At 44.6% G+C, this 286,488-nt stretch overlaps 5 protein-coding genes across 6 annotated transcripts; 3 read left to right on the top strand and 2 right to left on the bottom strand.

Moving 5' to 3' along the window:
• The first annotated feature begins 6,102 nt into the window (after positions 1–6,102).
• On the top strand, positions 6,103–17,788 carry CYB5B (cytochrome b5 type B). The gene is made up of 5 exons (XM_005141921.4): positions 6,103–6,294; positions 13,735–13,863; positions 14,422–14,448; positions 16,282–16,313; positions 17,117–17,788. The coding sequence occupies exons 1-5, from the start codon at positions 6,163–6,165 to the stop codon at positions 17,205–17,207; spliced, it is 411 nt and encodes a 136-aa protein (XP_005141978.1). The 5' UTR covers positions 6,103–6,162; the 3' UTR covers positions 17,208–17,788.
• Positions 17,789–26,188: 8,400 nt separating this feature from the next.
• On the top strand, positions 26,189–91,746 carry NFAT5 (nuclear factor of activated T cells 5). The gene is made up of 14 exons (XM_034073130.1): positions 26,189–26,261; positions 49,711–49,836; positions 63,092–63,650; positions 68,951–69,143; positions 72,701–72,891; positions 74,625–74,797; positions 78,555–78,689; positions 78,859–78,911; positions 83,289–83,421; positions 83,961–84,038; positions 86,235–86,383; positions 86,909–89,324; positions 90,393–90,639; positions 91,521–91,746. Exons 1-13 carry the CDS (start codon positions 26,189–26,191, stop codon positions 90,629–90,631), a joined length of 4,518 nt encoding a protein of 1,505 aa, XP_033929021.1. The 3' UTR covers positions 90,632–90,639; positions 91,521–91,746.
• An 8,718-nt stretch (positions 91,747–100,464) lies between these two features.
• On the bottom strand, positions 100,465–104,013 carry NOB1 (NIN1 (RPN12) binding protein 1 homolog). Its single transcript, XM_034072914.1, has 9 exons — positions 103,894–104,013; positions 103,055–103,187; positions 102,653–102,786; positions 102,506–102,577; positions 102,257–102,394; positions 101,930–102,145; positions 101,524–101,621; positions 100,986–101,130; positions 100,465–100,795 (listed from the first exon to the last, which is right to left on the bottom strand). Exons 1-9 carry the CDS (start codon positions 103,969–103,971, stop codon positions 100,526–100,528), a joined length of 1,284 nt encoding a protein of 427 aa, XP_033928805.1. The 5' UTR covers positions 103,972–104,013; the 3' UTR covers positions 100,465–100,525.
• An 89-nt stretch (positions 104,014–104,102) lies between these two features.
• Positions 104,103–144,483, top strand: WWP2 (WW domain containing E3 ubiquitin protein ligase 2). 2 transcript variants are annotated; one of them, XM_034073075.1, is made up of 24 exons: positions 104,103–104,141; positions 106,804–106,887; positions 107,524–107,671; positions 107,975–108,093; positions 114,388–114,645; positions 115,427–115,523; positions 120,532–120,683; positions 123,393–123,600; positions 129,699–129,788; positions 131,548–131,722; positions 134,649–134,703; positions 136,312–136,393; positions 136,959–137,087; positions 137,379–137,457; positions 137,582–137,653; positions 137,748–137,836; positions 138,942–139,101; positions 140,072–140,205; positions 140,332–140,472; positions 141,019–141,139; positions 141,458–141,562; positions 142,134–142,230; positions 143,072–143,144; positions 143,370–144,483. In XM_034073075.1, the coding sequence occupies exons 2-24, from the start codon at positions 106,818–106,820 to the stop codon at positions 143,467–143,469; spliced, it is 2,754 nt and encodes a 917-aa protein (XP_033928966.1). In that variant the 5' UTR covers positions 104,103–104,141; positions 106,804–106,817; the 3' UTR covers positions 143,470–144,483. The 2 variants fall into 2 exon arrangements, with proteins under 2 accessions (XP_033928966.1, XP_033928965.1); XM_034073074.1 differs by having other exon boundaries at positions 104,113–104,171.
• Positions 144,484–145,646: 1,163 nt separating this feature from the next.
• PSMD7 (proteasome 26S subunit, non-ATPase 7) lies at positions 145,647–151,941 on the bottom strand. Its single transcript, XM_034073065.1, has 7 exons — positions 151,749–151,941; positions 150,746–150,837; positions 149,340–149,432; positions 148,480–148,577; positions 148,113–148,193; positions 146,689–146,780; positions 145,647–146,127 (listed from the first exon to the last, which is right to left on the bottom strand). The coding sequence occupies exons 1-7, from the start codon at positions 151,820–151,822 to the stop codon at positions 145,689–145,691; spliced, it is 969 nt and encodes a 322-aa protein (XP_033928956.1). The 5' UTR covers positions 151,823–151,941; the 3' UTR covers positions 145,647–145,688.
• Between the last annotated feature and the right edge of the window lie 134,547 nt (positions 151,942–286,488).

Here is a 286,488-nt window from a genome sequence, read left to right on the forward strand (position 1 = left end):
GAAAAAAAACACATGTCGACCTTAAACAGGTAAGGAACAGGCCTTGTATTAGCCACAGACATCTGGTAATGTAAACAAACTATATGTTGGCCTTGGATAGATAAGGAGTAGGCCTTGTATTAGCCACAGACATCCTGTAATGTAAAGAATACTTGTGCAAGCTCTGTATTTATGCAAGACATGATGAATTACCATTTGTTAAGCGAAGGTCAGAAGGCAGTTACAAGAGGAAGACTTGGGGCCTTCATCCCAGCGACCACCAGGAAGCAGGAAAAGACCCTTAACAACAGACTGGGCAGACAGAGTACACTATGGAAGGACACGTATATGGCAAGTAAAGGGCTATAGGAACCACAACCTCAAGGAAGGGGAGCAGAGGCTCCCCCGCCGCCCAGCGCTGTTTGCTATCGCTTGCCAAATTTATTGTAATAAATTGATATATTATTTTACTTAATTGATTCTCTGATTTTATCTGAGCACTTTATAACACCCAGAGCTGTGTGCCAAAGCACGAGCCATCCCCACGGAGCCATCCCACCCACCATTCCCAGGTGGCACTGGGAGCACCCACGTTATGTTAAGGCAGAAGCACAGCCTGTGCATGCAGATGTGACCGAACACTTCAGGTATTAGAGCAGCATCATTATCTTATGCTTTGTTTGGGGTTTTAGTTTACTTTATGCTCTTTATTCCACTCTTGTGAACAGCTGGATGTTTTCTACACTGCATACACCCATTGCCATGCCAGGATGGCTGCCACTCAGACACAGCATCTGTGTCCTGGGGAACATCACTAACACCTCCAGGGAACACTACCCGATGCCATTTGGGAGGCCATATCACCTGAGATGGAAAAGCAGATGAAAACTGCTCTCACATTAGGTTACCGGGGGTGGTACTCCCTTTGTTGGGCCAGAGGAGGAGAAAACACATGTGAGAACAACCCCAGTCTCAAATGGAAAGCAGTAAAAGTGAGAGGGAGTTTTATGGGCAAACAAATGGAGGTAAAAATAACCTCATCAGGGAAGGAGGGTGGCTGCTCACTGGCTGGGCCATCACAGTGCCACACGGCTGCTATTAGGAAGGATGTGGCAACAGATACCACCGGCTGCTCCTTGGGCTGAGGGGTGCTGGAGTGACACACTTTGGTAAGACACTTTTCCCTATGAAATACTTGTGTTCCTTCACCTCCGACACGCACTGCTCCAACCAGGTGAGCCAGGGCTCTGACAGATCCCACCAGCTCAGTGCAAGTTTCAGGATTTTGGAGCTATTTTTGCTCAAAGATTGGGAAAGAGGAGTCCCTGGAGTCCTCCCCAAAGGGAAACAAGCTCTGTCAGGGTTTCCTTCCCACGTGTTATGGGGCCTGCCCATGCCAATTATGTGCTTGCAGCACCCAGCACTGGAAAATGAGCCTGAAACTGTGGTTTCCAGAGTAAACACAAACCAGTTTTACTCTCTCAGTCTTGTACAATGAATGGAAGGGAAGCATGGAATATGGAAGCAGGCGGTGGACCTGGAATGCTGGTGGCCTTCCTGTCCTTTTCACCGAATTGTTGCCTGGTGTCATCACCAGTTTGTTTCAGAATAAGGTTTAGGGTTCATGTGCTGGGTGACATGCTGGGCAGGAAGGCACAAATTACAGTCATGTGCTTTTTAGCTGTAACTCATTGATTTATGGATTTGATGAAGTGATTACAGATTAAAGAAAACATTCCAGGGAACAAGACCAGCACGTTGCTGCAGTCTCGTGTCCTTCTGTATGAGTTACAGTGGAAAATAAAGGGGAATCACTGGGGGCACTTGGTCACTGCACTCTGTTCTCTTTGCTGTTGTGGAGCACAGGCTGCACAAACACGAGATGACAGCAACTGCACACAGGGTTTTTTACTCTGCAGATAGACACACCACAGATTTCTGGCTTCTCTTTGGCCTTGATAATGGTAAGAGAGAGCAGTGACTGAATTGTTGCTCAGTAAGTCAATAAGTACAGAGCTTGTTTGTTCTGTGATCATTAATGGTATTGCTAATGTGCCTAGAAAGCCTGGACATGGACCAGGGAACCACATGTAATGCACAAGTGGAGCTGTCTAACAGAGGCAGTGACAGCTACCCAAAACCAGGCAGCAGTTAAACAGCAGGAAAGGGGAATGTTGAGGACGATCACGAGACCGCTGTGCAAAATACATGGCAAACCCTCCAGGTGTGAGAGCTGCAGAGAAGCACAAAGGCACTTATTAAAGAGATGTATAGAGTAGGTTACAGAAATAGATGCTGTGAACCAGCTCGAGGCAGAGGTATTTTGTATTGAACTCAAGACAGGGGAGAATAAGCTGGGATCTAGGAAAAGAGATGTAGCTTTTGATGCAACCAAGGACTGGGACCAACGGAAATGTGCCAAGGGATGGGCAGCGTCGTGAAAGCAAGAGAGCAGTGATCTTTGCTGCAGCTCTTTGTGTGAGATGAGACTTGGCTGCCCTTGCTAAGGCCAGGCAGAAGGATGTTGGGTGCATGATGATGAAATCCCCTTTAGTTTACAGTCAATGGCCTGCCTGAGGGAAGCTTCTCTCCCAGACATATTACACAGCAAGGGACCTGCACAGTTGTATGTCACATCAGAGCAAGGAGCTAAAAGGCTTCCATTTCAGAGGAATCAAAGAAACATCCCTCATGACTGGGAAAAGGTACACAGAAAGAATTAAAAGGAGAAGAACAAGTTTATGGTTTCATCTGTGCTGAGACTGACCTATTGATGGGGGGACTGCAAAACAGTTTCAGGACAACAGGCCAAGAATCATAGAATCATAGAATAGTTAGGATTGGAAAAGACCTCAAGACCATCCAGTTCCAACCCCCCTGCCATGGGCAGGGACACCTCACACTAAACCATATCACCCAAGGCTTCATCCAACCTGGCCTTGAACACTGCCAGGGATGGAGCATTCACAACCTCCCTGGGCAACCCATTCCAGTGCCTCAGCACCCTAACAGTAAAGAATTTCTTCCTTATATCCAATCTAAACCTCTGCTGTTTAAGTTTCAACCCGTTACCCCTTGTCCTATCAGTACAGTCTCTAATGAAGAGTCCATCCCCAGCATCCCTATAGCCCCCTTCAGACACTGGAAGCTGCTCTGAGGTCTCCATGCAGCTTCTCTTCTCCAGGCTGAACAGCCCCAACTTTCTCAGCCTGTCTCCATACAGGAGCTGCTCCAGTCCCTGATCATCCTCGTGGCCTCCTCTGGACTTGTTCCAACAGTTCCATGTCCCTTTTATGTTGAGGACACCAGAACTGCACACAATGCTCCAGGTGAGGTCTCACGAGAGCAGAGCAGAGGGGCAGGATCACCTCCTTTGACCTGCTGGTCACACTCCTTTTGATGCAGCCCAGGATACGGTTGCTTTCTGGGCTGTGAGCACACACTGAAGCTGCTCATGTTCATTTTCTCATTGACCAACACCCCCAAGTCCTTCTCCTTGGGCTGCTCTGAATCTCTCCTCTGCCCAACCTGCAGCTGTGCCTGGGATTGCTCTGACCCAGGTGTAGGACCTTGCACTTGGCATGGTTAAACTCCATGAGGTTGGCATCAGCCCACCTCACAAGTGTGTCAAGGTCCCTCTGGATGGCATTCCTTCCCTCCAGCAGATCAACAGAACCACACAGCTTGGTGTCATTGGCAAACTTACTGAGGGCACACTCAATTCCATTTTCCATGTCAGGGACAAAGATATTAAACAAGACCGGTCCCAACACCAATCCCTGAGGGACACCACTTATTACTGGTCTCCAGCCGGACATTGAACTGTTGACCACAACTCTTTGACAATACACAAATACAAGGTTAAGTAAATGCGTGGGCTTGCCCCGGTAGAGAAGATACCCAAATCTGTGTTTGCAGGAGAAGTGAGAAATAGCCAAAGATGGAGCTGGAAGGTCTATGCCCTCCAGCCTGCAACAGAGCTCCATAGGAGGATGATGATTTTGGGAACAGCCTGCTACTTTGCACAGCCAAAGCGTGTATGGAGAGAGCACTTGTTCTGACACTCAGCTTGGAAGAAGGCACTGTGCAGTTTCTTAGGCAATGGTGGGGAATGAGTGTGTATTTAAAGGAGGACTTCAAGTGTGCACATGTTGTCTCGGTCAAAAAAAAACAAAAAAAGCCTCCCCAGATTATAATAGATTAAAATACGAAGAGACAATACTGTAACTCTGTGTCTGTGTCTGTAAATGTCATCAAGTTTAATGTAGAGGGTGGCCACACAAAAGCGTTCCGTTCACCACAGCAATATAACAAAGGCAGTAAGCGGAGCCACACACTGCATTACATACCAGGCTCTGGAGGAGCAGAAATCCTGGTATGCATTACTAGCAAAGCACAAGTGATAATTGAGGAGATCAAGAGCTCTCTGGGAAGCACAGGGCAGTAAATGTGCTTACAAAAAAGACAAACACTGCTACAGCAGTGAGAAATGAGAAACATGCCTGAAGGAACAACATGAGGAAAAGTTGCCAGCACAGCAGGTCCTGAAGGATGTGAAGCAGTCAGTACCATGGTATGTCCAGGTTTGCAGTTTACGTTTCTAAGACAGAGCACACTCATAGCAAGAGACAGGTGTGAATCCTGCACATCAGATGTGCAATGACTCCAATGCTTCCTCTCCCTGCACTTATTCTTTAGCTCGTAAGGTGGCTTTTTTCCTTGCTACTTTGATTGTACCTGGTACAAAACCAGCAGAACAAGGACAGGATAAGCTGGTGTATGAAAACCAGCTGCCAATGTGGTTTCACACCTCAGCCTAGAACTGCAGCCATTTGCAAAGGCTGTGCCTTACAGCAGTACCTGGATTAGAGATGATGGTTGGCAGGCACCACTGGAACAATTCCTTTCTCTCTAGTAATAAAAAACCTCTTTCTTACCAGAGAGAGACCTCGAAAGCTTGTTTGACCCACAACCTGGGATATTCAGGGAGCTAACCTGTATTCTTACTGAAGTGGATGTGGACAGGCAGTGTGGTTTGTCAGGGTGACATCTCTGAGCTGATATGTCTCCCAGACTGTGTATGTCTCACTCCCATGGAATCCCAGCTTGGTGACATCGGTACCCACTTCAGTGAGTTCCTTTCAAAGTCCCAGCTGCAGCAAACTGCACAGCTGTGAGCCCACTTGAATTGTCCTTGCAGATACCTTTAATCTTGTTAAGTGTAGGCAACGATATTAGTACATCTTACAACACAGGCCTATTTCTGCCTCCTCAGCAGTTACATTAAAACAAACAGTCCACTGTCCAGCCTTACACCTGCAAGTGCAAGAAAATCATTTCCATAGCCACAGATGTCAGTTTATTGATGAAAACCATCAGACTTAAAAATTACTCGTGTTTCTGACCATCCAAACAGCCTTTTTGGCTCTAAATCTGTTCAACGGGGCTGGCAAAGAAGAATTTACACAGAGCCTCACATTAGAACTGCACATGAAGGTTTTCCTTTGGGACGTACTGGGAACACAGCACTTGCAGGTGTGCTGCACCTCCTGTGTCTGTCTGAAGGTCTGGGATGGCCATCTGCTTTATGTACATAAAGAATACACCAAGAGGAGGGCTATGGAAGCTCCCTCCCATTGGCAGTGGGATCCGAAGCCTACCAAAGCAGTGCCTCGGCTCGGCCAAGGGACCCTCACACTCAGATAGCCTTCCCAGCACACACTCCTCAATGGGAGCACCGGTGGCTCCCTGTCCCCGCACTCACGTGTATGGCTGCCACCGCTCGGCCGCAGCGTTTCCTACCGGCGGCAGTCCCTGACACGAACGATGACCGCGGGCCGGGACCGGGGACCCGCTGCCCGGTGGCCGCGGGGGCCTGAGGGGGCCGGGCCGGGCTGAGGGGGCCGCGGGGGGCTGAGGGGGCCGGGGCCCAGCGGCGCCTGCTCCACGGCCCTGTCCGCCCCCTGCCCGCCCCCTGCCCGCCCCCTGCCCGCCCCCTGCCCGTTCCCTGCCCGCCCCCTGCCCGCCCCCTGCCCGCCCCCTGCCCGCTCCCTGCCTGCAGCTCCGCCCCCCGCTCCTCATTGGCCTGCGGCTGGGCAGGCAGCGGAGGGGCGGGGCCGTGCTACCGGTACGGCGGCTGCCGTTAGCCAAACCATTCGTTTCGCGAAGCCGCCGGCAGCCGCCATGGAGTCCGGGGATTGCGCCGAGGCCGGGCCCGTGTTCACGCTGGAGGAGGTCGGGAAGCGGAACTCCAGCCGCGAGGCCTGGTTCGTTATCCACGGCCGCGTCTACGATGTCACCCGCTTCCTGGAGGAGGTGAGGCCGGGCGGGGACGGGCACGGCCGGTGCCCACCGGGGCACATGCGGGGCTGAGGGGACACCATTAGGGGGTGAGAGGGAAGGGGAGGGCCGGGGGTGCGGGACGGGGGGAACCGAGGGGCAGAGATCCGGTGTCCATGGGCAGCGCTGCGGCCCCAGGCCGTGGGGCCCGGCCCTGGCAGGAGCAGGGCCCCAGGAGCGCTCTCCTCGTGGGCGGTTCTGTGCCCGGGACAGCGCCTGCCCCTGCTCCAGGTACCGGCCATAACGGGCACAGGGACGGCGGGGCATGGCAGAGGCCAGGCGGGCGGATGGGGTGTGCTCGGGCTCCGTTGAGTCACCTCTGCTCCCCATGGGGCACATCTCAGCGCTCCCTAAACTGCATTGCTTCACCTCTGGCCTTGTGGGGTGAACCATATGGGGCCGGATCAGTAAATATGACATCACCAGGGGCACCCCATAACTTGGAGGAGAAAGTAATGGGGATGCAGTAGGTGAGTACCTGCTGCAACACTGCCTTCCCGTAGGGACCGAGCGTGGATGGCTTGGAACCGATGCAGTCTCTGCTGCCTGATCTCCAGTTCTCTTGGCTCTGTGGACAAACACTGCTTCTGGACTCGATGCTTTTGCCTGCTGTTTTTGGAAAGATTGTGTTGTTAACATGTGGAGATGAAAACAGAGTGGGAAGAAGAGGCAAAAACTTTCAAAGGGGTTTATCTCAGCTTAAAATACCACCAAACCCTTTATAGCATCTACAGGGTAATGTACAAAAGTTAGGCTGAATTGGCTTTAAAAGCAGAGCAACCCATTGAAAATGCACATGTTGCTGCTTGTTGGTTTGCCTGTCTAAATTAAGCTACTATTTCCCTCCAGGCATGTATGATTAAAGCATGCCTGCTATGTAGTTATAACATATAATGGCAAAGGTACCTTGGTGAGGTGTAGAGGCTTACCAGAGGAGAGGGAACAATAACCTGGCTGCCGTTTTACAGTGGACTGGCAGCTGAAGGTAATGGCTTTCTTTGTAGGTTTTGGTATTTCATTACAAAGTTGGAGACAATCTGTTTTGTTCTTTGGGTCCAGCATCATAACAGTTCATTCAGGATCTGACTTGTGCTTTGAGTCTTGCCCCAACATTTGTTTTAAAGAGACCCTCTAAGGTATTTCAGTGGCCAGATTAGGGAGCTCTCTTACTACAGTGGCTTGAACTGGCCTTTGCCACAGCCAATTCTGCACTGTTTGTAGCCTTTATAACAAAAATCTTGCTTCCAAAGGCCCATAAATGGATCCTGACTGCTCTCGTTTGCTCACTGATGTCTGCTGTTGGTACTCCATCGCTCTTTACAGAGGCCTCTGTGTCAGGTCCAGGAGCTCAAAGGCAGCTGCTGCTCTTGGGTCTTTGATACTCAAGAGAGACTTGAGGCCCCAGTGTGGTGCAAAGAAAGGGCCTGTGGGACAGTGGGATGGTGCTTGGTGGAAGGGTGGAGCTTTGGGGCTACAGAGCAGCAGTGGTGTGAAGGATTATCAGCTGATGCTCAGCTGTTGTTTTTACCTGAGAGCCCATAGGTCCGGCTGAGGTGAGGGACCAGTTACACGTTTAGTCACACACATCCACAAGAAGATGCAAACTATACTGTAGACTAGACAGTTACTAGACAGTTACTCTTGCTAGACTAGACAGTTACTGTGCTAGACAGTTACTCTTGGGGTGGGAAAGAGAAGACAATAACTTTGAATGTCTCTTAACTCAGGAATCCCTGAAGTGATGGAGCTATGAGCAGAACTAAGGTACTCTGATTCCTGTTCCAGGTTAGTTCACAAGACCAGAAGTTTTCCAGATGGGATGTGAGGGTTTTCCAAGCAGCTGACTGCTTCCTCTTACATGCACCCCCCGACCAGTGTTTGGGCTCCCCAGCACTAGGCCAGACCTGTCATCTGGCATCTCTCAAATTCCTGAGCATTTGGGTGGGTGCAGTGGAGTACACGGCTGTGAGCCCATTTACCTCTGCTGAGCGAGTCAAACTGGCAGAGTGGTGGGTGTGTTCTGGAGAAGGCTTCTTACTCCACCAGCTTTTAAATCTTCCATGTCTGCCTACAACTAGAAGTCTAGTACAAGAACCAGGGGGCATTGAAGAAGCTGGAGCCAGGTCCAGAACAAACAAATGGTGTTCCTTCGTGCAACAGGGAGCAGAACAGTGGAACAGCTTGACAAAGGTTGTTGTGGATGCAAGAAGGTTAAGTAGATTATGGGGAAGACTAGGCAAAAATGTGGAAAAGCAATCCGCTGCTGGTTTCTGAATAGCAAAGCACTGTGGGTTTAGGAAGAGCCAAAACCAGCTGGAGGCTGGGACAGTACTTGCAGAAACCATCTGCCTTGTCTTACACTTGCCTCTGTGTTCCAGATATGGTTGTTACTTACTGCTTTTCAGACCTAAGGATTAGAAAAATGTTTCTGAGATCCTAACCCTGGTGTGAATGATGATGTCTTTCAGAGGAGGGACACTGTGTGGTAGTCAGTGTTCATTTCAGCGTTCTCTGTTGCATCTGGGACATGCTCCCTGAGACCCCTTCTGTATAAGCCCAGAAAGACACTTTGCTCCCTCCCTGCAAGCCAGGTGTATCAGTGCCCTGGGTTTTACCTTTGGATGATATTTCATATTGTCTTTTCCAAGCTCTTTATCCCATTAGTGTCTTTTTCCAGTGTGAAAAACATCTACTTGGGCTAGGGAATGAAGAATAAGGCGACTGTTTTAACTGTGCCAGTGTGGCTGACACAACAGTCTGCCATGTATGCCCCTTGCTAATGTAGTGAGACTTTTAAGTGTAGATCAAGGCCTAATTTATTCACAAAAATGCTCTTTATATCTCTTACCCCACTGCAATCAGTTGAGTGAGAGGGCAACAATGTGCAACTGATTGGAACCAGGGATGTTTGTCTTGTTTAAAAGTTGAAGTTGTCTGATAAACTGTTCTGCTTTAGAGTTCTGCTGTAGCTGCAGCTACCAGGCTTTCAGTGGGTAGTGTTTCTCCTCCATCCTGTGCAGTCACTGAAGCTGTGTCTAACTGTTGCCTTTTCTGGCCTTTGGTCACAGGTTATTTGAACAGGATTGCTGAATATCTATCAGAGCATTACCTCAGAGTGCTTGTGTAATCCTGAAGAAGCCTCACTGCTAAGAGATTGTTCAGCTCTGCTTCATGGTTTCTGCAGATGAGGTACAGCAGATCAGCCATGAGCTAGCCAACTCACAATCTGTATGTTGTCTGAAGCACAGATCATTTTAAACTTCCAATTTACTTTGTTATTTACTATGTAATAGGAGTAACAATTAAAACACCACAAAGCAAAATCCTGCTGAAGCCTGAGGTGAACAAAATGCAGGCAATGTGCAAAGAAAGCAACGGATATTTCGTAGGAGGTTCTGAGAGGCTGTAATCTCCTGTGCTTCAGAGAGCCTCTAAGTGCATTCTGAGGTAGCCTGTGGCAACAGTGTAATTTTCTCCCAAATCAAGGTGGTTGGACCAGCAGAATATTACTCCTCATTGCAGTAGTCTGGAAAAGCAAGGGTAGGCTACGGCTAGAGTAGAAAGGGCTGGCTGCTCAGGGAGGTGTGAATGATGAGTCAGGAAGTGGAAGAAGGCAGGTCTATGTCCCTGACAGGCACTCTTGAGGTCTGGTCTGCTCACACATACACCCTCACAATCTAATAGACTTTATTTCACAGGCATTCTAGTGATAGAGGGACATGGTTTATCTCCATTTTTACACAGTACTGACAGAGTCTGGAGGTATGTGTTTCTTCAGTGTATGCCTTTTTGTCCGTTGCCTGAGTCCACAAGACACAGCAGCCACCACAACTTTGTGTCTTGGCATGTGCTGTTGCTTCTGATACCCATGAGAACTGTGGCTAGAAATCTATTTGAACTTGTTTCCAAGTGTCATGAGCCTGGGTTGTAACAACTCTAACCCACATTGGCCAGTTGGTTTTGAATATAATGTTCTTCAAACTGTGTTTCAAATGAAGGAAATACTTTACTACTGACAGCTTCTCGTTAAACTTATATGGTTCTAACAGAGCATATCACTTAGATGGAAGTGAAGAGGAAGGACTTATCAGATGGTTGCTTTCACAACAGAGGCAGCAAGTTTGAATACCTTTCTTTGTCCTTCTGCATTGGAGTCTTGTGTACTCTGGTGTATCCGAAACCAGAACTCTGTAAGGGAGAAGGAGGAATGTCAGAGATCTGGTTTTGCTCATGCTGACCTGCTCCAGCTTTGCAGAGATATTTTTGGGGGAACCTGTTCCACATTTTAAAACAAGCTTTGAAGGATGTGTGGCTGATGAACACCATTGATGTCTAGGTGGCTGTTTGTCCTTGTTTTCTGTCTTGTATCATACTGGCACCTTATTACTGCACAGTGATACTCTTCCTTTCCTGGCTTATTTCTCTTCATACTGGGGGCTAGGAATGAAAGCTGCTGCATCCCTCCTCAACCTGATGATCTTGTGTCTTACCTGATCCAGCAATCTAATTAGTTGTAGAGCTTAGCTTTGCTTCTGAGTTCATTTGTAGTCTGCAGTGGGTCTGTAGCAGCAGTTGCCAGGCAGACATATGCAGATGGGCACTTGGGAGTTTGCGGAAAGGCTGCTGGTTCTTGGCTCTTCTGCAGCAAGTTTGTGTTGTGCTGTCACAGGCCTTTGTTGTGTGCCTCCGTTCTGGCTTGCTGCTGTTTCTTGCCTGGTCCATATCTCTTCTAAAGGCTACACAGATAAAGCATCTTCTGAGGTCTTATGAATACAGCTTTGCTGGCTGAACACTGGAGAAGGACTATATGAGTTGCTAATTAGGAAGTGAGTCATCAAGGGCAAACTTTGCCATCTTAAGGATGTCAGTAACATTCAAGTAAGTGAGCTTGGTATGAATATGAGGCTACATGACTCCCTACTCTGCTGTTTTCTGGACCCAGTTTGGAGAACTCAATTGAAATGTCACTCTGAAATGGTGCTTTTGAGAGCACCTCTTGTAGCTGTGAGTGCTGCAGAGCACGAGGCAGTCTTGGGTTTCCTCCCCCCAAGTCTCCTGACTGTGGCAGGAGGAGGCTGGGCTCCCTTCTGTGCTGCCTGGGCCAAGGCCTCCTAAGCTGGCGATGGCTGTTGTGTTTTCACTCCTAAATGACAGGGTTCTCCCTTTCAAACTGTTTTCTTTGCTCAGTAGTGTTGGTCATACCCTTCACGAACTGGTGCTTCAAGACTATTAATGTTGCTGTCAATGTGTACGTTATTGTGTGTCCTGAAGGCTCCAGTGACAAGGAGGTTCTACTTCTATTGCTGTTGTTGAGGAAGGCTTCGGAGGACTGGCACTTGGGCCCACCTCTCTTGTTCTTATTTGCTTTTGTCTGTTTCTTTTGAGAAGCAGACATTTTTCAGTCACTGTTTCCTCTGGAAGTACTTCCCCTTCCCTCCTTTCCTCCCTCCCACAGTTGCAGGGAGAGAGTTCCAGGTTTAATGTTTTCCTGCAGAAACTGTAGACTTCAGAAGTTTTGTGTTAGCATAAATGACTTCCTGTATAAATAGTTGGGGTTTACATTAGCTCAGGTATGACAAGGTAAGAATTGTCTGGTTGAAGTTGTGGCTGTCTAGACTAGGGAGTCCTTTCAGAAAGATAATATGCCAAAAGATAATATGCAAAATAATATGCAAAAGATAACATGCAAAAATATAAGGAAGAAATTCTTTACTGTGAGGGTGGTGAGGCACTGGAATGGGTTGCCCAGGGAGGTTGTGAATGCTCCATACCTGGTGGTGTTCAAGGCCAGGTTGGATGAAGCCTTGGGTGCCATGGTTTAGTGTGAGGTGTCCCTGCCCATGGCAGGGGGGTTGGAACTGGATGATCTTAAGGTCCTTTCCAACCCTAACTATTCTATGGTTCTATGATTCTAAAATGGTCTGAAATCTTTTGGTTTGGGGATTACAGGAAAGGACAGATGTGCATGAATAATTAATTATTTTCTTTTTGTCATTGTGGATTTAGCAAGTGCATAGAAAGGTTTCAGACCTGAAGAGGAGTAAACTTTACCTTTCTTCTTGTCTCTCCTATGTGCAAAGATGCGATGCCATGAAAAGCCAATATCCACTGCATATTCCCTATTACTGCAGGGTTTTTTCTGCCCTTTTAGGTTGGATGATTAGGAACACAAAGGTGTTGCCCTAAAATTCAGTTCTTACATTTTTCCATCTGAAATGAAATTCCTGGTTAAACATCCCCAAGAAGTTCTTCTAGAAGACTTACAGTAGATGGCCAGTTTTCATCCCCTACTTTCTGCAAGTGCTTTTATAAGCACTCAGCATGTTTAGTGCTTGTTGCCTGATGCTGTAGAAAACTGGGTTAGTCCCTGTGTGTGCATTCAGGAGCCATACTTTATTGGCTTAACTGTATTAGCTGATTGTTTAAATTTAACTAGTTGTTCACACTCATTCTGTAAAGACATTGCACCTTGCTGGGTTTGTGGTTAGCATACCTGTTCCTGGACTTATGGTATTGACCGTGCTAGACAAGAGTCCAAACCATCAAGAACAGAATTGCACCAGAGTTCTGTGTCAGTTCATACCACTTGGTCTGTCAGTTTTCTGTGACCATCTGCCACCACAGAAACGTCAGTGTGGTTGTGGAGCATCCTTGTGGATTTGGTACTTTTGTTGTTATAACTTCTGAATCTGAGATCAGTTAATGATGTCAAACTGATCATTTTTCATGACATGTTTTTTCTCTCCCTGATTGTTGAGTGGTTGGTTGTACACTGGATGAATGTAGTATTGTTGGTGCTACACTAGACTTGTAGCCATAACTTACGGCACTAGAAAACATGATGCACTTCTCACTTCTTTTCCATTCATTTGACTGTCAGCCAAATACTATTATTTTCTGAAGTATCTGAAGAAGCAGAATATCCGTTCCAGGTGCCTGTGAAGGCAGTGTTGTCGTGCTTCACTAGCAGCTAAGATACCTCAGGACAGTTCTTGTGAAAATCATGCAGGAGAGGCTCCTCTGCAAGCAGGGGAGTCTGATTTGTGCAGCAGAGCCAGTGAAGAACTACATGAGGATATTCTTTCTTCTGTGTTATTTTCTTGCCCAAATCAATTATGGAATCACAGAAGGAATAGCTTTGCTGTGGGCGACAAAGCTGTGCTCCCTGTGTACATTGGGGATTTGCTTCTCTGGGAGGATTTTTATTATGGAAGGTGTTTTCCAGGCTGTGCAGCACATGTTGTTCTCTGTAAATTCCTGAAGGAGAGGTTAGACAGTTGAACCTTTGGAAGATTTTCTTGATGATGCTGGTTTGAGGCATCCATGGCAAATGGAAGGAATGAAAGCAGACAGGCAAAGGTACTCTTGCACGTTTTTTTATCTAGCCCTTTGCTCACCTGAACTCTTCTCTTCCAGCATCCAGGTGGAGAAGAGGTTTTGCTGGAACAAGCCGGTAGAGATGCCACGGAGAGCTTTGAAGATGTGGGACATTCCTCAGATGCCAGGGAAATGCTCAAGCAGTACTACATTGGGGAGGTCCACCCGGTAGGAACCAGCTGACTGTCAAAGCCTCTTTCAAACACAGGATGGGACTGTGTGAAAGTGTGATTCTCCTTTGTGTAACCCACTGAACACATAGGCTAAGATAGGTCTTGTGAAATAAGTAAGTAGTTAAGGGTTTTTGGCAGTCTCTATGTTGCCCAGGATTTCTGTTGGGAAAATTAATCTCTTTTGAGGAAACAAAACTAAATTAGTCTCCTCTTCCCACCATTTAAAACAGATTCCTTACTACAATTAAATTAAGGACACTTAATGTCAGCTAATTGGTTTCCTCCTTTAGTGGTGGTACCATAACTTTGCCTTGCCTTGTGATTTAGAGTTCAAGAGTGTGAGAGATCACAGGGGCATGGCACAAACACCAGCTTCCTACCTGCTGCAACAACAGTGCCTTTGGGTGCTGAAGGAATGACTCCTTTGAAACCCCAGTCCAGGCAGTTGCCCCTTTTATGAGGACTGTGTACAGAGCAATTCCCTTGTCAAGACTGCAGGTTTTTCTTGAAGTCAGTGCTTATATTTTTTCTTCTTATTTTTTCCCCTTGACAGCATGATCGTAAAAAAGAAGGTTCCAAGGTAAGCTATTAGTATTTTACTTTACTGTTTTAATTTAATGCTGTAGAAATGATGCTCACAGAATGAAACAAAGAAGTTGTCACATACCTCTTTTATGTTATTTTTTTTCTGTGGAGCTTGTGGCTTTCTGTTTAAATAAGCTAAAGTAATGGATAAATCTTCCAAGCAAATTATACGTTTGTTTTTGTTCTGAAACTCAGCAGTCACCTTGGTGTGAAATTGGAAGGGTTTTTTGTGCCCTCTCTCCCCTGACATCAGCAATGTTATTTCCACACCTTGAACCACAAACTGGTTTTTTGCATCACTCGCTATGTCCTGACCACTGAACTGTTGGTGTTGTTACATTCAAGCCAGCAGACAGGCACAGCCACTGTGGGATTGGCTGTAAAACAAGAATTCTCTGTTAACTGCCCTAGTAATTATTGGTGTTGCTTGAAACTCAGGTACTCCTGGATTAGAACAGGGCACAGTGTTGCAAAAACGCCTTTGAAATGGATGGGGAGGGGGAAATGGTAATAAATAGAATCCTGTAGGAGAAGTAAACATGTGCCTTGCAGCTGGCTTCTCTTCGTGCTTGGCTTGAAGGCTTAGACCAGGCGCAGCTTTGCCTTCAACAACACTTTCATTAGCTGCTGTTCAAAGCAGGGCCACTTGCAAGGTAGCAGGACCCAAGAGGGAAACTCTCAACAGAGGGAACGGTGGCTGAAGCCCTTGAGAGTGTTTGTTTGCTGTAGTCATAGAATAATTCAGGCTGTATGAAGCGTACACTTAGTTAAAAATGGGACTGCATAATTATGCATATATTCCCCTTAAAATTTATTGTTTCGTTTAACTTTGTTTCATAAACAGGATCATAAATGTGTCTAGAAATAAGTAATAATCTAAGTGGCTCCCTTAGATATGAGTTAAGTACTTTTTCTGTTCTGAAGAGAAAGTCCAGTGAGTTATGTACTGCTAAGGCCTTTCTCCAGTGTACATCATCTGTTTTAAAAGCAGGCCCAAGTATAACTTAAAAACAGCAGCAAGAGGTAGAAGTCAGTAATGTGAGAATAAATAGGTGGGAGCAACAAAGAAAGAAAGAACTGTACATATATATCCTTGTGATGCAGCTCAAGAGGTAGCTTTCCACAGATAAGTGTCAATGTTTAGCAGCTACTGAATGTATTACAACAGAAGGGAAGCACTAAAGATCTCAGGAAATTGAGATAATTCTGTTCAGGATGGGCACGAAAGGTGGGTTTTGGTTGGTAGTTACTGTTTAAACTGGAGAGCAGCAATCGCCATCGAGGCTGTAGAGTTGATGAAAGCCCAAGTGAGAACTGCAGCTGACTGGAAGGAGGATTTAAATTCACAAGAGTTCTGTGAAAGGAGGAGTGTGGAAGTTTGGAAACAGGTTGTGTGTGAGGGAGAACTGATGAGAACATTGTGGTTGTATGCTTCTGTGGTTAGGGAGCAGGATAGCAAATGGGAACGTGGGCAGCGGTTTAGAGAGGGCATCGCACTGAAAGGATGGTCTGTATCAGAGTGCAGGTCGCAGTCCCTAGTGTTTAAAAGGGACAGGCTGCTTTGCAAGGTAATGAGCAAGACCTTTTATTGTGAGGATGCAAATTCCAGTGTGAAGTTGGTGACTGGGTGGGAGGGATTAGATTGGATTGAATTGATGGAAAGAACGTGGAGGTGAGGACAATGGCAAACAGCCCCACAAATGACCATGCTTGTGATAGAACGTGACTGGGACAGGAAGGGAGGGTTATTTTTATTCTGTGTTTATAATCACATGTTTAGTCTTGTAGTCTCATTAGCTCATGTTTAACTCTGTATTTCTTCCTTCAGAATCCAAGTGTGACATCCTCAGGCCAATCAAGGTATAGTATCCTCATAAGAAAAAGTGAATAAGAAATCAAGGGGTTAGGACTCTCCCTTTGTAAATCTGCATTATTAACTCTTAATGGGCATGATAAAAAACCCTGGGGATATCAGTGCACTGTATTCCCTGTGCACTATAGAGATTATTTCAGTGGGCACTGCAAGCCACAGAGTGACACAACGCAGTGATGTGCATGTTTTTGGAGGTTCTTCACCATTACCAGCCCCATTTATTGGAAAATCCTTAGAGCCAGAACAGGGCCTTAGTCTTCCATAGCTGATGCAGAATCTTTTAGCTAAAGAGGCTGCTGAAGGTGAGCCTGTGGCCTCTGGTTTATGAGTGAGGAAGATTTATTGTGGGATGGATGTAGCAATTTCCATCGTTGAGTCAACTCAGCTGTTTGTATAGCACAAATTACAGTCTGATTTATTTAAGGAAAAACAAAATAAGACAAACCAACAACAAAAAACCCCAGATTGGTTTCTGTATGTGCCAGGGTGGAAGCTTCAACAATTCAGCTGCTGTTTTCTGAGGCACCAAGCCCTTGCAGGCACAGGGGACACTCACAAGGACTGGGCTGAGCACTGAGCATCGGGATGGCCAATGCTGCCCAGCCCTGAGAGCCACAGCCCCTTTGGCTGGTCTGTTAGCCAATGAGAGATGGGTTCATAGAGTTCCCTGGGAGAAAACAGACATGTAGTATGTGATGAACATTTTGAATGAATTATTAACTTGCGATTTTCTTCTATTTTATGTGTGTGTTTTGGTTTGTTGTGTGTTTGGTTTTTATTCTCTCTATAGTTTCTGGTCAACATGGCTAATCCCCATCTTCGGAGCACTGGTCTTAGGTTTAATGTATCGCTACTACATGTTGGATGGGAGAAACTCTTGAACTCACCGTGCTGGGACCTCAGCCTGAAGAGGAGGGTGTGAGAGAGAATGCACACATGCAACACATGGAGTTCTGCAACCCTTAACCTTTCCTGCCTTGCTTTTAGCTTAGTCTGTCAAGTGATGTTGAGATCCATGGGACCAAGTTAATCCCAACCTGTACTAACTCTGGGAGCTGCTGTACTTTCCTCCTGTGGTGGCAGGGCCAGTGCAGCTTCCTGGTATTCTCTCATTTGTGTGTGATCTCCTCGCGTGTGCGTGCTTGTGCGCTCTCTCTCGTGCTCTCTCTTGGTTTCTGAAGTAAACCACAGACAACATTTTTATTTCAATGCCTTTTTGTTAAGCCAGACGACATGAGACAGCTGCCAGTGAGCCTGTGGATTGCCTTAGTCCTTCACATAGCATCATCAGACATAAACTGTAAGGGGTCCAGAAGAGATGGCCAGAGATACGGTTCCACAGTAACTATCCCAGTGCATGCAGGCAACACTAACTGGAGCAGCAGGAAGTTGTTAGCTTTTCTAGCTCTTTCTGTACATGTCGTTTTTAACGGTTAAAAAAATACAAGTATTTTAAAAATGATTCTGTTCATTTTGTAATGTTTGTACTTGTCCCTTTTAAAATGTATGTTCTGTGAAACCATTTACACCTTTGAAGCCTGATTTGTTTGGGTGCTTTTGTGCTGTGTGTTGCAGTGCCAGAAATGGGAACTGACACATGGCTGCTCAAAATGCCTATTTTTCCCCTTTCTCCCTGAGGTCTTGATCCAACACATGTATTGGAAGCAAAACTCATTATTACTGTGAATGTGCACCAGATGGGGGGGTGGGGGTGTTGGGGAAGACAAATCCTATCTTTTCTCCCTAAATGAAAAGGGGAAAAAATCCATTTGGGATTTGTGCATAATGCTGGTTTTGTCTTGGAATAGAGGAGGATATTTCTCTCTTCTGTTTTTGTGTGTGTAATGTGGTTGGCCTCTAACAGTACAGAGACAATATAAAGTACGCTTTGTGCACTGAGGTACAAATCTTTCCAGCTCTTCCAGCATGTTGGTCTGTGGCTCCAGGAACTGCTAAATAAAGGGAACTCATGTCCTGGTGTCTGATACCCTTCAGTGGAGCTCTGCAACACTGCTCTGACACAAAGGTGCTCAGCTCTTTGAATTGCTGCAAAAAGGGATGCAAACTACTGGGGTCCTGTTTGTGAAAACCTCCTGGAGGTTGTGGCTTCCTCTTCCATGAAACTACTCTGTGCCCCTGAAGGTCATGTAGAAGAATTTATTGATGTGTGATTACACTCCACCTGTTCAAAGCAAAAGGCAAAGGAGCTGCTTGCGCCCTGGGAATGGAAAGCTTTGCTGACACTTTGCTCCTCCCATGGGCATGGCAGTTGCTGCCAGCAGCAGCTTAGCTTTTGGTGCTCACTGCGCAGAGGAGCGACAGCAGTCCTTGTAGATGTCTGTCTTTCCATGGGACTTTTTCCACTGCCATCAATTGTTTATCCCTTACAGTGAATTATCTGGCCAGAGAAACCTGGAGTTCACTGCTGCAGTGGGTTTTGGATATCCCTCCAAGTCCTTCATTAGGCCTAGGCTGCTTCTATGGTTTAGTCTGAGTTTATTCTGCCCTAACAAAAGTGTAGCAGAAAAGTGTAAATCTGAGCCAAGGAAAATCCCATAGGAAGGACCTGGGATATTCTGTTTAGCTACATGATAAACGATAAAGGTGACAGGCCACAGAGTCATACGTTAACAAGGTCTTAAACTCAGCGAAGGGTCACTCATTGTAAGTTTATGGAAAATAGATCTTATCATCTAAAATGATATTTTTATGGTCCGGACTACTGTTGCCAATACTGCCTGTCAATTTCTATCTCTTGCAGAGCTTCTCTGTTTGTTCTGCTGCTTGCTTTCAGCAGATTAACTGCCTGGGGGAGACCTTCAGTCTTGTTCCAGGGCTTCTCAGAGCTGTTCAGAATCTTGCCCAATACCTTGTGGAAACCCAAGCAACCTTTGCCAAACAGCTGTCCCTTTTCTGTACATGCACTAGCTCCCTCAAGCATTCTGAGGAGCTTGATATCCATTTACAGAAACCACATCCAGGTCTTCCCTCTTCTCAACCAGTTACAAGCTTAGAACAGTATCAGCATGCCCAGCACAGGCATGTGTTTTATTGGTCCATGGTCCTGCAGATCCTCCATGCAGCTCTCTGCCCGTGCAACTGCTTCGAAGGACAGTGTGTGCATGATGGCGGCAGGCTGGTGTGAGCCTTTGGCTTTCCTGATGCTGAGCTCCTCTGTTCAGGGCTCCCTCTGGCTAGGTCATGGGCCCAGCATGCCTCCCCTCATCCCTTTCTCCTCTGGCTTGATGAATGATGGGTCCCACAGGTGTGGAACTGCTCAGATGACAAGGGAGGCATTAACAAAGCTTGTTTACCTGTTTTATTTGAGGATTAAAAAAGACAATTCCAAATCTTTGTCCTTACATTGAACTTCTCGCTCAGCAATGGTTGGTTGCCAGATTTCCTGCACAATGCAGACACTGTCTCAGCTTTCAGCCTGTGAAAAAACTGGCTGAAATTAAAGCTGTTTTTGTGTGTTTTGCTTCCTTCAGGTGCTCTGAAAAAGGAGTTGAGTGAAGAACTGTAAACACGAGCATGGAGGCAGCTTTTGCTGTTCATGTAACTATGTTGCTGGCAGAACTGTACAGGTCTCTGCCTCTCCACAAACCTAAATCCTTGACAAAGCAGAATGTAACTGTTGATTGAATTGATGGTTTGCAGACAATGGGTAGGAGGTCTGAGCATGTTCCTGGTTTTGCTGAAATTAGCTGATAAAAGGAAGGAGTAGCAAAGGAATGTGATGTGGAGCTTTCTGTGATGCAGAGGCTGGAGTTGGGAGCTGTGGGCTGGGCACTGCTCTGTTCTGAGATGGGAGTCCCCACAAAATGCTGCTTCTTGTACACAGAGTAATAAGGGTCACAGAGCTACCGTGAACAAACTCCTGCCCTGGATCACGCTCTGGCAGTAGCAAAGCCTGTGTGGAGCCAGATGCTTGCCCTGCTGCCAGCAGTCCATAGAAGACTCAGTACCTCCTGATGCAGCCAAATTGTGTTTGCCCATCGTATCTGCTGCTCTGGGAGGAAATGTTGGGGATGCTGTGATGGCTTCATCCTGGGACTGAATGGGAGGACCCATCTCGTCAATGGTTTTAAAATCTTTTTTCTCTTTTTAAAAGCCTTACAAGCTAGCCAAAGATTCAGGAAACCAGCAAATCACACAGACTGGGTCCTTGTCCTTAAAACCTTGCCCAGCCATCAGCCACACAGGCTAGGAGCCCCAGTCATCCCATTTCCCATCTCCAGGATGAGGCACAGAGGTGCTGGTGTCTCATGGCAGCAGTAACCTGATGTCTCCCAGCTGCCCTGTACCTCCATTATGAGGATGATGTTGGCGCCAGTGTCACATGCCTCACAGTGTCTCTTCTCCAGGGACACCGTCAAGAGAAATTACTATAAAACAAGTTTCCTGCCAACCTCAGCAGCTCTAATGAGTCAGGAAGCAGTAATCTGGGAATAGGGGAACTGTTGACAGAGCCTAATTATTTCATGACAGTCTTTCTAAAACAGTTAGAAAATAAAACACCTACACAGGCTTCAAAATTGGAAATAGGGTTAGCAGTACTACGCATGTACCTGCTAATTTATCCCCACAATCCTGGTTTAGGCTCCTTCCCCTTCACACCTGCTGCTTTTCAACTGCTTCTGCAGGCAGAAGAACTTCACTGTAAAAAAGAGAAAATACTTTAATTACATAGAACACATAACTGTAAATGGGAAGTCTCCTGGTGTCTGGCAGTTAATTTGTTAGGACTTCAATGTATTTTAGTTACATGTATTCCATATATTATTGCAAAAAGCACTGCCACATTTCATAGACACGTGAGCAAGAACAGACTTGTTGAGGTGTCGTCTTGGCCAGGTCCCCTGCCATGTGCTGCTGCTCCTTAGTTCATTCTTGCTTTGAGGATCAGTTCCCAGACTCCAAAGGCAGAATGCCAACTGGAGCCCATCTTCTAAATCTCTGCTGCAGAGACTGGAAAAGCCCATGATAGCTGCATACCACTCCCAGCTGCAATCCCTCCTGCTCCTACACAGGGCACTGATTTCCTTTACTGTACTATTTCAAATTCCACTGTTTGTGTAACTTCCATAGTTCAGATCCTGCTTACTGTTCCCACCACAGGCACTGGTGTGAGTTTGCCCTTTCAGGACATTAATCAGCCAATCTGACATTTGAAAAGGACCTACAGAACTTGTATAAAGAATTCCCCAGCAAACCTTCCCAGAGCTGGCACTGAAACTGTGTTTATCCAAAGCAAGAGGCAGAAGATGTTAAAAAATCACAGAAGAAAAATACATAAGCAGCTCAGTGGTCATTCATCTATAACTTTTACTACACAATAAACCTCCCCAGCTTCCAGTTTTACTTGTGATCAAGACATGTAGCCCAGCACCAACAATGTGTTTGGAGGACTTGGTCCCACACTGACTTTTGGGGTTTGGTACCAAAGACCTATGTGGTGCCACCCTCGAACACCTGGGTTGATTCCCAACTACATTGTTCCTTAATTTTCCTGGATAGGGAATACAAGCCAGGTTTCATTTGCTGTCAACATCATTACAGCAAGGTATGAAGTGCGTGACCAGGGGCTGGTGAGAACACCCAGGAGAAAGATTTAGTTGAACATTGCAGTTGCTTTCATAGCTTAAACCTCACCCTGATGTTGGGCAAGTCAAGGGAGATTGGAGGCTAACTTCCTGACTGAGAGTCATTAGCAAAGGTAACCCTCTCTCTTTCCTTGCTTTATCAGGTTCAACCTGTTCACGTGAACATTTTCTCTGCCTTGGGAAGTGTAAGCAGCTTTTTTTTCCTGGGTAATTAGTACCAGACCTCCACTGAAGGGTATCAGACATCAGTGACTGTTAGGTGCTGGGCTTCTTGCAAGCACCCCAGAAGCTCCCCTGTGATTCAGTGAAAGGGCATGTCCACAGGGAGTAAAAACAAAAGTAAAACCAATCCTGTAATTCCTCACTGATGCTATCTACCAGCAGTCAGAGACAAGGCTATATTAATGTGCTATGTCATGGCATTCCCTGAACAGCACAATCAGTGCCCTCCCTCTGTGACACAGGATCCTCTGCCATGGACTTTAGCTGCTGCCTCCTGCACTGGTGAGACCCTTCACTGGTGTATCCAGGCTAACTGGAACGTTGTTTTTCATGTATTTCCATCATACACCATTCAGTATAAGCATTTATGTTAAGGTTTGTCTAAGGAGTGGGAGTGGGTCACTCCATGGGCTGGACGGGTGGTTCAGCAGCTCTGCTTAATTACACATTTTTTATTGCCTTCAGTAAATCTGTGTCCTGACTCAGTGTGTTAACGCTGGGTATGTGCAATGTCCTGAACACACTCCTGGGCTCTGCCTGGTGAGGTCTTTCCGTTCACCCTATTGTGCCTCCTCTTTTTACCTCTCTGCCCCTTTCAAATTATCTTGTAACTCAAGCTGGGTTTCAAAACTGTTAGATAAGAAGGTGCAGTCCTACCTTCCCTGACAGCACCTCTGCTGTGTGCTCCACATGGATTGTTTACATGCTGGCGTCCATGGGAGGAGTTTATGGCTTCAACTGGATTCCAGTAAACCTTGTACTTGTGTTTTGCTGACCTGTCTTGCTGCAGTTATTTCCCTGAGTCCCATTGCTAGGTACTGCTCCGTGCTGCACCCTGGACTAATTTTATTTAGTCATTAGAATTCTAATTACACAGGACTGCACTCACCTCCCAAAGAGCAGATTATCTGTTTCTTCAAATTTGGCCTTTGACCATTGCCTCCCATTGTGCCTCTCCTCCCATTTCAGGTGTGCTGGTGACACTTGGGAGGGAGTTCTGCCTGCCGGTGGTATTCCCAGCACTGTGTCCTGATCAGGCATGGCAGCCCAGGATAACGCCTGAGTAGCTACAGGACACTGTGCTCCGGACACAAACACAGTCTGCATTGGTTGGATAGAGGTGCTTAGCTTGTGCTTTGACCATGAAGAGAATGTTCTCATGCCACCTGCAACTGTCCTGGCAATTAAACCAGTCACCAGCTGTGGAGTGACCTGTCCCTGCTGCAGTGGAAGTCCTTCAGTCGTGTAGCTGCTGCTATGCCAGTACATCTGGGATTCTGGCACTGTCCAGTCTGGCTGGCTGGCAATGAAGTCTTCTGCTCCGCAAAGGCAGGGGAGCTACTCTGCCTCTTATCATTCCTCTCTCAGAACTAAGATGTGTTTTCTTCTCTGCCACAAACCATCTGTTAGTAGCACCTTCTCAGAAAGCTTTTTTCCCCATCATCCCCATCATCACAGGAGGTGATCACAGCACAGTCTGACATTTTTTATCCTGGCTGCTTCCCGAATGGTTTGATTTTGTACTGCCAGAGTAGGAGTAGCTGACTCTCTTCTCAAGGCACTCTTCCCTCGCCGGGTAGGGCAAACCTTGCCTGGCACAGAGGAGCTCACCAGCCCTTCCAGAGCTGGCAGGTACATGACTTCAAAGGAGGGATCCTTCCCTTCAGCTCTTCTGAACATGACCACTCCACAACCTTTTTTTTTACCTCTCTCTGAAGTTCCCATCATAAAAAATAATTGACAATTGTTCAATAAATTTATCAGCAAATCCTTTTAATTTCACTATCATATAATCTGAGCCTGCCAGTCTGTGCAGTGCCACATGTATTCAGCCCTCCTCTTTCCTCCTCCACACTCTGATAGCTCTACAAGGCCCCCATGCTCTTCAGCCTTTAGATTTGGGCTTGAAATTATGTCTTGAATGTATAGTTGGTATTTTAGCTGATTTCAGTCACTCAGTATTGCTCCATTTGGGAAATGGCTTTGCTGGTTTTCATATTCTTAGGCAGCCTGACAGCTGAGGTGGGCTGTGGTTCTGCAGTCACACTGAGCTGCCTTGAACTGAGTTGAACTGAGATGAGCTGAGCTGGCTGTGCTGCTCTGAACAAGTCTCATCTCTCCACTGCACAACCTGTCCTGGGCTGGCACTAGTGCTGAGCAGGACGGACCCCAGCTGCAAACCTGACCCCACTGCAAAATAACCTCAGTAACTTCATTACCTCATCACCTCATTAGGTTTCGACAGCTTCAGCAGGCAGTGGTGATCCTGCTGCCTGCAGTTCCCGGCTGTTTCCTATTTCTTGTGCACAGGAATGAACCAATATCTTTTCAGGCTAATAATCAAGTGGTAACAGGTAATGCAGCATGTGAGTGCTGTGGGTGATACACAACACTTACTGCACCTCTCATCCTAAGCTAATGACCTCCACCATACCCACATTGGCTGTCCCTCCTCCTTTACGGAGCTGCCCACCCCAGATTCCCATGGCCTTGTTCTCTGGGTCTCAGCTACTTTTGGACATGACACATAACACCTCTTCACCCTCATGGACAGCTTGTATCACATACAGCTTCTTATCAGCTATGAGACCATTAAACTGTGCATGGATGCCTTCAGCTGGGATTCCGTATCTGCCTCACATTGCTCCCCTTCACTCCATTAACAAAAGGATGGTTTTGCTCTGGTAACATCTCCAGAATCAGCCCCCCCAAACCTGCTGTCTGTACACTCATCTCTCAGTGAGGGGTTGTTTTTGCCGAACTTAAGAACTGCCATGCAGAACCTGGCAGTGGGACATAAACATCTGGGAGTCAGCAACCCCTCTGTGCCATTGCCATAGCTTCAGGAAACAGCCACAGGGAAGTATTGCCTGTAAGCTGATAGCAGAATGGTTACAGGAAAACCCTTAGGAAGATTTTAATTTGCCAGGTTTGAAGCAAATGAACAATGTCCTCACGATGCCGTTTGCCCACTCCACTGGAGAAGGCTCTGGGGAGACCTGAGAGCAGCTCCAGTGCCTAAAGGGGCTGCAGGAAACCTGGAGAGGGGCTTGGGACAAGGGATGTAGGGACAGGCCAAGGGGAATGGCTTGAACCTGCCCGAGGGGAGACTGAGCTGAGCTCTGAGGCAGAAGCTGTTCCCTGTGAGGGTGCTGAGGCGCTGGCACAGGGTGCCCAGAGAAGCTGTGGCTGCCCCATCCCTGGCAGTGCTCAAGGCCAGGTTGGACACAGGGGCTTGGAGCAGCTGCTCCAGTGGAAGGGGTCCCTGCCCATGGCAGGGGTTGGAGCTGGAGGAGCTTTAAGGTCCCTTCCAACACAAACCATTCTGGGATCCTGTGTTTCTACGATTCCCATTCAGTTTGCCTGCAAACACACGCTCTTTACCTGGGATAATGAACTCCTCCCGCTCGCTCCCTCACACCGTAACTAATACCATCACATCCACCGCTCCCCTCTCCCTCAGGGACCGCGGCCATGGCCGTCCCCGCCCCCCCTCCATTCTAGACGCTTCCACGCCCCCCGCCGCCACCGCGGCGGCTCTTCCGCCCGGCGGCTCCCCCGCCCTCCGCCACAGCTTTCCGCATGCGCACTGCGACGCTGCCCGTGACGGGGGGGCGAGAGGCAACGGACTCCTCTGCGCAGGCGCATAGGGACAGCCGGGTGGGCTGTTCTGTCAGTTCACCACCGCCCTCCGGGACGCATGCGCCGGAGGGCAGCTCGGGTGTTCCGTGTGGTCGCCTCCACCCCCGGCGGCCGCGCAGGCGCGGAGCGGCTCCTGAGGAGGCAGTCGGGCTCGTTCCGTCGGGAGCACCGGTTACTGTCAGCGGTGGCGGTGCCCGGTGCCGACAGCGAGCGGAGCCCCCGGCCTGGCCCGACTCGGCCCCATTCGCGGCCCCGACGTGAGCAGAGCCGTGCTCTCGGCTGCCGGTGTCTCCCCTCCCTACCCCGGGGCGGCGGAGGCAGCAGCGCCCCCCTCCCGGCCCGGCCCCCTCCTCCCGCCGCCCCCCTCGCCCCTGCCGGGCCGCGGAGCTGCGATGCCCTCGGACTTCATCTCTCTGCTCAGCGCCGACCTCGACCTCGAGTCCCCCAAGTCCCTCTACTCTAAGGGTGAGTGTGGCACCGGGCCGGGAGGTGGGGCCGCGGAGGGGAGCACCGTGCCCGTGCCGTTACCCGCTGTTAACGGCTGGCCCTGCCTCCGGGCCCGCTCGTCGGGCGGCTTCCCCCCCCCCGCCCTTGTGGCGCCGTCGGGGAGCTTCGCCCGCCCCGACCTCTCCCCCCTCCCCCGCCGTCGTGCGGGCCCCGCCGGGATGCTCGGCCGAGGGGCCCTGGCGCCGGGTCCGGCTCCCCCGGCCGCATTCCTGGCCCGGCCGCGGCGGCCTCAAGAATGTGTCCGAACAGGTTCCTGCGCCCGGGGCCCGGTGGCGGCCCCCGCGGGAGCGGCGCGGCGCCGGGGGGCTCCCCCACCCCGTTTCCTCTCTCCCCGCTCCCTGCCTCGCCGCCGGTGCCGGCCGGGAGCGCGGCGCGGCCCCGCTGCTGCCCGCTTGACCTCGCCGTTTGGCGGCGCATCCGCAGGGATGCGGCTGGAGCCCGATGCTGCCCCGGCGGGGGGTGCTGAGGGGGCAGCGGCTCCGGCCTGGAGCTGCGAGCGCAGAGTAACGGGGTGCGGGTGAATTCCTCGGGAGGGGGTTCCGGCCTCGGAGCGACCCTGAACGTGTTGATTTGGGTTAGGAACTGGACAGCGGCCCTGAAAGCAGAGGTCTGGTTTCCGTCCCGGTGGTGGGTACCGGTACCAGGGGGCTTGGAGCATCCCTGGCTGTTAACTCGTGGAGCAAGTGTAAAACGGCATCGCTGGGGCGTGGGAAGTGGAGCCTAAGGGAGAACGTGGGGAATATTAAACGTTGAGAACACCTGTTTTCATAGGATTTCTGTTTTGAGAAGGGCACACTAACCGAGGGTGTGTATGTTCAGAGAGGTGCTACATGCCACGCAAGTTCTTACCTCGCCATTGCTTATTTGAGACTTAAGTCACTAGAAGTAGTTTGTTGAGCACCTCTGCACACAGCACAGGTGGTGGGGAGCAGCTCTGCGGGGTATGACAGCAGAAATTGACAGTCTTTTGTTAGCCGGAAGGTACCCGAGCGGAGTTCTGTATTCTTATGGGAATGATTAAACATTTAAAGCATTTCTGGGGCTAACTGCAGTGTTCTCATAACTCAGAGCTGTGTGTTGTTAGTGGTGAAGGTATAAGAAATAAAAGGACTTTAACCAAATCATAGCACACCTTTTAAGCTCTCGAAGTGCTCTAGGTCATTGTCTTGCTGTTTAGAGATCTTAAAGTTAGTGCCACTTTGTAATAGTCTAGAGATCTTGTTTAAGATGTCCCTGCAGGGGCTTAAGGCTCTCCTGTTCCCTAACCCATACGTATGCCAGTTGATTTCAGTCCTAGTGAGGGTGGCAGAAGGGAAAAGAGTATTTTGAAGCAGGACAGCTTGATTAAAACATTGAGGTGATAAATCCCCATCAAAGTGACCATTTATTGTATTGGATATTTGAGAAGTGTGCAGTGTGAATTTGTAAAACAGTTGAAATGAAAATGTTCTATGTAAGTTACTAAACTTTAAAGACTTGGGCTTAACTGAGCAAAACTTTGGAGCAATTTGATCTTACTATTATTTTCCAACTTTTTTTATCTTTAATGGAATGGCTGAGGTCCTTTTCCTTCCTGAAACAGACACTCGGACTGATTAATCAAGAGTGTATTTTTAATTCTGGTGATGTTGATGCAAGTTCAGAGCTCGAAAAGATCTAGAGAGGGATGTCTGGTCCATCTCTATCCTTTTGTTGAGGGATGTTTAGGAGGGGCCATAATGAGCTGTTAGATCCAGCAAGATGGCACATGATAGAGGTGTCTGGAGCAGTGAGTGGTTATAAAGAGATTAAAGCAAGGTTGGCTTGTCATGTTTTGTCATAATAAAAGATCAAAGAGATTTTAAGTTGAAATGCAGTTTAATTAAAATTTAGAGCCAATGAATACGATTTTCCAGAGCGAATAACAAAGTGATCGTCTCTTTATTGTGATGTATATTAGTATTATTTCTAGCTGGATTTAGGAAAGGTGGTTAGTGTTATCTGGTTAATCAGAACACACTTCGGTGTGCTTTTGTTTTTTTTCCTCTCTGTATGTATGGATAAACTTACCCTGTGGACAAATGTTCTGGATCAGAATATGAATACAGCTGATGCGATAAAGGGAAAGGTCTGAACACAGTGAGAAAGCCACAAATATGCATTTGTGATGAGGGTGTGTTAGGAGCATGTAGCTTCTCATAACTGCTCTCCTTTTAGAAACGCAGCTACCCTGCAGTTTGGAATCCATCTTGCAGATTGAATTGGGGCCAGTAACTTCTCCTCTGAATTGCATTCCTGTGTGTGCGTCGGGATGGTTGCGGTTTAGTGATACCCGTCTTGTATGTTTGTCAGTGGCGATCCCTGTGGTGTTCTGGAAATGCAGAGATCATGAAAGCAAGAGATTGGGGTGGTCCTGGGGGTAACCGGGGTTTCTAACATCTAAACTTCAGTTAAAGTGGAAGAGTTTTAGAGTGTTAATTAAAACACACTTGCCTGTTCTTTAAAGTGAAGTTCTATTTGAAACCTCAGTGAATCAACATGCAGCTTCTGCTAGTGCAGTTTTTAATGATACAGTTGTCCCATTCTCTGGAGGGATTGGGTTATGTCATCAGTCGTGTTGTGTGTTAAGGTTTTGGCTTGTGTGGCCATCTCAGTTAAGATTTTTGTTTTCATATTCCTCTAAAAATGTTAAGCAAAACTAAAAGCACACAAACCTGAGGTGACATGGCAATACAAGCAAAGGGAGAGTCATTAGTTTAAAATTTACTTATTTTCATATATGCATAGCTTAGGAAAGGGAATATTTTTCTTTGAATACCTAAATACTTGCAGTTTTCACTCTTGTAGTGGGGTTTCATGAGCAGTTCCAGCCAGCATGAATTCCCACTTGCTGAGTTCAAGCAGTCTTGTCCCCTGCCTGTTCCTTACTGCTCTGTGCGTACCAACCCTTGTGGCAATGTGGAGATCTGGGTTGGGGAACTGGTCATATTAAAACGAAATCTCCTCTTCCCCTATTCCTTCTCAAGAACTAGGAAAAGGAAAAAGGGAAGAGAAATGTTGGTTTTTAACTAGGTGAGTATCTTTGTCATGTTTGCTGTGGGTCTTTGTGAATGGGCTTGTGCTGACTCAAGGAAAGGACATGTGGAAACTAGCAGTGGGGAAGGGTGGGACAGCTTCTTTCAACAGCAGTGCCAGCTTATATTGGCTTAAAATGATAGTGAAACCATACTTAAAGTTGCAGGCTTTTGGAATATGACTGATTATAGCTGCTAGAAATAAAAGAAATATGAAGTCTTGATTTCAAGGCTTGTGGCTGAAGCTTGTCCCCACAGTACCTGAAAAACTGAGTTGTGCTAAGGACTAAAACCTGTCTTGTGATGTATAATCAGTTTGTTTTTCTTTTTTTTTTCATGTATATCCTTAGTAATCATTGCAGAAGTATGATATCTCCTAACAAGAAAATAGACACATACAAAAATGTATGCATTTCTGAATGCTGAAAATCTTCAGAATGTAATGGGTTTAATTCCCATCTTTACATAACATACTGTTCTATTTGAAATAAAACAGCCCAAATGTGCATACAAATTAGTAATGTAGTAAAAAAGTCACTGGAGCATAAAACCTAAAACCTTAAGGCTAGTTTTCTGTGGTTGAATATCATATGCACCGTTCAGATATAGCACAGTTAGCTATTAATTGTCAACAGGCAGAGCTGAGAAACTGTGATTAAAGCAGTTCATCAGGTGTCAGGTACTAAAGCCAAATTGATTAAGTATGGGATTCATTTAGCAAATACATTAATTTTGAACAAATAAAGTGTGTGTTTGTTAACAAAGTTGCATTTTTGAACTGCAGCAAGTGCATCCATAACTTTTTAATCATTGTCTCCCCCCTCTGATTTCTCTTTACACAGCCAAGTAACTGTAAAACTGTGAGACTTTCTGGAACTTGGAAGCATCAAGAAAAATGTTTGTAGTCTCCTAAATAACTCTCTTGTCCTAAATATGTCATATAGTTAGAACTCAATTTTCTTCCATGATTAAATGTTACATGACAGTAATCTACTTGTATTTACCGAGAATTGTTGCTACAACACGTGGTTTGGGATGAATTTTTTTTTCTTTTTCCTACCAGAACTTTTTTCTTTCCATGATCCAGAGGATAACTCCGGTAATTGAATTATCAAAGAGGGATGGAGCAGATGCTTTATAAAAACAGGAAGAGCCTGCTTTTAGTTTTGAACTTTAGCTAGTAGTAGCAGTTTTTAGGGATAGAAATAATACTTAGCTTCTTTTTGTAATAATACTTAACTGTTTTCTAGCTTGCAGAAGGTGCTGTGCTGGGCAAGCAGTGCTGAGGGATGGACTGCATGCACCTGCCTGATGCAGCTCTGCCAGCTGACCCCAGCACCTTCTGACTTAAGTCAAGGAACTGGTTAAATTCTCTGTCAGCCCTGTAAATATCTATTTCTACTTTGAATATTACTAGTTTATTAGCTTTAAAAACAAAAGTCTGGAAAATACTGCTTTGAGATGTATGTGTGGTGCTGGGGTAAGGAGAAAGATTTGTATTCACAGTTTTCCACGTTAATTTGAATATTCTGGTGACAGAGCTGTTTTAACAGACCCTTTTCCCTCCCATCTGTTCTCACCCTTGTACTGTTCTCTGCATTGTGCCAGAACAATTGCTTTTTGTGGTGGCAAGATGAATGGGATTGGGAAACTAGTCTACAATGAGTATCCTGTACTTCTGATAGGATCGGGGAGAACAATGTTAAAAAATCCTGAGTGTGCAGCTGCACAAGTGGTGGTGTGAGGGCAAGAAAAGGAGGTATTGAGGACTGGGATTAAATGGTGGAGGAGGTGGCAGAGAAGGTAGGACTGACAAACTGGCTTTGCAATAGAAAGAAGTGCTCCTCATGTTGTGCCTTCTGTTGCATTTGCTGTGCCTGTGTTCTTGTGCTTACACCAGGAAAGCCAAGCTTTCTGACTGGGCTGTGTTTTGGGGGATAGGTGAGGGAATCCATGTTTAGAGCTTGGGAAACTGGGCAGGATATACCAGCACCTCCCCTGCTACAGGTGTGAATGGAACAGTGTGAGACTGTTCCTGCCATAAGCTCTCCAGTGCTTGCCTGGAGGATATATGTAGTGTAAATGTGTGGTGTGGGTCAAGGAGTAAAGAGATTAAGAGGAATTAAGTAAGCTTTTTTCTTTAGTTCTAAGACTAGTTGTTTTTTTTCCATTGTCAATTTTACTCATTTTGGATACTTAACGTCTATGGAAGTAAAGATGTTTTATTTTCCTGCCTTGGAGAGATCTCAGGGACCCAGAGGTTAGAAAACTGGTTTAAGTTACTGTGCAGATATTTCTGATCATGGATGTGCTTTAGAGGAAGATGTGGTTTTGCAATAGTTCCCATCCATTTTAGTCTATTTTCGGCTCATCACATTCTTTGATGCCAGGTTATGCCACTCAGCATCCCTTATATCACTCAGCATCATCACACCTTGCATTTTATTTTGTTCTGGAAAGTTCTTTTTGCACTTTTGATGCTTAGCAGAGATCTGAGAATCTTTAGAATGTAAAAATATGGAAGTCAAGAGTGTTTGTGCTTCAGTTAATTCAGGATTGTGCCTCATCATATTTGAAATCCGCTGTAGCTGCTCATAAGGGGAATCCATAGGGAACTGCTTTTCAGTAGTCAAGAGGTATAATTTTTTTATCTCATGTTTCCTAGATTGTAGGTTAAGATTTTTCCTTTTTCAGAAAGCATCTGATTTTTATAAGTTTTTGACGGCATAGTTACTTTTTGGGGTCTGTTGTCTAGAAATTGTTGTTAGTTTGAGGCTGGGATTTTTTTTTCCAGATTTTTGCACTTGTATGCATACTACTTAGTTTTATGTGGAAATATATTTCTTTTGAGTTGGAGAAAACAAAAGAGAAGTAATGCTTTCTTTTATGCAAAAAAGGCAATGGCCTGAACTCATTTTGAAGTGTGGGTAATGCTGTTAAACCCTAGAGGGAATTGATGAGTGTCCAAAGTGCAGGTGAAGTAAGGCATGTGATCATGTCTCTGCAGTTTATCACGTTTGTTATCTTCTCTGGGTTTATGTAAAGAGCGAACTGATGAGGTTGAATATTCGGAGAGGTTTTGGCTTTCTCATCTGCAAGTACAGCAATTATTTTAGGAACTGACTGAAATGAACTCTTGGATCTAACTTTGAACTCTGGTGTAAGAGCAGATTCTGATGGGCACATAAGAAAACCTTAAGTATCTACAATTTCCGGATGCGTGCAGTGCTTTAGCAGTATTTTATGGAAATGCTCAGAATCAGTTACATTATGTTGTTAACTTGTGTAGTTCTGAGTGATTTGTATAGTGAATATCATCAAATGAACCAAGATGAATGTTTTCACTGTTTATATATATAAACTCTGAAAAATGGTTCTCCAGTTCCCTCAATTACTTGTCCCTCCAGTAGCTGGAAAGGTAACCTTACAAAGTTTATAGAACTAATGCAGTGTGCCAAAGTAATGCAAAGTTTTGATGCTGAAAGCAGATTTGAGTTGCTGTGAAGTTGAGGTTGTTTGGCAAACACAGGGAAGATGGACAGCATTTCCTGTTAACATCCAGACAAGGTGAAGCATATAGGAGAGATAAAGACAGTAATAAATGTTTTCAAGTACTGGAGTTCCATTCCCCTTCAGGAACTTTGACATTACAAGCCAGTTGTTTCAGTCTCATTGTCTAGAGGCCTGTGTTTTTTTGTGTGTATTCACTCAGCAGAAGAATCTAAGTTTTGATAGCTGCAGAGTTCAGTGGCTTCTATTAACTGTGACAGTTTCTGTTGTCTTCTGCTGAGGGAATATGACCTTCTAATGGACTGTTAACTGGTAGTGGTCATGCAAACGGCTTTGTCAAGTGGAGCAGGAAGATGCGACTTGTAAGTTCTAGTCTGCCTCTCCTAAAACTACATTCTGCTTCCCTGTGTTCTTCTCCTGGGAGAGTGTTGATGGCAGCAGCTTCTCCTGAGCTGCAGGCGGTAGCGGAGTTCTTGTCAAGCAGGACTGCACACCTACACGTTTGAGTAACGTTGAGTACCACTATTAACGTGTGTTTCACAGTTCAGCCAGTACATCTGCCTTTGCAGTGAGGTTCCTTTGTGTGTATGTGTGTACACGTTTAACTATCAAGGCTGGTGCTCCAGGCATACTCAACAGGTTCTAACTGTTTTAAACTCCTCTCTGCATTTGTTAGAATCATAGAACAGTTAGGGTTAGAAAGGACCTTAAGATCATCTAGTTCCACCCCCCCACCACGGGCAGGGACGCTTCATGCTAGACCATGTTTCCCAAGGCTCTGTCCAAATTGGCCTTAAACATTGCCTTGGATGGGGCAGCCACAGCTTCTCTGGACAGCCTGTGCCAGTGCTTCACCACCTTGACAGTAAAGGTGAATGCCACACCACCCTCATTCAACCCCCGTTTAAGTTTGAACCCATAATAAGTAGTGATAAGTGATGAAGAACTTGATCTTTTGTCTGTGAGTATATTTGAATGTAATCAGTCTCCTTCCTTAGCCTGTGTGCAGATACCATTTGCAAGTAAATCTTACTTTGTTCTTCTTTTAGGGCGTCTGAATTCTAGACAGGGCCTTCAGTCTTGCCTTGAAACTTGAACCACCCCTGGAATGGAGTCGCTTTTTAATCGAATGGGAAGAAAAAAAAAGTTTCGTATTTTGTTGTCTGAAAGGATTCACTTTAAGCTTCCATAATTCAGTTATTTGCTGCCATTTATGTAGAAAAGGTTCTTTTGGAGGTGTGGTAGCAAGGAAGGGATTAAAGTACCCCTTGCTGTGCAGGTATTTCAATACATTAATACAATAGCAAAAGAATTCATTTAGGAGGATTACTACCATTCTGCACCTGATCTACAGGCTTTACTTCAGCTTTTAGGTATAGAGGAAAGACAGCTGAAGTACCCTGGGTGTTTGCAACAAACACTTCATATAGTGGGTCACTAGTTTTCTTGTTGAAGAAACTGAGTACAGTTTTTTCCCTCCCTTAGAAGGACAGTAAGAAAAGACAACTTAATCAGGCTGAAGAGATCTTCTTAAGTTAAACAGCATATGACTTATGAGAAGCTGGTCATAGCAGCCTATAATAGCTCAGTTTCTAGGGGAGCAGGGTGGGATAGTTTTAGGGAATGCCAGAATCCTCTGTAGGAGGTAGGCTGTATCTATCCAGATGTAATCATCTGCATGCTTGCGGTTTATCCTGGTGAACTCTAACCCTCAGAGGACTTGCTTTCTGTTACACTGTCTTTCCTTGAATGGGTGTCAAGGTTTAACATAGACAAGGTCTTGCATGTTTTAGCTGGAGATACCAAACTGAAGAAGATTTAAATGAGGGAGAGAGGAGTATGAAAGTCAGGAATTGTACAGCACAGTACAAGCAATTCAAACTAAGCAGCAATTTAAAACAAAAGATGATGTTGTGGTTTAAGCCCAGCTGGTAACTCAGACCTGCACAGCTGCTTTCTCACTCCCCCCATGTTTCCCCTCCTGCTCCCAGAAGGATGGGAAGAACTGAAAGAAGTAAATCCCACAAATTGAAGTAGGAGCAGTCCAGTAACTAGGGTATAACACAAAGCCACTACCATCAATAATAATAATAATCATAAGGGAAATAACATGGGGAAAGAATACAAAATGAAAACAGGAAAAGGAAAATAAAACAATAAGTGCAAGTGATGCACTATACAACCGCTCACCACCTGTGAACCAATACCCAGCCTGACCCAAGTAGCAATCTGGGCCTTCTGGGTAACTCCCCCCAGTTTCTGTACTGGGCATGATGTCCTGTGGTATGGAATACCCCTTTGGCCAGTTTGGGTCAGGTGTCCTGTCTCCGCTTCCTCCTGGCTTCCCGTGCCCCTCCTCACTGGCAGAGCATGAGACTGAAAAGCCCTTGATTGGAGTAAGCATTACTGAGCAACAAGTAAGACACTGGTATGTTATCAGTGTTGTTCTCAGGCTAAAGTAGAAAACTCAGAACTGCACCAGCTATTAAAAAGGAGAAAATAACTATTACAGCTGAACCCAGGACAACTTTTTTTTGTTTTTCCTTTTCTTCTGTACACCACTTAGTTGTGGAAACAGTTGAAAAATGCTTTGAGGGGTAAAAGGATAAATGGTTCAAGAAGCTGTTAGATTTGTAGAGGATAAATCTATGGAAACTTGTAAACTAGGGAGTTAGCCTGCAGTAGGGCTGCTGTCAATCCATTCTCCACCTAGCCTGTAGTTGTGCTTGGGATTGCCCTGACTCAGGTGCAGGATCTTGTACTTGGCTTTGTTTAAGTCCATGAGGCTCACGTGGTTCCACATCTCCAGCCTGTCCAGATCCCTCTGTATCCCATCCCTTTCCTTCCAGCGTGTTGACTGCACCATACAGCTCTGTATGGTGTTGTCAGTAAATTTGCTGTGAGTGCTCGACACCACTGGCCATGTCTCTGACAAAGATGTTAAACAGCATGCACCTCATCAGTTGCATCTCTCTTTATCTGCAGCCTAAGGGAGCCTTGGTGCGTATCAACAGCACTGCTTGTTGGAAAGAACATAGGGCTTCTAGATGCAGAGCCTGAGGTGAAACTGTAGCACCTTGGGCTTGATAAAAGCTTACTTTGAACAAATGCTGTCCGTAACACTTCTATTCTGCTATAATAGCTGCTGTAGTACTAAATGTGACAGAAAACTGAGCAGTTAATCTGGGACTTGTGTGCCATGCTCTGAGATGCCTTGTGACTGGACAAAATGTGTGTGAAACATGCAGGATGTCTTTCATCAGTGTTCTTTACATTGATGCAGTTTCACCTCCTAATCTGGGATCTTGCAGTATGAGCAAGAGAAGTTGGTGAGATTCAAAAGTCTTGGGCTCCATCACTTGGACACAACACTTCTTTTATGTGCCTTATTAATCAGTTTATTAGAAGTGGTGTTACAGACATCAGGCCTTAAGCAGTGCTTTCTTTTAACTGTGGTGAGGATTACTGTTTGTTAAACATCGTGTTTGGTTTTAGAAATTGTGTTTATCATCAAATATAGTAATTGAAATACCAGTAGAAACCAAAATGCTGGTAGGAAGTATAAATATTTCTCAGTTTGGGGGATGACAAAATACCTTTTAATGTCAGTATCTTACTAAAGAAAGGAGGTGTGAGGATGGTTAGCAACCTCAAGATGCTAGAGCTCATGCTAGGACATGTGTGTCTCATGAACATAGCCTCTACACCCAGTTCTATAATAAAATCCTGACTCCAAGAGATGGTTGCAGTGTATTGGAAATCTGAACACCTGTATGTTTTTGTGCTTCAGGTTAGGTAATGTGGTATCAGGTGAAAAAGGTGCATGTATTTTTCATTGCTGCTGTCGCATTTCGTGTTTTACAGCAAATGTGAGAGATGGCAAAAATAACACTGGGGGGGAGGGGGGAGGGAAATGTGCAGACCTGAAAGGGCTGAGAAAAGTAATTTCAAGGCATTTGTAAACTGAGGGTTGGGTGGACTCCTCTGTGCCTCCAAACTTGGATGGTGCTTGCACCTAAGGAATGAGCATAACTGTTTCTGGTGAACTTTGGTTCTGAAAACAATCCTGATGTTTTAACATGGTTGATAAATAGCTAATAATGGTACTCCTTGGTCATACTGTATTTGGGTTTCTTTGAACATTTGAGAAATTAAGTCTTTGTGGAGCCAGTGTGAAGTTGGGAAGAAAACCAACTCTCCTTAAAATCCATTGTAGTATAGAATCATAAATAACAAAATGCCGTTGTTACAACATCTGTATCCAAGAGTGTTGCATGGGAAAATGAGGTGATTTGAATTCCTTAATTGAATTTTTATACCTGTCGTATTTGGATTCTTCCCAAACATAAGCTTAGCTCAGCTTCCTGCATGCTATCAGATTAAAATACAGCAGCATCAGATATACTGTTTTTAATTCTTACGTCATTGTGAATGGATTGATTTCCACCCGCACCCCCGTATTTTTATTTCTGCTACCATTTTGGGTTGTTTGAGAGAAATGTCTTTAAATGGTGCTCCTTATATGTGATTAGAGGCTTTCAGAGGTGTTGCTGAAGTGTTGAACTGCATCGGAGCGGTACCCTGTAGTGTGCATGTGTGTGCAGTACTCTTCAGTATGTCATTACTGATCCATTTCTTGAAGTGGCAATTACTAGATAATGATGTTCTGTCTTTTGGAGGTGTGTAAAATTGCATGCAAACAAGACACAGGATTTATACTGCCTGTCTACATTTAGAAAAGTACTCTTTGAGCTGTGAATGGGGACGACTGAAACACAGCTAGGAAAGCTTTATTTGATATTTGGATGGATGCTATAAAGAGAATAGTCAGTTGTTGAAATTAAGCTTTAAAAGGGTTAATTTCTCAACCCTATCCTGCTGTTCAGAATTCTGAATATTAACAGCTTTTCTGAAGGTGAGTGGAATACTGCAGTAGTTGGTTTTGTTCGGTTGTGAATTGCTTGCAAAATTACCTCCTTAATATTAGCAATTTTTGGTACTCATACTTGTGCTTTAAAAAAAAGGCAAGAAAAAATATTTGAGTTTCATTTTTAAGTACAAAAAATAATGATATTACAGCTGTGATAAAATTTTAATGACATTGGTTAATAATAATTACTGCTCATCTTTCTTAAAATAGAAGGTCTGTCTTCCAGGAAGCTCTTCTCTCTCTTTGTTAACACACTATAATGTGCATTTCAGTAGCAGCATTTGCAGGCAGTATTTGGATTTTACAGTGTTTGGTTCTAGATGATCAGCATGGACTGCTTGGATCCTCTGCTGATCCTACAAAGTGGAGCTGCACTGCTGTAAACTTTTCCCTATGTGCTTATGAGTTGTGTTGGTTTAGGGTTTGCTGCTTTTGTCTGAAGCCAGAGGGAACTGGAAGGAAGATTTTCTGTTTGGCTGTGTAAAACATCCTTGTATACACTGCAGTTTCTTTGAAAACCTGCCACTGTTGCTGTAGCAGCAATATAATTCTGCCAGCACTGATAATAACAGGAGCACTGGTGAGAAGACTTGCTTCCAGTCCTTTACTGCTTTACCATCTACAGATGCTCTGAATATAATGTGGCAGATAAGAGGGAGGGAATAGAACTCTCTAGCTGTTTCCACTGGCCTCTCCTTAGATGTGCTGCTGAAATGAAAATACCAGTACAATGTCAGGAAGCATGCCGAGTGTCTTCACACCTTCATTTGAGAGATGTGTGAAAAATAGTGTTCTGGGTACTGCTGGAGAGCTTGTTCAGAATACCTTAATGTCTACAGGAGCAGAAGTCTTTACATATTTTAGGCACATTGTTGATTCGAACAGAGTCTTATGTTTAACTACATTATTCAGAGATATACTTGAAGACACAAAATAAAGACATTGTTTTAGTAAGCGTTACATAGCAGATTGATCACTGGATGAGATCAGTTTGGGTGCTGCTGCTAGCTGGCAGGGGAGCCTGGGAAGTTATGTTCTTCTTGCAACTCAGTTTCTGCATTGGCAAAAATACCAGTAATAAGGCTGACAACTTTGTAAAATGTTTGAAGGTGTTTGCCTCAAGACTATAAAGTAGTCTTTTGCTGAGCATCCATCGTCTGACTGTTGTGTGATTGTATGAACTATAGTATTTTTCTTGCTCTTTGACTTTTTTTGACATGCAGTTATGCAACAAGTATCTTTATGGTGTAGTGGGGCTTGGCGGAGTTGGGTTTATGGGTGGACTCAATGATTTTAAAGGTCTTCCCCAACCCAAATGATTCTATGATTCTTTGAATAGTTGCTGCTTTTTGTCTGTTCTTATGTATGCTCAAGTAGGGTCTTTTCTTGTTGCTCGGTACTAAACTTAAACCTGCCTTCAGGGCTGTTTGCTTCTTTTTCACTACTGCTAAGCAAGCCTGTGTTAAATCTACAGCTGTAAAGATGTTAGGCAGTACAGAAGCTGTGATAGTCTGTAATGTATCATAAATCCTCTTTTCACAGATACAGAACAAAAGCTGATTTACTCTTTGTCTACTCTTCTTCCAAATCTTTTTTGTAACTTCATAATATGAAATCTCTGCTGTACCTCGAGCAGAGCTGCAGTTGCCTGCAGTTGTGGTGATTCTCACTTATGCAAGTGGAAGTTTGGATCTCCGGTGGAGTACTTGAATAATACAACCAAACTAAAAAAAAAAGGGGGGAAAAAACCTGCACCAACCCAAACTCCTAACAGCAACACAAACACCATGCTGGAGTGGAAAGTACTTTAGTGGTCACAGATTTACCTGGACTGTGCCTGTCTCAGGCTGTTTCTGTTCTGGTTTTATACACTTGTCTGTTTCTCAGTCTACTAGTTGCCTTTCTCAATTCTCAAAGCTTCCTCTGTTGAGCTTCTTACTGGGTCCTGCTTATCCTGCTTTGGCTTCCTGTCTGTACAGTCCCTTTTTGGTTCATCATACCAGTCCTGGCATGCCATCTTATGGGGAAACAAAGTATTCTACAGGCTATGTACAAATTGTTTCATTTGCACAAAGGTATAGGTATGCATTCTCAGTGTAGCTGTAGTAATGTTTTGTCTTGTTAACTTTGAGACCAGCTGTATTTTCTATATATTTTTGTCTATTTATGTCTCTGTTTTCACTGCAGAATTTAGTCCAATGTATCCTGATGTTGCTTCTCCCCATTTACCCTAAATGAAGAGAGAGCAGCCACTGTGCCATGAAGGATGGACTATCTCTGTTGATTCCAATATCTGTTATACTTAAGGGTGGCCTAAGTTTTCTGAAACATATCCTCTGTTCTCTGTGCTCCAATAACCTTGTCTTTGGTGAGTGTATGGAGGGAGCCATGGGGAGGGCTGAGAACCAAAGAGGCTCATCAGCCACCTTAGGGGTTCTTCCTGCCAGGCAAAGTAGTTCCTTCAGAGTATTCCCTCACCAATCTTTTGCTTACAGAAAAATCCACATGGGTCACATGACACTAACATTTAGCAACAAAGCAAAGCTTTCATTAGATGTTGAATATTTAGAGCTGATGTAACACTATCCTTCTTTAAAAAACTCTTTGTGAACTAAGCTGTGGTGGTGGAATCAGTGGCATACAATCAACTTGACCATGAAACTGTATTGTTTGTTGTAGATACCGGACTTCTGAGTAGAGCAGAACTTGAAGTTAAACAAACCAACTTCAGGGTCTTCTGACAGATTCAGAGGACTGAATTTTTCAGGTGGAGAATAGATTTTGGTTTTAGCATCTCTTGCCCACAGAAGTTTCTGAAAGATACACAGCTGCACATTCAGTTCTATTGAAATGCAGCTACCTTTCGAGTGAGGGGTGACAGTTAGGCCCTTAGCTGACATTTGGAACTTTGGCAATATAGGTTTAGCCCCAGACTATGTCTTTACATAAACTGGTTGGCATTACAGAGTCTGTATATGTGTGTGTATGAGTACTCTGAACCTGATTTGTGTGCTTAGCTGGGGATGTGGTGAAATATGAGCATCATTATTTTTTCTTTTATAGAGTTTCTTTTTAATTTGCTGAACATGTGTGCTCTACTTTCCTCACCTACCTCCTGTGTAGGAGAGGCTACTTGAAGGTTCATGTATTTCTAATTGATTTTTAATCTTCATTCCATATAAACAACTCTCTTTGCCTGCTTGCTTGGTTGTTTTTTTGATCAGCTTAGAGTACATCATTAGAAGAGATTTCTGCTTAGATGCTGCCAGCTGATTAGAAGAATACACCAAGGTTTTTTCTTAATCTCTGGTATGACTGTCATGTGCTGCAGCAAGGAAATGGCCTTGGAAGAAGCAGCCAAATCTGTACGGGTATTAAAACATGTTGAGATGGGTATCAGTGGGGATCAAATGCACAGCGTCCAGTGCAGAGGGCTTATTAAAAGACAGGGATTAACTTTGCTGTTCTCCAGGAGGTCATGGAAGTGGTGAACTATTTCCAGGATGTACCTACCCTTAAAGGCAAAAGCCACCAACAACAAGTGGAAAATGTCTCTGCCTCTGTTGCAGACAGTTTGGCTGGTTTTCATTGTCACCCATTTATTGATTGTGCTCTCCCACATATTGCCTTTAGAGTAGAAAGGTGTTCATTACCATTTAGCCTAGGGCTGGGGATAAAAGGAGTGCTGCTTAAGGATCCCCCAGCGTTAGAGGGGATGAAGTCACAGGAACAGATCCCCATGGTGGAAAAGGCAGACAGATGGGTGGCCTGTGGGAGAGCAAGGAGAGTTGGAATGGAGGTAGGAGCTGTAGCTGTAGCAAAGTTAAATGATGTCTGACATCTTTGTTGTTAAGAGGGAAACTTCAGCAAAAAATGGGATTTTTTTTCACATAATGATAAGAAATTGATTTAGAGGCCATTACTTGCAGTAGAAGAATGTCTTAATGCAAAGGCAGAAGCAATACTTCTTTCTTGGGTTCCTTTTTTTGTGTTCTTAGCTATGTGTTGTCAAAAATAACCTGCTAACTTTCCCCCACTATTTCAAGTTTAACTGGTTATTCCACTGAAATTGATTATTGGAACCTCCCCAAAACAGGAGGGTATAGGGGGAATTGCATGCCTATGTTGTGGTTTAAACCAAATCCGCACAGCTTGTGCACTCACTCCCCCCCTTGCTCCTCTGACTCCCGGAGAGTTAGGAAGGAGAATCCAAAGAATGTAGCCCCCACACGTTGAGACAAGCACAGTTTAATAGCTAAGGCACAACATAAATCACTACTGCTACTACTACTACAAATAATAATGATAAAGCCAATAACAAGTGAAGAGAATACAACACCTCACCAGCCACCGACCCATAACTCACCCCACCCTGCCCGACTGAGCACCGACCGATACCTCCTCCATCCCCCCAGAGCTCCAGCCCTTCTGGGTAACTCTCCGTTACATCCTGGGTATGACGTGCTATGGTATGGAATACCTCTTTGGCCAGCCTGGGTCAGGTGTCCTGTCTCTGCTTCCTCCTGGCCTCCCCTCCTCCCTGGCAGAGCATGAGCTCAGAAAAGGCCTTGGACAGACCACACATTTGAGCAGTAACTCAGAACATACTTGCTATCAGCAACCGTTCCCAGCCCGAAAGTCAAAACACAGACTGCACCAGCTACCAAGGAGGAGAAAAATGACTGTTATGGCTCAAACCAGGACAGCCTAAAAAGCAGAAATGGCTGTTGTACTGCATATTGCTCTCTTGGTTCTGTAGCAGGATTCTCTGCACCTGTAGCAATCTGGAGAAGATGACCTTTCCAGATGGTGATATCGGTCTCCCTCCATGTTTGTTATGACCTCATTTGCTAGCAGGTCAGGGCAAAGTTCTGCATCACATTCATAACTTGGCTTCCATGTGTGGAAGTTCAGGGTAGCCTGGCCTTGCTCCTGGTACAAAAGAGCAAAGCGCAAGGAAATCATTGGTCTATATAAGCCCATTCCACAATGTTTAAGGCGCTCATGGTAAAATGAGGATGCTGGCATTCATCATGGGTGAGCCTGCTGTTGCTTTTGAACGTTGAAAATGGGTATTGTCTGCTGTTTAATGTATCTTCTGTGCACCAAGTGCTGAGTTATAAGAAGATGCTCTTTGGTCAACCAAACAGAAGGATCTCAATTAAATTTGCGATAGGCTAAGAAAGCCTCATGAAAGTGTGAGGACAGACAAGTCCTTGGGTAGCATCATGCACTAGTCCTAGCACAGTGCAAGTTAATGAGACACTAAATTACTAGAAATTGCAGTTCTTAATCTGTATAGCTGAAATTTCTGTGTAGCTGCAATGGAAAAGTCAGTCAGGATTCATTAAAGGTGAGTAGCTGTAGAAAAGTCTTGCAAGGGCTGCATGTGATAGAATACTGAATCCACGTGTACTTAGTTTGCTGCATTACAGCTGAACTGATTATTTGCAACTACTTCCATCAGCTCTTTTGGGGAAACTGCTTCTCTTTCCTCTTCTGCCTTCTGTCCTCTTGAAGTGACAGCATCTATTTCTGTTTCAGTGTTAAACTTACATTATTTAACAAGAGACCTTCCACTTGAAGTGGTTTCTGTTGTGACCATAAAAGGTCATTCTAAAATGAGAATTCCTATTTTGCGTTACAAGGGAGAGCCCTCTCCATGGTGGGAATACATGTTTTGGAAAAAGTGGGGCTTTCTTTGGGATGTGTCCAAAGCTGGTGACTTCTCACAGAATCTGAGAGTTGTCTTAGCACTCCTAGGCAGGAAGCAGTTGTGTTGTGGTCCCTTTGCTCCCATAGGCTTAACTGCTATGTTCCCAAGAATAGAGTTTAAACAGAATCACAGTTTCTTATTTACAAGGAAGCATCTAATGTTGCTGGTCACAAGGCATGGTGTGTTTCTGAAAGGTCCTTTGATACTGTGGTGATGAGAATGGTTTAAAAGTTTCAGTGTAGCATTTTCTGTTGGTGGTGATGGGGGAAAGCTGGAGTACTTAGATTTTGGTGTAATCTGAAAAGATTCCTACAAAAGGGGCAAAGGTCTTTGTGCAGTGAGGTGAATAGAATCAAATAGGAAGAGAAGGAGTGCTTACAGATGTGAGCTTGTCATTGTGATCCACCAGCATTCATGCAATCACAGAATCCCAGACTGGTTTGGGTTTGAAGGGACCTTAAAGCTCATCCAGTTCCAATCCCGGACATGGGTAGGGACACCTTCCACTGGAGCAGCTGCTCCAAGCCCCTGAACACTGCCAGGGATGGGGCAGCCACAGCTGCTCTGGGCACCCTGTGCCAGCGCCTCAGCACCCTCAAAGGAAGAACTCCTTCCTTACATCCAACCTAAATGTTCCCTGTTTAAGTTTGAACCCACTGAGATCAAGATCAGCTTCACCCTCCGTTTCTTACCTTCTGTGGGTTATTTTGCCTGCATCATTCTGAGGCCTCTCCTGACTCCTCCTCAAAGACACAGCTCCTGTCACCAACTGTTGGGACTGATCCAGATATGTGTTGACCCAAGGAGATGTGTTTGTGCTGATGGGTGGTGATGCATCCAGCCTTTTCACAGATAGCTTCTGCTCAGTTCTTTCAGTTTAAAATGATCTGATTTCAGCTGTGTGCAGCAGTTTAAATGAGGTGAACATACCTTCTAGGAGTGCTGTATATCCTTTTTGTATCTTCAGGTTTTGTTGCTGCTCTTGCAGCACTTTGGGAAGAGTGGTGGGGATACTTTTAACCTCAGCCAAGATGGTGGCTTCATTCCCATTGATAGCTAGGTGTGCTGGAATGCTGATTATTTGATTTGGGTGCACTGTTTCTGATGTGCTGCAAAACCCAAGCAAGTCTGGTATAACATTGCTTAACTATTTTTAATTAATATTTAAATTCTGAACGCTTTGTTTCAAGCAATACACTGACAAAAACTTACCTTCCCCTACTGAAATTTGTCATTTTTGGTTATTGACCTAATTGTTCTGCTCAGTATAGCCATGTGAAATGCAGCTTTCTGAAGTGTCAGTGTAACTGGCAGGAAGATCAAAGTTACAAGCAGCTGATCTCAGATAAGAGGTTATAAGGATAGGATAATCGGATAAAGGGCAGTTGAAGAAATTTGACACTTGCTGTAAATCTGCCTCTCCCCACATGTCCTTGATTTCAAAAGCCTGGGCTCATCTAGTTAGCTTAGTTGAGGTATTTTGAGGGAAGGTGTGAGATTTGGGAGTTCATTATAAATAAGGTGTGTACTAACTTATTACATGAATGCAGGTAAAGGTTTATATGTGGAAATGAGTTTGTGTGACTCAGCTGATCATTAGTAGCTTGTTATATTGTGTGTTTAAACTGTTTAAACTGTTTAAATTTATATATCCTGAAAAACATATAATATATATATTTTATATATCCTGAAACGCATGTTCCTTTCTGGAACATGTATGGTGGAAGAAAAATGTGTTTAGAGGAGATGCTGGATATAAATGGAGCTACTACTAGAAAAAATAACGCAGAATCTTGAGGTCAACTACCATATTTGTCAAGAGGATTTGAAATGAGCAGTAAGTTACAAGACACCCCTTGCTGTCAGTGAATGAAATTTCAGTTGTTGCTTCAGCACAGTGCTAAAAACACTCCTGCTAAAACCAGGATTTTGTCTATATGTTTTTTTCTTGTTAATTAAGTATAAATATGTAATGATGCTGTATTTTTCCTTTTGCTTTAAATGTAATGCTGCATTTACATACATCTTTTTTTGTGGGTGTTTTCCACAAGAATAACCATAAAATTGTAGCGGATAGTTTCATATACTTAGTGTTCATGCGTGCACACTAGTGTAAAACATGGTGATGGAGGTAAGCTGATCAATAGGAGCTTTAGCTATTTAAATACAGCATCCGGTGTGGAGGGAAACTGTATCCTCTGGGGAAGACTTAGTTTCCTTGCCACAACTCTAGTCTTTCTGGAATTTGTCAGTTTTTGCTTTAATGCTATTTATAGTACAGCATACATAAACATTGGCCTGTGTTTAGGTGAAAACACAAAAGTTTCATTTGAAGTCTGATGTCAGGTTTATTGCAGTGAGCTTTCTTAAAGATACCCAAGCAATTTCAGATGCTTCAGAGAACTGCTGAAGTGAGACTTCCTAATAATCCAGTGCACTAAGCATAGACCTGTAGACCGAAAGGCCTGTAGCACCAGTGCCACCCAGAATAAACGCTGCTGCTGATTTACAAGGGGTTGCTGTCTGGAGCTGTTGTATGAACTTCTGGCTGTAGGGGCAGTTATGGTTCAAGGTGCAGTGATGTCAAGTAGGGAAGTTCCCTCTCTTGTCATAACTATATTTTTCTTCAGCTCATATTTGTGCTTTTTGTAAGTGGGACAAAATCTGAACCTTCCATTCTTTAGTCTCTTGAATTAAGATACTCATCTTGAAGAAAACTTGCAGTTCAGAAGAAAGGAGGACCACACACATCTTATGGTTTCCAAATGCCACACTTTATTTGGTGTATTTCTTGACATATTGAGGCTAGAGGCCGAGCTTACAGGAGCCATTCAGTGTGGAAACAAGTAAACGTTTTCTCTGAAGCTGCTTGGGATTTTGTGGTTTACAGAAGCTTTCTCAGAATCCAGAATGTCAAATAATGAACATGTGCAAATATGCAGCCCTGACTGTGCTTCAGGGCTGCAGAATGTGAGCGGTTTGGGAGTGTGAGTCAGGCTTGTTTTCAGCAAGGTGCAGACACATGTTTCATTCTTTCATATAACTTCCCTGGTCTTTGTGCATCAGGACTGGCTTCACAGCTTATGAAAGAAAAAGAACTGAGACTGATAATCCCCAGAAGCAGTCAGAAAGTGTGGTAATGGGATCATAGAATAGCTAAGGTTGGAAAGGACTTTATAATCTAGTTCAACAGCTGCTGCCATGGGCAGGGACACTTCACACTGAGCCTTGTATCCCAAGGCTCTATCCAGCCTCATCTTCAACACTGTCAGGAATGGGGCATTTACTGCTTCCATAAGCAACCCATTCCAGTACCTCACCACCCTCACAGTGAAGAACTTCTTCCTTACATCCAATCTAAACTTCCCCTGTTTAAGTTTGAACCATTACCTATTGTCCTATCACAATGATCCCTGATGAAGAGACAGGGTTCCCACTCTAATGATTCCATCTATTAAACCAGATTTCAATTTACAGTGACACCTGTTGAAAAATTGTACTGCCTGTACAGTGCTGAAACTGCATGAAAGTGGCTGTTCGAAGTAGTCACTGAGCTTCTTGGCTTAACATTTCTGCACCTTCCACTTACTTCCCTGTTGTTAAAGTTTCAAATACAACTGCATAGAGTCTTAAATGTTATTAGAACAGTTGTGCTCCTTTCTGCAAGCCAGATGGTGCACAGACTCCCTCCTCTTCTGCAGCGGATGGTCCATCCAGAAGTTGATTGCTGTATTTTCAGGGGGTTTTTAACCATGGCAGAGTTGATCTCAGCTGATCTTTCAGTGTTCTGCTTATTCACCTATTGCATGTTTCCTTTCCAAGCGCTTGGGGTTCATTGGCAGAAGTACATTCAATACAATGAAAATAAATTATCTGTTTCCTTCACCTTCCTCAGACATTCTTGTTCAAACAGCAGTATAAATTCTGATTATTTAGTTAATGGATTTTTTCCTTGTACTTTTTGCACACCATTCTCATCTTAAAATCGACAAATTGTGGCTTTGGAGCCTCCTTTCTTCCCCCACTGTGGACATAAAGAAATGGTATTTGACTAGTAGCAGTTCAAAATGCAGTTTAGTTTGGGTTTTATTTTTTGAATCATATTCAAGTCTGTATACACATGCAACTTAAGTAAAAATTGTAATATATAAAGTTAAAATTCACCTTTAATACAGCTATAATTTAGAATATATTTAGACTGTGGAGGTTGTCATACACACAGACAGTACACAATGCTGCTTAGTAAAATGTAGTATGTTGACACTAAAAAAGAACTAACCTTTTTTGAGAAAAGTAAATGAAGTATAAAATGAGAAGTGTCATTGTGACCATACCTTTACTCAACCACTTTTAAACCAGTTCACAGCCATTCCTGGTAGCAGCTTGTGATGTACATAGCAGACAAGTAGTATCCTGTAAACGGCATTATGGTTTTTTGGCTCTTTGTATGCTCCACCAGTTGGTGGTGGGAGAGTTTGCACTCTTACCCAGTACAGTAACTGTTCTGGTTTGTTGCATAGGCAGCATTTGGTATGGGTTGTGGTTTTAATACAGTGATATTTTGCTGGGTGTGTATATACCTGTGCATTTGTCTAGAATATATTTAATTTTTATGGGGTCTGATGCAGCTGAAGCTCTTTGATGAACAGCTCTGTTGGAGTTCTAATTTTTACAGAATTGCTGCACAAATATATTTTTCTTCAGTGTTGAGTATAATTGTTGCTTCATAGGAGGGAAAATACCCTTTAAAAGTACACACTGATAGTTTCATATGTGTCTCAGGCACCTAAATACATAGAAATGAATTTCGTAAAGTTTTGTGGCATGTAATAGCTGATCCAGTTTATAGCTGTTCATCTATAGCTGTTTATAGCTATATTCAGTTTATGGCCTTTCATTTATAGCTGTCCCTGCCCATAGCAAGGGGGTTGGAACTGTTTGATCTTTAAGGTCCCTTATAACCCAGACCATCCTATGAGTCGATGTTCAAGGTTATTTACATCCCTGGACTGGGGGTTTGAAACAGGGCATCTTTGGTGTATCCAGTGGAAAATGCACACATAGCTATGTGCTTGTGCCTGAGTGAAGCTGTTTGGATCACTCAGTGATCCTGTGATAATTTCACAACAGAAATCACAAAAAGAATGTCTTGGATGTTCTACTGCTGCATGGGATCTGCCAGAGCTGTATCATGGGGCTTTGTCTGTAAAGTGGACTGGGATGAGCCATTTTGTTGGTGGAGACACCTTTCTGTGGAACATCTGTGTGAGTTTACAGGAAGTTTGAAGCAAAACTTCAGGGAACTTAGGACTGGAGCAGCTCCTGTATGGAGACAGGCTGAGAAGGTTGGGGCTGTGCAGCCTGGAGAAGAGAAGGCTGAGTGGAGACCTCAGAGCAGCTTCCAGTATCTGAAGAGGGCCTACAGGGATGCTGGTGAGGGACTATTCATTAGGGACTGTAGTGATAGGACAAGGGGTAGTGGGTTCAAACTGAAACAGGGGAAGTTTAGATTGGATATAAGGAGGAAGCTCTTTACTGTGAGGGTGCTGAGACACTGGAATGGGTTTCCCAGGGAGGTTGTGAATGCCCCATCCCTGGTGGTGTTCTAGGCCAGCCTGGACAGAGCCTTAGGTGACCTGGTTTGGTGTGAGGTGTCCCTGCTCATAGCAGGGGGGTTGGAAGTGGATGATCTTAAGGTCCTTTCCAACCCTAACTATTCTAGGATTCTATGAAAAAGAAATGTTGCAGATAAATAGAAGTGAAGTATCTTACGTAACAAGAATTGGCACTTAATACATGGGAAGAGCATAGGGTGTTCTGTGGATGATGGTACTAAATTAATCTCTTTCTTTGGAAGTTGCACAGCTTGCTCTGAGAATGGGTTTGTCTTTGATTCTCATGTACATGCTGTCAACCCCTTCATTCTAAATGAGGGCTGTTTCTGTGGAGGTTCATGAATTATTTCTTTGTTTGAACAAGATTGTGTCCTTTTGTTTCAGTCTTGAGAATGTGCATCTTAACATTTTTGTGGTTGGTTTGTTTTCTGACATAACTTTACTCCATGATGTTGAGATTTCCAAGTGCTTAATGTGACCTTTTCAAAGGCTGGATTATTGTTCATATCTTAGGCAAAAATGTTATTTCTTTTCCCATGCAGAACATGAATAACATTTTGATTAAATCCTTTTTGTTCAACAGAATCTGTCTATGACCTTCTCCCAAAGGAGCTGCAGTTACCACCTTCCAGAGAAACATCTGTAGCATCCATGAGCCAAACAAGCGGTGGCGAGGCAGGTTCGCCGCCTCCAGCTGTAGTTGCTGCTGGTAAGTGTTGTCATTTATTCAATTACTTTTAGGTTGGTAACGTTCTGGCCAACATGAACAGTGCTGGCAAAGTTTTAATTGTGAAAAAGAGCATGTGGAGAAGTATCAGAGTTCATTCTAGGAGAACTTAGTATTAAGTTACTCTGGGTGGTCTAAATTATCAGGTATTCTGTTTTAATTTGCTGTATTTCATGTGTGTAGATATTGATTTTCATAAGAAATAAGTTACTTGTGCTGTTATTACGCAGCACAGACCTGTTAACTCCTAGAATGCTCTCTGACTTCAGAGGTAGTAAATTACTACTTGGAACTAAGGGACAATGCCGACCAACTAAACCAGCGAATTCTAGCTAGGATAAAAAATGGAATGGGAGATTACATTTTGCGTGATGAAGCTTTTGCCAGACTATAGAAGGAAAAAAGGCTGTGTTTTCCTTTAAGAGGCCTGAGGAAGCTTAGTATCTAAACTCCATTCACACATACTACAAAATTCTCAAATACGTGAGAGCAGAATATATGTCAGGATGGCACTTTTATAAACTGTTAGGTTAAAATCAGATAGTTTTTCTAATTGACAGCATATAAAAATGAGGCATGACCTTTTTATCTTCATCTCTATCTTACTCTCAGTCATGTTTCAGACTTTAGTCTAAAGATGCTGTCACTGATCTTCATTAAACATAGAAAAGTGAGGATTTAAGGACAAAGTTAGGTTAGTGTTAGTGCTGGTTTGCATCTGGAGTTCTTGTCAGTAACTTGTATGTTCTAGTCAATATATGTGCAATGGGGGAAAAATCATTATGCTCAGGATAGATGCATTTTTCCTCATTGGATAAGGAAGTTTTTGCTTAATTTGATCCCCATATTTCTTACAAGGTCATGTTCCACTTTCCTAATTGGCCTTAAATTGTTTCTTGAGAAAAATGTGTATATTTAAGGTGAGGATTCAGATAGCTGCAATATTTTTTTTCTCTAGATGAGTTCATATGCATTAAATGTTTACATGAGAATGTTTCTCAGATTTGCATGGTATAGGAATCATGATCAGAAACTGAAGTGATTGTAGATGTGTCAGAGAAACTTTACAGCACTGCTCACCATTCATGTTTTGCTGCACCTCTTCTGAGAGAACCTGTGGATTTAACTGTGCACAGTGGGACTTCAGTTATTGAAAGAATTTGATGGATTTATTTATTATATTGAAAGGATTTGATATTTTTCTATCACTTATTAAAAATAATCTGAGCATACATATTTCTAAAATCAAGATGCCTAATGATCAGTTTGGTTCAAAGACATAGCAGCAGCCAAATCCTGTAGAAACGTGTATTGTAAAAACAAGTGAACAAAAGAGAACAATCCCACAAACCCTGTTACACTCTAAATCCACAGATAGACATGAACTGCTAATTAATTCTGAATCTAACAGAGGAGACTTAAAAACTTGAATGGAACTAAATGTCTGTCACCTCTAGGTATTTCATGTCTGCTAACAGCGAGTCCAGTTCCTTTAAAAAAACTAAGAACGCATTAGCTGTGTTTGGGTTAAACTGCAGCACAATTTTATTGAATGAAAAAGTTAAATAGTGTTGAGATTTTTTTGTTAATTCACAAAGGAGACGCACTTCTTCAATTAAGAACACATTTCAATGTCAGAGACTTCAAGGTGATACCACTGCCCAAAGAAAAGCTTTTCATGTGTGTGCTGCGTCAAGAACCTGCTCCACGTTAGAGTTGTCACTGGTGGGTCCACTGTGGGTCAGCACAACTGCTTTTGGTGGCACCGGATGAGGAGTGATCTGGAAAAGAGTAGCCAGAAAAGGTGGAGGTAGCAGTTTGAATTGTTCGCTGACCCATGGTTTTGGAGACCTTCCATAGGTGTGATGAAACAATTAAGTTCCTGGATGAACTTAATGATGATAAGTTAGAAGTATTAAACACAAGCAACGAGAGCTGTTGAAAGTTGTGTTCAAAGAAAACTAACTAGCCAGACAAGACCCCGAAACAGAGCCAAGACTAGTTTTGTTTTCATTGCTTATGTCAATGTCCGCTACAGTGAGGACAAAACCAGTGTGCTGTCAGCAAGTTTGCCGATGACACCAAGCTGTGTGATTCTGTTGATCCGCTGGAGGGAAGGAATGCCATCCAGAGGGACCTTGACACGCTTGTGAGGTGGGCTGATGCCAACCTCATGAAGTTTAACCATGACAAGTGCAAGGTCCTACACCTGGGTCAGAGCAATCCCAGGCACAGCTACAGGTTGGCCAGAGAAGAGATTCAGAGCAGCCCAAGGAGAAGGACTTGGGGGTGTTGGTCAATGAGAAAATGAACATGAGCCAGCTTCAGTGTGTGCTCACAGCCCAGAAAGCAACCGTATCCTGGGCTGCATCAAAAGGAGCGTGACCAGCAGGGCAAAGGAGATGATCCTGCCCCTCTGCTCTGCTCTCATGAGACCTCACCTGGAGCATTGTGTGCAGTTCTGGTGTCCTCAACATAAAAAGGACATGGAACTGTTGGAACAAGTCCAGAGGAGGCCACGAGGATGATCAGGGGCTGGAGCAGCTCCTGTATGGAGACAGGCTAAGAAAGTTGGGGCTGTTGAGCCTGGAGAAGAGAAAGCTGCGTGGAGACCTCAGAGCAGCTTCCAGTATCTCAAGGGGGCCTATAGGGATGCTGGGGATGGACTCTTCATTAGGAACTGTTGTAGTGACAGGACAAGGGGCAATGGGTTCAAACTGAAACAGGGGAAGTTTAGATTGGATATGAGGAAGAAATTCTTTATTGTGAGGGTGCTGAGGCACTGGAATGGGTTGCCCAGGGAGGCTGTGAATGCTCCATCCCTGGCAGGGTTGAAAGCCAGGTTGGATGAAGCCTTGGGTGCCATGGTTTATTGTGAGGTGTCCCTGCCCATGGCGGGGGGGTTGGAACTGGATGATCTTAAGGTCCTTTCCAACCCAAACTATTCTATGATTCTATGAATCCTGGCCTTCTGTAAGAGGGGAACTGTTGACTAGGGTCACTCAGTAGTGAGTTGTGCTGTGGACATGTGTAAGGAGACGTAAGCCGCAGCCCTAAGTAGCTAAGGCTGGTTATCGGGGTGTGGGTGCCGAACCCCATAGGTGTTGGGGAAGGTTCAGCCAGTGGATGCTATCAGATAGATGGTTTTAGTGTAAGATGTTAGGGGGTGTCTTTGTTTTTATGTGTGCTTTGTCATAGAATTCTAGAAGGTTGGAAGAGACCTTTAAGATCACCAAGTCCAACCATTATCCCAGGACTGCCAAGACCACTACATACTTTGGTTTTGTTCTTTTTCCTTAATTCTCGATCACATCCTTGAAAGAAAACACGTGGATCTTGGACAAGTGTTTACCAAAGCAGGTCCATAGACTGCTCCAAAACTATAGGGACAGAGCAGAAGTCTGAAAAGAACAGTTCCTGCTCCTCCCTCTGGTGTTGGAAGGTAAGATATAGAGAGAGATAGTTAATATGTAAGGTGTAATATAAACCAAGGGCAGACAGGTCCTTCTTCTGCTAAGTTTGAAGCCAGACTTTAAAGCTGGAGACAAACTGTTAGGAATAGAGGAAGGAATATCGGTGTGTACAAAAGTTGTAGGTTGGGGTACAAGAAGTGGACCCCATTAGGTTGTTTTATAGTCATAGTCGCCCTCCCACAAGTTCCTGCTGTGAAGTGGGCAGCTAGGATTCCTCCTATAAGTAATTTTCAACTCAGCACTTCTGAACTGATGCTGGTACCCACAGCACATGGATACCTTGGAGCAGGAGCCTTCTTCAGTGTTCTCAGTTGACTTTGATAATTCCAGGAGCACTTCTGAGGTTAGCTGTGTGTTCTGCACCCAAATCTCTGTTTTCTTAAGAAATTGAATGCAAATGTTTTGGCTCCATTCTTGCCTTAACTGTATCATATTTCTAGATAAAAGGGTGTATTGCATTTTCCTATTTTCTTTAGTTTCAGGATTGCTACAGTCTCTGCATAGTTGCTACCGCATTTTCAAGCCCAGGCACCCTGCCTTGTGTAATAATGAGAAATCTGGCTGGGCTGGGCTCTGATTTCTTAACAGGAAAATAAGAGGAAAATCAGCCTGGGCTTTGTGCATGTCTGTATACGTGTACAGGAAAACAGACTTTATATGTCTATTTTAAAAGACCAAAATAGACTATTAATATGCTGATGTCAAGTCCTAATAGCAGACTGATAGGCACATTTCTGAGCCTCTGACACTGTACAGGTGAGAGGATGAGGAGGAAAGGTGAATTTGGCAACTTAGTGTCCCGGAATTGGAAATCTTTGGTTTGTGTAAGTCTCTCTTCTTTTATTTTCTTCTTTTTTTGTGTCAGCTGTTGCTCTAACCCGTCCCTTTATTTGGGAAATGACAGTTCAGTCTCCATAGCATTGCAGGTGATCTCATTTACTCTTGTTTTTCAAAGGGGTGATTTGAAATGCTGCTAGCAACACTGTAGGCAGAAGTCAATTGCAGATATGATTACTCTTAATAATGAGAGGATTATGTTACAGGGAATGAACCAAAGTGGTGAGAGCTTTTTACTACTCTCACAGTTAACAGTTTGTTCTCTTTCCCAAAACACAGAGTAAGGTAGTATCTGGCTGAAATTCAACTTGTGGCTTTTCTGTCAGTCACTGTGCTGTGGGGTTTTGTTCCACGTAAATCACATTATAGGTGACAAATAGATATTGCTGCAGTTAACTTCTCTTTTTTTTTTGGAGGAGCAGGATGGGCTGTTTTTAGCAGCATGTTTTGACCTTGCAGGGGCAGACTTCTAGTTCTTCCATTTGGAGATTTGTTTTGTGATTTACAGAACAGTTTTAAGAGTATTATGTTGCTGATTGGATTTTAATTGTTAATAAATGTGTATCTCATATTAATTAATCCAGACAAAAGGTATTACCCACTCTCTCAATATCAAACAGGCAAGTGTCATTTAAAAGAACTCTAGGATTTTGAGTTGAGATGTTCAAAAACTGAGCTGCTCTCTCAAGCTTCTAATTCTGTTATTGTTCTGGAAAGCAGAAGGGAAGTGAAGGATCTGGTTTTACTGCTAGGAACTGTTATTGGAATCACAAGTGTCTTTGTTCAGGGACAGGAAAAGGAGGATTTTGCATGGTGTGGTACCATAAGCACATTAAATATGAATCATCATCTAGACTCTTGAAATGCATGAGGATGTCATGCTGAGAAATGTCATTGTAAGCTGTGCTTGGAGGTTTCTACACAATATTTTTAAGCTCAGGGGGATGCATTATTCTTTCCTTTTGGTTCTTAAACAGCTTTTTCTTGTTGATCAAGACACATTGAACAAGTGCTTCAAATGCTCAAACTTCACACTGGTGATTTAAGCCTTTTCTCAAAGGTGTTTATTTTGTTGGTAGATCAACACTTTATTCTTCTGCTTTGGGGGTGATTCAGGAATATTTTTGGCCATGTAATTTAAACAAGTTTTGCACTTTCACCTTTTATCTCCAGTAACAGGAATGCTCAAACCTTCTGAAACCCCAGTGAAGAAAACTGTTGCAGAAACTTGCTTCTCTGCTTGCCATCCATTCTTCCTGTAGCAGATCTCAGGATGAGCTGCTTCAGTTTGCTGCTGATGCTTTAGGCTGCTCTCCATTTGTAACAGAGGCGAATATATTTGTTTTTACATTGTCTTTGCACTGCTCCCTAGGACAGTGTTTCCTGCTTTGCTTCCATCCTGACAGTTCCCAGTTCTTAAATTGAATTCTCCAGAGCTGTAGCAAAAGGGGAACAGATTTTATGCTGTTATAATGTATTTACTGATCTCTCTTTGCATTTTTCATATTTGGATACAAATAACCTGTGATGTATTGATTCTTTTTCTGGCTCTCAAACATCTATGGTTATGTCCTGGGAAAACATTTGGTAAACAATAAAGGTTTACCTTTTCATGGTCACATCAGTTTTGTGCCCCTTTTTAATAAAAGGGGCAACTACTTGTCCTGAGCAGGCATAATTGGCTTTTTTGATTAGAGTTGCTATTGAAGTACTTGCCATAAGCATTTTTTGTCCTTTTAATCATGAAAGTAAGGCTTTGCTTCTCAATTGCTACTGTAGAGAAATGGATAAAAATACTTGTGTCCTCTGTGGGGTAGAGGCTGGGTGCTAAGGGGTATGGGTCATGTTTTCCACTGCCAAGACAAGGCTTTTTCATCATTCTCAAGCCAAAGTTTCTAATAAAGCCTCAGAATGGAGATGTGAGGTTTATTTTGTGTGGGTTTTTTAAATTTTTTATTTTTTTTCCTGAATAGCTAGTAGAGCTTCTTTATTTCTATTGAAAATATTTTGTCAATTTATCATCCTTCCTGGTGTCATTAGTCAGTTTTTCCTGTTGATACAGAAATAATTACCAGAGATTTCAAAGGGGATGTCAGTGCTGCTACTAATTCTGTTATCCTGTGGTTATAAGTCCATACTCTAAACAAATTATCAGAAAAAAAACATTATTCTTTGTAGTTGGTCTGTAAAAACTTCCATTTCTTTGTAGGCTTTTCCCTTCCTCTTCCCACCGCCCTCCCAGTTGGAAATGCCTTCCTGTAATTTCCTAGGAGGATGTCTTCCAGGGATTTCTGTCTGCAGCTTGCTTGCTTCAGTCATGTGTCAAATGCTTTTTTCTTACAGAATTAATTTAAACCAGATCCTAAAGTTCTTTAAAAAGGCATTTTCCTGGTGCTGTATGTTGGTACAGTGCCTGGCTGCTCTGTCTCGCTAGTGCTAACGTAGATGTGAACAATTTTACTGATTTAATGTGCTTTGAGTGCATATGTTCTCTGCGTGGAGCAGAGCTTCCTTATATTACCTCTAAAAGGTTATGTAGGTGTACTCTAGATCATCTTTTTTTTCCTAAATTAAGCTTATTTCAGGTCTTCCTGAATCTCATACAGTCAATAAACCCAGCTTTCCAGAACTGCTCAAACACAAGTTGTTTTATCCTTCTGAGAAACGTTTTGATAATAGCTAATTCTTGCAGTAAGTGGCTCCTATTCTTACATCAAAAGGCTTGAGAATTACTTTGCAATAAGAGAATTCCCTCTTCCTTAATGAATAATGAAAACCGAAGCCAGCGAAGGGCAAAAAGGGAACAGCCTTATTGTACTGTTGTGGGGGCACCTCCTTGCATCAAAGACTTAGTGAAGTCCAAAGAGGAGTCCTTAAATTTTTAGGGAAAGCTCAAGAACAAAAGTCTGTTTCTTCAGTTGAGATGTTCTTTGTCAGATCCATCAATCTTGACACAATCATACAGTCCCTCTTTTAGGGTGGCAGGAGATGACAGATAGAGCTTCAAGAGAGCAGCTGAGGTCCTAGAGTTCTGACTTGCTTGAATGCAGCTGGTTATTGCTCTGAGTGGGGAAGGATCTAAGATACATGGAATTGGTGTGTGTGAGCCACTAACAAAAGCTCTACTTAAATACCTAGAGTGTTAATTTAAGAGTGGATGTAATTTATAACAAAACCAGATTGACTGATGTATTTACCCAAAGTATAATACACTGCTTGGTTCAGCATGTGAATGTAAGGGGAATTTACACTGTTGGGCTTAATGTACATTAAATTAACCTACCTATCTTGAATCTAAGTGTTTTTAATAACTGGTGAATTGGATTGCTTTATTTTATTTGCTGGGATGCTAGTTTTTTTCTCTATTAATACACTTAACTTGCATTCTAGCTTCGCCATTCAGAGACAGGCATCGAGTGGTGGGTTGTGTGACAGTGTCTGTCAATAGTGAAGACAAATAGTGCCAGAGACATTTAACCCATCCAATCTCACCCAGGGTATAGGTCGGTCTTGTTTTCAGACTTCTTCATAAGTCTCTTTTCTTTCTTTCTTTTTTGTTTTTTCTTTTTAAAATCTTTTTTATTTATTTATTTCTAAATAGTGAATTGATACTGATTTGAAGCTTAACATTTTGGAAAAGTTTTTGACATTACATAAGTAATATGAGAAGAAGAAAAATAGAAACCCAAGTTTGGCATGTGAGGTGTTGAAAGCAGGTTTGCAGCCACTTTGTAAGTTCTGATGTTTACCTTTCAAACCTTTGGCAACACAAGGGCTGATGGTGGAAATTTTGCACATAGTACCCTCTGGTTTTGTTCTGAAATTGTCTTTCTGTGTTCAGATAAATGGATTAACATAGGAAAGTCTCATTCAAGAACATGACATGTTAGATAAATTAACAAATGTAATAAATGTGTATACTTAATATATTAAGCCTGTACATCACCTAAACCTCATCCTGTGACTTTCCTTTATTGACACTTAATTGTTTTCTCAACACAGTATAGGGATCATGTGGGATGCAGGTTAGGCTCTGAGGAGGAGTTCTCTAATGGATTTTTGCTAGTCTTGGCTGTTCATGCACAGGTGGCTGAAAAGCACATAAACCCCAAAATATCTCCACTTATTTATGTTCACAATCTTAAGGTTTCCAGGCTGGGAAATGACTTGGTTTGCACTCCAGCTGCAGTTAAGAAACAAAAGTCATCAGGATGCTATTTGTTTCGTTTGGAGGACTTGGTAATCCTTGTTGTATTAAAGGATCTCTTTGGAAAGAGCAAACAAGGATTTCAGGATTGGCTCCATGTAAGTGTTATCTAAATAGAAGATTCCCTCAATGCCAGGTAGTGAGTTTTTTGCTTTCTCCTGCCTTTCAGACCTTTTTTTAGAGGCTGAATGCCTTGTTTTGACTTCACAAGTTAATAGGGTACAGAAATACATGTCATTGCCTTAATTGCTAACTCAGGGGTTAACAAGTTTTCTTTGTACACTGCTTTATGTTACTGAAAAGAAAAAGACTGCACTGATTTGCTCAATGGGATGCTCTTTATGGTCCCTTAGTCTTTGATGTTATATTAGCCTGTGATTTTTAGCAGCATGTATTTGTGCCACATGCATGTTGCAGCCCTTCTTCCACTGCCTGCTTTTTGGCTGCTTTTTGTTTTCAGAAGGAGCATCAATTACTCAGTCTCTTGGTTGTGAATGTAATTCTGTTCACTGCCTGAAAATGAGAGAAATGGTTGGGAGCAATAGGCACCTCTTTTGATTTCCTGGGAGGCAAATGTACAATGACTGGTAACATGAACAACTGGAATTTCTTTGAACTTTAGTCTTCCTTGGAGTTGTGCGGAGTAATTGGTTATCTTTATTTGCATTCTGAGCTCCAGCACTAAGCACTTAGTTTGTTATTTCTTGGTTATTTCCTCTCTTTGATTTACATGTTACAGAATTGCTTATTATTGATATGTAAATGAGGATGTCCAAAACAGAACCAGGACATCCTTATGCTGGACTGTTTGTTACCATTCTGCCTCTCCTAGAGAAAAAAGGCTTGTAGGACAGGCAACAAATTCTGAATTACTTATTTTAACTACCTGATGAGTTACAGTGATGGCAATGAATAGATTCAAGAGGTTTAGTTTCAACAGTGATCAAGTAGTCTTCTCTCTCGATTTTTAAATAAACAAAAAAAAGGGAAAAAACCCAACCCCCACCTTGTGATGCTGGTGCCCATTTCATTTCTAATAGTGTGGCTGCACTCTTGCCATAACATGCACTTGGCTTCTATTCAGTGCTAAAAAGACACTTTTATTTTGAGGTTGTGTTGAAATATATCCAGTCTTATATTTCAAAATGTACATACTCACTTAACCTATATATTTGTCATTGCAAGCGCTGTTAAACTGCAGTTCAAAGAGCCACCTGTAACAATTCCAGTTATTATGCATCTAAAGAAAATAACATCAAATAAAAGAAATGCTGAAACTGGGGAAGGCGTGTGTGTTTCCATTCCAACTTGACAGACCAGTGACCAGGTACACCCTGCATTGAACGGCCACTGTCTGTATTTGGATGGTGGCTGCGCTTCATTCTCAAAATCAGGAAATGCAAAATGCTCTCCCCTTATAAATCAATGCGAGTCAAGTTTGAATTACTGAAAACTTCTTAATATTTGTTTATTTTTTATCTTTTTTACTCCTTCCTTGTGCAGCATATTCAACCAAGAGATCTCTTTTGGGTATCAGACACATGTGTGGCAGTGTGTTGTCACTGGCTTTAGAATAAACTGATCAAATGGGAGCCATGAAATATCCGGTGGTTTATTCTTTACAGTAACTTCATTAATTCTTTTTGACTCCATTTGCTTACTAGATATTTAAAAACAAGTTTGAAAGAGGATGTGTTGGCTAAAGGCCTGCAGACTCCATGAGAAAACATATTTTACTATGTTTCTCAGTATTTGCAATGCTAAGGCAGTTAATAATTTATCTCCCAAAATAGATTCTAGAACAATCAATTACACAGGTTTAATATAGCTAGTGTATTTTATTGGCTATATTCCTTTCTTATATATTTTTAATTACTATAATAGAGAAGACACTGGTCTGTACATGCTTTAAAACACTTGCATGTTTATGGATGGTAATGACACTCATCTAAGAATATATAAGGCTAAAGGGTGGTTTTCCTGCCATTACTGTTTAGCTTGATGTTGTTTTGATATTCTTATCTTTCTGTAACACAGTGATGTCTCTGGTAGATGGAAGAGAATATAACCAATTCAGAATGGACAGTATTTCTTTCCTTTTTAAAGGTACAAAGGAAAAACATACACAGACTCATATACATACATGCTTTTTAAGTTCTAGGCAAAAAAATGGAGGAGAAGAAATGCAGGAAACAGTGATTTATTTATTTTTTCCTAGAAAAGTGAGGGAAAAGTACAGTTGCATTTCTGGGCAGGATATGCATTGAACCATTTGATCAGGGTATGGTCAGTGTTTGGCATACTTGTTCCAGTGCAGACCATGTCCCTTTTAAGTTTTTCTTTCAGGTCTTTTAAAAGACCTTTCTAAAACATTCTCAATATTTGCTGCAAAAAGAGAAGTTTTTGATAATCTCTTCCAGTTCAAGAGCCCTGCTGCCTGGGTCGATGTGCATACAAGCCTTTGTCATGCACAGGCAAACACGAGAGGTGCATACACTCTGTTGTACTGTGCATGATACTCAGTTTCATCCATTAAAAGAATAATTAATTTGAGGGGAGATATTGCTGTTCAGTAATCCAGTTCTGCAGCATTACTGCCATGTGCCATGTGTTACCATTTGCCAACACTTGCATGCAGCGTATATGCTGTATGTATGCTGCTTATTTCCGCAGTGTGGTTTCTTTCTGTTTGAGTGTATAAATGATGAATGGAAACTAATTCTGTTTAACAAAGCAAAGTAAACATCCCAAATAGCAAAGGTCTTTCTCAACTCAAAGTGGCTGCAAATCAGCTCCTAAATATTGTCACTGAAATTAATATCTAGATTTAATAGTTCTTGCAAATTCTGTGTTTTTGAAAAACAGCATTGCATTAATGCATGATATAGAAAGGATAAATTCACCTTTAAATTGGAATGCAGTTCAAAGTGACTGAATTCTCCCAATTTCAGCCACTATATTTGCCAAACAACAAACTGGAAAATGGAACTGGTATCATTCATCTGCTCCTGCTTCACTGGGAGGTTTGGGGAATGGACTTCCTATGAAGATAAGAGCAGAAAAGTTTATGGATAACCTATAATGACCACTGAATTTGACAGTCTGAAGTAGCATAGGTTTACTTTTAAATTCACTTACCATGGAGAAGTTGTAAGAAATGGTACTGTTTTAAAAAATCTTTATCATCACTCATTGATCCTCCTGGAAATCACAAGTAGGCTGATTTATAGAAGGGCTTGCTGCATTTTACTGTTAACTAAATACATACATCATGGCTGAACATACTTTGTTCTGTTACTTTCAAATTGCTTGAAGTGGATAAGATAGTTAAACTATCTCTGAATCTTTTAGTCTTGAGAGATTAATGTGATATTTTGGATTTTTAAAAAAATCCTCAACAAGAAGGAAACCATCATGTTCCTCTTGATAATAGGTATTACCTCTATGACACCAGTAATTACATGAATAAACATACTGGATAAGTATGTAGATATATTATATACAATTTGTTTGCAAAATTAGATTATTTCTGTGGTTCTGGTGTATTGTACAAGATGTAGTCAGCAGGGCAGAAATACAAAAAATAGCAGCTCCCTCGCAGGAAGCTTATATCTGACTATAAAATTCAGTTACCTATTTCTTTAAATCAGCTGTGTTTCGCGAGGAATCAGGACTTAATATTTGTCCATATGCTTCCTCTGAAGTATTTCAGCCTAGGCTTTCAGCTAATGAGTCCATTAAAATTCTTCAGTGGAAATGATTCTGTTGGTGTCCAGAAGTATTCAGAAGTTTGTTTTAATCATTTAGTTTTTCTTCCATGTTTCTAAACCAGATTGATCTGTGCAACCTCTGGAGGAGTCACAATCATGTTCTTTAAAGTACCTTATTTCATATGAACCTTTCTGAGGTCTGTCCCGAGCTGTCTCTGTCTGCGTAAGGGACTTGGCTAATAAAGTCTGAGAGAAATCTCTCAGTGCCTGAAAGAGCCAAATTACAGAAATTTCACATTGTCTTGTATCACCATGTCACCAATACAGATCCTTCATCCCTGTTTTGAATGTTCGAAACAGCTGTCATAGTGACTGATACCAGTTCCATTTTGCCTACCAACTCAGTTGATTTTATATTTTATTTCTCATTTATGATGGAATAATCAGCAGCTCTTTTTCTCATTTATTTTCTCATATTTTTATTCCAGGATTTGCCTCTGAAGCAGGGAGTGTCTGCATTAAAAATGACCTGTAGTTCTCTGCTTCATAGGTTAGAAACTTATTTTAATACTTTGTGGCTAAGCACAGTCCCGTCTCTTTCAAAAATAAAAAATTCCAACAATAAATGGTTAAATTGGCATTGAATGTGGATTATAAGCATTTTGCATTGGGGCTTCCATTATTTTAGATGAAATGGCTTCTACACAAATAATTACTCCAGCCAAGGCAATGAAAGCTGTGTTTGCTTGCAGCCATTTTTATGAATTAACATTAAACTTTAAAAGCGTTGATTCCAGTGGATCATACTAAGTCTCATTTGGACATTTCCAAAGTAATGTATTGGTTAGGCTGTATTGCTTTAAGCATTTACATTCTAAAATTTACCAAATTCCAAATATTTGTTGGGGGAAAGAAATCGGTTCATAAATCGCTTTGTGTCAATGGGACTGCTATAGCCAGCACACACAGAACCATGTATCTTGTATTTACTTCTGAATTATACACCGCAGATGCTTCTTCAGCTCCTTCCTCTTCCTCCATGGGCGGTGCTTGCAGCTCCTTTACCACCTCTTCCAGTCCTACCATTTACTCTACCTCAGTCACCGACAGCAAGGCTATGCAAGTGGAGAGCTGCTCCTCAGCCGTGGGGGTAAGTACCAGAGGGGTAAGTGAAAAGCAGTTAACCAGTAACGCAGTCCAGCAGCAGCAGTCAACGCCGAAGAGACACACAGTCCTGTACATCTCGCCACCACCTGAGGACTTGCTGGACAACAGTTGGATGTCCTGCCAGGATGAGGGGTGTGGATTGGAGTCAGAACAGAGCTGCAGTATGTGGATGGAGGATTCACCCTCCAACTTCAGTAACATGAGTACCAGTTCCTACAATGATAACACTGAGGTGCCACGTAAATCACGCAAACGAAATCCAAAGCAGAGGCCAGGGATCAAACGTCGAGATTGTGAAGAGTCCAACATGGATATATTTGATGCCGACAGCGCCAAAGCGCCTCACTATGTCCTTTCTCAGCTCAGCACGGACAGCAAAGGCAACTCAAAAGCAGGAAATGGGTTGGTATCTGTTTGGTTTTTTTTGTTTTGTTTTTAAATAAAATTTTAGCACCATATGTAAAACCAAACTAATAAAACTCTCCCCATGCCCAGTCAAGTGTTCTACTTAGGTTCTCACATAAATCCTTTCTCTTCTCTGCTGTTCCCTTTTGCGTCCTAGCCTTGTGATAAGGTCTGATTAGACTTCATAGTCTATTTAGAAGATAAAGCTGAACTTCCCTACAACAATTGACACAGCACCGATGAGCTCATCTGTATTGTTATTTAAGTGAAATTCTTCAAAGATTGCACAATTCCATTTATAGAATGGCACTGAAAATGTATTTGAAAAGAAAAGCAGAAGTGGACTGGACGCACCCTAAATCTTAGTGGGTTTTGCAGGATTTTATGTGAGGATTTCAGTCTATACACTTTACCTGCTTCTGTTTGTCTCTCTATTTACCAAATAGAGAGAGTGATGAGAGAAGAAGCAAATGGCTTGTTAGGATTTCTCATCATTGGACTTAACACATGCTTTACTTTTTTATAAAATGTTAAGATACGGTGAACCAGATTTTGTTTCTTCTTGTGAATTCACTTCTGTATTTTGATTTTTTCAGAAATAAATCTCTAATCCTGTTTCTCTCTGTGCTTCTGGGTTCTGTGCATGCGTGTGTCTGTACGTAGGCACGCTGGGTGGTGGTCTCTCATCTCTCCCACTTTCACACTCTTCACTAAATGCATTTCAGTAGTTGCTTAAAGAGGACAAACTCCATCAGTTTACAGTAGTGTGTTGATACATTTTTATTTTTTAGCTTGTGCCTTCTTTAGTACTTTTAAGGTGATTGAGTGGATAGATTTGGCTTTTTAATTTTGTTTTTTTTTTGGGGGGAGTGTATTTTGTTTGTTTTATGTATGTGCTTGCAGTACATTCTAATGTTCATCACAGTAATGGTGAATATGAAAATCTGACAGATGGGAAAGATTGCGAAGTTCTCATATTCCAAAGGGAAAGAGCCTGGAGTCTGTATTCCCAGGGTCATTGCAGTTCCATACTTAAAATTTCACTGTGAGAAAGTGATTCTGAGAAACTCTCCAGAGTACAGCTGCTCCCTGCCTGCTGGGTACCACATTAGGGCCCATGGAGCTGCCTGGTACCAGGAACGTTGGCTCTGCCATTGACGCATGTGTCTCCTGGTGTCTCTGTATAACAGACACTAAGCTTGGCTGCAGTTGTCTAGCATCTCTTGCTTCCACCACCTGAAATCAATAATAAAGTAAAACCTTAGTACATGGTAGACTCAAAGAAGCAAATTAGTGTATGTAAAGCAGCTGCCTGGCAGAAGGAGGCTGTCTCCACTGAGCAGGAGGTCGGTGCTCCTCTATGAAAGAAAGACATTGAAAGGCAAGAACTGTGTGACTATAAACATGATCTCTGGGCAGAGAGGAGAGGTTTAGTAAACTTTGGAAGAGTATGAAGGCTCCACACCTGGTATTGTTTAAGGCCAGGCTGGACTGGGCTTGGAGCAACCTGGTCTCGTAGAAGGGATCCCTGCCTATGGCAGTGGGGTTGGAACTGGATGAGCTTTAAGGTCCCTTCCAACCCAGACCATTCTGTGACTCTGTGATCTCAATGTAAAGTGTCACAAGACTGTAGCATTCCCTAAAATATTAGTGGCTACCTAGTGAACATTCATTAGTGCTGTCAGTGGTACTCTGAATGCAGGGGAAATCATTGTTTTTTCTCCTAACATGTCAAATACAAGCTAGTTGGAACTGCAGCAAAACTCTTATATAACAAAATTGTCCTTTTGAATAAAAGCTCTGGGGCAAAAAACGTCCGAGATACTAGAACATGTAATTTTGCAGCTGGAATATGGAGATTTAGTGTTAAAAATCTAGGTCACAGTAGTGACTGGTTTATTTGCCTGTTTTTTTAAAACTTTCCAGCCCTCTGGAGTTCAGCCAAGGGAGTTCATTTACTTTTGGCTTTAAGAAAAGAGCAAGGAAAGCAGCCTTGCTAATTTGTGAAGTGGAAGTAGCATTTGCCTTGAGAGACTTCTAATAGGTCTTCAGAAGCTAGAAAGAAAAAAAAAGTCTATTCCTGTGGAAACTTCGATTTTTTTAAGGCCTTTTTTAGAAGTGAATGAATCAATAGTGATTTAGGGCAAGGAGGCTCAGATTTCCAACATACTTGGCCTCACTTTCACTTGCAGGTCTTCACTGGGAACAGCCCTGATGCCAGTGTGGGGCCAGGAAATCTGTTCTAGTAGAATCATAGGGTTTGCTACTTACACTTCTTGTTTAGAAAAGAAGTGCTAGCTTTGGGTAGACCTTGTCTGGTAATCATTTAACTAATAAATCTGTGCTGCAAAATATTTCACTATCTGTATGTGCACAAATATTAGCATTATGAATAAACTAAATTGAAAGGATCTGTAAATGATATCTTTAGAATTTGAGAAGAAAGACCACTGAGAAGTTCTGGTGAAGGCTTTACAGTTGCTTTCAAGTTTAGCTAATCTGATTGAAAGTAATGATTACTTTAGGTTTCTAGAGGGAAGACTTTCAAAATAAAGCTTAGGCAGAATAAATATGACAATGCATAAAATAGTAGCATGTGGACAGTTCAGGTGACTTGGGTTTTAAGAGCAGCGTACTCTCAGGAAAAGAGTTGTGTTGAAGAGGCCAGAGTGCCAACATCACATTGCTAAAACCTTGCATTTTGAGTGTTGAAAGTCACCTTAGTTTTGATGGCTGCCCCCTTTGAAAATCAGTAATATCTCAGTCTCTGTTAATTTAGGGAGTGGGGACCTCCATGTATGGGATCTTTCTGTGAAGCATTCTGCTGTGCTGAGGTGCAGAAAGCTTGTGGCTCAGGCACAGTGTTGGGAAGGATGCGATGGTGCCTGCAACAGCTCGGGTTGCCTGATGTGATTTGTTGTGTTCCCTGGTAGAAGCCAGGAGGTTGTAGCTGTGTGATTGACAATTCATAGGGGGGAAAAAGAGAAGATATTCTCTGTGAGTTCATAAACATGTTCCTTTTAATTAGTAGTCTGTTGGAGTAATGTCCTGACAGGAAGAGTAGAGAGTGATTACCTAACAAGCTTGAGTGTGATTAGTGTTTTTGCTTAGCATGTACAGAAGCAAGGAGCACAGTGCTGTTAATTACAGTTTGTGTATCACAGGTTTTGTCTGTGCTACATTGAAGCAGAATTTTGTCCCTTTTATTTTCCTGAGAGGAAGTTATGTTTTACATAGTGTTTTTTTTAAACAGTCTGATTGACCAGACTTTGGCTGTGTAATTACAATGCGTTTGCAGTAAGATAGCAGTCTTGCTGGGTTTTTTTGGGTTTTTTTTTGTATTTTTAATGCTGTTTTTTTATCTAGGTCCTGCCTCTCTGCTGTTACTTGGTTGAAGATGAGTGTGTGAGGCAGCCAGGGCTGCTCAGGGCATCTGTCCTGGGCTCAGTTGGATGGGCAGGAGGCTTTGCTGGGCCATCTGCAAAATGGTTAACCTTCACAAACAGAAACACATGAATGAAATTCATCCAAGCACAGAACTCATAACTGCTCAGCAGTGCTCATTTTAACCATTTGTTACAGGTATTAAAAGGTTTTGGAAGGCTTAGTAGATGTGGAACTGGGGCAAAGTGTTTGACCTTTACTGGAGCAGAAGACCCTTCCATAGGAAAAGACAGGCTGAGAGAGCTGTGGATGTCCAGCAGGAGAACAGAGGCTCCACAGAGACATTAGAGCAGCTCCCAATACATAAAGGGGCAACAAGAAGCTTGGGACAAGGGCCTGTAGGGACAGGCCAAGGGGAATGGCTTGAACCTGCCCAAGAGAGGGGAGACTGAGCTGAGCTCTGAGGCAGAAGCTGTTCCCTGTGAGGGTGCTGAGGCGCTGGCACAGGGTGCCCAGAGAAGCTGTGGCTGCCCCATCCCTGGCAGTGCTCAAGGCCAGGTTGGACACAGGGGCTTGGAGCAGCTGCTCCAGTGGAAGGGGTCCCTGCCCATGGCAGGGGTTGGAACTGGGTGAGCTTTAAGCTCCCTTCCAACCCAAACCAGGCTATGAGAAGTGCTGGGACAGGTTGTGCAGGGCTGGGGAATGACTTGGAAGTGTTTGTGTACCATGTGGTCTTGTGCTGCTCATTGCACAATAGGAGTTGTAGGAAAGGTGCTGATAATGTTTGTTAGTATAAATCATCAGGTAATTGGGAATGAGAGCACTATGGGTTACCGCAGCCTTCAGGTCACTGAAAAACTCTTGCAGAGGCAAAGCTCTCAGTAGACAACTTTGAAGAAAAACCATTTCTTTCACTGCTTTCCTCAAGAATTAAAATCCTGGATAAATTACTTCCGTGTGTTGCACACTGAAACAGGATTTGCTTTTTAAGCAATTCACACCTGTTATTTTAAATTGCTTTATTCAGAATCATTAGCGTTTAGAAACTATGTTTTGGTAGTAAAGAAGAATATTACATCTGCATAAATCCATTGAGCCCTCTTTCTGCCTATATCATTTGCTGTGGCATGTTTACCTTTGCTGGTGTTAAATGAGGTTATTAAACTTCATTATGCAAACCTGCTCTGTATAAGATCACGAGTTATTTTCCATTGTGCTTTAAAGTGAACACAAAATGCATCACACAATGTTATACTTTGGAGGGCTTCTTCATTCAGGTTTTAATTATGGAACTGAACACAAGATGTATCTTAAAGTATGCACCTGGAACAAAACAGTCTTTTTGCATATGCTGCAGATTTCAAATTGGTGCAATTTCATCACAACTTTTTACAATAACTAATCTGTTTTAAACATCAATTTACCAGTCTGTTTTGACAGAAATTAGTGTTTGAGTTTGCATGGATATGCAAGTTCAGGTGAAGACAGGCATGAGGCTGTTTTCCTATTTAAAGAATTGTCATTTAACCTTAAATCCATTCAGTATGTGTGTCTACGTATGTATATTTGTTACAGAAGCAAAACGGCTGTATTATATACTGTGAAAAAGCAGGTTATAAGCCTTCTTCTGTTTAACATAGTTTAATGCTAATTGCTTTTCCCTTCCTTTATGTTTACTCTGTGAAAAGCAGTTCCTATTTGCACTGGATGGAGGAGGCAGGGAAGCACCGTTCCTCTTCATCTTGCAGGTTTCTTTCTGTGTCAGAAAGAGAATTCCAAAGTTTTTTCTCAACTATAAATCATCTATCCATTAATATACACTCTTTACCTTTTTTAGCTTTTCTGTGATTTAGTTTGGTTTTACTGGGGAGCTGCTTGTAACATCTTTTTAATGGCATGCTTTGACTTCCCAGAGCATCAGAGAACCAGAAAGGAGCTGGAGGGAAGAAGACCCCAATGTTGTGTGGTCAGTATCCGACTAAGAGTGAGGGGAAGGAGCTGAAGATCGTGGTACAGCCAGAAACCCAACACAGGGCTCGTTACCTGACTGAAGGCAGCCGAGGCTCAGTGAAAGACCGGACCCAGCAAGGCTTTCCAACAGTCAAGGTAGGCTTCTTAGTGTTGAGTGACTCCTTCCCAAGTGATGCTTAAATAAAATGGGAACTGGTGCAAAAGGCCTAGAACCTCTGTTTTGAAAGGGAAGGGGGGAGACTTTGCTGTCTCTTTGCTGTACAGATCATTGTTTCTTGCAGGTACCAAGAGGGTATTTGCATCACAGTTACAGGAGGAAGGAAGCTTTATGTCAAGGCAGTGATGTATAGTCTGTGATGCATGTCCCTTTAGACTACAATTACAGAAATTCTCTAAATAGACGCTTGAAGCATGCAAAAGTAGGATAGTGAAATGCTGTAAGTTCACTTAACAAATGCAGCCTGTTCCCTATATAGACCTGATATCTTTAGGTGTTTTGCTGGTCAGTCGATCTGAGGCAGGAATGAGCAGCATGCAGGTTTGAATGGTGTACTTGATCTTGCTGATCAAGGGAAGGACCTGGATAGAGCAGATGCAGTCAGGAATCCAGGTTCTGGCTGCATTGCTGGCTCTCAGCAGCATGCATTTAGCTTCTTTGTTCATCCTGCATCATTTGGAGAAAAGAAAAGGATGACTGATGTAATTCACCTTGCTCATAGAGGGGGAAAGCTGTTGGTGGTGAGGCTTGCTAGCCTCTGGTACCAGAGGGCTTTACTGTAAGTTTTTCAGAGAATGGGGACCAAAGCCCAGAAGAAAAGTAGGAGCTACAAATGGAGAAGAAACATGAGGAAGAAGGCTACAAAAAGATCTTTTTCCATCCTGCTCAGAAGGGTGACATTCAAAGGCTGTCTGCCAGTGCCTGCACATTAATGACCAGAGTGTGGATCTACAGGTCTTGTTTTTTCCCTTGCATAGTCAGAGAGCTGTGAGTTGACTGGAGTCACAGAGGCTTGGGATAATGTCTGGAATGCAGTCATGGATATGTACCAGCTGTTCAGAAAGAAGAGAGGAGGTCATGTATCATGAGATGCTCCTTGACTACACAGATCTTGAGCAAGAAACTGGAAACCAGAGGAGAGAGGAAGTTAGGATAATGTTCTGGTGTCTGTTACAGACTTCCTGTCTGAGAAGACAGTAGATGATGCAGGATTCTCCTGCATATGGACCTCTCTAACTGTGGAGCATTTCAGCCATCTGTCCATCTGCAGGGTTACATAGGCTGGTAGAAGCAATCAAAAAGAACTTGAAGGCTGTGCTTGAGAAGGCTTCCTGCTGCAAACTGTAGGGGGGCTTACCAGGAGTAATGCTTTACTTGACTTAAACAGGAACAAACAGAAAAACTGATGTCAAACATGATCGCAAAAGTTGCAGTGGCAAGACTATAAATAGGGGGGGATGGACACTGAACTCAATACAGGCTGGCACTGCATGCTCATTGTAACTGAGGCGAATGTCATCCTGGTCATATTGGGTGGAGTGTGGGAAACAGGTAGAGCAGGTAGACAACTGTCTCTGTTACACGAATAAGAAGGGGAAAAGACATTTCATTTTTTATTTTTTATTAATTATGATGCTTTGAGAAAGCAGTAAATAAGTTCTTAATCCAAACTCATTTACCAGGTCTACAAAGGAGTGTTGTTTATGATAGAGCCCTTAAAATTTGTGCTGACTACTGCTGACAGAGTATAGAAGTATACTTACCTTTAAAGTCCTATTTGACAACTTTAGAAACATTTCGAACACTTCGCTCAGAAATGTAGAAATCTGCTCCTCAGAACAGATGTGGAAATTCTGTTCCTCAGAAATGTAGAAATCCAGTTAAGTTTCATAAGAAAAGAATCTGTTCATATCATCCTGTTGCTATGGTGATTTAGTGCTTATTTATGCAAAATTTCTCAATGGGCCTTTGTTCATATGAATTTCCTTTTAATTCCTTTCCAAGTCATCCTTTAGTACCCTTCAGTGAAAACTCTGTTTGGAAGAGTCTTATGTTACTGAATTCCTGGAAGCTCAAGCTTGCCTTACCAGTAGGTGAACTAGTTCATATGCTGCATATAAAAGTCTGCCAGGGCTGGACAGACAAAATGAGTCATTGGATCTTCAGGAAATCTGAGCTAGTGATGAAAAATCTGTAAAGGACAGGAGTGCTTCTGGTTTGTGTTTTTGTGGGGTTTGTTTTAAAGATGGGGAACAAGAATGTAAAAATGTTGCTAGTTCAGAAGAGATCTGGTGCTTGCTCTTCTCTGGCAGCATGGGCAGCCATTCAGATGCATCACTCCTAAGGAGACTGAGGAGAAGCAGGAGGTTCTGTGGTCTAGGGAAAACCATGTTACTTGATGACTTAGAACTAGAGAGACTACAATCAATATGCAACATTAAAATTGTATAAATGAACCTTAATTAAGTGACTTGGCTGGCAAAAGAAAGATTATCCTGAATGCAGAGTGTCAGCAGAGGTGTCCCTGCCATCAGTAACATCTTCATGTTGTCTTGCTAATGGTATCTCAGAGCTGGAGCAGTTACCACCCAGGTGTTGTGAGGTACTCTTGCACACTGTTCATACTTTCTTCTGACAAGAACACCAGAAAGAAAAGCAGCACTGCTTAGCTGTGACAATGCTCTTCTGGCCGAGGAGGCCTTGGTGGTGTGACACAAAGACTGTTCATTCAGCTTTCCATGTAAATGGTAGAATATCAGAGTACCCTTTACTTCCTACTGCCTTTTGACCGCCTGGTGAACTTAAGTCATCTCATAGGCTCTTCTCATGGTCTCTTCACTTGTGTTCTCCTAGCTCCTGAGCTCTCTGGTAGGATTCCTGCCTATTAGCCCTTGTTTCCTACTTGGAAGCCTGTCTGTTGGCCACCTGCAGAGATCTTCTTAGCTTTACCCATCCATAATGGTCAGAACACCCACTTGATTGCTTATTGTTCCTTTTGGACATGAGTAGCATTCTATTTTTACCAGTGTTTGCTAATTCTTCCCTTTTCCAAACTTGCTGAGAACTTCAAAACTTAATTTTCTAAGTTGACAGGGATAAATCCCATAAAAGATCCTCTGGAGGATTCTGCTCTCATTTGCATCTCCTTACTAGTAAGATTTGAGCTTCTTTCTGTAAGTTTTGACTGGGCCTCCAGGCCTAGGATGAAACGTAACATTGGCACCCAGAAATTCTCTAGCAACAACTGTGGCTTAATGAAAACATTGCAAATACTGGTTTTATCTCCTCTTAGAATGCTCTGGCAAAGAATTTCTTTCTCACATGGGAATCTGGCAGTGACCTCATGTTTCTTTTTATTCAGGAATATTTTTCTTAACTACTGCTACTTAAAAATAAAATTACTTCGTAATTCAATGCCCCAATTTAGTTCAAGATTTCTTTTACATCACAGTAAAAATAAATTTTACCTGTTTATTAAATGACTGTCTTTTAATGAAAGAACGAATGGCAAAAGATAAAATAAGTTAGCATTTTGTTTATAAAGTAGATGAAAAGTTTGTGTTCCTTCTGCCCTTAGGGTTGTTTCCAGCAACACTGGGAGCTGATTTACTTCAGGTTCACCTGTATAAAATGTTTTGTGTTTTAATTAAGAGGAGCTCTATTGAAATGAGTGATTTGTGGTGCTGTGTTTCAGCTGGAAGGTCACAATGAGCCGGTGGTGCTGCAGGTATTTGTGGGTAATGACTCCGGTCGAGTGAAGCCACATGGGTTCTACCAGGCCTGCAGAGTTACTGGGAGAAACACTACCCCTTGTAAAGAAGTGGATATAGAAGGAACTACTGTTATTGAGGTTGGACTGGACCCAAGCAACAATATGACACTTGCGTGAGTAGCTTTTTTTTTTTAATTATAAATTAATTTATTAGCTTGTTTTCAGAAACTGATTTTACTTTTTTGATTGGGTGGTTTAGTAGTTAAAAGTCTGAACATCTTGGAACACACCAGGAACTTAGTGAAGGTGTGGGTGTAAGAAAAACTTTTAAATCACATGCTCGATTTGTTTGTTTTATTTAATTCTTAACCTGGTCTTCCATAAACTTTATCAATTAACTGTTACATTAGTTTCATGTTGTGTTTGATCAATAATGTGCATATTCAAGCATGAGGTGAATTACAAGCTGGTTGTGATTCTTCTGGTTGTCTTGTCTTTTAACAAGTAAGAATTGCTGATCAGACACAAACTTCAGGTACAAGTGATTTCATAATAAGCTTTTCACATGTACCTTAACATACAGAAAGGGATTGATCTTTTTTCAAATAATTCTTTTCAATGGGTATGTGATTGAAAGCTGCCACTCTTTACTTGGCAGCTTGTCTTGTTTCAAGACAAGAAACGTTTATTTGTCAGTATCCACTTCTCCAGTAGGATAATACAGTTTGTTAATAAACTGCATCAGTTTGATATTTTAAGGTAAAATATATTCCCATGATGAATTTAGAAACTGCCTCTTGGAGAGTAATTTTATAGTTGTTCTCAAGTGTTCATGTAAAACCATGTAAGTTTAGAGATGTTAGAAAGATGAATTTGGAACTACCTGGGAAGCAAAGTTTTGCTTAGGCTGTTCTCTTGTAGGAAATCTTGATGATGTCTTTGTTGTACTCAGATATCAGATGGTCCCTGTACTGTTTGGATGTAGAGCCCAAGATCCTGGTAGAATTGCAGTATTCTTTTTAACTCATCATGCTGTGTTTGGCTGGAGTTTTTGTTCTTTTCTTTGAGATAATTTTACGTCTACCATGCCTTTCTGAAAGTTAGCACTGCCTTCTCTCACCCTGGCGCTGTAGACATTTCCCAGGGTGCCACACGTATCTTATGACATAGCTATCACTTCCAAGTTCCACCGAGTGTAAAAAAGAATATGACTACAATAGCTTTCTTCTACTATTCTTAAAGGAAATGCAGAATGTTTTGTAGTAATAATCCTACAAATCCAGATCTAGCCCCTGGAACGGAAGAGTGAACACCTGTGATTATAAACTGAATGCTAACCAGAATGACTTGTTATATCCCATTTTCCGTTTTATTCATACTGCTTTATTATTCTTTCCTTCCATAATCCATCATAAAATGGTTTGGGTTTAAAGGGACCTTAAAGCTCATCCAGCTCCAACCCCTGCCATGGACAAGGACCCCTTCCACTAGAGCAGGTTTCTCCAAGCCCCTGTGTCCAACCTGGCCTTGAGCACTGCCAGGGATGGGGCAGCCACAGCTTCTCTGGGCACCCTGTGCCAGCGCCTCAGCACCCTCACAGGAAAGAGATTCTTCCTAATGTCTAACCTGAACTACCTCTGTTTCAGTTTAAGCCTATTCCCCTTGTCCTGTTGCTACAGTCCCTGATGAAGAGTCCCTCATCCAAATTATGTACAGTTGAATTGAAAAGCAAGCTATGTAGTGAGAAAGGTTGTGTAGAGATTTCGTTTAAAAAGAAAAATAAATAGAACATTTCAGTAATTACTTCCAGAGTTTTGAGTTATGGCCTGTGTAACTAGTTGAAAGACTATTAAAGATGCTGAACATATTGAACTCTATTAAACTTTCTACTGTTTTGTGTTGATAGGGTTGATTGTGTGGGGATACTGAAGCTAAGAAATGCTGATGTTGAAGCTAGGATAGGGATTGCTGGCTCGAAGAAGAAAAGCACACGTGCTCGGCTGGTATTTCGTGTTAACATCACTCGCAAAGATGGTTCAACTTTGACTCTTCAGACACCCTCTTGCCCGATTTTGTGCAGTAAGTATCAAAAAGTTGGTATTATTGGACTCTGAATTTTAGTGTGATTGCCATAAAATGCCTCAGGGAAAAAAGCCCACCCCAGTGTAATACCATGACTATTTCAGAATTGCTATGGCTAAGATCATATGGATTCATTTTTATTTGGGGTGGGACGTTAGACAAATGACTGACCAATATTTAAAAGTAGTTATGAATTTCCTCATCTTCTATTCAATGAATCTTTGCCTTTTAAACAGATTTTTTTTGTCCTTTTTTTTAACTCAGATACGATTTTTTCAGACAAGTTTTAATCTCTTCTCTATTGTGATGTTCATCTGGCAGCTTTCAGTGACCGAAATGACTTCTAATGAGTTAGTGAGCATGGTTCTGTACAGTTGTGGTAGTTTGCTGGGCCAGAGACTGAATCTCTTCTGGTTCAGTGCAAGAATGGAACAATTTATAGTTCTTTATTAAAATGCTCTATTTAGCACTGAGCACAGATGGCTGCTCTGACTGGTTTGGTTATGCTGAACAACAGGGAAAATTAAACCAGAAAGGGCTGCATGTGTCTGCAGAGTCTGTAGCAGCTTCCAATTACATGGAATTCGGCTCATCTGCAAAAGAAAAAAAATGGGGAAATATGTTTAATACAGCTGTTGATGGAGTTACTGATATTTCTCGATGAACAAGAAGGTAGAGCTTTTTCTCCACATGCATGAAACATACTGTGGTTATGCAAGCTCCTTGTGTTGTGTTCTTTCCATTGTATAAGAAGTTATTGGTTTTGGTGGGTTTTTTGTTTTCCTAAACCCTGTCAGTACCAATTGTGTCAGGGCTCCTATTCAACTCATCAGAAATTGCAGCTTTGTTGCCAGTGAAAGAACAGATTGGAAGAGGAGATAATTAAAACCATGTGAGCTTCCACATCAGCTACCACCATGCAGTTCCAGTGCTGCAGGCAGAAGGCGATTCGGCAGATGTGGCATGTGGCCCATCCCTCCTTCCAGCCTCCTGCTTTTGCAGAGAATCCATGTGCAAGACTCAGGTGGAGCAGGAGCCCAGCAGGAACCCTAATAAAGATGATAACCAAAGACATGCCACTGCTGGTGCAGGGGAGGGCTCTCCTCCTCTCCTCAGCCCTATTCTCTGCTTTAGGCAGTAGTTTGACTTTTGTGTGCTCCCCAAGAACTTGGTGTTCCCCTCCCTCTCCTTTCCTCTCCTGCCATGTTTTGTTAAATCTTCCTTTTCCCAGTGTTTTCTTAACTGGTGGAGCTCTCAGATGTAGGCATTTATGTTGCTGTAAAATATGTAGGTACATTTGTTAGAGCTATGGTTGGTTGTCTCTGTAGTTCCGTTCCAGTCAGTGCAGCATTGTAGTATCTGACACTAATTTTTAGCTTTAAGAAAAAAACATTTTCTATAAAATCTGCAAGATCTCTATCTGCACAGAGATTTTATTTGTATCATTAATTTACTGGTTAAAGATAAAGTTATTTGAATAGTAGCAGAAATGGGAACAGCAATCATCTGGTGTTTTCTTAAGCACGTAACAATCCAAAACTTACTACTATAAGTAGAAGGTGAGTGAGATGTTTTAGGAAATTTAAAGATAGGCTGTTCAACTAAAAAAGCTGTATTTGATACAAATTTCTGCTCAGCTTGTTGGTAAAGCCATTCTAGTACTGGCTTATGAGGATCCCTTGTAGTCTTCTGTTTGTTGAATGAAGCCATTTATACCTGTAGCATTGGTAGCTGTATTTTGAGATACGTGCAATGAGTAAAAAGTGGAATACATGACATGGTAAGGGCCATGATAAAAAAAGGAAGAGGGAAAGAAGGACATAAAAGTTATCCTTGTATAAATAAAGTTCCAAAAATTTGGTTTAGTTTTTAGCAAGGTGAGGTTTAGTCAGTTGATAAGAATTTCTTCCTGATTGTGTAAATTGCCAAGAGTTTGCCCAGGAATTTTATGGTATCTCCATTGCTGGACACCTAAAACAAAAAAAGAAAATACTCTGGTTAGACTCATGTCTTTGAGTAATAGTTTGGGTAAAACTAATTGTGATGTGAAGGTTGAGAGGGGAATTCTTGAGGCTTTTCCAAGGCTTCTGTGCTTCTGCTTCTTAACTTACACCAAAGTCACAGTGATTTCCAGCAGACCTTAGCCAACCAAACTGTGCCAGTATGTGCATACTGCCTGATCCATATGGCATAAAATGTTGTTTATGAAGTTACTCATTTATATATATCATATCCTCAGGCACATTACACCTGGTTTGTTTGCTACACACATCTTATTACAGATGTGTACTTTACTTTCTCATAATGAGGTTTACATTATCACTCATCACAGCCTGCTTATATTGTGCTGTCACTAATGTTGCTGTTAAAGCTCTGCATTACTGTTCCTGAAACCACAGGAAAGAAGTTGAATAGATGCAGGCTCTTTATTTAAGGTCTGTGTTTTAAATAGGCTTTGTTCACTTGCTAGCAAACCTAAATCCAGTTACGCTTTTCAGACATTCATGTGTCTTTAGCATATTTAGTAGTTGTGTAATGGTTGCTTAGGAACCCGCTGCAATGCTTGTAGAGAAAGCCTCTCTGAAAGGTCATCAGATAATTTGGAATGTTACAGTGTTATCTTCTTCTGTGTAGTAAGCCCATGGAATATTGTTAATAAACGCTAAAAGTAGGCCGTGTAAGTGCAAAGCACAAGCACAAGCTTATGCTACCTGGATTTTGTGGTGAATAGAAAAGGTCATTGAGAAACTTTTGTTAGAAGCTGGAATTACTTTACAAAATGTGAAATGTGACAAAGTACATAATTTTAAAATTTATGCATATTTAAATTAACTTTGGTCCTCATTTTCATTTAAACATGTGGCCTTTATGCTGTAAGAAGCATAGAAATAGTTTGCAGCAAAGATATTGTAATACGTGTTATCGCAAATCATCATCTGAATTGCTGGCTGAGAGGTGTAAGTTTACAGGGGTGTGGAACTGTAAGTTGCATTGTCTTTGCTAGTTCGTAGGTTATAAATTGCTATAATCCCCAGATACACACACGTAACTCTTGCAAGCGTTTGTATTAACTGAAGTATATAATCCTAGAAAGTCATAGAATCGTGGAATGGTTTGGGTTAGAAGGGACCTTGAAGCTTATGCATTTCCAACCCACTACCATGATCAGGGATACCTTCCACGAGACCAGGTTGCTCAAAGCCCTTGGTTGGTTCTTGCACCAGCCAGGAAGCTACCTCATGTAAAAAACAAGCAAAAAACAAAGAAAAAAACCACTAAAAAACACCAAACAAAATTGAAAAAAAAAGCAGGAGGATTACTACTTACACCCTTTTGCATAGGAGGACAAAATAAGCTGTATATTAAATGGGTAGATTTGAAGACATGTTTCAGGTGTGTCTAAGGACTGATGCATTTGTTTGTCACTCCCTATGCCAGGAAATTATAGGATCAAAGTTTCTTGAACTTTAGCTCTAACACTGAAAGTTTCAGTTTTGAGGATTTAATAAATACAGGAGAAAATTGAAAATATTATTAGTGGATCATTTCCTTAAGTGTGATTTTTGAGACCATCACATTTAGTGAGGAGATAATAGAAATGGTTATTGTTTGAAAAGCTTTTTAAATTAGTGATATTATAAAGGGAGAGCTGAGGAATTATTTTGTTCTTTCTTTTAAAATCCTGTAAGTAAAAGTTTTTTGGTTTGGATGTTGATATTTTCTTGATTTCAGACTAGTTTTTTTTCAATTGCAGCTCAACCAGCAGGAGTTCCAGAGATCCTAAAGAAAAGTCTGCACAGTTGTTCAGTGAAGGGTGAAGAGGAAGTTTTTCTGATTGGCAAGAACTTTCTAAAGGGAACAAAAGTGATTTTCCAAGAGAACGTTTCTGGTTAGTGTGAAAGCAGTAACAGCTTGGGGTGCTGAAGAGGGCGTGATGCTGGGGTTTACACTGGGTGATAAAGTTTAGTTGTAGAGAGCAAACTGATGAGCAGAATCAAAGGCACTAAAATTTCTTTATATGGATGCATAATAAATTATGCTTTTTAATTTTCATTTAGATGACAATTCATGGAAGGCAGAAGCTGAAATTGACATGGAATTATTTCATCAGGTACTTCTGTGTTATTGTTTATTACTATTATTGTATTTAAATAAGAAAAAATACTGTTTCCAAAGAAAAATTAAACAAGCCTTTCCTTTTTAATGTGCGTTTCTAGAAATAATACTCCTTTTCTTAAAATAAGTTCTTTAGTGAATCTGGTTGAATATCATTGGTTTGGGTTTATACAAGTACAATTGTTCAATTTCTAATTAAGAATTTCAGTACCACAGTAGGAGTGTGGTATATGGAGCAGATCTTTTCCCTTACATACAGTTTAATTAAAAGGCCTAATCCAATTTTTTCAGTAGTTTTCTTAAGGCCATGTTAGATTAGTACTGAGTGGAAATAGGTAATATACACCATAGTCTTTATACCTGGCTTGATTTCTGTTCATTCTGAAATGTTTTACAAGATATTTGTTTCTTCTTTTTGCCACAACTGAGTGTCATTATGGACTATTGGACTGAAATTAGAGAAATTATTAGATATAAATGACATTTGACAAACTTCATCTTGCTCCCATCTCCAAAGGCAGTATTTCATGTGTGCACTGGTAGAAATGATTTCTCACTTCCAGTGGGTAGCTGGGGAATAGAGATCCCATATCACTATGCCTGTTGGTGAATGACTGAAGACCTATTTTCTGATGTCTGCTCTATGTTAAATCTGCTTAAGTGTAACATGAAACTGCATCCTCCACCTTTTCACACTGAATACAGAGACCTGAGTCAGCAGAATATGAAGTGTCTGAATCCAGCAGAACTTGATGGGAAACTGTCTGCACTTCAGTAAGGCATGTTAGGCATAAGCTTATACTTAGAATAGAATCATAGAATTATAGAATAGTTAGGGTTGGAAAGCACCCTAAGATCATCCACTTCCAACCCCCCTGCCATGGGCAGGGACACCTCACAGTAAACCATATCACTCAAGGCTTCATCAAACCTGGTCTTGAACACTGCCAGGGATAGAGTATATACAACCTCCCTGGGGAACCCATTCTAGTACCTCACCACCCTGACAGTAAAGAATTTCTTCCTTATATCTAAGCTAAACTTCCCCTGTTTAAGTTTGAACCCATTACCCCTTGTCCCATCACTTCAGTCCCCAATGAAGAGTCCATCCCCAGCATTGCTGTAGACCCCTTCAGACACTGGAAGCTGCTCTGAGGTCTCCATGCAGCCTTCTCTTCTCCAGGCTGAACAGCCCCAACTTTCTCAGCCTGTCTCCATACAGGAGCTGCTCCAGTCCCTGATCATCCTCGTGGCCTCCTCTGGACTTGTTCCAACAGTTCCATGTCCTTTTTATGTTGAGGACACCAGAACTGCACACAATGCTCCAGGTGAGGTCTCACGAGAGCAGAGCAGAGGGGCAGGATCACCTCCTTTGACCTGCTGGTCACGCTCCTCTTGATGCAGCCCAGGATACGGTTGCTTTCTGGGCTGTGAGCACACACTGCAGCTGGCTCATGTTCATTTTCTCATTGACCAACACCCCCAAGTCCTTCTCCTTGGGCTGCTCTGAATCTCTTCTCTGCCCAACCTGCAGCTGTGCCTGGGACTGCTCTGACCCAGGTGTAGGACCTTGCACTTGGCATGGTTAAACTTCATGAGGTTGGCATCAGCCCACCTCACAAGTGTGTCAAGGTCCCTCTGGATGGCATTCCTTCCCTCCAGCAGATCAATGAAACACACAGGTTGGTGTCATCAGCAAACTTGCTGAGGGCACACTCAATTCCATTGTCCATGTCAGCGACAAAGATGTTGAACAAGACTGGTCCCAACACCAATCCCTGATGGACACCACTGGTTACTGGTCTCCAGCCGGTCATTGAACCGTTGACCACAACTCTTTGCATGCAGCCATCCAGCCAGTTCTTTATCCACTGAGTGCTTCACCTATCAAATTGATGTCTCTCCAATTTAGAGAAAAGGATGTCGTGTGGGACAATGTTGAATGCTTTGCACAAGTCCAGGTAGATGACATCAACTGCTCCACCCCTGTCCATCAGTTCTGTAGCCCCATCATAGAAGGCCATCAGATTGGTCAGGCAGGATTTGCCCTTAGCGAAGCCCTGCTGGCTGTCACCAAGCACCTTGTTGTTTTTCATGTGCCCTAGCATGCCTTCCAGGAGAATCTGCTCCCAGATTTTGCCAGGCACAGAGGTGACATTGACTGGTCTGTGATTCCCTGGGTCATCCATTTTCCCCTTCTTGAAAACTGGGGTTATATTTCCCTTTTTCCAGTTACCAGGAACTTCACCTGACTGCCATGAGTTTTCAAATATGATGGCCAGTGGCTTTGCAACTTCATTTGCCAGCTCCTTCAAGACCTGTGGATGGATTTCATCAGATCCCATAGACTTGTGCATGTTCAGGTTCTTAAGATGGTCTCGAACCAGATCCTCTCGCACAGTGGGCCCAAGGTCTAGGTTTTCACAGTCCCTGTGTCCGCCTTCCAAGGCTCGGGTGGTGCAGTCAGAGCCTTTGTCAGTGAAGACCGAGGCAAAGAAGTCATTCAGAATCTCAGCCTGCTCCAAGTCCTATGTAGCCAGTTCTCCCGAAAGCTTCCAGAGGGGGCCCACGTTGTCTTTAGTCTGTTTTTTAGCCGCTACATACCTATAAAATCCCTTCCTGTTAATCTTTCACATCCCCTGCCAAGTTTAGCTCTAACTGGGCCTTAGCTTTCCTAACTTGGTTCCTAACTTCCCAGACAGCTTCCCTGTATTCATCCCAGGTCTCCTGTCCTTGCTTCCACCTTTTATAAGCCTCTTTTTTCCTGTGAATTTTCCTCAGCAGCTCCTTATCCATCCAAGAAGGTCTCCTGTCCTTCCTGCTGCACTTCCTTCTGGTTGGGATGCAACACTCTTGAGCTTGTAGCAGGTGATCCCTGAATATCATCCAACAGTCTTGGGCCCCCCTGCCCTCTAGGGCTATATCCATGGAACCTTGCTAAGCAGGTTCCTAAAGAGGCCAAAGTCTGCTCTCTTGAAGCCCAGGGCAGTGAGCTTGCTGCACACTCTTCTCACTGGCCTGAGGATCTCAAACTCGACCATCTCGTGACCACTACATCCAAGGCTGCCCTGGAGCACCACATTTCCAACCAGCCCTTCCCTGTTGGTGAGCACGAGGTCAAGCAGGGCACCTCTCCTTGTCGGCTCCTCTATTGCTTGCAGAATGAATCTTGTGTTCCACACAATCGAGGAACCACCTGGATTGCTTGTGCTGGGCTGTACCATCCCTCCAACAGGTATCAGGGTGGTTGAAGTCTCCCATGAGGACAAGGGCCTGCGAGTGTGAGGCTGTTCCTGTCTGTCTATAGAGTGCTTCATCCACAGAGTCCTCCTGATCAGGAGGTCTGTAGCAGATCCCCACAATAATGTCTCCCATTGCTGTTCTCACCTTAACCCTGACCCACAAACTCTCTGTTAACTGCTTAGCAGTCCCCAGACAGAGTTCCATACTCTCCAGCCTATCCCTAATGTAAAGGGCAACTCCCCCTGCCCATCTGCCTGGCCTATCTTTTCTAAAGAGCCTGTAACCTTCCATTCCAGTCACAGCAGCCATCCCACCATGTTTCTGTGATGCCTATTATATCGTACCTCTGTAGACATGCACACATCTCTAATTCCTCTTGTTTGTTCCCCATGCTACAGGCATTTGTATAGAGGCATCTGAGCTGAGCTCCAAATGAAGCTGGTTCATTGGCTGGAGCAGCTGGAATATGCCTACATTGCTCTGAGCATTTATTATAAGTGCTGGCAACTGCCTGGGAGTGCTGGGAAGGAATGATGTTCCCCTCCCCCGACACAACTAGTTTAGAGCATCCTTGACCAGCCTGGCAAGCCTCCCAGCAAAGCCACTCTTCCCTTTCTTTATCAGAGCATCTCCACCAGCCCCCAGTAGGCCTGGCCTACAAATGTGGACCCTATGTTCAAGACACCCAAACCCTTGACTATGACACCACCCTTGTAACCATTTATTAACCTGTCCAATCCTCCTTGCCTTTGGAAGGTCCTCCCCTGTGTCTTGGAGAATTGATGAAAAGACAGTCTGAGCTCCAGAGCCCCTGAGCACCTCTCCCAGGGCTCTGTAGTCCTTCTTTATACTCCTCAGGCTACTTAAAGTACTGGACTTAAAGTACTGGACTCTGTCTTTCCATTTGAATTGTAGGTTGCCAGTGAGCATCATTCAGGCAGATTATTCATTTCTCCTAGCACTAGTTAGTTATTGCTTCACTGAAGGTGTAACTTGATCACATCTCCCCCAGTGTCTTTGTTTCTTATGGTGTTTCATCAGTCTGTTTCTCTGTGTTGATGGATACAATACAGTTAAGGTGGTAAAGTTAGGCTTCTGATGTGATCTTTAAATTATTTTTGCATTTCAGAATCACCTTATTGTGAAGGTGCCACCATATCATGACCAGCAAATAACCTCAGCTGTTTCTGTGGGAATATATGTTGTGACCAACGCTGGAAGATCACGTGATGTGCAGCCATTTACATACACTCCAGATACATGTATGTGAAATAAAAATCTGGATGAAAAAAGGGGCAGTTTTACCTGAAAGCATTTTGGGTTTGATTTTATAGCATTTAGACCATGCAACAGAACTTTACGTAATGTGGACCTCTTCAAGCTCATCTTGCTGGCAGTGTTTACTCTGTTTAATAATGAAATCTGAAGGCTTGGCCTTTCTCATTTATGTGGCAGGTATCACGACATTTCAGCTGCATGGAGACAGCTGGTCTTATGAAGTAGCATCCAGTTCTACCCTAAGGTTCAGAATTAAGCTGATCAGGAAAAAAGGAAACACACACAGTGCAACAGATCCAAACAAAAAATAGCACCAAGCTTTATCCTGAGGAAAGTTGAATTTTGACCATATCACTGTATTTTTGTTTATTTATTTATCTATATTACAATGCGCAGTCCAAAAGTTTGTTTGGGTTTCAAAGAACCTCAGTTTCTTCAGGATATAAGTAATGGTTAGCTTGGGGTTTTTTGCTTGTTTGCTGTTTTAACATAAGGAAGTTCTCAATGTGTTTTGTCTCAACAGCTGGTACTCTGAATGTTGATGTGAAAAAGGAAATCTCCAGCCCAGCCCAACATTGTTCTTTTGAAGAGGCTATAAAAGGTACTAAATTGATTCTTATCATTGTTGTTAATAATTTAACTATAAATTCCTACTCAGATTTGGAGGAATGAATCAGATGTCCTCTGAAGATAAGTTTGTTCTTATAAAATTTGGCCACATTCTTACAGTGAGGTTTGTTTTCTGGTTCTGAATATTTTACTTTATAACAGTATTCTTTTACGTATATCTTAACATGAGCTAGTATAGAACAAAACCTGCAAAAAATAGTTGGTTTTTTTTCTTCCATTTTTAATGTATTTCACTTTTCATTGCTAAGGCCCTGAAGTCTAATCTTCATTTAATATGATTGCAAATGAAGAATTAAAAAGAAAGAACCCAAAGATTTATAAACAAAGGATTTAGAAACAGTGTAGTGTTAATTTAAGCAAAACTATACATAAAGGTCATGGTGGGGAAGAACTGAGTACTGAAAGCATGAACATGTCAACTGGTATTTTTTGAATGCTCTCCAGTGGTTTTATGGGATTGCTTTCAGTGAGTCTAGTTAAGAATGCTAGTTCTGGCACTTTCAACTTGTTCCTTTCAGTGAATTATTGTTGTTTTGTTTGTTTTTCCTTTTTCTTTTTTTTCCTTTGTTTTCATTCTTTTCTGACCATTCATGCCATGCAAAGTTTGTTGTTTTGTTCCAAGGGAGCAAGTTTTAGGTTTGCCTGGTTTTAAGTGTGAATTAAATTGATGCTTTTGATAGTGAAATAAAGTAGAGGAAGGAAATGTTTCTTAGTTGACTGTTAAAACTATGGTAGTGTACAAAGATTAATGGAAATTTCCATAGCCTGCTCTGGTGAAAGCAGGTTGAAAGTAAGCAAATTAACAATGTGATCACAAGTTTGATAGGAATCCATAGCTTCAGGTTAAAATTATGAGGCTTATGTTTGAAGTTAATAGCTTGGTCTTGGCAGGGGATATATTTATAAGTTGACTTTACAACTTGTTAGGGAGCATAATACAAGATATGATGAGTTTAAACCTGTAGAGAATGTTGGGGTGAGAAATATGCAAGAATATTTAGGGCAGTGAAACAAGCTGATGAAAGGACTGGTAAGACCTCTAGTAGCAAGATCAAAAAGATGAGGAAAGTAACTTATTTTTATATTAGGGCAAGCCTGACATCCAACTAATTTAGCATGGAGGCTTAACAAGGGAGGATATCAACTGCACTGGGAAAGCATCTGCTGTTCATAAAATGTGCTATTTCTGTTGCTTCATGTCCTTCATTTAATTTATGTGATAAACCTTAATTTACTTTCTTGTGTGGGTTTTGTGCTAGGCAGCTCACTTTGATGGCTCATTCCTGTGCCTATTCTTCTCTAGGCTGATTATGAACCAGATAGTTCATGATCAAAACCAGATTAGTTTTGTCTCCTTCATGTACTTTGTCACTGATTTTGCCCCAAATAAAGGTGGGGATCCAGTGGGATGCTCTATGTTAAAGATTAATCCTCTAATGTATTTATAGTAATATGGAACTATGATTTTTACATGCTTTCCCACTGGTTTGTTTTAAGCTCAATGTGAGCAGTATTTGAAATCAAGAAAGTTAATTTTATTTACAGCAAAGATCTCAGCTTATGTATTTTTTTAAATGTGGATCAGGAAAAATCAAAATTAAAAGATCTAATTCATTTTAAGAAGCCACCTTTCTACATTAAAAAAAAATGAAGAAACTAGGCACTACAAAGGCAAAATTACAACTTGCTCTTGCTACAGAGCTGATGTGCAGGTTTATGAAGATTTGCTTGATTGTTCCTTTAACAGAATAAAAATACAGTCTTGAATGCTTTGAGCAATCTGTTCACATAGTTATCTGAAAACAGATATTTTTCAGAATGACATAGAGAAGTTGCACAGTTAAAGTGCAGTAAAGTTTAGAGTGTGATAATTTGTGGAAAGCTATCTTAAGCTTCTGTGTTTGTAGTTCAAGCAGTTGATGGATGGCTCTTCTTGGTCTAGAAATCTACAAAATGGAAGAAAACCAAAACTACATTTTTGATAGTCTTAAAAGTAACCTTTGAAGGTTGTGATATCTCTTCGTATTAGCATCTTGTGTGAGGATGAAAGCTCTTGTAGTAAGACTGAAAAGTGAAATGGCAAGCAGGCCACCACTAGAAATCCACCCTCTGCATAATGGATGTTAACATTCCATTGCCCTTCCTTTGTTTTTGTGTGTGACTGCAGCAGTGAAAGCCACTGGTTGTAACCTGGAGAAGGTCAACATTCTTCCTAGTGCCTTGATAACTCCGCTTATACCAAGCAGTATGATTAAGAATGAAGATGTGGCTCCAATGGAAGTAAGTGCAGAAAAAATATCTCCCCCTGTCTTCAAGGTAAGTTTGATTGTAATCTGAAGGTTGTAGCTTTAATAGTTATATCTACCCATAAGTCCAAGTTCTAATGGTGGAGAAGCGTAACGCACAGGGAAAATGTCAGGTCTGAGATTGGTCTGGACAAAACACACCATCACTGATTAAATAATTGTATAATAATAAGTAGCTATAATAATTTTCTCTGAAAGTAACTTACCTTGTTTCAGTCTCAGTTCCAGGGTTGATTGGTTAGTGATACTATGATTTATTGGGTTTTTTTTGTCTCTTGACACAGAACTAGTAAATCACTGTGAGAATATTGTTTTAACCACTTTTTAGCTTTGCTTTCATTAAATTGTCCCTTAATTTCTGCCTTAAAGTAGCATTTCCACTGCTAGTCATTTGCTTATTTGTTTGGTTATGTATGGAGAGATGGATATATAGCCATCAAATCATCTGATCTTTCTTGAGGATTGTGATTGGTGGAAATTTTGTTAGCATAACCCAAGTAAGCTTATGAATTGCTTAATGTCTGATTCTTTTCAGGCTTCAAGTGTGGTTGGACCAACTCAACAAACGTTGGAAAACAGTATGTCTGGCATATCAACTTCTGCTTCCCATTTACCTTCTGAAAATGAAAACCAGCAACAAATACAGCCGAAGGTGTATAGTCCAGAGACACTAACTACTATCCAAACACAGGATATTTCCCAGCCTGGTAGCTTTTCAGCAGTCTCAACTCCAGGTCAGCTGCAGAACAGTGATGCATTATTGCAGCAAGCTGCACAGTTCCAAACAAGAGATGCCCAAGCCAGGGAAGTCTTGCAATCAGATGGCACAGTAGTCACTTTGTCACAGTTAACTGATCCATCACAACAACAACAGTCTGCACTCTCAGAACCAGCACAGGCATTGCAGCAACAGATTTCATCAAGTATTTTCTCGTCAGCAAGTGGTGTGAGTCAGTTACAGAACACTATCCAGCAACTGCAAGCTGGAAATTTTCCAACAAACACTGCCACTGGCAGCAATAGAAATGTAGACTTGGTGCAGCAGGTGCTGGAAGCTCAACAGCAGTTATCTTCCGTTTTATTTTCTGGTTCAGATAGCAGTGAGGATGTTCAAGATCAGCTAAATGCCGATATCTTTCAGCAAGTTAGCCAGATACAAAATAGTGTAAATCCTGGCATATTTTCCTCATCAGACACAGCTGTCCATTCCAGACCAGAGAACCTTTTGCCTGGACGAGCTGAAAATGTTCACTCACAGCCTGAAAATGCATTGTCCAGTCAACAGCAACAGCAGCAGCAGCAGCAGCAGGCGGCTATGGAGACTTCTGCAGCAATGGTGATAGGAATCCAACAAAACATTTGCCAGGCTGCAACACAGATGCAGTCTGATTTGTTCTCCTCAACAACATCAGGGAATGGAGCCCTGCAACAGTCACCTGTTTACCAGCAGCCTTCCCACATAATGAGTGGGTTATCAACAAGTGAAGACATGCAAATGCAGTGTGAATTGTTCTCTTCATCTCCTGGTGTTTCTGGAAGTGAGACTACTCCTGCTGCTCAGCAGCAGGTCTCCAGCAATGGACCTGCTATGTTTCAGACCTCAAATTCTGCAGATGGAGAAGAAGCTTCAGGACAGAATAAACAGATGCAAAGCACTGTATTTCAGACCATGGTTCAAATGCAGCATAGTGGAGAAAGTCAATCTCAAGTTAATCTCTTTTCATCTACTAAAAGTATGATGGCTGTTCAGGCAAGTGGAACTCAACAACAAGGAGGTGGTCTGTTCCAGCAGGGTGGAGAAATCATGTCTATTCAGTCAGGAAGCTTTATGCAGCAATCTCCACATTCACAAGCTCAGCTTTTTCACTCTCAGAATCCTATTGGTGATACTCAGAATATATCACAAGAAACACAAGGCTCTATTTTCCACAGTCCAAATTCCATTGTCCACAACCAGACCAGTGCCAATTCCTCAGACCAGCTGCAGCCTCCAATGTTCCACTCACAGAACACCATGGGTGTATTGCAAAGTTCTTCAGTTCCTCAAGACCAGCAGTCAGCCAACATGTTCCTTTCCCAGAGTTCAATGGGCAATGCTGCAACTCAGGAAGAACAAATGTCATTCTTCACAAGCCCAAATTCCATTTCTCCTCTTCAGACAGCAACAAACACTGAACAGCAGACTTCTTTCCAGCAGCAGACACAGATATCTCATATCCAGAGTAGTATGCTTCCCCAGGAACAGCCACAGACTCAGCCTGCTCAGCAAGGTTTGTTTCAGTCTCAAGTGTCACTAGGCTCCATGCAATCCAGTTCAGTTCCTCAGAACCAGCAAGGAGCTATCTTCCAGCCTCAGCATTCAATAGTTGCTATTCAGAGTAGTCCTCCATCCCAAGAACAGCAGCAGCAACAACAGCAGAATATGATGTTCAGTAATCAAAATGCAATGAGTACAATTGCTTCTCAAAAGCAGAACATGATTTTCAATCCAAACCAAAATCCCGTTACCAGTCAGGATCAACAAGGCCAGTCCATTTTCCATCCACAGACTAACATGGCATCAATGAACCAGGAGCAGCAGCCCATGCAATTCCAGAGTCAGACTCCTGGATCCAGCCAGGCTGAAGCACAGCAGCCAGCCATCTTCCATAATTCACCCCAGATTCAGTTGGTCCAAGGATCACCAAGTTCTCAAGAGCAACAAGTCACCCTTTTCATCTCTTCAGCTTCCATGTCTGCCTTGCAGAACAGTATGAGCCAGCAAGAGCTGCAGCAGTCTCCTATGTATTCGTCTCAAAACAGCATGGCAGGAATGCAAGGAACTGCTTCTCCTCCACAGCAACAAGCTTCTTTATTCCACAACGCAGCAGGAGGTGCTATCAACCAGCTGCAGAATTCTCCTGCTTCATCTCAGCAAACATCAGGAATATTCCTGTTTGGCATTCAAAACAGTAAGTGATAGATGCCAGATTCTGGATTTACAATTTAGACAAGTTACTGACTGGTGTCTGCAGGACAGTGATAATTCTAAGGGTTTTAAAAAGAATTTTAAATATTCTGGAATGAGTAACATAGCGCCTTAATTGAGAATATACATACTCAGCATGGTGCTCTCAATGTTGCTTAGCTTAAATACCTATTGGTTGTCTTACACTTAGGATTAACATGTGACAAAATCGTCTTATATGTTTGTATATCTACATAGGATATACAAAAAATATATCTATATGATATATTCTAGAAATACTATTAACTCTATACATATATTTACATAAAATACATATACACACATGTAAAGGGTTATACCTTCTTAAGGCAGTTGCACTAACCTTTCTCTTGCTGCATTATGTTTCCACAGTTTACACGATGTTTTTCTGGAGAAGGCTCTGGGGAGACTTCAGAGCATCTCCTAGTGCCTACAGGGGCCACCAGGAAATCTGGAGGGAGGCTTGGGACAAGGGCCTATAGGAACAGGCCAAGGGGAATGGCTTTAACCTGCCAGACAGGGGAGATTGAAATGAGCTCTTAGGCAGAAGCTCTTCTTGTGAGGGTGCTGAGGCGCTGGCACAGGGTGCCCAGAGAAGCTGTGGCTGCCCCATCCCTGGCAGTGTTCAAGGCCAGGTTGGACACAGGGGCTTGGAGCAAGCAAGGAATATAGTGGAAGGTGTCTCTGCCTGTGGCAGGGGTTGGAGCTGGAGGAGCTTTAAGGTCCCTTCCAACCCAAACCATGCTGTGATTGTATGATTCAACACTTGTCTTCTGCTGTGTGTTTTGTTTTTCTTCTAGCTAAGTGTTCTCTGGGGTGTTAATAGTGTTTGATTATAATACAGTATCCATATATGCAATTTGTAGACCTTGAATCACTGCTCACACCCTGAGGTAATGGTGAGTAGGGGTGGCTGTATGAACAAAAGTGCACATAACTTTCTAGACAGATCATAAGTGAAGAAGTTGGCTGGTTCACTGCATGTATTAACCCAATTTAAATGGTCCCTTGTCCTTCATTTACTGTTTAACAGACTGTGGCCAGCTGCTAACTTCTGGACCAGCGACGTTGCCCGATGAGTTAATGGCTATAAGTCAGCCAGGTCAGCCACAGAACGAGGGACAAGCAGCCGTGCCAGCGCTTCTCTCCCAGCAGATGCCTGAGACATCTCCACTACCTTCAGCTATGGCAGCCAACCAGAATATTGAGAAAATAGATGATCTGCTTGTGTCATTGCAAAACCAGGGGAACAATATGTCTGGCTCCTTTTAATTGGTCAAGTAAGTGAGTTTTTTGGGTTTCTGGGCTCTTTGTTGCCACTCAGATTTTGTTCAGTAAGTCTTTACTTTGAAACCTATCACCATGCGTTATGTATCACCAGCTAAAATACCAGTTAAGATGAATTAAGAATGTAGTACTGGTGGCTAAAACGAAGAGTTAATTTATAACAGTCAGAGGTCAGGACTAGGTTGAAACGGATGGTTGAGATTGGTTCTCATTGTTCAGTTGCTGTATGTTTTGTCATCTGCTGTTAGGGTGTATTACTTTATTAGGAAGGAGAGTAGATCACTGACAGCTTGGCAGATAAAAGTGTTATGAAATACAACCATAGTTAAAAACTTAAGGCTTATTGAGTAAATAACAACTCAAGTCTGTACTACTCTGAAGGTGCCCCCTGGGTTCCAGTAACATATGTGAAAACAAGTTTTGGTAGAACATGGCATCTATTGAGAGTGTGCAACATGCTGAGTCTTTGTGAAAACGCCATCAGCTGTTACTAGGAAACAGTCCACTTTTAGAAGGTGCCTTTTTCAGAGAGGTGAAAGAGGCTTTGACTACAAATGAGTACCAAGAACCAGGAGGTCTTTGGAATATAGCATTGTACACAGTGTGTAACTTGGCTCAAGTTAACTGTGTGGCTGTCCTAAATTCCCTGTAAGTTTTGCTTAAATGAGACACTTAATTTTCTAGTCTGAACTGTTTTGTATATGAGGTTATGAACTGCAGAAGGCAAGTAATGCTACTCTGTGAAAGAGTACTGCATTCTGTTAGTTACTTGTTTGCTGGTGAGCAGCACTTCCAATATGAAGGAACTAAACTGAATTAAGGGTATGTCTTTTGTTATTTTTTAACTGTTTTGCTTGCTTGTTTTTTCCTGCAGAAATTCTGTGAAGAAAAAAGTGATGATTTCACAGATCCTCTCAGACCTTCCAGCTCTGGATTAGGTTGTGTGGAACTGATTGCTTTTGTCAAAGAGTAGCCCTCCTTTTTAAAGAGCACACACATGGCCAATTGCAGCATCTAGCACCTAAGGCTATGACCATAGTATTTGGGATTTGTAGTGCCAATAATGCTGAAAAGCTATGCTTTGTTTTACTAGGGCATGGGGTGCTCTTTGAATTTAAAGCATAACTGATCAGCTATTATTGCTGGTAGAAGGTAATACATGTCACCACGTTTACTATTGTTTCCTCTTCTTCCTTCTTTACATCTCCTCTTTTGTCTAGAAAAGCTTGTGAAGCAGAAACGTCAAATGCCTGTGCCATGAGCCACGACTCATAGCTGTCAGTCAGTGAAGGGATCATGTTTTAGAGTTGTGTGGGAGAGCTAATACTGCAATTTGCTAATTGCAGTAGGCAGCAATGACAAATATTGATAACTAATCAGCGAGCAGAGAAATTGTTTACTTCTGTAGATAGCCAGAGGTGGGTGCTTCCGATCTGCAGATGTGATTAACTGTTCTCCATGTCTCTTACATGTAGCTTATACGTGGAGCAAGGGTTTGGTGGCTCTAACAAAATGAAGGAATGAAGAGGAACTTTCAGTTTTGCTCTTAAAATCTTACCCTCTAAAATAGCTTGTGAAGAGCATTCTGCCTGGCTGAGGAAGGAGCTCTGTGTCTCTGACTGAATGGGTTAGAACTCTGTAAAGCTGCATTAACCATTCTCAAACCAGTCTTCTCCCTTCCATTCTTTTCATGGTTTTCCTTCTCTCTTCCTGAGTTTCATGTTGTGTTTTTAAAAAAAAGACATAAATATCCTACTGGTTTTAAATACCAGAAGCAGCTTTTAGGAATTCATGGCATTAAATTGCTTAGTCAGTGAAAGCTTTGACAAATAATCAAGGATTAAAGAGAGAGGAATTTCTCCACCACCTTCTAAATGCAGGAACCCCCCTTAACCAGGGTTTTCCCAGCTGTTATTGATGTGAATCTTCAGCTTGACTTTACTCCAAGTAGGGGACAAATTACATCATTTTTAAGCATTCTGGAAAATTTCACTTCATCCTGAGCTGTTGAATCTTTGTAGCGTATTGAGCTCACTGCAGCTTTGAAGTGATTTTCTTTTTCCACCTACCAAGAGTCCCCAGAGTTTAGTTTCTAGATTGTTGTGTTTCAATTTAAGAAGAAAGCATTGACGGATGTTACAGAATGTAGAACAACCCACTCCAGACCATGCAGTTGTATTGTGAGGCGTGTGCATTTTCTGGGTGCTCCAACTATCCGAACAGTTTTGTGAGTTTTCACTACAGCCTCATTCAGATCTTTGTTTCTTATTCTGCACGTAGAAAGCTGTTGCTGCCTTTAGAGCCAGACAGCTGTCATGTATGGTGATTATGCCTTGGTAGAGTGTAGTTGGTATCATGTCATTTTACGTTTTTGTTACTTAAATAACAAAGACTAGTCTGTAAACGGTTTTTTTAAGTTTCTCTAGTCTGTTTACTGTGTGTTTTTTTCCCCTTAACTCATGTGCTTAGTTGAGCCGTGTAGAGTTTTGTTTGTTTAATGGATTTTCCCGTTTGTCAGTCTGTCCTACCGTTCACTTTCTCTTTCTGTCTCTCTCTTTCTCTCTCTCATTGAGAGGCATTGAATTACGTTTTCAGTAGTAAGGCTTCTTGCCGATATGAAGGGAACTTTTCAGAAAGAGACCTGCTCTGGGTCATTTAATTTTGAATACAGTTTTCAATCGTTCAAGTTTTGGATGGTTTATATCTAATGTGTGTTTCATTTTTTTGGAAAGCTATATTTTGTATTTAGGAAATGGTATACTATTTTGCTATTTGTACTGAGTGAGTACATTGGCATAAATATAAAAATTTATATATATACATATATATAAAATATTCTTTTTGCCACACATTTTTGTGGTAAATTTGTGAGTTTGTCTGATGTTCTACCACAACGTGGCGTCTGATAACAGTGGGGTGGGATGGGGTTTGTTATGTCTTTATTGAGTATTTAAGTACTTTTTGCAACATAAATAACTTGTTCATCTCTCGCCATTCCATCAGGCATTTTATTGTTCCAACTGGCTATGAGAAGCTTCCCTGTATGTTTTGATGTGTCTGTCACTCAGCAATACAATCTAGCAAGGAAACCTGTAGGCATTTAGGCGTATATCAAGTAACAGGGTTTCATTCAGGATGAGCCATTCAGCTTTTATCCACTATCACTGTCTATTTAATAATTTTATTATTAGCACCTCTGTGTTTTAACTCTTAATTTATGATTATGCTAAAATGTTTAAAATTTTAATCATGATAAATACAATTCTCTGTTTCCTAGTGTCTACAGCTGCTTTAACCCTGAACCATACTTTTTCTTTCTGTGATTTATTTCTTATATCCTGCTAAGACAAGATATTAACAATCTCATTACGGTTCATGACATGAAAGCAGCATCTAAATGCTATTTGAGGCTATGTAGAAGGCAGAATTATGGACCGAAGCAACTTCCAGATGCTCATGGAAGTCAATAGCCAGTTACCTGAAAATGACCTAGCAGCTTTTGCAGGATCGCAGTCCCAGGACAAGCTGCTAGGTGTCGTCCAGGGCCTTCGTACACAGAAGAAGTAACAGGAATGATAAATTCACTTGTGTGCTGCTTCAGTTTGTTCCGTTGTTCCAAAGGGGTGTATCCTGACATGGAAGTGGTATGGTTGGTCAGTGCCAAGTCACCAGGGACCAATTCTCCATTTAACAAACTGAGTGTCCAAAAGACAACTTCATACCAAGACTGCTACAGCTCCAGGGGAAGGGTATGTCTGAATTGTGTGCATGTTTTGGGTCGCTCATGAAGAGATGAGAAAAAAAATGTAAAATAATAAAAAAGGGCTGTGCTATCAGGTTTTTCACTTCTGGATAACACCTTTTCTTGTGTTAAACTTACCGTGTTCATTTTAGGTCAGTGTTTAAATGTACAACACTTGGAACATGTGATTTGGATACAAAAAGTATTTGTCTTCTGAATAAAGAGATTGCTCAGTGGTTGATCAGTGCATGCAGAGACCTGTTACAGAAGAGAGATTTGATAAGCCAGTAAAGAGCTTGAAGACGGGCTGCAGGATTTCATGGCAGAAAGACCCAAGAACGGTGTGAGCCACATCTGTATTTTATCAATCCTGAATTTACTTTTACTTACATTTACTTTTGACATTTAAGCATTTAGTATTGATAATTGGAGCTTACTCTGATTTTTCTTCTTTTATTTTAACCGCATCTCTGTATTTAATCCTTTGCATGCTCACTCTGCATTGCCTGGGATCTATGAGTAGACGGATGGAGCATTGCCTGCAGAGATGAGGTGGTGGCATCGTGTCTAGTCCATTTTGGGTGAGAAAGAAGATACTGAGATATTGGTCTCTATAAATCTAGGATTCCCAATGACATTACTGTAAAGGGGAAGTTACTGTCATATCCACAGAGCAGCAATAAAGTGTAGAAGACACTACTAGGTGAAAATAGAAAACTGTAGAACTGCATTGCTGGGATGGGTTTTAAGTGACTTGTTTTTTCTGGCTGCCTTAAGGTCACTTCTGAAAGAACCATAATGTCTAAAACTCTGTGTTCATAGTTGGCTTTACCCTTGAGCATGTGCCTCTTAATGCACTTGTGGTCCACTCTGCACAGCATCTGTGGGGTATTGGGTTCACAGTACACCCATCTTTTGGCGCAGGTTAAAATCTGGGGAGACTTAATCTGCCTGCTGCCAGTCGTGACCACCGCATGTGTTCTTTTGGCTGCTTATATGCTGGGTGTACGTATATATATATCTATGAGAATCATATGAATAGCACATAATACACAGTTACCAGCTAAGCATCTCCTCTGGCAGGAAGTTATTGGTTCTTTGTGCTTAATTAGCAAGTCCACTTCTTGTTATTAATTGCCTCCTCACTGTCTGATTTTTCAGCAGTTACTCAAGCCAAATGCTTTGTTATTATTTTAACGTAAAAGTAGTTCCAGAAATTATTTCAGGCTTGCTATTTCAAAGTAGATGTTTAATCACCAATCATTTCATTATAATCACTTTTAATTCCTGATAGGGTGGTTACTTCTTGCATAGTTCTAAAGTAGAATAAGGCATGAGTAGTTCAGCATTTGTCACTTTGGCAGATTTTTTAACTGGAAAAACTGAGAGTCTGGGCAGCTGTTATCAGTGCACATTCCCCTAATTTAGATAAGTTGATTTATTTGTATTTGTTTACTTTTTAAGCTTCTATTGTGATTTTGGTTTAGGATGTAGTTTCTAAATAGAAAACTTGTCTGAATGTATTTTCTGTTACCTTTTCAAAGTCTTCAGAAAGACGACTAATTAAGTCAGAAGCTTGTATTTGTCTTAAAACGTAGTTTAAATCGTTATTTGAGTAGCAGGAAAGATGAAAAAGCAAAATCTGAAAGTTGTTACTGGACTAAAAAAGCTGCACATAGTTTCCTCTAAGGGTACATTTGTCAAGTCAGAAAAGAGTTTGCCTGTCAGTGTTTGACTCTGTGGTGCCTCTGTATGGAAAACTGGTGCTGCTTTTTCAGAGTAATTCCAGGAAAGGAGTATGAGGGATTACAGACAGGGACAGAGGCAAGAGCAGGGAGAATGAATTGCTTTATGTGCTCTGAGCTGTGAGTTGTGGGTGGAACGTGAGAACTATTGATCACTGGTGACTTTTCATTAGTGCAGTGCTTATTTTCAAGGAATAGGTGTTTGTTGTGTTCTGGAGGACTGGTGGCAGCTCCAGTCTTTCAGCAGCCAAAAGAAAGCACTGAGATACTTTGTTTGATGGGTTGTTTTAATTTGGAGCAGTCTTTTGGGATACAGTGAGCTGCTGAAATGGGGTAAATGCTGTTTAAATACAAGGCAATGTTGCAGCAGCAGATAAGCTCTGGTAGAAGTGTACTTGTAAAATTCTCTGATACAGTTTGGGGCTCTGAGGGGTCATGCAGGAGGGAGCAGCTTTTTCTTTCTTACAGTCTATATAGGTATGTAAATAGGCAATGCCTGTATATTCTAGGATTATATATATGTATATAGAGGAATCATATCTATTATATATAAATAATTAGTAGACATGTGCATAGGATACTGTTATATTTACATTTTCATAAACCTGAAATACTATAACTTTTCCTTAGAATGAGGTCATTTACCGAGTAGTAACTCGGTAACTCAGCAAGTTTGCTGATGACACCAAGCTGTGTGGTTCTGTTGATCTGCTGGAGGGAAGGAATGCCATCCAGAGGGACCTTGACATGCTTGTGAGGTGGCTGATGCCAACCTCATGAAGTTTAACCATGCCAAGTGCAAGGTCCTACACCTGGGTCGGAGCAATCCCAGGCACAGCTACAGGTTGGGCAGAGAAGAGATTCAGAGCAGCCCAAGGAGAAGGACTTGGGGGTGTTGGTCAATGAGAAAATGAACATGAGCCAGCTTCAGTGTGTGCTCACAGCCCAGAAAGCAACCGTATCCTGGGCTGCATCAAAAGGAGTGTGACCAGCAGGTCAAAGGAGGTGATCCTGCCCCTCTACTCTGCTCTTGTGAGACCTCACCTGGAGCATTGTGTGCAGTTCTGGTGTCCTCAACATAAAAAGGACATGGAACTGTTGGAACAAGTCCAGAGGAGGCCACGAGGATGCTCAGGGACTGGAGCACCTCCTGTATGGAGACAGGCTGAGAAAGTTGGGGCTGTTCAGCCTGGAGAAGAGAAGGCTGCATGGAGACCTCAGAGCAGCTTCCAGTGTCTGAAGGGGACCTACAGGGATGCTGGGGATGGACTCTTCATTAGGAACTGTAGTGACAGGACAAAGGATAACGGGTTAAAACTTAAACGGGAAGTTTAGATTGGATCTAAGGAAGAAATTCTTTACTGTTAGGGTGCTGAGGTGCTGGAATGGGTTGCCCAGGGAGGTAGTGAATGCTCCATCCCTGGTGGTGTTAAGGCCAGGTTGGACAAAGCCTTGGGTGATATGGTTTAGTGTGAGGTGTCCCTGCCCATGATGGGGGTTGGAAGTGGATGATCTTAAGGTGCTTTCCAACCCTAACTATTCTATGATTCTGTAACTCATTAGTAGTTGTCTGAACACCTTTGAGTACTGTACGTGTGGTGCTGTTGGTAGTGTTGCTCTGCTTGTGACCGTCACTGGTAGCTGTGAGTTGGAAGGAGCTGTTCACTTTTGTACTTTTGTATGTTTTTATTCATGATTTCAGCTGTGGGATGGTGAAGTGAAGCAGTCAAACCAGCAGCCCTGGGCAGAGCTGCTGCTGGAGGGACTCTGGAGATGCGGCAGTGGCACAGCCTGTGTGCATCCGTGTGCTCCCCTGCCAGCTTTCCATGGGGGACTCCTGACTTGGGGACCTTTGCTGTTATCAGTCTCCCACAGCTCATGCAGGTAGGGAATGGTGGTGGCTCTGTTGCTCTGGAGGAGCTGGGCTGACACCAGCAGTTCTCTCCTGGTGGGTTACAGTTGTTGTATAGTAAAGCACCTGGCTGTAGCTCAGCTAGGTTGTGTTTGTATTGAGAAGGTGAAGCTTAATCTGGTCACTCCTCTTTCTCGTCATAAAGACAGGCACCTTTATTTTCTTTAATCTGACTTTTTACTGCAACAGTCTTTATCTAGATAACTCCATGGAAGCTGGTGAGAGCTCCCCTTGGTTTCCAGGCATGAGGGACCCTGTGCACTGATCTCTGACTTAGATTCTGTGAGGAGCTGAACTTTCTCAAAGAAATCCAGATTATTGTGTCACTGGTGTGTGTTTTATCCACCAGGACCAGGATGACAAGTCAGGTGCAGTTTGACACGAGGTTGATTAATGGATGTTGTTGTCCTGGTACAGGCTCTATCCAAGCACCTCTGCCAGACCAAAAGGGAATGCCCTGATCTCCTCTCTTTGAGCCATCATTTTGCAGGTCTCATTTTTGCTGTCTCAGAGATCTGTAAGTTCTGCTGTAACAGTTCATCAGGTTGCCTCACAATATTCAAGTGTACTGGGGGTGAGGAATCCCAGAATTGCCTTGCTTGCTGTGGGACATTCACCAGCACTCTGCTTGCTTGACTCCAAACTTCCACCCCCCAACAGCAGCCCACTGTGTTATATTATATTCCAGTTGTGTGTGTTTGCTCCAGGACTCAGATAAGCCAAGGGCCCTATGTAGATGTCCATGACTTCACTGTGGTCCCTGAAGCTGGGGATAGTCTGACCCGAGTGTTCCTTGTTCAGGAGCTGAGGTTGGGGTAAGAGTGCTTAGGGGAAGCTCCCTTTGGAAGGATTGATAGCAGTGCCTCGGGTATTCAGAACTGAGCACACATTCCTGTGTCCTGCTTAGACCACAGTATTCCTGAAGCCTTTTTATTGCGGGCGCTATTTGAAATACGTTTGAGCTCCTTATTAAGGAGTAAGCTCCAACAAACCTTGAGAGCAGAGCTTTCTACCTCTGTCACTAGCTGCATCTTGGAGTGGCTTTACCCACCTTTCTGCCATGTGTTCCTGGGGCACCGGTCAACTGCTGAGCTGCCTCTTCCACTGTCCTGCAATGTGAAAGTAGCACCAGATATTCCTTTGTGCATTTCTGTGTATATGGCTTTCGTAGTTGGGGGTTTTCCAAGCACTGATACCCAGTGTTTTCAGTTTGTTCTATGAGGGGATATTTTATTTGCATCTATGTTTTTAGCTATCCTGTGATAACTTGTTGAATATTAAAAAACAAAAATATTTTGCTTCTATTGGAACATTTGTATACTCGCAACTATATTTCTGTAAACAGCTGCAGTCAAAAATAAAACAATGAAAGTTTTCATTTTGCAGTGTAAAGTCATCTTGTGGTTTTTTACAAGAGCATCTCCTCTCTGCTGGGAGAAAATGCCATTCCTCAGTATGGAATGGACCTGACTGGGAACCAGTGGAGCTGGGTCGGGAACTACTGGGGTGAGAAGAGCCTGTGCCACCCAAGTGTCCCACTGGAGCTGCTGCATGGGAAAAGGCACCATGTCACAGCTGTGTTTCTTCTTCACTTTGTGGTGTAAGAGTCCAAAGTAACCTTTGGGCTGCGCTGCTGCACATGACAGTGTTCCAGGGAATTAATTCCTTCCAGTCAATCCGAAGCAGGATTCCACCTGCAGAGGGCTCCCTGGATGGTCCAGAGCTCCTCCACCTGAGGGACGTGATGCCAGAAATCCTAGGCCGTGGTGATGGGAGTTACACCCTTCACCTGCACCCATGGTGTGTTCATGCTCATGTGCTAGAAACACCCCAGAGCTGCTGAGGCTCAGTGTGCATCCACGCTGCCCTCCTGCAGGAAGAGTCACCTCCATTGGGACTGTAGGGTCCAGCAGCTAGTATCAGTCATGTAATAAACTATAACAGGGGCAGGAAGCAGCTGCAGTTACCCCAGAGCTGTGTGTGCTGTGCCACAATGGGGTAAATGCAGCCCACTGGCATCTGCCCTTCTAGAACTGCTGACCCTGCTGCAGGCACTCGCTACCCACTGGCCTTGTTAGTGCCAGGGGACAAAAGAAACCCTCCCAGCCTCCTCTTTCTCTCGAGGCTCACAGAAAGGCACATGCCAGCCTCTGAGCCCAGTCCAGGCAGACACAGACACAAAACTGAACCATGGTGCTGTGGGATTTGGTGTTTATTGGCAACACAGCCACAGCTTAGGGGGTCCAGGGGACTGAGTAAGGAAGCCAATACCTTCCTTCCTGCCAGGCTAACAAGTCTGGAGCTTCCCCAACAACTGCCATCCCCTGGTCACGGCTGCTCTTTGGGCATCAAGCATGGAAGCAAAGGCCCAGCTCCTCCCCAGGGCAGCCGCCCCTTCCTAAAGCCATCAGCACCAACACACAGCACCCATGGGCTCATCCATCCCTGGCAGCAGCGGCTGCAGGGACCCCTCTGACCATTCACCTTCTCTTCACAAACTTCTTGGTGACAGCATTGGGGTTGAGGCGCCGCCGACCGGCGCCCAGAGCCGCGTCCCTGATCTGCAGGTTGGCTGCTCGGCTGTAGATGTCGTTCTCGGCAAAGGGTGAGGCTCTGGCGATGTAGTCGGGGTCGAAGACGTTGGTTTTCTGCCTGGCCTTGCGGGACAGGCGCTGCTGCGGGAAGGGCTGGTCAGCCACCAGGTGAGGGTTGTTGGCGTGCTTCCCCCCGCGCGGCGCCGGCAGCGGGTACTGCAAGGGAGGAACAGTTTGAAGCTTGATTTAGGGGCAGTTTGTCACCTTCAGGGGCTCGAAAGTGCCCAAAGGCTGTAGGGATGAGCTGAACAATGAAGCTCAAAAGCCATGGGGTTGAGTCTAACATCTGGAGGACAATCACAGCCTCACTTTGATTCCATGTGAGGGTACTCATACAGGCACTCACCCTCAGCCCTCGGGGGTTCAGCACCTTGGGGTTGCGGGAGAAGTGCATGTGGAGGGTTCCATCATCGCTGACACTCACTGCGACCTTCTTCAGGGTCTTGTTACCGCAGTGGGGACAGAAAACCTTCGTCATGTCCGAAGTGGTCCTGCAAGACAGGGGCATGGGGGTTTAGTGCTCCCCAGGCCATAGAATATTGGATCATCCAAGTAACCTGTAGTGACAGGACAAGGGGTGATGGCTTTAAACTTAAACAGAGGAAGTTCAGGTTAGAAATCAGGCAGAAGCTGTTCCCTGTGTGGGTGCTGAGGCGCTGGCACAGGGTGCCCAGAGAAGCTGTGACTGCCCCATCCCTGGCAGTGTTCAAGGCCAGGTTGGACACAGGGGCTTGGAGCAGCTGCTCCAGTGGAAGGGGTCCCTGCCCGTGGCAGGGGTTGGAGCTGGAGGAGCTTTAAGGTCCTTTCAAACATAAACCATTAGATCAGTCTATAACTCTAAGCACTGTACCAAGGGTAGAGCCACTCTGCACACCCAGCCTCACCTGAAGCAGCCATGGCAGCGCAGGATGTAGCTCCTGGCCTGGCGGATCAGCATGCCGTTCACTGCCAGCACATGGAGGCCCATCTGCAGCAGCACGTTCTGCAATGAGGGAGAAACCAGGATGCTGTGAGCTGGGTCTGCTGGGAACCTTCACTGGGATCTACCAGCCCAAGCAGGACAGAGGTCAATGGGAGCGACACCAATGGGTTTTGTATAGGGGCCTCTGCAAAGGGGCTGGTTTTGAGGTAAAAGAGGCTGTCACAAAGCTGTTCTCAACCTATCCAGGTGCTCTTATGTCTCCATGCACTGGTTTAACCAGCCCAGAGCTCTGAGTCATTTAGGAATTCACCAGCCCCACACATGCCTGGGAGTGGAGCTGTCCCATGTAAGACAGCACTGGCACCCACCTGCATGGCAAAGTCCGTGGTGACGCAGCCGACCTGGATGCCATCAGGAGCAGCATCACAGTGCCCCATGTCCTGCTGGACCTGCTTGAGGTTGCTGGGTGTTATCCAGCCCTCATCATCGCTCTCCTCATCTTCCTCTTCATCAGCACTGCCCTCATGCTCAGCCCTCTGGTGCTCCTCAGTGGCCCCTGGGCTAACAGAGATGCCTTGAGCGCTCTGTAGTGGAAGATGATGGCAGTCAGTGATGGTACATGCAGTAGAGGTGGGAAAAGCCATCCAGACACCAGTGTGGCACAGACTGCAAGGAGAGGAGGCCCCAGGTCTCACCAGCAGCTCCTGCAGCTCCTCCTCGATGCTGGGCAGGGGCACTCGCCAGTACAGGAAGGAGCTGAACTCGTCACTCTCAGATGGGGCTGTGCTCCCCTCAGTGCCTGGCTGGTGCTGCCCCTTCCCATGGTGTTTGTGCTGTGGAGAACACACAAGGGGATCACTGCTGCTGCCTGGGGGCTCTGCAGGACTGTGCCCCATCCCCATCCCCATCCCCTTCCTTTGGGGCACGGCAGCCCCATCCCTTACCTTGGAGGGCAGGTGGAAGCCAGCGAGGTGTACAGGGGCCTCGGGGTGCTGTGGGGTGGAGCTGACCTGCACCTGGGGAGGGAGCAGGGGGTCAGGGGAGTGTTCCAGGGATGGGGTCACATCCCTGGGCAGGGGGCACGGACCCACCTTGTCCTGGGGCTCCCAGCGGAGGCAGTCGGGGCCGTCGGTCTCAGCCTGCAGCTGGCAGGTGAGGGCAAGGACCTGCAGGTCAGCGGCCGACAGGCTTGGGTAGTCCCCGGTCTTCTTGGAGAACTCGGTCACTGTAGGAGGGAAGGAGAAGGGAAGGGAAGAAAAAGAGAAGGGAGGAGGAAAGGAAGGAAAAGGGAATGGGAAGGAGAAGGGAAGGGGAAGGAGAAGGGAGGGGGAAGGAGAAGGGAAGGGGAAGGAGAAGGGAAAGGGAAAGAAAAGGGAAGGGAAAGGGAAGGAGAAGGAGAAGGGAAGGGAAGGGGAAGGGAAAGGGAAGGGAACGGTAAAGCAGTGCCCGGTGCGGCCGCAGGGAGGGCAGGTCCGGTCCGGTCCGGTACTCACCGAGGCGCAGGAGGTCGGGCCGCGGGCGGCGCAGGCGCAGTTCGCAGGGCAGCGCGGCCAGGCGGCGGCGCGCGCGCCGGTCCCGGATCTCGGCCAACACCTCGGGCACCGTGTACAGGGTCTGGGCCAGGTCCTGCGGGCGGAGCCGTCAGCGGGGCCGGCACCGGTAACACCGGTACCTGCAGCGGGGCCGGCACCAGTACCCCCGCTACCTCCGGTATCCCCGGTACCCCCGGTATCTCCGGTACCCCCAGTACCCCCGGTACCTCCGGTATCCCCGGTACCCCCCGGTACCTCCTGTATCCCCGTACCCCCGGTACCCCCTCTCCCCCCGGTACCCCCGGTACTCCCGCTATCTCCGGTACCCCCTCCCCCCCCCCCGGTACCTGTAGCGGGGCCGGCACCGGTAACCCCGGTACACCAGTACCCCCGGTACCCCCGGTACCTCCGGTACTCCCGATACCCCCAGTACCCCCGGTACCCGCAGCGAGGCCGGCACCGGTACCCCCGGCACCTCCGGTATCACCGGTACCCCCGGTACCTGCACCGGTACCCCCGTTACCCCCGGCACCCCCGGTACCTCCGGTACCCCCTCCCCCCCGGTACCTGCAGCGGGACCGGCACCGGTACCCCCGGTACTCCCCGTACCCCCGGTACCCCCGGCATCCTCCGGTACCCCCGATACCCCCGTTACCCCCGGCACCTCCGGTATCTCCGGTACCCCCCCCCCCGGTACCTGTAGCGGGGCCGGCACCGGTACCCCCTATACCCCCGGTACCCCCCGTACCCCCGGTATCTCCGGTACTCCCGGTACCCCCTCCCCCCCCCCCCCCCGGTACCTGCAGCGGGGCCGCGCTCAGGAACGCGCCGGTGTCGGCCACGACGTGCGCCACGCGCGCCATGTCCGCCGGTCCCATCCCGGCCCCCGCCGCGGTGCACGCCGGGAGATGGAGTCCGGCGCCGGGCACGCCGGAAACGGCAGCGTCCGCCGCCCGCGTGACCGCTTCCGGGAGGTGCCGTCAGGTGACCGGTTGGTGTCATATGACGGTAGACGCTGGAGCCGGAAGCGGGAGTGGAGCGGTCGCTGGTAACTCCGGTGGTGGGACGGGACCGGACGGGATGGGACGGGGCTGAACGGGATGGGATGGACGGGACCGGACCGGACGGAACGGGATGGGACGGGACGGGACCGGACGGGACCGGACGGGATGGGCTGGAATGGAAGGGACGGGATGGGGCTGGACTGGGCTGTACGGGACGGAACGGGACGGGGTTGGTCTGGGATTCGCTCCCCTTTCCGTACGGCTCGGCCCCGCTCCGCCGCTACCCCCCCGTTGTCCAGGGGCCGGTAGGGAGCCCCTGGAGCCGCTCCGCTGCGGGCTGTGCTCCGGTACCGGCTCGGCGCGCCCCGTGGGAAGGGTTCCCCCCTCCGCCCCCTGCCCCTCGCGGTGTCCGCGGCTTTGCCTGGTGCTCTCTGCCCCTTCCTGTGCTCTCCGACGGCCGCGGCCGTCGCTGCCCCTCCGGCCGAGGCAGAGCCCGGGGGGGTCCCGGGGCTGCTGCCGCTGCCCCCGGGGGGGAGGCCGGGACCGGGCACAGGGCGGCTCGGAGAGGGTGGGAGCAGGGAGCAGAGCGGGTGGGAGAGGGGAAGGGTTGGTCAGGGTGGAAAGCTGTGCCTGGGGTTGGCCCTGAGCACAGAGGGGTCCTCTGGAGGTCGAGAGGTGTTTAACGTGGCCAAGGACATCAGAGCAAATGACAGAGGAAGTAGAGAATTGGGAAAACAAAAACTGGGAAGAGGGAAGATTTAAAGGGAAAGGATAGACCAGCCTGAATGGGACGGGTCTCTGGTGGCATCTTACGTGGGGGGGTGCAGGGAGGAAACCGGTGGCTGGGTCTTGGGGTCTCACTTCTCATGGGATGTTCAGGCTGGTTTGTAGGGATGTGGTCCCTGCTGTGGGGCCTTGGACCTTACCACAACACCTGAGGTGCAGGTCACTAATGGTGATGTGAGAAAGGCCCCAAAGGGCAGGTTTGCTGTTGGTGAGCCCTGGGGCCTCGTCACAGCCTCATGCAGGAGGGGCACCTGTGCTTGGCTGTGTCCTGTGGGTCTCCTTGATGGTGTTAATGAAGTAAACCGTGATGTGAAGCTGGGGAGTCAGAGCAAACTCAGGGATAACAATAACCTAAGGGAAGGTTGGGGTGATCTGTGTGCTGCAATAATGGGAGTAACTGTAGTAAGAGGAAGTGCAATTAGTCTGTGTCAGCTCTCCCCACTGATGAGCAGGTGGGACCAGCATGTGCCAGTGATCATCCTGCTGCCTGCTGCTCTGAGACAGGGGCCATTGTGGCACCAGGTGAGGTTTTCCAGCACTGGCTGAGCATGGGGTGCTGGGCAGGTTTACTGTGCTGGGTGAGATCAGGTTGTGTGGACCTGGCATGGAGAGGGGCTGGAGTGTGGAGACCCTGGTTTGTGAGACAGGATTAAATAAGGATCCTGGCTTTGGGATGAAGCTTGGTTCAGTTTAATGGCGTGGGGCGAGAGCAGGGTGAGAGTGAGACTCCTCCGCAAGGAGGGAGCTGGTGGAGGCTGGAATGTTGGAGATGCTCTTATCTCCTTTCGCTGTTTTTCTCCCACTGTCCGGTCGGCTGTTGCTCCAGGGTAGGAGAGGCGACCTTGGCTTTGGTGCCTGTTGGGGAGGCTTAGATTTGGCCCTGACAATAGCGTTGAGGACCCTCTTTGCCCCCTCATCTGCTCAGCTGTGTCGGGGGCTTGTGCAGAGAGGGCCCCTCTGCTCTGTGACCCTGATACCACCACAGGCACATCCTCTCTAGCCCCTCAGCATGGACAGTGCAGAGGAGGGGTCTGCCCACAGGCTCAGGAGGATGGGGTGAGTCAATAGCTGCCCCTGTGGTCCACGACCCAGCACCTCGTGTTGTACATGGTACATGACCTCATCCTGCTGCCTGGTCAGTGCCTCTGCCGGGTGCTGCAGCCTGTGTCCTGCCTGCTCCCTGTCCCGGTCAGTGACTCCAGGAGGGAGCCTGTGCCTGTGACGTGGCACTGGAGAGAAGGAAGTGGTGAGTGCTGAGGAAGTGGAGGTCTGGGCTCGGAGGCTGCTCTGTGGTGTGATCCTTCCCTGTGCTCAGAGCAGCTGTGGTCCTGTCCCCTCTGTGCTGTGTTAGAGTGGATGGGATGGATTTCCCCGTGGGACATTGGCAGTGACAGACCCAGGCTGTCCATGAGGATGTGTCTGCTCCCCCATGCTGTGCCTGAACCTCCCTGTGTTCTGGTGTCACTGCACTGTCCGTGCTCAGATCCCCAGTGTGGTCCCCATGCAGGCTGCTCTGGAGCCGGTGTCTGCTCCGCAGCACAGAGCAGGGTGTCAGGCAGTGTTTGTGGAGCTCCTCATGCTGGCTGTGATCAGCAGAGACCTTTGGGTCGAGGTGAGCTGCAGCCACCAAAATGAGGTGTTCGGAGGGCTGGCACTGCCCAGCTTGGCTCTGGTCTCCTCAGGCCATGGCAGTGTGGTTGAGGAGGGTTTGTCTGCCTGGGGCACACTATTGCCATAGCAGTGAGAGGGAGCCTGTGTTCACCAGGCATGTGCCTGCCCATTGCCAAGTCTCCCTACCAAATGGGCCACTTGCAATGATGTCTTGGCTACATTTGGGCTCAGAGGGGACCCCAGGGAAGCTCCATCTTCCTGCGCACAGTGGGGCTGCTGCTGAGGGCTCTGTTCTCTCTCTGCTCCCAGACAGGGGTGATGCCATGGCCGCTGCAAGCTCCAGCAGGGCCAGGTCTGGAGCACCCTGTGAGAAGTACCAGCTGTCTGTGAAAGGTGGGTCCTGCTGCCCCAACGCGGTGGGGCCGGAGCCCCGTGGTGAGGACCTGGGTTTGGGTGCTCCTGGTCTGGTGTGTGTGGGTCCATCGGGGTCAGCCGGGATGGAGCTGTCTGCGCTGCCTGTGCCCCAGCGGGGCAGCCGTCGGTCAGGCTGTGCGGCTTCCATGGTACATGTGTACATGGTACCCGTGGGTCCATGGCCGCGAGGTGGCTCCCGACTCCTGGAGCTGCGGCCCCAGCTCAGCCCCACCGCGGGCACCGCTGGGCTGGGGGCAGCTGAGCCTCACCCCCCGGTGCCTCCTGCCCTGCGGCTCCGCAGAGCCCTCGTGTCCCCCCCTTGCTCCCCAGGCCTGGGGTAGGGCAGTGTCTGTGGGGACTGTGATAGTCCTGCAGCCTTCGGGTGTGGGGCTGGGCTGTGGCTGTAGCTGGGGACATGAGGGGCTGGTGATGGGAGCACCCGGATCTGACCATTGCTGCCATCAGGGGATCGGTTCCTGCTCCCCCTCCTTCCAAAACCAGTTTGAGTGCAGTGAGTCCTGGCACCCTGAGCTGGCAGAGACAGGGAGGAGTGTATGGGGCAGGGGACAGGGTCTCCCATTTGGCTTCCTGACTCTCTGCCTGCCCCCTACCCAGTGGTGTCCCTGAGGCCCAAGGTGCACAGCCGCCCGTCACGGATGACCTGCTATGTGGAGGTGACAGCCGACGGGCTGCCCAGTGAGACCAAGAAGACTGGAAAGCAGATTGGGACCTCTGAGGTGCTGTGGAACGAGATCCTCACCCTGTAAGTCCTTGTGAGCCCCTGGTGTGGGGCTGGTGCTGGGACTGGTCCTGTGTTCCCTGTAACCCTCTGTGTATCCTCTGTGCTATGGACTGGAGCCACTTGGGTGTCAGAGATCATTGCCTCTAGATAAGGGTGCTGCAAAGAGCAGCCAGGCTGGGAGGGCAGCTGTAGGGGATGCTTCCCATTGCCCTATGCCCTTGCCTTCCTGCCTCTGCTCCCTGGGTTTGGCCTGGCCCTACTGCCTCCCCGAGCATGGAGTGGGGCTGAGCCCACAGTGATGACCCCATTCTTTGGTCTCTGCAGGAACATCACAGCTCAGAGCCACCTGGACCTGAAGGTTTGGAGCTGCCATACCCTGAGGAACGAGCTCCTGGGCATGGCCTCCGTCAGCCTCAGCAGCCTGCTGAAGAACGGGGGGAAACGTATGTACGAGCCCCATGCAATGGGGACCCTGGGCTCTGTCCTGCCCATTGCTGTGTGTGCAGGAAAGGGGATGGCTCCGGGTGGGAACAAGGCACCACTGTGCCCCTGTCAGGGCCGGGGTGTGACGGAAGCCGATCCCCTCCCATAGCCAGGGTGCTGCAGCCTCCACGGAAACACAAACCCCACAGCTATTTGCTGCCATTTGTGGTCTCCAGCGTGTGGCTTGTGACAGCAGCTACAGCATAAAGGTGCCATTCAGGGCTTGGGCTGCACAGGAGGCTCCGCAGGGCTGGAAAGGGCTCACTCTGTCTTTTCCAAGCCCAGCTCTGCTGCTTGCAAGACATAGACCTGGTATTGAGTGGGGAGAGGGGCCTCCTGTGCCATGGGGGGATTTGCAGCTGGTTGAGGGGCTGGGAAGAGCTCCCTCCCCTGGCACAATGGAACTGTGAGGGTGTCCAGTGTGTGAGGCTGCTGTGCCCCCGGGTCTCACCTTGTCTTGCTGGGGCAATGAGGACCCCATGGGGGCTGTGCTGCTGCTACCACTGCCTTTACCTCAAAGCCAGTGATGTCCTAAACGTCCCCCCCCAAGCAGCTGCAGGGCTGGGCTGCCTGTTGCTTGGGCTGCTCTGTCAGGTGTCTGCAGTGGGGTCTCTGCCCCAGGGCACCCTTCCCTGCAGGGTTTTGTTCCTGAGGTGTGTAAATGCCATGCAGGGCTCCTGGGGCTGCTGCTGCTCCTGGTTACCTGCCTGCTCCTCTGCAGGGGCACAATCAGCCCTTTCATGAGCAGGCCTCCCAGGGGCCATGTGGAAAATGAATGGAAAAGGCAACGGCTGCTGTAGTTTGTGTGTTAACATCACCAGAAAGAACGTGTCAGACTTTTCCTTGACACCAGGAGCTGGGAGGGAGGGAGGGTTCTTAAAGCTGCAGAGCTTGTGCTGTTGGGAAGGTGCTGCTGCAGGCTGGGGGTGGCTGGCACTGCTATGGTCACACATGTGCTCTTGTCTGCCCATTTATCCAGCCTGGAGCCGCTCCCTCCTCTCTGCAGACTTGTTGCTTGGCCTTTGCTGCAGCTCTCAGTGGCCCAGAGGCTGCTGCTGGTCCCCCAGAGGTCCCATGTGAGCCTGCATCCTTTGGAGACCCCTTCCTTGGGAGGGTTTCTCACCTGCCAGCCTAAGGAAGTGGCCGGGTCACACCAGGGTGTGCAAAGGGCTGTTGGGAGTTCAAACCATCCCAAGTTGGACATGTAGTGTCCTTATGCAGCTCACAACCCTCTGCCTGGGGAAAGCAGTGAAGTGCATGTGGACACTGCTGCTGGTGGGAGCATGGCCATTCTCTCAGCAGTCCTTTCCCCTCCTGCACACTCAGCAGGAGGGTGCAGTACCCAGGGCTTCTGCAGGGCAGCAGACATGGGTTCTGGATTAGATGAGTTTGTAATGGCTTTGGGGAGGTTTTCTGGAAGTTACTGATAATTCAGTATAGCTGTGGCCTTTGGTTTGTGTCCGTGTAGTTGTTCTACGTGGTCCAGAAGAGTTGTTCTGGTTGCTCTGCTTTTAGTTCGGGGCAGTGTTCTCAGTGCTGGTGACGTCCGTGGCAGTGCATGCAGAGCTCTTCCCTGCCAGGAAGACGCTGGAGCTCCCTCTGTTCTTTCCTTCTGTTGGCCCTCTTGCCAAACACGCCTCACTTCAGGTGGAAGAGTCTCAAGTCTGAGGCTTGGAGCCTGGAAAAGAGCTCAGTGAGGAGCCTGGTGAGGGCTGAGCTCCCAGGAAGACTGGGATCGCTGCTGGAGGCAGCAGCTGTTGGACAGGAGCTCCTGCTCCTGGTGGGTCCAGTCTTTGGGCCTTGGCAGCACCTCCAGGGCCTCTCCTGGCAGGCAGCACCCTCCTGGGTGGGGAGAGGTGGGCAAGGATGGGCTCAATCACTGAAGTCCATCTGGAGCCTTCCATGGAGCTGAGCTGCTCCCAGGCTCCAGTGAAACAGCCATCCCATAATGGCAGAGCCGCCTGCCCTGGTCCCCGAGCCCTCCCTGCTGCAGAGGCACCTCTTTGTTCCCAGGCTCCAGCAGCACCTCTCCTGCTCCTCCCATGGGGTTGGCCTCGTACCACAGTCTGTGGAGGCTGATACTGGGTCTTGCTGGTTTCTGCTGGTCCTGCCATGTGCCCAGCAGTGCATGGCTGAGCCAGGCTGCATCTCCCAAATGAAAGCTCTTGCTTTTATTGCTTGCCACTCAGGTTGCAGTTTCCAGCAAGAGGCTCCTGTTCCTGGGGTGGCATCATGTGCCAGGGCTTTACAGACCCTGTACAGCCTTTCCCTTGCCTCCTGCTGTGCCTCAGGCAGAGCTGCTGGAGCTGGGCCTTCCCAAACCTCTGGGAAGCTGCAGCTTTCCCCCTGTCATGGATGTGATGTGAAGGGAGCTCTGCTGTGTGCCCCAGCAGCAAAGACTGTTACCAAGGAGTCATGAAGGCAGAGCTCAGACCTGCTGATGTGGCTGTTCAGGGAGCTGGCTCTGTAGTGGCTGGGCCATGGTCTCATGGAGCTGGTCATCCAAGCGAGGAAGTCACAGTGAGGGTTGTTCTGTGCCTACCAAGTGTCAGCTTGTGGGTGTCATGTCCTGAGCATCCTGCATAGCTGATGGGACTATGGCCACCAGCACTGTCCCCATGCTCTTTGAATGGGAGGCTGGTGTCTGTGCCCAAGCCAGCATGTTAGCAGGGTCCACTGGCTCTGGTTCTGCTGTAACCTCCCAGGGTTGTTTGTGTAGAGAGCCTGCCATGACCAGTCTTCTGCCCCCATCCTGTCTTCTCTCCCAGGCCTGTGATGGTTCAGAGACACAAAGCAGAATTCCGAGGTTCTCCAGGTTATACCTGTTGGACAAGGAGTGGGACACGGTTGTCTCTAAGCTGTTTGTGGCCAAGACTGGACCAGCAGCATGAGCAAAGCTTCCCATTGCCTGGGGAGACTTAAATCTTACCCAGGACAGTAAACATTATCCCTTCCCCTACACTCTGGGCTCCTTCCTGGTTTAGGGATGGCTGTGGAAGTCCAGCTTTCCCCTGCTTCTTCCTGGGGGGGGGGCCCTGTAGCCACGGCACAGAGTCATTCCTTTGGCTGCAGGCATGCACAGTGGTTAAGGAAGGAGCACCAGGGAGATGGGTGCTGCCCACCCCCAGCCCTGAGCTCTGGTTAGCATGGGGGACCCTGAGACTGTGGGCAGCTGGCTTGGATCAGTGCTCCCACCGATGTGTTTGCTGCCCTGCCTTTTCTGCCTGGTGCCAGGATGATTTCAGGGCATGGACCTGCCTCTGGGATGTGATTCTTCTGTGGGTTGATGAGGGGACAAGTAGGTTGGTGCTTTTGGGTAGCCCATAAGATATGCTTATATTCTGTCTGCATAAGCAGCAGTCCCAGCTGCTCTGGAGGGGTGATGGTGGGTACAGATCTGATTGCATGGAACTGTTTGAGTGGAAACTGTCCTTAGCAAACAGTGGAGCTGTGCAATGAGGGTCTGGGAGCTGAGAGGATAGAAAGCACTGTCTGTCCGTCCGTCTGTCTGGAAACCTTCCTGGCTGCATGTGTGGAGATGGAGCCACCCCACCCAGGGAAGAGGCAATGGGGCTGCTCCCTCCTGCTGCCTGTGTCCATGGGTGTCAGATGTGTGTGGTTGCTGGTGGTCCCACCGGGCTCGGGCTCAGCCTGGGGCCGTTATCACGCTGGCTGCTACCAGCTCTGTTTCATGGAACTGTAAATCCACTTAATGGGCTGGGTGGGAATTGCAGCTCACCTCTGCTAAATGGGAGCTCTGATGCTGTGTGCGGGGCGCTGGAAGGAGCTGAACTGAGACCTTATTGAGGCCCAAATCACCCCCAGACCCCCTCCCATAATAATAATAATAATCCTTCTGACATTCTGGCTGCTGTAGGACACAGGCAGCCTTTGTGCTCGGCCGCTCAGGGGACCCTCTGTTGGTGCAACAGCAATGTCCCTTTGTGCGTCCCGTGTGCTGGATGGGGACAGTGAATGGAAGGTTCTGCTCCTGTTTATTTTCTTTAACGAAGCTGAAGGGGGTGGAGGGGGAGAAGGAAGCTGGCTGGGAGGTTCATGTTCACATCCTCCACTTGGAGACACCTTGTCTTAGCTGCTGCCCCTCGGCCGGGCGCCGGCACAATGAGGGCTTGTGCAGCTCCAGCAGGAAGAGCTGCACACACAAGGGATGGAGGAGACCCCTGGAGTGTGCGGGCACAGGTTCCGCATGACTCTGAGAAAGTGCAAATTCCTATGGCTTGGAGCAGCCAGGGGGAAACAGGGCCTGGGTTTGTTCAGGGTTTTGCTGTGCTCTGTAGCATCTTCTGTCTCGGGCTCTTAAATCTGACATCAGTTCCTTTTGGAAGCAAACTGGGAGTAACTCCTTTAGGCAGATGGGTAAGACCAGGCTTCCTTAGCAGAATCCCTTGATGGGTAATGGGTAGGTAATGAGCAACCCCAGAGCTGGGCTCCAGTCTCCACACTGTGTCCCTATGACCATGGGCTCCTGCTGTGCCTGGGCACTGAGGGCACCTGGCTCCTTTGCACTGAAAACCTGAGACCCTGTGGCAAGGTCCTTGTGCCCTGCAGCCCTGTTGTCACTACAGACTCCTGCAGCCCTGCCAGTGTAACTTCAGAGCCAGAGGTGAAATGAGGGGTCCATAGGGAGTGGACCATGCTCCTCCTGCTCCCACTGGCAGATACCGCACCCTGTCCCTGCAGGAGACTGGGACAAAGCAGGTTACTAAAAAATGGTGCCATTGTGTCATGAGCAATCTGTGTATAATAAGAATATTATTTGAGTAAATGAGTCAGAAAGTGTCTGGGCTGTGTCCCAGGCTGGTACAGCCAAACTTTTCTCGCCCTCTTTGCCAGAGCTGGGTGTCTTGGTCCTGCTGTCTCTGGCAGGCATTGCTGTGATGGTGTGATGATGTGAGAGCCCAGCCTGCATTGAGCATCGTGGTGTTCTCCTGTTTGTGGGCACTGAGGATCACTGTCTATGGGGATGCAGCCCTGCAGTAGGTGTGCAGGGATGGAGGAGGCTGTGGGAGGCCTGCAGGCAGCCCCTCTGCACTGCACCTTGCTGTGTGCTGGTGGCTTCCCAGCTTCCTCACCCTGCTGCTCCCTGTGGCAGCTGACAGGAAGCCTGGGGGAGAGCTGGAATGGTGGTGGGTGTCTGTGGTGCAGGACAGGGGACAGTGGTGCCCCCTGTTATGGGGCAGGGCTGTGCCTGCCAACACATGTTGGTGGAACAGGGCAAGCGCTGGTTCTTGAAGTGCTGCTGGTGCCCTGGTGTGTGGCACCATGTGGGTCATCAGCTCCTCTTTCTTGTCACTCCAGCCCCTTGCTCTGTGCCCAAGTGATGTTCCCAGGGCTGTTAACCTCTGGTAGAGCTGCGGTGCCTGGCTGAGCAGGGAGCTGAGGCTGGCAATGTCTTCCCAAGCTGCTGGAGCTGAACTGGGTGGTGATGGAGGGGAGTGGAGCTGGCAGCTTCCAGCAGCCTCCCAGCCCATGTCCCCTGCTCCAGAAGCTCCTGTGAAGGTGGTCTGATGCTGCAGTAGTGTTTCTGTTTGGGGGCAGCAGCCCTTTGTGCCAGTTCTGTTCAGTAGAACTGATGTGCAGGGATGCGAATGAAGGGATGTGTTTGGGGTTTTCCTTTGCTGCTTACCTAGGTTTTCTAGGTGACATGAGGGTACCTCTGATTCTGAAAGATGCTGCTTGTTCTGCAGCAGGACCGGGCTTCAGGCATCCTTTAGCCTGTAGCCATCAGCCTGCTTCGTGTCCCAGGTATCGGCTGGTAATTGCCCTCATGCAGAACCCTTCTTGCCCCATGTGTTGTTCCAAACGAGCTGAATCTCTTGGCTTGCATGACACAGTCTCCCCTACAGCTCCAGCTCCTGGATGTGTGAGCCATGGTAGTGTCAGCTGCCACAGCAAGGGCCCCTGGGGCAGCTGCATCCCTATGTAACAGGGTGGTGGGACCCAGCTTTGTGAGCAGTGGCTGGTGAAGAAGGGTCTTCCTTGGGAGCTGGTGTTGGGGCTGGCTGGGAGTCCTCCGGTGGTGCTGGTAGGTACATGTAGGTACATGTGGAGCCATCGCTGGTGGTGCTTGTCCTGAGGGACTGGGCACGTTGTCCTTTCGGGATACAGGAGTGCTTGGAGGGGAGCAGGAGGCTAACATTCCATCCCATGGGGAGCTTGGGTGGTGGAGCCATCCACGGTTGGCGTCCTGAGTGATGACTGCTTGGTCTTTTTCTCCATGTCCTCTCCCAAAGTGGAGAACAGGCAGCTGACCCTGGACCTGCACACAGAGAACAAAGGCAGCGTTGTCTCCGGCAGAGAGCTGACGATTTTCCTGGACGGGCCCAGTGTTGATCTGGGAATGCTGCCTAATGGCAGTGCCGTGACAGAGGGTGAGTGCTGCCCGGCTCCACATGCATGCGGCAGCTCAGTGCTCGAGGCAGTGAACAACAGTGGGGCTGAGAGCACCCCTGAGCCAGCGTCCCAGTGCCAGCAGCTGCCTCCTCTCACAGGTAAGGCTCCGGTCCCTGCCTGCCCTGGTCTTGGGCACAGGCTCCCATGGAAGCAAGTGTGTGGTGGGGCAGGAGCAGGAGCATCAACAGGCACAATGGGCTGAGAGGAGAGGCCCTGCTCCAGCCCTCCATCAGCTGCCCATGTAGCTCAGCCCCTGCCCTCTGTGGACTGGGAAGAGGCTTCTGTATTTAATGCACACCAAAAAGGGCTCCCTGTGGCAGAGTGTGTGTGGAGACATTGACTGATGTCTGTCAGGAGAGCGAGTTGAGCTTGTGCTGAACAGGGGCAGTTGCATTGCTTTCCTCCAGCTCCTTCTCTTCCTCACTGGGAGATGAAGGGTGCTGAGGCATGGGAAGAAGTGTCCCAGGGAAGCTGTGAATGCTCCATCCCTGGCACTGGTCAAGGCCAGGTTGGACAGAGCTTTGGGTGGCATGGTCTAGGGTGAGGTGTCCTTGCCTGTGCAATCAGATGATGTTAAGGTCCATTCCAGCCCTAATTATTCTATGATTCTGTGAATTTGTGATTCTAAATGTGAGAGTCAATGTGGCCACCCTCCTGGTGCTGCCAATTCCGCATTTATCTTCCTAGTGCTGTAGTTGGAACCATGGGATGCTGTAGGGATGGGCTGTGCTATGGCACAGAAGTGGGCAAGGAGAGCACCTCAGCTTAAAAGCAGAGCTCCCTGTGTTCTGGTCTCTTCTGGAAGGAGGAAGGGAAGGAGGGTAGAACTAGGAGGTGTCTCAGTCATTTTCATCACTCACTTTTATTTCCCCCATTCAGGGTCTCAGCTGCCTGGAAGGGATCCCAGCAGCATGGCTGCAGCCATGGAGGGCAGACACCAGCCTCCCAGTGCAAACTGCTTTGGAAGCAGACCAAGGTAAGGGTCCTCACAGTTCAGGTATCAGCAGTTGCTGGGCCTTGAGGTAGCTGGGGAATGTATGGATTGTCCTTGTGCAGCGGATGCCTCTTTAGGTCTTCCAGTGAACCCCAGCAAAGCAGCCACAGGTTTGGAGCAGGCCAGCCTCCTGAAGGACAACAGACTGGGAGGTACTGGGGGTGGCCATAGGGCTGAGGTGCAGCTGACGTGAGCCTCTTTTGAAGTCTGTGTTTCTCAAGGAGTATCAGGTCTGTGATGGCCATGACAGTTCCCACCAGTTGCTCTATTGGCAGCTGAAGGAATGGTCCAGTCGGGGAGATGGAGCAGGCTGTGATAAAGCAAACCAGCTGATCTGCAGGGGTCCCTTCCTGTTGGTATAGGCACCTTGGTTCTTGCCTCAAGCAAGGCCACTGGGCCAGGCTGGGAAGTGCAATCCCCCTATGGGTGATGGTCACAGGGGGGATGCTGTGGAAGGTCCAGGGAGAATGGGAGAAGCAGAGCAAGCAAAGCTGCAGGGAAATAACAGCTGCTTCCAAAGGAAATGAGCTGCTTGGGCACCAGGCCATGCCCTGCCTGGCACTGTGCCCTTCCTTTCCTTCTTGCTGGGCTGAAGTGGCTCAGTGCTGCTCCTTTTGGAGCTGTGGTTATTGAGAGACATGTCACACTGTCACCATGGAGTTGAATTTAACACCTATTTATATTTCCAGAGCATGGCAGTGGCCCAGCAGCCTATACAGATGTTCTGGTTAGAAGTGTGGCTGTAGAGAGGGTGCCTGCAGCCCGCCTGATGTGCAGTTCTGCATGCTCACAGGCTTAGGAGCATTCCCAGCAACAAGCTCCATACCTTGAGCCTTTTGCCTCCTCCTTCCTCTGCCAGGCACATACAAGAGATAAGGGGAAAAATGTTTTTGACTCTGAAGTGAGACCCTGTCCTTCATATTGTGTGTTTGTCTCCCGCGGAGGAGGGACTGGGGCAGGAAACTGGGAGCAGGTTGATGAATGCAGTTTGTGCCCTTTTGTTGTGGTTACTCCTCTTAATTCCTGCTGTCCAGGTGTTAAAGCCTTCTAAGGGATGAGAGAGTGCTCAGTGTCCTGGCAGGAGCCACTTAGCAGCTATCAATAGGTGCTAGAAAACACATAAGAAAGCTGTAGTCTGGGAGGCTCAGCCTGATGACTGCTTGCTCCTAACTCCTAACTGCTTATGGATGATCTGTAGTTCCTGGTTTTGGTGTCCTCTTGACCTGTCAGCATGTGAGATAAGTGTGGTGAGGTCTGGCCAGTGCTTCTGCAGGGGACCTTCAGAGACCTTCCAGGTGTGCTTGCAATCACTAAAAGTCCCATGGCTGCTCTGGCACAGGAAACTGCCCAAGGAGTTTTCAGTTCATCCTACACTCACCTGAGTTTTAAGGGTTGTTCTGGATGGAATTCCACTCGTACTGCTACATGGGGCAGAGCACTGGTGCTGTGTGTACCCACTGTGGAGGTAGCTGCCTTCTCCAGAGTAGAGGATGGGTCCTTTGTGCTTGGGAATGCTGTCTGATGTTTGCTCTGTGTATATACAAAGCCATGTTTATTTTCATGGGCTTGGTGATGGATGCTGGCAAACTTGCTCACTGGCAGGATGGAAAGAAAAGGGTCATTCTTTGCTCCTCAGCTATTTCTACACTGTCCCCTCCAGACAAACTGCTTGATCAGGACTTCTCTTTCTTTTCCTGAACAAGTGTCATCTTGGGATTTGCTGCTAATCTTGGTGATGGGGTGTGAAATTCCACAGCCCTCTGTTCAGAGTGAAAACAGAGCCCAGAGGTCCCCACTGAGAGCTGGTGCCCTGGGTGCCAAGAGAGTTGCCACAATCTCCAGTTTGTCTTGTGGTGGCCGAATGGGCCTTTTCTGATGGTAGGGAATGACGTATCCTGGTTTGCTGCTCTCCTTATGGAGAGGCTTCAGCTGGTGAATCATGCTGGTGTTATTACCTAGGCTTGGCTGTGAGGAACTGCTGTCACCCATCACAAGCTGGTGCAAGCTCCAGTGATTCAGTGAAGCATCCTTTTGTTTCTGTGCTTCTGTGACGTCCAAAACTCACCTCCCAGCTTGTGATGGGCATGAGCATCCCTGAGACCTGGGTCCCTCAGATGAAGTATTTCCCTTTGTGAGACCCCTTGCTCTGCAAAGCCCCACATGTGGGTGCATTATGTCCCCAGACGTGTGGCTTCTGGTGTGGCACAGCAACAACACAAGGCTGTGGTCACCAGTTGGAGCCCTGGCACAGGCAGAGGGGAGGTGGGCAGTGCTGTGTGGTGCATGTACTGCCTGTGGCTGTCGGGGGCTGTCTGGGGCCGTGGGGAACAAGCTGTGAGATGGGTCTCAGGTCAGCTGGAAGGGGATGGGTAACAGGAATAAACTGGGTTCAGGGTTTCAGAGCCACATTCAGGGTTTTGGAGCCAGGTGCCTCTTTGGGTGCACATCCTGCTGTCATGGGGCGAGGGGCTGTGCTCCTGCCGCAGCTCAAGGATGATGCTGCACTGATGCCATCTCTGCTCCAGACACTGAGGTGTGAGGTCTGGGTCCTGGGGACATTCCTGGTTTCTCCCTGTTTGCAGGTGCAGGGGGAATTTCTCAGCTCCATGTTTTGGGAGCCCATGTGGCACTGGGGCTCTCCCAGTTGTGTTTCTGAGTGGTCATGCCTGATTCCCTGCATACAGCACTGGTCCTGGCCATGTGTGCTGTCCTCTCTCCTCTTTGGCTGCAGTTTGGTATCTGATGTGCTGAGGGAGATTGAGGCCGGTGCAGTCACCTATGCTGGCATCTCATGTCAGGACCTTATGGCCACTGCAGTAGGATTAGGTGACCAAAATCTGAGTTTCATGCCCAGATCCCACATCAGCCACAGCCCCCCCCCACTGTGGCATGGGGGCTCTGCCTTGCCAGAAGGTGGGGAGCCAAAAGGTTGATGTCTCCCTGGCTGACACCACTTTCTTCTTTGCATTATCTGTTCCCTTTGCCTCCAGGCCAGGAGGGGCAATGGGGCAGAGCACACGATGGGGCAGCCACCCCTGGTCCCCAGTCAGTGGGACATAGCAGGGCTCTTGTCAGCTGCCTGGGTAATGGGCTGCCTTTCCCCAAGCCCTGTTTTGTCCCAGTGTCATGGCTGTAAGAGGCTGTTCACATTTGTGCTCCCTTGTTTTCTCCCCACTCCTATTTTAGGAGCGTGTTCCCAGCCCTGCTGCTCTCACTGGGTTTGTTTCCACGCATCTATTAAAAGACAATGCCCAGATGGGAGCAGTCGTAGGAGGGCTGGGCTGGGTGGCGGGCTGCCTAATTCAGGCCTGGTAACCCTGTGTGGCCGGTTGGCAGCCTGGAAACATCCTGTTTTGGTTTCTAAAAACTCTCTGGACAGCTCTGAGCTCATCTGTGCTGAGCAGGGCAGGGACCACATCCATCCCCTGCATGGCACTGCTCCCGGTAGGACCAGCTCCTGCCGTGGTGCCACCTGCCCTGCTGCCCTCTGCCAGCCTTGCCATGGGGTGAATGTGCAGAGTTGGGTCCTGGATGGCTTTTGGGATGTGTGTGGTGCCACTGAGCCCCATGGGCAGGCAGTGAGGGGCAGCCTGCACCTCCTGACTGGGGGAAGAGGAGCCTGTTCTGCCTCAGCAGCATCTCCACATCCTCAGGTCCTGGTGGCCAAAGCCAACCCCCAGCACACAGTGATGTCCTGGGGGTAGCCAGGGTTTCTGGGGTGGGTTCAGTGTCTGAAGAGCCCTTTTGTGGGGCTGCCCTCCTGGGAAGCTCTGGAGCTGTTCGCAGTGGTCACAGTGGCTGCTGCTCATGGACTCCTCTGCCCGTGGCTCTTATCTGATTTATTTTGGACAACCATCTCTTACTTTCCCATGTCTCCTCCTGATCCCAGCCCTTTCTCTGCCCACTGCTGTGAGCGGCTCCAGAGCCAGTGGGAGGAACCAAGGGCTTGCTGGAGCTGGTGAGGGTGGCATGACTGATGATGCACCCAGCCACGGCCAAGCTTCTGTCCCCTCCCAGCTCCAGCCCTGAGATGTGGGGACAGTTTGAGGGTTTTGCCCTTTTAAGGGGAGGACTTGGCTGGGGCAGACAGACTTCCTCATCCCTGCGGTCCTCACCCTCTGTGGTCACAGCCCTGGGCTCTGATGCTGGGTGGAGGTGGCCAGGCTCTGCCTCTGGTCCTCTGGCCCTGGATGCAGGAAGGCAGCATCACCCTCCTGCCCTGTCCCCTTCCGTGCTCACAGTAACAACCAGGCTCTTCATGAACATGAAACCCCAGCCTTTTCCTTAATGCCCCCAGGCTGCCTCAGGGGTTCAGGGCTATTAGAGGGGTGCTTTGGGGGTGCTGTAGGCACTGCCCACAGAGGTCAGGCTGCCCTGGCCTCCAAGGCAGGGAGCTCCAGCAGAGCACGAAGAGAAGCCCCTGGGAGATGCAGTCACATCCAAGCTGGTCACAACTTGTGCTATGATTCAAGCTCTGATCTTTCCCAGTTGCTTGTTCCCTCCTTTGCCAGAGGCCACGGCTGTCCCTGCAGCAGCAAAGCCTTGCACCTTCCTCGCCTTGTGCGAGGCTTGTAGCTGGGCAGGAGGCACCAGTGAGGGCTCCCACTGCGGTGCAGGAGCTGGTGCTGGCAGGGGGTTTATCCTGGTGCATCTGTGGATGGAGCAAGCCAGTTTAGTGCTGCAAGCACGTTCCTGGCCATGAATGCCTGGGGCTGTTCCTTAGCAGGTCGGGTGGTGAGCGCTGCAAACAAATGCAAGGTGATTGTCACCCAGGTTACTTGTCCATCGGACTCTGCCACTGGTAGGTGGGTGCTGGGCCCTGTGTGCAGGGCTCAGGATGCAGCAGGAAGTTCAGGGCACATGTGGCTGCATCTTCCTTGGGGGACATCAATGTCGGTGCTGGGGGGGGAGCAGCACAAGACTGAGGCAGAAGGACAGGAGTGGGGTTTTCTTTGTGGTGTGTCACCTCCTGTGTTCCCTTCCCTTGCAGGACACACAGACATGTGGCAGGAGTCGTCAGGCAGAACGTGGGGAGTGGAGAGCAAAGTCCCAGCGCCAGGAGCCGGCACCGGCAGCAAGCCAAGGGCACGCAGCACACCAGCGTGGCCAACGGCATGGCCAATGGCATGGTCAACAGCACAGGTAAACCAGTGCTGTGGGAGGGGGAACTGGAGCTTGTGGGGCTCCTGTGGGGGAAAATGCGTTTCTGCTAAGGTCATACAATGGTTTGGAAGGGATCTTAAAGATCATCTAGTTCCAACCCCCTGCCAAGGGTTGGACACCTTCCACCAGACCAGGTTGGTCCTGTGGTGCCTGGGAACATTTCTTCCCTGGGAATTGATTGATTTTTAACTGATTTTACTTTTGATAAGCTGAGCAGCTCCACAGAGCACAGTGGTAGAGTCTGCTCTGCCCCTTGTGCATGATTTCTGTGGCTCCTCTCTGGAGTTTCCCTGGCAGCTCCAGCTTTTAGAAGGACACTGGGACAGAAATACCACCGGTGCTACAGTAAGTGATCCTTTTTCAGGGTTGGGAGCATGCAGATGAATTTGCCCATCAGTCTTCAGTGGAGATGTTTTGAGCTCTGCCCCTTGACGTGGGGAGAGCAGCTCTCTTCTGAAGCATCACAGAATGCACACCCACCCCTCAACCGAGGGCTGGTTCCTACACTGGGGGTACTTTCTGAAAGGTTCCTCTGTCTGTTCTTGGGTTTGTCCACAATGCCATAAATCCCTTGTGGAGCAGGGCTGGGACCTGCCGAGTGCCTGACTGCAAAGCCACAAGCAGCTTGTATGTTTTCCTTTTCTGGCTCGTATGGAGCCAGCCCAGCAGTGCAGCATCTGCTCCTCTGCACTGTTGCTGTGGGCAGCAGTATCCTTTGTTTCCCTTTTGTCTTGGAAAAGAACAGCACAAAGTGGAGTGCTTCATTTGGAGAGAAGGAAATGGTTTTTTCAACCCAAAAGGAAGATTTTGGTTTTTTATTTCTGTTTCATTGGGAAAATCTGGACCAATATAATTTCAATTTTGCCAAACCCATTTGGGAGTAGGGGGAGCAGAAGGCTGATGTGAAATGCTGGCTTCCAGCTCTTGCTCCTGGTCCTGCTCCCCTCCTCAGTGCTGTACCCGGTGTGAATGTGTTGTTCTGTTCCCTTTGCCCACCCAGCCCTTCCTGGTGTCATCCCTGCCCAGGGGACACTCCCTCAGGCTGTGGACAGAGCTTTGTGGTTTTGTTCCCGGGTACAACTTGGCTCCTTGGTTTGGTTTAAAGCACATTTAATTGGAGGAGCCTCAGCCTCCCCAGTGACTTTATGAGTGTGCTGCTTGGTCCCTGTTTACCACTCACACAACCTCCGTGTCTCCCACAAGTCCTGTTGGGGATGATTTTACACTGGAGGATGAGTGTTTTGGGTGTCTGGGATTAAGGCTGACTCTCTTCCATGTGCTCTTCTGAATGCCTCTAGAAACCAATCTCTTCCTCCTCAGCTTGGTGCATTTTGGTGACGTTATCGTGTTTTTTGGGCACTGTTGCAAGACCGTTCCCCATTATGTTTGCTGCTTGCAGCTGTAATTGTCATTGGACAATAAAAGGAGATATTTTCATGGCATGTTTTCTCCACAGCCACACTGCTTAGCCCTGTGTTCCCCTGTAGTGTTTCCTTATCAGGTGAACTTTGGATCAGCTTTTCCCCTGCTTTGTCCAAGTCTGAGATCAAACCAGTCACAGTGTCGTTACCTGGGACATTCTGCAGGTTCCCTTTGAAGACTGGCACAATGTGATTGACGCTTCTAACATTGCTCATTCCAAGGCTCCCTAGAAATGAGCAGACAGAGACCCCCTCAGCTCAGCCTTGCAGGACTCTGGTGGAGGTTGCTGTGAGCCTGCTGACCTGAAGTCTTCACTGCCTGTAGTTGCTGCCTCAGGGGCTCCTTTAATTGCTGGTGTTCGAGGACTTAGTACCAGCATTCCTCTGATGCTGCAGGATGCTGTGCTGCTACTCTCCAGCTGCAAAGCACAAGTGTCCTGAGCAGTTTGCCTCTTCTACAGGGTAGAAGAGTAGCTTGTAGTTCATTACTGCCCTGTTTGTTGGGGTTTATACTGTTTTGAGTCTTTTTCCTGCAATACTTCTAAATACTTGGGCTTGTAGACACAGGTACTTCGCTTAGTTTTCTGTGTTTCTCAGGTCTCACTTGTGTCGCTCTGTCTGCATGCCTTACTTCTTTATTAAGTGTTTCTGGTTTGTTTCTAATGCTTTCATTTTGTTACTGAAGCCAGACTGTTTTTTGTCAGAAGTTATCTTCTGTTGGACTGCCAAGACTCAGGGGTTTTGGCTGTCTAACAAACGCTTGTCAAACAAATTACCTTTCATTTTATTTTGTCTGGAATTTTATCCTTATCAGTTTGCTTTGTAATTTTCCTTTGTTCTGTCTCTTCCCTGTCTCTTTCCCAAAAGCTTAGTGGAATCCAGCAACACTTAGCTCTTTCCAGTGCTGGTGACTTGCTGAGCCTGGGCTCATCTCTGCCTGGGGGATGCTGCCGCAGCGGTTTCTGAGCTCCTACATGTTACCTGAATTCCCAACAGGCATGCAGTCTTTTTGCAAGTTACAGAGGAGATAGTGAGCTTTTATTTCTAGGGACAAAGGCAGCTGATAGTTGATCCCAGAGGGATCCAACTGTTGGGTGAAGGAGATGCTGCCATTGCTGCAGGCTGGGAGCACTGCAAGTCCTGTGTTTGGGTGGTCGTGACTGTCACCCACTAGAGCTCTGCTTCTAGGGCTGTGTGGGTGCAGTCGGTCAATGAGGTCCCCATCACCCTTCCTGGGTGTTAACATCTCTGCTTTCTGCTTTTCCAGTGAACGGAGACGCAATGGGTGCTACAGACACCGAGGAGGAAAGGCCAGTAGCAGGAGCAACCCCAGCAGCGTCCAGCATGACTGATGGCTCTGTCGTTCCTGCCCTTCCTGCCTTGGTCAGCTCTGGAGAGGCAGAGGAGGCAGCCTCCAGCTCCAGTGCCCCCCCAGCCCGGGCAGCAGCGCTAGCCCTGGATGCTTTGCCCCCTGGGTAAGTTCTGCCTTCTGCTTGACTTTTGTTCCCTTGAAGAGACTGGTCTGGGGGGACATGAGCAAACTGGGGCACTGCTGTGTGCTGGAAGAGGATGTTTGAGGGATGGGGCTGTCCTGCACCAAGAGCTGATGGAAACAGTTGTCCTCAGGGTGTGTGTTGGGGATCCCTGCCACCTGGCACAACCTGTTCTCCCTCATTGGAGCCCTCTGCTTGTGGCTTCACTTGTGGATCCATCCTCTGGGCTGGGGTCTGATCTGTGTCTGTTGGGTAACATACAGTGATTTGCACCTCTGCAGCATGGTGTCCATGGCCTGAGGGGCATCAGAGTCCTTCCTCTGCTCCCCTGGAGCTGCTGAAGGGATCAGTCCAAAGAAAATGTGTGAGAGGGTCAGTGTGGACTTCCAGGGAGCTCCCATTGAGCAGCAGCACAGGAGCAGGCACTCCAGAGATGCCATGGAGACTCTGGCCACTTCTGGGGGATGATGGGCAGGACCCTCACATAGCTGTGCCTGCTGGTCTTCCTCTGGTGGATGCTCTGCATCCTACTCCTCCCATGAGGAAGGAGGCAGGAGGAGAGCTGGGGCAGGCTGAGCAGTGTTGGTGGGTGTGCTGGCTGTTGGTGCAGCTGTAGTCAGGCTCTGGGCTCAGGTCCTCTGTGCTGGGGCTGGGTTGTTCTCCTCTTGTAATTCAGACACCTTTAATTCTGGACTGAGAATGCGAAGTGGTGGTGGGAGGGGGTTGAAAATGGCTTGTGTTTCGTATGAAGGGAGCTGTTTATTTTCCTTTGGCTGAGGCGATGCCTGGAAGGTCAGGGCCTCGCTCGTGTGTCAGTCACAGGTAATTAGGGTTAACGGCTCAGTGTGTCTTTATGCAGGGTGTGTGAGGGTTTCTGTTCTCCGGCCTGGGCGCTTCCTGTTTCCAGGCAGCTGGAAAAGTCCAGTGCTCTGAAAAAGGTCTTTATTCCACCCAGAGCATGTGCCCCTTTCTGCTGCTACCAGGTAGACTGAAGGTCTCCTTCTCCCCACCTCTGCAGAGCCCGAGGTGGGAACAGGCTGTTGTTACTTACCCGGGGTGGAGAGGAGCCCGCAGGTATCTCAGGACTGGGGTTATCTGAAGCTCAGGAAGGTTGAAGCATGGCTTTCTGAGACACAGGCATCCATTTACCCGGCCCAGTGAGGTGGAAGGGTGGCTCGTGTCCTCTCTGTGCTTGTCTCCCTGCAGTGCTCGCACACGTTGTGCATGTCAGGGCAGGGAGGAGGATAAAGCTGTTGTGGTTTGGGAGATGGTTGGAGGGGAGCAGTGAAGGGGCAATGAGCCATCTTCCAAGCTGAGCTTAAGGAATTTGGATCTCTGGAGACAGCTTCGATTAGTGCCATGTGTATCAGTGTCCTCCTGTCCTGACTACAGGATCTCTAGGGTGGAAAGAGAGCAAAGTCTCTCTTGCATATGGTGTTTAAACTCTGTGCTCATGCTGGGCTGGCTTGGGTAGCAGCTGACCTGCTCTGTCAGGCAGAGACCATGTACCAAGGTCTTCCCAGGTGAAGGAGAGTAGAGAACTGAGGATTCCGTGGTGTGGGATCTGCCCTGAGCTGCCAGACCAGGTTCTGGGCTAACAGGGGTTTGCTCATCACAGACTGTACAAAACACTGTAGCCCTGGGGTTGTGTAAATGAGTTCTGGAGTCTCTTGAGACTTGATGTAGGGCAGCTGATTTTTGGCTGGCTCACCGCACCAGGGTATTACTTTGACTGGTGGTTTGGGGCCCATCTTGGGAGATGGGGCTGTGTCTGGCTGGGCTGGTGGAGGCAGAAGGGATGCTGACAAACCCAGGCCACTGCCTCTGGCAGCAGTGTGCTCTGCAGGATAGCCCCTTGCTGGCCTGGCTGCCAAGGGATGGCTGTGCACGGAGCATTGCACAACCTGTGAGTGATCATTCCTGCCCTGCCACTCACAGGAGCAGCATCTCCTGCAGAGCTGCCAGTCACTCCAGCCTGAAGAGCTGGAAAGCTGTCATGTCCCTCCTGCTTTCTGCATAAGCTCTGCCTCATTCTGCCAGTGTCTCCTTTCATCCGTGGGAGCATGGGCAGCACTTCAGCCTCTGCAGGGGAGGCAGCTGTTCCCACTGCATGCTGGTGTGCTGAGCCCCAGCCTCCCTGCTTGTGCTGGGCTGCGTGCAGATGGAGCCAAGAGTGGCTGGGTTCATGTGGGGATTCAGAGCTATTTATTCTGCTCAGATAGCTGTTTCTGAGCATCTGTACCAGATGTGGTGGGCACAAAGGCATCTCTCACACAACTGGGAGTCTGTTCTAGGGGCTGGGGGGTGCTGGAAGGTGTTGTGAATAATTCCAGCTCCAACAGTGCCCAGAACTTCCTTTGCATCCTCCTGGCTTGGGCAGAGCTTTCTTGTGGAGCCAGGGACTGCGTGTGGCACAGGAGCTGCTGGTTGCAGCACCCTGCACCTTTGGTGCAGGTCCTGCTTCTCATGTAGGGGCTGCTGATCAGAGTGGTAGGGACGGGGGGAGAGCAGGATAGGTGCTGGCTCCTCATCTGGTTTCTATCAGTGATGATCCTGCGCGGGGACAGCTGCTGTTAGCACGGTGTGTATACACAGTGCTGTCTCGCCTGTACAAAGAGGTACATTATGCTGCCTGGCAGAAGGCATGGGGCTGTGGTTTCTTACATAAGGAGGGCGTTTTGTTTGGACTGCAGGGTTGCCTCAGCACTGCCACTTTGCTCCGTCCGTTGCTCCTGGTATCCATGTCTACAGCCCTGTGGGCAGCATGAGGTGAAAACGTTGGGACCAACACATTGCAGAACCCATGCTTGCAGCAGCAAGTGATGAGAGCTCCCATCACCAGTGCTCAAGCACTGATCTTCCGTACTGGTGGCTATGTGGCAGCAGGCACAGGGCAGGAATGCCAGATGGACTTGGGGTCTCCAGTGGGAAACCTGTGGTTGTGCCTCTCCCCTGCTGTCCCTTGCAGGATGCAGGGAAGCTCGAAAAGGCTGAAGCCTTCCAAGACTGGGCAGGGTGGTCTGAGCAAGGATGGGTGCCCCCAGTGCCCTGGTCTCAGGCTGTTGCTGTGTGTCAGCAATGACAACAGCTCATCACGGCTTGCTGTTTAATGGTGCTGATTTGCTTATTTGTAAGGTGAGGTGGCCCTCAGCAAACTTACTTCCCAGTCAGCAGGGAGCTGCTGACCTGAGGAGCGTGTGAGTTTATCATCTGTTTGTATAGGGTGTGAGATGGGAACAGGACAGCAATCATAGCTGCCACCACCAGCAGCTTTTCCCAGTCCTGTGTGGCTCTTTGCAGTCATGGAGGCACCCAGAGGAGTGTCTGAGGGGGGTCCAGAACCCTCTGCCCAGAGGAGTCCTCACTGTGTTGTTTCTGGTCTCTAGAGAAGACACAGAAATGGTACTTGGTGCTTGAGAGCCTCTTGTCATATAGGACTTGCAAGTCTTGAGAGACCTATTGGTCACAGAACCTGTTGTTAAAGAGTATGGAGGACCTGTCCTCTCCCTCCAGTAACAGCTGCTGGCACCCCCAGTTCTGTGTGCACAAGGCAGAGGTCCTGTCCTTGTCTGAAGCACCACACATCAGCGTGGGCAGAATGGGTAGGACATTGAGCTGGGGTTGTCCTTGCTAGAAGCAGGTGGTGCTGCGGCTTCTAGATCCATCTGGAGAAGGTTGTTACATAAAACTGACCTTGGAAAGGTGATGCTTGAATTGATCTAAGGATCTCTTAAAGGGATGCTGACTCCTGCAAAGCTTTATGAGTGCAGTTGTGCCTTGGGGGTTGTTTGTGAATAGTGTTCCTCCACCTGAGCCTTGTTCCAGGTCTGTGTCTGGTTGCCTGTGGCAGTCTGAAGTGCCTGTGGTAGTAGTCTGGGAAGAGGCTTCCCAAAGCTCAGCTGTGATGAGCAGCATTCCCACTGAGCCAGCACACTTCCTTCATCCTCCCTGAAGATGCCCGGGCACCTTCTGCTGCCCATCTCATGGGATGGACGTGTTTGTGTCTTCAGGGAACTGCAGCTATGCTGGTTTTCTGTTTAGAGATTTTCATCTTATTTGCTGTCCGGTGCCTTCATATTCCTGAAGCACTGAGTTCATCCTTAAGAACAGGAAGCTTCAGACATTTCCCCTCTGACAGCACCCAGTACTGCCCAGGGGTAACCCAGGAAAAGGGCTGACCCTGGGGTGGACAGACAAAGACTTCCTGGTTCCACAACAGCACCTTGTAGTGCTGGCTCTGCTCTTACGTGGTCTCTCCTTTGCATGGTGTTATGCTTGGCAGTGCCTTGCCATCAAATGTGTGTGGGGACTGCAGCTCCTGCCTTGGACTCTATCAGAAAGTACCACTGGTGTCCTGTTGGTGCCTGTTGTATGGATGAGAAAGACCCAGTGCTGCTGACTGGTAGCAACGTCTGCAGATGTTACCTGGTCTTGCAGATGCATTGAGAGTGCTGTTGAGAAGCCCAAGGGAGCACAGCAGCAGCTCTGATTTAGGCTAGATCCTGAGCCTGGCATTCATATTCCTGTCCTGCTTTCGTGGAACTGACTCTTATCTCGGAATGCAAACGTGCCTCCTGCCCAGGGCAGAGGTTTCTGGGCTGCCTGCGTGGCTGCTGGACTGCTACTGTTCCAGGCTTGGGAACACCGTGGAAGCTGTCCCTGTTTCTGCCCTCTCACCACTTCTGAGAGCTGTGATGAGGCTGCAGTGTCCATGGTCTGTGGTTGTGGCTGAGGTCACTGTTTGGTGGCTTCATCCCTTGGGTAGTTTTAGGGTGGGCAGGATTGGTGCGAGCCTGCCTGAAGGGACATCAGTTCTTACAGCCTCTCCTTCACAAAGGGCTGCTCTCTGCATCCCATATCTCTTCCCTTGCTGTGACACAAGCTAGTATATTAATCTTCTATAGCTATTTGTGATGATTTATTGAGACTGAAGATTGAATGAGGAGTGATACCTGGGGAGCAGAAGCATGACAGGTGAACATTGGATCTGTCAGCAGCTGCCAGTTTGCCTCTCTGTTGCAGGATAAAAGCTGACAGGAAAATCCAGTGCTCCATGGAGCTTTTACCTTTGCCAGGGCATACACTTTAATGAATGAATTAAGGCAAAGCATGGGTGTCAGTGTAGCCTTGTAAAGCCAGGCCTCCCAATTGTACCAGGTCCCCAAAGGGACCAAATCCTGACCAGGTTCCTTGTGGCCGTGTGATGTCTTTGAGCAATATCTGTCAGCAATGAGCAGGAGAGCTGCCAAGAGGAAAATTCAGCCCCAACCCAACCTCAAAGGCTCCCCTTTAAAGATGTATTAAGAGAAGCCAAATGAAAACGACATCAAAAGCTCACAGGGCATAAAACTGACCTGTGTGGAATCTTATGCCGGCCCTCCTACTTTCTGGAGGAAATGAGGAATTTGTGCTTCAAATGATGCTTGTTTCCAGAAAGCAGGCTGCTGCAGCATCTCTCTGATCATCTTGGTCTAGTAAGCCAAACAACTGCCATGTAGACCTGCTCTCATTCTTCATTGTAAATGAAGATTAGAATGCTGTAGCAATGTGAGGAGGTGGGCTTGCAAATGCTGCAGCTGCCTGGACATTCCAGCTAATAACATGATTATTAATTATTCACAGTCACTGATGTGGGGAGGAGACTGAGCTGTGCAGATGCAAGTGGATGGGCACAAGTGCAAACAGCTAGAGAGGCCTTTTGGACAAGATTTAAAGTAGATGAAGGGATCTGTGATGTCTCTTAGTAGGTGATGGCAGCAAGGCTCTGGCTGCCCTGAAGATGCAAGTGCTGCAGCTGCTGGATCCATATTGCTTGTTCCAGTTGAACCCTTTGCTTATCTATGTTTAGGAGAGCACAGGAGCCATCTCGTCTGCCTTGGGTTTGCTCCACGTCCTCTCCCAGGGCGTGCTGCTCTCCCCCACTGGCCTTGGAGCAGGGGACAGGCACCTGGGAGCCCTGGAGCGGGATGCAGTGGGTCTGGATGGCATTGAAGAGGGCAGGTTGTTTTGGTTGCAGCCCGTCTGTTTGGGCTCTGGGCTTGCAGTGATAAGCTGGCTCATCATTGTTTTTCTCCTTGCAGGTGGGAACAGCGAGAGCTGCCTAATGGTAGAGTCTACTATGTAGACCATAACAACAAGACCACGACATGGGAGAGACCTCTGCCTCCGGGGTAAGGGGCTCTGGGGGCAGTTGACATCTCAGATACTCAACTAATGTCTTGTAGCAGACACATGTGAATCTGCACAATAGGAGGGAAGGTAGTAGGAAAGTCTCTCAATTCCTGAAAAGAAATGGGGTGAGATGAGAAGTGTTTACTGGCCTGAAAACACAGGCTGTATCCTCAGAAACGTCTCTTCAGTGTTTGTAAAAAGGAAAAGGCCTTCCAGACTGTTGGGGTTTACCTCTTTTAGAGGATTCTTTTTTGAGGTTCATAGAAATTGCTGAACACTTGAGCAGGAGAACAACCACTTATGGGCAGAGCAGAGGGGTTAGCCTTTGGGATGGGATGCCAGCAATGTCCCCCTGAGGACCAGAAGAGAGTGGGTCTCATGTTCCCTGCATGCTTCCAGATGAGGGCTGAGCTCCTGGTGAGCAGATACAAGCATGCACAGTGTGCCCTGAGATGGAGCTGGGCCCTGGGCTCTCTCAGAAGGGCCTCTTATATTCTCAGCCACACTAGGGTCTGCTTGTGCTTGAGAAGACAGTGCTGCTCAGCTCCATGAGACCTGCAGGAAGCACTCTGCAAAGCTCTCGTCCAGGAGGGCCATGCTTTCATTTGCAGCAGTAAACAGTCTTCAGGTCATAAAGGCTGTACACAGCCATGTGCTCTTCAGAAACTTGTTGAATTCTCACCTCTTTGTGCTCCTAAATGCACAGAACTCAATACAGTCGAACTGTTGTTCTCTAGACTGAGTTTGTTCAAGTCTGGAACGGCTGAAGTGTGCTTTAACCACTGGTGTAATGTGTGAAACACAAACCTGTCCTGTTCTCCTCCAGGTTTCTGTGGGCACACACTACTTTCAGTTAGGCTGTGATCTCTGCAGCCGCTTTCTGATCCTACAACAGCTTTAAAGTTTTTGGTATTAAAAGAGAGAGGCTGTTACCTGGAAAAGTAGGTTTGCTGCTTCCCTCCTGCATAGGTCTCCAACCCAATGCCTTGCCTGTGTTGCAGGTCAGCTATCTCTTGGAGGAATGCTTACAGCATCCTGGTGTGAATTCATCTAGTGAGTAGGCATCCCATCTAGGCCTCATATGCACAAGTCTTACTAGTATTTTATATTTTCCTCTGGTGGATGTTTGCCCAGAAGAGCCTCTTCATCAGTGAAACTGGTGGTTATGCTGAAGCTGGGAACAGAGGCTTCATGTCCAAGGGTATCTTAGTCTTGTGAGAGGAGCCAGAGAGCTCCAGACAGGAGCAGAGTCTGAAATCAGCCTGTAGTGTCAGAGTGCAGTAAGAATCAGTCTCCATAGCTGGACCTCTGCACTGAGGCAGCTCTTGGGTCTTCCTCCTTTGGAGGACTACGAGCTCCTTTTCTCACCTCTATTTCCAAGGGGCAGAACTCAGCCATGAATCCTCTGCTGAGCCCCTGCATGGGCAACACAAGCAGAGTGTGGCAGCTGGGGAAGTGGCTTGTAATCCCATGCTCCTCTCAGTTGTACTTTCAGCATCTTCTGAGGCAGTAACTCGATGTTCTCAAACTGCTGGGGCCCCAAGGGCATCTGGACCCCCAGGAGCAGCCTTCAGACAAGGACAGTGGGAGGTTCCTCTGTCTACCACCATTATATCTGCTGTCTTTTGTGCCTCCCCACGTCTTCAAGGGTTCTTTTTGTTGCCTGCACACCAGTGTTTGCACTCAGTTGCTGTGTGGGCAGCCCTGGAGCAGAACCCACTTGAGCTGAGGCACTGACATCTTCCTCTGTGCTTCCAGATGGGAGAAACGTGTGGATCCTCGGGGCAGGTATTACTATGTGGACCACAACACCCGCACCACCACATGGCAGCGACCCACAGCTGAGTACGTCAGGAACTATGAGCAGTGGCAGTCCCAGCGAAACCAGCTCCAAGGAGCCATGCAGCAGTTCAGCCAAAGATTCCTGTACCAGGTAAGAGCCAGAGTGGAGGTGTTGGGGTCTCACTCAGCTCTCCCACCAGTCTCACCCATTCTGGCCTGGGAGACACAGAGTATGGAGAGGTGCTTGTTGGGCTGTGTTAGAGCCCATAAGCTCCTCTGCATGTGGGGAACTGCCTGGGAGTAACCTTCCTTTAATAAAGCAGCTTGCACAGCCCTGAAGGGTGGTTGGAGGTGTCCTCAGCAGCCTGTCCCCAGTGTCCCTGCAGTACCAGCATGGCTGGGCACACACATTCTCCTGACATCTCTCATGATGTCTTTCTATCAGACAAGCCTTGCTGCTGACCTGTGGGGCTTGTGGAGCTTGATGCATGCTGTTGGAGCTGGCATGAGGAAGCTGTAGAAGCCTGGTCTGTAGTGAGAGAGGAGGCTCTTGGGACTCAGCTTATCCTGCCCCAGGTTTCTGTTGGGCTGAGGACAGTGTGGTTGGGTCCTGGGTGGCAGCAGGAGTCAGCAGCAGGCACAGGGGGCAAGTGCTGACATGGTGAGTGAGGGCAGCAAGAGCCTGAGGGGCAGAGAGTGCAGGGAGCAAGCACTGCTGGGCTTGGCAAGCCTCTGCTGTCTCTGCTTCTCCTTGCTGCTGGTATGGGCTGAGTAGCTGTGCATCATTGCTTGGGGAATGGTCCCTTAATAGCCTTGAAGGGCAGTTGTTCGTGAGCAGGGACCCATCTTGTCCTGGCCTTGCCTTTGCTGTGAGCTGGGACCTGGCTTCCAGTGGTGACGAGCATCCTCTTAATAACTGGCACGGTGCTCATGGCCATCGTGCTGCAGGGAGCAGTGCTTGGGAAGGAGCCAAGCTGGAGTGTTTCCACTTCCCAGCGTAGTGATGTCCTAGTGCTGTCTGTTGCCACCCGGGTGAAAAGCATGGCCCTTGCCAGGAGGCAGAGGTCTGGTGTGGGGTGAAGGTGGGCAGAGCAGTGACCAGCTTCTCCTCAATGGGGGACCCCAGGAGGCTGCTGTGTCCCAGCAGTGATGCTGTGAGCTCTGTGCTCCGGTGAGGAGCCTGGGTGCTCTCTGGGAAAGGGTGCAGACCTTGTGCAAAGTCTGTTCTGCTTGAGACACAACTGAGGCTCCTCCCAGGGGTGCAAGAGGCTGCTCTGCCCCTGTCCCCCCCTGGTTGTCTCTCAGGACAGCTCAGCCCTTCCCAGCCTGGCAGTGGGAGCAGGACTGCCCCAGCTCTGTCCACTGCCAGCCTGTGCCCCTCAGCATGGATGGGCTTACACTGGAGGCTGGACAGGGCTCGGGTCTGTTGCTTACTCCCATTTCCATCAGTGCCAGCCTTGGAGCTGCTCCAGTGCTGTGCAACTTGCCCTGGCCAGGCTCCGTGGAGAGCAGAGGGAGGAACTCATGCTCCAAATTTAGCCTGATGGAATGATTGTACTTGTACAATCCACTGGAGGTGATGGCTCCGGCTTTGCCTCCTTCCCCACGGAGCTTTCTGCTTTGCCTTTCTCTCCAGTCTCCAGCATCAACTTGCCCTCCTTGCTGGGAGAGGAAGGTGGGCAGGTGATGGATGAGCAGTGCTGCAGCCCCCTGAGATGACCCACAGCTTATGGGGCTGGGGTGCAGTCAGTGACCACTCAGCCACTTCGGTGGCATAGGGTTCTGCAGGCTGTGCCTGCATGCAGCCTCTCTTGCACTGAGCAGGCTTCCTGGCACCAAGGGGCCAGGTTGTTCCTCTGGGCTGTGGATCGCTGCAGGAGGGCTGGATCCCTAGACCTCTGCCCCAGCCTCGTGTCCCTGCTCTGTTAAACTTAATTAGCTGGTTTTAGGTCACAGCGAGGTGATAGTTCTGGACATGGCTCAGCTGTGGCTCTGGCCAGCCTGTCTGTGCAGGGAGAGGGTTGACACTGCTCGAGACCCATGCACACCGTGGTGGGGCAGTGCCTCCTGTGCCCCGTCCTGGCACATGGGGTAGTGTACAAGAGACCTTGGAGAGGCACAGCCTGTGCCAGCCCCATCCCTGTCATCCCCAGGACACCCCGGGGTGTTGGGCAGCCAGGGGTGCCCTGAGTGCTGGTGTCTTACATTGGAGTCGGAGACCCTGGCATTTCCTAAGCCCAGGCTGCCTCCAACCCCAGCCCAGCTCTGAGCCCGGGATGCAGCCCCTCTCTGCAGCCGGGTTTCAGGAGGTGCAATTAAACCACCTCGTTGGTAACAACGCGTTTCTTATTTAACTGTTAACGGCCTCGCAGGTCCCCTCCTCCCTGGACCCGACTGCCGGGGCTGCACCCCCATCCCCGGAGACCCCTGCTGGAGCTGGGCCGGGGGGCTCCGGCTCGGGGCAGGGCTGCAGCCTGCGCCCCTGTCCCGGGACATCCCCGGCTCAGGCTGGGTGCCGACCGGCTCCGGGGCAGAAGAAAGGTGCTTTGTGCGTGGCCCCAACCTGCGCGGGGGGGCAGCGGGGCACGGAGCCGCCCGTCTGCGTGGGATGAATGTGGCCTCAGTGCGAGGGCATCCCGAGCTCCGCACCCTCGGGAGGAGGGGGCCCGGGCCCGGCAGGAAGCGCTGGGCGTGGACTGGGCTTGTGGGAATGATTTCATTGGAAAGGCCTGCGATATTTTCCCCTCTGGTGTGGTTCTTGGAGGAGGCTGGAGGTGAACCCGCTGCGGACAGCGGCGGAGCCGAGCAGCCGCGCACGTCTGGACCGCGCTGTGCTGCCCGCTGCGCTCCGTGCGGCGCAGCCGCTGCCCCCGTCCTGCCCCGTTTAGTTTGTTTGTTTATTGATTTGTTTGTTTTTTAACTCTTTCCCCTCCTCCTCCCCCCGACGGTTCAGTGGCTTTTGTTGTATCTCTCCGGGAGCTGCAGGCCGAGGGGAGGTGAGTGGAGCCGGGCAGCTCCGCTCTTCCCTGCCGTGCCCTGGGTTTATCTCGTGTTCTTGCCCTCTCTGTTGTCTCTAGTCCTCCGGTGCTCCGCCTGACAATGATCCGCTCGGTCCTCTTCCTCCTGGCTGGGGTAAGTACTGAACCACCTCACCTGCCTGCTGCCGCGCTTGCCGCACAGCCCCGATGGGGACACTCTGTCACCCAGAGCAGGACCCTGGGAACACGGTGGTGCTGTCAGCAGCTCCATCCCTGGTGTGAATGGGAATGGTGACTGGGGAGCCGGTGTTCCCTGTGCTCTGGTGCATGCGGGGCTGAGTCTGCCTGTGATTAGCACGAACTCTTATTTGAAATCCGACTTTTTTCCCCCTTCTCCTGGAGGAGTTCCCAGCCTCTTTCAGCTGCTGAATGCAGAAGTGCTTGTGGTTGTTCTTTGGATGCGGGGAGAAGTTTGGGGATCCAGTTCCTTGCTCATGCCCAGACCCCTCCTCTGCTGAGAAGGGTCCATTCTGCTGCTGTGTATGCCTTCTGGGATGCTCTGCCTCAGTCACAGTGGGGCTCGGATCTGCCTGGAGCTGGGCTGCTCTCCTGCCCTCCCGGCCTAACCATCATGTGCTGGGAGGTTTGGAAAGGTCCCTGTGCCATCCACAGGGAACAGCAGCCCCCTCCATGGTGAGAGCCTCCCTGGAGAGAGCAGAGTGCAGATGAGCTGTGCTGAGCCCGGCAGGGAGGACAGGAGAAGGGTTAAAACTGTGGGAGCTTAGAGCAGGACAGGCTCAAGGCTGCTAAGGGGGTCTCCAAGGGCAGGGTTTGTATCGGAACTGTGCTGGAGCCTTTGCTGCCATGCTGGGTGGTCCACCTCTTGCATTGGCAATGAGAGAGACCCCATCCGTGTGTAGGCTGAACAGACTGGGGGGAGGCACAGCTCTGCATGGGGATGAGCACCTTGGGGTGGGGATCCCCAGCATGGAGATGAGGTCCTGGGATGGATACAGACCCAGTCACTGTACATGAGGTCTGCTGGAGCTGCTCCCGCAGCCTGCGGGTGCTATGGAGTGAGGGGGGCTGGTGACTGGGAGGTGACAGTGTGCGTGCAGAGCGTCCCAGGCAGCATGGAGCAGGGCCCTTGTGTGTGGGGAGTGACGCAGGCACATGGAGGAGGAGGAGGTGTGTGTGTTGTGTGGGGCTGAGGGGGTGCAGGAGGCAGACGCAGGGTTGTTGGGCATGCAGGTGGGATGAGGGGGGCTGGTGGGGTGGATGCAGGATCAGCAGTGGGTCAGGGTCCATGGTGCTGGCAGGCTTGTGCTATTCTGAGTGTTCATCACGGCCGTGCAGGGAGTTGGGATACACTTGAGGAAGCATTTTCAGATCCACATGGAGGGATGTGGGCTTGCAGAGCACTGTGTGTCTGACGGAGGGTGTGTGTGTCCTTGCCCAGTGAGGTGCATGGGTGATCATGGCTCTCGTGCCAGCCCAGCAGTGCATTGGCAGGGCTGGCCTTTGCCATGGCACCTCCTGCTTACTGGGATTCCCTGGAGCCTACATGCAGCAGCTTGTGCATGTAGAAGAAATGCAGGGGCTTTATTCTGCCTTTTCCAGGTGAGCCAGGGCAGTGCTGGTGGGCGGTGGGATGGAGGAGCTGACAGACTCCTCTGAACTGGGAAGGGGAGGACTGTTACTGGGACTGTGTCAGCACTGACTGGGGAGCTCCAGCTAATGCTTCCTCTCGTTTTTCTCGTAGAGAAGAGACAGGACAATGGGCGAGTGTATTACGTGAACCACAACACACGGACCACCCAGTGGGAAGACCCTCGCACACAGGGGTAGGCAGCCTGAGGGGAGAGCAGGGAGGATGCTTGTGGTTTTGGAAGTTCCATGTGATGGGCTATTTGGGAGCTGAGATCTGTTGGTGCTGGGGGTCTGAGCAGGCTGCGGTGGAACCAGAAGCACCAAGAACCGCAGGCAGTGGGGAGCTGCAGTCCTTGGTGTTGTGGGGCAGCTCTCCAGCTTTCAGGAGCTGAGGGCAGAGATGAGGAAGTCACAGGGAACACTAGGAAGAAAGAGGTGCTTTCTCCTTGCTGTGTTGCCTTCCTGCAGGGCTCCCCTTGGGCTCCTGAGAGCTCTGGGTTGTGGTTCTCCAGAGACCTGGCCCAGGCCTCTACTGAGGCCCCATGTTCTGCAGAGGATGAAGCTGTAGCTGTGGCCAAAAGCACAGCCCAGGCTGGGCTCCTGCTTGGGGTGCAGGCGGGTGCTGGCTAATCCCATACTGTGAATCCTTCATTTGCGGGGCACCGAGCTGCAGGTTGAAGGTGATGCCCACAGGCTGTAACAGGACAGGGCTGTAGGTCAGGGTGAGGTGTCCCCCTAGTGCCCTGTCCTTGTCATCAGGATGATCCAGGAGCCTCCACTGCCACCTGGCTGGGAGATGAAGTACACGAACGAGGGTGTGCGGTACTTCGTGGACCACAACACTCGCACCACGACCTTCAAAGATCCGCGCCCAGGATTCGAGTCTGGGTAAGTGCTTCTGGGCTGAGCCCCTCGCCCTGCAGCCAGGCTCACACTGTGAGCTGGGGCTGCCTGCTCACTGCTTGTGCCTTGCTATGGTTGTGACAGAGTGGGGGAAGTGGGTCACCTTTGTTGCACAGACACTGAGCAGTGGGTTTAGGGGCTCACATTTGGCTCTGATAGAGGAGAGCTGCACCCAGAGATCATCCTCCTGCCTGGTGGGCCATGATGCTGCTGGGACCAGGCAGGTCACACCAGGCAGGCAGGGATGCTGAGACAAAGCCTGTGCTGCTATTGCAGGAGCAAGCAGGGTGGCTCCCCGGGAGCCTATGACCGGAGCTTTCGCTGGAAGTACCACCAGTTCCGCTTCCTCTGCCATGTGAGTACAGTGCCCAGAGGGCATCACCACCTCAGGCTGATGGGTGTGTGGGTCCCTGACCCTGTGGGTGAGAGCAGCTGCTGTGCAGCCTGCACCAAGCCTCGTGTCTGTGCCTTGCTTGCAGTCAAATGCATTGCCCAGCCATGTGAAGATCAGTGTTTCCCGGCAGACACTCTTTGAGGACTCCTTCCAGCAGGTGAGGAGGTGCCAAGGCTGCAGCTCCTGCAGTAGAGGTGTGGAGCCAGCCCTCGCACCAGCCGCTGGTGGCAATTCTCCTTGCTCCTCCCCAGATCATGAACATGAAGCCATACGACCTGCGGCGCCGCTTGTACATCATCATGCGGGGAGAGGAAGGCCTGGACTATGGTGGCATCGCCAGGTGAGCACTGGGACCGTGCTGGACCATGTACCTGCTGCTGGATGGGACTGTGGTGTGGAGCCCTAAGGGCAGTGCAGGCACTCGGGTCTGTCCAGCAGCTGCCCCAGGTCCCCAGCCTTGACAGCACCTGCTTGGGCAGAGGAGCCCAAGGGTGCTCCAGTGGGAAGCAGTGTCAGCTTTAGGAATGGTGGGACCATTGCACCAGCCTGTCCCTGGCACAGAGAGGGCTGCGGAACCCGGTGTGAGCTCTTCTGCTGCCCCTGGGACATGGGGTGATGGGTGAGGCAGCCTCTTCTCCCCACAGCCAACAGGCACTGGTGTTTCCTGGGACAGTTGGTGTGTGCCAGGCATGATGCCTACACCGAGGGTGATGTTACCACAGAGCACAGGCTGTGTCTCAGCTGTAGAGGGTCCTGTGCCCCCATCAGGCCCTACTGGCTCACTTGGGGGTGCTGGGCTGTTGCTTCCCTGCCTGCTGCTGTTCCACCACTTGACTCCCATACTCTTACCTGCTCCTCCGTTGTGGAGCTGCTGCCCCCGGCTCTGGTGCAGGGGCTCCTGCTCTCCACCTCTCTGTGTCCTGCCAGTGGTTTTACCCTATGGTAGGTTACGTCATGCTGTTCTACCACAGGGTAGAACCACGGACAGGATGCCGGGGCTGCCTCTGCATCTGAGGACTCCCATCTCCCTGCACAGCCGGGGGAGCAGAGCCAGGACACTTCCCATTCAGCACTGGTTGAGCTTGGGATGGAGCTCCCATGGAGCCTGTGTGGGCAGATTTGGGGTGGGTGTGCACAGCAGCAAGTGTGTATGTGTGCAACAGCCTGAGTGGGACTGAGCCGCATGGTGCCTGCCCCAGTTCTCCAAGTGGGGCCTCTGGCAAATGGGGATGTTTGTTGCTGGTGTCTCCAGAAGCGCTTCACAAACCAGACAGGACCCCTGGGGTGGAGGAGACCCTCACCAAGTCACATTAGTGTCCATGCAGCAGCAGCACCCCATGGAGATAGGGACCTGGTTTGTGTGGGCTGTGCTCTGGAGCCACTGGGGCACAGCCCCTGGCTCCTCAAGCTGCTTGTCACTGTGTTCCCCCTTCCTCTTGCCCCAGGGAGTGGTTCTTCCTCCTGTCCCATGAGGTGCTCAACCCCATGTACTGCCTCTTTGAGTACGCTGGCAAGAACAACTATTGCCTGCAGATCAACCCTGCCTCCTCCATCAACCCCGACCACCTCACCTACTTCCGCTTCATTGGCCGCTTCATCGCCATGGTAAGAGCCCAGGGGCTGGGGAGGGAATGGGGTACAAGGTGCTTCATTTCCATACCCCCACGGAGAGGGTTCTTGCAGGGTGTGGGGTGGTCAGTGGGGCAGCTCTGCCTGCCATAGCTGTGCTCAGCTTGGTGTCACTGCCCTCCTTAAGCCCCTTCTAGCTCAGGTGTGGGTCCGTGCAGGGGGTGCAGTGGGGCAGCTGTGTGTGGTGTGTTTTACATCCAGGGGATGGCTGCAGGGCCAGAGGGGACCTGGTTTCCCAGCGCGGTGCAGGGATGGCTGCAGGTCTCTGGCTGCCACCCCAGGTGCTGTCGGCTCTGCAGCTACAGGCACTATTTTTAGCCCCAGCAGTGTGAGATTTTCCAGCTGTCAGGCCCCAGAGCCACTCATCCTGTTGGTGCTGTGTTCCCCAAGGCCAAGGTGCTGCTGCTTGCCCTGCCCTGGGCTGGCAGGGGGGTTGTGAGGGGTCCTGAGTGTGTGTGGGGGTCCGTGGCTCACAGCCCTGCGAGGTGTGCACTGGGGGTGGCTGTGAGCTGCTCTGGACCCTGCCCTGCCCTGTGCCTTGCAGGATACCAATAAAACCCCAGACTATTACTCACTGCTGGGCTGTTCTAGACAAGCGTCTGCATTATTTTTGGCTGCCTTTGCCTTGGGGCTCCTGGAAGCCAGGGATTCAGGGAAGCCACAGCACAGCTCTGTTTAAACAAGTGCTCTTAATAGAGCTGTGAGGGGAGAAGGAGACACGGTGGAATTCATGGTGGGGAGGGGAGAGGGGCTGTGAGCACCGGGCCATGCTGGGGGGAGCCTGCACCTCCCCATGGTGTTTGCCAGCCAGGAGGGAGTGTTGCAGCCCTGGGACACTGGGAGTGATTCATTTTCACCCTGTGGCTGCCCCATTGGTGGAGCATCATCCTGCCCCATGGGTCTGTCCTGGCATTCCCCATGACCTGCTGTCCCTTCCCCATCACAGGCGCTGTATCATGGGAAGTTCATTGACACCGGCTTCACGCTGCCGTTCTACAAGCGGATGCTGAACAAGCGCCCCACACTGAAGGACCTGGAATCCATCGACCCTGAGTTCTACAACTCCATTGTCTGGACAAAGTGAGTGTCTTGTGCTCCCTCCTGGCCCTGCTGTGTTGGGCTGTGGGGATGCTGTTCTCCTCCCCATGGCCTCTCACTGCTGCCCAGTGCCTCCATCAGAAATCACAACCCTGTATTCTCCTGCAGGGAGAACAGCCTGGAAGAGTGTGGCCTGGAGCTGTACTTCATCCAGGACATGGAGATCCTGGGCAAGGTGACCACCCATGAGCTGAAGGAGGGTGGCGAGAGCATCCGGGTGACCGAGGAGAACAAGGAGGAGTACATTATGTGAGTGGCCATGCGATGCCTGTGACAGTCCTTACCCTCGCTGGCTGCCTTGCAGTCCTGGGGTGGGAACATGGGGCTCAGGATGTGGCTGCCTCCCTGGGCTACGTGGCCTGTGACAAGCATGGGCTGGCGCAGCTGGCCGGGCTCTGCTGCGGTCTGGCTTGCTGCTGGCTGGGCAGGTGCCAGTACTTTCAGGAAAGAGGAGAGGGGAGAGAGGGTGAGACTTCCCTGCCTGTCCCGTGGCTGCTCACCCTGCCTGGCTGCTGCTGGGCTGCCTGAGGCTGCCAGGGCCACGTCCTCCTGCTGGTGCTAGGATCCAGCCAAGGGACATGGTTTGCACCCCTTAGTCTCCTGAAGGCTGCTGGTCTGTGCTCAGGGCTGCTGCTCAGGAGAGGCAGTGAAAGGAGCCCACTAGTGGGGAACCCTGGTGATCCGCAGGAGCCCCTCTCCCCCTCTCACACACCCCTGTGGGTCCAGGGCCCTCCCTGCTGGTGGGAGGACTGGTGATGGTTCCTGTGTGGTGCTGACCCCTCTCTGCCTCCCCAGGCTGCTGACAGACTGGAGGTTCACACGGGGAGTGGAGGAGCAGACCAAGGCTTTCCTGGATGGCTTCAATGAGGTGGTGCCACTGGAGTGGCTGCGGTACTTCGATGAGAAGGAGCTGGAGGTGGGACATGGGATGGGGACATGGAGGTTCTGGTGCTTCCCAGCTGCAGGCTGCCTGGTAATGGCATGCTGTGATGGGCTCCATTCACAGCCTCTGCCACTCAGCTCTGCTGATGGGGAGGTGGTTGGGTCTGTGTGTGGCTTGTTGGGTCTGTTAGCAAGAAAACATCTTGTTAGAGGCAAGGAATTCCTCCATACAGCTCTCTTGCCCAGTGCTGGAGCCTGTGCCTTAGGAAGCCTGGCAGTAGAAGAGTCAGTGCTCTGAGGGGTGGGTGGAAAGCCCTAGTTCTGTCCCCTGCTGACTATTCCCTGTCCCCAGCTGATGCTGTGCGGCATGCAGGAGATTGACATGAATGACTGGCAGAAGAATACCATCTACCGACACTACACCAAGAACAGCAAACAGATCCAGTGGTTCTGGCAGGTGAGTCCCAGTGCCAGCAGCATCTGTGACCCGCTCCAGAGCCTTGGGATCATCCTTTGCCCATGGCCTGGGCAGGCAGGGCTGGGTTGGGGCAGGCAGCCTCACAGGCTGTCAGGAAGAACAAAATACAACCACGAGCATGTGTTCAGTAAGAAGCATTTGGCTGTGGGTGGCAGAGGCCCCAGTGCTGCTGCTGAGGACAGCAGGCAGCACTTAGTGGTCAGCGTGCTTCTAGCAATAGCTGCTGTTCTTGGGCAGGGTGACAGAAGGGGATGACATGTAATAGAGCTGTGCTGGTTTGGGTGGTGCTGCTCTGCTGGCCAACAAAGAAGTGGGTTGGAAATGGCTCTGAAGGAATACAAAGCTGGGCAGAGCTGCTCCTTGCAGGCCCTTTGGGATGCACTCCTTGAGGCTGTATGATGGAGGTGAGGGCTGGACTACCCTGGGCTGTATTGCAGGGCATGGGGTATTCATGGTAGGAGCCGTGGTGCAGGATGGTGCCCCATGTCCGGCTGAGCTGCAGGCATTGAGGTGACAGGGATCCCATTCTTCTGCTGTGTGCTTGTTGTAGGTGGTTAAAGAGATGGACAATGAGAAGAGGATCCGGCTGTTGCAGTTTGTGACGGGGACCTGCCGCCTGCCTGTCGGAGGGTTTGCAGAACTCATTGGTGCGTGTGCCTGGGGCTCCTAGGGAACTGAGCTGGGGCTATGGCTGGTGCAGGGGCTGGTGGTGAAACCTGGGTGTCTGTGTGTCCATCAGAGAGTGAAAGGCAGCCACAAGCAGTGAAGTGGCTGTGGCATCTGAGCGTGGTGATTTCATTTGGTGGAGTGCTGTTACCAGACACATTCCTTAGCCATGAAATGTGCTGCCACAATTAACTTTGTTGGTCCAGTTTATAATTCAATTTTGAATGAGATTTGTTTTTTGATGTAGTTTTGATTTCTGTGTGATGAAAACCTCTTTCCAGAAAACCACAGTGTGGCATTATTCTGCTTTCATACTTTAATTTGCTGCTTTCTGGGGCCTGTAACAGCCTTTCCCTTCCTTTCCTGGAATTAGTGTCGAGCTAACTTAACCCACTTGTATATTCTTGCTGGCAAATAAGGTTTTTCCAGCCCCCTGGAATGTCTCCAGCATTCACAATCAGTTCAAAAGTGACCTCAGTGACTCAGACTTCCTGAGCAAGGTCTTTTAAAACTCTCAGATGGACCCACTCAGACCGGAGGGTCCACAGAGAAATATGTTTTAGCACTTGTTGTTTAACCATCCTGCTTGGAGGCTGTGCTGTTCCCTCTCTCTGCTGTCAGTATGTGTTTCAGCTTCCTCCCTTCCTGTTTCTTATACATCCTCTCTGAACCAGAGGGTTCAGAAAAAGCAATGAGTCCTGCTATGGATTTATCCCTGATGTCTTTCTAGGATCATAAAGGGGTGTGATGGTGCTCAGTTGGAGGGTTTTCTTTTTCAGCTTCTAGTCATGTAATGATATTTGCTGTGCTCATAATTAACAGGCAGCAATGGGCCCCAGAAATTCTGCATCGATAAAGTTGGCAAAGAGACGTGGCTGCCTCGGAGCCATACATGGTAAGTCATTTCTCCTCAGCCCTGTTAGGAGAATGTGGGGACAACCACAGACAGCCTTTGCAAGGCTGCGTGGGGCCCCAGGCACCCTCTGTCCCATACATCTGCATTCCCATGGGATGTAGCTGCCATTCCTGGCTGCTGTGTGTGGCTGAGGTGGGGAAGGATCCTGCTGTGGGGAGGAGCATAGGGATCCAGTGCTGCTCACAGCCTCTGCTGTCTCTCCAGCTTTAACCGTCTGGATCTCCCTCCCTACAAAAGCTACGAACAACTGAAGGAGAAGCTGCTTTATGCAATTGAGGAGACCGAAGGGTTTGGACAGGAATGATGAAGCTTTTGGTACTTTCCCAGACTGGGGAGGGTCCTGGAGTGCTGCTGGGCTTGAGATGCTGCCCGCAGAGCTTGGCGCTAAGCCCTCTCCGCAGGATGGTGCACAGGATGTGCATATGCTGTTGCTCTTGTTCTTGGCTGCAATCTGTATTACAGCAGCCCCGGGGGAAACTGCTCCATGTTTTCCTCCCCAAAGAAATTTGAGGGGTGACAAGAGGTGTTTAGACCTCTTGCCTCTCTCTGGTTCTGCTCAGCTCACGAGGGATGGGGATTGGCACAGAGGGGATGGGGGAAAAGTGCTTGTCAGGCAACACAACATAGGGTGCACAGAGGTTCTCTGATCCCCCCTTGCAGACACAGTTAAATGTGATCTGGTTTTAGCACCGCCTGTTTTTGTCCCAGGTGTTTTCTGCCTTTTCATGCCCCTGTTGTAGATGCAGGTAAGGAGGGGAAATTATTATTGAACTGACTCTTGGGTCACTTTTGGGTCTTATCCTTAACTGAGCAAAGGTAATTGGGGAGCCACAGTTGATGTTGCACTGTGCAGGGCCAAACCACCCAAAGGCAGGACCTAGAAACACATCTGTTACATGCTTGATTTGCAAGCATGTTGCCCCTTTGCAATTGTATTTGTCCTGAGTTAAGTGGTTTAGTGCTTGGAGCTAGGGGCTCAGGTCATGTTGGGGCACATCTTTCCTTTACTTGGTTATGGATTCAGCCCAGACTCCCTGTGTTTCCTCTGTCACTGGCTGTCTGGTGGCAGGGGCTTCTGAAGCTGTGGGTGAGGGCAGGATCAGGCCTCTGTCCCTTGTCTGGTTGCCACCTCTGCTTCCACCTTTCCCGTCTGTGCACGAGGGGATACGGACCCACGTGAGTGTTGGTGTACATAGCTGTACATAAAAGAAGTCTGTGGATACAAGACACTGCAATAGCTTTTGACTTGTAACTGAATAGTTTTGTACTGCACCATCCTGCCTCAGCCATACCGATTTCTTGTGCAATAAATGATAAAGCAGCTGCCGAGGTGTGTGTTCCTGTCAGCGCATTGCATGGGGGACAGCCTGGTGCAACCGCCAGGGTGTGTGGGCTGTGATGGGCACCCAGAGCTCCTTTGTGATGTCCTAAGTATTTTTGCCATGCACACACTGTGCAGTAGGATCAGGCTTCATCCAACCTCTAATTCAGTTGGCTAAAAATGGTTGCAGGGTCTTCTGCCAGAGCTGGAGCCTGCCTCCCTGTGCCACCATGTGAAACCAAGCAGCACCAATGCAACAGAATTGAGTGCATGAGGCCAGTGGCTGCAGGCTCATGGTGTTTAGTGAGACCTAAAGCAGAACTAAACAAACCCATTCCTATCACTGGGACAACCTGCATCCTGCAACCAGCAGCTGCCTTGGCTCATCAGTTCTTTGTGTGAATTCTGAGGGTTTATCTGAGGGCTGTATTTTGGTTATTTTTAATAGCCTGTACTTTGTGAGTGATCCTTGCTAGTGCCAGCCCCATCCCAGCAGGAAAACTTCCATTGCTGCTGGCACTTTGCACTCTCCTGGCACCAGTGTGATGATGCAGCACTTGTGGTCACCCAGAGCCCCTGGTGCTGTTCCAGCCCTGGCCAGAGTGATGGCAGGATCCCACCTTCTCTCCCCTCCATGCCTCCAGCAGAACATCACACCAGGCACGAGTTCAGCTTTTATCTACTTTTTCCAGTGGCAGGTAATCAGAGCCAACCCCTGTCTTGTCACTGGCCAGATAAATAAATAAATTATACTAGCCCAGCACAATGTACAGCTCAAAACAGCTCCAGCCCCTTCATTAGTAACCATGTGGTGCTTCTGGAACTTGGCCCCTCCTGCTCAGCTCAAAAATGAATTCATGTGAACAAAGTGGTTTTCACCCAGGAGTGAAAACTTGGTATTGGGTAAGACCAGACTTTATCTGAAGCATAACAAAGCACCTAATAGAAACCCTCAGCTGTTGGCCTCAATGCTTTGGTGGCCCATACAGGGGAGGAAGAGTACTGCATTAAACAAACATAACACATTTCCCCCTGGCTCTCAGCCCTCCCTGGCTGGGTGCTGAGGCCTCCCTGTGGCTGCCTGGTTGAGAGAAATCTTTCCAGCCATGTCATGATGAGCACAAAAAACAGATACCAAAGCAGAGCAGTGACCAGAGTGGTTTAGTTTACAAGATTTTTAATTTACAAATAAAAAACACATTTTACTTTTTCTCCTTTTTCTCATCTTTCTTGACATCACTCTTCTCCTTGTCTTTCTCCTTTTCATCCTTTCTCTCCTTTTTACTGTCTTCTTTTTCCTGTCCTTCTTTCTTCTCTGCATCCCTGTTGGCAATCTTGTTGTTAATGAGGTTGTGCAGGGCAACCACTGAACGGATGAGAGAAGCCAGGTAAACCACCACCATCTGGTCATTGGTCTTCAGATAAAAGGCCTTGACAAACTCTTGCAGGTTGACATCTGGTAGCAGGTTAAAGACATCCTGGAGGTGGTAGATAATCTGGTGATTGATGGGGAGTTTGCCCATGGCTACTTTCTCTAGGTAGCTCCTGATGTCCAGAAGCTTAGAGTTCAGTCCCTTCAAGCCATGGACCTGATTTGTGATCCGCTGGGACAGTGTGCCCACTGTGGTGTCCTTGATATCCCTGAAACACCCACCACAGAAAGAATCAGCATTAGAGTATTTTGCATTCTCATTAGCAGCTGGGCCCATTAAGAGCTCTTTCCAGCTTAAATAGCCTATCAGTTTGAAGCACCAGTGAAATGAATGTATCCACTCAAAGAAGGAGCAGGAACAGCTTTATGTTACAAAGTATATCTAGAATAGATCACTGATGTACCCTGTGGTGTGTGTATGCTCTCTTTGGAATAATATTTGTAGCACTGGTTCGGAGGGTGAAAAAAACATGCAACAGTATTTGGTGATTGCTCTTTTGTGTCCAGATTGCTACAGAGCCATGAACAATGTTCCCATTCAGCCCTCAAAAATAATGTGATATCCTGCAGGTTTCATCACACAAACATGTAGTTTTTGTCATCCTGTCAGTGGGCAGTCACACTTTTCACTAGCAGTGAGCAAATGCAGTCGAGACTGCTAAGTGAATACACTGTAATGTTTACGTAGCACATTGAAAGAGAAGCTGGCACTCAGGTGCCAGACAGATCATGGTCCTATGCAAGAACACCTGAATGTTAAAGGTGCTTACCGTAGCAAGTGCTCAACACCAACTTCCTCTGCCTCCTCTGCTCCAATCTCACTAGTCACATGCTCAAACGTCTTGGAGGTTGGAGTGCCATCCTTTGGGGCACAAGGATAGAGGAGAAATGGTCAGACTGAGCCACGGGTGTGAAGGCACACATGAACCAGCCAGCACAGGCGTCCCCACACAACCAGTGGGGCAGCTCATGCAATGCCACCCTATCAGATTAACTGATGCCTGTTTACAGGATCAGGAAGAGGCAGTGGCACAAGTTATGTCAAAACAGCACCTCGGGACTGCTCAGGGAAGAAGGGTGCAAGTGAATTATGACACCTTTAAAAAAACACTGATTTTAGGCAGAGTATGAGAAACTGTATTAATGAAACCAGCACAGTGGTTATACAGACTTCACAAGAAATCAGAGGAAAGGCTTACGTTGGACTTTTCTTGATTTAATGAGGGTTAACAACTGTTGCAAGTACAGAGCTGTGAGCAATTTTTTCTTTCCTATGCTCTGTAATTTTCTATTGATGTATTTTGCTGGTTTATGAACTGGTGGGGAGAATGGAAGGTACCTCTAAATATCACAACTATTTCTTACTTTCTTGATGCAACTTTATTACATTTTGGGATACCTTTTTTCGTCTTGGTATTTGCTCTCAGCCAAATAGAAACATACACAATTCCAGAAAAAAAATATAAAGTACCAGTATGGAGCTATCTCATACAAAGTATAACTTACACACTGGGTATTGAGAAAGATGTTTAAAAGATTCACAGGCTGAATACCTGAGAATGCCTCAGAAAGGAAAAAGGAATTAACTTGCTTATATGTATCCAGAATGTAATTTAAATCAAAAACCTGCAAATGAAAAGCTGCAGCCGACTTATTACTGTATGTTGTTTGTCTGCATGGTGCTGCAAGTGATGAGTGAGTGTTGCTCACGCCTGACTGACCTACCCAGCACTGCCAGGTGCACAAATGAGTAAGAACACAATTACTCCAAGCACTTCTGCAAACAGGCTGATGTGTCAGAGCCACATCTTTAAAAGCAATCCAGTGCTTTATTCATGCTTCCACTTTATTCATGGCCATGGACACATCAGAAACAGGTAAGAAGCATCTAAATCACATAGACCACTGGAGTTGTCGAATTCCTCAGGTCAAATGGTAACTTTTCTTCCAAGTGCACTGGTGGATGAAAGCTTTAGTTACAAATGCATGTATCATGACTGGGGTTTAACCTCTAATGTCAGCAGATTTCGCTGCAAGTCACAGGTCCCCCCTAGTGAGTGCAACATCCCTTATGTCAGAGGCAACTGTGTCCCATGGTATATACATCTTTCAGAAAATAAGGCAATCTTAGAGGCCATCTTTTAACAGAAACCCACTTCCTAGGAAGAGGCATAGAGACACGTTGAATACTCACATCGTGAACTTCTTCAACTGAAATATAAGCTTCTGTGGGCAGCCCCAGGTCCTTTGGCTTCACATCAATAATCACCAACACCTGATGGAAAAAGCAAAGGTTTCAGAAAGCTGGGTTTCATTCAAAGACCAGATCAGCTCTTCATTCCAGAGCAATGGTACACTGGCTGCTCAGAGGCATAAAGTCCAGGCTCTGAGAAAAGACATCTATAGTTCTTTGAAAAGACTCTGATCTGAGTTCCTCAATAATTTTGCAGCGACCAGGTTGTTAACATGCTGCATCACCAGTAACAAAGTTGGGGCCAAGGATTCCCAGATTTAGGGAGAAAGAGGACCCTGCTCTCCCACCAAAGAAGTGCTGTACTTACAGAGTTAGGACAGTATCTTTTCATCAGTTCGTTGATGGCGATGTCGTTCTTGTGCAGCTTAGGGCCTGTGTGGTACCAACCAACTATTCTTTCTCTAGCTGAGCAAAACCAGAAAGGATTCTAAATCAGAACTGCGTGGTAAGACAATAGCAGAAAGATTTATGCAGATACGAAATTAGCAAATGAAGGGTGAAAATCTGATATGTGTAGATGGAAGTAAATTCCAGTAAGCAAGGCAATGACATGGGTAGTGACAGTTTACTAATTGTACCTATTATAGCTTACTAACTACATACGGAACATAATTCCTAGGTTTGTAACTGAACTGGACTATTTAATATGAGTTACTAATTTTGCAGATAGCAGGATGCAACAGCTTGAAACTGACACCTAGAGATACAAAGATTCTAGAAATGCAGATTGTATCATGATAATGACAACTGGTCTCAGGACTAAGAAAATTCACAGGAACTGGTTATGACCGAACATTCTGCTCAAACTGAGTGGTAAAGACGCTTTTTAACTTCAGAGCACATCTGTACAGAATGGATTTTAGAGAGAAAGTTCTGAGATTCTTCAGAAATAATGGCATTTTGAAATCTGAGTTATTCTGAAGGTACAAAGCTGTCAGGAGTCTTGGGAAAACTAGACAGGTATAAATTAATGTGTTAAGAACAAAAACCTACCTGCACAAATTAACCAGTGGAAAACCATCAGTGCAAGTGAAGCCATGCAAGGAATTAGCATGGAGTGGCTTCTTATGTGAGCAATTAACTCTCAAGTTTACTATGAATTCAATTCTCCATAGTCTTTGAAGATACTGGGAGTGTATCCTTGATGGCAAGAAGACCTCAACTTACCATTGACCTTCTTAAACATTCCATACATGTTCTCCAGATAGTCATGGTCTAGAAACCACACAGTATCATCCTTGTCATCTTCATCAAAAGGTACTGGGAATAAAACAAAATATCAGTATTTAAAAATCCAGCTTCCAGAATGAAGATGGTTACAGAAAGACTGAGGGCTGGGATATCTTTGGCTGCTAAAGGATAGTGGATTTTAATCATTTTCAACTGTTGTGCAACATTGCTGCCCAAGCTAACCTGTCATGTTCCCTCATGCAATGTCTGTCTCATCATTACTAACAGTTCAGAACTGAAAAAGGAAATGCAAAGCATTCTGAGAGTTATCTTTGGTGGACAACATCAAGCATCAGAGAGAAATCCTCCTGCATACAAAGTAACTTAGTAGTGTGCATAGATATTTGATATGATAAACTGAGTATCTCAGCAGACTCTGTAGCTTGTCAATCAAGAGCAGTCTACTTAAAAGACAAAATCATTCTCTGTGTAAAACACATCATCAGCACATTTACAGACTACTAGAACACTGTGAGGCATTTAAGTAAGGACTATTTACTCTTGGTAAATGGCTAGTTATTTTACCAGCATGTAGACGGGCACACAGACTCAGTTCTGAGAACAAAGACTGGCCTCAGTCTTTTAATTTTCAATTACAGTAAAAGCTTCATAGTTGAAAGGCTATGAAAAACAGAAAAAACCCACCCTTCTTCAGCTGTAATGGAAAAAAGCTTCTCCAAAATCTGGAGGGGAAAAAAAAATAAGAGTCCATGCTTGGGAGAAAATGCTATATAAACTGTCAAACTCAATGTATATAAACTGAGATCATTTTGCTTTGTCACAGAGTAGTCCTGCTGGGAAGGAAGTGATCTTATAACTAACACAAATGGGTCAACAAAAGCCGTGCATTCAAGAAGTACTTTTACTATCACATATAAATATTTAAGAAGAAACTATTTCAATGCAATTACCAATATACTTAAGAAAAGTACTAATTAATTGGATGAAATCTGAGAAAAAGGAGCAAGGCTAAAATATACATTACATCATTACAGCAGTAACAGCTACATCAGCACTGAGCACCCTGATCTCTGTGTGACATACTGAGACACTGATCACTTGACAGAGGTCAGCAAGTCCAATGCAGCAAAACATCCATCAGCATTTTAAAAGAGGTTTACACCCACTCCTGAAACATTCCACAGTGCACAGGGAAGATGCAGCACAAGACTGGCTGGAACAGGTACATTTTTGACAGCAGTAAGCATTTTTGTAAAGATACAGGCTGATTTGTACATGGAGGGAACAATCTGCTCTTTTAGGGTGGCTTAAACAAACTCAAATGAGACTCAGCTCTTAAATAATTCAGTAGGTTTGAGGAAGGGTAGGACACCCAAACTCACCTGCAAAACTGTTGGACACATCCAGTATTTTCTTCTGCCATGAGCCCAGCAGCACACCGACGACTCGCTTCTGATTTCCAACTTTTCCTATTCTAAATGGAAAAGACCGTGAGCTCCCACAGCAAAAAGCCTGATTCACGGAAGAAGGTGACAGTGGACCCCTTATTCGCCCCATGAACAGCACGCATGTTGGAAGGGAAGAAGAGGCGTTATGACCGGTTTATTATTGTTAATTTACATCCAGAAAAAGGCCTCTTGGTGCCCTCAGAATCAAAGCCTGCAACCCAGCGATGCAGTAGAGGGCTGCCTGGTCCGACGGAGCTCACGGGGGCGTCAGGACCTGAAATCAGCACCGCTGCAGCCTCTCCGCAGGACAATGCGCTATATAAAGTGAGTAAGCGCTGACACTGCTCGGGGGCACCCGCAGTTTGCTTTCGCAGGAGCAGGCTCGTTCGCCTTATGAGATTTTTGGGTTTTGACATTAAAATTGCGTGTCAATCAGTGCAGTGAAGTTAAATCATGCACGAGTTACACGAGGTATTTAAAGGCCATGGCTTCTCTTCCGCTCGGGAGCCTCGGCTTTCAGGCTCAAACCCCGGTTCTTCCCTACCCGTGTTTTGACCACGTTATTCCCGTGCCTTTGTCGGGCCCGACGGAAGCCATCGACCACCCCTCACGGCACCCTCGGATCAGCCTCGGCGGCGGGGCCGGGGGCTCCGGCGGCTCTCGCAGGCCGCGCTGCCGCCACCGCCGAGGCACCGCGACCCTGGGCACCGAGCGATCAGCCCGGGCCCGGGTGCTCCGCTCCCGGTTTGGGTCCCCCCCCACCGCCATCCGCCGGTGTCAAGGCCCGGGTGCTCCGCTCCGCTCCTCTCCCGGCTCAGGGTCCCCCCCCCCCCCCACCGCAGCCATCTGCTCATTCCAGGCCCCGCCGCGCCGCTTCCCTCACGGCCCAGCCCGGGCCCGTGACTCAGCGCCGCGGCCGCGGCCCAGCCAACCGTACCTATTGAAGTGATCGACGACGCTGAGGAGCACCAGCGGGTGCACCACCACTCGGTCCACAGCCAGCTCCGGCATGGCGTCCGTCTGTCCGTCCGTCCGGCCCCGATCCGCTCCGTTCCGCAGCCACCACAGCCCGACCGCGTCTCCTTGCTCCCGCACCGAGCCCGCTCCCCGCCGAGCAGCTCCGCTCCCAGCCTGCCCCGCGCCGGGGCGGAGCCACAGCCGCCATCTTTAAGAGGTCGTCCTCGTCGGTAGGAGGACACCATCTTGGGGAGGTCGCAGGAGGCTGAGGCGCCGCCGCCATCTTGGGAAGGTGCGTCCCCTGCTGTCGGCAGCCCGGCACCATCTTGGGGAAGTCGGGCGGCTCCGCCCGGCGGTGATGGGCGGGCTCACGGCGAGGCGAGCGGACGGTAGTGGTGTCCTCCGTTCCCGACGGCAGTGCCGTTCGCCGCTCCGACGGCAGTGGTGTTCTCCGTTCCCTACGGCGGTGCTGTGCTCCGTTCCCGACGGCAGTGCCGTCCGCCGCTCCCGACGGCAGTGCCGTCCGCCGTTCCCTACGGCAGTGCCGTCTTCCGTTCCCGACGGCAGTGCCGTCCGCCCTTCCCTACGGCAGTGCCGTCCGCCGTTCCCGACGGCAGTGCCGTCTTCCGTTCCCGACGGCAGTGCCGTCCTCCGTTCACTACGGCAGTGCCGTCCTCCGTTCCCGACGGCAGTGCCGTTCTCCGTTCACTACGGCAGTGCCGTCTTCCGATCCCGACGGCAGTGCCGTCCTCCGTTCACTACGGCAGTGCCGTCCGCCCTTCCCGACGGCAGTGCCGTCCTCCGTTCACTACGGCAGTGCCGTTCGCCGCTCCGACGGCAGTGCCGTCCGCCGCTCCCTACGGCAGTGCCGTCCGCCGCTCCCTACGGCAGTGCCGTCCGCCGCTCCCTACGGCAGTGCCGTCCGCCGTTCCCTACGGCAGTGCCGTCCTCCGTTCCGCAGCGCTTTGGTCGGCCCTGCCTGACGGGGTTGGCTGCGGGGCTGGGGCTGAGGGGACATGGTCGGAGGGTGGCGACTGGCGCCGTCGAGCGCGTCCGGACACAGCCAGTGGGTCCCTTTCCCACCTGAGTGTCCACAAGAGTGTTTGCCCCATCATCCTTCCAGGGACAAGCTGTTTCAGGGGCTGGCCAGCCTTTCCTGGCTTCCTCTGCTGCTCTGGGGAAGAACGTGGCATTTGCCTTTTCCTAGTTGTCAGGAACGTCTAATCACCATGACCTTTAAAAACTGAGAGCGCAGCCTCAGAATGGTGCTGCAATCTTATTACCACTAGATCTCAGGTTTAAAATGCAGGGGTGCTGTATTCTCACCTTGACTGCAGTGCAAGTGCTAATAGCATATTGCAGGTGGCATCCTGATGTCCTTAGCTGTGTGCTCTGCCTCAGCTTCTGTGTCTGCAGCTTCAGGAGTCCTTCCCCACCTTGCCTCTTGTTCCAGAGCTTCAGGTAACTTCAGGGTTCCCAATACCATGGTGGTAAAAGTCTATATAGGCAGAAATCTTCATTACTTTAGTGTTTGCTTTCTTCCAAGGGGACTGTGTTAGGCTAATTTGTTTTGTAGGCATAACTAAGATCCTTCAGTCTCTTATTTTGTAAATGTTTTTCCTCTCTGAAGTACAACTTTCCTGTATGTAAAGGAGAAACAGACTGACCTAAGCCAAGTGCTTAGGTCAGTCTTTGTAGAAGGGTTTATGCATCTCAGGAATAGGATCTATAGACACAGAGCTTGTCTCTAATTCTAGCAAGAAAATAGAACTTAGCTAAGGCTGTTATTCCTGAGTCTATCATAAAGACTATTATAGAGGAATTATTAACATGAAAAGTGTTGGCAAAATTCTTCATGATAGCCTCACTGTTTTAAAAGCATTATGTTATCCCTTATTTTCTACACTTTTCCCATGTTACATGTTTTTTGCATGTTTCTCATGTCTGACCAAATAGCTGTATTCTGGGTGAGTCCGAGGAACCCTGACAGCCATCAGCATTTGCAGACCTGAATCTAGATAAATCTGGTGCCGGGTGACAGGTGGGTGACATGACCTCAACCCAAGCCGAGCCCATGCACAAAAGCTGCTGTGATGCCCCATCCCTGGCAGTGTTCAAGGCCAGGGTGGATGAGACTTGGAGCAAGGTGCTCTAGTGGTAGGTGTCCCTGCCCGTGGCAGGGGTTGGAACAGGATAAGCTTGAAGGTCCCTTCCAACCCAAACCGCTCTGTGATTCTATGGAATCTAGAGTTTCGCACTGCTGTTTAGCATCTTTTAACACGTAGCGTTCATCAAGGGCAGCATCATTTGCAAACTCTACGAGAACTGGGGCCCTCTCGTGGATATTTTTGAACGTTACATCCTTTAGGCTTATTTTTAAAACCAATTTCTGATCGGGTTTTTAGAAGTTTCTTCCAGCAGAGGGAGACCTCTGACCGTGAAATTTAGGTACAGCCGGTGTTCTTGTCGCTTGTTTTATCAATATACATATAAAACTCAATGTTCAAATTAACTAGTTCAATAAGTAATTTAGCTCATTGATTTTTGGGCATATCCTAAGTGCCATTACAAGCTACGGATATTTTAAATGCCATTACCTAATAGAAGGAATGTTTTAAGCACCTTTTATTGATTTTATTACTGCTTTATTTTGCTGTCTTGGTTTAAAATCATTTTAACCACTCTGTCATCAAGAAGAAATATATCGTTGGTGAAATACAGTCAATTTCCCCAAAACCTTTGACACTGTTAAATAAGGAATTACAGTTGTTAAATCATGTCAGGCAATAACCAAGGGACAGAAAAGGTATAAAATTTAGAGCAGTGGTCCAACATACCAGTAAGCTGTTTTGACCTTTGGCATTCAGACTCGGTATGTGACAATCACACTTCAATTCTGTTCTTGGTTCTTACATCAGTCAGAAGAGATTTAAAATCTCAGCATGCCAGGAAGGTTGTGGAAGGGTAATGGAGTACGATCTGGAGACAATTAAGGGACATTTTAATGACCTGCTGTGACTTTTTTGTTAAAATTATTCTCTAACTTAGCACATTCTAATTTTCATTTGCTGGATTGTATTGCTAATAGTTTAGTGTATTGATGTTATACACAAAAGGAGTTAAGTGAGTCCGCTCATAGGGATTTCAGTTACTTCCCCTCCCAGCTCTTTTGACTTGAGAAGATTATCAGTATTATTGAGCTAATCAGCTGATAGACTGGGAATACAGGTAATATGTTGCTTAATCAAAGAATTGAAAAGTGAGTAATGAATGTTGGTGCTCAACAAAAACAGCTAATGAGTTGATTGCATTGATGCTTGATGTATTTTAACTGTAGAGTGGCAAACATCAATACTTACATATGACTTGGCTTCTGATTGCTGAGCTGAAACTCAGTTTTGGGATTCTGTAGTGTATGAGCATCTGACAACTGACCTCAAGTGGGGAAGGAGCAAGCTGCGCTCTGTTCTCTAAATGGAGCAAGTGATTCCATCATTAACTGCTGGGCTTCTGTTTTGTTGGAAAAAAGCAAAATGCCAAAATCCACAGAAAACCCAAACAGAAACCCCCAAACTTACATGTAACTGTTTTCAGAGGTTGAAGAATGAGTTCTGGATTGAAAAATAAGAATTATTAAGAATAAATTAACTTTTTTTTTTTCATTATTTTGTAAGTGTTTTATACCTCTTGATCTGTTAGGTGTTGTAAACCCTTCTTAAAGTGCAAGGCGGTGCATACTAAAGGCATAGAAGGACATCTTTATAGGCTTTTCTAAAACAGGATCTGCTACTGCCAGCTGCTGAGAGGCAATGGGAAGAAAACTTTTGGTACTCAGATTCTGAGTGGTTTTACATCTTTTGTCATGTTCTGACCTCTTTTCCAGACTTGAGGATTGCGTTTTACTTCAGTAATCTCACTTCCATCAGGAACTAGTATTTGTCTTTAAATTGTGAAGTAATTATATACTTCAGAAATTTATTTTTTATTTCTGTGAAATGTCCTGTGTTGGGCCTATGGTCCTTACTAGTTTGGTGACACATTCTGTGGGGAGCCATGAAGCATACCTTTATGGAGTCTCTTCTTGCCAGCTGTTTTATAATTTAACTAATACTGGCCCACAAAATCATAGTAACACAGCCAAAGGACACTTTCAGTGGCCTTACCTCTTACCCTCTCCTTTCAGCCTGTCAGTATTGGGGGTGAAGGGCAGTGGTGGAAATTTGTAATAGGGGCAATAAACCAGGTGGAGGTGGTTCTTCTGGTAGAATCATAGAAGCATGGTCATCTATGGACTACGGAAGGCATGCATTTACTGAATACATGCAATTTGTGTTTCTAGGTGTTCTTTCCAGTGATGACAGTTAGAAAAATAAGAGTGCTTTGAATGAAAATACCAGCATGTCACAGTAATGACCTCAGTCCATCAAGGCCAGGAACTGAGGCTTGGGTGGCTGTGTGGGTGACTGTGACCTCCAAATCTTGAGCCTGCTATGGGTATAGCTCTTGAGGTGTATTTTTCCATCTTCTCTATGAAGGAGCTGTGTTTGCTGGTCCATAGCCTCTCCTTGAGAACAAGGTTTGATTACCCAAGTCACAGAGTCTCTCTTGGATAGAGGGTCTCTACCACCTGAAGAGTGGGGTGTATCAGGGAGGATGCATGAGACAGCAGATGGTCGGCTATGGGCAGGCAGGCTTGGGAATAACACAAAATCAGTAACACTTCAGCCTGATTTGCTTTCTCTGTAGCTTTCCAATGTTTACTAGTGATAAGTGACATCCTTGGGATGTTGGCTACAAAGGATGGACACAGCTGGAAAATACTGTTGCCTGATACTTTGGATTGTAATCCTAAATGACACTTACTATGTGCTCCTTTAATACCAGTTGTCTTTGTTTTTCTTAAAAAAACCCTAATTTATTTTTCTTGACTGGGGCCAGGGAAACTGAACAGTTAGAGGCAATGTCCACTCACACGTAGTTTCATTGAGATGCCTTCAAAAATCTGTTTAAAACCCAGTCAAGAGAAGATAGGCTTTCTTTAGACCTCTTGATAGTTTGTCACATAATACTTTTGTGCTACCAATTTGAACAGGAAATACATTTATTTCCCAATAAATATGTTTAGCTTTGTCTAAATAACTGTAGTTTCCTATGAAGATTTCTTTGGTTAGGGTGTGCCATAAGCTGTTTTAGAAGGAATGATACTGCCTAGAAGTGAGCAAGGATAATGTAAGCAATGGAAGCAAAACAAAGTCACCGCAATGGTAATTCTAATTTGTCTTGGTTAAACTGTAATTGAGTAGAATGCTGACATTGTATACTCAGTGCATGATGCCATAACTAGTGTCCTTATCCAGACTGCAGTTTGCTTCTGAAGATCTCCAAATAATCATTTTTTCCTCCCAAATGCCTGTTCTAGAATGTTATCTCTAAAGCAAACTTATAAATATGTAATTGTAAATCGACCTATCCATTTTATGAGACAATGTTTATGTATTGTGTTGTAGTAACTTGTTTCCCTGTAACGTACTGTTGTTTGACCAAAAGGTACATATATATGTAGAACTTGTGCTGCTTACTATAGTTTGTCAATCTGTGATTATTGTTGTAGTTTCTGCCAATAGATTTAAGACTTCTGTCCATACTCATGGGTTAGCTGGTGATTCCAATAATCCTGTCTTCCTACAACACTGTAGCAGATAACAGATAAAGCCTGCCAACTTTTAGATATAGAATCATCACTTTCTTTAGTTAAAACCAGTTTGTAGCAGTATTGTCAACATGTAATGTAAAACTATGGAGAAATCTTTCACATTTTACGTAGCACAGTTCTGTTTTTTTGTTGCTGTTTCCAGATATCACAGGATATAGAAATGCCAGAAAAATATTCTTTTTTTTTTAATAACTACATCACTGACTTTAATTTATATATTTCAGTGCAGAGGGTTTGCTTATTTTACTCTGGTACCATTGCTACAAAATAGTGGAAGCAAACAGTTAAAAAATGCACAACAGGTTCTATCATACTCATTTTTCCACACCTTGAGGACTAGCAAATTCTTTAAAATGAGATTTTATTTGTGCAAAGCAAAACTTCAAAACCACTCAAAAGCTTTCTTATTAACTGCTGTCAGTCCTTTGATTTACAAGGGCAATAAAGATCTAGAGGGGGCACATTTATCATGGAGTTCAGCACACCAGGAGCCATTTTCTCAAGCAGTAAAGCCAAGTGATAAAATGAGTTCTTTTGTTCTATAACCAAGATACATTCCCTATTTTTAAAAATGTGTGTGTTGGACTTCTTGGCCAACATAGTTTGGCCATGTTCCTCTATTACGTTCATAAATAATGAAAAATTGCTAGCATGCAGATACTGATGATGCATCTGGAAAAAACAGACTATCTGAAAGAAAGAAACTCACTTTCAACTTTGGCTTATTTGCTAGCTTTTTCTCCAGTGATAATTCTTGTATGAATTTTTAATAACACTCTTAATAACATTTTTTAATAATTTTTTTAAATTTTTGTGTGGGTTTTTTTGTTTTTGTTTTGTTTTCAAAATAATTATATACCTCTAAGTATAAAAGCCTAAAAAATGTGGTTAGGAAGCATTGAAAATACTTTATTTAAAATAAAGAACCATGTTCATAGAGTGTAGTGCTATTTTGCAAGCTTCAGTTTCTTCATCTGTTTCTAAACTTGTATTGGAGGGAATTTGTGAATGCAGTTCTTTAATGTTAGCAGGTAAAAAAGTTTAGCTTCTTGTCTAGACCAAAATATTGATGGCTTGTGTGGGCACTTCATTAACAGATGTAGGTCTGTGGGAGGAACTGATTGCAGAAGTATCCTTACAGGTGAGCAAGGGGCTCAGAATCTGACCATAAACTGAGTATTAAAAAAAGCGAATGATGTTTTTTCCATATAAAAATGCAGCCACCTGCAGTCTGTTCCTGGGAAAGAGACATGTTGCTGCTTTCCATGGTCAGCTGCTGAGAGTTCTGGGAAGTCCAGTCATGCTCCACTATCCAGTGCTCTTGCACAGACACCTTCCAAACAGAAGCAGGAGAACAGACTTGCAAAAGATACATTCCAATACAATTTTGAATAGAATGATCTTTAATTGTAAATGTGAAACTGTGTGAAGTTGCTCCTGATGCTTTGGCTTTAGTTGGGCTGCTGTCATAACACATGGAAGAATAAGTCTGGAAAAGGTCAGAAGCATTAAATCTTGTTCTTATTTAAATCAGTGCCACACTATTATACCCATAAAACTACAGAAGTGCTGCAGTAGTACCTGTTTGTCCCCAAGTTATGCAAGTAGTGATGGACAGGCTTGGAAGGCATTTTGGGTTATAGCTGTTTCTTTGGTTTTATTCTTGGTTTCTTCTATAGACAGGCTTTTAAGAAAAACTGTTCTGTAAACAGATTATACTCATGGGAAAGTGATCACATAGCTCTTGAATGTGGTATTTTATGAACAAACCACACTGAATGAAAGGTCTGCTCCATTTTCTTTGACTGTGGTCAGTAGCAGGTCTGTAGGTAAGTGTTAGAACAGGGCAAAAATTGTCAGAATAAGAAATGTGGAACACAGGTCTTGCCAAATCTATTTATTGACCTTGGGTAAATGCTCTTCAACTGTACAAGAGGTGTGTGGGACAACCAATTTTTTTATTCAATGCTACATTAAAGAGTTTGAAAGTAGGGCTTGTTCTGTTATCACCTTAGTTCAGGTGCAGAAGCAAGCAGCTATTATAGCAGCCAAAAGACCCCACTATGACTGCTGTCCTAGTTTATTGAAACTAAAGCTTTGACTGACCTGTTGTGGCAGTCACCTGTAGCACAGGGACTTTGCAGACCTCTGCTGCTGTTTTATGTTGGCACTTGAAATTTAGCAAGAAAAGGTGTAGTCTAGGAGGCCCACCTTTTTGCGTATCTGTGTATGCTACTTCTGATACTTACATTGCAAAACCTTTAGTCTCTGAGATTTAAGGTCAGAAATTAAGTTGGCTTTATTTATTTATTTATTTTAAATCCTGGGGCCTCATCTACTCTAGTATCTTGAAAGATCCCAAAGCTTTGAGGGGGAAAAAGAGTTTAAATACTTTATTTTATGAAGCAGTTTTGGGACCAGTTTTTCTAAAATGTATTCTTTCATGTTGGATAGTTTAAAGACCATCTGTTAACTGAAACCAACCATAAGTGAAGTTGCAGCTATGTTTCCTATTAGTCTTGTATCTTTCCTATTAGTCATGTATGAAAGAGTACAGAAACATCCAGCAGAACCCGAAACAAAAATTGAAAAAGCAGATGCTGAAACTGTTGACTTGTTGCTTTGCTTTTACAGGAGCAAGTAATTATTGATGCATCACAAAAATACAGTAAGACTGGTTTTGTAAACTTTTATCCAGAATCACAGCTAAAGATGTATTTCTGGTTATTGTACAGTGCAGTTGAAAATTGGAGTATTTCACTTGGAGACACTGAAGAGGGTTTTAAAAAATAGATAATGAATATTGTGGCTGGAAACATACAATGAAAGATAAAATATAAAATTTTAAATAGTTATGAACTTCTGGTCTCTCAGGGCTCATTTATTATGTTGTCATGGTGAGCAGGTAATAACAAAATAAAATAAAAAGGCTGTTCCTTGGTAGTTGTAACTTATTGGTAGTTCTCTTTTACAAGAGTTCCATGCTGACTTAAGTAAAGATCTCCAAGAAAAAAACAAACTGTATTTTTCAAGTAAATTCAGCTAAGAGCTCACAGCCTTTCATGACACCATGCTGAATTATTATTAGTGTACACTGCTGTGAGAATAACACTCACTGCTGTTTAACAACAATGCCTTTCCATGGAATTTCACACAGGCAGTAGGAAAACGAAAGGCAGAATTGAGCGCTGAAGCAGAATTAAACTAGTCCATCCTGAAGCCAGGATACTTCCATTATTTTTTCCATAACGAAGAGCAAGAATGAACATGTATTGTATATGCAGGTCCATACGATTTTCTTGAAAGATTTTTAATGGGTTGTGAATGTTAAGCAGGAGGTCCTCTCTTGCCTGAATAAAATCACCTTAAGTGTATTTCTTTCACTCTTGCTCTTTTTTCCATTGTTATTGCTCAGTCAACATCAGGACTGTATGCAATTTTGTCATCGCAAAGCATAATTTGTCATGGAGAGGTCAACTTTTTTTGCTTGCTTCTATTGTGACAGAAAATAATGTGTTGCACTTGGTAGATGATGGGATTAGAATAGTTTGGAATTAACAGCCGTGTCTAGATGGCTCCATGAGATTGTTCAAAAAGATTGTCCCGGATGGGTGCCCCAGTTCTGAAATGCCACTGAGCAGGCGCCTGGATGCTTCCATGTTTGCATGTTTTCAGCTTCTGGAGGGCACTTGAGCTCATGGGGACTAAGTCTGTCCCATGTGGGTCTTTCTCCCTCTGAGGAAGCTTGTACAACTGGCCTGCAATCAGGGCAGTGGAACAGGACAGACTGGTCAGGGTCTGTAAGGAGACGCCTCTGAGGACTGTGTGTATAGCTTGGGAGCAGGAGTGTTTCCTTGAGTTTAGGAGCAGGTCTGTCAAGTGTCACAGTAATAACTGTGAGGGCACAGAATTACTCTTGTGAAGAGCTATGCACGTCTTTGCCCTCATAGGCACAGTTATGGACAAAATTTTAACTGCTTACTACCGATTTTGGGGTAAAACCTCTCAGAAAGCTCAGTTGTGAGGCTTGGACTGGATATTAGGATCAATTTCTTCACCAGAAGGGTTGTCAAGCACTGTAACAGGCTGTCCAGGCCAATGGTGGATTCACTGTCCCCAAAGGTATTTAAAAAACATCGTGATGTGTTGCTTGGTGACATGATTTAGTGGTGGACTTGGCAGTGCCAGGTTAACAGTTGGACTTGATGATCTCAAAGGTCTTTTCCAATCTAAATGATTCTACAGTTCTGTTATTCTGGTTATATTAAGGCTTTGCTATCAGGCAACCATAAATCCTGTATAGCCTAAGTCTTTATTTTGGAACCCAAATTTACTGTTCTTTTCAATGCTTGCTGTGTGATGATGGCTTCTTCCCTTGGACACTGCTCAAATATTCCCTCGTCTGCACATCCTTGGCCCCTTAGCCAAATAATGGCTGTATACACTCAACTGACAGGGAAACCAAGGTTTTGGAAGAGAGATCTCAGTTTCTCTTCTGTGTAATTGTAATTTCTGGAAAGCTTCCCTCTGGTACCTATCACAGAGTCACACAGAATCACAGAATCATTAGAGCTGGAGGGAACCTCTGAAGATTACCTAGTCCAACCCCCCAGTCGAGGCAGGGCTACCTAGAGCAGGTTACACAGGACTAAGTTTTGTTGAAGGGGGTATTGAAATGCAGGTGTGTTACTGAAAACATACCTGTACCCCTTGTGCACATATCAAGTACTCTCATTTACTGCAAACAGCTGTAATTGATGTCAGATGCAGTACAATCTTTTGCAGGCATTCCAGAATTTCTGTGCCATCTTATCTGTGTTAGGCTGTAGATAACTGTATGGTTTGACCTGCTTTGCCACGATTTTCATGTGTAGGTTAAACACCGGTAGGCACGTATACTAGTAAGTCAGTAGGTTAATGAAAATATAGACCAGCTTTTTCACTTGTGTTTGACCAAATACTGGTTGAGACTTACCGTATAGTCTTGAGGAAAATGGGGTAATCTTCTCTTGATTTTATTTTAAGGCCTTAATTTTCATTATATTGTTTTTTTTTAAAGTGCATCTTGTTTGTACAGATATACAAAAGATTCAAAACACATGGCATATAAAGAATTTATTTAAGGGTTTTGATATTATCCTGCTGTTGTTAACACTTCTGGCTAGGTGTTGGGAACACCTAGGTGCAGGGACCTCAGTTTTCTAAAGGTAAGTCTAGCTGGGCGTGTGGCTGTCAGTCTGTAGGCTGTCAGTCTGTAGGTTTTTAATAGGTGATAATATTTAAATGGGACAGACTTACAGAGTGGATGTTTTAATCTCAAAAAATCCTATACCTCTTTGGAATCAAAATAGAAAGGATAGAGAATACAAAACACTCTTGTTTTGACCTGCTTTGAAAATCTATTGATGCTTTTTGTTTGTTTGCTTGTTTTCATGAGAGTCTAGTGAGGTCAGAGGAGAAGGCGGATGTATGCGTACTGTATGTGTATAGACATTAGAGAATGGAAGTCTGAAGTGTTCTGCAGAGAGGGCCCTGGAATAAAAGGGACAGAGTAATTTAAACTTAGTGAGGGAAAACATTGTGCAAGGTGAGTTATGACCACTGAATGGTGAACTCCTAAATTACTTTAGTAACTGATAAAATGATTGGGTTTTGGGTATGGGTTTTTTGTGTAGTTTTGGGTTTCGGTGGAAAGCGTTCCTTACAGGTGGTTTGCCATGGAGACAATTATCCAAGTGTTGTTTTCATATTAAAACATTATACACTGTGTTTATTGATGTAAAGATGCATAAGGTTTTTACTAATGCTGCCTTTCTCAGCTTATGCAAAAATGTCATTCTAGCTCATCCATTCCCACATTCTGGTGATAGTCCTTTTAATTTCCCTTTGCTCATCTTGGATTCTAGAAAAGGTTAATTAGTTATCTACTGAGCTTGATAGAAGATTTTTTTAGACTATAATATTAAGAAATGTTCTACCGGGGTATGAAGGTAACACCACAAGGGGGTACTATAATTTCATCAAATTTGCCTTGGTAAGTTTTTTTATTGAGGTAAAGTGATTACAGCCTGCAGAGTTAATTTTAATATGCTAATACACCACAGCAAGTTGGAAACTTAAATAAAATGATACAATTAATTTAAATTTATAGAAGGTAGGGAAGCTTAGTAAGGTCATCTGTATGTTATATTAAGATTTCATATAGGCTTACCAGATTTAAAAGTCAGTTTTCTCAGCAGTAAGCTTTAGAAGGTTGCTGTGTGTACTTCATTGACCTTTGCATGAGGCAGTTAGTGTAGTTCTGTGAAAACTAGGTTCTATGAAAAGTTTGTTTTCATGTGAGAAAAAGAACCCTTTACTCTCTGTGTACAGAAAGCCAGTGCTGTGTATGTACAGGTTTTAATGGTTTTAATGCTGTGTGGAAATTTATTAGGACTTTTTTTTTTTAATTTGCAACAAAAAAAATGCCTATTTTTTTAAGTGAAGTAGTAACTTAATTAAACTTTTTGACAACACATTAATATGATTTGCTGCTGGGCTCATGGGTGCAGGAATTGTGTTACTCAGTTTTGGGAAGGAGTGGGTATTGCTCTTGTTTTGTTTTTTGAAGCAAAGAGTATCAGCACTGTAAAATATATGGGCTTTTGAACTTTTATATCATTGCTGTGTTCAGAGGATGCCTTTCTGAGCTCTAGAAGAATAGGACAGAAATCAATTTACCAGAAACAGCCTTTTTGAAAACCTTGCTGTTATTATTTGGCCAGGGAAACTAGAAGTATAAAAACTAAAATGAAATAAAGAATGAGGGAACTAAACAAGAGTACAGTGAAGCAGGAGTTATGCAGACCAGCTCTAACATTCTGTTTGTAGGCAGTCTGTTACTATTTGGCAGTTTCATTTATCTAGATCAGAATTTATTCCAACAGCATCTGCTCCTGGTGCAGGGAAGCCATGATTTCAGTGAGGGCTTAGGGGTGTCCCCTGCAGACATAAAGCAGCACCACGGGTAATACAGAATGATTAGTGCAAGGTAGATGGGTCTTAAATCCCAAGGGCTGCCATGGTGTATATGAGAAGGAGGGTGTAGAACTTTAACAGTGGTCCTTATTGTCTTTGAGGACAGTGAGATCCTCAGAGAGCCAAGTTAGGAAACAGGAAAGAAACAATGTGCCAGTAGAACACAGGAGAAAAACATTTTCTCATAATTTCTACAGAATATAACTGATTTGTCATTCCTGTGATAGTGTTGAGTGAGTTTTACTTTCATCAGGAGGGTCCTGGCATCACTGTTTCCACCTAGGATATGGAAAATCAGATTGTCTATCAACAAACCACTCAAGGGGCTAGTTTGCCAGAGACAGTAACTGGTTATGATATAACAAAATTGGATTTTCCAAATGCTTTTGAAGTTGGAAAAGATGCTGTTTTTTTCCAGTGGGCATTTGCAGTGTTATTAAAATCTACACATAGCATCTGTGTATTTTGGAGGGTACACCAAACTGGCAAAGTCAGTGTTGCAAACCTGCTTTTGATGCAAGGAGGTGGGTGTATGAAACCCAGAGGCATACAAGGATTGATACAGGTTACCAGTAAAACCTTCCAGGTTTCTTTTTTCTGAAGTCCATGTGCTATAGAAACTTCACAGAACTGAGGATTACAATGACAGTGTCTTTACCAGTGTGGATCTCTGCTTTATCTGTTTTGTATACCAAGCAAATCACCATTGCACATGCAGTTTGAGTGAGTGCTCCCTGTTGCTGATTTTTTTATCCCTGTGTGAAGAAATAAACAGATATTGTTTAGTGTGGCTTTTTGACACAGTATATGGAATCTGGCACTTTAGAAGGTCATAATGATTCAGCTTCTGCAGAAAACAGGTCCAGTTTTACTGTAATCACTGTTTGTAATGGTTTCCAGAGATCTGTCTTTCTCCTAAAAACTGCACATCAATGGAAAAGGAGCAGGGGAGAATTTAGCCTCGGATGGCAACAATATGCTGTTCATTCCTGTCATAGCTTTCTGTGGTGTTCTATTGTGGTGGTCTTTGTGTTGAAGATGTGCCCAAAGAACATCATCAGAACTTCATTAATGAAGCAAGGCAGACTGTCCTAGTCTTTGCATCTTCCACAAGGACAGGAGGCTGGACTTAAGGACATTTGAATAACAGTAAAAGGGCATGATACTCACTGGGTATGAGTCTTGACCCATTTAGGAAGACTGCAGGCAAAATATGGCAAAATTGCATTATAATAAGAATGTTTATTTACAGAGACTTTGAATGTACCTTCCCCCTCCCCGGAGAAAAAACCCAAGTGAATGCTTTCTATAGCTGTATAACAAATTATTGGCATTAAATTATCAAATTATATGCACAATTAAATTTTTATTAAATAAGAAATAATGTATGCAATGTTATGATAATCTTCTAAAGTATAACAAGTTTTTAAGTTTAACAGCACCATGCACTGTGCCTCTGCTTCTCAGGGGACTAATTTTAAAAGTAAGGCATTCAGCAATTTAAAAGAAAATGATGAAATTAGTCACTTGAGTAATTTAAACATGCAAATAAGTATCCCAACTGTGTTGATACCAGATTTAGCCTAATTTACTGGGGCTGCTTAGACTTCATCATCCTAATTACTGCAGCTTTGTGGCAGACTTAAGAAAGCAGAAAGACAGAATTATCTATTATTAAGTTTCTTACGGTACTGTGTTACTGTACTGTGTATTCACTAATGCACTCACTGGAAAAACTTATCCCAAGTTTTTTTTCCTCCTAATTAGCAGAACAAAGGCAGCCAGGACTGTTCTATCATTGCTTCTCGTAAGAATGCCAGAGACTTGAAAACACTTCGATTTTACTTGCTGAGCTAAGTGAAGTATGATGCATGTGTCTTCTAATATAAAATGATACAGCAATAGCTGATTGAATTCTGATATTTGTGATGCTTCTGTGCAACTGTGTTATGGGAGAAGGTGGAAATACCCTTCAAAATGAACTGACAAACATCTTTGGTGGAGTGAAGATAAAGATTCTGACAGTGAACAAAAAATAAAGGCAAGGCCTTTATAAACTTGTAATTCTGTAAGTGATGAAGTATCTTAAAATTATACATAGTTTTGTTTTCTGTAAAAGGAGTAAACTGAAGGTAGAACTGCAAAGACAGGTTTGTAACATATAAAAAAGTCAAGGAAATAATTATTGAGGAAACTTTAAATGGGTAGAATTTGAACAAGATTGCTGCATTTATCAAGGCTGTACAGAAGAAGGTTGTAGGATTTATGATGTTATGTGATAAAGACTTGATCAAGACATTTAGTTGGATGGAAAGGAAAAGTTGTGTCCTAATAATGTCAGGCAGGAAGAGTGTGAAGTTAAATTTGATGGAAGAAATAGAAAAATGAGACTTGGGTAATAGCCAAGCTGTAAGTCTAAACATGATGATCACTGTTTGTGAAGATGAGCTGGGAGAAATGGGGAATGCCTGAAGGAAAAAATGGAAAGGTATACATCAGTAAAACTGATTTAATTTGGTCTTATGGTTGGATGTACATGTCAGAAAAAGGGAACATGATTTTAGTTGGGACTGGGGTGACAAAGCAGGAGGAAAGAGATAGAAGAGAGGTGTTGGTCTGAACATAACAGTCATGGTAGAGTGTGAGTTTGTTTAAAGAGAAGGTGTATATCTGAACCATTATAGCTTTCTTGAGTGTTGGCAGGTTCTCATCTGTGTCCAAGATCCATGCTCCCAAGAGCGCCAAGAAATGTTATCAGACACCTGAGGTTTCTGTCATACCTTTCCCAAGGAGACCTTCACGGTAGAGAAAGTGGAATGGGGTTTGCCTCCTTTCTGCTGCCTGAGTGGCATTAGTTAAATGGAGTATGGTGATGAATTATCCTCATAGACTGATCTGTTGTCCCATCGTCTGTTCTACATTTGCTGTGATAATCATGAGTTTGTCAATACTATGCCTTTTGTTGTTATGCTTAGGTAGTGTTTTTTGTTTTTGCAGAACCATCTCCTTTCATGGTTTTTGCTCTGACATTAAAACATAACTGTTTACCATGAAAATATACATATATTTTAGAAATCTTATCTACAAGAAACTAGTTAAACATTGTGAGAGGAATGATGATGAAAATAAATGTGTGACCCATGCAGAACTGTTTTTAGGCTTGTATTAATCTTAAAAGAATGTTAATACAAAACATTAAGAAATCAGAGAGCAGTCTCCACCTACATAAAGTCCAGGAGCTCCCTGCTGAGATTTACTACACCAGCAAGTATAGATGATATGTTATTAAATTGATTTAGACCTTATTATTGGCATTTGGACAAGCATTCCAAGGACATAAGATTAATTTTTATATTTTTTTAAAAGATATTTTAGTGATAAAAGGCTGAGAGTCAAACAGACAGTTCTTATTTTTTGGCATAACTTTTAGAATTTTTCTCCTGGGAACTGTACATGACAACCACGTTTTCCACATGTGGGTAGAAATGGAGATAATCTTCGCAGGTATGGATACTTCTTAATATTAGTTGAAAGTAAAGGTGTGTATAGGGCTTCTGCTCTACAAAGGTGAGAAAACAAATAACAAGTGTTAATTCATGTACAGGGTATTTTTTGTGTCTGCACAGCAGGTAAAAATACTACATTAATGCTGGAAATATCTGTCCTGCTGGTTAGTTTTCTTTCCTTTTTGTTACTTCAGTGTTCGGTCTTGTATGAATGCACCATACTTATTTTCATGTTATTACAGATTTCTCTTTGTTTCTAGTTACCCATATAAAGAGATAGAAGCTCTGCATGACCTCAATAAATTATTCAAATGAAAGACTACATTAAAAGTATCTTGGTTTTCACAGTGCAATGTATATTTTATGTACATACATTTTATTTTTAGTCTAAGTTATTAACTGCACACAAAAATGTTAAACAAAAAAAAATGTTGCTACAATGTAATCCTAAACACTTCTAATTATGGGAATGTCAGAAGCAGGTTCATGCAGAATCTCCATGAGATTAAATTGAAAATTATCTAGACTGTGTGACTCAAAGCATCTAGCGCTGCTGAGCACTCTGCGTGTGAAAACAAATCCCATTATCTTAGTATCTAAAGATACACAGCACATTGACAGTGCCACTCCCTATTAGCAGGCTGAGGTCAGTACCTGTGGAACATAACAATTAGTGAATACCTCTGGCAAATCTGATTTAACCAAGTGGTTTAACTTTGTAGAAGTCTCTCTGGGGCAGGATGAAATTTAGTTCTCCAGGGAAGCTCTTAGTTGTCCATAACAATCAGAATGTTTTTCTTCTTGCTGCCCCAGACCAACGTGACCCATGTTTCAGAAACCATTAGCTGTGATTGTGGTACCACCACAGAGCTCAATAATGTGTCTTTGATCAACGCCTGCTTTGAGAAAGGAGCTCAAATCTCCATCTGTATGTGTACGGAGATGAAGAGCCTGTGTTTCTTTGGAGTAACTTCTCAGTGATTAGTCTTGTCATTGCTCAAACCTTGAGCTGGATGTCCAATTTGAATGAGTCTGTTTTCAGTAAGAAAAGTGTCTTGGCTTCGTCTGATGGGAATGCAGCGGCTGTGTCTGCTGAGGTAGTTCAAGAGGAACTTGCACATCAGTGGAGGCTGCTCTGCACAGGGCTGCCAGGTGTATAATGCTACATGCTTTATGTGTCTTCCCACTAGTTTTCAGCTGGGTTATTTTACTTTATTTTTAAAAAGAAGGGAGACTACTCCAGTGGTGGTCCTGAGGTCCTCTCTCGGGGTCTCAAACTGGTGGTGCTCTCCATTTCTCTGGCATGTTGTTGGTCTGCACAAACATTGCTGGCATGCAGAACAGGGTCTTGCCCCAGGTTTCTACAGGAAATCCACTCCTTGTTATAAAATACACATAATACTACATTATTTTATATGGTAAGTTTATTCAAGGATTGGGTACAGAAATCTCTGTGGACAATGCTTCATTTTGTTTGTGTCCAAATTACCAGCTATTTGAAGCCTTTGTGTATGAATAATAGTGAAATCCTGGAAATGTGTTCCAGGGATTTACTCTGTTCTGGTTCTGTATTGGATCTGCAGCTGTCTTAAGATACATGTTGTAGAAATAATTTGTCTCCCCTCTGCACCCCCTCTCCCTCCCACATGAGAATAATAATTACGAGAACATACAGATTTCTTATTAATTTGATAATTCAGCCTTGCTAGCCACACAATTCCCAGTCAAACCTTGTCCTTCATGAGGAGTTGCATGTGATGTATGTTGTGTTCTGCTTTGGTCTGTGTATTTGCTTACCTATCCTATTAATGCTGTGTTATCCTGTGAGAGAGTTGAACAAAGGCAGTGTATAAAGGGGAGTAGTTTTTTAAAAAAGGGAAATGAGTGCAGTAACTGAAGGAAGGGCAAAAGGACATAAAAATAAGACAAGTATCATATCAGTCATTTTAAGTTACTCTTCCAGACTGCTTTATGTGGCACTCACATTTTTCCAGTGTGTTTTTCTGATAATGTTTTATATATTTTACTTGACACAGCAGGTACTTGGGATTTGTACTTTCTTATATGTGAATCAGAAAATGGGCTTTTTATTTAAAATTGGTACTTTTACACCATTTTATGCAGCAAAAGTGGTGAATTGGTGTACTAGTGGTTCAAACTGGCAGGTCAGTAAAGTGTGGTTATAGTCAGAACATTGACTGTAAAAGTGACATCATGGAATCCTTTTTCTTTTTCAATGATTCAAGCAAAATGCAGTTTACAAGCTAAGATATGCCTGGGTTTAACTTTTGTTCTCCTTTTTCCCTTAACTGCAGACTCTGGCTTCTAAGAATGCATCTGTTTTTTTCCATCTCATACATTATCGTTGGTAATAAGGGCTCTACCGTCAGAGTTTACTCTGAGTGCTTCCATTTATTGTGCATCAGGCAGGCAGGCTCCAGTCTGTGCTTCTCTGTGTGTGTTGACACTGCAGAAATAAAAAGAGCAGATTTTTCTTCTTTTTTAATTACTGTAAGCAAAAATGATGTACAGACATGCAGCAAGGGCTGTTTTCATACTGGTACCTTGCTGTTCATAACAAGAATTTGAAATATATTCTAGGGCTATGTTTATAAGCAACCAGCATGACAAAATCTGCCCCAGGGAAAGAAGATCATGTACTTTAGTTACATCACAAGGAACAGGAAGAGTGATTGGAAGCCCTTTGAAGGGATGTCTGAGACAAGGGCTGCTGATTGGGATCCTTTTTCTCAGTTTTGTTATGCACGGTGCTTGGTGTGATCTGCTACTGGAGGATTTCTGGGGCTGTGTGCAACTTGCCTGGTACATTAGGTGCTGGTAAGTTAAAATAGTGCTGGACTGCTCCAAGATGTATTTGGGACTTGCAGTCTTATTCCAGGATACAGTTTCCCAGACATTCCTCATCTAGGTTCTGAGCTAACCTGAAAATATGTACTGGTGTTTTAAAGTACTTGAGATGCTTTACAGAGTAATTAAATGAGAAGAGTGGAGATAAATGAAGCAGCATATGTGTGCTCAGTTATAACTCAAATACAATGAAAACTCACATACTGAAGGATGTGGACACATCTGCACCTTCTGTAGGAAACCTGCTGTATACTTTTAGCTTGAAAAAAGAGGTCTGTTATAAACTTAAGTGAAATGAATCTTACAAGCAGAAAAAAACAAGTTGTGCATATCCATGGGCATCTTTCATTTTGCCGTGTTCTGCAAGGCAAGTCACAAACCAGGAAATATGTGTATTTGATATGCTTTTTCCTGAGCAGAGCTTTTTGGGGACATTTTACAGTGAAGTGAAACCAAAGAATTTCAGTCTCCAGGTTTGCAGTTGTATGCACGAATGCCCATTACTTGTACAACTTCTTTGTCTTATCCTGCTGGTCTTTGGGAATTTTTAACTCCTCAGGAGAGCAGTTTGAATGTATACAAATGGCTTCCTTCATGGTGGTTCTCTATGAATATTTTCATTGAAATATTCATCCCAAGAATGTGAGATAGCAATACTTTATGTGAGGTTTGCATCTTCAGTTTCCCAAGGGTGGCAGAGAAAAATGAAAAGCTGTTTCCCATTGGATATGTAATTTGGGGGCTGGTGTGATGGAGACTGGAATAATCTTCATGACTGTTCCCATGTCAGTTAGCCAAAACCATTGAAGCTATTGTGCTCGATGGGCTTCACTGAGGTTCCTGCTAGAGTGGTCAGCATGTAATCTGATGGTGGCTATACCTCATCAGTTCTGAAGAACAAGTAGTTTGCATTATGTAAATAAAAGGAACATTATTTTTAATGAACCAAGAGGTCAGAGAAATCAATCTCCTGCATGAGCTCGTACATGATACATCTTACTTGGCTTGTCACATTCAGGATGCTGTACTGGTGCTGGTTGGGGCAGCCTGTGAATGTTGTGCTGATAGGTGATAGTTGAACCCTGCAGGTCAACATTATCTTCATCTTGCTTACTGTGTTTTGAGCATTTTACAAAAGCTCATCCTTTGTGTCTTCAGTACACAATGAAATATTTAATTGTTCAAAGTTCAGATTAGGTCTAGAAATGGAAGTAGTCTGAGTCTTGTGGAGAAAACTCAGTGTCTCCAGACAGCATCAATGGCAGCTCTTCAAAGTCAAGCTGGCTCTTGGCTGCACAGCTGACCTTGGGGCATCCCTGCAGCTCGGAGTCACCAGGGAAACTTTAGATTCCTCTATAGGTTGTTTTTGGAGCTTTCACTGGGCAGCAAAAAAGTCACTCAGACCCCTTGTAGTTTAATGCAATTGCTTCTCTGCAAAGAATGAGTTAGATGAGGTCGCTTCCAAAACATGTGCTTGTTCCTCTTCTGGCCTAAAATGTCTATATTTTGTTCCCTGACGTCACAGGGCCAAACTTCACTGACTTCTCTAGACTGTGGCTGTGATACTCCGTTGAATGCATTGGGGGCTGTGTAATTAGCATCTGAAATCATCGATTAATAACATGTCTTCATAAATTTATTTTCCCTTCTGGAAAAAAGTGTTGATATTTTAAGCATTTTAACTGTTCCTGCTTGTTTTTTTTACTTCCTTTTATGACAAAAAAATTCAGTTTGCTGGTTCATTTTGAGCCTGACTGGAAGGCTAAGTTTGTTTATTTTGGCAGCTTAGTTGTAGATCGGCCAAGAGGAAAATGAAAAACTGTAGCCTGTAGGCATTCTGCATGTACTTATCTAAGTACTGCTGGAGCAGGGATAACTGTCTCTCATAGGAAAGGCAAAAAGGTTGGGAGAAGCCTTACTTATATTTTCTGTTTTTTACTGTGTCTGTTACAGGCTGCGTCTTGAGGGTGATGGGTCTGTTGTCAGTATGGGCGGTGGCATAGGCACACCTGCAGACAGAAAGCTGAGGGTATGATCTAAGGTACTTTTGCCCAGAAGTTTAAATCAATAAATTAAATATTTGTATTTTCTTGGAGTATTTTGAAAATAGCTTGAGGCTATAATTTCTGTTTGAGTCTTAATCTAACAGTGAATCAGAAAACAATAATAGTTTATGTAGGCTCCTTTTTTTGTGTTCTGATTCGAAAAAGGGCATACATTCCACCAGATTGGACACAGCCCTGGTACCCTCAAGACTCTGCACTCTAATTGCAGTCCAGGACAGGCACTGTTGGGTTTTACTGCTCACACACCTCACAGATTTTATTGGTCCCATCAGTACCAGGACGGGACACATGAAGGATGCAGAGGGAGCCCTGCTGCCACCTATGACTCCTAACACCCCACAGCAGAAGCATCCTCTGCATCCTGGTTTTCTGTGGGTGATGTAAATGCCATCAACCGTCGCTGAAGTGTAGAGCTTTGTTCCTGGGAGCTGGCAGGTAAGTTAGGGACAGCTAATTCCTGCTTGAATGGGATTTGTAACATCCAGACCATGCAGTACATGGCCATACTGATGTGAGATACTGAACAGCTGTGTTTTACAAATCCTGTGATACTCTTAATTTGCTTTTACAAGGTGCAGGGGAATAAAGCATTATCATGTATTTCACACAGGAATATTTTAAAGATCTGTAATTATGAACTTTCCAACATGTTGTATCACTTTGTACCATGCTTCGTGTGCCGTGTATTACTGGGATCACTGGGAATTCTTTCCTGCAAGAGATGATAAACATTCGAAATTCTAATTTCAGGTGTTGGTAGAAGTTGAAATACTGTTACTGTTCTTTTAAAAAAAGATAGTAGTGAAGGAGAGAGAATAAAATAGATTGAAAAAGCGAGGGACCTATGTGTTTTTTTGGTGATGTTTTTGTTTGTTTTTTAATTTTCATACTCCTTGCTAAAAGGCATTTATCTGCTGAGGACTTGGGTATTGTTTTTATGCCAGTTCTTTCACAAATAAACTATTCTTTCTGTTATTCTAATCATACATGAGCACTTTTGCCTAATAAAATTCTTCCTTGTGCATCTGAGAGAAAACCTGTATTTGTTCATTCTGGGAAGGCCACTGCTCTGGCTCCGGTGGATTAGCAGATGAGAAGCTTATTCCAGAAAAACAGCTTTTTCAGGAAAATTACTTTGACAGAAAACTCTAATTCATGTGACCAGAATTCACATGCTTTAAAAATAATTAGGGTAACTGGCTTCAGTTAAAAATAAATACATAAACCAAATCCAGCAGTAGATTTGGCTGTTGCTTGGCAGCCTTTCTGTGGCTGCAGGTCTGTCCTGGGGTAAATGAAGGAGTTACTGATGGGCAGTGAGAAGCCTTTATTGCCAGGAAAACAAAATTGCTCCTCTCTTTTTTGCTAGAGCTCTGTCTTTCAGTAGTGGGGACACAAGCAGCCTTGATCCAGAGGTGCAGTGCATTGTGGCTGTGCTGCAGGGAGGCTGCAGGTCACAGACCTCATGGGTTTAACCAATGTCTACTTGTAAGGAACAGTATGAGGGGACATTAGGGAAAATGGGCATTGAGGTATTGAGCACTTCTGGGAGTGGGTGGCGGGGTGCAGGACCTTGGGGTGCAGCTGCTGGTGGCATCACCCATAGGACACCCCTGCACTGGTACCTGCCGTGCCCCATTGTCAGGTGTTGGTGGCTGGACTGGCAGTGTGATTCCCCAGCTCCCATTAGGGAGAGAAAGTGTCTCTATATTCTTGATGTATCCTTAGATCATTAAAAAGCCTTTGGGTAGAGGAAAGGGGGAAAAACCCCTCTGGGAGAAGTGATTCTTTTGATGGCCTTTATGACCAATACACAGCACTGAGTATCATTTCCCCACTTCTTTTAGTTCAGTAACAAGTTCAAATTGTGGATTTACTGCTGCTTTGCTGCTCTAAGTTGTGTGCCTGAGGCAGCACCTTCCCACTGACTCGTATGTTTTTCCACTCTTAATGTGTGTGTGGAGGAAGTGAAAATAACTGTTGGAGCATTGGGCTTCTGCGCCAGCCTGCACGGACCTGGCTGAAGGGAAAACGGCTTTACTAGGTCTTATATGGGCCTAAGCCTAATTGCATTTCCTTATGCTGCTGGAGCACATTTCTCCCCCTTCTGCCTCTGATCCTATGGCAACAGAACTCACAGGTCATGTTTAAATAACAGCAAAATCTGTTTGTGGTGTTTGATCCACGTGTGCTGTGGCGACAGCTGCATGGGGTGGAAGGAGATACCATGTGTGTGCTTTCTTATAAAAGTTTGGGATAAATTTATTTGCAGAACAGGACAACTCCCAGTGCATTCATGTGTAAACCAGGCTCTGCTGCCATGGTCAGTTGGCACAGGGCTGGTGATGGGCAGTGGGAGTTGAGGTAGTGTGGCACCTTGTATGGCTGTGCCACTGGAGCTTTGTCACCCTGCCCTGTCCCAGACAGGGATGTCCCAATGCTGGAGCCTGCTGGGTGCCTGGGCTGGTGGTGAGGAGTATTCCTAAGGTTTAATGTGGGAGGGTTTATGTGCCAGGTTGTGCTGGTGCTCCCCAGGTCAAGCCAAGCAGGCGATGCCCAAGACAAGCCTTGTGAGGAATGCACCCAGCTTTCCCCCAAAGGAAACATGAGGAAACCATCTTGTTTTAAGAGAGATATTTGATATGTTTTTCATATTGGGAAAGCAGTTAATGTCTGGGAATGTCCTTTTGCTCCCTAGCCAGCGTGATTAATATTACTTTTGATCCTTTTTTTTTAATTTAGATTAGAAGTTATTTATCTACAACAAAAGCAACAGAAATTATTTCCTCTGTATTAACATTTAAAGTTGTTTCCTTTTAAACATTTTTTTGGGAGGGTAAAAGTCTTAAAAAAATAAACATGGTTCAAGTTATTTTTAGATTACAATATTAGGAGAGAGTTGGAAGGAGAGCTGAATTTTAGCATTTGAGCAGTAAACCAGAGAGTCAAGACTTTGGGGGAAACACAAATATAGAAAGGCAAAGCTAATAATGTGTTTTCAACTGACTCAAGCTAATTGCACAGCATGCCTAATGAGAATGCTTCCCTCACTGCACCCAGGTGAGTTTGGTTGCTGCCTTGCTATGCTGCCAAACCTGTGCTGTGGGGGTCACGGACCTGCTGGTGGGCACAAGCAGGGGTTAGGTGCAGGGCTTGACCAAAGATAGTGGGATGCACCCCCCCAAGACATATAGGAAAGCCTTGTTGATTCAACTGGTTTTGAAAGGTGGCAATAAAAGCTCCCCTCAACAGTGTGTTACCACGTGTTTTATATAGGATTATGGACAGATAATTCAAGATAGACTCGAGAAAGCTGTCGGAATTATTTCCGTAGCTTTCTTGACTGCAAAGCTGGAAGCTTCCTCTGCCTGGTCCTTAGTGCCACAGTCTGGCTGGGTACTGTGTAACCACTGAACAGCTCAAGGTTGCAGTATGGGAATGATGGGATTTTAGTATGTATTAATTGTAACACGGTCCCTTTCACAGCCAACAAAGGGCGCAGTGTACTGAGACGGGATGGCCTCTCTCTGCTCAGGGAATGGTGAGCTGCAAATCCGGGCCCATCCCAGCATGGAGAACAGGTAGCTGCTATGGCTGGGTATGACTTGGTCCATGCATCTGGCTGGGACACTGCTGGTGCCTGGATGCACTGAAGCAGGGAAAAGAACTTTCTGCTTTGTTTCCTTATTTTTCTCAATTCAAGCATTTAAAGGTTATCTCTGCTCAAGTGCCAGCTCTGGGAGATGTGAGAACTGGTGATCCATCCATCACCTGTGTGAGGGGTCTTGAATGCACAGGTGAAAACTGTCGGTGTGGAAGGACAGAGGCAGCTGTGGTTGCAGGTCCCATACAGGCAGAAGGATTGAATCAGCTTTACAGTCAATGAGGCTCTGGCTCAGGCTTTCACTTTTTGTACTGATTTTGTACTTAATTTTTCCTAATTTCATTTTTCATAACTTCAGATAATAGGTGAGGGTTTTGTTTGGTATTGTTATAGTTTTATCTTGTAAGACTAAAATCCAGTTTATAGTAATACTGAAGAACAATTTTATATGGTGAATTCTGGTAGACAAGAGTCCTTTTTACCCAGAAGCAAGTTTTCTACAGACGCATTTCCAGGCACTGAGGTACTTATTTTTCATAAGAACACAATTAAATGCCAACAGATGTTTCCAGCAGCAAACAGTTTTACCATATCACGGGTGGTACCGGATGGCCCTTGTGTTGGCACCACTCATGTGCTCAGTCACCCTGCTGCCAAGAGCTTGTAGGGAGTGTTGTGGTGATGTGAACATCATTAGTAGACATGTGAGTTACTTGAGATGGGTCTGCCTTCACACAGTGCCTTTTATGAATGCTTCTGGTTACTTACAAACCTAAGCATTATATGTAAACAGGTTTCATTTAACTCAAATTGCATATAATTTAAAACTGCAATCATGAGTAAATTCTAATGCAGGAGAAAACGTGATTTTTAGGGAAATAAAACTTAATTACATTTAAAGTAATATTTCAACCTCTTTTGTATCAAGTTCTGATCAGTAAATGCTTGATCTCTGGGAAATCTTACCAACATTAGCTTGTGATTTCTATGACCATTAATGAGGCAAAATACAGTTGCCAAAATTTTGTTTTATTACTATGTGAAATCTTCAGATTCCATTAAAAATCAGATACACTCCACAGAAGTGATTTGTAGGAGAGGGTGTGAAATCAGCCCAGGGGTGCACTGCAGGCACTGGCATGACCTGGGTCTGGGACACTCAGGGCTGTGTGACTGATGGGCACGAATGCACCCACAGGTGCAGAACACTGGGTGGTCAGTGGTTCTCACAGGGAAATCTTGCCTCTCCCCATTGTGCCTGTATAAGCAGCATGACCATGTTTCTCCTGGATTACCTGGCTGGGGTGTCTCCTTGGCAGTCGAAGTCAGTTAGCATCCAGCTGACTAGGTAGCAGAGTCCCATGGGCTGGGATGCGCTGAGTTTGGATCTTTGCCTGTTCTGCTAACAGCTTTCTGTCTCTGGCCATGCCATGTCTGCTTAATGATAACGTATTAAAAAACAAGACTGACCTATTGAGTCTGTGATGCATGAAAAAGCCAGAAGGATAATCCCAAGTTACTACCTTGCTACTTATAGAAAACAGAACCAAGTTTTTCATTTTGTATTAAGACTTGGTATGATAGCACATTATGTACCGTATATGTGTCTTTCAAAGAAAACACAGTTTATCCCTCTGATTTGATTTAAGCCTGTAATGAGTTACAGAGATTTCCTTTTACTTACGCCTTCCATTATGGTCCTACAGGAGCTATTTGGGTAGAAATACTGCAATGATCTGATTATGGTGCAAAGTTACCCATGTTATTTTCATCCTTAAATGCCCAAAGTGATGTGTGTCCACACCAGCTGGGACTGAGGCACCAGAAAGTGATTCTGCAGGACTTGTGTGTGTTAAATCCTGTGATGCAAACTGATCCTGTTGTCACCCCCCAGGACATTGGCTCTCGTGAAGGTTTGCTAGGGGGTGGCAGGGTGACCATGGCAGCAGGGGGAAGCTGGCCTGGGGCTGACCAACCTTTCCCTCAGTCCCAGGGTTTGGTTCAAACTCAAGAGTATGAATTGCTCAGACGTGGCTGCAGTGTAACACAAACAAAATAAGGATTCAAATTGAAACTGATCCTTAGTTAATTCCTTCTACAAAAACACTCCTAAAGAGATCTTTCATGTTTCTGAAGACCATGTGTGTTATAGCAATGTGCCTTTCCAAAAGAGTGCAGTATTTCTTGTTTTAATATATGAATAGTCTTTTGGGAGTTGATACACAGCCATTATTGGTTTAATGTCTTTCAGTGTTTCAGTAACTGATAGCTTGCTTTAGTTCTTTAAAGCTGAAATTTTTCTTGCCTGGTATCTGTTAAAATACTTCTTTAAATAATTCAGAGTCTGTTGGATTTCTGGATCTTGGTGTGAAAATAATGCCCCTTATAAATTCCTCCTTGGTACATAGCCAAAAACCCACAAATCATTAAACCTGGTATTTGAAATTCAGTAGGTGATGTGATTACTGTTGAAGAAGGAAGGAAGTAGAAGCCAATTTTGTAGAAAACAGGCACAGTGGTTTTAAATATATGGATATTTCAAGCTGGAGAACTTGTGGATGAGGACTAGAGTAGTTCTAAGTTGAAAGTTATTCTGTGATATATATTTAATTAAAAGGCAGCAGGGTTGCATATGGACTCACTGGCTTCAGGTCCTGGCATGTGTGCACCTGGAGGTAAGTCAGAGATTTTACACTTTCCATTGCCTGTGCTGAGTTCACCAGGGCTCTGAGCTGAGCCTCAGGGCTGTGACGCAGCTGCTTCCCAGTGTGCTACTGGGTGGAGGAGCTCCTCACTCCCATGCCTTTCCCATGCCATAAGACCATAACATGGCAGTTCCTCTGGGTTATTTTACTTTGTGTGCCACAGACAATACCTGTCTGTACAAAGTGGTGTCAAGATGGACAACATAGGCTAAAATATTCTAAACAATACACCATATGTGCAACATCCATGTGAACACTTTCTTTGTTCCTTTTACCCTGCTCTGTCCCTTATGGGAGAGCTCAGTGAGGTGATGCAGGGAGGCAGCCACTTTGCTCTTACCGCTTGCCTTGCCTGTGCTTGGTTTCTTGTTCCTGGAGTTAAACACGAGCCTTGTCATAGAATCATAGAATAGTTAGTGTTGGAAAGGACCTTAAGGTCATCTAGTTCCAATCCCCCTGCCATGGGCAGGGACACATCACAATAAACCATATCACCCAAAGCTTCGTCCAGCCTGGCCTTGAAGACCGCCAGGAATGGAGCATTCACAACCTCCCGGGGCAACCCATTCCAGTGCCTCACCACCCTCACAGTAAAGAACTTCTTCCTTAGATCCAATCTAAACCTCCTCTGTTTAAGTTTTAACCTGTTACCCCTTGTCCTATCATTACAGTCCCTAATGAACAGTCCCTCCCCAGCATTCCTGTAGGCCCCCTTCAGACACTGGAAGCTGCTATGAGGTCTCCACGCAGCCTTCTCTTCTCCAGGCTGAACAGCCCCAACTTTCTCAGCCTGTCTCATACAGGAGCTGCTCCAGCCCCTGATCATCCTTGTGGCCTCCTCTGGACTTGTTCCAACAGTTCCATGTCCTTTTTATGTTGAGGACACCAGAACTGCACACAATGCTCCAAGTGAGGTCTCACAAGAGCAGAGCAGAGGGGCAGGATCACCTCCTTTGACCTGCTGGTCACGCTCCTCTTGATGCAGCTCAGGATACGGTTGCTTTCTGGGCTGTAAGCACACACTGCAGCTCATGTTCATTTCTCATTGACCAACACCCCCAAGTCCTTCTCCTTGGGCTGCTCTGAATCTCTTCTCTGCCCAACCTGTAGCTGTGCCTGGGATTGCTCTGACCCAGGTGTAGGACCTTGCACTTGGCATGGTTAAACTTCATGAGGTTGGCATCAGCCCAGCTCACAAGTGTGTCAAGGTCCCTCTGGATGGCATTCCTTCCCTCCAGTGGATCAACAGAACCACACAGCTTGGTGTCATCAGCAAACTTGCTGAGGGCACACTCAATCCCACTGTCCATGTCACCAACAAAGATGTTAAACAAGACTGGTCCCAACACCAATCCCTGAGGGACACCACTCGTTACTGGTCTCCAACTGGACATTGAACTGTTGACCACAATTCTTTGTGTGCAGCCATCCAGCCAGTTCTTTATCCACCGAGTGGTCCACCTATCAAATTGATGTCTCTCCAATTTAGAGACAAGGATGTAATGTGGAACAATGTCAAACACTTTGCACAAGTCCAGGTAGATGACATCAGCTGCTCTACCCCTGTCCATCAGTTCTGTAGCCCCATCATAGAAGGCCACCAAATTGGTCAGGCAGGATTTCCCCCTAGTGAAGCCCTGCTGGCTGTCACCAAGCACCTTGTTGTTTTTCATGTGCCCCAGCATGCCTGCCAGGAGAATCTGCTCCCAGACTTTGCCAGGCACAGAGGTGACACTGACTGCTCTGTAATTCCCTGGGTCATCCATTTTCCCCTTCTTGAAAACTGGGGTTATATTTCCCTTTTTCCAGTCATCAGGAGCTTCACCTGACTGACATGAGTTTTCAAATATGATGGATAGTGGCTGAGCAACATCATTTGCCAGCTCCTTCAGGACCCGTGGATGGATTTCATGGTGTTGTTGACACCTTGGCTGGCTGTTGTGGTATTGCTGGGCTTGGGATGGACTCACTCTCGGTTGGGGCTCTTGCACCTCTCTAGTTATTTGGTAATACAGAGAGTTTCTGTGCTTCATATTTGTGTTGATAATGTCACAAAAATTGGCTGCAAAAAGTCACATGGGGTTGTTTTGTTCTGGATCCATGAGCTCAGTCTTGACTGAAAGAGTAGATAGTTTCCTCTGTTGTGGTTGATACAATTAGGGTTTTTTTTTGTCTTACTAGAACTGTATGACAAAGAGACGCTGCCAGACCAAGCCCATTTCTTGAGCCATGATTCATTTCTGGGTATCAGATTGTCCATGACTCACTTGTTACTTTCTGTGTCCTTGGACACAGACTCCATGACTCTGCATCACTTACTGATATCATCATTTATTCCAAGGCTGCTCAGCTGAACATCAGATGATTCTGATTTGCTTCCTTGAAACTGCCTTGGCATGAGGTTATCCAGGATGAATATATTGATCATTCAGATACAGGATAAGTTTACTTGTTGGGGATGATATTGTGCGGTGTTCTCCAAAGTTGACCTCTAGGCTATGGTAGAGATGATTTCTGGTTGAATCATCCTTTACTTTGTGCTATCCCATACGTGAGCTTCCTGTGTGGTTAGCCCTTGTTATCCATTTGGATTAGCTAGCAGAGTATTTTGATTAATCCAAGTGACTACTGCAGGCTGGCATTTTCTGTTTCAGGATGCTGAGAAACCTTCAGGCTCTCCACTTTGATACAGTTGTTTGTTCTTTTCATTTTTAGAGTACAAAACATAACGCCACTTGTAATGAGTTTACGCAGCTAAAAGTACCTTATTTCTAAAGGGGAAGATCCTGTCATCCGTCTTTGTTGCATCTGTATTTAGTGTATTATAACAAATATAACAAGCAGTTCAAAAATCCCTGTGTTTAGGAAAGCTTGTGCTGTTTCAGAAGGGGTGTTCTCCGTCTTGTGCTGCTCATCCACCTGGTGCTTGTTTCTGTTCGGCTTGTGGGTTCCTTTCTTGTCGCAGTCTTCGCTGCTTTGCACTCCTGATGCAATAGCCTCAATGTTTCTTTATACTCAGAAATGCTAGACTATTCTTATTGATCTTGCACAAATACCTCCAGTATTTTACCCGCATTCTCATTTTCCACTGAAGTCCTCTATTATATCTGGAGTGAATATTATTAGCTAACAGGTTGGTTCTCTGAAGAATAGCCTATAGATTTCAGTCCTTCCTGAAGTGTCTCAAGGTTTGCAAGTGGTTCCTCTGAATTTGTAATTTTTATTTTTAAATTAAATGTCTCCACTCTTTGCAGGCAGAGTCTGCCCATTCCTCCCTAGGTGCTTCAGCACCGCAGATGTGACACTTTTACTTCAAATCCTTAGTGAGCTGAAAATATATCCTCAAGAGTGGTAAGAGTTGTGAACACTATAAATAAGAGCATCAATCACAGAGGTATAGGAAACAGATGTTGCGGCTTTTGGTTTAAATTCAAGGGCTGTTGTGGCAAAATACCTTAGACTTATTAGATGCCAAAAGGTGCTACAAACCTATGCAAACCATTGGACTTAAATGTTGCTGCCTCAGAGGTGGTGATTACCATGCTGGCTCACCAGCTGAAGAAATTTGAAATGGGTTGTGACACCTTGTTGTCCTAAATTTGGTAAAAACCTGCTATTTCTGAGTAGCAAAATTAGTTGAAGGGAATATCAGTGAAATCTACTCATCTTCCTTATAACAATATGCTGCATTTCCAGAAAAAAGAAATGAGACTCTTTTTGGAAAGTTTGGAAACAGCTGCTTCTTAGTGGTCCATGTATAAATCCAGAGTGCCTGTGCCTCTGTGTATGTGTCCCTTCAGGCTCCTCTGCCAGTGTGCTGGGAAGCACGTGGGTGATGCAAAGAGCAAGAAGGACCTGAGGGGTTGTAGATGGTAAGACATATGTGGTCCATGTCAACACCTGTGCTGGAATCCTCATCTTGCACCACTCATGATTTTAATTCGCCAAGATCATTACACCCCTTAAGGTGGCCACAAAATATGTGTCCTCTCTCATTGAGTTCAGGTTAGTGCAATGTTAGAAGAACCTCTAATTTGAGGGTAGAAGGAGAAGAAAGTCTTTCTTGCCAGGTAATATAACTATAGGGCACCTAGCTTTGATAAGCTACAGATAGCTTATATTCACCAAAGTATTGACCACAATTTGGCATCCCCAAAGCTATGTGGTTCAGTGATTTCAAGAACAGTTATTGCCACTGTGCTTGGGTGTGAAAATTTATCTTCTGTCACCCTCACTACTGTTATAAAGTATATAAACAGGGTTTTTCATCTGCTTTCCATTTACTGTAATATTTTGTTGTCTTTGCCATGGGTGTTTAAAACTGAGATGTTCTAAAGAGCCCTGCATGAAATTTTAGAGAAACTGGACCTTTCATCTCTGCACCAGCAGGACACCAGATAGATGAACAAGAAAAAAAGAGAAATTGTTTTTGAAGCAATAGGGAAAAAAATAACAGTAGAAGCAATTATTTTATCAAAGGTTTAGTTTCTTTCTTTCTTTTTTTTTTAAAGACCTTTCCTCTGTTGAAGCTGGCAACCTTCTTATGTATGTTTGATTTGTGGTTTTCCCAAGGTCCAGATGAAAAATGTCAGCTGGAAAATGTGTACTGTTAATAAGCAGTCACAATGGCATCAGTGATTTCAGTGAATTTTGGAGAACTGCAAAACTCTGGTCATCTGTTCTCAAAACAGGCACAGGTTTCTCCTTCGTATCTGTCTGTTCCCTGAGTATGGACAGACCTTTTGAAAGATTAAGGATGGAGGTAGTTTTGTTATGTTCTTGCTTCTAGTGAAATAAATTGTGTTCCTCATGATAAGGAGCTAGATTATGATCCATCAATCCCTGTTTTCAGGCCATTGACCTGACTCTGAAGTTCAATACCACATTGCTAGTTCCAGGCCCTTTCAACTTGCTGCTGGTTTTGATAGTTTTTCTTCTACTGAATTATGTCCTGCATGTTGCTTCTCACCACACTGGGAGAAGTTCCCCCTGAGGTGATGGAAGTGTCTGCTGGGACTCCAGCTGAACCCCACTGCTTGGCTGGGCTGGCACTGACTCGCTCCAGAAGTGCAGGTGGAATAGCCTGAAGTTTGCATTCTGATGGTGTTCCAGTGGAAAGGAAAAATATTTGTTCTCTTTGTATGTTTATTGTGTGACAAGCTGGGAACAGAATGCAAATATCAGTGGGTTCTCCCAGGGTTAATTTGAAGCAGAAGAAGGGTTTAAGGAGAGAGCAAAGCCACCAGCTGTGACAGCACAGAGTCACAGGAAGGTAAGTTATATATGGAGCTGGGACCGCCTGCTTGTCTGTTCTTTATTCACATACTAATAAAAACACTGTTCTGGAGGAGCTATGTTGTCCAGAACATGCAGGACTAAGCATCCTGTGTTGGATGGCTTACTTAAGGATGAGAAAAACTTGGAGAAGCCTAAAATATGAATAAACATAGCTCATCTTCTTCAGTTTTCAATACATATATATACACCTTGTATTAATTAAATAGTGTGAATGGGCAGAGAAGGGGTTTTGTATTGACAGTATATATTGAAACTGGGATCTTGTTTGAATTAAGATGTCTACTGGGTGAAAGAAACTTACGGAGATATATAAGGCCAAAGCTTCTAGCGTCCATACTGTCTTTACTGAAAAGCTTATTTATATCTTCCAGACTAGTAATTAATCACTTGGTAGGATTTTTTGGGATGTGTATTCACAGAAGATCTTTTTGTACTGCCAGGAACCACAAAGCATGGGCAAAATTAAAACACTGATTTAATTTATTACGTAGAGGCATGGAATGGGAATGTTTTAAGTAATGTTGACAGGCCAGGATTTCAGAATCACTTATATTTTTAAAAATAGAAAACAAATGCTGCTCCTTGCAAAAATTAAATTACATTAATAGCAGCTTTCTAATACACTACTGAGAAAGAAAATAAAGTTTTTGGCATTAAGATGTGAAGAAATGCATAATTTTTAAAGAGAATTTCAAAGTTGTCTATAAAAATAAGATACTGCCGTTTTTTGAAATGCACTTTAAAAGCATGAAGCTCTCTTGAAAAATTAAAAATAATTTCTGAAAAGGTTTTGTATTTTGATAGCTTCTGTAGCTAACCTGAGGAGCCTCCGCAGCTCTTTCAGTGCCTTCATGTGCTATTGATACCACTGATTGGACTTTCAGAAATGAGACTTTGACCATGATCAGTTGGTGAGCAGCTGGGGCTATGGGATGCTGCCTGCAGCCTTGGATATTGTGCACATACATGGACACTGTACACATGGGGCAAAAAAGCAGCTGTTTGGTTAATGTAGATTTATAAGACATTATCCATGTTCATGTTTACAGCTGCCCACTGTCATGGGATCTCTGTGCTGTTTTAGTGCCTGTGTTTGAAGGAGGGTCCTCAGCACTGGAGGACTTAGAAGAGAGGCACAAGATACTTCTTCTATTTCTGTACAAGGAAGTGCCTCTGTGGGTTTGCTGTGGGCTCCTCACAGCTGCAGAAGCAACTCTTCATTGCAGCTAAGAGAAACAGCCACAAGCTGTGGGTCTGATCTGGTCACCCTGGCCTAGCCTGTGCAAATGCAGATGACATGACATCCAGTGTGAAACTTGTGACTTGCCCCTGCTGTCTGTAAGTTGTTTAAAAGAAGACATTTTTCTTTATAAAAAAAAAAATAAAAATTCATAAAGCCTGACACAGCAAAACACATAATCCCAGGAGCAGATGAAAGATGCTTTTTCTGCAATGAAAGTTGCTGAGACGTTTACCAATTTCCTTCTTGTTGCTATGACTCCTATTTTTGTTTCTTCCTTTGCTTTAAATATAAAGCATAAAGGTTATACAGGAGATAAATTAATTACATCTTTAATTTGCTTGGATCCAATTGGAGCAACTCAAATATTTTGAGTGTAGATTATAACTTGTAATGGTTTTGTGGTCTTGATGGTTTTAATGTTCTGGAAAGTTATATTGTACTGAAACATCAAATGGGGTGAGGTCATAGCTTGGGGCAGGGATGCAGTGAGTGGTCACGAGCTCTGGTCACCTCCATCTATCATAAAGAAGCCTATTTGCTCTCTGTCCCATTGGCAAACTGCTGCAGTATAACCTGAACACCATTTATCAAGAAGGTGGACATCCCTGGCTAAGAATAGATTTTTTCTTTCAAGAGTTTTTGACTGTATTTCCCCTTAATCCTGGATACATTCGTGCAATGCCTGCAGCAGATGTCATCTCACACTTTTTCTCTGGAGTCATAGAATCATAGAATAGTTAGGGTTGGAAAGCACCTTAAGATCATCCAGTTCCAACCCCCCTGCTATGGGCAGGGACACCACACACAAACCATGTCACCCAAGGCTTCATCCAACCTGGGTCTGTCTTGCATTGTCATGCCTGTGGTCATGGAGGGGTGGCCCTGTTTACTGCACATTGGTGGGGGCAGCTGCCAGCAATGGTTGGTTCATGGTCACCTGCAGGCTGGTTACATGGCATGGGAATGCTGAGAATGACTAGGTTTGTTTTTCTGGGGATGGTTGTAGATATGATGAGAGGGAAGGCCTCTGCCTGCCTGCCCTCCATGAAGTGCCTCTTGTGCAAAACTGGAGTTGGATTGTCTCTGAAGACTCACATATTTCTGTGTTGTGCAACGAGTAACAGCATTTGAATGGGTGAAGGATGCCCAGTGTTCCCCATCGGCATTTTCTGTTTTTCTGCCAGGTACTGCTCTCTGTCTGCATGTGCAAAGAGAGGATGAGACACGTTCCAGCTAACCTATTACTCAACTTTCCATTTGACATTGTGCAAGTGTTCTCCTTTCCAGCTTGAGAAATACCACTTGTTTTGAAAAGTATTATCATGTGTCATCTTAGTGATCTGTGAATTAACAGAAATATGCTTCCATATAAGGTCATTTTTATCATCATAAAAATGTTTAATTGTGTGACTGTTGCTTTGAGACATTTTGATCTGTGTCTGTTGTGGAGACCATTTTCTCTTTGAGTTATCTGTCACTTTTAGCATGACTACATGAGAAATCTGCTGGTGCAGGCCTTTCACACAGGACCTGGAGGATGCTGCGTAGGATTAGAGTTGTATGATCACTCTTTGCTGCTGCAGATGCTTCTGCAATATTGTCTGTTTCTTGTCCTGGCACTTGTAGAAGGGCACTGAAACAGTAAGAATCCATGAAGGTGACTAAATAAGTGGAAAATTTCTTATGGTGACAGATGTAAAAAAAAAATCAAGCCTCTTATGTTATCAAAAAGGCACTTAAGGGATGACTTGAATGTGGTCAGTAAGTGCCTACACAGGCAAAGGGAATTTGCGGATAGAGAGCTCTTAAAAGTAGCAGGAAAAAAAGTATAATGAGATCTAGTGAATTGAATTCAAGGTAAGCAAAAAATTTGACTAGAAATAATGTACATGTTAAACAGGCAAGATGATTAATCACTGCAGCAGCTTAATGGCCATTATGGTGGATATTTTAAAATCAAGATTGGATGATTTTCTAAAACCTGCAGTTCAAGTGCAACTATTGAGCTTTAAACTGGAAGGAATACAGAAAATTCTGGTGGCCTATATTATGCAAAGTGTCAGATCAAATCATCACATTATCTGGAGTCTATGAATTAACAAGGCACTTTTGTTTCTGAATAAACACGACCTCCAACCTCTAATAATTTCCTGTTTCTTGAATAATTCAGCAGTTCTACTATCCAGTGGTTTTGAGATGATGTTTTATTCCATCACTGTGAATTGTCTGAATGTAGGATTTCTCCAGTGGTGATCCAAAGTATAGAAAATAACTGATAATGAAACAAGCTGTCAGAAAAAAATACTTGACGCTTCTACCTTTTTATATATTCCTATCCATTCTTTCTTGAAACTCATGTGCTTTATGCGGCTGTGGCACCCATGTCAAGCACGCTGTTATGCAAGGCTGGAGTGACAATCCCAGCTTTAATTTTGTTGCTTTTGGTGAATGTCACAACATTAGTGTTGTCTGTTTTATTATTTGGTGTTTACCATACCTATGTATGTGCATTGTATTAATTTAATGATAGAGAGCAATGATGGGATAAACTGCAAGGAACTGAGATAAGTGACAAAAGAGATGAAGGGTCTTCATTTTAATAAACTGCACAGTAACACATACTGTTAAAAATACTCTTCCTACAAAATATGATGCAATACAGAGTAAATATAATAAATTATGGACACAAAGACATAACACCAAAGAGTGGCTAGACTGTCACCCTCAATCAGAAGCATACCTTTTGGAAATGACTTTGAAAGTTATCTTGGAATAGCTTCCCAAATTGACTTTACAATTCAAGTGCAGAGGAATTGATAGATGGATGGTAGTCAAGGAAATTAAATGTGGGTGACAATCTGCATGAGCAGAGATTTTTAACAGGATAACACTTGACCTATTTATTTTTGTCATAAAATGATTACAGATTGTGTCCAGAGTTCTGTAATCATGATAAATACAGTACAGCTTTGTTTCTTCCAAACAAGATCTCCATCAGTCTGCTCCTGTAAACAAGATTCACTTGCAGAGAAACTGGTACATGAAATATTTTCACATCCTTAGAAAGAAGGATGCAGATGTTCATGAGGGTGGTAAAGCCAGTCAACCTAAATTCCCTTCTTCATGAGGGGAAATGTGTCACAGCTTTTTATCTTCACCATTCTTTCCATGGGAAGGTCTTGCCAAAATACTTTGCTTTATGAAATACTTCCACTTAGGATCTACATGGCAATTCCATCTTGGCCAATGTGCTGATGGGATGGTTCACTTTGGTTGAAAAGGGAGATGGCTGTTTCCACAGGTGACTGGTGATAAAGGGATCAGCCAAGGCTTGCCACTATGGTTCTCTGAGTTGTCAGATATGTAGGACTTGGGTTATCCTGTGTGTGTTGTGGGATGTAATCCAACTATGCAAATCCCAAGGTCAGAGGAGAAACAGCAGGGGACACGCAGAAGATGTTGCTGTAGTAAATGCTGTATTGAGGGGCTTTGAGCATGGCCGTGGTGGTGGGGCAGTTCCTAGTGCATGCCTCTGGACTCGCTGTGGCATACTTTAGCCTGTGCACCATGCTTCCTCCTTACATCTGCAAATGTTATAATATATTTCTCCATTAAATCTGAAAACCGACAAAAGCTCCTAATTCTCTTTAATACCTACAAAAAATTGCAGTGGCATTTATTGTATATGTTGGTGTTCTCTAAAAACAGCTTACTCAGATGCTGTCTTTGCTTTGCTTGTATTTATTTCCTCTCCTCTTTCAGATTTTCCTATTTCCTTTCCAGTTCCTTTCCTTTTGCACAATTATATTTAAGCATGTACACTTAGTTACATGGGGCAGTTTGTTTGTTTTTTTTGTGACAGAGGATCTAGTTGTTTATGTATTATTCAGGTATTTTTTTTCTATATTCCATTTATTTTCTTCTGCCCAAATGATGACCTGGTGTAGATAAGAGCCTAGATTCTGCTTGTTTGCAGCCTGCCAAATGCATCCATGTTTAATATGCACAAGTCCTCCAACAGGAACACATTGGTTTAAATAGTTGAATTAAAAACTAATGTGGAATGATGTTTGTGTATGTTAAATGCAATATTGACATGGTCTCACTAGTGCCGTGCTGAACGCATCCCTCTCTCCCTGATCCTTTGCCTCCCCATTTCCAGCCCACCTCCAGCACTGCTGTTCAGCTCCTTGTTTCAGCCTCAGCCCAGTCCTCACTGGTGCCAAGGTGAGCCCAGGCTCACTGCAGTGAACGGGAGAAGCTTGTGGTGATTTCAGCTACCCAAAGATTTCATGCTGGCAGTGCTGGAGTTCTGCTAGAGCAGAAAATAACCAAAGGCCGCTCTAGCACTGCCTTTGCAGTACAACCGAGTCAAATCTGATGGGAAGGAATGAGTGAATGAAGCAATGATGCTTTAATTTACCATCAATTGAATGTGATAAAAATAATAAAATTTTAAAATATTCTATAAACATAATTGACTTTTCAGAGCAAATATTTCTGCAGGTTAAGGCTATTTCAAATAACATGCACAGAAGGTTTTGTATTGGAATTTGAAGGATTCTTTCATTTGTGAACTGATCAGATACATTTTAAAAAATGTACAAGAAACCACAAACAGATTTTCAAACCTGTTCCAGGACAAGTAAAATTTTGGTATGATTTAGAGTATTCCTGGAGGAATACTTCACAGTGAGAGTTTCTGTTTCTTCTGGGACTTTAAGAGGTATTTGTTATATGTGTTTTAAGAAGCAGGTATTATTCCACGTACTGGTACCAAATGGTTTTGTCCTGAAATGGGAAGAGTTTTATTGCGTTGTTGATGTTAGGGTCAGGAGGCCAGGGGACACCTGTTTGTTTGGCTCTCGGTTAAGAACTCTTTCCATTGACATCTCTTTAGATTTATTCACACACTGGAAATTGCAGATGACAGTTTCTCTGACTTTCTTTTGAGATTCATGGTTTGGAAAGGGTTTTTTTTTCTTAATGAGCTGTTAATTCATAACAGTATTCACTACTTACATAAAATAGAAGGCTGCTGCTTTCCAAGCTGGTTTGCATTGTGCTGCAGTTTGCAATTAAAAAAAAAAGATTTATTTCCTCCTGAGATTTCTTTTTTAGATCTCAAAATTTCCTTAAGACGAATTTTTCAAGTTGTTTCTGGTTATTATTTACACAAATGTGTGCAATGTCTGACTAGAAAGAATTGTGTGTGCATTGTTGCACTTTTATGAATGTATTGTCTTTTATACAACCCATCCAATCTACATCTTCTACAGTCTACAGTGGTGTCTACTGTATTAATCCAGGCACAGCACAGCTTGGTTCTGCTCCCATCTTGACTTGCTCTGAAAACTCCTTGTTGCTCTGAAGCATAAACTCACAGATGCAGGAAGCTTGTGTTTGAACTGCCTTTTGGTGTAAAATAATGAACTATTTAAAATTACAACATCTTGTCAATATTGTTATGCTTTTGCATTCTTATGTGAATGTGATTTCAGACTGGAGAGAGAAGTGATGGTGGGATCACATACCCTCTGTTTCCCTGTAGGCACTCTGGGAAGCTTTCTGGTGCACATGCAGGTTGGAGGCAGCATGAGGATGATTATAATATTTTTTCATTGCTTGGCAAGTTGAGAGACTGCACCAAAGGCAAGGCTCTCCCTCTCTTGTTGATTTAATGAATATGATGGGCATTGGAGGCTTCTAGAAACCAAAGGAAGTTCAGTGGAAGGATGTTGTTGCTGCCCTCAAGATAGCATCTCAATGCAAGAGGTGCACAATGGAGTTAAAATTGATGGTGTGTTATCCAGAGTGCTGTGGATAAATCCAAGTGCTGGCCCATGTAGGTTTGTCTGAGTTTTAGACATTTAAGTGATGTTGGACAAAATGACTTGTGACTTTAAAGTGGGCTTGAAAGGTTTGCTTTTTCACTGCTAGTAATTCAACATCTTCAACCTCTGCATGAACAGGATTATGCATGGAGTGAACAAGCTGTGCAAGAGCTGAAGCGCGTGAGTACCTGTGCTGTGCTCAGTTCTGGGGACGGGGTTGGGTTTTGCAGACACCTGCCTTGCTCTTGCAGTCAGTGTTCATAGTAAAATCTGTTTTGTAAAGCAGGATGGGAGGAAGCACAAACACAGTTGGAAAGCTGGCAGACAGAGGTTGGCAGCCCACACCAGCCAGAGGTGGAGCAGTGCCCATGTACTGCTTGGAAGATGTTCAGTAAAGTGGGAAGAAGTTGTGAAGAGCCATGAAAGAGAAGAGAAGGAGCTTGTGTCTGAGGAGGGGAGAAAGTTGCTATTGGAGCGCTGTGGGGATGTGTGATATGCTCCAGGTGATGGATGGGGAAACTATATTTGCAGTAACACCCCAGACAGGCTGTGAACAGAGCAAGAGTACATTTGTCAAGGACAGAGAAGAGGATGCTGCAGTAATTGAGAAATGTCTTTCTCCTTAAGACTAGGTATTTAAGGCAACACTCCACTTGAAATTCACTCTGGCTGTGTGGGATGCCCATTACTTGGGTGTTGTCCCATAAAAATGTATGAGGTTTTATTAGAAATGGCAGTGTATGGCCCTTACAGACCTTTTATTTGCTTCTAAAACATCTCTCTGCTGTATCCAGACTGGAATGTTGTGGTCTTCTGGAGGTTCACACAGTGATCTTTTGTTTGTGTATTTTGTTACTGTTAGAGTAAAGTAGACAAATACTATTTGCTGCTGCAAATATTAAATATCTAGCAAAGCCTGGCAAAACAGGTTAGAATTATGAGCACTCCCAACTGTGCTTGGTAGTCAACTACAACAGAGAGCTATCATGCCTAATCTGTCAGTTTTTTTCTACTCAAACATTTTACTTTTGAGTAATACTAAACATCTAAATAGTTTCACTAAGTAGGTTCTTCAGTGGTGTAGAAATAAAACTGAGACGAGAAATTATGACTCAAAGAAAGCACTGATTTGGTAACTGTAGCTGGGGCCAAGCTGTAGCTGGTAAGAGAGAGTGTGGGATCAGCGCCTGGTGATGAGGGCTTGGAGTTCATATTCTTATTGCTCACACCAGTGACTAGAAGAGAACCATCCAATTCCACCAGCAGGGAATGTCAGGATGCTGCAATCAACACGCATGCAGCAGGTGCCTGAGCCAGCCGCTGACACCAGCTCAGTTTTCCTAGCAGCTGGAAAATGAGTAAAGAGAAAGCAGTGGCTGTACCTGCAGGGTACTGCTCCATCGCCACGGGAGGACACCTGCATCCCCAGTGCCACAAAACAGGGAGGAGTGCCTGTTCAGACATCAAAGATGAATATAAATAGGAAAGAACTCAGAGATAAAAAGGACCATAAGGTTGAAACAGTCCACAGATATTACATGTTTATAGCAGGGTCTGTGGGAATAATAGGTATTTATAAGTGAGTTCAAGGGGATAATGTGTATTGAAATATGAGTCCAGAGAGAGAGTACGTATTCAAAAACTATCTACTGTATATAGCATAATAATCCCAGTATTTCATAAACTCGTAGGAAAGTATTAAATACAAATAAATTACAAATGTCTGTGGCTTGATTGCAAATCATTTCAGAGAAAAGGGAAAAAAAATCCTTTGCAAAATGTGGAAACCATCTTGTGTTAAACAGCACCAGAAGAAAAATTATAATTGTAAAAAGCAAATGTCAGTTATAGCTATTACAGTTGCCATGTTTTTTCCAATAACAATTTGGCATTTTATTTAGTCTGTAACAATCTACAATTTAAATTTAAAATAAAGATTTTTCTTTTATTTCCCTCTGAAGTTGTGTGCCAAGCACAGCAGAGCAGAATGTAACATCTGTTGATGATTAAAACAAGCTTTCCTATGGGCCCTGAATACAAAGTAAACATGGATTTTATCCATAGTCAACAGCATTTACAAATGTAAAGGGAGGAAGCTACTGAGTTTTTGAAGAATGAGCTGTGAGAGAGGAAATAGAAGTATGGGGACGGCAGATGGCGATAATTAGTTCCATATCGTGAAAGGCTTGTATTACAAAATAAAGAAGACAGAGTCCTGTATTATGCTGCTGTTTTATTAAAGCGCCCTTTATTTGCCATGATTATCCCTCTCCAAGTGGTGCTGTTACTTGTTGACCCATGGGTGTGCTTACCCTCGAATGGGTGAGCACATTGGTGTCAATGGACCTGGTGCTGGCACTAAGCACAGCCACTCAGACCAGATACTTTACTAGCTTTTCCCCACATAGCACTAGAAATGCTTTGCTAGCAGTAGGCAAAATTTGGGAGGAATTTATTATGTGGACCTATAGGCTAGTAATCTTGAGTTTTATTTTGTTTTAATTTAGATTTAAGGGCCAGGGTATCAAAGGTTAAAGGCTACTGTACGTTGCTGATGGCCCTTGTCTCCTACTTTGCCCTGTTTAATCATGTGTCGTGTGATTCCTGACTTGGTGTTCAGCTGTCGTCACTAAGAGCTACTTCCCTTTCTGTCTTACCAAGACAAATGCATCTCTGCACTTCTGGTCTGTGTGTTTCTCATATGGCCTATCTGCGTTTGCTACGTTACTCAGTTTCACCATAGTGAAGAGCTAATTGTTACTACTGGAATAACTTAATTTTGTAGGGCTTTGCTCACCCTGTTTGTCTTCTTTTATCTTGTTTGTTTTTTCCCCAATTATCCTTAATGCAGAGTACATTAAATGAAGTGTCAAAATGAAAATCCTATTTACTGAGATTTCCCCGCTTTCCAGGGAGAAGACAAACCTCCTCTAGCTCTCAGGGTGCATGAGCCAGCTCTGAGCTTGCACAAGGGTGTTTTTGGCTCTTCTTTCAGTTCTGGGCTGGTTTTGTTTTGCAGCAAAAGCCAGGCCGTTTTTTGGTCTTTTTTTTCCCTGACAGTATTTTGTAATGTTCCAGCTCATACGTTATTTTGGAATTCATTTCAGTTTTTAATTGAAATTTCTTCTTTCCTCATTTCCAACCTCCTTCAATTTTCTTTCCAACTGGAAGCTGTTATAACAGAGCTCTCAGCACAGGCACAAAGTGGGAAGGCCTTTGTAGCACTGCACAAACACAGAGTGTTAATCTGGCACTTGCTCTCTGGTTGTGATTTTTGTTGTTGTTTCTTTTTCTTTCCTTCCATCACTTTATAATTACCTGAGATGGTAACAGCTCTTGAGACCCTTGTCTGTCACCCTGGAACCAAATGCTTTTCATTGAAAATTAAGGAGAGGCTTCGTAAGTTTGGGTTCTTTCAGCAATGAAATATAACAGTCCTCCAGTAGAAAGAGTATTTTGATGATGGATCCCATTACACTGAGTAATGTAGGACGTAAGTATGCTTTTGTGGCTAAGAGGAAACATAAAGACTGAAGGCTTGTACTTGCTTTCACAGACTGTGAGCGCTGCCTCGCCTGGAGAAGGCATCATGCCACTTGCAGAGGCTTTGTCAAGGTGCACAGAGCTCAAAAGCAAAGCCACCAGCCCTGCTGTTGTCCCAGATGTTAATGAAGTTATCTTCTTAAGCAGCACATCTGGATCACTGCTAAATATTGCAGTGACAGAGAGAAGGTGCTGAGCAAGGAGGTAGTTATTACTGGACTCAAAAGGAGGCAATTTATCAGGATGATATGAAGAACATGCATTAAATGTAAATCTAAAATGCAAAAAGAAAAACTGCATGGAATTCAAAATTACTTCTAAATTGCTGAAAGAATGTATGGGAAGAGTTTTAGGCAAAATAAAACTAGATCAAACCAAAATAAGAGTCCAGATCTGCTGAAACATATGTTTTGGGCAGAGTTTCCCTAAACTCATAGCTTTAGCAAAATCTTCAGGTAACAGATATTATACTTAATGTCCAACTTCAAAGAGAAATGACTGCAGAAGCAGCCTTGCTTTTATTTTTAATTAAAAATTTGAAAGCATTACCTGAGTGGACCCCAAAAGTTAAAAAGCAGAAGGCAAATAAAATGTTATATCTTTTAATGTCTTTGAAGTTGAATTTCATGATTGCTGGATCCTGTTATCTTGGTGTTTCTGTGCATGTGACCGGTGTGGAGGGGGTAGGTGAAGCAGTGGAGGTTGTAGAGGTGTCCCCAGAGCAAGAGAATCACCAGGGAGTGGAGGTGGAGGCAGATCCCACCTCCACTGTGGGGCTGGTACCGGATCTTTCAGGAGCTGGATCACAGTCTTTCCCTTTTAGGACTCATGTGAGGTTGTAAACTGCACTCTTGCACTTCAGCAATTAGTCTTGATCATGCTTTGTGGCTGTCTGTGTGGTAGCACCATAACTGTATTTGCAGCACTGTTTTGTACTTAACTTTATAGAGAGCTTAGCCTGCCCAGCTTCCTCCATCACACCGTATCACATATCCCTAAAACAGTCCATATATGACATCAAATAATTTAAAAATAGACCCCAGATGTTTGAGTGGATGCAATGAAAGTCCCGCGGTTTCAATGACTGTGATCTTGCAGCACCAGAGAACACTCTGCCTCTTTAAAAAGGAAACACCCTAAACACACCCTAAAACAACCCTTGCCAGCTCTTCTTGCCCTTTGGGAAGGACAAGGCGAGTTGTGGCACCCAATGCGTGATGTTTGCAGGGACCTTGGCTGTCACCCAGATTTCACTGTTTTCCAGGTAATAATGGCTTTGGAGACCCCAAAGAATATTGGAGCCCTTCCAGCAGATGATTATACTGTAAGTATAGCCTGTAAGTGAGGCTGCTGGAGAGCCAAGTGCCAGCCTATGCCTCTCTTGTCACGTTACGGAGTGCTACCAGAAGGCCACCAGACTAGCTCTGTCTTTCTTTTTAAATAAGCAGCTTAATCATTCTCTGCCTGTAATTAAAATTTTGAGCGGGTCACATGTGTTGTAAATCTGCACATGGAGAACTTATTTAACTAATAAAAATTAGCCTTAAGTTGTGTTTATCTGAGCAACTAGAAACTAAACTCTCTGGATACATCAGCTCCACTCTCATATGAGGGAGTGTAAGGCAGCTTGTGCAGAAGCTATTCAAGGGCCAGCCTCGATCCCCTTTAATAAAAGCCATTATTTCAGCTTCTGTGCAATGTGGAGTCCGTCTGTAATGTAGGATGGGAACACCTTATAACACTTACAGGTGATCTCCTGCTTTCAGTCGATAGAGGCCAAACTTCTGTACAACTTTGCTGTTTTCTCTCAGAATTGGCTGTTGTGGCTTAGGAAGCATTTTTGGTCCAAAGGCCAGTAGGTATGATAGAAGTGGCTGTAAGGAGTGCCTCTACCACATACAGTCTTTGTGGGGTTGTTTTTACTACAACCCTTAGCCATCTTGCTTTCACTGTAAGGATTGGTAAAATGGACTCATGTGCCAACACTGTGATAGTAACAGTAAAATTTGCTTATGCTTTGCCGTGCATTTCTATCAGTGGTGTGACCCAATGCTAGGGTCTACTTGAGAAGATCAACACAAGTGAAGGATGGAGCTTGTTGCCCTCAAACCAATGTGACATAGCTTACTGTGGTAGCAAGGGCCTAGTTGGAACATGATAACCTGTGTGGTGTCTGGTGGCTGTAGCTCTGCCCTTCTGCTGGTGACAGACACCTGCTGCCATAGTGGGGCAGGGAAAGCCCTGGGAAGTGTTTGCTGCATGGTGCAGCCCTGTTTGCCCAAAGGCTGTGACTCAGGATCAGTCAATTCAAACACTGTGAAACCTAAAAAAAATCAATGTTTGCTCAGCAAGACTCTGTACAAAACATTTGTGACTTGAGTTAATTTTATTCCCATCCTGTAATATTTTATTGATCAAACTCTACATTAACTTTCATTACTTTCTGCTGAGGATTGATGTCAGGTTAAGCAACCTATAGTTACATGTCTTGCTTGCTTTGTGAGTATGGATACAGTCCACTCTCTTCCAGCGTTCTGCAGTTTCCCTGCTATGTTAACTTTTCTCAGCTATATTGACAGGTTAGTGAGCTCTTCTGGCATTTCTTTCATGACTTAGCAGGCCAAGGCATCCAGAGACCATCAGCTATCAGATTGTTTAATACTCCCATGGGTAGAAATAAACTCAGACTAGTTTGTTGTCTTCATCTGACGCATTCTGCCTGTGTCTTTCCTAACAAAATGTTTATCGAGTCTGTACTATTCTGTTTTGTATCCTTATTAATAATACAATCTCCACTGAATAATAAATCAGTTTGTGGAATTTCTTTTGGTCCTGATATGCCAGACACACTCTTTCTTGCTGTCCTTAGCTTGGCCAGCCCAGATTTAGACATCTGCCACCTTCTGTCAGTGAGAGCTGATAACTGTGCTTGATAGGATACCCAGGAGATGATAACTATAACTGTGCTTGACAGTGGAAATTGCAGACTTGTTAGCATTGCAGGTAATAGGATTCTTCAAAAGTCACTCCCAGCTTTTTACCCATGGAAGGGAGTGATTGTGAAGAAGGTGGTGAATTCTCTGAGGCAGATTTGAGTAAATCAGCACTTGTCTTCTCAGACTCTCATGTTTAAAAAGTTAATTCTGGTGGTAGAGTTGGAAGCTCTGTCTACCAAATGGAAAGCTCAACAAAAGGCTGAATGCCAAGAACAGCAATACAGGCAAAATATTTAACCTTGTGCTGGTGGGTTGTTTGCAGCCTTGTGGCTGGTCCTGAATTAATTCTATGCATTTCCTTTAATAACTTCTAATAACTTTAGAGATGAAATAAACAACATCAGATTAACTTTGGAGAATGATGAGTAGTGAGGGTTTTTCTACAAGTATAATACCAGGTTATTTAGAGAAGTTAGAAGCAGGAAGGGGAAAAATGAAATTCAGCCTTGAAAAATACGGATGATATAGCAGCCTGTGTATGAAAGTACTAATCCATCACAGGTATGCTCAGTAGGGAAAAACCTGAGTGGTAGCAATGCTAAAAGATGTTTAAGGGTAACAACAGATAGCGAATTAGATATGAGTTTGCAGTGTCATACAGGAAAAATGCACAGCATAGATTTGGACTGCCTGCACTAGACCATCATGTTAAAGAGCAGGAAAATAATAGTGACCTTCAGACTGACCCATGGCTGCAGCTGGGAAATCATGCTCTGTTCTGGCACAACGTCACTGGCTTTCTATTAACAAACTGGAACAAATTACAAAGAGAACTGGGGACATGGAAGAACTGATTCATGAGAAGAGATTAAGAGAGGTAAATTTTTGCAGTTTGATTAAGCAGTGACTAGGCAGCCACATCAGCATACAAAAATGCCCACAGCTGTCAGCAGCGATGGAAAGATCTGTTATCCAGGAGGATGCCCATCTGACAAAGAGGGGCTGAATTTAACAGATGAGATTTTTATGCAATAGTAGGAAAAAAGCATCCAATAATGAAATCTTTAAAACTAAACAGAAGTCTCAATACCAGGTGAAAACTCGAGAGTTTTAAAGCAACATTAGGCGACAGCAGAATATGTAGTACTGTGAAAAGCTCTATGTTGCTGAGATGTCCACAGCTGTTTGATGTTCTCACTGTTCTGATACGTCAAATATGCAGATTCCTGAGGGCACCTGTTATTGCATAGGTGCAAGCTTAACACTTTCATCTTGAGAAATATGCATGTATGAATAAAGACTAACTTTGCAGCTCTCAGGATCCTCACCTAGTTCATCATGCCCCGAATCTCTACGGCAGCATCCATCTTGTGGGTCTTTAAGATGTTTAGACCATAATTTACATGCCAGACCCAGATGCTGGTGGCACCACCAACTTGTCTCTGAAGTAACTTCCACACAGTCACAAATGTGGTCGGCCTGTGTGCAGAATGGTGCTGGGAGAGTAGTCCTGGCTCCCCAGGAAGTTTCTGTTTGACTTGACCCATCACAAGCAATGAGGCTGTAGAAGTAAATACTGCACATGTGGTAGCCTGCTCCACAGCAAAGTTGAGTTGTCTGGTGTAAAATAAAGCCAAATGCTCATAAACTTACAAGACTACATTGATAAAACACTGAGATATCAAAATGTATTAATGTGGCTTTTGCTCAGCCCTGGACTTGATGCTTGTGGCAGGTAAATTGCTTTTGGGCATCAATGCAGCAGGGCCAGGGCTGCTCAAAGGCATCACTGCAGTGGCTCATTGATAATGACAGTGTTCACACCACAGATCCTGGTGTAAGACAGTGGGGGAACAAATGATCTTTTGCACTACACTTGGTCATTGGTTTAGGGTATCTCTATGGTAAACAGGAGGGAAAACATCTCCACAGAGTGCTGTCAAACTCCAAACTGATGAGATAAAGGTGATGATAAAAGTAGTTTCTGCATTTGCTTCATTTCAGGCTGTTAACTAAATAATACAGCATTGAGATACAAAATGAAAGAGTTTCATTTTCCAGTAAAGGAGAAGCTGGAGACATCTCAGTACAAGAAACTAATGCCAAGTCTATCTTAAACCAGACACTGGATGTGGAGTGTCTGTGGGGTGCAGAGGCTCTGTGCTGCCCTGCTTTTCAGCAACTATAGGAGTGAGTTTTGATGTTCCTAACCTTGTTTTGGCATATGCAGCATGATGAAGCTGCCTGTTCAGAGTTTAGCCCATGAAGAAGAGAGAAAGGGTTATTTGAAATGGAGGTTAAAGCATGGAGCTTTTTGCACAGTTTGGATCCTTCACGTGGGACTTGGGTGGGTTTCTCGTGCCAGGTTTTCCTGTGTCCATGCCTGGCAATCGATATCTCTGGGATTTATGGTGGTCAGCAAGTCATGCCCATGGCACTGAGAGTGTATGCCCAGGTGATGCTTGGGGACAGCTCTTGTCTCTGCACTCCAGCCAGGTAAACTGGCTTTGCCTTTGTACCTTACACCTTTGTCCATTGGTGCTCTTATCTGTTCTGGTATAGCCTAATGTTCCTTTGCACACTGGTGCTGCTTTGTTCAAGTATTCATTCTTTGCCTGAATTATTTATTAATTCATTTTTCCCCCTTAATTTTTCCTTCTTTCTTTCCTTCCACTGGTGTCAGGTGAATTCCTGTTTCTCCAGCAGCTCAGCAGGGAAGGGATTAATGTGGCTGAAGCATGACTGCAGTCATGTTGGGCAGCTGGAGTGACCTCCTCCAGGAAAAAAAAGGGACAAAAAGGAAAGTATCCAGCAGTTAGAAATAGCAGAGAGGTGGGGAGAGGGGGGGAGAGGGAACTCTGTGTAATTCTTGTTCATTTTCACAGCAGACATGTTCCCAGCAATGCCGTTTTCCTGAAAAATGAAATATAATGCAAATCTTTAATAGAAGGTGAAATTGAAAGTGCGAATATTGAGTACAAGTTGTACTGAAAGAAATGGCAAGCTATGATCCAAAAAAACATGCAAACTTTAAGTGCTTGGCTAAGGTTAACAATTACGAGCTCTATTCTCACAGTTCTTATTGTTTCAAGCAGCATGATGCAGGAGAAAATGTCTCCTTTCCTGTTGTCCTCTGCTAATGGCATGATGAATTTTGATTACACTGCAATTGCATCCCTACAATGTGGAAGGCCATAGTAACTATTTGGGACATCAGTTTTCCTTCTGCCAACTTTCAGGAGCATTTTATAGGATTAATATTCAATAAAAACCCCTTAACATTAAAAAAATGCTTAGTCCCACAATTGTTATTAAATTCTTTTCCTGTGCCATAATGCGGATACTTTGATCTAAAGTCCTGCAGTTTCTGGAAGGAGCTTGCATGATTACGATAATGTGCAGTGCTCTTTCTGCTATTCCTATAGGGAAAATAAACCCCACATTAGTTCCATATTAGTACCTGACTTGGAGAAGTTAAAAAGTGCCAGAAAAAGGTTAACCAGAGTCAAGTACACATAAGAGAGCTGTGATTATTAGTGTTAAGGGAGCCATTTGAAAAAAACATTTCTGCTTTTACAGAAGAATTTATTGGTGTCTTTGCTTCTGGCTGCTTTATGCATTTTAATAAAGCAGTAGCAGTAATAACAGGGTGTGGGAGTTGGTTATGCCTATATCGAAAGAGTTTCTGTGTGATTGCCCCTGTCCCTGCCTTTGGCCTCCCCCAGCTGAGGGCTGCCCTTGGCTCAGCCTGGGCTATTTATTTGTGCCAGAGCTGGGACTAGGAGTTCAAGTAAGAGCCCATGATCCAGCGCTGCCCAGAAGTTCACATTCCCAAATGCAGACTTGGTTCAGTCTCTCCGACTTGCCAGCACACGAATGGGATCCATTTGGAGAGCCATTTAAAAGAAGCTAATAATTGCTTTTGTGTGTTAAAAGTTACATACAGCCTACAAGCAGCTTTTGCAATTTCCCTGCCAAATGTCTGGGGTTATTTTGAAAACATACTCTATTGAAACCAGTCCCAGCCCAAGGTATACCCACACAATTAGAATAAAACTTGGATGTCTCCTGAATGCTGCAGAAACAGCTTTTGGTGGAGCAGATGCTAAAATGCTTCTTGTGTGTGGGGAAGGGTTTGGGCTCACCCAAGGCACCCGCTGCTGGTCCCTGTCAGAAATGGGCATGGGAACAGATGAATCCAGGGTTTAACTCCATAGTGCCATTCTTATGTGCATTACCTCAATATAAATACTTATCAAAGCTCTCAATATTCTAAACAAACAGATGGAAATGATATTTCGCTCTGGTTTGCTGTAGGTGGCCAGCTAACATGCAGCAACTGTCCACTGAAGATTATCCCTCATTAGAGGTGGGTCAGTGGTTTAAATGCCTTATGAGATCACACGTCACACGTAATGCAGGGGAATTGTGTTTAGTTTGTACAAGGGTTTGCTTAGAAAAGCATGTATGAAATGCAAGCAGCAGAGAAAATGTGAATAGTCTGTGGCTTGCACATTTGGAGGAACATGGATGTGTTTGGTACATGTGGAAGCCACATGAACACACAGGGTTTTGTATTTAAAATGTTAGCTATGTTGTATACTTGTACTGCTTTGTGCTGAGTTTGATATTCTTTGAGAATGCACCTCTCTTGCTAGAGGTTCACAGCGTGGATGACCTGATTTCTAGCTGGTCTTTTTATGAATTTATAGTCTGCTCAGTCTGTGCAGGATGATTTTTCCTTTACTCAGCTGCTTCTTTCTCTCCCTTTTCCCCTGCCTGTATCATTCTCACGGAGTCTTAGAGCGTATCTGTGGAAATCATAATTTTTTTTCACAGATTTTCTCTTTAATAGCAGCTGTGCTTGCATGACCTGTGATAATGGTTCTTTGCTGTCGTTCAGCTGTGGAAGTTTTACAATTTTTTAACTTCACCACAAAGACCTAAAATTTATTAATGAAAACCCTGACATTGCTCATCTTTCACAGCTACAATTTAATACAAACTTGGGGTGCATCCTGAGTGTCAGATTTTGCTCCATGATCTATATTCCCTCTCTGCAAGTGCTTACCTTTCTAGAATTTACTTCATTTTCACACCCTGGTTCTGATCTCAGGATCCCATTGTCTGTAATATTATTTTCTCTGTAGTGATAATTTTTCACATGTCATGTAGAGATCCTGTTCATATGTTTGGGGAGAGCAGGGAAGTATTTTGCTTTGCAGGTCTGTAAGTACATCTGCGCTCCCACATATGGAAAGACTTATGCCATCTGTCATGTTAGTGCACTGGGACAAGACTTGTGATGGAAACACGTAATTCCCAAAACGGTGATGGATAATGATAAATCCTTTGTGAAATGTGGATTTGCATTTAGGATTCTTTCCTGCTTCCACTGTCTGCAGGACATTTTACTGGGCTTCATTTCCACTGTCCTGAGTCTAAACTCCTAATCCCCTCTTGTGATGCTTCAGCCTGAGCTGATACTCCTCTGTTGCTCCTTCATTTCTGTGGTTTTCAGAGCTCAGTCTCCATCTCATCCCTTTTCTCTTTCCTTGGCCACTTTTCCCATATCCACCACTTCTGCTTTACTTCAGGGCTACCTCATCTCACGGCCCTTTGTTCCCCTCCTCTTGACCCATTCCTGCTCCTCATCAGCTGAGCTGCCATTGCACATCCAGTGCCAAAGGTGCTCCCGGTCCCTCCTGAAACAACTGTTGTTCGTACTGAATCATCACAGGAGAAACGCAAAAGGGCAATGGGGGTTTGGCAAATGCAGATCGTATTCAGTCAACCCAATTTGCAGGAGCAACTACCCCACTGATCCACAGGAACCTGTACCTGAGATGTATTTTATGCTCAGCAATACACTGACACAATCCCACAGAGCCTTGCTTACAGTTGTCTGCTCTGACACTCTCTGAAATGGGTGCACATTTGCTAGGAGAATGAAGTTTTCTGACAGTATTGTTATCAGTACTTTGTTCTTAAATTGAGAAGGTAAAGCAAGTGGAGAGCTGGAAGGTTTTGCCTTGGACAGGAGCTGTTTAATCACCTCAGATCTGTGAATGGTGAAGGAGTGAACTTGCTCTTCAGGCTGGCAGAGATCCCTCTGGAGGAGAAGAGCAATTCAAGACAATCTTGGAAAGGTTGAAAAATGGTTGGAAATATGGAGCTGAAATTCAATTAAGACACACTTAAATAGCCATGCTTATTAATCTATATATTTTCCCTTCATAAATACAAACAGGAGAGAAATTGGTTAGGTAGCAGAATTGCAAAACATTTCTGCAGGTAATGGTAAATTGATGTGACTTGCAGTGGGCTGGTGTGTATATCAGTGTCTTGGTGATGGAGCTTTATGTGATGTGTTGCCTTAATATATAAGGTATAGTTATTATCTTGCACTGTTCAGGGCTTGCAAAGGCTCACTTACATTTCAATATATGATTGGAGCATCACTTTGCAAAAGATGTGAAGTTCTTGGAGCCATAGCAGAGGAGAGGAGGGAGGATAACAGCCCTTTTTGCCATGGGGGTCAGCCTGTGCAGAGCTGGAGGGCTTGTCAGGCTTGTGGTGGTCCAGGAAGGGGTTTGGAAAGAGTGAAGCTGTTTGGCATATCACAGGGTAGCAACATCATATTCAGTGTATGATGCTGATCTGTTTGCAAAACCTCCTTCTTTACGTATTTCGAATGCACTGTCTCACCAGCCTACTGCAATTTATACCATTCAGGTGGCCTTCCATGATTCCTTTTCTGACCGTTGGCCCTATCCATCAACACCCCTGAGACCTCTTTTTGCTTGAAGACTCAGGCATGGCAATGTATCCCTTCAAACTTCTGCCTGTCACACAAACAAACCAGCCCTATTCACAACAAAGCAGCCCTCAAATCAAAGAGGCAAATAAAACACTGGGTACTTAATGATGGGCTAGAGGCAGACTTTTATTTCACGCTTTGTCCCTGCAATTTCCCCCCTTTGTTTTACAGGGTATGACTTTACCAAAAATAGTCAAAGGAAGAAAATAAAGTTTAAAAGTTCTGGGAACTAGCCAAGATTTCCATGCTGAAAATCAATTATTGCTTAACATTTTAAAGGCAAGATCACTGCACTCTGGCAGTGGGCCAGTTCACCCCTGTTCACCTGCTTTGTTCTTTATTCACAAGAGTCAAAGATCTTGTGAATAAAAGTTTTTATTTCTAAAGAGTTTTGAGTTTCAAGGGAGTGCTGAATCTTATGGCAAGTACTGGCAGCAGAGGAAGGTGACTTCTTACCCTAATCTGTGTGTTTTTCAGGGTTACCCACAGAAAATAGAATTATTATGTGAAAAGAATTATTGCTTTTCGAAAGAATTGCAAGGTGGCATAATTAGACAGTGGGCATTTCTAAGGTTACTTTTCTATAATGGAACCCCAAAAGATGGAAGTAATTTATTTCCTCTTGGTAATGCTCTTTTCTGATCTAGCAATTTATCAGAAATATTAATCCAACAAGCAGTAAGTGTGTACTGGGGGGAGCAGGCAAGGGGAATGGAAGAAGGAGAGAGAAGGCATTTAAATTTAGCTTCAAAATACTGTACATCTCATTAAAAATGTAATCATGCATAAAATGAGATCAATGAAAATTTATCTTAAAGTGCAAGGAAAAGGAGTTTTCTGGTGTGATACTGGGTATAATAGTCTGGATTTAATTTTGTCAGTTTGCAACAAAAAATCTCTCCAGGCTAAATGGAACAGTTCCCCTCCCAGTTATTGTATGGACAGCTAATTTTCTACACCTTTCCTTCTAATATTTAACCTTATCTCTTGCTGGATAGAGGTTTCAATATACTGCAGAGTTTGTTTTCTTTACATTTTCTATTACTGCAATTTAATTTGCATGATAAATGATGAGAAGTAGGAAGATGATAAAAAAGAAGAAAAACATTTCTTTATTAATTTTAAGTAGTGTAACTTTTCACTGACTCTGCTTTTTACACAGAAAGCCTATGTAGGAATTATTTTAAGACTCTGTATTGCAGTTTGAAAAAGGTTTAATATCTGACAGCTAGCTCCCTGCCTCCCATGCTAGTCTGCGTGTTCTTATTTTCATATGTTTTCTTCTGCTTTACACTGTGTCTAATGATACTTCTCAACCAGTCTGCTGAAATTGCCATCAACTTTATTCCAGAATCTGTGATACAGGAATGAGCTTAGATGTATTTGAAACATGCATTGCATAATGCTGAATTTGTTTTCAACTTTTCAAATCCCTTCCTATTGATAGTTCTGTGACCTTGGAGGGAGCACCAGGAAAAAAGCACAGTAAGGATTTATTTTAGGTTTTCTTGGTTTCTAAGGTGGGAATCTGCCTTTGACAGAGCTGGCTCTGTCTTTCACTGTGGGTCCCATCACCAGTGTGGGATGCTGAGTGAGGATCTGGTGCTGGACCCCATACAGTCAGCTCCTGACTGGTTATGACTTCCAGCTTTTGGGGGATTGCTGCTCAGCACTGTAAGAGAGTCTGGGCTTAGCTGAGGAAAAGTGATGATATGTTCAAAGGTGTTCAGGTAAAGCTGCTCTGTGTTCCTGGCATTCAGTCCTCCTCAGTCAGATTTGAGGTTCAGGTAGCTGGTCATCCATGATGAGCTGGATGAAGGTATTACTTCTTTGTTTTTCTATATGCAAGCAAAGTCATTATAACATCTTAAAACAGTGGCTTATGCATCCTTGCCTTCCTTACCTGCCCTCTGCTCGCAGCTTGGGGTTTGCTTCAACAGGACAAAGATTTGATCAACTATATTCACAGCTGTTAGTTCAAAATATATGCTCATCACATTTCTTTTTCTTCCTGTTTTAATCCAACATGTGCTTCATTTGGGCACTGTAGCCTGTCCTGTTGACCCAATAAGGAGACATCCCTTGTGTTCCAGTAGGCACAGTCCTTTCCTTTCACTGAGAGATGCTCATAGAAATTGGCTTCAAAGGTATGAGTTTTGAGACAAGAAACTTATTTGAATCTATTCTACTAATTTGTTTTACATTGCTTAATGATACCAAAGCTAAAGGGAACCTCTGCTGAGCCTCTGACACCAAGGAGAAACTTAAGGTCTTTGTTTTCCTATTTTTTTCCTTCCCTTCTGAGGTTTATATTAATTAAACACAAAGCAGTTATAGTTTTACAGGTGGAAGAATGGAATAAGTCTCCCTAAGCATAGGCAGAGGTGCTTCCAGGATTGCTTACAAAGTAAATCCCAGTAAAACTGATGACAAAGGCATGTTGTGGTGTGTGGCTGGGCTGGCACAGGCACGACTGGGGAACACTTTGCCTCCCCCTTCATGCTTCCCATCATAACCTATCACAGTGTGCTATCCTGCCCTCACAGGACATACATTTACATGGCTACAAGTGTATTTCTACATGAACACTTTAAAAGAGAGTATATATAATACTACATTCTTTAACATATTCTGCTGTAGTATTTTTGTGATTTTTTTTATAAGCCTTAATTCTGATGGTGTTTTCTGCAGACATTTGTAAAGAGATAAGAAAAAGCACCCTCAATGGCGATTTGCCATGAAAGTCCTTCTTTCCCCACTTTTCTGTTTCCCAAATGACATTTCATTGCTGTAGTGTTGAGTTATAAACTTTTGAAAAATTGCCTTTTTCCTTCTCTCTGCTGTAAGAAGAATATAGGAGAACAACAAAATAGGATATAAAAATTGTAATTCCAGACCTCGCTGCTGCCTCAGCAGCCTGCTGCATTGCAGGCTGGGTTTAAAGACAATCCTCCGTGCACACTTTTTTCAACAGAAAAGAAGGAGATTATGTAAGTTTCAAATTCTGAAAGCTGGAAAATTATGAACCAAATTTTCTTTGAAGACTGATTCTTGTCTTCCAACTGCATGAGGTGTGCTGCAGGCTTATGCTGCAGGCTTATGCTGCAGTGGTGGGCTGTGAACATCCCCCGCATCCCAGAGCCAGCAGTCTTATTGCTCATATGAAGTGGGCAGCACTGATCACAGCCTCTGACCAAGTGCAATCTCTTAAGTGTTGTGAATATTTTCTTCTTGCATTTTGCCCTGCCCTGTGCTCCCTGATCTTTTTGCTTTTGCTGTCTGTTTGCTATCGCTCTGCCCCACACATAGCCAGACATTTCCTGACCTAGGTGGCTGCATCTTGCACTGCACAGAGGCTTGAGCTTTATGAGAAACTCTTCTCAGATCCCTGGCAGTGGATGCCCAGCCCAGGCTCCCCAGGTAGGATCAGAAACCCTGTACAAGCTTTTGTGTCACTGACCCATCTTCTCTTGTACTGCCTTCTCCCTCTTCTTTTTACCCTATCATTCTTTCCTCTCTGGGTTATCTTTACTGCCCTCTAGTTCCCTGGAAGTCTGACTCCACTAAGATTAATGCTATTAATGGATATATTAACTGGCATAATGTGGTAAGTTGGGGCTTAATTTCATATATGCTTTTTATCTCCACAGGTGGCCAAATACTTTGCAAAAACAAAGTATTGATCTACATGTAATATGGCTGTAGAAGTGTTTGGACATCTACATTAAATAATTTATTTTTATATATAAGGAACTTGTCTTCTATGTTTCATCCCAAAGAGTAATCATCTCAATGTATTTCAGCTGCGAAGCAGAAAATGTGATCAAGTTTTATGTATTATGCCAGAGGATGAATTCTGCATTAGTTTTTACTTGTTGCTGCCTGCCAGTGGTGTTTGAACTGAAATGACAACTGATTTTGTGCAAAGGAACAGTAAACACACGAAGGGGTGCAGGAGCTCCTGGTGGGTCTGCTTCCACAGCATGAAAGACAATTGTGCTGCAAACAGAAAATGGGGAGGCAATACAACCGAACAAATAATCTCAGCTGTTTATGGTTTGTCAAGAAAAATTGAGGGCCACCAAAGAAGAGCACTGATGTCCATTTTCCTTTGAGTAGGAGCCCTTTGAGTAGAACAGTGTACCTTCATTCTGCGAGTATTTGTACCATCACAGACATTCAAGCCAGAGATACAAGAGCAGCCCCTTGGAACCAGACATCTTCCTTACTTTATTTAATTTTCTGCTTTTAGTTTCTATTTCTATGCTTTGTTTGCTGCTTTCATCTTCACTATGAACAGCCAGAGGAGATTTGGTGTAGTCATTTTGCTTTCCAGGATTTCAGTTTAGTGATAATCTAAATCTTTGGAGCCCTAGTTGTCTGTGATCCCTCTGATGTAAGACTATTTGCCCAACTTCAAAGGAGAGAAATTTCCATCAGTTTTCCCAGGATAAATGTGGAGCCTGTTGCTGAAGAAGACATCTGCTCACTGCTGTCTATTCATTGCTTAACTCACTGTTGCCTTGTAGCTTCTGGAGAGTTTGGAGAAGCTCTCCCTTACCTGCCAGGGATCTACTTTAGAAGGACCTTAATTTGAACTATTTCCTGGGGTAGACCTTGGATGCATGTCCATCTGCCTATGAAGTTTCCATGCAGGAGTGGTGGCTATTCTCTCTGCCAAGCAGGAGGAGAGATCAGAAACTCACAGGTGATCTCACTACAGGGTCTTTTTCCTGGGAAGGAAAAATCCTAGAACTTTGGCCTCCCCCAAATTGCTGCCCACAACTGTGTCAGAACCTGATTTGGGTCAGGTTCTTATCTCTCTTTATTCTGAGAGATGTAACCACATAGATTTTAAAGGGTCTGGGGAAAAGAAATAATAGTAAAACTTTGGTCTACTAAAATATAAAGAGCTCTTTGTATTTCCTTTCTGTGTGAGTTAGCTGTCAACCTTTTATCACTTTGTCGTTAAGACAAAAGGCTTAAGGCATGCTGCTCCCATTTTAGAGCAATCCAGGTGTGGTCTCCCTGTCATACATGGCTCCATCTGCTTTGTTAGCCTTCTGCCCATCATGAAATCTTCTGTCGTTATCCCTAGAGTCTCTCCTAGATTCTTCTGTGTGAATCTTCTAAAGGCATCATTATACACAAGGCTTCTAATATTGAAACTCCTCATTTTACAGTTAAAATGAATATCATGGCTATTATACAGAATATTACTTTATGTTCTCCACATAATGGTTCAGTGTGATCCATCTGGTTGGATGTTTGTGTTATGATGTCTTCCTCTTCATCTTACATGCACAGAACAAAACATGCTCCACTTTGCTCCCTATTTTCTGCTGATAATGCTAACAGGCTCTTAACTCCCTTTATTTTATTTGTCCATTTAAAGTTGGTGCATTTCTGACTTGCTGTAATTTAATACACCAGCTTGTGGGCTGTGATGTGTAGAATAAACTTTTAAAATCCAAACAGATTATGTCCCATGTTTTCTTCCTGTTTGCAATCTGTGTTACCTCTTTAAAAAATTCCAGGAGATTTGTCAAACAAGATTTATCCTTTATAAAACTCTGCTGGCTACTTTTCATATCAGCTCACATTTCTCCAGATGTTTTGTGATCTCATCACTTATTAATGTCTCCCTGATTCTATCTTCTGCTGAAGTTACAGTTATTACTGATTAATGGGGCTATGAATGCATCGTCTCTCTTCCTTATTAGACAGCATCTGATGACACAAATCTGCTCAGGATGGGTTTGAAGCTTAATGGGAAGAATCTTTTTTTGGTCTCAAATTTGAGGGATTTAGAAATACCTCAATTTTCTTAATCTATTACCTTATTACTGTTATTTAATAATCTTGTCCAAAAGGAGCTGGCGTATTTCCAGTAACACGTCAGTGGAAAGCCCCTGCCATGAAGATTCCTCAGCTTTCCTATCTGTCCCTGTTAAATAATTTCCCATGCAAATATCATTGCAGCTCCTGTAGTTTTTCAGACACATTTTTAACTCTTCTGAAAGCTATCTGGGGTTTTACTCCTGCCTTCTGACTTGTAAAGCAATTGCCACAGGACTATGGCTGACTCAGGGTGCCTGAGTCAAGGTAGATGAGCAAGAAGTTTTTCTACATCACTGAAGGTAAAGAAGCTGCCTTAAAATTCACCCAACCGTTGTTGCCAGCAGTTGATGCTAACTAGGCACTGATTTGTCTTGTTTGTTTCAGGGAGCCATTGAAATGATAGTACCTTGATTTTGATGTCATTGTGGTCTTGAAAATGTTTAATTTCACTCAGTGTCCAGAATACTGTTAAAGTATTTGTGCCTCTGTGTGCAGTCAGGAGGTGGCATGTGTGAACAACTACATCCAACTGGAGAACCATGAGAAGATGGCATATCAGTGTGATTTCCTTCCTTCAAAAGAAGTAAAACTTTATGGGAAGCATGAGAACTTTTTCCAGAGTTGTTCCTGCTTTGGGACTGGTTAGAGTGGCTAAGAATGAAGTATGTCCATGCTGCAAAAATTTATGGGAAAGTTGAAGTGCATGGAATTTGGACTGGATACAAGTCAGCCTCTCCATTACATGTCTATATCTCTCTGCATATTTGTGATTATCCTTATGAATAATGTAAGCTATTGCTTTCAGATGGGAGAGGCTTCGAGAAGGAGTGGGGGAATATGTCTGAGTGCTGGTAATGAACCTGGAGTAAGAAAAGATAAAGCAATTTGTCAGTGGATGGAGAAGCACAGTGTTATGTAGAGCCAATAAAGTTTCTTGGTAAAGTAACAAAAATGTTTTTTTTGTTTGTTTGTTTTTTTTTTTTTAATTATTATTTTTATTGCAGTCTCTGCTTCTGGAAAAATCTTCTTTAGCAAGTTGCATTAAGTCATATTAATGTCATTATGTGACTTAAAACCAGCAGCTCTTATTCTGAAACACTCATGTCTGTTAGTGTGGGGTTTTGTCATGGCAGTGACTCTTGAATCACCTGGAAATTGCTGTTGGTCTCTTTTTTATATATATTTTTAAGCATTCTGTAAAAAGCTAGCATTTTGATTCCCAGAATAATAATCCTTCCTCCTCTTCTCCAGGCAAATAAATTCTTAGTATATATGCCTCGAATTTCTCAGCTGGGAAATCCAGCAGGAGGTAAAGGTGCTGGAAGCTATTGAAAGGTTTCTAATAAGTAAGATGTTTACATTTCATGGGCCTGCACTAGAAGTATCTATTGTATGGAGGTATTTTCATAAACTCATCCAGGTCACCTGAGAAAATTGTGCTTAAATTTCATCCATCAGCTTGTTTTCTGTGGGTGGGGTGTTGAAGTAGCTGGATGTGGGTTGTTCATCAGGGGGGCAATGGATGTCTTCAGAGCAACTGCTCCTGCATCCTGCAATAAAAAGAATTCCTCCAACAGTTAGCATAAAAGGAGAGAACAGAGAGGTTTTAGTCCTTTCCTTGCCCTATTGGAATACTTTTAAGGGAGTGCTATAAAGAATTGCTGCTGGTATTATATTGTAATGATGTATGGGATATACAGCTGTAGTCTCCTACTGCTGTATAGCAGCTGTATAGCTGTTCAGGACAGAAAATAACTGAACAATAACTCAAGAAACTGTCTCAGCATTCTGGTCAAGCCTTTCCATTGACTTTGGTCATGCTTGCGGTAGATGCTGATGGTGCTTGGGCATCGGTTATGTTTAGTAGTCTTATTCTTCTGCAAAAGACTGTGCACCTATTTGCTAAACTTGTATTAAGACTTTAATTTGGTGGATATCCACAATAATTTGGTTGGGGTTTGACTATGAGATGCCAAATTTTGTCCATAGAGTGCTTCACTGTTTATCTGAAGGAAGATAAGGTGTTGCATAGAAACATCTCTTCACCACCAACATTCTCTCCTTATTGATGGTGGGAAGGACCTGGCATTTGCTTCAACAACTCCATACCAGTGGTCCAGGTCCTGGGATCTCTCTCCAGCAGTGTCTGTCCATGGGGAACAAGCTATTTTGTGCCTGTAGGCTACCAAATTAGCCTGTTTCTCCTGCTGTAGCAATCATGTGGCAAGGGAAGGAAGGGGAAGGTTACCTTCTAGCTCTGATTCATCACTTTTACTGAACTTAAATTCTTTTGTTTTAATGCACACTTGATTGAGCCAGCATTTATTGAAATGGTTATGGTTTGTAGGAAAAAGAGACAGTTGAAGAAAGAACAAATGAATCTAATGTAAATCAAATACTTAATGCTTTTATAGAAACTACAAAGCCTTAAATGTGTATTCTTAATGGTAATTTTACAAAACACCACTAGGCATCTTCAAATGGAGGTGTGACAGTGATTGTTTCAGTCTGGAGATGGCTTTCCTTTCACATGCTAATCATCTGTTCATGGTGATATTTCTCAGTGTAGCTGCAGTCAGCGAATTGAATAATTTATGGAATGAATTTTGTTGTAAATTTATTGTGTCACAAGCAGGTTGTAATTTCACTAACAGTACACTTAAGTTATTAAGTAAAAAAAAATAATGTGGTTGATAGGTTCGTGCATTTGGAGGTTCTCTTGCTCCCTCCCCAAGTAGTTCTCATCTTATATATTTTCAAACAGAGTATTTACCTAATTTTCATTCAGAATCTGATCTGAGAAAGAGAGAGAGGGGACATTAACATAAATGGGTTTGCATTTGCACACTATTGTTGAATCTGGGAGTCGTAAACAAATTACAGAAGATTTTATATAGAAAGAAATAGCATTAAAATGGCAAAGCTCCGTTGCAGTGCTGCCTTTGTTCCCTATTTGTTTCTGAGTAATTGTTCTCAGCTCACAAGTGATGAAGTGTTGAAGTTACAGGCAAATTTACAGAAAGCAGCAGAGTCTCTTGCTTCTTCCCCAACTTTGGTGTTAAGATAATTGTGAGGCATTGCTAATAAGTTGTTTCTTGCTGGAAAAGTAAAGGCGGTTCAAGGAGGGAAGAGATGCACATCCCCTGTGCCCACCAGTGAGGACCTGGACCAGCAGCTGCTCAGTGGGGTGCTTGGCCAAGCCTGTGGTAAAAAGAAAGGGTTTGGTGGCCCTGAGTTAAGTATTTCCGTATTTCCTTATGCCAGAAATGATGGTATTTCTCACTGGATTTAATGGTATTTTCTACCTTCACTGAGAGCAGCTGCACACTACTCATGGTGGTGCTTGTTTGGAGGAAAGTTAAATAAGCACATGGTCTTTCATGTCATGGAGTCCTCAGAGTTAAAGCAGAATATAAAGAAATAATAACATATCTGGGATTTTACATGGGGAATGTGAAGCATTCAACAAGATGTCCTTTATTCCTGTGTCCCACCTATTTCCCAAGACTTTTGTTATCTTTTTTGTTTTCAGCTTTCCTCCATGAGAGCTCCTTGGTATTTTGCCAGACCATGGACGAGCTCAAGGCCCTGCATTGATTGTATAGGTTGTTTTCCAGCTTCGCTGGTGAAGTCTTGCACGGTGTTTCCAGGAATAATGTGATTTTACTGTTGCATGGTACCTCTGAGCCACTGTGGGAGGCCTGCACACGTTTACTGGTGCAACTTGTTGAGAGTTTTTCTACAAAGATACTGCTTTATAAGTTTAAAACAGCTGTGCAAACAATATCTGGTTGCTTATTGTTAATCTTACAACATGGGCTTTTTGGGTAAAGGCCTCTTTTTATGTTGCTTTATATGTTCTTATACACACAGGTTTTCACATCACCGTAGCTATCTTAAAAGCCTGCCCATCCTCTTCCAGGTATTCCGTTCTGTACAGCCTCTCCTCTGGTCTCTGCCATCCCTTGGAGACACTGACAGGAGTTCACTGTGCCATTCCATTTGTCACATCTGTTTTCACACGTGGTAATGAAAGGTGACAACCCAGTTCAGTGGTTACGGAGTGGGCAGGAACCCCTCATGCAAGCTGGTGCTCACAGCAGACTTTCACAGCTGGAAGGTATATGGAGCTGGAGCTGGTTGTGGTATATAAACACCATGAAAGGCAGAAGCATTGTGATCGTTTATTTAATTGTTTAAATATGCCAACACTAATACACATAATTACACAGTATAAACATATTTAATTACTTGAGCTAAATATTTTTGCATCTTAGTCTAAAATTGCAATCAGAAGTTCTCAGTGGGTGGCAGATTTAGAAAAGATTTTTTTCCTCTGATGGATGCCTCTGAACATTTACTCTTTTCTGTTAGGAGCAGAGGTGAAATAGGGCACAAAATCCAGAGGATCCCAACTGCATTGAAATATGCACAAAAAAATGTTTCCCTGGCTCACTCAGGTTTTAAAGATCTTGAAACTAGCTGTATAGCAGAAGATACTGAGTGCATGTGATGAGGGGATACAAATATTTATAGCAATTTGTAGTGGGCATATGAACACAGAGAAGCAGTGAACTGGGGCAGCCAGTGCCAGGCTGGAGAGTGGGACTGGGCGCATCCGTGCTGGGAAACCTGCATGGCCCCATGTCTTCAGCTTTGACCATAGTTGTGCTGGACTTTGGCTAGAAGTAACACAAATAAATGTCTGTTTTTTAAGCACTCCTCATGGTGCTAAATACTGGACAGGTTGATTAAATTACAATGGATTTGTCAGAATAGTGTTTCAGGACTTGAAGTAAGAATTCACTGAAGTTTCCTGTATGGACTTCGGTTTCACTAGGTTACTTATCTCCAGCTACTTTTTCCTTCTACTGTAAATTGCGGTTAAAATTGAGAAAGTGTTTCCACATTTCATCTCTCAGATGAAATTCCTCTTAGAAGCTCTGTATTGTAATTATGGTTGTGCATGTTAAATTTTTAATTTGATTTTCATTTGTCTATTCAATTGATATAATTGATGAGCATTCTTTCTCCCTCAGGACACAGGTTAATAACCTACTAACCTCAGAATGAAGGAATGATAAAAGGATACCACACTAGAGTTTAAGGGACCATTTATAATATATATTTTTAACTGTAGCCTTATTTTTTGTCCTTTGTAGCCTACAGCATTTTGTACTTCTAAAGCCTTGACAGGCATTAAAAACATTAATTATTTTAACTTTAATGAAAAGAACTATTCATACTGGACCTACAAGGAGGCTAATTATATTACCATTTGTGAATATCTTACAAAGCAAAAGAGAAAATAAGTTCTATAAATAGAACCAATTTCTGTTCCCTATATGAACAGGTACTTCTTGGTTGCTTTTGTTTTTGTGCTTGCTCAAAACCGCAGAGGGGATTTGCCAAATGAGTAGTACTTATAACATACAAAAGATTATGAAAGTGGGTAAAATAAATAGTTAGATAATATCAAGGCATTTGCTAACTGCGGAGGATATAGAATCACAAAATCAGCTAGGTTGGAAAAGATCTTTAAGATCATAAAGTCCAACTGCTACCCCAGGACTGCCAAATCTACCGCTAAACCACATCACTAGATCATTAGATATCTACACCATTAGACATCATTAGATATCTACACCATTAGACATCATTAGATAATTTTGGAGCTGTATAAAGTGTAAAGGTATATGGGCTAGGGTAAATACATTGTAGACTTATTTTTGATGCCTACTTTTCTTAAGTGAAATGGGTCCTTTCCCATGGGATAATTGCCCTTGCACAGCACAGTCCAAAGTCAAATCTCCTACTACTACTGGAGCTGGATGACTGAGCTGTTTTGCCAACTCCAGGCCCAACAAGAGTCAGAGAAGCGTTCATACCGGGATGCTGAAAATACTGGGAAGGTCCTTCTTTGCCGTGCATCAGATCAGGAACATTCCCTGCCATGACCAGCCTCTCCTGACTCCCTCTCTTTGCTGAAAACCTGCTGCACTGGGACCTCATGGCTGCTCCTATAGTCTGGCAGGACATGTCACTTTCCAGATTCCCTTTGGGTCCCAGCTCACTTGGCTTTGATTGTTAGCTGGTGCACTGTGGACACATTTCATCTGGGTCACCAGTGTGCAAATCTTACTGGAGTTCATGCTGAACCTTGGCCAAGCCTGAAGTTTATTCTAGCAGAGAGAAACACTTTCTTCTGGGTTAGGATGCTAGAAATGGAGTGATTAAATGACCCAGCAGTAAGTGCAGAATTAGCACATGGTTGAGTCTGCTCTCTTCTGGATGATTTGGACATCTCAAAGGAACAGCAGAGCTGGGAGGACTGGGGGAGCACCAGCCCCCGTTCTTTTCTCTCCTTCCATTTTTGCTGAGGGACAGAGTGCCCTGAAATGCTTTGTAGTCAAACATTTCAGCAAAACAAGGAAGCTCAGGTGTTGAGAGGAGTAACTGAAATGTTCCCAAATACATTAAATAAACATCTCCAGACACACAGTTCTCATGCTTCAGAAAGTATCCAAGCTATCAAATGCTTGTAACTGGAGAGAAAATCTGCCTCGGTAAGTTATCCAGTGCTGGGACAACATGGGCTCTCCTGAGGTTCTCTTCGGAGGACATAATGCTGGTGGCATGTGGGAGCTGTATTGAGGCTTGCCTCTGTCCTCTGCAGGAATCCCTGGGTCTACAATTGAGCTGCTGCAGCCAAATGGAAACTTTCCTTGGTGTTGTGCTGGCTTAATCAACTGGGTAGTGCTGGATAAATGTTCCTAGTCAAATATTAAATGGGCTAGCTTGTCCTGCATTTTATCACAGTGTTATTCCAGTAGCCCTAGAGGGCAGGGGAGCCCAAGACTCTTGATTAATATTCAAGGATCACCTGCTACAAGCTCAGGAGTGTTGCATCCCAACTAGAAGGAAGTGCAGCAGGAAGGACAGGAGACCTCCTTGGATGGATAAGGAGCTGCTGAGGAAAATTCACAGGAAAGAAGAGGCTTGTAAAAGGTGGAAGCAAGGGCAGGAGACCTGGGATGAATACAGGGATGTTGTCTGGGAAGTTAAGGACCAAGTTAGGAAAGCTAAGGCCCAGTTAGAGCTAAACTTGGCAAGGGATGTGAAAGATAACAGGGATTTTATAGGTATGTAGCAGCTAAAAAACAGACTAGGGACAATGTAGGCCGCCTCTGGAAGCTTTTGGGAGAGCTGGCTACACAGGATTTGGAGCAGGCTGAGGTTCTGAATGACTTCTTTGCCTCGGTCTTCACTGACAAAGGCTCTGACCACACCACCCGAGCCTTGGAAGGCGGATGCAGGGACTGTGAAAACCTAGACCTTGGGCCCACTGTAGGAGAGGATGTGGCCTGAGATCATCTTAAGAACCTGAACGTACACAAGCCTATGGGACCTGATGAAATCCATCTATGGGTCCTGAAGGAGCTGGTGAATGAAATTGCAAAGCCACTGGCCATCATACTTGAAAGATCATGGCAGTCAGGTGAAGTTCTCGACAACTGGAAAAAGGGAAATATAACCCCATGTTCAAGAAGGGGAAAATGGATGACCCAGGGAATTACAGACCAGTCAGTGTCACCTCTGTGCCTGGCAAAATCTGAGAGCAGATTCTCCTGGCAGGCATGCTAGGGCACATGAACAACAACAAGGTGCTTGGTGACAGCCAGCAGGGCTTCACTAAGGGGAAATCCTGCCTGACCAATTTGGTGGCCTTCTAGGATGGGGCTACGGAACTGATGGACAGGGGTAGAGCAGCTGATGTCATCTACCTGGACTTGTGCAAAGTGTTCAACACTGTCCCACACAACATCCTTGTCTCTAAATTGGAGAGACATCAATTTGATAGATGGGGCACTCGGTGGGTAAAGAACTGGCTGGATGGTTGCATGCAAAGAGTTGTGGTCAACAGTTCAATGTCCGACTGGAGACCAGTAACGAGTGGTGTCCCTCAGGGATGGGTGTTGGGACCAGTCTTGTTCAACATCTTTGTCGCTGACATGGACAGTTGGATTGAGTGTGCCCTCAGCAAGTTTGCCAATGACACCAACCCGTGTGGTTCTGTTGATCCGCTGGAGGGAAGGAATGCCATCCAGAGGGACCTTGACACACTTGTGAGGTGGCTGATGCCAACCTCATGAAGTTTAACCATGACAAGTGCAAGGTCCTACACCTGGGTCGGAGCAATCCCAGGCACAGCTACAGGTTGGGCCAACCGTATCCTGGGCTGCATCAAAAGGAGCGTGACCAGCAGGTCAAAGGAGGTGATCCTGCCCCTCTGCTCTGCTCTTGTGAGACCTCACCTGGAGCATTGTGTGCAGTTCTGGTGTCCTCAACATAAGAAGGACATGGAGCTGTTGGAACAAGTCCAGAGGAGGCCACGAGGATGATCAGGGACTGGAGCACCTCCTGTATGGAGACAGGCTGAGAAAGTTGGGGCTGTTCAGCCTGGAGAAGAGAAGCTGCGTGGAGACCTCAGAGCAGCTTCCAGTATCTGAAGGGGTCTACAGGGATGCTGGGGAGGGACTATTCATCAGGGACTGTAGTGACAGGACAAGGGGTAACAGGTTGAAACTTAAACAGGGAAAGTTTAGATTGGATATAAGGAAGAAATTCTTTACTGTGAGTGTGCTGAGGCACTGGAATGGGTTGCCCAGGGAGGTTGTGAATGCTCCATCCCTGGCAGTGTTCAAGGCCAGGTTGGATGAAGCCTTGGGTGCCATGGTTTAGTGTGAGGTGTCCCTGCCCATGGCAGGGGGCTTGGAACTGGATGATCTTAAGGTGCTTTCCAACCCTAACTATTCTACGATTCTATGATTCTATGTGGAGAACAAGGTTAAGGGGGGGTCTGGAAAGTGCAGACATTTGTGTTCACTGTGCAGTAAAGGGCAATGAGCACTGTGGACTTTGACTAAAATGCTTCAAGTGGATATGGAAGTAAAACTATTAAACTTATAATCCATGTCTCTTTCGGGGTTGACTGGTAACAAATGACAGCACTTTCTGTATCTGGTAGGAAAATTTAGAGGAGGGCTATATCATATGTTTGAATGGCTGGTATAGTTTATACGGCAGTGGAGAGCTGCTTAAAACCTGAAACCAAAGATTTAGTTGATTAGGTATAACCACATTGATTAAACTAACCCAACAATTACAAATTAAACCTTGCCTTTGCATGTGGGAAATAGTGAAAGCTATTGATGACAGCGAGGAGCTTATGCAAACTTCTGCACTGCTCCCACTACAGCTCACACTCTTTGGCCATATCAACAAAGGCCTTAATTTAAGCTTAAAATTGGAGCTAGTATACCTGGCTCCAGTGGCTTTATAAATATGTTCAGTGTTCACGGCCTGTTCTTGTGTGGAGAAAATCAAGTTTGCTGTGGGAATGTCAACCCTGAATTTCTTGACGTGTGTATAATGTCTCAGTTTTAAAGATGTATGACCAGAAAGACATAGCTTCCTTAAAAATTAATGCAATGTGTAGTGTAATCTTGAGCAGTTTGCATAATGCTATGAAAACGGCAATGCCAAAGCTGGGTGGTTTGTAAGCCATGAAGAGGCTCAGCAGCATAAACAGTATAACATGAATGAGCCACCTTGCTGGGGATGCTGCTCCAGCACCCAAATTGAATCAGACTCTGGGATTTAAAATGATGCTGGGTAAAGCAGACTTGGTTTTGTTCTGCCAGGGCTAGTCCTGGTTGCAATTTTCAAGCAAAGATTTCAGCCCAGAGCAACAAATCCGCCTCCATCCTTGCCTTGGAAGGGTCAGATTCATCTTCCAGGGGTGTCTTGTGCCCAAATGCTTGTAAGGATTCTAACTGCTCTACATGTGCAATGACAGGATGTGACCTCTCAGGGAGGAAGATGGGAACTGGGTTTGTTCATTTGCTGTTAAACTGCATGTGTGCTGGTTTTTAGATCAGGCTTTTCTCATTCTTTGTTGCAAGTTGTACCCACAACAATACCAGTTGTACTAGTCAGCTAGTTGTACTAGTCAATATTAGTTGTACCAGTCAACAATATCGTTCCTTGTCTTTATTATGATGCTAACTACAGACAGGTATGAATTTGTGTAGGCAGAAGTGGGCTGTTGGAGGGCTGATGCTGCAGAAAACGAGTGCTGTGCCAAGACTTGGGAATTGCTGGCTCATACTCGTCCCTCTCTGGAATGGTTCTTGGATCTTCTAGGGGAAAACCCAAGACCCTCAGAGGACACTGGCGCTGTGTAATTTCTCCCTAGTATGTCTATCTTATTTTTCTCTCTGGTAGTTAAAGATTGACATAAACCCAAGGGTACAAAGTTTAATATCCTTTCTAAACTTATTATAATTAATTAGGAAATCATGGTTTTAATCTCGTTGTGTCTGCCTCCAGTGACTTCCTTTGGGACAGTCCAACAGCATGCTTTATGAAAAGATGTTTGGTTTGACCCTGTTCATCTAGGATATTGTCAAGTCTGTAAGTACATTACTTTTTGCCTCTAGCATACATTTCCTTCTACTTATTAACATTGATTTCCATTTCCAATCATGTTGCTGATTTCCCTGCTTTTCTCAGTATCCTCTCCTGTACTAATTACCCTCAAACTTTTATCTTTTCTACCAAACATATTAAAGACCATAAACTTACCTTGTGACAAGCATGTTCTGGCCAGGGTGTAACACAAAGCCATCTAATTATCGGTGTGCTAGAAGATGGGCATAGATTTAGGGATGCTGTGAAATCCCCTGTTTAATGGTTTTATACAACAGGTTGTACTCACTCCTGCTTTACAGATTTTTGCCTAGGGAGCTCCTAGAGCCCTTTGATTTGTGAGATTTCCCCCATGGTGGCTTACAACCAGATGGGATGGTCCAAGTGAGGCTCCATCCCACACAATCTCCTCAGTATGATGATGAGCTGGAGAGCAGCAGTGAGGCTGTGGTGGGATGTGCAAATGAAGATGAGCAGCACGTGTCTGACATGGTGGACAAGAGGAGCCCTTAGCTGTTTTGAAGCCCTATTCCTTTGTGGACTCACACTTTATTTTCTTCTCGCTTTAATGCTGACCTCCTTCCAGCCTTTGCTGCTTTGTTCTCTGTCTCACCCAGGCTTTGCACAGTCTGAGTTTATCTTTGTGCTGTTGATGGCTTTCTAAGAGATGTGCCTTGAGTGAGGCAAAATTCTCACCAGCATTAAAGTGTATTCTAATGTGAATTCTCAAGCCTGTCTTTTGACTTGCTGGTGCCTTTTGTACAACACACTGCTGAGTTTTGGCCTGGACAGCAGCCTATATAACCTGTTATCCGTCAGAACCTTGTGTCTAGATTTTTGATTTCTTAGCCTTTAAAAAGAACTTTTAAAATAATAAACTTTTTGCAGACTCCCTAAACATCTCCAACATAATTCCTATGTTACTCTTGTTTTTGCCTTATGGTAGTCTGTTATGATTATTGTTATTTATTGCTATTGCAGATGAGGCAGGAGGTTACTTTGGCTCATGGGTCAGAAAATGGGCTGATGATGGATCACTGAAGGGTTGAAGGGTGGTAGGTGAAAGGCAGGGGTCTCTTCAGGTCACTCCCTGTGAGGAGCAGGGGTTGCCTTTAGCAGCAAGGAAGTTTTAAACCAGCAGTTAGATCTCAGACTTACCATATTTGTATTTTCAGTCTGGTATCTTCTTATTTCACTTCAAAAATGTTTAAGTTGGACTGTGTGCCAACATTTGGATGGAGGTGAGCCAGCATTGTATGCATAACTTACTGCCATTGGGTGGATTCAACACCATTATTTTAGTTTTCATCCTCTGATTCAGTGTTTATCCCCTAATCATTTTATCTTTTGTTAATTATGACCTGTGGATCTCAGGCAAGGTATCTTGAAAACATTGGATTACTAACCCAGCTGTTTGCCTGACCCTACAGAGCCTAATTAAAATGCATTGTTACTGATAACTGTTGTCACCTGCATCCCTCCAAAGGTGACTGGGGTGTACCCAGCTAATTGATGAAGCAAAACGTACCAATCAGTGGCTGTGCTGGAGGAAGATGAAATGTAATTCCCCAGCTGTGGCAATCCAGTGAGAGCTGGGGAGGAGCATGGCCCAGCCAGTGGGAGGGAGTGTTTGGGAAGCTCCCTCAATACGCTGCTCACCACAGAGGGACAGAGACTTCTCCAACAAACTTCACATCTGCTTGATGAGTACAAAATGTATTTCTGTGCCTGCTGATAGAAAATCATTGCACGCAACAAGGAATTTCCCCAGTGGGCTGCAATAAAGAATATTGACACTGGCCCTTTGGGACACTGGTGTTCTCACAAAGCAGGGGATGACCAAAGCACACACCTTTTCAATGGATTCAGGACAGCTGTGCAATGTTAAGGAGCTGGATTTTGCTGCTTTCACTTGAAAAAGTATCTCCACATTGTAAGGACTTGGCTTTTTTAGTGTGAACATGTGGCTGCAGGGCTGGTGCTCAAACTGTCAGTTACAACTTCACAGTTTCCTGCACTAATCTGATTCATTACTGGTTGTCACCGATGACTGACCCCTAAAACCAAGAACCAAGAGGGGCAGAGCCAGCTCCCTGGCACACAGCCACACAGCTTCTCCTCTGTAGTATGCGTTAGCTTTTCACCATTGTGTCAATGTAACTGGTAAAAAATGGGTATTTCTGACCATAACATTCTGAGCACCTTCAGGCTCTATAGATTATATCTCACATCTTGAAGTGAACCCAAAAGCTGACAGCCAATGCAGTGTAAAAAGCAATAGGAGTTAATACAAGATCTGACTCTCTTGCCACCTCCTAAGGCTTTTTTCTACAATATTATTCAAAATATAGGCACTTTTCATATTAATTAAATGGTAACTTTCTGTATCCCGTGATCAAACTATCCAATAATGCTTGCTCAGAGCAATCGGAAATGACAAAAACAGAGTACTAATATAATTTTATTATGCATGATTTGATCCCTGGGGTTTCTATCATATTAAACAAAGAAACAAATTAACCAGTGACTAAATTAAGTGGAGGAACTTGCATCATGTAAAGGCAATAGATTTTTTCATAGTTAAGCCACCAGCTTCCTTCATGCTTCAAGTCCAGTTTCCAGGTTTACCATGAATTTCCTAGACATAATCCTGCTGCATATTGATGTGTATGTCAGCATGTAGCTATTTTCTTTTTGCCTTTCACAGGAAATGTAGTAAAGAAGATCAGAAGTGTCTCCCAAGCCCGATGGATGTCACCTGATTGTGCTGGATGGGATGCTCTCTTCTTTATTTATTCTCTTGTGTTCCACTTTTAAAGTAATTGCCATCTTCTCTGTTTCAGCTGTTTATTTTCTGTAGGAGACCACTGCACATATAGGGTGTCAAACAGGAGAAGTCCAAAACATTTCCCATATTTAGAAATGTATTTATCGTAGCAAAGAGAGATATTTGATAGATAGAAGCTCCCTGGCACAGCCTTCCTCTGGCGAATGGATGCAGCAGCAGGAGGCAGGAGGAATGACTCTGCTGGAGGCTGCTCTGACCAGGACCCTTCCCCTCATGCTCTGCTCCATTTTGTTCTAGGGACAGCCATGGTCTGTCACACCAGGGACCTCTCTGTGCTACTGGGATGGTGCAAAAGAAGTTTGCAGGGATGTGCTCACTGACATTTAAAAGCACCTGTGCCTTTGAAAGTGCTACTGTGAATTATGCTATGTTAAATTTTATATAACATACATTGCATTAAGCTTACCTTTTAGGGAACAGTTTGGTAAAGAATGAGACCTGAATCCTGGAGTAGCAAAGCACTTTTAATTACCATTAAGGAGGTGAGATCATGTGGCTTCTTCTTTGAGATGCACTTGTCCTTGCCAGCATTGAGGTGTAAAGGACAACCACATTCTTGACTCACTGCTTATTTTTTTGTCTTCAAGTTCAGTTTGTCAGGTGGTTCCAAACTGGGACCATACCAGTGGGCTTTGGAAATGATGTGGAGTTCAGGTATCTTCTCTCCACAAAACTTAGTGTTTTCAGTGCAGAATGGATTCCATTATGGCTCTTACCCTTATTATAGTGAGCACGGAAAGTTTCTTCTGTGAGAGGCAAAGCAGCTCTGAAGTCAGGACTGAGCAGTAGCATCTCTCAACACAGTGATGAATTTCCCTGGCTATGACAAAATGATGTTTTCTCTATCATTTTTTCTGAAGGCTTTGGGGTAATTGTGTGCTGTTGAGCTTTTGAAACATAGCCCTTCCTTAAAGTGCTGGTGCATGGCCCTGGTCTGCACAGAGGTGTGCTGTGAGTCCTGCTGGGCTCTTGCACGAACAGGAGGAACCCAGAACACACCTGCCTCTGACATTGTGAACCTATGTTATTTACAATGCCAAGCATGGGATAATCACCTTCCTGGCTGAGACAATGTTGATAAAAACCCCAGGAATTGCTGTTTCAATTGCATTCCTGTCCCCAAAAGCTTTATTTCATGGTGGAGCAATTAATTCATTAAAAAACAAGTACAGCAAAATATGCATACAAAACACCTAAAATCTGCACGTAGTGTGTTACTGCTTCATTATTTACTTTGCCATGTTTCATTTGGACATGGTGCCACATTCCCCAGCAGTGCCTGGCACCAGTCACAGCCTGGTAACAGGGACTTGGCAGCTATGAGGTCTCCTGTGTCCTCATGAGGGGCAGCCCAAGCCCTGTTTGTAATCATTGATTATTAATTAACATCTGTGTTCTGGGGTTGCAATGGGTGAGTCTGGCACAGGGGCAAGTGTGGGAAGCTCTTGAGCTGGCTGTTTGCCGAAACCACTGTGGTTTGTCTGCATTTGGAAGCAGGGAATGGTAGGAGCCAAACCCTCCCCACTCCACATGGATCTTCCCTCCACCTTGTACCTGCCTGGCACACTGCTGTGGGTCTTCAGTCCTCTTGGCAGCGATGCTCCACATCTGCTGCACCAAGGGGGAAGGACAGGAAATGGTATGAAGACCCTCAGCTTTAATACTGCGTCTCATCGTAATGTGCTGTATAAGATGACTTCAGTCACATCTCTCTATTCCTAAAAAAGATACTTTTATAACAGAGGGATTAATCAAAACCAGGGTAGGCTAAAGCATTCCCGTTCTGGCCAGCCTCTGATTTCAGCAGTTGTTAAATAATGGCCAGCCTCTTGCTCCTCACTATAAACATCTGGAAGAGGACACTGAAAGAATTAGATTTTGTGCCTGAAAACCGACATATTGAGTAGGAGCTTTGCTTTCATCTCTGTGATCATGTTTTTAGGAGAATACGCACAGAGTCTCAGTGTTAACATTCTTTAACTGCTCCTCAAATTACTAATGCTTCACGTTGCTTTAATCCATTCTGCTGTAATAGCTTTATTAGATTAAACTCCCTGCTGAGCAAGTGAGGAACAGTGGGATTATCACACTTCCCTTTGAACAGCCAGTAAAGACAAAATAAATGGTTAACAAAATAGAACAAATTCAGTTTGCAGGTGATCTGCAGTTCTCAGCCTCACGGACTGTGGATAGGCTCTGAGCATCCCTATTATTCCTTGCTTGAAAAATGCCTTTTTAGCAGCCTGAAGAAATTCCTGAGGTAAAAAGAAGTCCTAATAGAATAAAAGTTCCTCTTTCCCCTTTAGATGTGTTGCTAATTGCATCATGCCCACTGCAGGGACAGTGTGAGGAAAACCTGAAACTTTATTTTAAAAAAAAGCTTATTTTTAGCCCCACTTTTGACGCAGCCGTAGGTGTGCCAGGAACAGCCTTTATCCAGTGTCTCCAGAGTGGTAACTCCTAATGACTGAGATTTCTTTTTCTTTTTTAGCAAACCTAATTAACTATTTGAAGTATTTCATCAAGAGGCTCATGGTTACTATACACAAGCAGTGGGTGGCTCTTCTAGAGTCTCTTAAAAACTCAGTTTCTTCTCAGCATTCTTAAAATCCTCATCTGCTGGAGCAATTTGAATTTTGTTATTAGGGACTGCTGGAAATCATAATTCAATAAAGACTAACTCATTTAAAAATGCTTCATGCTGAGCTTGCATTAGGTAACTTGGGAAACTTAGGAGACACAGAAAAACATATACTAACATTCAGGTCTACACAGGAAATTGGTACGGCACTGAGCAGTTTGAAGGAGGCTTTTTGTATTTCTTTAAGAAGCTGCAGAAAAGGTTAGAAGGAATGCATTTTTTTTTCTAGGAAATGTATTCTTTCCCTCACCCCAGCAGTTTTTTCCTATCGCCCTGGCATCCATCCAGAGGAATTAAAGCTCCCAACATAGCAGGGGATAGTGAAAATACACATGATAAACATTTCTGTAATAATTTCATAGATAAGTAAGAAAGCTGTCATGTTTCTTTTCCTAAACTCCTTGTATGTCCTTTATTACTTGTCTTGAATGAGTCTGGAAGTTTTAAGTATCTCTCCTGCCCCATCTCTTCTATTCCCTTTATGGCAATAATATTGCTGTCATAGAATATATGGTATTGCCATAGGGGAATGGGCCTCCTGCTCGGGTTTTTAAGCCACATCTGTAGCTGCAGCTGGAGCAGGCTTTGAAAAGGCCGGTATTATGAAAGGATGTCATTTTCTAACAATGAATTCTCCTTCAGAGGATGCTGCGCTGTTTCATTCCTGCCCAGTGCTGTCCGGCAGCTGTCTCCTCTGCAGTTCATTTGCTGCTTGAGTTCACCCTAGAAAATACACAGGGGTATTTTTTCCCAATTTCTTTCCCCACAAGTTGTTTCATCTTTAGAATCACAACATTTCCTGCCAACATCAGAGGTTTCCATTCTTGTCTCTTCTCCCCCTTGTTCTTTCTAGCCATTTTCAGACTTATATAGCCCTTCTGTTTCTCACCATCTCTCCCTTTCATCCCCTGGTCCTCTCACTGTGCCTCCCTCGTTTCAATTCTTCACTTAGCTGGAGTTCAGAAAACAATTGCCGTCTTCCACCTGGTTTTCCTCCTTTGTTGCTCTGTGGTTTGATTTAGTCTGTCTTTGTCTGCTTTCCCCTTCTTGGATTTTCTCTTTTTTCCCCCTCACCTTCTTTTCAAAATTGGAGAAAATGATCAATATTATCCCCCCCCCCCCCCGTTTGATAAGATAATGCTGGATTGATACAGCAGAGGTAGATTTGTTGTCACTGCAGAGAAGGGGGAAAAAGGGGTAGTGAAGGTGCTCCAGAGGCAGTGAAGGGCACAGATCTGTGTGCTGGCACCCTGCTGCACGCAGTGCACTCCGGGCCAGCCTGAGTGTATGTATCTGTGATGCAGTGGATAAAAAACTGGGACAAAGGGTTCCTCATCCCGGCAAAATGCCCATGGAAACAAGTTCGTGTGTATCAGAGCATAGAGGCTGGGTTTGGGGTGTTTACATAGGAGGTAATTTAGTAAAGCCTGCCCTGCAAGAATGTCCTTCAACCCAGCTTTACACTGCAGCTCGGTTTTGTTTCCTACACTTGGTGCTTTCCCATTGTGACCTGTGACTTTGTTCACTTTGCAGAATGGTGTTACCCCTCAACTTACCTCACTGGCAGTGGCTGCTGTGGTTCGGAGCTCACCCCTCAGTGGGACACCAGCCTGGTGGCTGGTTTTGGGGTATGCTGCATAGACACCGTTTTAGGGAGCTCAGGGTTTTAACTCATTCCTTCTTCTTTCTCCCTAATATCAATGATGTGGGGACGGCAGGTAAGATTTACTGGGAAAAGCCCAACCGTTCCTCTGTGCTGCCCAGCTGAGTGTTCCTGTGGCCTTTCATTTTCCGCGGTGTTACATATGGATTACATATGTCCTGCTGCTGCAGCTCTGAGGCTGAACCCCCGCTAGAAGTCAATGAGCACCTGCTGTCGGCGGAGCCGCCGGTACCGGGGCTCTCGGTGCCTGCCGACCCCCAGGCTGCCCTCACAGCCCCTTACTGCCGGCACCGGGGAACTGGGGTGCTGGTTATTTATGTTGTACTGGTTTCGGTTGGCTCCATCGGGTTTTACCCCAAGCGGCCCCTCCGCGGCCGCTGTGAACCGGGGAACCCCCAGCCCCGTTCCCCGCTCCCGGTCCCCGCAGCGCTGCTTCCCGGGGAGAGGTTGCCCCCTGCTGCTCCCCTGCCAATACACACAAAGCGGGATACACGTCGGGATCTTGGGCTGTGCTGGAGGTGGGAGCCGTCGGGAAGCGGATCCTGCGGGAGCAGGTTTGAGTGCGGCAGGAACGGCTGGGACAGGCTCCGGCTTAAGGTGGTTTTTAAACATAAATAAATGAGCGATGGACACTTTATGTGTGATTCCTTTTCTCCAGGAAGGAAAATTCGTATTGGAGAAATACCCCACAGGAGGCCATGGAGGTGCTGCGAGGGCTGCAGCAGCTCTGCTCTGGAGCCAGGATGAGAGAGCTGGGCTGGGGCAGCCTGGACAAGAGAAGGGGAGACCTGAGAGCAGCTCCAGTGCCTAAAGGGGCTGCAGGAAAGCTGGAGAGGGGCTTGGGACAAGGGCCTGTAGGGACAGGCCAAGGGGAATGGCTTGAACCTGCCAGAACAGGGGAGACTGAGCTGAGCTCTGAGGCAGAAGCTGTCCCCTGGGAGGGTGCTGAGGCGCTGGCACAGGGTGCCCAGAGAAGCTGTGGCTGCCCCATCCCTGGCAGTGCTCAAGGCCAGGTTGGACACAGGGGCTTGGAGCAGCTGCTCCAGTGGAAGGGGTCCCTGCTGTGGCAGGGGTTGGAGCTGGAGGAGCTTTAAGGTCCCTTCCAACCCAAACCAGTCTGGGATTCCATGACTTTGAGCATTAACTGAGGCACAAGTAGTGAGAGACACACATGCAGGAGTCAGCAGCCAGCAGATGTATCTGGGTTACCAGAAGTGTTCTTGTTTTCTGTCTGCACTTGCTAAGGCTTGGCTGAATATCTGAAGTTTTGTAAATCCATGTTCATCTTGTTCTTAGGAGTCAGTTTGAGATCGCATTGGCCCTTGCTAACTGAAACTTTACACTTAATAAATGACTTTGTACACTTAGGATGTGACTTTATCTCTTCAGCTTGTACCTGATTCAGCTCTCCAGCAAAACTCAAGCACTTATACCTCTGGCCAAGGGGTACTGCAGAAGTGGCTGGTTCTTTACTCTCCATTGACAGAAAACAGGAGCAAGGGCAGGGCTGGCTCTGCCCAAGCCTGGCTAGTTTTAGCCCAAAGGAAACTGGAGCAAGGAAATGTACTTGGCAATTTAGTCCTGATGCTTTGGAAGAAGAGCAGACTGATGTGAGGATGCATAATAGCACATTATTGGAGGCGGGTGCTTTGTTCTGGCTCTTTAAAAGACATTGTTCTTGCTGAGGACAGCAGCACATTGTATCACAATTAAAATGTGTAGCAAATACTCCTTGGCATGCCAGCAGGTAGTGCCTTTTTATAGTCCTGGGTATCGTTGAGACCTGGAAATAATGGCTGCAGCCAGTGCTATGGAATATAATTTCTTTACATGTAAGAATAAAGAAAAACTCAGATTTTTTATGGCATTTTAACTAACTTCAAGTGTGCTGGCTGATTCAGTTGCCCCTTTGATGTTGCAGCCGGGTGACCTGGCCTCCCCTGCCATTCATCACCGACTGAAAATCAAACTCTTCACTTTACAGCCCTTCCTCTGTTCTGCTAATAAACACAATGTTATTTAAAACAAGCATACAGGAAGTGTTCAAAGGGGATATCCATATATGAATCTTAGTGAGAGTGCAGTTTCTTGCTGCCAAGTCCTAACCTTCAAACTGCAACACAGAAAAAGATAGCACCAATCTAAATACACAGCACTGGATTCACAAATCCCATCACTGTTCTGGCAATCCTGTGATCAGAACCATGGGGGAAATGTCTTTAATTACTTCATTTCATGTTGATTTTTACAATGTAGGTTTGTGGTTAAAGTAACCGGTATGTAAACACAAAAAACCCTGTTGAAGAGTATGATACATAATGAGGCAGAGAATTCCCTTGCAATGGTCCCTGGACACTGTTCAGCCAGTGGTCCCAGAGGCAGGTGACATTGCAAGGAGCAGGCTGTGGCTGTGGTGGACATGGTGCCTGTATAGCACCAGCAGTAACCTTATCTCCTGGCCTCATTCGGGTGGTGAACTTGGCAGTGATGCTTTAACTGCTTTGTTTCATCAGCACTGTACTACCCTGTGAAATGGGGTTTCTGAGTAACTCTGTGTCTCACCCCGTTCTGTTTGCACTGTGCTGACAGCAAAGACCTGGTCCTCACTGTCTCAAAGTGTGCCAGCAACCCAAGCACCACACATTCGCTGTTCCTGGTAGAGGACATGTGCAAAACGCTCTCCAGGGTGTTGTGAAGGAGAAGATCAGGAAAACCAGCAGTGCTGCAGTTCTAAACTAAGTAAGAAACAGTGGTAGTTGATTCCATCATGTATCTTCACCTCTGTAGTGTCACCACTGTGGCCATCTGCCATCATTACCTTCCCCCTTTGTTCTGCGTTGCACTAGGTGTGACGAAGAGGAGCACAGGCTTAGACATGGGAGAAGGGCAGAGGCAGAACCAAAGCACCAGCACATAAATAACTATCCCTTTCCCCAGTGCTCAGCCCCTTCATAGCCCTGTGGGTGCCCTCACTTCTGGGGTGGCTCTGCTTGAGCCCATTTCCCCTGTGCTTGGTAGGTTACTCTGTGCCTGAGGACCCCTAAAGACATGGGGTTATGCTGTCTAGGCATGGAGGGAGCACCCAGGTAATAGCTTTTGGTCATGCCCAGCCAAGGGAAACTCCTTCATGGAGGTGGAACTGAGGCTTAATTGGAAGAAAATGAGCAGAGGATTTCATGTTGTTTTGGACTTTGGCAAAAGCTCATTCTGTGTTTTCTGCAGATCCTCTTTTCACCATCACTTTTGCAGTGTGTTCATGTAGTATCGTGTAGGAATGAATGAAATGGGCTGGGAGGGACTTTTGGTTGGGTTAACAGCTCTCTGTTGTTTTTTCATACCCAGTACATTTTCTCCTCTTGGATCTGGTTCTTTTCATCTTCTCTGCCTCTTTGCCTCTCCCTTTCTAAAATGTCTATTGCTGCAAGACTTCATGGAAGCAGATTGCCAAGTCCATCTGTACACCCCATGCCTGCTGCAGCCCCTAAAGCCAGGGCAGTCAGGACTCACTGCAGAGGTGGCTGATGAGTGCTTTCCATTTCAACCTACTGCTGCCTGATGTTCTCAAGACTGTATTCTTATCTTTTAATCATATATGCATGGCAAGGAGCAGAATGATGTTGTCTGCCATGTAACACAGTATGCCTTCCTGTGAGGAAGCAAAGCTGCTCGCGTTTGTGGCATTTCGCCTTTGTGTCAGTGTGCACTAGCCCATCTAAAGGGTTGTTTAAATTTCACCTGGTTTACCTGTTGTGTGAGTAACAGACATGTCAGTCCAATGCAGTAAATGGCTGTATGTAGAAATACTTCTAAGCAGCAGCAGAAAAAGCAAACATCTAATTTTCTGATGTCTTGCTGAATATGGAATGGAAAATACGTTGATTTAACTCAAAAAAGATGCATTGTCAACTGAAGGGGGGGAAGTAAGAAAGAAAGAAAGAAATCCTTTACCATATCTGATTTCTTTAGTAAGCTGTAAATGGAAGATGATGAAGAGGTATGATTTCAAAGGGCTGGTAACCCACACATTTCACATAGCATTAATCATGTGCTCTTAATTTTATGTCAGCAGAACTCCGCAGCTCTGCATTCCCACTCTGAGATCCACATGGCAGTAGGTGAGGGTGGCTGGTGGCATGGCCCAATGGGACCACCCCACAGCAGCACCCGTCAACACGGGTGACACTGCACAGCCAGACCCACCCCATGGCGTGGATTTATGGCCACGTGCTGGAGCGTTCAATGCCTCTGCTCAGCCTGGTTTGAAACACCACTTTTCTGCATTACCCTTTCAGAGGCTCTTTCTCTTCCAGGCTGTAAAGAGGGTTAAGAAAGGAATTGTCTCTATTATGGTAATTAAGCTCCCAGGAAACAGCCTCATTAGACTAATAAAGAGTAAATAAAGCAGGCAAGGGCACACTTTTCTTTCCAGTAGTGGAGGGCAGTGATTACCGCTATTCTGCTCGCCCACCCGCCTGCTCCTTGGCTCTGCCTGTGACTGTGCTGCTGCCTCTGCCCCAGCTCCTGCCTGGCCTCTGCACCCACTTGGGGTAACTGCTCAGAACTTCTTCCCAGCAGTCTTCCTCCTGGGACAAAGATTTCCTTGCTCATTTGGACAGGGAAATAGATAAACCTAATGCTAAAGGAAGCTTTCGGTTGCATTTTACCTATCTCTATGTAAAGCCCTCCCCTTTCCCCCCCTTTTGCTTGATGGCTTCACAAGAGGCTTGGAGCAAACACAGTGACAGGCTGCAGTGTTCAGCTGCTGAATGCATGTCACAAAACCCAAGCAATGAACGTTGGGTTTTGTTTTTGGCAGAAATTACATTTGTGGTGCACTTATGGGTGATATTTGTTCTCTGGTGTTGACCCCAGCTGCGGCAGGGAACCGCACTGAAGATGCACATGTAGCTCCCCTGCTTTTTCAGATAGCAGATTATGGAAGGAGAATGAAATTAGCAGTAAAAGTATTAAAATATTGATAGCAATCATTCCATGTCCTGGCTTTACTAATTAATTATTAATTTTACCTTGAAGGTTAGTGTAAGAGATGGACTTTATCATGCCTTCACTTAGCAAGATGTGTGACTATATATTTTTAAACATTATCAGATCTCTAGCAGATAGCTGTCATTTTTTATGGTTAGTTGGGATTTGCTTTGTGTGACTTCATCAAGTGGGAGAAAAGATTGTGCTGTGAAGGCCTTGGGGAAGTGATCCCTCTTTCATGTATTAGTAATTTCTGCTGATCTTTCCTCGTTGCTGTCCTTTTGGTATAATACCTGTTGCTTTGCCATATGGAGGGGCCTTTGAAGGCCTATACAGAGTAAATAAATGTCCTGACCCTTCATCCATCCCACAGCTCTCCAGCTCAGGTATGCACCCAGCAGACGTGCTTTTGCAAGGTTTTCATTTTGATGAAAACCAGTACATATATAATTAATATTTTTTTTTAAGCTGGGTAAACTTTTGAATGTATTGTGAAGAATGTTTTTTGCTTTAGTGCAACTTTGGTATTGATGTAAGATCAAAATATGGAAACATTTATGTGTGTCTGCTGCTTCGCTTGTGAGAAACCATATTGATTTCAGTGAACTATACACATGAGGAAGATCAGGGCTGTGTGTGCAGGACTGGAGCTTTACTTCTGTAAACTTCCCATTTCCTCTCTTGCATCAGAAAGGTTTAAAAGATCTGTTTTACTGTCTTGAGGGTAAATGCCTTTCATTTCTGGAATGGTAAAACCCACTTCTCACTTGTTTCTCTTAAAGTGGACCTGGTTTTAAATGTGAACAAATGGAAAAAAGCTTCACCCAGCTCCCTGGGGCAAGGGAGGCTGCAAACCTCCAGCTTTGGAAACAGTGATTTTCATTTTGTCAGTTTTAAAAGGGAATATTAGAAAAGGAAAATTTTGCTGTGGTGTTGTGAAAAATGGAATTTACCTAGGCTGGATCCTTTTAAGATAAAATTAAGGAAATTACAGCTTTCTTCTGCAACCTACTTTCCACTTTTAGCATCTGCAGTTTTCAGGTCCCAGTGGAGCTGCTAATGTGTATGAAGCTGAGATGTGCTTATGCTCCTTGCAGGACAAGGACTGCACTTCTCTGTGTGTCTTTCATGTGGGGACATACACAGGTGAACAGGGATGGGAGTGCTCACTGAAGCAGTATCACACGCAGCTTTCAGAGGCTTGATTGCTCAAAGGAGTTAGAATGCCCTATGCTTGTTTTTATTTGGGGAAGAAATATGTTAGTTCACTGAATGAAATGGCCAATTTTGGCTTACCTCTAATGTACCTATGCTGGTTTGCCACTCATCACTGTGAGTTAGATATTGATGTATTTAAAAGCTACAAATACACTTTTTATCCCCAGCACCTTCTAAAGAGTTTTTCCAGCCCTTTTGCCAGTATCTTGTCTTAGCACAACCCAATCACCACGTAACAATATTACAAGCCCATCAGGGGCTGTAAAGCATAAAGATGGAGATGCAGATTCTGCCTTTGAAGGCTGAGAGGCACATGCTGCTGGGGATGGGGAGGCTGTGTTGGTGACCACTCCACGTCATTGTCCTGCTTTCACTCCCATTCCATGAGCAGCCACTACAACCACTGAAAGACAAGGTGCAGACATGGAGGAACCTCATTGTGATGCCCGTTTGGTCGATCTTCAAGAAAGAAACTGCTCCTTCTGTGTGCAGTCAGGTCTCAGCTGTACGGATGCAGATGCACATTGATTCAGGCCAGGGTCAAGGAACTGGCACTGGTATAACAGAAATGTGATATTAAGAAACTTGCTCCCAATTAGCCCTCTCCTTCCCCATTCAGGATATTATTTCCAGCAGAAAAATGCCATGTAGCATCCATCTTTGTCCACATAACTGGCAGCACAGTGTGATCATATGTGTACGTATGACTTAAAAACAATCAGTTCACAGTATCCAAAAGAAACAGGCAAATAAAGATTTTCCTGCCATGTTATATGACTGTCTTTGTGTAATTTCTATTAGACAAGTAATAGGAACAAACACAAGATTAAACCAAAACATCAGCTAGGATACTGTTAGCACCAGTTCTGGAGAGACTGGCTGAAGCACACTCATTCGTGAATTGCCACTTCCCTACTTACTCACCACATCAAAATGGTTCCCCCCAGATAATAGAATTTTCAGGATAAATCACGAACTCCAATACTTCACATCTGCAAAGTAAACTGACCTTCCTGAGCTCCTCCCTGTGCTGATCCTCCCTTCTTGCTATGCCCACGGCAATGGTGCTCTCTGTGTACAGCGCAGTGGCTGGTCAAGCCCGACCACATCTCCCAGTGGAGCCCAGAGTCAATGTGGGACTGTGAATGCCAGCAATGAGAGGGGATGAACTGAGCCCTGAGATCACATCAGGCCAGCTGAGCTTGTTTTCATGCCCTTCAGGATCACACAGTGTTAGATTCAGTTGTCTCTGTGCTGGCTTTCCTCTGCTTTAAAGGGCCAACTGCAGAACACTTCCTTCAAGTTTCTCCTTAGTACACTATGGTTTCTCTCAGAGGCTCTAAAGTGGAGAGAAGTCCTAGGGTTGGGGAAAGCCCTCCAAAGCCTTGTGTGAGGCAGGTTCTGCTCAGAGACAGCTGGTTTGGGACAGCTACAGGCACAGGCAGTTTTGGGGAGTCAGCCTGCTCCCCTAGGGCAGGGCATCCACTGAAGGGCTCCTACAGACCCTTTGCTCAGCAGGAGCTGCATGGCTGCAGGCAGGTTTCTGAATCCCTGCTGTTGTGAATGGTTACTCTTGAGTTTGGAGATTTGGTGCTGAACTCCTTGTCCCACCTGCTGTGTCACTGGGATTCTTGAGCATCTTGTGCCAGGGAAGAGGTCCCCATACACCCCAGACAAGTACATGCAGTATGTCTTCCACAAAGGTAATTCAGGTCACACCACTCATATGGGGTGACAGACGGATACTTTCACCTCTTTATGGCTTTCTCAATGAAGATATTTTAAGGTGTTTTGCTGTAGGCTGAGCAGAGTCTGGAGTGGAAAGTGACACCCTCTGTGCAGCCCTGCTGTGCTCAGCAGCAGGTTTCCTACCCTTCCAGCCATCCTCATCCTCATGCCTCCCAGGCAAGGATTTCCAGTTCCCTCACCTGGGATATGGCTGGTTCTCCCAGCTCCCAGATTGGCTCCACAGCCACTGGTGTCCTTCCTTGAGTCTGATAGTGAGGGCCTGGTTTGCAGTGAATGTGCAGCAGCTCAGACCAATGGAGGGCTTAGACTTAAGATAAGCTGTTTCTGAGCAGGAAAGAGGATAGCAACATGATACTAATGAAACACACTTTGGGCCATAGGGAAGAGTTCTGGTCTAGGATCCTGCTTCTTGGCACCTATGAACTGTTAGCGGTCACTCAGGGAGGTCATGGCTGTATGGACAGGAAGCATAAAGTGACTGGTATGTGACTTGTATTTGACTGATGTGTTAAAAGATTGTACTCTCCTTCATTAACAGCACTTAGTGTTGGAGAATGCTATGGGACACTCAGGATGAGCACAGTATTTATAACAAGTAATTTAGAGCCTGTCTTCACCATGTGATTAACTTGAGGTATAACTTGAGAGATGTTAGTACATTAACGTGGTGCTTGTGCATGTCTTCAGCTGCAGCCAAAGGGTGCTTTTAACAGGGGCTGGGCTGAAGTTGGTGGTACTCATGCCATGGGGCTGAGCCAGGACCTCTGACCACAGAGAGCAGCTCAAGGGCTACTCCACAGAGCTGGCTGTGCTCACCCTGAGCAGATGAACTTGAGGGGAGTTATTTTAAGTATAGATAGCTTCAGCTGATAGTGAAGTGAGGACAAACTTGTAGACAGCTGAGAAACTGGATGGAACTTGGAAACACACAGACAGAGCTGGGATTTGGCACATATCAGTTCTCGCTTAAATCCTTTTCACTTTCTTTTTTTTTCTTTTGGAAAAAAAAAATTCTTTCCACAGTAGCAAACTCACAGCTGTTAACTAATCCCATAACAAGTGGCATTTAGCCACACATTTTCCAAATTAAATAAGCTTGCATGTTGGACTAGTTTCATACCCTGTAATACAAATACTTTCCCCGCTGGGAAAAGAAAAAATAAAAGAAAAATCCTCTCAGGCGTAGGAAGAGTGGAGAAAGGGAAGATGGTGTGTGAAGGCTGTGAGTAGGGCTGGTGTGTGAAGGCTGTGAGCAGGGCTGGTGTGAAGGCTGTGAGCAGGGCTGGTGTGTGAAAGCTGTGAGCAGGGCTGGTGTGAAGGCTGTGAGCAGGGCTGGTGTGTGAAAGCTGTGAGTAGGGCTGGTGTGTGAAAGCTGTGAGCAGAGCTGGTGTGTGAAGGCTGTGAGTAGGGCTGGTGTGTGAGAGCTGTGAGCAGGGCTGGTGTGTGAGAGCTGTGAGCAGGGCTGGTGTGTGAAGGCTGTGAGTAGGGCTGGTGTGTGAGAGCTGTGAGTAGGGCTGGTGTGTGCACATCTGTGAGCAGGGCTGGTGTGTGAAGGCTGTAAGCAGGGCTGGTGTGTGCACATCTGTGAGCAGGGCTGGTGTGTGAAAGCTGTGAGCAGGGCTGGTGTGAGCACATCTGTGAGCAGGGATGGTGTGTGAAACCTGTGAGTAGGGCTGGTGTGTGAGAGCTGTGAGCAGGGCTGGTGTGTGCACACCTGTGAGCAGAGCTGGTGTGTGCACATCTGTGAGTAGGGCTGGTGTGTGCACATCTGTGAGCAGGGCTGGTGTGTGAGAGCTGTGAGTAGGGCTGGTGTGTGAAGGCTGTGAGTAGGGCTGGTGTGTGTACATCTGTGAGCGGAGCTGGTGTGTGAAAGCTGTGAGCAGGGCTGGTGTGTGCACATCTGTGAGCAGGGCTGGTGTGTGCACATCTGTGAGCGGAGCTGGTGTGCACACACTGACGTGCAGGAATGGTGCAGCCTGGTTGTAGCTACCACTGTCCCTGTCAGCGCAGCATGTGGAGATGCTGCAAGGAGCAGTGTTTGTTGGAATATCTGATGGGTTATCAGGGACTGCTCATGCTTAAATTATTAGTTAAGGCTGTGACATTAAAGAATTGTTATTTGGTCATGGTCTCATGGCTGTGTTTTGCTAGGAGGTGTTTGAAAATTCTCGTCTGTGCTGTCACATAATCTGTACTTGCCCTTTTGTTTCATTTTTTTTTTCCCTCTGGTCATTTGAATAATGTTTTCAGATCCTCAATTTAATCTGGGTTCAGTGGAGCAACATTTGGAAACAAGCAATTAACTGCACATTTTGTTAGAAGTTATGCTGGATCCTTTATTTGAGGGTGTTTGAGAGCACCTACATCCCTGCCCTCCCTCCCTGTACATTTTTAAGAATCCCATTAAAAATTTTTCAGGATCCCCATCCGAGCCAAATGCATTGTTTCCATGGAAACAATTAATGGGGAGAGCAGTTTATAAGACTGATGTAAAAAAATGAGCACTTCATCAGACCCCCTGCTGCTCTGATATACAATCTCAGGGAAAAGTCTGCAGTGAGGTTTGCATAAGCTAGATCCTTAAAAAGGAGAGGGGGGACATGGACAAAAAGGAGTCTGCAAGTCTGTCTGTGGCACAGTGAGCAATGCCTATTGTGCTGCACAGGCATTAGGAGCTCTTGGAAAGGACTAGTAAATTCTCATTTCATGACGTCTTTTGAAATGTTTTCCCTTTAGAGAACGGGTTTTTTTCCTAATCCCACCCTCTTCTGCAATGCACATGGCTGCGTTTGGGGAAAGGACTCGTGGCCTGTAATACATAAGGCAGCTAGTCCCTGCCAGAACTGGGCCTTTGGTTAAAAGGCATTCAGGATGCCTCATATTGCTCTGCCTTTCCAAGGGCTTGCAGGCTCCTGGTTAGAGACCCAGCTTCAAAGTGTTCTCTTCGTTTTGTTTCTTTTAATCCTACCATTCTAGTTTCCTCTTGGCCAGTGTTTGGCCTTGATTTTATCAATATATGCATACAAACAGCTGAGAATTTGTTATTAATATTAACATTAATGAGTGAGCACTGCACATCACGTAACAGCACTGTCATGCTGGACAAGTGTCTGCACAGGAATTGGTCTGGAATTCCCTGAAGAGCTTCCTTTTGGGGATATAACCCAAAACCCCCCACGCTGCACAGCTCTGCTGCAGGAGAAGCAGGAATTCTGCATGTCTGCGCCCTGCACTACGTGGCAGGGATTTTAGAGCCTGCCATAAAACATCACCTTGTGCAAATGAAATCCTTCTATCTGCTCCTGTACCTCCTGCGGCTGCCGGCACAACCCAGGCAGCTTCAGGCCTTGGAGGCACATCCAGCTCAGGGTCCAGCTGCGCTTCCAGCGCCCGCAGCACCGATGTGTTCTGTACTAAGGAAATGAGTAGGGAAAAAACGCAGGAGTTGGTTGGCTTCTGTTGTGCTGCTGCGGGCAGGTTACCGGTTGGGTGTTCCTGCAGAGGGCACTCGCTATCCACGAACCAGCCCCTACAGCAAACCATGAGCTATGGGTGTAAAAAAACCCTAAATTATGAAAGCAAATTATTCCCTTGTAGTGCATGAGGCCATCTGAAAGAGCGGCGGAGATTTAAGGGGAACGGGGGGGGGGAACCCCATGGGGAGCAAGAGGGCCAGGCTGTAGGGATGGAGGGGACCGTGGCGTGAGGTCCGGTGTGCTGCTGTAACTGGTGGTAATAATAAAAAGGGATGAAAAAAAACAAAGGCTGTGTGGCTGGTTTAAAATTTAATAGGATTGGGGATGAGAGAGGCAAACGCCTTAATTAAACCCCACTCAAAAATGGGAAAAGCCTGAAACAGAGTGGGGCAAATACCCTGAATTATTGTCAGCCTATAGCCACAGAAGTATTAACTATCACAGCATTTGGAAAGCAGTATTTATTTCAACTATATTTCTTTCACGCTTATATATGGGAAAGGAATAGACTTACAAAGAGCTCAGCCCGGAGAAACACCGGGGTCTCACTGTGTGAGGCTTTAAAATACATGTCTGTGATAAATAAATAGTCACCAGCCGAATGATAAAACAGTTTAAGTATTCTGGAGTTTGTGGAAAAAAAAAAATAAAATCTCATATTACTAACAAGCTCCCATTGAAAATACATTATAGAAATTGCTTATAGTGTAGAAAATGGTCAGGCACTTTCCAATGCCCATAACTAATCAAAGGTAGAAAAAACCCTTGCAGATGCTTTTCAGTTTTAATACGACTTGCATTTTATAATTTGGTTTTATTGTGCCAAAAGAGAACGTAAACAAAAATAGCCACCGATCGTCGAGGCAGGTTTCAGAAATGTGGGTCTGTGTCTTGCAGAAATCCGTAATCCAAATTATTTTCACATTGCTAATGAGAATTGTGAATTTATTTGAAAGTTTCTCTTGGCTACTTGTTTAATTCTTTCCTTTTAAATGTGTGTTGCTTTTTCTTTTTTCTCTGCAGGTATTTTCTACTTTTCTCCCGAAATTTTAGCATTTTGAAATGGGAATTCTTTTATTTTAGAAAACATAATTTGTATTTGCTTTAAATCCCTGATTAAAATAAAATATTATTAATTTGCAGCAAATTCCCTCACATCAGTATATGTTGCCTCTGCCTGAAGATGAGGAGGGAAGGTAGGAATATTGTTAACAGCAGATTTTGTTTTGGGACATTCCAGTCTGTTTTTAAATGTGTGGTTTTGGGTCTCTGGGGCTGAGTCAGGTGAAAAAGAAGCAACAACAAAATGGCAGAGCAATTACTTAAAGAGGGGCTCATGGAGGAGGGTTGTCAGGTTTCTGTAGGGAACTCGGGCAGACGGTAAACTGATACGATCTCCCCTGCTGCAATAATCCAGCTTGTTTCACAAACACAAATTATGAACACTTCAAAATCCGTAACAGAAATTGGGTTTCAGAACTGTAGTTTCTTTTGAAGGGGCTTCTCTGTTGAAAAGGCTCTTGTAATTTTATTTTAGTAGGCTTAAACTCTGGATTTGAGGAGATAAAACAACCTGTTCAGAATTATAATCATGTTATTTGGGCTCCTACATTTAAATTAATGCAACTGTTTCAGGTATTAGCATCCTGTTTTCAGGTTTGCAACTCAGCCTTAAAAATTTGGTTCAAGTTAAAAACAGGCACAGAATAGTTCAGATTTATTGTAGGTTTTTCTTAACAAATTTAAATTGTTTTAACTAATTTTAATTTTAGTTATGATTTTATAATAAGATTAAAGCTCTCTGGATTTATCTACACTGGTATTTTTGTATTTTAAAAGGCTTGTGAACTGAAAGGGAGCATGGCTTGTTGCTATAATTTCATCTTATTCCTTCATTTGGTAGTGAAAAAATAAAGGTGAACAAGGAAGTAAAAGGGACTGTTCCCGAGTATACTAATTATTATGGGGCAATTTTGGGCTGAAAAGCTTGTGAATGTTCATATTTTTGTGCAGATGTGGGATTTCCCAAATGACAGGACAAACAACGTCATGTGTCTTTTTTTTTGATCTATCTAGTACAGAATCTTTTCTTTTATAAATTGATCCCTCATATCCAAAAGGTGTCTTTATTTTTATATTTTGCCAAACACATTTGTTTTTATCTTAATGTGTGTTTTATACATATATACTTATATGTAAGTGTACAATGCAGCTGTAACGATTGATTCCTAAATAATCTCACAGAGAAAAACGTGCCAATTCCAAATGCCGGTTTCTCGGTAATGCAGAATAAAACCGGATTCTAATGTTGCAGTCCCTCCTTCTGAAAATGATCAATCCAAGCAGCCCCACAGCCAGAGAGCCTGGGGAGGCCAGTGGCTGCCTGCATCCCGTCCTGGGGTGACGGGCGAGGGTGGCCTGTGGTGGTGGCTGTCACTCGCCCGTCCCGGGGACCGCCTCTTGGCTTTGACCTGACCCTTCCTATTATCTCCCTTCCATTTTACATTTGCTTTTGCTATAGATATTCCCATTCATAAAATCTTTTCCTGATTGCTTACAGTGTGAAGGCAAGTGCTGGTGTGGATCAGAAATAAATTAGATCACGAGCAGAAGCTATTCGTCAAACCCCTTATTTCCTGGAGTTCCTTCCCTGATCCCTGGTGCATGAATTCCATTATATTGCAAAATCTCTTTTTATTTAGTTTATACTTTCTTCTGGCCTTTATTAAACATCAGAGTATTTTCAGTGTGCTCAAATCCCATGTATTCAGGCAATCTTGCCCAGGAGGCTTCACCCCGTGAGAACTCACAGTTCTGGGCCGAATCTTGACTATTGTTTTTTATGACAATCCCAAAAAGCTGTTACAACGCGGCGTGTCATTTTCTGTCTGGTATCCGGAGTTCTCCCAGTCAACGGCACAGCAGCGGGGGATGTGGGGAGCTGCCTGCAGTTGCTGTAAGGCAGCCGGTCCCCCCAGCCGCAGCTGGAATGCCAGCAGGGCACAGTGGGAATGGCCGGCAAAGTCCCTGCAGGGAAATGGCTTCGTTGGCACCTGGCTTTGCCAGTGTGTCTCATGCAGGCTTCTTGCTGTGCTGCATCCGAGACGGGGAAAAATATTGTGACTCATTTTACATGGTGGAATGCAACTAGTAAATCCTTCCCCTGTTTGTTCCAATCCTGTTTCAAGAGGGCATACACAGATTATTTTTGTTTGTTTGCTTGGTTGGTTTGTTTTTTATTTTTTGTTTAATTAAAAAAAAACCCTTATGCAGATTATTATTATTATTATTTTTTAATCTTGGTTCACATTTAAAATATTTGGAAATATTTTTTGCTAATATTTCCTTTTTGTCTCTCTTGCTTTCTCACTTTAACTCTCATTTCCCTTCTTGTCTGCTCACCGGATGGGTTGTGTTTTCTTTCCAAGCTGAAGCCATCGCCTGCCTCTGCATCAGGAGGATAGGATTATATGTACTTCTTTCAGACCTGAGGCATTACTATTTCTTCCCCATACTCAGCATACAATTGTCTGGCTCTATCTGGGTCCTAAATCCATCCTGAATTGGTTTCATAGCTGGCAGATTTGTGTGTTCCATCTTGGTTTGGGACCTGGCTTTCATACGAATACCTCAAATAATTTAATATTTTTCCAAGTAGAAGTTTTATTACATGCAGGCAATCTGTATATGACTGGTGAAAATGAGAAGATAAAGGGTTGATTGAAAACATGCCAAATGCTGTTTTTTGCCGGGGTGCAACAAACCCAGGTTTTATTGTGAAGGGAGCAGTGACAAACCCTCTTGTTTTGAATGGATGGTCTCGCGTTGCCCTCCGGTAGAGAAATGGTTAAATTATGCACTCGTTGGAGTATGAAGGCAGTTCTTCTTTGCTGACAGATAGTTTGACCAGTGTCAGGTTATCCTGACGCGTTCAGCATACCTTCATTGCATCATAAATAAAACAGACAAATTACTTTCTTTTTCCTGGGGTGGAATAAGCAGGAGGAAGGGGAGGGAAAGAGATTGGGGTAGATGGGGGTTTGAGGGGGTGAAGAATTAGAAGGAAAAGAAAAAAGGGAGAGATCTTTGCAGACACTCTATGAATCTCTGCTTGGCAGCTGAGAACAATGAGAAAAGCAAGCAATTACCTCGAATTCTTCCCCTTATCCAGACATAGGAAATATATTCCTGCCTGAGCCTTTTTTCTCATCTCTCTCCCTCCCTCCCTTGCCCTCCCTCTCTCTCTCTTTGCCCCTCTCCCTCTCTCCGTCCCCTTGTATATCTAATTTAATTCTTTGAGGCAAGGCAGATGTAACAAAGAAAGGAGGGTCTGTGTCGATGGGCCACTTCCTCCATGGCAAACGTCCTTTTCCATTCCCTGCCCTGGCAGACTTCTGCAACCTCTGAAGCAGCATCCACAAAAAATGAGTAGAAAGGTGTTTTATAGCTCCAACTCTTTTACAGATTTCTCCCAAATAAAGTGGTGTGAATACTATATCACCCTGTCTGGGTGCAGGAAGCTGGTGTGTTCTTTATCTCCAGAAATCCACACCAGAGGGGCAAGCAGAGCCCTTTCTCCATATTTCCCTCAAGTCTTGTATTCAATTACCTCTTTGCTAGTGTCTTTTATATTCTTCTGGAATTCCTATAAGATTTAAATCATTGTTCTTGAATCTTTTCTATCTTCTTTTTTCCAAAGCAACATTTGCAAATGTTTCCTTAGGTTGCCATGTCCAACCAGGGTGTTCCTGGATGGTTCCACTCTGGCTGTCACCACCTTCACTCACTGTGTCACCTGAAGGAAAATGGGCATTGCTGTGGCCTGGTGCCCTGCACTAGCTTCCATGTAGGACCTGTGTCCACTCACTGTGCTGTGGGAACGATAGTTTGCATAAAGGTATTTTGACCTTTTAATTGCTGATAAACCTTTATCTAGCAGGTTTGTTTTTATTTCTGAGGGAATAAATAATACAGGTGTGCTTGCTGCTGATGGGATCATTGCTCTTCTTGGTCAACCCTGATTCATGCACCAACAGATGAAGGTGTGGAGCTACCCTGGGTCTGCAGCATGCTGGACTAGTTGAGAACAATGCCAGAATTGCCCCTGTGTACCTGGCAGCAGGGCTCAGTGTGGCTGATGGGCTCAGCATCCAGCACAGCTGGAGCGGTAGGTGTTCCACTCTGTGGGTACCCCCACAGGACCCCTCCACATGCTGTGTGCACCATGTCTGCTCTGCAGGACTTTCTGGGTGCCTCAGGTGATGCTGCCATGTGCAGCTCCCAGAGCTATCACTGATACTTCACAGCTCAGCCCCATGATGGTGTGTCCCAGACACTGCTCTCCCCAGTCAGGGTGCAGGTGATTCATCCCCTGTCCCACTGCACTGGCTGGTCACAGCACAGACCCGGGGGGTACCAGGCACCAGCTCTGCCCCAAAGCTGACATATTTGCCAGTCTCCCATGAGCAGGGTTTGCCACCTGCACAGGACCATGGCTGTGAGCCCCTGGTCAGCTGCCTTCCCCTTCCCACCCTGGGCTTTCAGGATAACATCCATGATTTTGTTTGTGCTGTGCCCATACCTTTTCCTTGCACTATTTGCAATCACCCCAACACCTGCTTATTGTGATTTAAAAGTGGACAAATTGTCTGTTTCCTTTGCCTTTGCTTTTAGAAGGAAACTGAAACCACTATTAGACTTTTAATAATTTAAGATAAAAATGCCGTTCCTTAAGAACGTTTTCTGGCTATATTTTTGCAGTCGGGGGATAGAAAGGGACATTACAGGAAATTTAAAGGAGGCTTTTGGTATTAAATCTTCACCTTTTCCAGAAGATAACGCAATTCCGTAAATCTGTGAGAGACCTTTGTTTAACCCACCCCCCGCTATCGCAGGCGAGGTTTTATAGGCGCCTGTCTTGGTGCCGCTCACAGACTGTGTTTTACATAATACCCTTCAGCATCACTGATATTAACCTTGATGGCATTATTATTGCTATTTACAGCTCATATGCTGGTAATGGTAAACCTGAATGGGATTAATAAAATAAATTAAGTGATAGAAATATTAATGCTATTAACAATCAGTAACAATAGTTGACAGCATAAGAAAAGGAATAACCTGCCATTAACCAAGCAGGGTAAGGTATCTCTAGCATACGCATAAAGGTACCTGACACTTCATTTTGATAAACCCTAGATTAATTTTCTTTCAAGCAACAACTTTTCCAGCGCTTTCATGCTTCTCTGTTTCAAAACTGAGCTGTTGGCGTGTTTTCCACATCACCTTTCTGATGACCAAGAGCCCGGTTCACTGTAGGGCAGGCTCAGGGCAAGAGCTCTGTGATGAGGACAGAGCCCTTGGGCTCCAGCTGCTGCTGCTGCTGCTGGGTTTCGGTTCCACAGAGATCCTGGGCTTTATGAAGCTGCTGTAACACATTCCCTGTGCTCCCAGTTTGCGTTTCCAGCCCCCCCTCCAAAAAATTACAGCCTGTTTCTGGGTGCAGATTCCCAGCTGAAGGACTGACCAGTGGTGCATGACTGTTTCTGAATGTGCCATTCACATTTTCATGCATCCAGCTGGGGGGTTCTGAGCTGTTCAACATCCGTTTGTGTTGATCTGATGTTGCATGGGTGGGCACTGCTGGGGACCTCTCCTCTACATCCCTGCCACTGCAACACCAGCTTTGGAATGGGGGAAGGTGACTTTCTGATGAGCTGTGAGGGAAGTGGTGACCTCTGAGCTTTTTAGGTGGGTCACTGTGAGTTTTGCGAAAGCCTGTTTGAATAGAAATGCCAGTCTGTCTTCCTTCCCTTTCATTCCTTATGGGAAGTTTTTCCTATGCCAGACTGCAGGTTTATCAGATGTGACCATGTTTCAGTGGGTTTCTGGACTAATGCAGTGAGCGGCCTCATACACCGCTGCTCATGGGTCACCAAGGCTGCTGCGGGGCTTATTTAAGCACACTGGAAAATTCCCTGCCTAATAAGGTGAGCAAAGGGTGGTAAGAAAAAAGCATTGCTATTTTTTTTCCCTCTTACAAAAGCGTCTTGCCAGTCCTTTACAGCTGGCTAAAAGCTGGGATTTCTTGCACTAAGAAAGAAAGTGAGACCATAAATAAACCAGTGCAGGACACCTGGAAAAAATAAAGTGCCCTGCTCAACGTTGTAGGGGAGGAGGAACTGGTGTCTGCCTGGCTAGTACATGGAAGTGAAGTGAGGAAAGAAGCCTGGGATCTGGGCCAGTAAAGGAGATGCTCACAATAGTTTTCTTTCCTAAAATTTTCTCTGCTGAAACATAGATTTATAATGTTACTGATAATAGTAAGTCCAGAATGAAGAGCCCTTGCCACTATTCCAGCAGTGCCATCCTTGGTCAGAACAGAGGCTGAAACCTATTTTTCAATATAAGCCCAAATTTCAACTGCCTCTGCTGAAGGCAGAAAATGGATCAGCTCCAAGGGCAGGGGATTCTCAGGAACCTGGAGGTAAATTGTGTTGCATGGTGTTGTGACAGCCTAGAGAGCAGACTGCTCAACTCCTTTCTTTCACATTTCAGGTTATTTTGTGTCCAGATTTCAGATGTGTGGGATTTTGGCTATGGTAAGAAAATCTCCTCTTTTAGTAACTCCTGTTCTCTTTGCTTTCTGGTGAGGACAAAAAGGCCAAACCACCTGAAATACCCCATAGACGACTCCTCTCAGTAGGAATTGGCTTCCCCTCAGGTCTCAACCCCCTTTTTTAGAAGTGACTGAAGAGGAATAGTGGACTCTAATCTAGAGACATGAAATATCACCACAAAAGTGCATTGTTTCATGGATACACCTTATCTCTGATGCACTCCCTGCCACTCTTAGAACCTGATACTCTTTCCAAAGTGCCTCAGACCTGTCCATTCATTATCTACACAGGGAGCAGATAAAAAAGTACACACGTTTTTCCTCAGACCCTGGAAAAGCTTCAACCTGACATCCAGAGGGGCCCTGTGCCAGTGATGCCCATCACTGCATGCCTTCGGTCCTTTGCTGTGGTGGGAGGTGACAACCATGCCCCTGTGTTCCGTTCATCTGCATGTTAGAGAGTGAACCTCTGGCATCTGTGCATTAAACAGACATTTCTCACCAAGGTGTATTTAGCACTTTTCCTTGCTGTCTCCATCTTTGCTGCTCCACTCTTGACTACCAAGGTATTTCCTCTGTGGTTCTCTCATCTGGTGCTGTCCCCTCCCGCATGCCAAGGTCTGTGTTTGGTACCACAGTGCAGTGCCCTGATGCGGTGCCAGGATTCCAGGCAGTGCCTTACAGAGGGGAATGGGAGAGATTGCTCTGGCTTGTCCTAAGGGAAGTCGCTGGAGGCAGTTAAGCAAATTCAGCAAATACAGAAACCAATAAATGACCGTCTTTTGCAATAATGTGCAGATACACAGCTGGTGTATTTCAGTACTTATTTAACACCAAAATGTTGACGTGGGAACACTTCTGGAGAGAGACAATTCCTTTGGCCCTGGAATTACTGAGTAGTCTTGTGATATTAAGAAAATTCCTCTTATTAAATTGATATTTGCCTTAATCATCCATTAGCCATTACTTAGCTCCATTAGCATTTAAGCCAATATTACAGTTTATTTGAGGAAGAATACTATTTTCTGTTTAGTTTGTTCTTGGTGGAGTTAAAATGGCTGCACTGTGCTGTAAGATGGAGCCTCACTTCTGTATAGACAGAAATGGAATTAGCAAACGTAAATTGTATTCAAAATAGCGGTTCCTGTTTTATCTCATTGTGTTTTGCCTTCCTCCTGGTATTCCTCTCCTTTCCTCATAAGCTGTCCCAGCCCCTTTTAACAGTGTAGCAAATAGTCATTACAGTGGAGATTTTTTTTATCCACTGGTTTAACTTGCATATTTCTGCTTCTCTTGCAGTGAGGCTGCGAGGCTGCTAGTTAAAGTTACAGCACGACATTGGTTTTCCTACACGCTTTTACTCGGAAGGCTTATAAAATTGCCTGGGAGAATTCCGGCCAGGTAAAGACCTGCCTTAAGATGTGTAAACCTGGGAATCATTTTTTTTTAACGTTACAAAAAGAATTCAAAATACAATTTACTTTACTACTTTTAACTTGACATCGTTCTGGCTGTGCATGTTTCTAAGCACCTTCAGTTCCCATTTATTTTAGTGTTCACCATCTCCTAACAGGAATTCAACATCTGAAAGGTTTGGATCCAAAAGGGTTTTGTAAGAATAATGCCAGGCACGTGGGGGAGGGGGTCAAACGATCAAAGAGAGGGAGTTTAATATTGTTGCCTGAGCCTGGTTCGAGGCGCATGTTTTCTAAGCATGGCTTTTTTGTTGTTTTTTTTCCCTTTCGTTTTACACTGACTCCAAGTCAGCCCTTTAGCAAGTCACTTAACCCCTAAATCTGTTTTTCCTTCTGAAACCAATAACACCATGGTGATAAGGAATCTGTAAGTACTAATTATTCTTCTTATTATTCATAATTTTACTCCAAGTGGGGCTGGCATTAGGTGTAATTGTTTTTATTAGAGAATAATACTGGAAACAACCATTTATAAACCTCGGTAAATCTGTAGAAACATTTACTCTCAAAGTTTCTTGAAGCTTTTTATGATTTCCACACGTATTGTGGTTAACATTTCCAATTAAGCTATCATACATACTGCATATATTATGTAATTATACTAGACACAGAAGGAGCAACTTAGAAATTACAAGACAAGGGCACATACACAACAAAAATTTAATTAAAAATGTGAAAGGCAGAAGAGGCAGAGAGAAAAACAAATTTCAGGAAATTAATAGTCTAGATTAAAAATTATTCAGCACCCTAACTCTAATGGGATACCATTTTAATATTCAGCATTCCATGCCAATACTGGATGTTTAAATCCTGAAATGTGAATTTCCATGCTTTTGTGACATTGACTCACGATCTTAACGTCCTTTTAATGTACTTTTTGTTGTGTAAATCTGTGTAAGTACCATCAGTCATCAAACTTGACATCTGATGGCGTGATGTAGACCCAGCCTGCATGTATTAGGGCTTTTTGTGTTTGTGCAGTGGAACCTACTTACACAAATTCCACTGAAGGCATAAACCTGTTAAAGGAATACATTTCCTTTACACTGAAACAATAGACCTGCATCAAAGGAACATCCAGGGAAAGAATAAGTAATTTAAAAAGATAAATTTCTTTTCTGCAAAAAGGCAAAATATACAGACAGTCTGACCCACAGAAGAAATGATTCTGTTGACTTATCAGGCAGTGTGCAAACCGAATTAGAATTTAGATGATAATTTTAAAATTATCAAACAAGAATCCAGCCAACACCTTGTGCTTTTAATGCACTGCTATGGTTTGAGGTGATTTAGAAAAATTTAAGGAAAATGTGAATGAGAACATTCCCAGCATCCTTAAAGCTATTCTATTCCTACCCCCTGAACTTCACATCAAAGCTGACACTTAACTTAGGGACTTGGTTATAACAAGCAAGAAGCCACAAATAATATTTTTAAATGGTAATCCCAGTGCCACCATCATGATAGAGGCATCTTCCAACCACTCAACTGAGAGGATGGGATGGGTGTCCATTCCCTAAAACCTCTGTCCCACCACAGCCACCTGCAGGGTTATGCTCCTCCCAGATGTGGGGAAAGGGGAGTGAAGAAAAGGGGCTTAGGATCAGGGTCTGCTTCTGGCAGGACAGGTATCTTCTTGCTGCTTTTTATGTTAAAGATGAGAATGCTGATGTCCACACTGACTATGGAGAGCTCTCTAGAAAGTGATAGGAAACAGCCTCAGAACGTTCCTATCTCAGTATATTCTCCAAAACCTTCTTTCCAGTGAGGCAGAGAGGAACTGCACAATGTACAGGGAAAAAGGGAGAGCCACTCTACACGCAACCTGGTGAAGGTCCTGCTGGAAGACCAGAGGGGCCAATTGGTGGATTGTGCTTTCTGGCACAGTGCTTGCAAGGAATCCCCTGCTAACATCTATGCATGGTGATACACATATCTGGATGAAGACAGACATGCTGAGTCCATCACTGTGAGCACCAAGCAGAACATCCCATCACTAGATGTCTTCCAAGGCTGGGTGTCTGGATGTCCAGCTGCCTCGCTGTCAGCACACCCGAAGTCCTGCATTTCCCTGTGCAAGAAAAACCTCTTCACAAACATGGGTGGGAGTCAGTGACACACAGTGCCAAGCATGGGATTTGCCCGAAGTGGCAAAGAGCTGTCTTGATGCCTTGCACCAATGAAAAAGTGGTTTGCCTGCAGCTACAGCACATACCAGGAGCTGAACCACTGTCCCTCTGGCCAATCCATTACCCCTATGGCACATTAAAGGCATTCATATTCCCTTATGAATTTAAAATATATTATTTACCTACCTGACATACTTGAGCTCTAAGTATACTTTTATGGGTATCTGCTCTGCATTTGGCACTCCTAGCTGGAGTTTGGGCCAAATTCGGCCTGTAAGTAGATTCATTGCTGTCATTTGGATTTGTAGTGGCAGCATTTGCCCATTATTGTGTTATTTTAATTCCCCCAAGAATCTAATGAAAATTAAGTGAAAAAATAAGGCTTTCTTTATTCTATTTTCAGAATGATGGATTGATAGAAGGACAGGCAACTTATACTTGTAGGCTGAAGATTTTATTCATATATACATAACAGATATGGAGACAGAATTTTTCCCTTATGGCAATGGAATGGTTTTGATAGTCTTCATTAAAATAGATTTGAAAATACCATTTGTTTTATGTTTAAACCTTAAATTAAATTTTTCAATAATAAAGTATGCTTATTATAACCCAATTCTATCAATCACTGAAATGAACAGCACATTGGTGGGTTCAAGCAAGTAAATAAATATGTTATTTTATTGCATGTCAGGAAGGTTTCTTGGATAGAATTCTTCCCTCTGAACTGGTGGGTTAGAGGTTTAAACATCGTATCAAAGATTTTTACTAATGTAGAGTGCTGATCCTGCCTCTCAGTGCCTCGGACAGAGGGTGGCAGTTCAGGCAAAGTGTAAAAGCATGTCATGCTCTGTCCAAGCCAGGGGTAGAGCTCCCCTGGTCCCTTTGAAGAGATGCCACTCAGGGCCTCAGTAAAGGGTACCTCTTCGTAGCTGTGGTATTTTGAGATATATGTGATGTGTGATATTCTGCAAAGATAACGTTTTAGTTGTTGCTATAGATCTTCCAGCTGATGCATTTGTCTGGGGTCACTGTAATAGTCAAGCTGGTCATTTTAATAAGTGTTTGGAGAGACCTTGAGTAAGGAAAGAGTTTTAGATAAAACTCAAAGAGGCCACATTCTTTGCTGGAAACAGGCATGGGATAGAGGGCATTTTACCCCTTGGTCAGTTCAGAATTTTGCACTACAAAGACTTTGCAAATATTTTCCTATGCACAATTAAATAGTTCCCTGCAGAAGGTAGGAAGGTATCCTCTTAGATGGACAGATACGGCTGGGTGAACCTTGACTGAATCCTGAACATGTCTGAGAGGCAAGTGAAAGCTTCTAGAGCAGCTTGAGCCAGGCTCTAAGCCTCCATGTCCCAAGCTTCCGTCTCCACTAGGATCAGAGCAGCCCTAGGAAAGAGGCGCAGCCACTGTTCTGCTGTTGTATTCCTGTGACTGATCACTCTACCAGACACACGTCCTGTTTCCCTTCTTGCCTCAGATGTGTATGGAGTATGGAACCCACCCCCACAACCCCCGAGACGGCTGCTGATGTTGGATGCAGACATGGGGTGGGCTGTGTCCATTGGTTGTGTCCTGCACTCTGACACTTGCTCTGTGCATGTGGAATGCTGCTGACCGTGCCCAGCCTATGCTGCCTCTCCCAGTGGCACAGGACAGACAGACCCTTGCACAGAGCAGCTCTGCTGTAGCAGGCGTTAGCTGAGCTCACTGGCTGGCGGGCAGATGGTGCAGGTCATGGGGCATAACTCTCATTAACTTGTAGCTGAAAGCCTGTGCTCCAGCATTCTGTAATATCATGGCCTGTGAGCACTCCATAAAAGGAGACCCGAATGAATCATATTACAGTAGCCTGGAGAAGAGGTCACAAATCTTTTTGAAGAAGAGCCACTTCTGACCACTGCTGAAACATGAACTTCCACATGTATCCTGTTATAAAGAATGAATTCCATGTTGGGAAACTTATTGACATGTTTGGGCATAGCTCATAGACAGGGAGAGCTACTAACACCCCAATGACACCTTCCAGATGTTCTCCCCTCAACAATTATCTGTCTTATACAGGCTGGGCTGCTGCTCCACAGACTTCTCTGGGCAGGCAGGATGACAGTTGCTGAAGGCCACTGACAGGTTTGGCAGAGGTGGGAATGTTCTAGCAGGCTGAATAGATTCTGAGTACTTTGTGTTATCCATCATTAACATAGCTAAAATGAAAGAGTGGGGACAGAGTTCAGAGGTAGCCTCTTGTTCAGACTCAGAGGATGTTGCCCCTCCAGCTTCTCCTGGAAAAAGCAGAATTTTCTGACCAGGTTTCTGTTCTTGCAGCCCATGCTGGTCACCATGTAGAGTGTGGATCTACACACAGATGTTTATACCAAGGCATGAACAGCTCAGAGGTGGTGATGTAGCAGATCATCAACTACCATGAGTGTCATGGAGAGAGAAAGGTCTATGACACGTTGAAGGCTGTTACCGAATTAATGGAAAGCATGAGAAGGTGACAGGCACTCCCCATGGGTTATTTAGCAAAGCAGGTTGGTCCCAGTACACAGTGGTTAATCCAGAATCCCTGTGGTCTCATAAGGCTGTGAGGCTCCAGCCTGCAGCTTCCAGATCCTGCTCTCATCAGTGTCCAAGGGTCTATTTCATCTCCCAGCCCACCCGGCTGTCACTTGAATGGGGCACTCAGCAACACTTAGGTACAAGCAGAAAGTTAAAAAAAAAACATTTTCCCAAGAAGACAAAGTAGAAGAAAAATGTTTTTCACCAAGTAACAGGTGAAATATCTTTGCAAAGCTGTTTTGGGGTTGAAACATGAAGAGCAGAGCTTGCATGGGTCTTTTGTTTTACAGAATTTACAAAAGCACAGTGAGCAGCTGCAGCAAAACCCACAGAAGGGATTGCTTGACTATATTGACTATATGAACAGTGCTCAGGAAAAGGGGGTTACCAACTCAAACAAGAAATAGCATAATGTCTGATTTGGGCTGGCAGTTTCTCACCCTCTCCTCACTTTTTGCCCCTTAGGAAGCAAAAAGAACTGAGAAGAACAGAACTTAGTTTTTAATAATAAAAAAAAAGGAGACAAAATTTAGACTGACTGGACACCTTCAGAATGTAAGGCCAACATTCCTCAAACATCACATTTTTGGGGTGCAAATGCAAAACTCCTGAGATTACCGTTAATTGTGTTTTGCTGTGTGTGACTTGAGGCTCATGATGTCATTTCATCTTTATCTGTGAATGAACCTGGGTATAACATAATGTGAACATGACAAAGTGTGCTGGAATGCCAAAAGCTAAAGAGAAACATATGACTTCTGGGCTGAATACCTGCTTTGCCCTAGTGTCTAAGAAGAAAAAAGTTGGGATGTGGAAACAGGGTGAACAGTAAGAAGTGAAAAAAATTTGGCACGTCTTTTGTTGAAATTCTATCCTCCCCCTCCCTCGTATGCCCAGAAACCATCTGCAAACTTTTCAATCATTTTTTAGGATACAGTGAATTTTATCATAATTTTGTCAACCAAAACCATATGTGCTTTTTCTATTGACAACATAGAATAACAAAATCATATTTGTTCAAACCACAAGGCAGGTAATAAATAACTGTGGACACACTGCTATGTTACAACTTAATGTTGTTTTCTTTTTTAAAGAAAAGTATTGAATATTACCAAAAAATTTAATTTGGGAGGTAAAGTAAACTTCTGAAGAGAAAACCATCTGAGAGAAAGCTTGTGGCTCAATAACTTTCCCCTTCCTGTTAGACCAATTCTAGCTCATTGTCCTGAGGCCATAATAAAATGAGATCTTCCACTGCCTGCCTTCATCTGTGCATGGTGTTGATGCACATGCAAACTGCAGGTAACGGCTGCAGCATGTCCCTGCTGCACACTCATTCTGCACTCGGCTGCCCAAGCTCACTCTTGCCATAGATCTGAGAAGCTTGGGTCCCTGGGGTTGAAAGATTAAATGTGAGTTGAAGTAATTCAGCACATGCTTCCTTGTAATACACTCGCCAAGAAATATCTTTCCTTACTGATATTAGACAAGATAATCTTTTCAAGTGTAACCAAATATTGCCAGAACCATGCAAAAATCATCACTCTAGAGCATCGGTATAGTCCGGCTCTAGGTTCTCTGGTGACAAGTGACATTTGCTTATTCTTTGGGTCAAAAAATGCAGAAAGTGGGAACACAAGCTGGCTGCCTAAAGCACTTTAGAGAAGTCAGCTTTTTTCCTTTCCTTTTCTTCCCTGTGTCTCTGTGTGTGTGGATGCAGGAAGCTGTTGCAAACAACAGTGGGCCCAGCTGGTAATCACCAAAATTCCAACGGGGAAGGTGGCATGCATATGTTAATGGTAGTAATTAACCACTGCAAAAGGTTACTGAAGAAGCTGGTGGACTCTGTCTCAGGTTATCTATAACTTGAACAAGCAACTTTCCTGGTCAGTGCTTCAACAAGTCTTAGAGATTAAAGGATGAAAACTATTATAGTCTACACCAAGTATGGGTCAAGTGATTTACAGAAAAATATCTAAGAATCCATGTGTAGACAAACATATGGTTTTAATATGATTATATATATTAGATTAATAAACATGCAATTGTCATTGTGTTAACAGTGATAAACAAGCTTAGGTTTTTATAGTAATGCCTCATTAAGGTTGACTTGGGGGATTGGTTGGATCTCCGCCACTTGACTTTGCATGACTGCTCTTTACCTGGGCATTAAAGTGGATGCAGAAGAGTTTGTGCTCCACTGCAAAGTGCTTTGAGATCTGACAATGAAAAGCTACAGGTAAAATTCCCTATTGAAAGGTCACTGCATTCTCCTGGCTGTATCCATTTTAACACAGTACCTGCTCACACGCCTTCATTAGCCACAGCATTTGACTGCCATATTGTTTTCATTTTTTTCTTCTACATAAAAATGAGACAAACAGAAAGACATAAACCTTGGTCTGAAAAATTTACTTTTAAAACTATGCTTATTTATTATAATAATACCCCAAGACTTCAGCTGAGATACGGCCTTGGGGTGTTGTGATCAAGCAGGAAGACAGAAAGTTCCCCTTGAAACCTTTCGGGTCTGAACAGCACAAAGCAAAAGAGGGGAAGTTCTATAAAGGAAAAGTGGGGAAGTTCTACATTTTTTCATCAATGTTAATGGTAAAATAATTAACAGACTTTGCACGTCTTTAAAACCCTCCTGCTAAGTTCTTGATGATCTTAACAAATAATCAATTAAAGCCTTCTGAGATTAGTGAGCATTATTATCCCTGGTTTATGGATTAGGTGACTGAGGTACAAAGGGATTAAATTCTCAGCCCTGTACCTCCCACCCGGGGCAGCCTCCTCCTGCCCTGAGACCTTGTACACTGGTGTAAATGCCAGGGCACAATATGACAAAAGAGCTGCTTCTGAGGCACTTTTTAGGATGCCCCATGGGAGAATCTGAGGAACACTCAGCTATTTAAAGTCTGCTTTTTGTTCAGTTAATACTGATCTTTAATTCTCCCATTCTAACCTGATTTCTCAGGTCAGTTCAGCCAGTTTTCAAGTCGTATTTAAAAAAGGTAATGATACAAAAAGGAGAATACTGGATATTACACATGAGACCAACTCACCAGATGAAAAGAGTGTCCCACAGAAAATATGATGTAGCTGAAGATGTGGTTAAGAGTCAACACCACCACCACAGCTGCTGCATTCCTCAGTGAGTGCTCTTCATGGAGCATGGAGTGCTTCAGGGAAATGGTGCTCTGCATGAGGCTTCTCTAGAGCTCGAGATGTAGAACCACCACAAAATTGCTCTTACAAATAAATCCATGCACAAATCTATCCACATGTTGATTGGAGAGATGCAAGCTGCTGCCACTTGACCACAAAACCTACAACAAGGGGGTGTATGAAGTCGTCACACAGCTCACCTGATGTTAATGAGATCAGCCCTTCACTGTGCAAAAGGTGCCTGAGCCACATTGCAGCAGTGAATGAGTAGCTGGCTGTTGGGGGTCAGAGCTGTGCTTTTGTCCCGTTCTACAGTGTCATCCCAGGGACAATATTTGGAAGAGGATTGGTGGTGGCAATGGTGGAGAGTGGTGCTTGAGAGGTGAGTAGTCCAAAAGTGGGTGTTCCTCTGGCTGTTGGGTGGTCAAGATGGTCATGTGTTGGGCAGTGAGGTGGGAAATGTGTTTTCTGAGGTGGGGTGAGATTTGACATCTCAGTGTAGCCTGAGCCTTCTCCTGCTCTAGATGTTGTGTCTCTTGTGCAGCAGGAGATGATACCACTATCCCAGAGAGGGGGTTGCTGGGACCAGAGAGCCCTGTGGGTCTTTCACCTCAAAGGGTCATGCTTCTGCTCTGAGCTGTGTGCATCCTATTAGAGATACTTCTTGCCTCCCAGTCTGTGACAAACTAGCTTTGGGTCCAGTGTTTAACCTTCTGCACGGCTGCTCCAAGGAAGTGTACTTTCTTGTTGAACTTATTACACCCCAAGAGGGGTTGTTCGATACATGCCTTAGTTAGCAAATCCATGTCTCCAGGAGATTTAGGGGAATGGGCACTTCCTTGACTTGTGAAAGATGTGTTAGAGCTATTCAGAAGTTTTTGGTGCCAAATGTAGCAGAAATGGTGTCTTGTTTTTTTTTTTTTTTTTTTTTTTCCTCCTCCAACAGATGCTCTATTTTCCATCCCTTTCACTGTTTTATACAAGAATTTCTTCTGCCTCTTTTTTTTATGTGGAAATCAAAGACAATGCTTCTGTTCCGGAAATGTGGTCCATTTTCTTAGGAATACTAGATATTCAGGACAAAGTACCTGTGCCAAGGTTTCTTTCTGGGCAAATTGAAAAGGAGAGCATGGGTTGTGTTTTGAAGTGAAAATTACACATTTTTTCTATTTCTGAAGAGGTCTCATTAACACCTAATTTCCAGGTAAAGGAGCAACTTGATTTTCCTTCCTTTTTGAACACTCAATGAGGGGCATTTCATAACTATTTTCTTTAACAGGCTTGAGCCTGAAAGGATCCATGGTGTCTTTCATAGCTCATCTCCACTGATCTCTCTGTCTATCTTGTAAATCCAAGCAGTTGCTACCAGTCTTTTTTTCTCTTCAATATTTTAATATCGCATATAATATTTAACAAGCATAGAAATGATGAAAATGCTGCTGAATGTGTGACACAGGACAGAACTGAATTAAGGCTGCAAAGAGCCCTTGTTTTTAACATACATTCATGATGGTTTTGTGTTGTGCTGTTCTGGTTTTAAACCCAAACAGAAACCACTCCAACATCTCTACAGGAACTTTAAGAGGCTACATGCTTTGCAGGTCGAGGTGCTAATACACATGAGAACCCTGTTCTCAGTACACTTAACAGAAAAACAAGATTAGATCCTTTCACAGCTGCCTCAGTTTGGAGGCCAGAGTTTTAAAAAGGCAGCTTCTGCACTCAGAATCCAGAATGTGATCCCATCAGGGCAGTTCCTCCATGTGAGTGTGGGGTGCAGTGTGGACGGGGTGAGGGCCAGGAAGGGAAGCTTATTTGGAGAAAGTGCTACTTAAAGTAAATGCTGATGATTTAAAATGTTATTCCTTCTGTGCTTTTAGAGAGAGAGAGAGAGGGAAAAAAAAGAGGGGGAAAAAAGTAATAAAGGCTCCCAGCCTGTACCTCATCTCCAGTCACTCCCGTGAAATTCCCGGGAGAGCATTCAGGCTCCCCTCTCCCCCTCTTTAAAAATGGTGGACCTGGAACCACTTACAAGAGAGGCTTAATAAGAGGCAAATGTGTTTTATATTTTGTATCTTGTTAAGTGAAAAAAGATGGATTCTCACAAGTAGTCTCCTGGTGCAGATTTGAGTGGTCTATGCATGCAAATGTTGTGATGCTTCGTCTGCCAGCATCCCGTTTCAGTCCCCCTTGGCCACTTAAAATCCCACCCCCCAGAGCAAGCAGAGATGAAATTGCTTCATTTGTACAATGGATCTGCAGATCTAGGGAGCTTGTTTCTATCTGATTTGCTGATAATTTACTCCTCATCTGATTTTTTTTTTGTTTCCCTTGTCTTCCCTTCCACCCCTCTTAGAAAGAAAACAGTGTCTCAGCTCACATCTCTTCCCTAAGGAGGGAGGAATTGTTTCACTGGGCTGAGAGTATGATTGAAAGCAACTGAAAAAAGACTAAAAAAGAGCTACACAAAGATGGCACATTTATTACAGGACAAGAAATCCCCTTTGCAACTGAAAACCACTAGTAAAAATTTCAATTTACATTCCTGATTGCTGAAAAATCTGCTAGAAAAATGTAACTATTGAAAATATACAGTATGCTCTGTGAAGGTGTGTGCTGAACAGCAAGACATATTCCTCCTCTGATAATCAGTTTTATGACCTTTTGGTGCAAGATAGTGTCATGCTTACTGTCTGCTTTCACTATTCAGTGTTGAGGAAACGCATTATATTTGTCTTTGATCCAGAGATCTGGATTGCTAAAACTGATGGCTACAATTAAAGACAGTCCTGCTGAAAACCTGACCTCTGTCTGCTCTCAACTTCATGTAAACTTTTCAATATGGATGTAATTTAGTATTAAATTACCCGTGCTTTATTGCTTTTTAGCACAGCTCTGTCCTGTTGCCTTTTAAAAATATAAAGAGTAACATAAAAGAAAAATTGCACTGCATCTGCTTAATTATGTAATTATATACTTGTTTTCCTACATTTAGAAACCTTTCTGGGTGTGTTGTCTACAGAAAAGCTGCAATACTTGAGGTGGATTACTTCTCTCTGTTCTCAGAGCATATCCAGAAGAAAACATGCAACTGCTCTCGAGAGTGCTGCTGTTGTGAAGTGCTTGTGTTGAACTGTGCTCCCTTTTTTAGGGCAGCCCAATAAGCTCGTTTGATTTTTCCCCCTCAGATCTTAAACATGACATCAGACCCTGATTTTCACTCTGTGGTCTTGTAGGCATTCTGTTTAAATGAGAGCTAAACTCCTCAGCTGTAGGAGATCATGGAAATCAGACAGTGTGATAGGAAGGGACGAGGAGGCATCATCTGATCTTTCACCACTTCTAAAAAGAAAAAAACCAATGTGGAAATTAGTGACCAGGGGTCTACAGGCTCCTGTTATCCTGTGCCAGATGCTACTGTGCTTGCGCTGGTGCCTCCAGCTCCTCCCTTATCCAGCTGCTCAAGATCCAGGCACCCCGCACTGCTCTTGCCACCCATTGGGTGTCTTGATCCTTGACTGTTCCATCCAAACTTCCTCCCCTGCAACTCCTTAGCAAAGCATCCAGTGCTTTATCCAGTGCACCCTCTTCCAGCCACCTGGAGATCCTACTTGTGATCCTGAAGTGAAACAAAATGGAGTGTTTTCTGAATTGGCAGCAAGGCTTGGTCATTGTGGGTCCTAAATACCTTCCCCAAGTCTCCATCCTTTGTAGACATGAAGGAGAAGGGTGAAACTGAGCCACTTGTCCCTTGACAGCTGCTTGTGCACTCCATGATGGGTACAGGCCAGAGAGCTCAGAGCCTGAACTGATGGAGATGCTTCCTAGGCATGATGTTGTAGTAGTTGTCCTTCCTGCTGTTATGGTTTGTTCTGTTGCTGTGTAAATTGTAATTTAGATATTTTAAATGGGAGTACAAGTCTGTTTTAATGTGTCATTAATGCAAGCTGTATCACCAGGGGTCGTGCAGCCATGGCCCAGTCTCCTGCATGAGGCTGGGTCCAGGCTCCTCTTTGCGGGAGAGCTTCCTTTTTGCTTCCCACCATGCAGCAGAAGCCAAACAGCTACAGCTGCTGATTGCTCCAAGGGCAACTGAAAGAGGAAAGACAGAGCAGTCAGTCTCACCTCTGTGCCTGGCAAAATCTGGGAGCAGATTCTCCTGGAAGGCATGCTAGGGCACATGAAAAACAACAAGGTGCTTGGTGACAGCCAGCAGGGCTTCACTAGGGGGAAATCCTGCCTGACCAATGTGGTGGCCTTCTATGATGGGGCTACGGAACTGATGGACAGGGGTGGAGCAGTTGATGTCATCTATCTGGACTTCTGCAAAGTGTTTGACACTGTCCCACATGACATCCTTGTCTCTAAATTGGAGAGACATCAATTTGATAGGTGGAGCACTCGGTGGATAAAGAGCTGCCTGGATGCCACATGCAAAGAGTTGTGGTCAGTGGTTCAATGTCCAGTTGGAAACCAGTAACGAGTCGTGTCCCTCAGGGATTGGTGCTGGGACCGGTCTTGTTCAACATCTTTGTCGCTGACATGGACAATGGAATTGAGTGTGCCCTCAGCAAGTTTGCTGATGACACCAAGCTGTGTGGTTCTGTTGATCTGCTGGAGGGAAGGAATGCCATCCAGAGGGACCTTGACACACTTGTGAGGTGGGCTGATGCCAACCTCATGACGTTTAACCATGACAAGTGCAAGGTCCTACACCTGGGTCAGAGCAATCCCAGGCACAGCTACAGGTTGGGCAGAGAAGAGATTCAGAGCAGCCCAAGGAGAAGGACTTGGGGGTGTTGGTCAATGAGGAAATGAACATGAGCAGCTTCAGTGTGTGCTCACAGCCCAGAAAGCAACCGTATCCTGGGCTGCATCAAAAGGAGCATGACCAGCAGGTCAAAGGAGGTGATCCTGCCCCTCTGCTCTGCTCTCGTGAGACCTCACCTGGAGCATTGTGTGCAGTTCTGGTGTCCTCAACATAAAAAGGACATGGAACTGTTGGAACAAGTCCAGAGGAGGCCACGAGGATGATCAGGGGCTGGAGCAGCTCCTGTATGGAGACAGGCTGAGAAAGTTGGGGCTGTTCAGCTTGGAGAAGAGAAGGCTGCGTGGAGACCTCATAGCAGCTTCCAGTGTCTGAAGGGGCCCATAGGGATGCTGGGGAGGGACTGTTCATTAGGGACTGTAGTGATAGGACAAGGCGTAACGTGTTAAAACTTAAACAGGGGAAGTTTAGATTGGATCTAAGGAAGAAATTCTTTACTGTGAGGGTGCTGAGGCACTGGAATGGGTTGCCCAGGGAGGCTGTGAATGCTCCATCCCTGGCGGTGTTCAAGGCCAGGTTGGATAGAGCCTTGGGTGACATGGTTTATTGTGAGGTGTCCTTGCCCATGGCAGGGGGGGTGGAACTAGATGAACTTAAGGTCCTTTCCGACACTAACTATTCTAGGATTCTGTCATTTTCAGAAGTATCATGAGAACTGCAGGTTTCCTTCTGGACTCTGGGATGTTGAATATACTATGGGAAGAATTTTCTACCACAACCACTCAGATACTAAAGTGAATAAATAAACAGGTATCAAAATGTATCAGTCAGTGGAGGTAAATACGATCTTTTAGAGACTTAAAATGTAAAATTATAAGATTAATAATAATTAAAAATGAATCTAACAGGTGCAGTTTACAGTCTAATCTAGCTATATCGCCTTCTCTTTCACACTGCCTTACTTTCATCCTCTTCTCCTTTAAGAACAAATGAAGCATCTACTAGAAATGAAGCAACACTGGCTGCATTGAATTTTGACTTCCATGCAAAAATGTACCTGCAGCCCATCAAGAAACTGCTGGGAGTTCGATTTGTATCTTATCTAGCTTTTCTTATGTCTTCATTTCGTGGGTTGAGAGCCCTCACAACAAAAGCAAAAACAAACAAATTGAAATTTACCTGCGGGTGATCCCCTGCAGCTTCTCCAGCTGTTGTTTGAATAAGGGTCCATCACAGTTTTGTTTAGTTGTGTGTCATCCACTTCCCTGCTGCTGCCTGTGTTTGCTCATAGTACTTTGCCTTCATGGGGACACAGGAGCAGGTCGACCATATGGGCAGGTGTTGAGAAGCAATATGCGACTGTGACAACTTGAAAATATAATTATCTCCCTTCCTGAGACCCAAATGAGGTTTCTGTTTCCCAGGAGAGTGAAACTAGAAATGACTTCCAATGCAAAAGTGCTGCTAGAAGTTTCCTGTTGTCATTAGTGCTTCTTATCCCTCTTTGCATTGCACGTGTGGTGTGCAGTGAGGTTGGTGATGCTGTAGGGTCATGGGAGAGGTTGGCTGCATCCTGCAGCTTGTGCCAGTGGTGCAAGGAAAGCACGTAAAGATAATTAAGCTGAGGAGCAAGGGATGTTTGGTGGGGGAGGGGAGAAAAAGAGGAAGCTTCACTGGCACTTCTTTCCCAGCTAAAAATGGTGCTGTGAAGAAATGGAATTTTTCACCTAAATATGTTTTGATTGAAAATCTTTGACCTTTGACATGAAATACAACAACTATTTTTTGGAAGCAAATTTTCTTTTTTTCCCCATTTTTTATTAAATTGAGGCATACAATTGATTTTGTAAATGAACTGATGGATTTTCCCCCCCAAAACAAAAAAGGGAGAAAAGGCTTCCTGACAAGCTTTAATAAAAACACAGTTAAGGGGATGTTTTCTCATGTGGATTCCATTTCCTAGGATGCTGATCCCAGAAGCCTGGGACCTGTGCTGTCTGTGAGCTTTTCATATGGAGGGTTTGTGTGTGTAGCTCTGCAGCTAAGAGAAAAACACAGGAGTGTTTTGAAGAGTAAAATCTACAAACAGCTTAATGGTCTGGAGGTAAAGTCAGTGCACGTGTGAAACGTAATGGAGAGCTAATGGGGCTTGGGAGAGAAAGGAGAGCATAAATTACACATAGAGCATTCTGGGATTTGATGGTGGAAGTGTGGTACAAATGCTTAGCTATCATCCGGCAGAAAAGGCAAGGCTCTGAAATCATTTCTATAGGGATGCTGGTGCAAAATAACCTCATCAGCATCCACAATAACAAATATCTGACGGAGCTACAGGCTTCATCCCAGAGGATGGCAGGCAGGGAGCAAGAAGCTGGTGTAGGGAGCTGGGTATTGAGTAGCCATTTTCTGGGGGCCAGGGCATGTGTCCAGTGGACAACAGGCACTGCAGGGAATGACCTTTCCCATTACTGACTCTGGTGCACCAATGTAATTGGAAATGACGGTTGGCAGGATATGTCCTTTGTAGAGGCATAAAGCTGAGATGTGGTCAATGCATCCTCCATTCAGAGCTGTGTTTACAGAAAAAGGAGGCTGCAGAGCTGTATTTTACCTACATATAAATATAAAATAATATATCTAACATATATAACATATTCTTTCCTCTCACAACTTCCAGCTGGCCGCAGGTGTGCTGGAGAAAGGCACAGTGCAGGGATGATGCCCTGCTGCTTGCAGCTCCCTGGATTCATCTCTGGCTGCCACCCCCTGCTCCCACTGTGGCTTCGTGGCATGGTCTTTCCAGCACAGATTGAGGCTCTGGGGTGGGATCTAGCACCAGGAGGCTGCTTTGGGCTCGAGGCCTTTGAGGGCTCCCTGTGCATGTGGAATGAAAGGTGCTGGAGCAGGCGGTGGGATGCAGGGAGGGCAGCAGTGCCCGTGTGCTCACTGCCCCATGCCTTTGGTTTGGGGATGTTTAGAGAGGTTGTCCAAGTAGCTGCCACCCAGAGAGGGTGGGCGCAGAGGAGCAGAAACCTGCTGGCTCTCTTGTGGGAAGTGTCAAATAAAACCTGTTTCTTAAGCTGGGACACACATTAACAGACCAAATTCTTCAGAAAAGGGAACAAGAAATGTCAAGTTAGACTGGTACAACTGTCTACCTGTGTACTATTTTTCCTTTTTATTCCCTATAGTTAGAAAATGAATTAAATCACAACTTGTATGAGGTGGATTTTTATTGTTACCATTAGCTACTAAAACTCTGGATATTTTTTTTTATATTGGAATAAACATCTACTCCAGTTTTGCATTTGTCTGCACTTTACTGCTCGGCATAGTCAGTGTCAGGGAGTTCCCAAGTTTAATTTGCATCTGTGGATAGAAATTCCCATTATTGGTTTTGAATGCATCACCTTTTAATTTCGTGGAAGATGTGCAGGTACTATCTCATAGCTGCTGGGTTATGAGATAGCCCAGAAGCAGCTGATCTACCCCCTGTAGGTTGTTCATTATCTCATAAGCTGCTGTTATGTCTCCTCTTATTTATTGCCTAGTTAAGGTTAAAAAAACAAAACAAACCAACAACAGAAAGTCTTTCAATTGCTGGTCACATGAGAGATTTGCCATATTCCTCATCATTCCTGATGGTTTGCTTTGAATCACCTCTACTTATTTAATACTGTTTTTGAAATAAGCTGGTCACTACTATACATTGCAGCTGAGAACACTTGATTTACATGAGCTACACATAATTTTCCCATATTATCCACCATCCCAATGTACTGGCTTTTCTGATCATGGTATTTCAGCCTTATCAATTCTAGCATCCCATCCTGGTGACTTCTGTCCTTCAAGCCAAAATGCAGCAGCCACGATCCCTGCCTGCCCTATTACTCAGCCCTGGCATTTCCACTTTTCAAGCTTCTTCCCTGGTTTCCTCTTACACCATAGGGAAGCTCAGGTTTGCTGCTGTGCTCTGCACAGTGTGGTCCCAACCCCTCTGCTGCCGTCTTGGAGCTGATGTCTCTGTGTCTTCCCTGGCATTTCCACCAGCCCTTGGAGCTTCTCACTCCATTACTTGGGATGCTTCTTCTTTCTTTATGTCCCTTCTAAAAAGGTTAGTTCCTGGGAGAGCTGCACAGGCTCTGATCCATGTCACTGAAATACTTCCATCATCCTTCAATGCTGAAGCAGAACTTAAAAATGATAAACTAAATGTCTGATTCCTCAACAGCTACACGTACAAGTTGTCTTGACTTCAAAAGAAATGCTCATCTGAGTAAAGTCATGTATGAAGATATGTTCAGAATGAAAAAACCTTAGGGTCTGGAAGTTTTTTCCTTTGTTAGTAGCACAGAATTTTGAGCCTCAGTAAACGACTGCTCATTAGAATTACAGGGTTACTTAGATGCTTTACATTTAGATAGAGTCCTACCTGTCTCTCCAAACCACTCTGTGCACTGCAGTGTTGGAAATATTTCTGACATTTGCCAAACAGGGAAATTTTGTATTTTCTAATTATGCTGATTGTCTGATTTGTACTGAAAGTAGTTTTTACATTGTCACATTTACAGTTTTGTTTTTTTTATTTTTAATAGATGAATATTTCAAATAGATATAAAACAGAATAAAGAAAATTCTAAACTATGTATTAGAAATTAAGTGTGTATAATGGAAGACAAATTCCCAGTTTTTATCAAGAAGCAGAATGTGACTTCATTGGTTTATGTAATTTTTGGTATGAGTCAAGCAATTGAGGTTAAGATGTCTGTTTGATATTTAGGGAAAGATTTGATGCTTTAATAAGGGAATCCTCTGCCTGCCTCATCCATCATTTGTCATCCTCATCCATCCAAACACCACTGTAAATTTGTCAGACCCTTTTCCATATTCAATACTTATATAAATAATGGCCGTTGTGAGCAGAAAAAAGGCAGCATGCGTTTCCTGTTTCTGTCCTGTCTCCAGTCATACCCATGGAAATGTTTATCAGATTTCTGCCTTCAAAATACTCCTGCTCAGACCATATAATATAATTGCTTAAGGAAAAGTGCATTCCAGTGTTGCCCCTTATTGTGGTTGCTACTTGCCAAAAACCCATGAGTTTGTGAGCTTTTCTATAATATATGAAGCAGCCTGTGCTTCATTACTCTATGCTTTTATCCTACTTCATCATTTCTTCCTCCTTTTCTGTGCTATCTTAGGGATTATGCAGCTTCTCTGCAATATTCTGAAATTAATCAAACCAAGCAAAACCTCATGCTATATTATCCATCACTGGAGGAGAATGATTTCCACAATCCAGGCAGCTTTACATTGTTTTGTCCAGGGGCTGAAGCAGAATTCCATTAACCAGAATACACTAGAAATGTGATTTCTCACAGAATGCATTTGCTAAATATTCAAAACCAGCAAATTTTTTGATTTGAAGCCATATATAATGCTGATAATTTTTATGTTATTTTAATTAGGAAGTGGACAAGCACAATGTTCACTTCTTGCTGTGAATTTTCACCCGTGCAACAGCAGCTGTGCACTATGGCAGTGAGACTACCAAAGCTTTGCTCTGAGAGATGTAAAAACTTAATGGATGCTGACCCAGAGTAGTTTATATTTGGTCTATTATATAATCAAGCTCTGAAGGTAATTTCTTTCAATAAATTAGTAACCATACTGCAGATTACAGACGCTTAGTTTGATTGAAAGTAATAAAGAGAGATCATCCATAGAGTTCACTGAATGACAGTTCTGACTGGACCCACTGCTCAGAGAGATAAGAATTAATCTCACAATCCTCCCCATGCTTCCACCCACCCTGATCTGCCCAACAGCAGCACAGGGTCCTATAGGCTCCCCTTGTGCTGGGGCAGCCCTGTCTGGGGACGGGGACCCTGGTTTGGGGCAGGTTGATGTGGGTCATGCGAGTACTATAGATGATTTCAGACTGGTGATGTGTGTTGGTGATGGTGGTACCCAAAACAGACAGGGCATGCAGCTGGCTCCCACACAGTGTGGTTACAAAGGCTGCATGATGTCTGCCTGGCCTCGGATGGCACCACATGTGGGCATAGGAGCATGAAGATGAAAGTTGGAGACTGAAAGAGGCTGTTTAACAGACACAAGGACTTATGCTATAGACATTTTTTCTCTGTTAGAGTAAGATTTTGGTACTGGACCTGACTTGTACATGGGCATATTTACTCTGATCATTCAGGCTGTGTCTGGTAGCTTGGAATAGATGATTGTTGTAAGTCCCTGAATTTTTATTAAGATCACCAGCTGCAAGGTTCTTTTTCTCAGGAAAGGCACTAAAAGGGGAATAACAGTTCCTGTTTGTCTACCACTGGGAAGTGACTGGAAGAAACCAGAGCTCTAGGTAACTCCAGCTGATACAGAGCTGATATTTAGGTTCAAACAGTATCTGCATTCTGAAGTGTTTACACCATTTTTCCTTCCCCTTCTTCTGCCCACGGGTTTCTTCTTTGAGCCCAGCACTGCCACGGGCTAATTCCTTTTCCAGGTATTTTACCATTGCAGAGGTATTTCCTCTCTCTAAATGGCATTTTAATGAGTGCCTCCACAATTTCTGATGATAATGTCATTAATTTATTCTGTACAGCTTTGATAACAGCTGTGAGCTGTTTACTTGTAATGATCCTGACTTCTCACCTCCTTCTTGATGTCTTTGGTGTTGAGTGTTACATTAACTGGGGAAAATGAAAATGCCTCTAAATAACAGAATGGAACCACTCTGGGCATTTGGGGAGTGACAGTCACTGGGGAGCAACGCTGACCACAACCAGGGAAGAGGCAGAGTAAAGGCTTAGGGTGTACCTGGAGGTCAGGGGAGTCACTGAGCCCAGCACTGCCCATACAGTTACCCTGAGCCATGGTGAGAGATGCAGAAGTTTCCTTAGTGGGGAGGCAGATGGATAAGAGCTGTTCATGTGCATTTCTTCATCTGTGACTGCTTTCTGTTATGCTGTCGCTACATATAACAGTGAGCTTATGCTGAGAGTTAGGATGACACAGACACGAGCAGTATGGAGAGAACGGCAAGTACAAATTGAACTGTAGTCAGATATGAAACATAACTGTCAAACAGCTGAGCAGGTTTGTGTTTGTTGCTTTATCGTGAAATAAAATACTGATGTTTCCAGTTCGCACAGAAACTATCAAACTGCTGGTCCTTTACTTTTTTTTCCTCTCCTCCTGAACTGTGATTTATGCAAAAATTAAGAGATTAGGACAGCATTAACCTGTTATTTAGCTGTCTAAACCCTCATTAAAAATAGCATGCTTCTATCTTGATCCCAAGCTTTCCATTAAGGATGTACACTGCTGCGGAAGGACTTCAGTAACTACTGAATGACATGTTAGAAAAAACGTTTATCTGCCAAGGCAAAGCTAACCGTAAGAGTGCAACTTTACTGCATTGTTCAGCTGAAATAGTACCACAGCCTCCTGCCACATGAAAGCAAGACCCCACAGACAAATAACCATCATTGTGTGGCTGTGCTGTGGGGAAAGGGAAGGGCATGGCTTTTTTTTCCCCCTTTTTTTTTGCCAAATTTGCCAAATTTCCCCCTCCAGTGGGAGCGCCTGAACTTGTGACATTATCCACCCTCACGCAGACCTTCTCATTATACATTCTGCTGCTGATAATACCATTGGGTTAATGCACCAGCTTTCACAGCTGCATATGTCAGTTCACAACCTGAAGTGTTTACAAGTGAAATGAGGGTGATGCAGACCTCAAACAGATCCCTGGTGGATATTATTTCATAGCAAAATATATGATTATTCATAGATTCAGTGGATAGTTTTTGCTTGGATAGTGAGGAATAAGGTCCAGTTCCATGAGGTTTGTATGCTCTTGGGCTGAAATCAGGCAAACACTGGGCATTTCCCAGCACTCAAAATCATGAAGAAACATGGGGTGCCTTCTGCTGCCACAGCCCAATGCAGTGCTCCTGAATCCTTATCTCCACAAGACAGATGGGCAAATGCAGATAAAGATGTGTAACTTCATGCTGCTCACATGCACTGCCAGAAAGGGGGATTGTCCCTTTGCCATGAAATGGGTATGGAGTGACAATGAGAATGTGAATTATTGGGTGAACTAGGTGAATTGTGAGAATCATATTTGATCATTTGCCTGTTTCATGCAGGCAAATGCAGCTGCACAATACCCTCTGCATCTTTGCTTACTATATTTATGCTATGGTTGGGTGAGCTCTTTTTCATTGACTCTTTAACAAAAAGCCACAAAACATACCCCAAACCGCAGTTCATTGACAAGCTACACTGGACATCAGGGTACAAGGCTAATGTTTGTGACACCACCAGAGCTGGGGGTGAAGTGATATTCAGACATTACAATGCAAATAACAGGTTTAAGTTCTGTCTTTCTCAAGACCCTGTGGGTGCCTTGCTTTGGGTTAAAAAAATAGAAAAAGGTCAAGCGCCATTGAGCTGGTCTCAGAGAGTAAACAGTTGTTTTAAATGTCGCAGTGTACTCACTTGTGTACAACATAAGAGCTTCTCCTTGCAAGCAATACAGTAGCATTCAAGTATTTAGGTCTCCTTAAAACTGTTTCTCCCCCCACTTGTGTTAATACAGATATTAAGCCTAATAGTATCTACTTAGCATAAACAAGAAGATAAAAATGATTTCTGTGATTCAAATGTTTGTTATTTAGCATTAAGCATCTTCATACTCTCATGTGTTTTGCATTTTAATCCACTCTGTGCTTGGTTTTGGGATTGATAGATTAGTTTTAATCCCCTGTCTAATAGTGGAGTACTAGTGAGATTTATTAAACTGGCAGGGTTTGGTACTTGGATTTAAGAGGACTCACATGCACTGTTCATGCATATTAAATTTGGGAAACCACTGATTCAGTTTATAAAGGGTTGTGATGTCTTTTATCACTGAGTGTTTCTGTTGTGCTCCACTAGCTCAGTAAGTCTTTATATTTCTGAAATGGAGCATTTTCGATGGTTCCTTCCCACTGCATAGACACAATACACCACAGATATGTTTTTGACTGTTAAAAGTTATGATTGAAATTCAGTTCATTTTACCCTGAATTTGTGCTGTCCTTCTTCTCCTGGGTTCCGAAGCACTGACTTTTGGGTGAGGATCCCTTGGGGTGCAACAGCTGCTGCTGTGGGTGCCGAATCCAGGGGCACCAGAGTCTAGGTGGGTGCTCACAAACACTTCCCCTGCCCCTTCATTAGGAGTTCATTGACTCAGTGTTGCAGCTGTGTGTGACTAAGGCTGTTGGTGTGGGTGTTTTGGGCTGAAATAGATGTCCCAGAAGCTCTTCTGCAGTGATGGCTTTGACCTGGTTGCTGTGGACTGAACTTGATGGCAGAGGTGGTGCTTCCAAAGCATGTGAGCTTGATGGTAATGTGATGAATGTGACAGAGATACTGAGGGTGTGCACTGGCTAAGAAGGACAGTAGTACTGAAAAATGTTTATTGGAAATGATTTCTGGAGAAGCCTGTGTGCTACAGTGGCTCTGGTCATTGACTATGCTGGTGTCCTAAGCTGAATGTCCTGGTTTGCTCCTGGCTGGAACACCTCACGTGTTTGCTGCATTTCAGGACACAAATAAAAGTGCTGTATGGTGATTAGAATGGGAAATACTGTTACGTTGGGAAAAGCAGAAGCCAGATAATAGCTAAAAAATACTGAGAACTTCAAACTCGCCTAAATTGCAAATTCATGCCCTATCAGTGGAAGATGAGTTGACTTAATTTGCAGTTTTACTAGTTAATATACCATTAATGTTGTAACACTAGTAAGGCTGTGAGAAATGGGGAAAATTTACTTTTTTGTTAATGTAATTATAGGATTGCTGTATAAAAGTTATTAATTGTAGAAGTGAAAACTAGGAAAAAGGAGTTTAAATTTAATGATAAGCTAAAGAAGCCACTAAAAGCTTTTTGCAAGAAGATGCTTTATTATTGTATATTTGCTTCTTTAGCTAACCTCTAGTTTTGATTTACCAAATAAATATATAAAGCAGATATTGCAAACACAAGGGGCAGCAGTTGTAATCACCAGCTTAGGAAGTCCCACATTTGATTAGAGCACAGATAATAATCAAAATAAAAATCTTTCTGGAGTTTTTCTTGGTCATTGGGAACTGCTCAGTCCTGTGAACTAAAGGGGAGTTTCAACTCTTGGATTTAAGATCCAGCAATGGAAGGCAGAAACTTTAACTGAAAAGAAATTGTGTGATGTGCTGGATAATTGACAATACTTTTCTACCTCAGTTAAAGCAAATTCTTCATTTTGCATGTGATATAAAAAGAGATGAAGAAGGCAAATAGACAGTTATTTATTCCTAGCCCTTCCTTTTTGTTTTCTTTTTTCCTATTGCCAGAATCCAGGCAGTGACATTGAAAGGTGGCAAATTCAAACAATGATGTTTTCACATAACATGCTTTTAGCTTGTGGAGTTCATAAGATGCTGGTGGTGCCACAAGATGTTGATATAACAAGATTGAAAATATATATTTTACGCGTAACAAGAACACCCATGCTAATGCATATAATTTCAATTAAATGATCAAAATTCTACTGCTCCAGGACACAAGACAATCCCTAACTAATGGTAAGGGGATGGAACTCTCCTGTTGCCACGTTATTTCATAATTATCAGCTTTGACGTTTCTTGCCCATTTCAGGGAGAGGATATTGCACAAAATTAACTGTTTGGAGCACATGAAAGTAGGAAACCACTTGGTTCATCAGCTTTTGTGTTCCTCAGGAAAACTACCCATTTGCAATGTGGGGGTTTCCTGGGTCCCTCGTTTTGTAAAAGTGAAATTTCAGAAATGTTTGCAGATACGATGTTGTCAGAAGGGTAGAATATCACTGTATATCTTTCTTTTGTTTGTTTCTTTTCCAGTTTTCATTTCACGTATCTAGCTTTGGCAGTTTACCACAGGCAAATTTAACACAATCAAATATATTAAAAGAGAAAAAAGAAGGCTGTTGTGTAGGGAGGTGGTGTAAACTCTCCAGTATCAGTCTCTGCTGTCCCTTGTGGAGGGGTGTGCGAGAGATGTTCATGGAGTGCAGCTGGACTGGGAGCAGCATGTGGTTCTTTAGCAGAGCATGTCTTGGAGGGTCCTCACAGCCCTCCACTTTTACCTGATGATCCATGATCTGAGCAAGTGAGGAGAACCATGAAAAGGCTGTACTTTTTTGGATAACCTTGTTATTGTGAAACAGTTGCATCTGGAAGAAGTAAGTTGGCTTCACTAACTGACTGGTGGGAGGTGGGTGCTAAATTAGAGCTCACAGGGGACTCTCTTTGGTATCATGATTTCCACAAACCCTTAACAGAGCCCCAGGTGCAAATGACGATCTCCCTTATGATCCCAATATCCTTAGGTGCTCACTTAGGATATTCTGGCATACTACAACTTTAGAAAAGCAAAAACCACATCTGGGAATGGATCTAACAAGCCTAGAAGAATTCATAGAAATGCCATATGGACATTGCAGCCTGGGTTTCAGTTTCCACCTATATTTCCAAGGCTCTTGTGGTACCATATGAACCAATAGGATGTTTTGTTTCATGCTAACAGCCACCTTCAGCTTAAATCAAAGAGGAAATGCAGTGATGCAGCAAGCGATTTGTGTTCATTCTGCCATGCATTGGGTTTTCTGTCAGTGGTGACCGTGCATCAGCCCACCCTAGATCTGCCTGAAACTGCTTTGACCTGGCTGCTGTCAGCCCTGAAACTCTCACTTGGGAACAACTTGGCAATGAAAAAACCTCCTTGCTTACTTAAGGTGATTTGTTGATATGTGAGTACATTAGTAGGGGAAAATATGAATGAAATGGACTGGAGCGAGCAAGTTACGCACAGCATGTCTGCAGCCAGGGTTTGTCTATGGGGACAGTGCTCTCTGTGGAGGTGGCAACTTGTGAGTGCAGGGTTCTGCCGTTTTCTCACCCAACTTTGTGTAAGACACCACAAAGTCAACAAATTACAGGAAATATCTTGTATCAAGAGTTAAAATAGTAACTCATGTCTTTGCCATCTCTGAAAACACTGCCGGCACTGAAATGTGCGTCTATAAATGAAAAGGTGCAATTTCACTGGCACGCCTCTGATCCTGGTTTTAGAAGGTTTCTAGCCATTTGCTGAGCACAGACATTGAACTGACAGCTCTTTGATGGCTTCCCCAGTGCAGATCCAGACTGAGCTCATACCTATACTGAGCTGAAATGATGTGACAAGAACTTAGTTTTGTGTTTTAAATAGTCCCTGGGCTTCTGTTGCAATTAAACAATATGCACACATTGGTAATTGTGTTCCCCCACTGCTAGGTTCCCATTACAGGAACGATACCTGCTGGTGAGGATGATCATGGTCTTCAGTACTTATTTCCCAAAGTACTTGCATATGCAAAGTATTTCACTGGTGCTCCTTGTTTTTTCAAATACATTAGAGATACAGCTCCAAGAACAAGTTCCTGTTTAGCCCCAATACTGAGATACTTCTTTGCTCTCCAATCCCTCCCTCCATGCCTACAGACATTATCTTCCCCCTTTTAATTATTTACAAAAGCTTCAGCCACGTTGGGTGTCTTCCCTGTCAATGCAGTTCTGGGATGATGTCCTTCTCCACTGTGACTGTTGCCAGTCCTTGTAAACTGGGATGGGTGTTGTTTCAGCAGATGTATCCTTGAACTTTAAATAGCAAACTCCTTCTTTTCTCTTCAAGGTCCTGGTGCTTGCATATGCTACCAACATGCTGCTGTATGTGCTTTCCCTCAGTGGTGAATTTGACTATGGTAAATCTTCCAGTGTCCTCAGCTATTTTGATTAATTCACTGTAATATGAAGCAACATTGAATGATGTCACATGAATAGAAGTAAGAAAACATCAGCTTTTAAAATAATTTTTGGCTGGCCCCTGCTGCATGGCAGTAGTTCTTAACATTTGAAGAAAAATTTTTTTGTATCCTTTTATGTAAACACATCATGTTAAAAAAGGCAAACTATAAAACATTAAAAACCCTGCAGGGTATTAAAAATACTGGTCTCAATGCATGTGTTCATTCCTTTCACTTTCTTTTTAGATCACTAGTGTTGGTACAAAATGAGCTGAGAGAAGGAGAGAATTCTAATTAGGTTTAAAAAAGAAAAAATATGGCAGTTTATTTTGAGCACATGTCTGCTTCGCAAAGGCATATCCCATTTCAGATGCAGGCTAAATGAATCATTATTACGCATTTATCATCATAAAAATGCTTATTTGGACTTTTTTTTTTTTAAGAAAAGGAAAAAAAAATACAAGAAGGGCAAAGCAAAGAGCCATCTCTGAAGGGCAGTTATTGCTTGCCCTTGCTTGGGAAAAAAGGCTTTCTCAATGGGATTACGTCCCCGCTCATAACCTATCAGCCGTCTGATCAGAAATTCATAACGCAGGCCATCCATTTCCAGCTCTGCAAGGGCTGCATGATTGAATTTAAATAGGCAAATGCCAGACTTGAGCTTTGACATTCTCTCTGTCTCTCTCAATCTTTCTCTTGCCCTGCCCTCCCAATCATAGTGCTTTTCTTCCTCCCTTTCTTCCCCTCTTCTGTCCGCACACCACCATTTCACAGGAGGCTTGAGCCAGCGTGATGAGAAGTTATCAGGAAATGGAGGATGGATGTGAGGGGAGAGGGAGAGGAGGGATGCACAACAAGGGAGAAATACTGAGGCAACTGGACAGCAGAAAATTAGAAATTGTTGCTGTCATGCTTTCACTGGGACTCTAAAATCTGTTTTTAAAGACCACGACCTTTTTTTTTCCTAATTTAAAAAGAGGTATTTCAGCACATATTAATAGTCTGTATCCTTACCCAACCCGTAGGATGTCTGTGAGCACAAAGCTCCTAAGCTATTCTCTTTTTTCTGTTTCTTACATAGCTGATAAGGATGAAAATGAATACATAGCTGCGTGCTCTCACTCATGGCGGTTTAAGGTGCAGGAGACAACAATGCTGCCTGGTGGCATGCACTGGCTGGGCAAGGGAACTGTCCAACCCCACCTGAGCCCCTGTGGTGCTGCCAACCCTCCATGGGATTCCATACGGATGGTGCTGGGTACTATGGCTGCAGGATGCTATGGGGCGCCAACCCCATCAGAACAGACTTGAGCTGGCACCAGTGGGAATACAGCCAGGGATAACATCCAGGCTGAGCTGGGCCTTCTGAGCAAGGCAAAATCCCATGGCCAGGTAGCTGTGCCTGTTGTTGCTTTCTTTTTCTAACAAGCTTTGGTGTGCAACCTGCACCTGCACGAGGGAAACATGCTTTCTGCTCCCTCTGCCCAAACCCTGCTCCCTGGCAGAGAGAGCTGATTATTGAGTTAGGGATATTAAAATGATATTTTTATTGCTTTCTTCTCTGCTGGGCCTTTTATCCCCTCTTCAGTGTATAGATGCAGTTTCAGCCTAAACCTTCACTGTAAATTCTGATTCAAAACAAACATTTTAAAAGTCTTACTTTGTCCTTCAGGAAGCAGGTAAACATTCCAGAATGTGCAGTTTTATCTGGTGGTACTTTATGGCCAACCCAGCCACAGAGAAGTGCAAGAGTGTGTTGTCAATGTAACAGTTGTTTTCAACTTGAGGAAGCTGCTCTGAGGGTATTTTGGTGATTTTGTTTCCTTTCTTTTCCTTCCACCTGGAATTTAAATCCACTGGGGTCTTAACCTGTACATCCTCTCTGTCCCTTGAGTTTTTCTCAGTTACTGACCTTTCTAGTCCAAAACTAGAGTATTACTGAGGCTTCTGCTCAAAAAAGGCACTGAATTTGTGGCTAAAAATGACACATGGAGAATCAACCCCCTCCTTCCCTAACACTTCCCAGAGATTAATCATCCTTGTGGTAGGAAACATGTCCTTGGATTCTTATTTGAGTTGTCTTGACTTCAGCTTCACCACCAGATCTTTGTTTGCCCAAGTTAAAGAACATATTTCCCTGTTGTTGTTATTGTCCACAGTGTTTTTTCAGTTATTAATAACTTCATGATTCTTAAGTTTTTGCCCAGCTCTGCACCCCACAACAGTCCTGAAGATGCTGGGTCTATGCTCTTCCACTGAGGGATTAGTTCTCTCTCTGCCTGCCTCTCCTTCTCCACTGGCTGCTTCTGGGTTGACCCTCTGCAGCCTCCCAGGTCTTCAACCAGCTGCCAGTGTTTGAGAACTCTGCTTTGTACAAAACTGGCACTAGTATGCTCATTCCCCTCCCAGTTGCTAAAAGAAGCTGAATCCTGTGTTAGCTTTCCTAATTTAGCCTGACTTTCATTACCAACAACTCCTTGCTATACTGTTATTTGCATCTGGTGGCAGAAATTGAGATGAGGTCTCATTTCTGGAAGTGCCAGAGACCAGCTAAGGGTGGCTGTCAGCAGTGCTGGTGTCCTGGGAGGCTGTTGGCTTAGCAGAACGTACCTGCTCTCTATCGTTTAATTTCACCTCAGCTTATCACTAAACTGCCAAGTGCTTCATGGTGGTTCTTACATGAGTTTGTCAAAATCCTGCTTTCGAAATAAGAACCATGTAGACTTCTATGTTTTTTACTTTCTATTTTCTGCTTCACCATCTCAGTCTCACTGTGGTCTTAGAGGATTTCTAAGTTTTCTGTGTTTCCTATTTCACTTTAAAAACCAGATATCCCCAACTCTAGAACCATTTTTTTTGCTATCTTTAGCATTCCTCAACTGTGTTCTCCTGCCCATAGCTTCCTGATTATTTTACTTGTTACCTATTGTCCTTGTTTCCATTCATTGTCTTGGTTTCTATTTCAGTTGCTGACTTTATATTGCTAACAAGCCAAGATGCCTTTCTGCTGAAGTTGTCACCTTTCCTCATTGTCCAATTGTCTTTTTGGCCATTTAATATGTTTCTTCTGTAGTTTTGGTTGATTTCCTCCTAAATCCTTTACTATGATCAGTTTTCAATGCTTTTTGTAGCTTTAGGAAATACCATGTACATGTACTTTGGAACTGTGATCTGCATAAGCAGGTTAAATATAAGGTGAAAGTTCCTGAAGCCCTGGCTTCAGATTTCCAGATGTGAGTTATTTGGTGCTAAAACCGTATGCCCTTTACTTTCAGTCCCGGTAAGAACTAGTTATCTTTTCTGAAAGGCCTATCCCAAAATTAGAGTAGAAAAGGAGAATCTAAAACCAGCAAAGGAAACTGTTGATTAGTCAATCTTTTGGCTGATGGGAATAGCCTTGTGCTGAATCACAGGGTTTGTCTAACAGAATACAAGAAAGAGAGGTGATAACGAGCACGTTTCGGCATGAGTGACTCTTATAGTATGTTATTGCCATTAGAAAAGAATAAACACTGCACAGTGAGTTGCTTTTCTATAGGTTGTCAAAAGGAAGAAACTAAATGCCAATGAAAAACTTGTATATTACTTTTGATGAAGGTATGGCAAGCCTTTCTTTAAAATATACAGCAAAGTTTGGCTCTTGATAATCTTCTCTGCTTTCCACAACAAATTCATTAGAGAATACTTTTGTCAAAAGTAATAAAACTTCCAGATTTTGGTAAAGCAAAAAATGTCTGCTTTACCATTTCAGCTTATGTATGCTAATAATTTAACCATGCAAAGAGAGAATACAGCAAATTTATCTTTAGGGACTTTCACAGTAACACCTATGGTAGGTAGCTTGAATCTTGAGTAACAGGTATATAATATTTAAAAAGCAAATATTGTATTTAACAAACCAGTTCAGATTAATTATCTCAAATATAGATATAGAATTTAAGTTCTGAATTTAACAATCAAATGAAGAAGCAGGAAAATGCAAAGAGAAAAATGCTAATTTGAATTATTTTTAAAATTTGGAGTCTTACTTGAAAGTCCAGCTATTTCTGTCTCCTGCACAGGCACTCTGGTGATGATACCAAGTAGAGCAGTGGTAACATCTGGAATAACTCCTTCTCAAGGGTCTTGCAGGCAGTAAAGGCGGCAGTCGTGGTGGAGTCAGAATTGCAAACGTGGTTTGTGATTGACTGAGAGCTGAGTTCAGCTCACCTGACAAAATTCTTAATTTCACTGAAAACCAAGTGGGGTTTTTAACTCTTTTGAAGGAAAAATATCTCTTAAGCTTATGGTTGTAATTAGTGAGAGCTGATCGAGTCGTTCTTCCTCCAGTATCACCACTTCTAAATCAAAGTCATGGATGTGTGTTTAGATGTTGCAGTCAACAGTCAAGGGGCGCGAGGCTGGGAACCTGTTTGAGCAATTTGCTGTTCTCAGTTTTACAGCAGCAGGAGTTCACCAAAGTGCAGCTGAGCTGGGCTAATTCTATTTCAATTTAATGAACTTAAAACATTCGCCTTTGATAGGGAATTCTTATCCAGCACGATCTTTGTCTCCCAGGGCATTATAAAAAATCAAAGATATGGAAAGCAAGCGCAATCTTCATTGATATCAAGTTTAAAGAACTGCATACATGTATTTCATTAATTATTTACATAATAATTTTTAAACAGATTATTTTTTTTATAAGGTCCACTTCCTTTTGTTACTTTAGTTGATTCACAAAGAAGCTGGTTAAGCTTGAGCTCAGTGGTGGATGAGGGTGTTGCAGAATTTCCATGATTACCTCCCATCGCTAGAAAGGGTAGTTGAGTTTTAAATGGTCTGCAAGATTATTACTTAATAGAATTGCACAGTAAGATTTTTAGATGTATTGGGATTTTTTAGTGTATCTAGCTTTGCATGATTTTGGAGAATATTTTTCCTTGTATACATTTCCATGTCTTTGTATAAAAACTAACTTCACCATATGCCAGGCCTTTCTAGCTTAAATATAAACTATGCAGTTGAATGTATGTGCTCTGTGTATGTTTTGTATTTTTCTTTAAAGACATGGTGCCAACACCCTTCTGTATTTACAATTCCAGGAATAATCATCTAGTTTGTAAGAACATCTATTTAGTAATGCATGAGATTTGTCAAGTAGCACCTATACAAGCAAGCTGCTGTTTAAAGGGAATGTTTTTTTGGCTTTCTTGTTTAAAGCACAAGAGTTGCACATAATGTTTAATTGACTATCTGTTTTTAAAATGCTCTTCTCAATTCCCTTTGAGAGGTATTATGTTTATTCTCTATATGATATATACCAAGTCACTGGACAGGGAGCCAGGGGAGCAAGCTGTAGACATGAAGAAGTATGCTGAATTACGTAACAATTTTGGTTTTGTACCCCAAACACTGCACAGTGCAATCTTGGCTTGCTGCTGACTGACATGAGTACATACATGGAAGCAGTTTGTGCCTGGTGGCATTACACTTCCCATTGGTGTTTCAGTTGGAATTGACATGTATTTTGGTTGACTTTTATTGTGGTTCTATTCGGTCTGGGACATAACAGCACCACTCTTCCTAGCAAAAGTTGTTTCTTATTCCAGGCTTTTTAAGGCACCTCCTAAAGAGCAGTTCGCTTCTGCATGGCCCATGCTGCTGGGTGGCAGAGTGCAAGCGGGTGGGGACCAGCTGTACATTGGCTCAGAACACAGCCAGGACACAAAAGTAGCCATCCACATATTTTTACAGTTTCTATTTCTCTGTATTTAAAAACAGCATCAGAAGCTGCCAAAATAAAATAGGTGCATGTGTTTTTAAAAGCGGAACACAAGTGCCATTGAGCTTCAGGGGGACTTGAGCTGTTCAAGACTTGTTTGCACAGGAAAGGTACACCTTCTGTGCCAGTGTAGTTCTAATGACGGATCACTCCATCTGAAATAACTGGCTTTTTTGGGTTCATTTAATTTCTTTTTAATACTGTTACAGTATTTTGGAGAAGTTAAACCACTGTCTCCTTAGCTGTAGTCTATAGAATTACATTAAACAGTAAAATTTATGAATGAGTCAGTTCTGTGTGGTTAAGCAAGGTGACTCAAAGAAATTCCACTACTGGTAGCCGTCTCTTGGCCCTAACTTTAAGAACCACTAAACTAAATAAAATAAAGACATCCTTATTCCAAATTAAGGTCACTGGGGGAGTTATAACTGTGTATGTTTTCAGTTCATGCCCTTTTTTATTAAGGTAGCCCCCAACTTGCTACGGAAATTCAATCAGAATTGCTCTGTACCATTTACAGTGCAGAACCCTTTTCTAAATCCTTCATGAAAACAGAGGAATAACACTAATATCTGGGTGATGTGTAATATTTTAGGTCTTAAAATGATTCTGAAAGATGGGCACACTTACTCCATCTCTTAATTGTTAAATTGCTATATTGACTATATGATTCTAAAGTTTTAAGCAGCAGCAACAAAAAAACCCTGATGCCATTAATCTCCACACAAGTGATCATTTATGAGGCTTGGGGTTTTGGTTTTTTTTTTTATGCTCAGAAACAAGATTTTTGTGTTTATGGCAGCTCAGTTAAAGGATGATCCTTATCAAAACTTTGAATATGTTCATTTTCCCCTAACAACAAAGTCTTTTAGACTGTGAAATAATCTTCCCTGAAAAGGCCCATAAAAGAACAAGTCTTACCACTGAGATAAATTAAATGTCTTCCTCTGTATCACTCTTGGTTTTAACCAGAGGCAATCTGGCTTATTTAACGATCCCTAGGCTTCCTTGTGTGTCTCTTGGCTGAAACCTGGGGTCTTCTCCAAGACCTTCTCTATTCTACACTGAACTGCCAGTTTCTCTGATGTAGGAGTCGCTTGTAAGCAAGATGATACTCCCTAACCAGGTTGCACAGATGCTTAAATACCCCTAGGATTCCCAGTTTTCACCTTCCAGAGTTACATGCCACAGTTTTCCTCTGGGGCAGTTACATTTGGATTTCTCTTTAGCTCCCACTTCAAATTCAATTCTCTGTGGGATTGAAATCCCAGTTGTGATCTTTACTTTCCTCCTACTCATTTCCTACAAAACTGGATTACCTCTGGTTGCAAATGAAGAAGAAGTAGCATTTCCATGATTACCACACTGTAGCTGCTGCTGGTGTATATTTTTCTGCACAGATGGTTTTGGCAGGGTTCAGGTGATTGAAAATTAAGACCTTGCATTTCTGTGGCTGCAATGTAGTCTTGGGCATGCAGCCACATTCTTCTTATTAGCACTCTAAAAGCATTGGGAGACCACAGGCAAGATCTGTATTTCACTATGCAGACACCTGAACTTGTTTAACCTACGATTTTTGTTTACTAAAGTGTGTGCCAAAACTCACTGGTTTGAGAGGAGCTAAAATTTCTCTCCCTATTGTGAAGAGTTTCAGTTTAAATAGCTGCAAGAGATGAGTCATGGGAGAGGTGAATTACCATTCTCATTCAACAGAAGTATTAAGCAACTGTCCACAGCTCAGGAGGCAGCTGGTGATATGCCCAGAGGCTGGACCAAGCCCAGCATCTTCACCGTGGGGACGTCAGTCTTTGTTAACAGTTCTATGCCAAGAATGGAAAACTAACAAAACTCTAAACTCCCTTCATAACTTTTAATAGGACACATGCAGAGGCTTCATATATTTAGGTATTAGGTTGTGGACACAAAAAGCTTTGTGAGCTGTTTTTTAATAACCGAGACTGCTTAGAAAACTTAGCAGGTAAGTCCTGCTCCGTACAAAGTAATCTAATATTCTGATTCCCAAAAGAATGTCTTAAAATGCACCTGTATATTTGTTATGGATACATTTGTTGGAGGGTTGGGGATTTTTGTAGGGATTTTATTGTGTTGTTGGCTTTTTTGTTGTTGTTTTGGTTTTGGGTTGTTTTGGGTTTTTTTTTTGCTTTTTTTGGGTGTTTTGTGGGGTTTGGTTTTTTATGTTTGTTTTTGTGGTGTTTTTGGTCTTTTTGTTTGTTTGTTTTGGGGATTTTTTGTTTGGTTGCTATTGTGTTTGAAGGATGAAGACAGTACCAGAGAGTTACAGTAGAAACACTACAGGGGTGCAGAGTAGCTACAAGTGTGTGTGCCCCTGTGATATGCACGTACAGCAGTTCATGTTTGGCATGATTGCTTCATTGTGATCTGCAGATGGGCACATCCATGGAGTTATATATTTAGAAATGAGAATGTGCTTATTCTGAATATGCTCATAAACCTAGCAGAATTCAATTGCCCATGACAACCAGACACTTCCCCACCTTCTGTCCGTCCAGCACAGAAGGTATTTGGACAATGCACCCTCATAGCCAACAGTGCGGGAGTGTGTTAGATATCGGAAAGACAAGAGAAACAGATTTTAGCTTAATAAAATGTGATTAATAAAAAGCCAAAATGGCAAGAGAATCCTTGAAACAGTTTAAAGAAGAGGTACAGACTGAAACACAAGGCAGTGTAAGCACTGCTCTACTTGTGGGAGAACGGAATTGATAAAATCCAGTTACATAAAAAATAATTTTAGTAGTTGTTTTTATAGTGTTTTTGATGTTACTTCAAGAGTGTTACTGAGAGAGCTGCAGTAGATTAGAAATCTTTGAATCAAACTGCTTTTCTCTGGGTGCCTAACTTTGCCTGGGCTTATAAGGAGAAATAATACTTTTTATGGGATCTGCTGGTAGAGCTTGAAAAAATTGGCACACTATTGAGATCATAGTTTAGCAATCAGTTTTGAAAACTGTATTTTTAAATCCAGTAGAGTGTTGTCACAGTTCTAATAATCTTGTTACTTAAGATTTACCACCTGAAGGCTGAGCGCAAGAGCTGCTTAACACAATTCTCTGAGTCTCCACACCTTTGATTTTACTCTAAGACATTCAAATATTCCAGCCAAATATGAACGATCATGTTTGTTGCTGCTGTTATTACTTAAAGGAGGGATATGATTAAAAATATGTATATGCAAAAAAGGTCAAATACATCGTAGACAAGTCCAGCCAGGGTTTTGATAAAAAGTGAGTATCTTGAGCTCAGATGCCGTAGGCCTAGTTTTGCTGCTTTTGATGATTCACAAAATTGGAATGCCAGAAAGAGAATAACTGGAAAGGGTCACTGAGGCTTCTGGTTTGTTTCTTTGTCCAGGTATCAGTTTTGATTCCTCGTTTATACCTGGCACTATCAAAAATCTGGATTTCATTTCCCTAACTGGCAGTCATCCTTTTTCTCTGAAGCAATGCTTTTCACTTTTCATTCGTTACCACAAATGCATGGTGACACTTTGTATTTAAACTGAATTTTACAGTGATACTCAACATTCACTCTTGCTACCTTTGTGATCATGGTAGAGTAGTTTAAAATAGAAGTTAAAAACATGCTCAGGCATTGATTGGACTGCAGTTCCACAATGTTGATCCTATGTGCAATGCAAAGCACCAGCAGTGATTTGTTGGTTTTTATACCTGCTGTGATGAAACCCTTTCAGAGGTTTGGGTCACACCAGCAAATCCAGGTGATCTCTGCCTACCAGTCCTCCCTGCATTTCAAAGCATGGCATGCACAGCAAGCACTACCACAGCTCCTGTGGTGCGCAGAGCATTCCAGGACTGGTGGGCAGACACCTGAGCCTGGGGACCTGCTGCTGTGGTGTCACAGCATGTGCAGACCTCTCTGTTGCATGTCCTGTGAAAGCCACCAAGAGCATGAGGGGAGGCAGATGCTGCATGTCTCCCCCAGACCCATCTCCATCGCATGTCCAGAAAGTCTTTGCTCCCTCCAGGTTCTGGGCTGCTTCAGTTCTCATTTCAAATTACACCTGCTGTCAGAACTGGTGTATATACACTCTTTCAGTATACGATGGCAGTTGCATGTATTTCATCACATTACTATGCATTGATTCCTGCTGTCATCCCAGGTCTTCCCAGCCACTGACCACATTAACCTTTTAGAAGAATGGGATGTCTCTGAATATGTGGGAAAACCCACTTGCCTTGGACAAGCTAAAGTGTTGCTGTGCCTCTTGTGTTCTCTTGAGAATTCTCTTAAATCCCTCCAGTAGTGGATTTCATGGACTCCAAGGCACTAAACCACCAAGAAACCACCCAACCCCCTCACTCAGTGCTGTTAGCAGCAGCCCTTTGCTCTCCCAGTCTGCCATGACTGCTAAATTGTATTCTGTGTTTACCTTGAGGATTTTATTTGTCATTGATCACCATTCACAGTGCTGTCTCCAATGTGCAGTCAGCTGCTTTGCTGCAGAAAATTAATAATACTTGAGTCCTAATTATTGTAGGTGCTCCCCTGGCAGCAGTGGCTGCAGGGCTCTGCCCTATGACTCATGTGTGTGGTGTGGACTTTCCAGCCGCAACAAAGGCTACTTTAACACGCCTGCACACAAAAATCCTCTGAAAGAGTGGCTCATTTTCTATCAAATTTGGTCTGTCATGTGCAAATGTATATGTTGGGGTTGCTGTGCTGCGCTCCCCCAGGCCCTCGGCTGGAGAGTCGCACCAGTTACACTCACTTTGCCGTGGAAGTCAGTGTGGGAGGAGGGTGGGTTGCTGGAGGAAAGGGAAGAGCTTATTTGGACACAGATGGAGACAAACACCATGTTTTTCCACCTACATCTCTCTCTGAGTTTTGCGTTTCCTCCCAACTGCTTGAAAAGCTAACAAGGACTTGGAGCTGCAAACCAGCTCCGTATTTTGACACCTCTTCACACTGCTCTTGTGAGGATGGACCAGTGTTGCAGTGAGTCCTCTTGTTTTTCTACCTCTTAATCCCTGTTATTCACTATACTGTTGCAGTTTTTCAAGCTCTGCTCAACATCTGATTTAAATGAGAAGCAGTGCTACTGGGAAATGTTTGGGAAGGGCTTGTCCTGCAAGGCCTGCTGCTGGCCACAGCCTGTTCTTCTCAGAGAGATTTCACACATTTCCTGTTTCCTGACCATTTGCTGGGGATGGGGGAAATAATTTTTATTTTTCTAAACCAGATTTTATTTTTTAAAACAGTTCAAATAATAAACAGCCACCTATTAACCCAGCATGCTTTAATGCTCCAAATCTTAATATAAAGACTACAGAGAGCACAAACATAACATTAAAAAAGCGTGCACAGTTATTCCTCCTGCCCAGCGCCTCTCCCCCATAGAGCACGCAAGCTGTCTCTTTAATAATGCAAAGGAGCAGTAAATTTCAAGCTGAGGATGGGCAATAACAAGGAGAGTTATTTCCACAATGCCCCAGTGTCAGCCTCTGGCTTAGGAGCACACCTTATTAGTTCTAACAGGCTGGTTAGCATCGGGTCACCTCTGTGGCTCCGCTCCCCGGCAGGGTCACCCATCTCCAGGCTATATTTGGGGCGAGGGGGAAGGGAGGCGAGATGTGGAGATTCTCTTATCGCCCTGCATTTTTAGCACTGTTTATTTTTATTTACACCCCCACTTTCTTTTCCGCCTCGCCTTCCTCCTGCCCTCTGTCCCACCCAGTCTATCTTTGCAACCTGCATAAATCCCGTGTGGAGTGCAAGCCCCTCCCCTGCAAGAGCAAATTAAAGCAGAAACCATGTTACTGTGGGGGTTCATCTGTATTTCTTTTCAGCAGAGAAATAATTCAAATTAATCAGGCTGTGTTTGTGTATGGACAAATAACACCATGCATTAGAAATTTTTAATGAAAGCAAGACCAACATGGTTGCACTCCCAATTAAGCATGACTGTAGCATGACTGTCTGAATTGAATGCGCCTGTGTGTGCACGACGGGCAATGCTAAAACCCTCCCTCTATTTTGAGGGGCCACAGAAATTGTGTTTAGGATCGTTCCTTTAAAGCAAGCCAACCCAAATACCTTTTAAAATGAATGTTCACTTTTTCTCTGAAAGGTAGGAAAAGCTGTGCGTAACGAAAATGTTCATGTGCAGTTCTGATACGGCCCCATTGCCACCTGCCCCCTCCCCCAGCCGCCAGCTCCCATCCAAAAATGAATGCAAAGAAATACTATTAGGCTGTCTGGTTATGTATTTTTTATGAGGCCATACAAGACA

The sequence above is a fragment of the Melopsittacus undulatus genome, chromosome Z (genome assembly GCF_012275295.1).
Source record: "Melopsittacus undulatus isolate bMelUnd1 chromosome Z, bMelUnd1.mat.Z, whole genome shotgun sequence".
Lineage (NCBI taxonomy): Eukaryota > Metazoa > Chordata > Aves > Psittaciformes > Psittaculidae > Melopsittacus > Melopsittacus undulatus.

Excerpts from the sequence above, each read along its gene's own strand:
- WWP2 (XM_034073075.1), top strand. The coding sequence starts at position 106,818 with ATGGCCGCTGCAAGCTCCAGCAGGGCCAGGTCTGGAGCACCCTGTGAG. Across the intron at positions 114,646-115,426 it reads GCAGCTGCCTCCTCTCACAG|GGTCTCAGCTGCCTGGAAGG; the intron begins GTAAGGCTCCGG and ends TCCCCCATTCAG. Across the intron at positions 137,837-138,941 it reads GACTATGGTGGCATCGCCAG|GGAGTGGTTCTTCCTCCTGT; the intron begins GTGAGCACTGGG and ends CTCTTGCCCCAG.
- PSMD7 (XM_034073065.1), bottom strand. The coding sequence starts at position 151,822 with ATGCCGGAGCTGGCTGTGGACCGAGTGGTGGTGCACCCGCTGGTGCTC. Across the intron at positions 148,578-149,339 it reads AATGTTTAAGAAGGTCAATG|CTAGAGAAAGAATAGTTGGT; the intron begins GTAAGTTGAGGT and ends GGTTTTGCTCAG. Across the intron at positions 146,128-146,688 it reads GGTGTTGAGCACTTGCTACG|GGATATCAAGGACACCACAG; the intron begins GTAAGCACCTTT and ends TGGGTGTTTCAG.
- CYB5B (XM_005141921.4), top strand. The coding sequence starts at position 6,163 with ATGGAGTCCGGGGATTGCGCCGAGGCCGGGCCCGTGTTCACGCTGGAG. Across the intron at positions 6,295-13,734 it reads TCACCCGCTTCCTGGAGGAG|CATCCAGGTGGAGAAGAGGT; the intron begins GTGAGGCCGGGC and ends CTTCTCTTCCAG. Across the intron at positions 16,314-17,116 it reads ACATCCTCAGGCCAATCAAG|TTTCTGGTCAACATGGCTAA; the intron begins GTATAGTATCCT and ends TTCTCTCTATAG.
- NOB1 (XM_034072914.1), bottom strand. The coding sequence starts at position 103,971 with ATGGGACCGGCGGACATGGCGCGCGTGGCGCACGTCGTGGCCGACACC. Across the intron at positions 103,188-103,893 it reads TGAGCGCGGCCCCGCTGCAG|GACCTGGCCCAGACCCTGTA; the intron begins GTACCGGGGGGG and ends CTCCGCCCGCAG. Across the intron at positions 102,787-103,054 it reads GCCCGACCTCCTGCGCCTCG|TGACCGAGTTCTCCAAGAAG; the intron begins GTGAGTACCGGA and ends TCCCTCCTACAG.
- NFAT5 (XM_034073130.1), top strand. The coding sequence starts at position 26,189 with ATGCCCTCGGACTTCATCTCTCTGCTCAGCGCCGACCTCGACCTCGAG. Across the intron at positions 69,144-72,700 it reads AAGGCTTTCCAACAGTCAAG|CTGGAAGGTCACAATGAGCC; the intron begins GTAGGCTTCTTA and ends GCTGTGTTTCAG. Across the intron at positions 78,912-83,288 it reads ACATGGAATTATTTCATCAG|AATCACCTTATTGTGAAGGT; the intron begins GTACTTCTGTGT and ends TTTGCATTTCAG.